Source organism: Primulina eburnea, chromosome 15 (genome assembly GCF_022965805.1).
Source record: "Primulina eburnea isolate SZY01 chromosome 15, ASM2296580v1, whole genome shotgun sequence".
In the NCBI taxonomy this organism is placed as follows: Eukaryota; Viridiplantae; Streptophyta; class Magnoliopsida; order Lamiales; family Gesneriaceae; genus Primulina; species Primulina eburnea.
This window is the reverse complement of record NC_133115.1, coordinates 639,456-927,672: the sequence shown is the minus strand read 5'-3', so window position 1 is coordinate 927,672 and position 288,217 is coordinate 639,456. Positions and strand designations below refer to the sequence as shown.

Here is a 288,217-nt window from a genome sequence, read left to right as displayed (position 1 = left end):
CATGGATTCAGAATCCGTGAAAATTCACAGGCTGTCACATATTCATAGAATCTATGACTCTCTTGTAGCCTTTAAGTTGCACGCATCTCTTCCTCCAATTATCCAAAATTCATTTGATCAAAATCATTTGCGCAAAATGCTTCCTTTCTCCGATTTACCTTCTTCCCAAGTCCGATGCTGCGTTGGTCATATTTTTTGTTATCGAGCATCATTGTATTTTTGAAGTATTTTTGACAAGTATTATTTTATTTTTATTACTATTGAAATAATTTCTTTTTATAATGTTATTTTTTTATAAGAATGTTTAACATTGTTAGTTAATAATATTGCTCGTTGATTTTGTCATTTATTTCATACGGACGAGTCTTAAAAGGTAATTTTATTATTTTTGTTTATAATATTTAAATTATTTTTATTTAGTGTTATTATTATGAGAACGATAAAAAATTTATTTAGAAAGCTGTTAGTTGTACGAGATAAATTAGCATTTTTTGACAATAATTAAATATGAATCATTATTATGTTTTTTTCTTGTTTGAATATATTATTATGTAATACATATATTTAAAAATTTGATTGGCTGAATTAGATTTTGCACATGATAATTATAATAACAATATTAAATTTCTTTTAATTTTGTTTTTATTCTTTAGTTAATTTTAGTATGATATACTAGAATAATATTTTAAAATAATATTCTTTAATTAATATTAGTTAAAATTAGTATGTTTAAAGTGGAATAATAATTAGTTTCGTATATTATCGAACCAATTAATATTATTAAATTTGGTTAATGTAATAATAATAACAAATATATTTTCCCTTAACTCAAGGAGTGGATCTCATGTGAGACCGTCTCACGAATCATAATATGTGAGACCGGTCAACCCTACCCATATTCACAATAAAAAGTAATACTCTTAGCATAAAAAGTAATATTTTTTTATGGGTAACCCAAATAAGAGATCCGTCTCACAAATATGACCCGTGAGACCGTCACATACAAGTTTTTGCCTAACTCAAGTGGGTAAAATAAGAAAAATATAATTTTGATATTTTAACGTAATTTAGTTATTTAAATATAACAAAAATTCATGTAGGGTAAAATTTATTATGTTTATTTTTTGGTGCAATAATTGTCTCTGCTTAGTAGAGCGATCGAACCGTGGTGCTTGAGCTGATGTGCTGTTTAAAAGTTTTGAGTTGCACCATTACTACTAGCTATATCTTTTGAAAGCGGTAAGCACTCGGTCCTACAATTGGTATCAGAGCCAATGTCACGGGTTCGATTCTCATTGATTGCAAGGAATGCAATTATTGGGAGGGAGATTGTTGGGTGCAATAATTTTCTCTGCTTCGTAGAGCGATTGAACCGTGGTGCTTGAGCTGCTGTGCGGTTTAAAAGATTTGAGTTGCATCATTACTACTAACTATAACTTTTGGTAAAGCGTTAAGCACTCGGCCCTACATTTATGTAATTAATTATAATTGATGTCCATTATGTGATCAAAATTCATTTAATGCATAATTTTCCATAACTGAGGATGTTGTGGTTATTCCTCAATTATTTAAAATTATATGGTTTATTGGACAAAATTTTTGTTTTACTTTATGCTTTATATAATAATTATTTAATAACACAATCAAAATTTTCCAAGAATGCTTTGATAAGCTCGAAACTTATAGAGATTTTACGGATTTTATTTTTTAATATTTGTGCATATCTAGAATTGTTATCCCTTAATATGTGCTTCTTTGAATTAATGTTATAATATTAGAAAACTTGAAAAAAAAAAGAGGAAAAAACCTAATTTTGAAGATAAGATGATTTTACAAGAATTTCAAGAGTAACAAAATATTACAAATAAGGAATAAAAGAATTTAAAAAAATTATTCTACTTCATTGTAAAATACAATGAAAGCAAAGATAAGAAAGGAGGAATTTTGAAAATTCTGGACTCATTCACATAATGAGAATCTGCGCCTTATTCAAAGAGATTTTGTGGCAAATTTATGAGGGCTTCACATGGAATGTTTTAGGCTTTTTAAAATCTTGGTCCATTATGGAAGATAAAAAGGGTAGTACATGAAAACATTAAAAACAAAAAAACAAAAAAAAAAACAAGGACAAAAGACTTTACGCAGAAGATTATATTCAGTTTATTGTGCGACTTTATGTAGAACTGAAAACATAAAAGACTCCATTATATCAATCAACACATGGTTAAACTGATAAGAAATAATATTTAGTTTCAATGTGCGAATTTATGTTGAAAAAATGAAATTTCACAATGACTTAATGAGGTTGAATCTAATTAAATTCAGTTATGAATAATTGGATTATTAGATTTAATTAAGTTTATTAATTAGAGAAATTTTTTAATGAATAATCTTAGGAATTTCATCGTTAATTAAGAAATTAATTTATTGAATTTGAATTTTACACATACATTATGAATTTGTTTCGATTTTGAATTTTTGTGTAAATTAATCTTCTCTCGTCTCTAGTTTATTTAATTTATTTTAATTTTTTAATTTAAATTTAATTAGTTTATCTGATCTTATTTGAATTTGATTAGGCTAAATTATGAAAAATATTTCATATTCTAGTATTTAAACGTTGATCTATGTGAGATCGATACTTGAACTCATCATCCAATTACTATTACTTGACCTAGTCCGCTTGATATAATTATTAACAACCGAAATCATTGGTCATGCTCATGGGAAAGATAGGTAGGTTTAAGGCCCTTTAAATACCTAACTCCCAGATAGAGCAAAGTTCTCCGGGGAGACCAGTACAGGCAAATCAAGGCAGTTTAAACCTTTCTATGAAAAACACCTTGAGATTATACTTTCTTATGTGATCTTATAATTATTATTCAACTTAATTATTTAGACTTATGTGAATCTTTATAAGTCAGTTTTATTATTATTATTATTCACCTTTTACTTGATATGCTCATTTAAAGTTATATACAATTTAATATAATTTAATATGAACATAATAAGAATCTCCAGATGAAAAATATTCTTCAATATAGTTTGCATTTAAAAATTTCCATATAAACGCAAGCATAATATTAAATTTGTATCTTCATATCAAATAAATATCTATAATATATAACATGCAAAATTAATTTGTAAACATGTATTGAAAATTTCATAACTTGAAACTTGAGAATCTAATTCCCAAATTAAATTTTATTATTATTATATCAAATTAGGAAATAAAATTCCCATAATTGACAATCAATACGAAGAGCCACATCTCATTATCAACAAATTTTGATTTGAATAAAATCGTGCGTTCAAATCTGTTCCAATTAACTGTAGTTCAATTGCAATAGGATGGTGGTTGGGTTTGTGTCAACAATCATGCATCTCAATAAATCAAGATGGCCGGGAGATCCTTGTGCGCGGCGTAGCATAAGGTCTAACTGCTGCTGGTTGACTGAGTCACCATGATTTACCTCCTCTCACATTCCTGTCGGGCCGGGGATGAGGGGCGCCTAAGGTGAGCGATTTCACCTTTTTGGAGCAATAAATCAAGATGGCCGACAACGTATCTCAGTAAATTACATATAATAATTAAGATGACCAACAATCATGTGGTTGTAAATGAGAATTCAATTATTTTTATTTAAGTCATTGTCTTCATTATATGAATATGTAAATATCTTAATAAACTTTCAGAACTTGTTGCAACTTTCATTCAGTTTCTCAAAAAAATTTCTCATTTGATTATAAAAATTCAAGAATCAATTATCATCTTCAAAACTTCAACCGACACGTACTCAGAAAAAATTCCCAGGTAAATTTTTTAATAGTATGATATTCGAACTTCAAGCTTCGAATTTGTTACGCTAAATTTTCATAAATCATATAAGAATTCCAGAAAAATGAATAACACATTTATTCAAAGCAGATGTATCAAGGTTCTGATACCAAATATTAGAATTTATCAACAAAATCATGTTTCTACACATATATGAAAATGATAAACAATATGTAGAAGCGGTTCTAATGTTATCTCCAGTCATTGAACAATTTGTAAGTTATCTATTTTCCTCCGATTGAAGCTTAGCGCTCTAACTCTCAATAGATTTTGTTTTTTTGTTCTTATAGGGTGTGTGCTTAAGGATCTCAATTACAGTTATTTATAGGTATTTCTCATATCATCAATGAGTTGATCGAGAGTTCGATATTCAAGAGAATAGGCGCATACGCGTCTCAATTTTTTTATCCTATTATCGGTCAATATCATAGATTTAGTTCACTAACTTTTACCTGTTTTTTTCAATTTTTGTATTTTTTCAATGTTGATGCGGCACTAGAAAATAATGACGTCACACCGAACAAGACTAACGTGTCAAATTTCATATCAACATTCCCGTGAATATGAAATAAAATTGAAAAAATATTGCAAGTTAGTGAACTAAAATCGTAAATTGACCGATAAAAATGAAAAGCGTGCAATTTATAGCAAACTACCCATCTCAATAGTGAATTATAAGCAAACAGATTTGGACAAATATTTTGAGAGCCATCACCAACACTAAAAAAAAAAATAGCATTCCAAATCAAGAAAAATTCTCAAATTGTTTTGTTTACGCCCACATCTTTCATTTTTTTTTTATCACTCGACGATAATTTTTTATTGGCTTGAATTTTTGTTAGTTTGACGTGTTAAAAGAAAATTCCAAGTAGAATCACATGCTATGAACAATTAAAAGAAGATTGGGCACAATATCGTGGACGAACCCAAAAAAAAAAAAACGAATATTTCTCATGTAATGAGTTCATTTCCAACTTTTTTATTCATTTCTTTAATCACTTTCAATATTACCTTATTACGATCTCCATAAATTCAATTTCACAATCATTATTTAATGATTATACGTATTTAAAATAAATATGTTATTTCGATTAATTTAATGTTTCGGGGAGGAAACACACAAACGAGCACAAATATTTAATCTTCGTTTTGATGGCTGTCTATTTAAGAATTCAACTGGTTGGTGTTTGTCAGTAAGTTGATATTATGATATATACTAGCGTTAGAACATATATTTATTTATTATAATAAATTTTAGAAATTTGGAAAAAAAAAATTAGTGACGATAAAAAAAAATACTTAAATGATAAGAGGGTAGAAATTACGAGAAGAAATATGTAGAAAATTATGGCAAGGGAAATAAGCTTTTTGTTCTGCTATCTTGTTCAATTTTTTGTTTTGTCCGCTAAATCTTCCCCATAAAAATTTTTATTTGTAAAAGAAAAAAAAATTGAATTCAGATATTGTATTTTACACAAAAATTTATAAATAAAAGTTTTATTTTTGCTATATACATACATTTATTTTTTATATGTATATTATAAAATATTTTTATATGTATATTATAAAATATGTACATACAGATCCATATAATACAACAATATATATTTTTTCAATGCATGCAGATCCAGTTTTTTTAACAGATCATGATTTTTATATATATATATATATATATATATATATATATATATATATATATATATATATATATATATATATATAGAATAGATTAAACGCATCTGAATTATTGTAAATTATATATATTTTTTAAAATATTAAATGTTTTTGTTTTCTGTGCTTAGAGTACTTTTTTTAGATAATCTTTTTTGTCGTTGGAAAAAGTGACTTAAATAATTGGAAATTATAGCTTCATTTGGAAACTATTATATTGAAATTAAATTAATGAAGAACCCTTCACCTTACCATAGATATATATACACAATGTTTATGATTGCGAGGTTTTGTAATCCAACGAGAAATAGCCGAAAATGGCCAATGATGGTTGTAGACCCTCCACTCTCATGAGTAATTATCATATCGTATAAATTATTGTTTCACAGCTGTAATAGAAAAAATTATTTTTATATATGATTTGAAAATTTATGACAATATTGAGCTCAAATAATTCATTTCAAAAGGTTATTTCATGTTAATAGGTATTTTGTGAAATGTTTTATCCGTAGGATGATTTAATTATGTTCATATTTACAAAATAATTAATATTTTTTTTGTATAAACAATAATAATTTTCATGGATGACTCAAATAAGACATTCTTCTTCAAAATTGACTCATGAGACCGTCTCACAAATATTTTTGTTATTTCATATTATTTTATATATCTATACTACTTTATTAAGTTTGAGACACTTAGGGTAACTAACTTTGGTGTCATTGTCTGTTTTAGTAATCATATATATTAATAAAATGTTAAAATTTTAATGCAAGTTATATGTGGTTTAGTGGATAGAGTTATTGTTTTTTTGGGATTAGTTTATATGTTCAATTGTCATTGAAGCCATTTTTTTATTCTTTTATTGTTATTTTATTTTTTAATTTATATAACAAAATTACGTTGTAGTCCCTCGCTATTTCTTATAATTACATTTTGATCCTCATTTAAAATGTAAATAAAATGAATTATAAAAAAAAATTATATACAAGCACACAACGCGTGCGTCGATGCACTAATATATATATATAGAGAGAGTACCGTATCATAATTTTTAATTGTGGTTTAGGCAATCAATACAATCCTTGACCTTAAAATTTTAAAGGAATAGAACAAAGTTTATTATTCTGCCTAAATGGTTAATTTTCTTACACCGCTATTTCACCCTCCACTTTACTATCCTCGACGAAAACAAAATCCAATTTATAAAGAACAATGACTACCACTACATAACATAGAAAAACCAACAGGGGACCAAAAATCCACAACAGAAGCGGCACAGCCGCGTAGAACAGCCTGTTTCCCACCGCGGTCAGCCAAAAACCCCTCTCCAGCAGCTCGGACACGTACTCTTGCATCGTAGTTTGGCCCAGTCTATCTTCAGAACAGGGGCAGTTGACGAGGAAGTTCACCTGATTCATGAACCGAATCGAGAGCGAGTGAGACACAAATGAGAAGAGGAAGACGAGTAGCATCGTCACGAATTTGAGCGACAACATGAACTCGCTGTGGGCTCCGTAGACCGTGTCGTTCAGCGGTTTCTTGATGCTGTATGTGCTGCTGAGGAAGGCGGCGAGTCCCGCGCAGAGCAGGATGGATGTGGTGGCCATTAGTGTAGACCCCATGATCGCGTTGCGGAGGGTTTGGATGGCCAGTATGTTCTTCTTGTCATTGTCCTACAAATATATTATGAGAAATTTATGCCAACTTCTTGTGGGAAAAAAATTCATAACTTTATATATTTGTTCTTTTTTTATTGAAAATAGTAAATTTAATAGTTAAATTTTATTTTCTCCAAAAACTTTTAATTTAGTTTTATTTAATTTTATTTTTTACGATAGAACCAGCGACTGCTATCATTCGAAACGCATTGAGGTAAACCCTGAGTTAATGCAACTGCAACCCGCAAACAATGTTAGCCAGGTAAATTGTGTTGGACAAATCATGTGTACTAGACTCGTCCGAAAAAATGTTGGTCGAGGAAATCAAACTCAACAACATTTAGTTTTATATTATTGATAAAATATATATATAGTTGGGCAGAAATCAACTTCTAGATGCTGTATGTGCTACAAAGGAATTTGGATTGAGGTTACAAAATGGGGCGGATATGCGTGAAACCAAAGTCAAAATGGGATTTTGCAACAAAGATTCGTTACCTAAATCCCTTTTACACGCATGGCGCATTTGAGAATAAATAAACACTTTTCTCCACTTTCTTTTGGAATATTATTTTAAGAAATTTATGATAAATTAAACTTCATATTTTGTGTGAAAGAACGGATGAAATTGATATTAATGTAATAACAATAATAAAACCATATATCCAACTTTAAATTATCTTTGAAATTAGATCGAAAATTTTAATTTCCCGACTTGTTTTTTCACAAAATTTTCACCAATATTTTATTTAAAAAAATTGTCCAAAGTTAGCAAACAAAAAACGTATATAAGAAATATATGCGTTGTTCATATTCATAAATAGATAGATATCTTTAAGTATTGGCGTATTACTGCAACTTTGCATGTTCCACTATATCTATAAATTTCCTTCAATCAGTTTCTTAAATCAAAGTCAATTTTTGTGAATTAACACGGTTGAGAGACAACTTCGAATAGATATAAATATACATTGTACGTAGAACACCTCCAATGAGTGTTCGAGTTGGTGGAAGATGGCAAATTTTTTATAAGTGATTGGGAGTTCGACTATCCCTACCAACACTTTCTCGGCTTGAATTACGGGGGCGTATAAAAAAATACATCGTACAACTATTAAAAAGTGTATATGTCAATATTCTAACATTTGGTACCAATAATGCATGTAAAATTAAATTATCTTGTGTACCACCAGTAAACTCACCATGTACCTCCGTGGACAATGGTGGAACAAAAATTAAAATTCTTGGTGATTCAACTCGATCTCACCACATTTGATATAAGTATATATAACTATATAAGCGCATATATGTATATATAACAATATTGCGAGTACCTTCATGATGGCGGAGACCCAAAATCGTCGGCCACGGGCATTTCTGCCGATGATGGTGGTGAGAGGTTGGGATCGGACCCTATGCCAAAGCCATAGGTGATAACTCATGAAAATCATGAAACCCGATGGCACAATTATTATGTCTACGTACCAATCTTTCCATTCCATTTCACTAGTTTTTATGAAGGAAAAAAATTGTATTTTTTTCACACACACAGTGTGTGTTATTGTGTTTAGTTGAATGTGGTGTAATTTAGGTTAATGGGTCGAAATATATAGGAAAAGGAGCATAGCTGCATAGGCATCTCACATGCATAAAAAATTAAAAATAAAATAAAACCCTACTTCTTAAAGGTATGGGTGAGACAATATGGAAAATACACCACGAGGGAATTTTACTAGGTTGTTCAAGATTCAGATGGATGAGGAATCAATAACATTTCTTGCAAGGAATTTGAATATATATATAACAAAGATAATTTTTTTGAAGGGATTTCTGGTGTCGCGGATTTGAAAACGAGTGATACATGCACAAAAAACAAGAAGATTTAACGATTGGCTGAAACATATTAAATTTATCTATTTTCTTATTTTTACTTCACTTTTAGCGTGCTCTAATTAGATTCATCATAAAACTACATAAAACAACAAAACCCGGATACCAAAAGGGCAAAAATTTGTGTGAGACGGTCTCATGGGTCATATGTGTGAGACGGATCTCTTATTTGGGTCATCTATGAAAAAGTATTACTTTTTATGCTAAGAGTATTACTTTTTATTGTGAATATGGGTAGGGTTGACCCGTCTCACATATTAAGATCCGTGAGACGGTCTCACATGAGACTTATTCTACTAAAAGAAAGCCAAAAAAGTTGCAATTTGGAATGTACATGCTGAAATCAACTTCGGGCAGAATTTTCTTGGTAAATTATAGTATATGCCATGGTGCTCATGATCGAACAACTTTTGATCCTGGAATTTAGAGGAGGATGCTCCGATTTTTATTCAAAAATTAAATGGAAATTTTGAATTTAATTTAGGTATTTTTTTAAAATAAAAAAAGTTTCAAACTATTATAATATGAAAAAATATAGATAGATCTATTAATTAATTATCAATGCCTAACTTTTTCATTTTATATGCTAATGGTTTCGACCTAATAAATTCCCCTAAGAATTAGATTTAAATTCTGTTTTTTTTAAATAAAAATAAAATATATATAAATTCCATTAGTGCTTATTCTGCCACTAACGATGCAGTGATTGTTGACATGAATGAGTGATTGATTGAGGTACAGAAGCAATTAAGATTCTTAATTATTAAATGAGAAAATTATTCCCTGCTAGATGATCATGTTTAGATTCTGTAGGGTTAATAATTTCTTGTAAAATTATAATTATAAATATTTATATTTTTCTATTTCATCTCTAGATTTTAAATTATTTTATACCTTATCTATATTATTTTAAAAAAATATATATGGCCATAATAGATTATACCAATTTTTTATCTCGTCAAAAGTCCTGAAAAATACTTTTTAAAGAATAAAACTCCCCTATATGTACAATAAAACAATTTTTTACAAAACTTATAATGATTTTTAGACCTTAGTCAACTATTTTTTATTTTATTATTATTATTATTTTTGGTTAGTCAACTTTCATTAATTGCATTTTATTTTTATGTATTCACAAATTACATCCAAAATCTTTAATTACATCACATTTTAACAAAAAATTCATTCCATGATACTTGATCCTTGTCAACTTTCATTTACTGTATGTACTCTGTGTTATTATTATATGTACCCAAAAATTTTATATATATATATATATATATATATATATATATATATATATATATATATATATATATATATTGTCGACATGTCACACAACTATTTGTGTATTCGATTTCTATCATTTCGTTTTTTTTTTTTTTTGACAACATCATTTCGTTTTTTGTATATTTCGTTTTTTGTATCTGATTTGAACTCGAAACCCTTACTTTTTTTTTTTGTGATTCGGGTAAAACATATTTAAATTTGATCGAGTTCAATTTTGTCCCAGTTTTTACTATTAATTTGTTCTCATACTTGTTATGAAAATTTTGAGTAACACGAGCTAGTTAGTAATGCCGAGTGAAGAAGGATTAATGTTCAGACATCAACCTAATTTGTACGTATCCCCATTAACAAAGTTAATAATCATTTAATTTCTTTTAATTAGTTTGGCCTAACTTTGATTATGCACGAACTCACGATATTTGGTCGCTATTACACTTCAATTGATGAATTTGATTGTGACGAATTAATTTGATTTGACGAAATATTTCATATAATACTCGTATTATCTGTATTTGAAATCAAATACAATTATAATTATATTGAAATTATTTAACTTAATATAAAGTTTTCTCAATCCAAACAAGTCGATCAGCGTCAACGAAAAGTTACTTTAATTTATGCTAGTAGTTATTTGTTAAGTTTTTTATTTTATAAATTAATTAATTCATTAAAATATTATTATTTTGGGTCGTCGCTCGCCTTTTTCGTAAAATTTATTTCAAATGTGTAGGCCGAACATTTGTCTTTCCACTAGTTTCTAAGTTATTTAATATGACTACTTTCAAGGAAGTAGAAAATTGAACTTGAGACCTAACATTTGTGGGTTAACTTGTTTCTAAGTCATTTATTTAAGTTTTGACTCGAGTGATCATTTTAAGTTCTATTTTAACTTTAAAGTTACAACTACGTCAATGTTAAGATTGTATTTGGATTGAAAGACTTGATTCAAGTGATCATTATAAGTTATGTGTTAATTTTAAAGTCTCAATTACACTGATAATGTGCTTAGATAGAAAGATTTGAAACCATGTATTTTAAATACATAAATTTTATTTTCATTTGATTGTTTGGATTAATTTTATGTCTGATGTATTTTAAATACGTCACTCTGTAAATTAATAGTTGTAACGATGATTGTGATGAATTACAAAAACACACAAAATGTGTGTCGTTTCAAATTTATTGTTCAAACTTCAAACCTCTTCCCAAATCAAATCATCTCTATTTAAATCAAATCATCTCATCCTAGTTCAACCTAATATCATTTATATTTTATATTCACTGCTATTGAGATGGATCGCAGATTTGGTGGGAAACAACCGACAGGAACACCGTCGTTTGCATGGTCGTGCGCTGTCGTCGTTGTTTCGCTCCTTTGCGGCGCTTCCGTAGTTCATAATATCTACAAGCCTGATCTGGTATGCCTCTCGTCTCTCAGAAACTCTTTTTCACGGTTTTTTTTTAGTTGTCACACGACCTGTTCGATAAAATGCCCCAAAGAGCTTTCTATTTGATTGTTGTGCTATTTTATTGCAGAGGCTGCCTCCGTCTGACTGCGGTAATGAGATTGAACAGGAACAAATGGAGAAGATTGACACATAGTTTCTAGCTTGCAAGTGAATTTGGCAATTATGGTTTTTTTTAGCTGGATTACATAGCTCGATTCTTGATTTTGTTTTGTTTGCGGATGTTTCTTTTTCCATGACCAAAATCTTGAACCCAATTTCACAATTTTATAATGGATGGTGATTCTTGTTCAAATAACTGATTAAATTGATTAAAATCACAATCAACTTTCATTTTCTATGATCAAATTAGTTTAATGGATCGATTAAGTTATTGATACATGTTTGTAAGAAACTTGTGAGTTTTGAGTCTAAAATTTGTAAAAAATTAGTGATCTTGTAAAGCAGTTTACACCTAAAATTTTGAAGGTTACGCGCAAAATTTGAGCTGTTTTGATTGAACAGGAGATTAAAATCGAATAAAATCAATTGAACCGGAAATTTTGGTTGTTTTGGTTCACTGACTGGTTTCGGTTTTAACTATTTAAGAATTGGCTTTTAAGTTTGGTTTTCAAGAAAAAATAACCGAAATAACAGAAAAACCTAGTTTGTTTTAGTTGTACTAAATAAAAAATATGCATAAACTTAAATAAATGAATATCTTGTTTTCCATTTCTTCCAAATTTATAAATATTTTAGAAGAAATTTTCTATTTTTTAAGAACAATTGTGTATTTATAATTGTTTTAAAATAACAACTAAATTCGTGATTGAATTGAAATAAAATAATTTGGATATCGGAAAACCAAAAAAACATAAGGCAAAAACTTGTGTGAGACGATGTCACGGATCGTATTTTGTGATACGAGTATCTTATTTGGGTCATCTATAAAAAAATATTACTTTTTATGTTAAAAGTATTGTTTTTTATTGTGAATATCGATATAGTTAGACTCGAGATAAAAATTTGTGAGATCATCTGACAAGAGACCTGCTCAAAACACAAAACCAAAAGGGAAGGTAGAATGAACATGCATCCCTATTCATCGTTTGTATAATAATCTCCGAAAAGAGTTTTCATTATATGTTATTTACAACATATATTTTAGTTGATTTTTTTTACACGATGTGTTAGGATCCAACGGCTAAGATTTGGCGATCGATCGATGTCCACGAACGCTTCATTAATTCACTCCCAACACTGACAGATCTAAAATCAACGTTCGGTTTCTGCGCGATTGTTATTCAACTCCTCAGGTGAGATTTCTTGGCGTTGGATCTGAATTTTAATCACTTGAATGGCTATGTTGGCTTCCAAATCTGAATTAATTACTGGCCAGGAAGTGATGAATTCAACAATCGTATCTTTGACATCTACTCATTTTATTGCTGGATCTAGTCGTATCGGAAATTTTAGGATTTTTATTTTGATTTCGTTGCGTTTGGTGATCATTGAGTGCTGAAGATAATTTCCCGTGTGGTGTTTACTCGTGATTTGTTTTCAGTTTTTGTGAATTTAAATTTTCGATTTTTACGCAACGTGTGATTGATTTGCATTATTTGATTAAAGGGTGAAGAAATAGGGGAGCAGTGAAATGGAAAAATCGTGCTCATTGTTAGTTCATTTCGATAAAGGGGCGTCCGCTCTTGCCAACGAGATAAAGGAGGCACTTGAAAGTAATGACGTGCCTGCGAAAATTGAAGCAATGAAGAAAGCTATTATGCTGTTGCTTAATGGTGAAACCCTACCTCAATTGTTCATCACCATTGTTCGATATGTGTTGCCCTGTGATGATCACACCGTTCAGAAACTCTTATTGTTTTACCTAGAAATCATCGAGAAAACGGATGTGAAGGGCCGCGTTTTACCCGAGATGATTTTGATTTGTCAGAATTTGAGGAATAATCTGCAGCACCCCAATGAGTACATTCGTGGGGTGACTTTGAGGTTCCTCTGTAGGTTGAATGAGGTTGAGATTTTTGAGCCTTTGATCCCGTCCATACTCTCGAATTTGGAACATCGTCACCCTTATGTCAGGCGAAATGCTATACTTGCCATAATGTCGATTTATAAACTCCCACAAGGCGAGCAGCACTTGGTCGACGCACCTGAGACGATCGAGAAGATTCTCATGTCAGAGCAAGATCCTTCAGCAAAACGGAATGCATTCTTGATGCTTTTTAATTGCGCGCAGGATCGAGCAATTAATTACCTCTTGACTAATGTTGATAGAGTTTCTGACTGGGGAGAGCTGCTACAGATGGTTGTCTTGGAGTTGATTCGGAAAGTTTGTAGAACTAATAAAGCAGAAAAAGGGAAGTATATAAAAATCATAATCTCACTTTTGAATGCCCCTTCCGCTGCGGTTATTTATGAATGTGCCGGGACTCTTGTATCGTTGTCGTCTGCGCCAACAGCAATTCGGGCTGCGGCTAATACATATTGCCAGCTTCTTATGTCGCAGAGTGACTACAATGTAAAGCTTATCGTTCTTGATCGGCTTAATGAGCTGAAAACTTCACACCGGGACATTATGGTTGATATGATAATGGATGTTCTCAGGGCACTATCGAGCCCTAACCTTGATATTCAAAGAAAGGCACTTGATATCGTTCTTGAATTGATTACACCTCGAAATGTGAATGAGGTCGTCCTCATTTTGAAAAAGGAAGTCATGAAGACTCAAGGAGGGGATCTTGAAAAGGGTGTTGAGTACCGTCAAATGCTCATTCAAGCCATACATTCTTGCGCAATAAAGTTCCCTGAAGTGGCCAGCACAGTTGTCCATCTGTTGATGGATTTCTTGGGAGATAGCAATGTTGCGTCTGCTATGGACGTGATTGTTTTTGTTAGAGAAATAATTGAAACCAGTGCAAAGTTAAGGGTATCAATTGTATCAAGATTGCTTGACACTTTCTATCAGATACGTGCTGCACGAGTCTTCTCTTGTGCCCTTTGGATCATCGGAGAATATTGTCTCTCTCTCTCTGAAACTGAGAGTGGCATTGCGACCATCCAGCAATGCCTTGGAGACCTGCCCTTTTTCTCAATTTCTGAAGAAAATGAAGTAACTGATGATTCTTCAAAGAAGTCGCAGCAGGCAAGCTCAATTACTGTCTCATCTAAAAGGCCTGCTATCCTTGCCGATGGAACTTATGCTACCCAAAGTGCTGCTTCAGAAACGGTTTTCTCCCCTCCAACTGTGGTTCAAGGGTCTCTGTCTACTAGAAACCTGAGATCCCTTCTTTTGACTGGTGACTTTTTCCTTGGGGCAGTTGTTGCTTGCACATTAACAAAGCTAATTTTAAGGCTGGAAGAGGTTCAATCATCCAAAATTGAAGTGAATAGAGCATCAAGCAAAACATTACTAATCATGGTCTCAATGCTTCAACTGGGGCAATCTTCGGTTCTTCCTCATCCTATTGACAATGATTCTTATGACAGGATTTCTCTTTGCATAAAATTGCTTTGTAATACTGATGATGGTATCAGGGAGATTTGGTTGAAATCGTGCCATGAGAGCTTTGTTAAGATGCTCTCAGATAAGCAATGGCATGAGATGTTGGAAATTAAAGCAAAGACCCAGATTTCTCATTCGCAACCCGATGATCTTATTGACTTCTACCACTTGAAAAGCCGGAAGGTTAGCATTTTACATCTGATTTCAGTATTTCATGCCGGAAGGTGAGCATTTTACATCTGATTTGAGTATTTCATGCTTCTTTATTTCCTCCTGTTTGTTAAACTTGTTCTTCTGTGGGTCTCTTTGAAATAATCTTTTCTGTAATAGTTCTGTTTGACAAGAATGGAATAATTTGTTTCTTCCACAATGAACCTTTCAAGTATTCGGCCAAACTTGCCAAGACATAAAGTTTTCAATATCATCTGCAGCATCCAGCATGAATGGTGATAGATCTTATGATCTTCAGAAGTTACATGTCTGTTTAGGAGGCTTTTGTTATGGAGTTTCTGTTATTGAATATACTGGCATTTTATACTTATAAACATAATGTGTTTTGCGTCTCTTGTTGTAGTTGTTATCATGTGATTCAGGCTTTCAGCACTATGATCTTTGTTCTTATCATACTTTCCAGGGTATGAGCATTGTAGAGATAGAAGATGAGGTTCAAGATGATTTGAAGCGTGCTACAGGGGAATTTGTGAAGGACACAAATGATACAAATAAGTTGAACCGCATTCTTCAGCTAACTGGATTTAGTGACCCTGTGTATGCGGAAGCATATGTGACTGTACATCAGTATGATATTGTCTTGGATGTAACAGTTATGAATAGAACAAAGGAGACACTGCAGAATCTATGTTTAGAGCTGGCAACAATGGGTGATCTTAAACTGGTCGAGCGACCACAAAATTACACTCTTGCACCTGAATCTAGCAAACAAATCAAAGCTAACATCAAGGTTTCTTCTACTGAAACTGGAGTAATTTTTGGGAACATAGTTTATGAGACTTCCAATGTGCTTGAGCGGAATGTTATTGTCCTAAATGACATTCATATTGACATTATGGACTACATCTCTCCGGCAGTTTGTAGTGAAGCTGCTTTCAGAACCATGTGGGCAGAATTTGAGTGGGAGAACAAGGTACAATATCATCGGTATCACTTTGAGAGCCTATCCAGCTCTTTTATGTTGCAATCAACTGAATCTTTTATTGGTGTTTAAAAGTTTTGGCTAACTTTATACAATTCTATAACAGCATGTGAGGAAATCCAAGATCTATGTGTACATGATTATATATTATTGATTGAGAGACTCGTAGTAACTAACTTTGATTTCTAGAATACATAAGATTCTTATTTCAATAGCCTTATTTTAATGAGAAAATAAGATAGATAAATTATTTGAAGATAATTATATTTTACAAAAATCCAATGTTGATAAAATTATATTTTATATCTAAATTTAATGTTTATGCATATGGTTACTAGTTCTTTAAATATCTGATGACCGCCAAATGCTTTTTAACTATTCCTGTTAGTTCCATTGTAGTTGCGATATTTTTTAATTGCATACTATAACGGACGTGCAATCTTTCTTAAGTTAGTTAGATTGATTCTCATGGTTGTTTCAAAGAAATAATAGTGGTAAGGATTGCTCTCAGATTGGATGGCAGAGTTGCAACCGAGTATCACTGCTTATGGTATTAGCTTTGTGATCCTCCCTCTCCCCTTTTTAGTTGATCCAATTTGACCAAATTCTGATAGTTAAGATTCCGCTATGGCCTTTTCTTTTATTAATTCTTCATGCTGCGATTGTTTGATTGATTTGCGTGCCTACGCTTAAAGTATCTCATCACAGGTAGCTGTCAACACTGCAATTCAAGATGAGAAAGAATTCCTTGACCATATCATCACTTCCACCAACATGAAATGCCTTGCAGCTCCGTAAGTCACTTGTCTTTTCCTATTTTTACTTTGTTCACTTTTTATTCGGTTCATGTGGGGTTCAAGTGCTAAATGCTTGTATGGATATAATGGTTTGTTTTGGATTCTGAATGTTGGTTTTTGTTCCGTTTGTTTTTATCAGAATCACTACGTGATTGACAAACTTAATTTCATTGTCACATTTTGTTTAACATAATTTATGCTAGATATCTGTTATATATTATATGAGCAATAACCTCATACATAGGTCTATCCTTAATATATTATATGAGCAATAACCTCATACATAGGTCCATCCTTACGAGCTGACTTTTATTACCTTGTTTTTGTCTCATTTGCTTGAACAAAATTTGTAGTATGTAATTAATTCTCTTTCATTTCGCTTTTACATCTATATTTCTAGATCTGCTTTGGAAGGTAAATGTGGATTCCTCGCCGCTAACTTGTATGCAAAGAGTGTTTTTGGAGAAGATGCATTGGTGAATGTGAGCATTGAGAAACAAGCAGATGGCAAACTAGGTGGGTATATTAGGATAAGGAGCAAGACTCAGGGAATAGCTCTCAGCTTAGGTGACAAGATCACGCTCAAGCAGAAAGGAAGCAGCTGATCTTATGCACTATATCACAGCTTATTTAGGTATGCAACTGCATTCTTAAATTGCTCGAGTGGTTTAGTTAATAAAAAAATGTGAACGCTAGTTTTGGGTCTTGGTGAAAAGATCAGTGGTATGAATTATTGGATCCTCACTCCTGTCCTGACTTGATTATTTACTTATATTTCCCGTTGCACCTAAATTCTTCTTTTGGTTTCAACTCTCCCTGCAGCTCGGAGCAGCGAAAGGATGCCTCTTGTTTTCCCTTTTCTTCTTTGTTTTTTTTTTTTTTTTGGATGCGGGTGCCGTAAAACACAAGACAGAGGAAAGTTCATTGATTTTGAAGATCCAATGTTGAAAAGAAATAGTCTCACGTCGGTTCTATTTTCTTGTTTCTTTCGGGTTATTTCTTGGGGCTTATGTTTATGTCCATACACTATTTTTGAGTAATAGTTTAATCAAATTGTTTACTATTTTTGGAGAACTAGTGGTTTACGATAATTTTTATTTTTTTTAAAAAAACTAAACTAGGATGATTTGAAATCTAAAGAATTCAAAACCACAAATAAGCACAATAAATTTGGAGCACGGAATTGAATTCATTCAATTTGATGTACCTCATTCCAAATCCATGCCAAGCACATTAGTAGATGGAAGTCTTTGATATCAAATGGTTTAAAGTCGTGCTTTAAATTCAATGTGTTAGGATATTTTTTGATTTCACAGATTTCGTTCTATTTTCGTATCTTGAATCATTTGAAAATTATTTCTCGATTTTTTTTTAAATATAAATCATTGTATTCAAATTCAACCAGTTCTATGTAGTTGTATCAAACATTCTTCTAATGAACTTTTAATCCTCTAAAATGCGGTCGTTTAAAATTATATGGTTGTTTTTTTAAAATTATATGGTTTTTTTTGGTTTACCTCCAATATATTGGCTAAATTTACTAAAAACAATTTATAAGTTCTTATATTTAATGAATTTTAATTGCTTATAAGTTGTGATGTCTTATTTCTAAAATAAGCTGTTAAAATATTTGAATAAAGCAAGACTTGGTGTCATGTTTGAATGAGAAATTTTATAAAATGTTCGTCTCAATATGCCCACCTTTTTTGACTTTCTCTTATATTATAATTATTCCCACAAAGTTGGTGGAATCCAATCCAATATATATATTTCTTCAAAAATTAATAATAAAAAGAATACAAAGTAAGAAAACAATCAACCCAAATGTTTTAATCTACGAAATTCAACACTTTTTCTAGGATATCAGTTCTCTACACCTAGCAAATTTACAAAAAACCCCCCACCAACCTCTTTCCTATCCCCCCTCTAACTACCTTGAAATTGCTAACTTTACCCTCCCCCTTCCACTCTCACGTTGTAGACGACTCAACCACAACCACAGTTATCTGAGCCTGAGAGGAAGCAGTGTTCTCCTGCGCCGCGTGCAGGTGCTCCCCCGCGTAAGTCACGATGAGCATCGCCGGATCGTCGTTCGCCTTCTCCACATGTTTCTTTGCCGGGCAACCTCTCACTGTGCTGCATTTGTAGTAACCCCTGAAAGATTCCGACCAACAAGTTTACATAATTGGATTCGACCCAAGTTTTTTTCTTTTGTTTTGAAAATTTCTTGGAATTTAGTGGAAGCTATGGTGGTGCAGGTGATTATTACCGTGGGTATGGCGAATTCTTGATCGGCTTCTGGCCGTACTTTCTCCAAGAATACTCGTCCGCTGGAATATCTGCAATCTTTGAGCTGATTGCAGGCACTCTAATGGTTTTCTTCACCCGAGATTTCCTGAAAAAAGTACCCATATTCTGTTAAATTAATTGCGAGTGAAAGTGAATTCCAATCAGTTTCAGACTGAAAATGGAGAGAATTGTACTTCATTTTGCAGTGGCAGAGAGATGGACCGGAGGTCTTGCTGGAGTGGTTATGCTTATGCTTATGCAACTTATGCTCTCGAGACCCCTTGCCGGGGACTGGGGGCTCCCCGACGCAGACAGCAGGTGTAGAGGAACCCAGTAAACTCGCCGCCGATCCGCCTCCCTTTCCATTGGATACGCTGCCCTCTCCGGTGATCGACGATAACAAAGTCGAAGAAGAGTTCCCCGAAGTCGATAGACTGAACCACTCCTTATCCATCACCTCACCCGATTCCTTCACAAAACCACCAAGCCCTGCAGAAGGTTCAAGAGATCCGGACAACAGGTCCAAGGTCTTCTGCGGCGGCGAGGTAGCCTGAGTCAACTCCGGATGAACCGGGGCCCGGCGGAACCGGGCGTGTCCGGTCCTGTTGAACATAGAAATCACTGTCCGAAACTCATACACCGAAGAATCAGTAATCTCCCTGCAATCCATCTGCTGGTTCTGCTTCGAAATTGCTCGAATCAAATGGTCCATGGACTTCAACCCCGAAGCCGCAGCTTCCTGAATCTCCATTTCCCCGTTGTGAATCCTCGACCATCCGAACAATTCATCTCCCATAACTCGAAAAAAACCGAATAAAAAAAAATTAACCCAATCAAATTTCAAGAATTTTTTACTGTGAAAATCATGAGAAATAAAAAGATTTACGAATAAAAAACCGTGAGAGAAGAGAATGCGAGTGGGGGGACATGGAGGTAAAAGGGAGAAGCGGGGGAATATAATGGCAGAAGAAGGTGACTGGTTGACCGGGCAACGGTCAAAGATTGGATTTCAATCCAACGGCTGAGAATTAGTCTTCGAAGATTTCGATGTTGGACAAAATTTACATCTGTGTGGGGCCCATTTGGGAAGGGAATTCTGCATGCGGCCATAGATTATGGAAAGGGTGTTCGATATGAGATATAGGAATTGTGTGGGTGTGAAGTGGCAAAATTGGATGCACTTGGGTTTAGATTTGATGTCTATATTATTTTTATTATATTATGTTAGTTGGCTCATATTAATTGGATAAAATATTTGAGAGTTGTATATATGAATTTGAACAATCCTCTCCTCTTGAGCTAGTTTTTTGGGTTGAGACGTTGAGTTATGTCCAAGTTCCAATCTTAACATTGTATCAGAGCCAGGTTCCATCAATATTTGTTGGACTTCCTATAGTTGGGTCACTCGTTCTGCTCATAGTTGGGTCATTTGTAAACTTCACGCTCCAAATGTTCATTCCTGGGCGTGAGAAGGATGTGTTAATTGTCCTACATCGGTTGGATAAAATACTTGAGAGTTACATATATGGATTTGGACAATCACCCCCCTTTGAGCTAGCTTCTGAGGTTGAGTTAGATTCAAGTTCCAATATTAACATATTATATAATATGAATTTGGTGTGGGATGATCACATTATGCCATCTCGAGAGCTATTTTGAAAATTAAAAATAAAAGGAAAAGGGGAAATTGGAAAAGAATTTAAAAAAGAGTGAGAAAATACATTATTTGAGGGGGTAATTTGCCATTCCGAAGGTGAAGCTGTAAGGCTGACTTAAACGGGACACATCAGTGTATCGTATCACAAAGGAAAAGGTTGACTGACTTGAGGAATGTATATGCCTTTTGAACCACACGATTATCTATAGCTTCATCAACGATCAAGATGTACTTGGGAAGGTCCATGAATTTGGTGTTACTACATCTGTTGCCACTTGGAAAATCATCTTGAGAAATTTAAGCTTTTGTTTACTTTTTATTTATATAAGCTTTAGAAAATGCTTCATGATTTATAAAATAAAATAAAATAAAATAATGTTATAGGTACAACCAAAATAACGTACAACGATATTTACAACAATTATATCGTAATATTTTTCTATTATATCGTGATATTTTGTTATTATTTTGTGAGATTTTGTATTTAATTTATCGTAAGATTTTGATAAATAGAATTTATGTATTGAATTTTTTGTGTTGTAAAATTGTTGTATGAATTTGGTTGTACATATAGCATTACTCAAAAAAAAAAAAAAAATTGTTCATTTTAAAAAAAAAAATTGTTTTCTTCAGGCTAATAATTCATTTTAAAAATAACCAATCTTTCGAGAGACGGTCTCACCAATCTATATATGTATGATGAGTCGACCGACATATACATATCATGGAAATTAATTCTCTTGGCATAAAAATTAATAATTTTTCATGAGTTTGGTCTGGTTGAAGATCCATATCACAAAATTATTTTGTAAAACGATAACACAAGAGTTTTGTGTTTAAAAATTATTGACTTCAAATTTCATATGAGATATCTAAATTTGAATTTCGAACCCTTCAAATTTGAATTATTTAGCCTTCACCATGCTAATTTTAAATATTGTGAAATGTGTTGTCTTGCTATATCAATTAGTTTATTCATTATGATTGGTTGGTAAAGAAATAGACAATAAAATAAAGAACACAAGATCACTAGGATTTCAACGTGTTTCAATCAAAAGACCTACGTCAATGGGGTCATACTCAGATATAACATTATATTAATTGTTATCATACAAGAACTTATTCAAATTACAAAAATCTCCATCTTTTTATTGATATTTCTATGATAAACACATTTCGTAAATTTCACTTGATGAGCACTACTTGTCTTTGCAATCTCTCAATCAAACTCCCTCGTTGGGAACCCATTTTTTTTAATTTTATAACTGCCGCAAAAGAAATTCGTGATTTTCTTCCATTTGAGATATCTCTCATGTATCTTAGTCGAACTTGTCAAAGATTCAATATCGCATCATTCAAAATCTGAATATATCTTGTCTTACTTCTTTGAATAAATTACATCAAAAATAAATTTACAACTTCATAAAAATTCTATTTACGATTGTCATATAATCACGATCAAGTTTCTAGGACAGTGATTCAGGATTGCGATGTTCGTATTTCGTCGAAAACATGAACATAAAAAATTTGATATACTGAATTAGGGTTTGATCAGTATATATATTACAAAAATATGATTATAATCGAAATTCAATTCGATTAAAGTTGGGTGGATGTTGATATCGAGCCCTTGAAACACAAATCACAAGCCTTTGGTATAAGATTAAAAATGTAGAAAAAATTTTGGTTTCCCATTGAACCGAACGCGTTGCTTGCTTTGTTGAAAAGGATAAACTTTTTAAGAATCAATAATTGTAAATAGAAATAATGTGTGTGTTTGTAAGAGTTTATGTTTAGTATTTTCAAGTTTTTAGCCAATTTTTTTTTTTTTGAAAATTGTATGTTGAAATTAAAAATACTTAAAATATGTTATTGCAAGAGTAGATATCTTGTGAGACGGTCTCACGAATATTTATCTATGAGAAAAGTCAATCTTACCGATATTCACAATAAAAAGGAATATTATTAGCATAATTAAAAGTAATATTTTTTCATGGATAACCCAAATAAGAAATCTGCCTCACAAAATACTATCTGTGATATCTTTTCACATAAGTTTTTGCCCTATTGCAAACACTGGCTTTACGACTTATGATGTAATTAAAGTATTAATATTTCTCACATTATTAAATGCATCTCTAGAAACCTTAATGTGAAAATTTATATTTCATGTATTGATATTAAAACTGCAATATTACAATCGTAAATTCATCCACTACATGTCAGGTAATGAAACCGATCTACTTCTGGGTCCGAATCTCCACTCTAAACTAGCCATCACTCGTCCTCGTCTTGACCCTGATCTTGTTCCACCTGTTGTCATGCACACATACAAACAAGACAACAGCCGGATAACTCCGGTGAGAATAAATCCCAGTATAATCCATGTATACATGCAGTCATATAAACTAACGTAAAGCATGCATAAAACATGTATCAATACATACATCATAATCCGAAAACACGAATCGATATAAAACTGTAATTAACCACATGAATCGTAATCTGCGAACATAAGACAAATCAAACTCTTGACTCAACACCTCAGACTCGACACATCTCTCATCTAGAGATCCCGATCAGAATAAGACGTAACAAGTCCCCCACCTAACTATCCCGTTCGCGGTGGTGTACGTTGGTACGTTCTTATTCCTGGACTTTGGTCTACTCCATATCGACTAGTCAGCAATAAGGACCTCTCCGTCTCTTAAGCACATCGATATACCAAACGTCCAGTGTCTTGGCACATCCGCCAAAGACTTGGCCCATCGACCAATCCTATTCTGACAATGTGCAATGTGCCCGTGACCACTCGGTCACCATCAGACACCTCTGTCAGTGACTCTCACTCACTAGCTATCCGCTATTCACTGCTTTTCTATACATCAATAGAATAAGCATACTCAGACAGAGAATACACAAGTATGAAAACAATCAACCAAAGACTATATACTTGGCTATAAATCAATAGACTAAGCATATTAATCTCAGGAATCACAAACAACAATGCAATAAATAAAGTATGTGATTTAGGGAAACAAGAGTTAAATCTAACTCAAGTCGATCTCCCGTTTAACATCGATTTATACCTTTGTCTTCGCGGTCTGATGAAGTCGAAGTCTCGAATTCCAATCTATCCATTACCCAAATCTGGAAATGACAATATCAATATACTATGTCAATGTATAACTCAATTCAAGACATGTTCTGATCAATACTTAAATCAAAATACACTCTGATCAATGTCAACGATATAACGATACCATCTCAATCAATATTGAATCTGATCAAATATCAATCTGCTGATGTTTCAATAGTATAACAATAGAGTTCCAATAACCCTATCAATCTCAACATCACATATATAATAACACGACCCATAATCAATATCAATACAAAGTATAATCTCAATTCTGTACAGTCTCGCAATACCGGCAATACAATATCGGTATATATACGAATCAACAACTCATCTGATCTCAATCTGACTAATATCAATATACCCGACAATACAGTATAAATCCGATATTATTTCCAACACCTCATAATCGATAACAACACAATTCTGATATCAAATCGGTCTAATCACAATTAAATCAATTCTGAAAATTCTAACAATTTCATACGGTATCTGTTCTTCAATCCGATTTCGATTATACAATGTCTGGTGTCGCAAAACACTATTTATGAATTCTATTCAATTCTGACAGTACCATAATTTCAAAGCATATCAAAACGTAACAAAACTTACGTCTAGCTGAAGTCTGCGTCGATAGGAATATAGTACTGTAGTCGGATTTAAAAACAGACGGACGGATCGCTCGTAAATCTCAAATCTCTCGTTAAAGAAAGTTGAAGCTTTTCCCTCGATTTTCCTTTTTACCGATTCAAGGAAAGAAGTTTAGTGTGTGTGTATATATATATATATATATATATATATATATATATATATATATATATATAGGCACACACACACACACGTACGGTTCATATAAGGGCAAATGGCTTGTTCTTGTTTTGCATGCCGCGCGCATATGCGCGCCCAAAGCCCGCACATATGCGCCTGGCTTTCTGCTCGGATTTTCTAAATTTATCAACTCGCGCATATGCGCGCACTCGCCTCGCGCATATGCGCGAGACCAGGGGCGGATTTAGTGTAGGGCGAACGGGGGCCACGACCCCCCCAAAAAAATTTAAAAAAATTTTTTAGCGACGGTTTTATCAACAACCGTCGCTATATGGCGGCCACGGCCTCCCCAAATATTTTAAAAAAATTTTTTAGCGACGGTTATATAGAAACTGTCGCGGTTTAGCGACCGTTTTACAAAAACCGTCGCAAATTCCGCGACGGTTTATTGTAACCGTCGCCATATTGCGACGGTTTTAGAGAAAACCGTCGCAAAGGTGGCCCCCCAATGCCAAAATCCTAGATCTGCCCCTGCGCAAGACCTACTGTCTCGGCATTTTTCGAAAACACTTCCCCGCGCATATGCGCGCCTCTCCCGGCGCACATGCGCCAACTTCTCTGGAATTTGCATCTTGGTTACTAAACCTCCTCGCGCATATGCGCGAGGTTCTCTGCCTCTAGGCTTGGTCTTGCGCGCATATGTGCACATCTTTTCGCGCATGTGCGCGCACTTCTCTGCCCGTACACTTCACTTGCTCACCACGTGATATCACATGCTACTCAATCCAAGTCTCAGGACATTCTTTCATACTTACATTAATTTGTCGATAATTAATCTCAAATCACCGAAATATTGATCCATATTCTTACAAAATAACTTCTTTATAAATTGTCTAAAATTTTAAAAATATTCTTATACATCTTTTGTAAATTCTAAGTTATTTCAACAAAATGTACGTAAGCTTTCAATATTATTTTTAAATTAACTTAAAAATAAAATGAATAAATTATTTGGCAGAATATTACCTACACATATATACACTTTATCTATACTATATTATTATAATAATATTTAGAATAAATAATTGTGATGTTAACGTTAATTTTTTAAAATACCAACATCACCTCTCTAAAATTATAAATGTACACTATTTTTATTTAATAAAAAAATTATTATATTAAATTTATAAATTTCCTTTATCACTAACATACTTTTCAAAATTTTTAAAATATTAAAATATTTTATTTATTCTTTATCCAAACTTTAGAATTTTATGATTATATAATTCTTAATATAAAAAATCCTTAAGTTAAAAATAAATAAATAAATATAACAGAAAATATATCACATAGCCAAGGGCATTAGTATATTTTAAGATTCTAAAAAGATTAAAAAATAATTGCAGCATATATTTAATACAAGTATTTTAGAAACCATAAGTCAAAAATTTAAAAAGTAAAGGGTATATTTTAAGATTCTAAAAAGATTAAAAAATAATTTGCAGCATATATTTAATACAAGTATTTTAGAAACCATAAGTCAAAAATTTAAAAAGTAAAGGGCTAAGATGCGCCTGTAGAAAGTCGTCTTTCAATCGGACGGTTGTGGAGACCCAATCACCACTGACGGCGCAGACTAATCCTCACAGCCAACTTTAATGCACCAGCCGGGAATCGAACCCGGGTCTGTACCGTGGCAGGGTACTATTCTACCACTAGACCACTGGTGCTATTTTGCTTATTTTGGGGACTTCAATATTTTTATATATAATATTATATAGACTTCGATTTTTATTTTCCTCGAAGTGAAAACCCATAGCAACATAATTAGACGATATATCATTTCAAAGATAGTATTATTTTACAAATCTCTTGTATTTGTCAAAAAGTTCTGCTAAATTAATAATGAAAATGAGAGATTCCATTGACATTTTCAAAATATTTATGAGCCTCTTTTCATATCTCTAGCTTTCTTGTTATATATATGATAATAGAAAGTTTCAATTTTTTGGTACAAGAAAATATTGTTTTTAGAACTCGATATCTATCTTAAACTTTGACCTTGGTATTAGTTGAGACGTAAACCTCTGTGGAACCATCTCAGATTTTGATTAACTACGCGAGTTGTTTTACGGTTTAAAATTCTTGAGTTACACCATTACCATCATCTATAATTTTTGGTGAAACGACAAGCAAGCAGTTCTACAAAATTTCAATTACAATTACAGTCACAAGACTATATTTGAATTTTAGAAGAAAAACCATTGCACTAATAAAAAATGCACAGAATCACTGTGTTTCAAGAACGAAGTTCAACAATTGACTCGACCATAGTAACATGTAAGTTGTATCATCACTTTACCAAAAATTGTGGTCATTTTTCAAAAATAAATATACAATATTTACCCGATATATTGAAGCCCGGATCTTTTTAGCACGCATGTAGAATCATTTCTGAAATTTAACGGCGACAGAAAGCAAAACTTTCAATCCATGTTTCCAGGCGAGCTGTACAGTAAAAATATGTAAAATCCTTTTCGTTCACTACCATCGTTTTCGTAAATAAAAGAGTAGAAATTTCACTCAACTATGAATCTTCTTTAGCATAGAGAAAAAACTAAGAAATGTAGTTTGATGCTCTGAAGGGGAGATAGATTAAAAAAGCATGCAAACTCGACACTCGCAGACGACTTCAGACGATTCCTGTAAAAATTCTTCTGATCTACGGACTCATAACGGTGTATATTCATCAATGATTCTGGGCTATTTGACTACCCTTTAATCTTTGACAATGTAGAGTTCAACTAGTCATCATCAGCCTCAGCTGAAAAATCGGGCTCTTCTGGCTTCGGCAGCTTTGGTAATTCGACATCTTTGATCTTCTGAGCTCCTTTCCTCGTATTTGCAGCGAATCTTGAAGCTAATCTAGTGACTCCCAATTGCTGCTTTGTTTGAAAACTGTTCGCCGATGCGTATTGGTCCTCGTGATCCTCGTTTTCAACTGTCTCAACAGGGAGTTCTACGTCAGGGGACAAAGAAAACGACTCCCTCATGCTTAAATCTTTCGCCATCATTCTCTTTTTGCATCGTCTCCAGGCGGCCTGAATGAAACAGGCTGCCCAGGCTCTCCAGTGATGAGAGTAATAACGAAAAGTATGCTGGAGCTTCTTGCTGTGGAGTCGCCTGAACTGATTTGCAACAAACCTGAGGTCTTCTGCTCTCAGTGCAAATGCTTCCACTTCAGTAAGCGATCTCACGGTTCTTGTGGAAGAAGGCAAGTTGAGGGTTGACCTTGGAAGCAATGCCCATGCGAGCAGTTCCTCTCCGCAAAAGTCGCCTGGCTTCAAAGTTGTCGAGTTGAAGAATCCTGTTCGACCTCCATTTGTTGTTGAGCTCTCGAGCGTACCTCTAATAATGAAGAGCATCTCTGTAACGGGATCACCCTCACGGACAATGTACGTGCCTTGAGTGCTTAAGGATGACACTAGGCGCTCGCATATTGCATCAAGAAGTTGATCATCCATTTGTGAGAAGAAAGGAACCTGAAACGATGAATAACAGATGTGAATTCATCATACCAGAGCATACGAAAGAAACCAAGCATTCATCGTTGTAAGGAACAATATTATATTCGACCATTATGCTACGGAGGACGATTAAAAAAAATCAGGGCTATCCAAATGTTATCTGTCGACCATTATGCTATGAAGGACGATGGAAACAATAGCTGCTACCTAACACATATAACAGGAACAGGAGCAAAACTCGAAGCTTTAACAGCCAATCAAGTGATTTCTGTACATACGATCTGTGAAATTGAAAGAGATAAACAAACAAAAATCTTACACGTCGAACAAGATCTAAACAAAGGTGACATTGAATATCACGCCGAAGATCTGCTGGCAAAGCTTGTAGGATAGACTCTTCGTTAACCCCTCTTGTTGTAAGCCATTTGTACTGTGTGAAACGTCTCACTCGTTGTTGTAAGTTTTCAGGTAATTGGCGATGCCTCATCCATTCCTCAGTGTCACGACGCTTAAGTCTCCACTCCTCAAGCCTCACAGTGATAGATTGCAGATAGGTCTAAATAGAAAAAAAGGACTAAGAATTAATGTGAAATCACACAAAGACAAGATTTTTTAATATGAAGATTGATTCTTGGAAACCTGCATATTTCCGATTAAATGGGCAAAAAGAACAAGACCCACGATGGCTATTAGTATAGCAAATAATGTTTCGCCAACGAATGTGCTTGTTGTCAATGTCTGACCGTAAGAACTGCCATGATGTAGAACAAAAATGTACTCAAAATTGCTAATTACAAAGAAAAATAGCAGTAAACCAGCCACATTTCTACAAGATTTATAAAAAACGATGAGATTTTCATGCCACCAACTCAAAAATTTGGAAATAAAATCCATCATACCTTAGGTTTTGCAAACCCCACCATAGGCAATAGAAGTACTTCTCCAAGAATTTAGATGATACCACGTTGTTTCCAATAGCATTTCCAAATATTCCATAATTGAAAAATGTAGTATTACCAGGATTGCAGTTCTTGAAAACAAGTGTACTTTGTACCCACTGTGACCGATCAGTATGGTTCAAAGTACCACAATCAAGAAAACTAAGGGAGCATCCGGTGCTATTCAATTCATTCCTGCAAGCTGATTTCAGACACGTTGCATGTCTCTCAATTGATAATACATACCAAGAAGCCCCCAAGACCTGCAAAAGTAAGCTAAGTTGTTAACTTAAAAAAGAAACCCTGTTTTTGAGGTGAGTAGTAAATTTAAATATTTCAACTCTGAAAATTTGTCATGGTGAAAAATGGGGATGTACATGGCTTGCTAACATGTAGAGCAACAAGTTATATGCAGCACCAGCCCAGGCGGTCTTTGTAACGACTCCTGTCGCTTTAATAATCTGAGAACTTAGTGGGAAAATCAAGTATAATCTCGGAATATACTGGAGCAGAACGATCAGTACTAGAGCATTATTGGTATGATCAGCATGGGAGCTTCTAATTGCAGGTAGTATGGACCATATCACAATCTGTAACAATAGCTTCCCATCAAATTTCTTGTTTACCGACGTATTTGGCCGAGATAATAATTAATTACAAAATTTTAAAAATTGAAAAAAAAACACTTGAACCTTATCTCTTTTTCAGATTTTTTACCTGCCTAATACAACTAATTTATTCGATCAGCACATACAGCAGGCACCGAATATCATTTTCTCCAACTTTATATGTAGATAAATAGTACACAAAATGATCACAAACAAACCAGAACATCAAATTGATTCAACTTGCGAAGGCTTTACAACAGCTAATCAACACCATGAAGAAAAAAAGTAACCTGAGGAAGAGGCAGAGCTGCAATGGCATCTATAAAAAATTCGGACTTCAGATATCTCTTTCCTATCTTATTCAGATCCATAACAAGTTCACCTTTGCCAAACACCCTTGAGCTAGGAGATACATATGCGGTCCTAAACTTTATGACAGTGTGCAAGAAATAAAAAACATCGGCCACTGTCCGAAAGCAAGTGATAATTATCCCCAAATTGAGGTCTGTTTGCATACATGAGGAAGTATCCAGATTCAACACAGATGGGAGGTAGAAAAATAAGGGATCCACAAAGAGTGCAACCAAACAAAAAAACAAGAAAATCCTGTTCCATTTCAAGACAAGTTCACTCTCTGGATCCAAGATTGTCTTTTTCTCCGGTTCTTGGCCTTCTGGAAAAACCTTTGACCTACCCAATATCTTGTCTCCATATCCACCTTCAGATTTCCCTAAATTGCCAAAATTTTTATACAAGGGCAGTTGCTTCTCATTGTGTTGGGCATCATTTTTGTCCCGGAAAACTTCAGGATTTTGTTTTTCTCCGTTTACAAACCTACAAAAAGAAATTACTTGAACCCATCAATCAACTTCTAATGAAACTTGGAACAAATATACACAAAATGGGCGCAAACCTCACCTCACTAACTTATCTTTCTTGAACTGCATGCCTAATTCTCGTCAAGAAATATCCACCAAGTCCCAGCCAGCTGCTCCTATATCACCATTTGTGCACTTCGAAAGCATTTCAAGAAAGAAATGATTGTGAAATGGAAAACAAAAAAATTCCCAAGTTCAAGACTTTGTCGAATTTCAGAAATTTTAAAGGCTGCAAGTGGGAAAATGGGTGCCCAAATCCTCAAAATGTCTTTTTGTGGATGAGTTGGAGGCTAATTCTGTATGTGGTTGACTCTTACTCAAAAACCACGCATGCCTGTGAAAAGAACAGCTAATTTCAGTTGTTCATTTATTAATCTGTGCATTATTTTGATTTACGGTGGATGCTTTAAATTATTGATTCTAAATTCATTTAATTTGTTTGTGAATTTAATTTAGATTGTGTTTGAATACATAAATTTAAAAAATATTAATTTTTTATATATAATTTTAGAAAAACAAGATTATAAATTTTAAATTCATAATTTCATATTTATATAATTACACTGAATTTCAAGTTCACCCAATAATTGAGACAATCAAAATCTATTTTAATTTGTATAACAACGTGTAAATAAGTAAATAGTAAATTTAAAATTTCATGACTTATGGATTTAAAATTTTATCTATTATTTCATTGTTAACAATAAAAATACAAACAAAATCAATAGATTTCAAATCCGTTCATCCTAATGCATCCTTATATTATTTTTAAATTCATCCCATCCATTACATTCTATTTCTTCATTTGTGCCCAAAACAAAAACTAAAATTTTGTGCTTCAAAGTTTCAAATTTTTTTTTATTGGGTTTCTTTGTAACTACATTTGTTTTGTTTTGTTTTTTTTTTTTTTTTTTGATAAAAACTACATTTGTTAGTTAATTAGGCTGTCCATTTTAATTTGGAAGTTGAATCTATATTTTATTATATTTTGCCAAAATTTGTCCCAAATTAATTAGCATGATTTAGGAAATCTGCCAGCTTGTTAGGCTCCAAATCATTTTTATTTTCTTTCAACATATAATTTGACAAAGGTTTGAAATCAGAGAATCAATTTTAACTCATTTCCCTCAGTAAATGAATAATCAAATAATTTGTTATGGTCATTATAAATACTCAATAAGTTTTGTATTAGCAAATATTTCGGAGAATCATTGCGAAAAATGATTTATTAAAGCTCATATATACTTGTTTCATCAAACGTTTGACTCGTTTATATAAAATATTAAATATTATGTTATATATATATATATATATATATATATATATATATAGAGGGATGATACCCTGCACCCTTGGGTGCAGGATATCCGTGGGCGACAGCATGTGCATTTTTTTTTAAAAAAAAATTGTAACCGGAATTAGCGACGGTTTGTTACAAACCGTCGCTAATTGTCTACTGTTTAAAAAAAAATAGCCGGACATAGCGACGGTTTGTGATCGCTAAATGTCTAATTTTTAAAAAAAATAACCGGACATAGCGACGGTTTTTTACAAACCGTCGCTAAATGTCTACTTTCTAAAAAAAATTACCGGACATAGCGACGGTTTATTACAAACCGTCGCTAAATGTCTAATTTTTTAGACAAAACCCCTCCAACCTAGCGCCCCACACAGAAAAGTAAACTCGATTTCACCCAAATCTCGTGCGCCTCAAAACCTAGCGCCCCACAACACACAATTAATTTTTTTTCTTGATCTCGTGCGCGTCAAATCCCAAGGTAACTCGATGTTGTTCGAAAATTTCTCACTTTCGGTAGAATTTGTGCGTGAATGCTCGTAACATCGATTCCTTTATGGACTCTTCTCAATTTGTGCGTGAATGCTCCTAAAATCGATTCATTTAGTTTGTTTCCTACCTATGGAATGGCATTATATGCTCTTTTATTAGCCATAGTATTAGACTGATGTTAGATGTTAACCATATTTGGATGTATGCATCTTTTCTGCAATGTCCATTGCCTAATTACTTCACAGTTTACTTGAAACCTCACAATTTTAATGAATAAAAAGGAATTTCAATATCTAAGCAAAATTAATTTTGTTCATTTCATATTGTAGAATGGAAGAAAACAGCGGCGATGAACTGTCGTACATTCCCCAAGTTGGAGACAATCAAAGCCAGAAATAGGTATGAAATTAGAATCTTTAGAGGAGGCGTTTTCGTTCTACAACCAATACGCACGAGAATCTGGTTTTAGTGCGAGAATGAGCAATAGCAAAAAAAGTAAGAAAACAAATGAAGTTATCTGGAAAAAATTTGTATGCTTTAAAGAAGGACATACAGATGCAATAAGATGGAGTAAACAATCAAAAAGTGATGAACCAGTAAAGGAAAGAGCTCGTGGTGAGATTAGAACTGGATGTAAGTCAAAGATTTCAGTTGTGAAGGAACAAACTGGTGTAGGTTGGGTTGTTAGTACCTTCGTAGAAAGTCATAATCATCCACTATCAACTCCTTCAAAGGTGCATTTGTTACGCTCACATCGTACTGTTTCTGCAGCAAAGAAAGCACTAACTCAACAGTTTGCTGAAGCGAATGTACCTACTTGTCAACAAATGCGATTGTTTGAAATAGAGTCTGGAGGGCCTGAACATGTAGGTTGCACGGAAAGAGATATAAGAAACTACGAGAAAACGCTTAGGGATGAGCACAAGGGTATTGATGCCGAAACATTGATTGATTTCTTTCTGTCTGAGAAAGACAAGAGTTCAACTTTCTTTTTTGATTACGAGACAGATTCAGACAATAGATTTATTCGTTGTTTTTGGGCGGATCCTGTGTCACGGAGGGCATACACTGCATTTGGTGATGTAGTGGTGTTTGATACAACATATAACACCAACAAATATGGGATGATTTTTGCACCATTTGTAGGAGTTAATCATCATCATCAAACCATTGTTTTCGGTTGTGGATTTTTGAGTGATGAGAAAACTGATTCCTTTGCTTGGTTGCTTAATAAGTTTCTAGAAGCCATGCCTAAAGGAGCACCAAACTTGATCATAACTGACCAGGATCCTGCTATGACGAAAGCCATTGGTGAAGTTTTCCCTAAAACAATTCATCGATATTGTTTGTGGCACATTCTAAACAAATTCCCAGATAAATTGAACCCGACGACTTTTCGTGACCACTATCAAAGCATAAAAAATGTCATTGTACATTCTACGACTTCTATTGAATTTGAGAGATCATGGGAAGAGGTTATGAATTGTGCTGACTTGGTAGAAAATGATTGGCTGTCATTGATATATGAGTTGTGACATAAGTGGGTGCCGGCATATTTCAACCATGTATTTTCTGCTGGAATGTCAAGTAGCCAGAGGTTTGAAAGTTCACATTCATTTTTCAAGAAGTACGTATGTAGCAATAACTCGTTGATGGATTTCGTAATTCGTTTCAATAAGGCACTTCGACACCAAAGACACAATGAGTTAGTTGCCGATCATACTGATTTGAACGAGCGGCCGAAGGTTAAATCGAACTGGTCAATGGAATTGCAAATGGTGAATGTATACACGAAAAACAAATGGTTGGAGTTTCAAAATGAAATTAGTCTGAGTCATGGTTATTATGTGCAACAAGCATCTATTGGAATTGAGTTTGTGGTTTACAATATCATTAATTTTCAAGGTTCTTCTTCTGCCAAACATAGGCTGCTTACGCATGACATACAAAGAGACGATATATCATGTAGTTGCATGAAATTTCAATTTGAGGGTATTCCGTGCAGGCATATATTAGCATTTTTTCGTATCAACCAAGTTTTCCACTTACCTGATCAGTATATACTCAAATGGTGGACAAAAGATGCAAAGATTGGCGTACATTACACTATGGCTGAGCAAAATGTGGTTGACGATCCAGAAAAGTGTTTGATGTCTAGACATATGAGGCTATCTTGTAAAGCCTCAGCTTTAATTGATGTTGCATCTTTCAGTGATGAGGGGACAAAATTTTTGACTGAGCAGTTTGATTCTATTGATAGCAAAATGAAGGAGATGAATATTAATAGAACATTACGCAGTGAAATTCAAAGTAGGAGAAGCTTGGATGGAGCCATTGGTATCATTGATCCTTCTGAAATTAGAACAAAAGGACGTGGGAAGAGACTAAAATCATCGAAGGAGAAGTCAACATCAAGGGACAGACGGTGTCGTGGATGCGAGCGTCGAGGCGTGTTACATGACAAACGTAACTGTCCAAATTTGAAAGACGGGTATGTATTGATTAATTTTTTGAGAAGTTAATAATTTCTTTAATATTACTACAGATGACAAAGTTCATTTAACAGGTCAACCGTAAAAAATGATAACACTGATGAGAACTCAGATGAAGAAGATTTTGGCTCAATACATGGTAACTCAAATACATAAATTATTTTATGCATTTAAATTTTGTTTATTTCATAATTTTTTTGTGATCATCGTGTACATAATTGCAGGTAGTACAAACATCTGGACAACTGGAATGGGCTTTGATGACTGAAATTAATCTGTATGAAGTTATGTTTTTGGTGCTGGTGCTTGTATGATATTAACTTTTGATTACGTATTACCGGGGTATGCCCCGAGTAGTTGTATATTGTGTTTGTGGAGGATCGTTGTTGTGATTGTGCCTGGTTGGCATTGTTTCGTATTGGATGTTTGTTGATGGTTTTGATTTAGTCGTTTTGGTTATTTTATATTTTTCCGGTATGCCCTATTTACGGGGAGGTCATGCCGAAATTTCTATTGGGCCAAGAATTTCGTATTGCATTGTTTCTGTTGTGATTTTTCCTGGTTGGCATTTCTATTCATTCCTTTATGCTAAAATATGGACAGTTTTATTAATGATAGCATCCCATAAACTGTTTTTTTTTTTAAAAAATACATGTGTTTCTCTTCAAGTTTAACATGAAGCTTATCGTGTGATTTAAAGATTCGTCAATTCTGCGGCTGATTCGCCCAGACACTGCATATATTAATTATATCGATGCCGTTTAGGGATTGATTCATTCCTATCGACTGAGATTCGATATATTTATAATTATCCAGACATCGGGATCCCTAGGTTAGAGTTGAGTCGAGTCTGAGACGACGCGTCGGTTGAGTTGAGTCTGATACGACATGTTGATTTACATTGTTTATATCATTCATGATTATTGAATGTTTGATATTGATTTATGTTTCTGATTTGAGACATGTTATGAGTAATTCGTATATGCTTTCGTATATGCTTTTATATGATTGCATGTGTACATTGTTTATACTGGGATATTTATATCTCACCGGAGTTATCCGGCTGTTGTCTTGTTTTGTATGTGTGCATGACAACAGGTGGGGCTGGATCAGGGTCAAGAAGAGGATGAGCGAAGATTAGATAGCGTGGAGATCCGGGCTTCGATGCAACATAGGATTCAGCACTGATATGTAGTTGAACCTAGTTGAACTCTTGTAGATAACACAAGATTTGTATGTTCATGTTTAATATGTAATTAGAGTAAATTACATTACGTTTCCGCTTTGTATTTTTTTAAAAAAAATTAGACCCTGTTTTATAATTGATTAATTAGTCCCAATAATGATTAAGAACTTGATTAGCGTCCGGGTCCCCACAACAGAAATGCACATGTGGGCGACAGCTCAGCTGTCGCCCACGGATACCCTGCACCCAAGGGTGCAGGGTATCATCCCTCATATATATATATATATATATATATATATATATATATATATATATATATATATATATATATATATATATATATATATATGGATTTATCTTCCACATATTATATATGTCTACTAAATTGAACAATATATACAAACTTTTTTCGTTCGACTTCATTACACCAACATCATTTTATATGTTATCCTTAAAAAATAAATGAGAAAAATCGACAAAATTGCACCCACTATTTACACCAAAATCACATGCACACATCTTCTCCTCTACTATTGATAGATGTCGTTTTTAAATATTTTATTGTGTCATTGTTAGTTTCATTCTTGCATGATTCTAATATGTTGAGTAATTTTTAGGTCCTTTTTATTCATATTATACATAGTGTTTGTCCCTCACATGTTGTAATGCCCGGAAATTTAATCCTAGTAATTTATAATTATTGATATATAATTTGATATGATTATGAAAGGATTAATCGGGACACGAAAATAAGACGACATGTAAAATTCGAGGAAGTTGGGCAGAGAGTGTGGCGCCCGAGCGGTGGTTTTTGACCGCCCGAGCGCCAATGTTCAACAGAAATGTGTCTCGGGCAGAAGATGTGGCGCCCGAGCGGTAGAATATTACCGCCCGAGCGCCAAGGGTGCAAGTGAAAATGCTTGGGCAGAAACTTCCGCGCTCGAGCGGTAGTTTCTTACCGCCCGAGCGCGAGTCATGCAAAATGTAGGATTGCCACTTGGGTTGTATGAGCGACGTGTGTGTGTATATATATATATATACATATCAGAATTTCTTCTTAGAAAGGAAAGAGGAAAGAACGAGAGCTTCCGGAAAAGTTACGCTCAATTTGATTTGGTGGAAAATCCGTCCGTCTGATTTTGAATCCGACTTCAGTACTGTATTCCTATCAACGTAGGCTACAACTGGACGTAAGTTTTGCTACGTTTTGACATGTTTTGAAATTAGACTATTGTCAGAATTGAATAGGATTCATATATGATGTTCTTATCATGTTAGAAATTATAGAATCGAAGTCAGATTGAGAAACAGACTGCTTATGAAATTGTTATGATTTTTGGATTCGATTTGACTAAGAATTCATATCAGATATGTATGGTTATTGAGATTATGACTGATATCGATATCTCTTATGAGTTCTGGTATTATATTTGTGATGTTTGAATTGACGGGGTTATCGAGACTGTATTGTTATACCGTTGAAACATCAGTTAATTGATATTGATCGGATTCTGTAGTGATTTCGATTATATCGTGATATGGTCGATATGGAATAGAGTGTGTCTTGACTGGATATCGATCAACATATATTTCGATTTGAATATTGATCAGAACAGGTATTGAATTGAATTAAATATTGATATTATATCTGTTCGTTATTGTTATTACCAGATTGATAATGGACCGAGATAGAGTCGGGAATTCTTCTTCTTCTTCTGAGCGAGGAGATAAAGGTATAAATTAATGTTGAGTTGGGATTGCACAACTCGAGTAAGGTTTGGCTTGAGTTTCCCTAAATCACATACTTGATTTTATTGCATTGACATTTGCAATGAATTGATTGATATACTGGTTCTCTTGAAATATAGATGACAGGTGTTAGACGAGTAGTCTTATGACAGAAGTGCCTGATAGTGGTGGGTTCACCACGGGCACATTGCACGATGTCATGAGATATTGTATTGGCGGAAGTGCCATAGTCTGTCACTGGATAATTGGCTATCGATGTGGATAGAATTATAGCTTCTTCTATTACTGGTGATCATTGCTGTATCGATGTGGATAGAATTATAACTTCTTCTATTACTGTTGATCGATGTTATATCGATGTGGATATAATCGGAGTTTCTTCTATTACTGGTGATCGATACTATACTGATGTGGATAGAAACAGAGCTTCTTCTATTACTGGTGATCGATACTATATCGACGTGGATAGAACTGGAGTCTTTTCTATTACTGTTGGTCGATATGGAATGCCAATGTCTGGAAACCGGGATCCCTAGGCTAGGACTGAGTCTAGTCTAAAACGTGGAGTCACGAGTCTTAGTGACAATTATATCGATTGATATTTATTGATGTTGATTATGTTCCTGAATATGGTTCATGTTCCTTGCTGTTCCTGATATTGGTACATGTTTAGAATATGAGTTATTCTTGATATTGATTATGTTCCTGATTAGGGTACATGTTTAGAATATGATTTATTCTGGTTATTATTTCATGTCATGATTTTGATATGGGATATGATTTTCTGTTATATGCTTTTATATTGTTATATGATTGCATGTATACATGATTTATACTGGGATATTTATATCTCACCGGAGTTATCCGGCTGTTGTCTTGTTTGTATGTGTGCATGACAACAGGTGGGACAGGATAAGGGTCAGGAAGAGAACGAGGCTGGACTAGATAGCGTGGAGATCCGGGCTTCAGAAGTAACTTAGGATTCAGTACTGATATGTAATTGAACCTAGTTGAATTATTGTAGATAACATCAGATTTGTATGTTTATGTTTAATATGTAATTTGAATTTAATTACATTACGTTTCCGCTGTATAATTTAAGGAAAAAAAAAATTTAGACCCTGTTTATTATACTTGATTATTTTTTCCTAAAGACGATTAAGGAATGAATAAACGTCCGGGTCCCCACAACAGGTGGTATCAGAGCTGTAGGTCCTTGAACTATAGCTTCCTTAGCACTGAGATAGAAAAGAGTGAGCGGGGTAGATTGAGTTTCTTACCTGCGTTTGATTGCTAGCATGTGATTGATTATAATGTGGAATTACATTGTGTATGCTAGCATGATATTATGATTTACTGCCTGGATTTACATGGCATATGATTGAATATAATGTTGAAATTACATTGTATATGCTAAGATTTCAGTATGTTTTTATTGTATATCAAGCTACATGTTACCTGAATATCTGAGTTGATTTGGTAATATGTATTATTTGAAACTGGATCAGAACCAATTCTTGATCAGAGGTAAGCTGATCAGGATTGGGATTGAGACAGATTTGTCTCTTGTTACTACTAACGTCTGTGATTATCAGATATTCCTCCTAGAAAGATTCCAGAAAGGGGTAGTACATCGTATGATCAGATGGATGTGTCTGAAACTCTGATGGAAACACAGATGATAAGGTTTCAGTCGTTTCAACCACCGAGTTTGAGGGGTGTTGAGGCACCAGCTGATTGTGAGACTTGGCTGGAGGAGATTGAGATGCTGTTTGAATTTCTGGGATTCACAGATGAGTGCAGAATTAAATTGGTTGGGAATCAACTACGGGAAGTCGCTAGGAGTTGGTGGCTGATAACCCGGGAAGCCATAGCACAGCGTGGTTTCACGATTACGTGGAAACTTTTCAAAGTGGAATTTTATCAAAGGTTTGTACCTCTATCATATCGAGAGGAAAAAAGTGCAGAATTTGCAAATTTGAGGCAGGGTCCATTGAAGATTGATGAATATTTGGCCCATTTCTTCACCTTATTAAAGTTTGGTCCGCAAGTGGCTAGAAATGATACAGCTGTAGCTGATCAGTTTATCAAGGGCTTGAATCCAGAAATACGCACCTTGGTAACTGTGAGACAACCGAGTAATTTTACTGATACTCTGAATCGAGCCAGAAGAGCAGAAATCGTTCTAATGAGACAAAAGGAAGCTTTATATGTTCTTCCAACACCGATACCACAACAACGGCCTTCCAGAATCGAGATTGGCAGTAGCAGTGGTGGAAAGAAAGAGATGTTGAAAGTTCAAAAGAAGCAATTCAAGAAGTTTGGGAGCGGTTCATCTAGCTCCAGTGGCTCTAGTCCGAATTATACTGGAGTTTATTGCAGGAATTGCGGTGGGAGACATTCCCCGGAGCTATGCCATGGAGTGACTGGTCGGTGCAACTTCTGTAAACAGCAAGGACACTTTGCTAGAGTCTGTCCACAGAAAGGTTCCCGAAGATTTCAGGGAGTAGGATCATCTGGGGGTGGTGATCGAGGAACAGACCCAGGACATACTGGATGATACAGTGACATGTACTAATCTTTTATGATTATATTGCATATGTATTGATATATACTAATGCATTATTTACGATTATATTTGACTGAGTTGCATTGATATACGTTGTACCTGTTGAGTCTGTATTTACTGTAGTATTGATTCTTTACCGGTTTGGGGAAAGAATTTGATATCAGTGATATTCTGTAATATAGTGTATACTGCAGTAAGTTGAGAATGAGATTGAATTAGACTAGCTTGTACTTGTAGTGTCTGATGATGACTGCATGATTGATATTGATATATCGAACAAGTACAGAGCTATTATAGAGTCTTGCCAGGAAATGGTAAGATTCGGACCTGAAATGGCCAAAGAATGAATGATATACGGTAATGATTCTTGATTTTGAATTCCTTGATATCCGTAATATATATATATATATATATATATATATATATATATATATATATATATATATATATATATATATATATATGATTCGATGATTATCGAAAGGAATGGAATAATTCCTCGTATATACGTTGATTACTGAAGATGAGCCTATCAGGGATTGATTTACTAGTAGCAGAAGTTTGCTATAGTCTTGTTGATGAGATTTCAGGTTCGTCCTGTATCAGGGAGAGTGATTTCAGCTTTGATTTGATACCAGGTATTGGTTTCATTTTAGAATTTCTTATAGACTGATATTGATTGAATTGAGAGGATTGAAATATCAGTTGAAAGATTTATTGCCTGAAGAATTAGAGTTACATCTGATTATGTGTTTCTCTAGAAAATACTTCAGTTCTGTTTATGAGTTGATAAATCCTGTGCTCGGAAGTGTTCTGATGATTTTATGCTCGGTTTATCTATGATCTTTTGATATATTCGTAGCATATGATTGAATGAATTGAACAGTTGAAAATCGTATTGAACATTCTGGGAACTGAGATTGTTATATACAGAATTGTTCGGATATGAATCGAGATCAGGAACTGGGATATCTGAAGATAATATACTGATTGATTGTGCACAGTAAGACCGTGATCAGTGGCTGAGAACGATATTGAATATAGCAGAATTTTCGAAATGTCAGAAATTGCGTTCTATGCAGTTATTAGATCAATATTGCGTATTGATATTCTGAATCTGATCTGATATTGTTATCATTCTGAGTCCGTGTTTGATACCGATTGATATTTACCGTTAAGTTTATATACAGTTCCGTCGAGTCAGAACTGATTTTGAAGAGTAAAGCAGTTCAGAAGTTTGATCAGACTGTTCAGAACTTGATTTTGATAGTCAGAACCGAATACCAGATTGGTATTTTTCTTTAAATTATATTATTAACTGATTTGTTTGTGTCAGATATCCGAATTGGAAATGACAGGTATTGTCAGATGCACACAGTAGTAGATTTAGTACTATTCTGGTAACAGAGAATGTGTGATAATTCGAATAGACAGTTTTGATATAAACAGATGAAATCAGTTATGGCAGTATTTGTATTGATTTCTAAATAGAAATGGGAGTACATTTCTATGGATTGTGTGATGACACTACTGAAATCTTGACAAGATTGTGCGGTAATGTGATTATGATTGACAGAATTCTTGAATCTGCCTCTGTTATATTGTACAGGATGACGTACAAATATAATTAGATGACTAAAAGGTATGTCAGAAACGGAAATCGGATTGTATGGAATGCCAAAGTTAATTATGTCAGACTGTGATTTTCGTTTGATTTTATGCTTTTGGCTGAGTGCATGAGATGATATTTTATCTATGATTTATAGATTGATGGATAGTCGGAGTGAACTATCTAGATACTGGAGGATATCCAGGACATATAGTGCTGGATTTTAGCACTAATTGACATGATTCATTGTCACTTGTGAAACATTGTACAATAATAGCTACTAGATGAGTATCGAAATAGCTTTAATCAAAGTATTGTACAGTGAGAACTACGAATTTCCTTCGTATGGGAATGATATTGCGGTGATACCTTAGATAGGATCAGAAATCTGATAAGAAAATGAAACTGATTCAGAAGAAAATGAAAACAACTCAAAATTAATAGACTAAATATGCTAACGTCGGACGATGATTGTTAGTATTTGAAGCCGAAGATTGAGTATGTCTTTGACTGGAATTAACAGATAAGGATTGTGATGAGTTGATTGATTGGTATATACGGATGTGGTATAGCCATGATTCTGAGGTTGATTCTATCACGAGTGATTTCGTTGATATGAGATTATTGTCGTTTCGATATGTCTCCTTCTTGTATTTGATTTGAGATATGATATGATTATCTGTATAACACGAGTTGAGTGTTTGTGATTTCGGGGACGAAATCATATCTTAGAGGGGGAGAAATGTAATGCCCGGAAATTTAATCCTAGTAATCTATAATTATTGATATATAATTTGATATGATTATGAAAGGATTAATCGGGACACGAAAATAAGACGACATGTAAAATTCGAGGAAGTTGGGCAGAGAGTGTGGCGCCCGAGCGGTGGTTTTTGACCGCCCGAGCGCCAATGTTCAACAGAAATGTGTCTCGGGCAGAAAATGTGGCGCCCGAGCGGTAGAATATTACCGCCCGAGCGCCAAGGGTGCAAGTGAAATTGCTTGGGCAGAAACTTCCGCGCTCGAGCGGTAGTTTCTTACCGCCCGAGCGCGAGTCATGCAAAATGTAGGATTGCCACTTGGGTTGTATGAGCGACGTGTGTGTGTATATATATATATATATACATATCAGAATTTCTTCTTAGAAAGGAAAGAGGAAAGAACGAGAGCTTCCGGAAAAGTTACGCTCAATTTGATTTGGTGGAAAATCCGTCCGTCTGATTTTGAATCCGACTTCAGTACTGTATTCCTATCAACGTAGGCTACAACTGGACGTAAGTTTTGCTACGTTTTGACATGTTTTGAAATTAGACTATTGTCAAAATTGAATAGGATTCATATATGATGTTCTTATCATGTTAGACATTATAGAATCGAAGTCAGATTGAGAAACAGACTGCTTATGAAATTGTTATGATTTTTGGATTCGATTTGACTGAGAATTCATATCAGATATGTATGGTTATTGAGATTACGACTGATATCGATATCTCTTATGAGTTCTGGTATTATATTTGTGATGTTTGAATTGACGGGGTTATCGAGACTGTATTGTTATACCGTTGAAACATCAGTTAATTGATATTGATCGGATTCTGTAGTGATTTCGATTATATCGTGATATGGTCGATATGGAATAGAGTGTGTCTTGACTGGATATCGATCAGCATATATTTCGATTTGAATATTGATCAGAATAGGTATTGAATTGAATTAAATATTGATATTATATCTGTTCGTTATTGTTATTACCAGATTGAGAATGGACCGAGATAGAGTCGGGAATTCTTCTTCTTCTTCTGAGCGAGGAGATAAAGGTATAAATTAATGTTGAGTTGGGATTGCACAACTCGAGTAAGGTTTGGCTTGAGTTTCCCTAAATCACATACTTGATTTTATTGCATTGACATTTGCAATGAATTGATTGATATACTGGTTCTCTTGAAATATAGATGACAGGTGTTAGACGAGTACTCTTATGACAGAAGTGCCTGATAGTGGTGGGTTCACCACGGGCACATTGCACGATGTCATGAGATATTGTATTGGCGGAAGTGCCATAGTCTGTCACTGGATAATTGGCTATCGATGTGGATAGAATTATAGCTCCTTCTATTACTGGTGATCATTGCTGTATCGATGTGGATAGAATTATAACTTCTTCTATTACTGGTGATCGATACTATACTGATGTGGATAGAAACAGAGCTTCTTCTATTACTGGTGATCGATACTATATCGACGTGGATAGAACTGGAGTCTTTTCTATTACTGTTGGTCGATATGGAATGCCAATGTCTGGAAACCGGGATCCCTAGGCTAGGACTGAGTCTAGTCTAAAACGTGGAGTCACGAGTCTTAGTGACAATTATATCGATTGATATTTATTGATGTTGATTATGTTCCTGAATATGGTTCATGTTCCTTGCTGTTCCTGATATTGGTACATGTTTAGAATAGGAGTTATTCTTGATATTGATTATGTTCCTGATTAGGGTACATGTTTAGAATATGATTTATTCTGGTTATTATTTCATGTCATGATTTTGATATGGGATATGATTTTCTGTTATATGCTTTTATATTGTTATATGATTGCATGTATACATGATTTATACTGGGATATTTATATCTCACCGGAGTTATCCGGCTGTTGTCTTGTTTGTATGTGTGCATGACAACAGGTGGGACAGGATAAGGGTCAGGAAGAGAACGAGGCTGGACTAGATAGCGTGGAGATCCGGGCTTCAGAAGTAACTTAGGATTCAGTACTGATATGTAATTGAACCTAGTTGAATTATTGTAGATAACATCAGATTTGTATGTTTATGTTTAATATGTAATTTGAATTTAATTACATTACGTTTCCGCTGTATAATTTAAGGAAAAAAAAAATTTAGACCCTGTTTATTATACTTGATTATTTTTTCCTAAAGACGATTAAGGAATGAATAAACGTCCGGGTCCCCACAACAGGTGGTATCAGAGCTGTAGGTCCTTGAACTATAGCTTCCTTAGCACTGAGATAGAAAAGAGTGAGCGGGGTAGATTGAGTTTCTTACCTGCGTTTGATTGCTAGCATGTGATTGATTATAATGTGGAATTACATTGTGTATGCTAGCATGATATTATGATTTACTGCCTGGATTTACATGGCATATGATTGAATATAATGTTGAAATTACATTGTATATGCTAAGATTTCAGTATGTTTTTATTGTATATCAAGCTACATGTTACCTGAATATCTGAGTTGATTTGGTAATATGTATTATTTGAAACTGGATCAGAACCAATTCTTGATCAGAGGTAAGCTGATCAGGATTGGGATTGAGACAGATTTGTCTCTTGTTACTACTAACGTCTGTGATTATCAGATATTCCTCCTAGAAAGATTCCAGAAAGGGGTAGTACATCGTATGATCAGATGGATGTGTCTGAAACTCTGATGGAAACACAGATGATAAGGTTTCAGTCGTTTCAACCACCGAGTTTGAGGGGTGTTGAGGCACCAGCTGATTGTGAGACTTGGCTGGAGGAGATTGAGATGCTGTTTGAATTTCTGGGATTCACAGATGAGTGCAGAATTAAATTGGTTGGGAATCAACTACGGGAAGTCGCTAGGAGTTGGTGGCTGATAACCCGGGAAGCCATAGCACAGCGTGGTTTCACGATTACGTGGAAACTTTTCAAAGTGGAATTTTATCAAAGGTTTGTACCTCTATCATATCGAGAGGAAAAAAGTGCAGAATTTGCAAATTTGAGGCAGGGTCCATTGAAGATTGATGAATATTTGGCCCATTTCTTCACCTTATTAAAGTTTGGTCCGCAAGTGGCTAGAAATGATACAGCTGTAGCTGATCAGTTTATCAAGGGCTTGAATCCAGAAATACGCACCTTGGTAACTGTGAGACAACCGAGTAATTTTACTGATACTCTGAATCGAGCCAGAAGAGCAGAAATCGTTCTAATGAGACAAAAGGAAGCTTTATATGTTCTTCCAACACCGATACCACAACAACGGCCTTCCAGAATCGAGATTGGCAGTAGCAGTGGTGGAAAGAAAGAGATGTTGAAAGTTCAAAAGAAGCAATTCAAGAAGTTTGGGAGCGGTTCATCTAGCTCCAGTGGCTCTAGTCCGAATTATACTGGAGTTTATTGCAGGAATTGCGGTGGGAGACATTCCCCGGAGCTATGCCATGGAGTGACTGGTCGGTGCAACTTCTGTAAACAGCAAGGACACTTTGCTAGAGTCTGTCCACAGAAAGGTTCCCGAAGATTTCAGGGAGCAGGATCATCTGGGGGTGGTGATCGAGGAACAGACCCAGGACATACTGGATGATACAGTGACATGTACTAATCTTTTATGATTATATTGCATATGTATTGATATATACTAATGCATTATTTACGATTATATTTGACTGAGTTGCATTGATATACGTTGTACCTGTTGAGTCTGTATTTACTGTAGTATTGATTCTTTACCGGTTTGGGGAAAGAATTTGATATCAGTGATATTCTGTAATATAGTGTATACTGCAGTAAGTTGAGAATGAGATTGAATTAGACTAGCTTGTACTTGTAGTGTCTGATGATGACTGCATGATTGATATTGATATATCGAACAAGTACAGAGCTATTATAGAGTCTTGCCAGGAAATGGTAAGATTCGGACCTGAAATGGCCAAAGAATGAATGATATACGGTAATGATTCTTGATTTTGAATTCCTTGATATCCGTAATATATATATATATATGATTCGATGATTATCGAAAGGAATGGAGTAATTCCTCGTATATACGTTGATTACTGAAGATGAGCCTATCAGGGATTGATTTACTAGTAGCAGAAGTTTGCTATAGTCTTGTTGATGAGATTTCAGGTTGGTCTTGTATCAGGGAGAGTGATTTCAGCTTTGATTTGATACCAGGTATTGGTTTCATTTTAGAATTTCTTATAGACTGATATTGATTGAATTGAGAGGATTGAAATATCAGTTGAAATATTTATTGCCTGAAGAATTAGAGTTACATCTGATTATGTGTTTCTCTAGAAAATCCTTCGGTTCTGTTTATGAGTTGATAAATCCTGTGCTCGGAAGTGTTCTGATGATTTTATGCTCGGTTTATCTATGATCTTTTGATATATTCGTAGCATATGATTGAATGAATTGAACAGTTGAAAATCGTATTGAACATTCTGGGAACTGAGATTGTTACATACAGAATTGTTCGGATATGAATCGGGATCAGGAACTGGGATATCTGAAGATAGTATACTGATTGATTGTGCACAGTAAGACCGTGATCAGTGGCTGAGAACGATATTGAATATAGCAGAATTTTCGAAATGTCAGAAATTGCGTTCTATGCAGTTATTAGATCAGTATTGCGTATTGATATTCTGAATCTGATCTGATATTGTTATCATTCTGAGTCCGTGTTTGATACCGATTGATATGAACCGTTGAGTTTATATACTGTTCCGTCGAGTCAGAACTGATTTTGAAGAGTAAAGCAGTTCAGAAGTTTGATCAGACTGTTCAGAACTTGATTTTGATAGTCAGAACCGAATACCAGGTAGGTATTTTTCTTTAAATTATATTATTAACTGATTTGTTTGTGTCAGATATCCGAATTGGAAATGACAGGTATTGTCAGATGCACACAGTAGTAGATTTAGTACTATTCTGGTAACAGAGAATGTGTGATAATTCGAATAGACAATTTTGATATAAACAGATGAAATCAGTTATGGCAGTATTTGTATTGATTTCTAAATAGAAATGGGAGTACATTTCTATGGATTGTGTGATGACACTACTGAAATCTTGACAAGATTGTGCGGTAATGTGATTATGATTGACAGAATTCTTGAATCTGCCTCTGTTATATTGTACAGGATGACGTACAAATATAATCAGATGACTAAAAGGTATGTCAGAAACGGAAATCGGATTGTATGGAATGCCAAAGTTAATTATGTCAGACTGTGATTTTCGTTTGATTTTATGCTTTTGGCTGAGTGCATGAGATGATATTTTATCTATGATTTATAGATTGATGGATAGTCGGAGTGAACACTCTAGATACTGGAGGATATCCAGGACATATAGTGCTGGATTTTAGCACTAATTGACATGATTCATTGTCACTTGTGAAACATTGTACAATAATAGCTACTAGATGAGTATCGAAATAGCTTTAATCAAAGTATTGTACAGTGAGAACTACGAATTTCCTTCGTATGGGAATGATATTGCGGTGATACCTGAGATAGGATCAGAAATCTGATAAGAAAATGAAACTGATTCAGAAGAAAATGAAAACAACTCAAAATTAATAGACTAAATATGCTAACGTCGGACGATGATTGTTAGTATTTGAAGCCGAAGATTGAGTATGTCTTTGACTGGAATTAACAGATAAGGATATTGATTGTGATGAGTTGATTGATTGGTATATACGGATGTGGTATAGCCATGATTCTGAGGTTGATTCTATCACGAGTGATTTCGTTGATATGAGATTATTGTCGTTTCGATATGTCTCCTTCTTGTATTTGATTTGAGATATGATATGATTATCTGTATAACACGAGTTGAGTGTTTGTGATTTCGGGGACGAAATCATATCTTAGAGGGGGAGAAATGTAATGCCCGGAAATTTAATCCTAGTAATCTATAATTATTGATATATAATTTGATATGATTATGAAAGGATTAATCGGGACACGAAAATAAGACGACATGTAAAATTCGAGGAAGTTGGGCAGAGAGTGTGGCGCCCGAGCGGTGGTTTTTGACCGCCCGAGCGCCAATGTTCAACAGAAATGTGTCTCGGGCAAAAGATGTGGCGCCCGAGCGGTAGAATATTACCGCCCGAGCGCCAAGGGTGCAAGTGAAAATGCTTGGGCAGAAACTTCCGCGCTCGAGCGGTAGTTTCTTACCGCCCGAGCGCGAGTCATGCAAAATGTAGGATTGCCACTTGGGTTGTATGAGCGACGTGTGTAAATATATATATATATATATATATATATATATATATATACATATCAGAATTTCTTCTTAGAAAGGAAAGAGGAAAGAACGAGAGCTTCCGGAAAAGTTACGCTCAATTTGATTTGGTGGAAAATCCGTCCGTCTGATTTTGAATCCGACTTCAGTACTGTATTCCTATCAACGTAGGCTACAACTGGACGTAAGTTTTGCTACGTTTTGACATGTTTTGAAATTAGACTATTGTCAGAATTGAATAGGATTCATATATGATGTTCTTATCATGTTAGACATTATAGAATCGAAGTCAGATTGAGAAACAGACTGCTTATGAAATTGTTATGATTTTTGGATTCGATTTGACTGAGAATTCATATCAGATATGTATGGTTATTGAGATTACGACTGATATCGATATCTCTTATGAGTTCTGGTATTATATTTGTGATGTTTGAATTGACGGGGTTATCGAGACTGTATTGTTATATCGTTGAAACATCAGTTAATTGATATTGATCGGATTCTGTAGTGATTTCGATTATATCGTGATATGGTCGATATGGAATAAAGTGTGTCTTGATTGGATATCGATCAGCATATATTTCGATTTGAATATTGATCAGAACAGGTATTGAATTGAATTAAATATTGATATTATATCTGTTCGTTATTGTTATTACCAGATTGAGAATGGACCGAGATAGAGTCGGGAATTCTTCTTCTTCTTCTGAGTGAGGAGATAAAGGTATAAATTAATGTTGAGTTGGGATTGCACAACTCGAGTAAGGTTTGGCTTGAGTTTCCCTAAATCACATACTTGATTTTATTGCATTGACATTTGCAATGAATTGATTGATATACTGGTTCTCTTGAAATATAGATGACAGGTGTTAGACGAGTACTCTTATGACAGAAGTGCCTGATAGTGGTGGGTTCACTACGGGCACATTGCACGATGTCATGAGATATTGTATTGGCGGAAGTGCCATAGTCTGTCACTGGATAATTGGCTATCGATGTGGATAGAATTATAGCTCCTTCTATTACTGGTGATCATTGCTGTATCGATGTGGATAGAATTATAACTTCTTCTATTACTGTTGATCGATGTTATATCGATGTGGATATAATCGGAGTTTCTTCTATTACTGGTGATCGATACTATACTGATGTGGATAGAAACAGAGCTTCTTCTATTACTGGTGATCGATACTATATCGACGTGGATAGAACTGGAGTCTTTTCTATTACTGTTGGTCGATATGGAATGCCAATGTCTGGAAACCGGGATCCCTAGGCTAGGACTGAGTCTAGTCTAAAACGTGGAGTCACGAGTCTTAGTGACAATTATATCGATTGATATTTATTGATGTTGATTATGTTCCTGAATATGGTTCATGTTCCTTGCTGTTCCTGATATTGGTACATGTTTAGAATAGGAGTTATTCTTGATATTGATTATGTTCCTGATTAGGGTACATGTTTAGAATATGATTTATTCTGGTTATTATTTCATGTCATGATTTTGATATGGGATATGATTTTCTGTTATATGCTTTTATATTGTTATATGATTGCATGTATACATGATTTATACTGGGATATTTATATCTCACCGGAGTTATCCGGCTGTTGTCTTGTTTGTATGTGTGCATGACAACAGGTGGGACAGGATAAGGGTCAGGAAGAGAACGAGGCTGGACTAGATAGCGTGGAGATCCGGGCTTCAGAAGTAACTTAGGATTCAGTACTGATATGTAATTGAACCTAGTTGAATTATTGTAGATAACATCAGATTTGTATGTTTATGTTTAATATGTAATTTGAATTTAATTACATTACGTTTCCGCTGTATAATTTAAGGAAAAAAAAAAATTTAGACCCTGTTTATTATACTTGATTATTTATTCCTAAAGACGATTAAGGAATGAATTAACATCCGGGTCCCCACACATGTTCAGGTTGATTTGTAGGTTAATGAGATAAAAAAAATGAATTAAAGCGTTCATCTGCGAGCAGGCTACTCTAGGATGGGTGATTTCGCCTGCCCCAGCGATCCCGAGTGGAGAAAAAAATATATAAGCTTTAAGCAGCTCATGTTGGGGTAGTAGAATTCGACCGCCCTATCGTAACCAGATAAGGAAAGAATATTTGTACGATTTGTTTCAATTTTTTAGGAGTCTTGGAGGCATATTTATCTAGGGATAGCCCTGGTACACGAGGGGGAGGCCCTAAATCATCAGATTAGGGACAAGAAGTAGCCACAAGAAAGGTTTTAAAGCGGGAGAAGAAGGAGAGAACAAGAACTCAACCGACGAACAAGAACTCAACATCATTTTTTTTTTCATTTTCTCTTCCATTTTAGTTAGAATTTAGGAGAGCTTACACCAATAACTCATATTTCTTTTTCACTCGTTTCAATTGTACTTATAATTCATTTGATAATTTTTTTAGTCAATGAAATCGTAAAATTATATGATTCATCCGAAAAAGGCATGATAATGAATTTGTTCTCTATAACAGGATTATTAGTTACTCGTTGGATTTATTCGGAACATTTTCCACTAAGTGATTTATATTAATCATTAATTAAAACAGTTATTTTTTGAATTCTTTTTGAACATTGAATTTGGTTTTTAAACATATTTGATTATGTTATTGATTTTTATTTCAACTTTGAAGAATGATCAACTTCAACGTGATTTCATATGTTATAATTGAGACCGAGAATAGATTTTATAACAAGATAGATAACATAATCCATGGATATATAACTTGCATAGAAATATGAGGTTGAGTACATGTTGATAGTCATATATCGAAAATAAAAGCTAGAGGATTCTATAATTCGTTAATGCGATTGCAATTGTTGAATAACACAAGAACACTTAGTTACTGTATTTTTTTAATTAGATTAATATAGCTCGACATAATATATTGATATATTAGAGAATCCCATCAAAATCATAAATTATTAATTTAAATTTAATCAATAGATAAGATTAAGGAGTGAGTGAACCGGGATACTAACAATTGTTTGTCTATTATTTTATTTTCATTTATTTGTATTTTGTTTGTTTTATATTTGAATTTGTCGGAAGAATAGAGGGCATTACCCCCCATGAGAAGAAAAAAGTTTTAAACCAAATTGGTATAAATTGATGAATATCATCTAATTGGAATTTTACCCACCATGAATGTTTTCTTTGAGAATTTTCATATAAAACAATGATATCCCAAGCCATGATATAATCATGGTAATTAAACATATTAGGCATTGCCTGAAAGGTGTTTAATTGACGTGCTTGTCCAAGGGGTAAACCCCAATTAGCAGCTGGGATAATCTTTTTTATTATCATTTTAGAAAAAGCGTAATCGCGATTGCGATCCATATGTTGGATTTCAACTGAGCCAGTTTCGACTAGAATTGTTTCAAAATAATCACGAGTTTTTCTCCCCAATATGGGTTGTAAATCTTTAATTAAATAGCTTTGAGCTATATGAATTGGGGATAGACCTTTTAGGTCTTTGTCAACAGGACAGCAATTAAGACATCCTGAAATTAGATAAGGATATTTTAATTCCTCTTTTGATCCTTTTAAAGCAAATATAGCATTATTATAATAATGTATTTCATACGCAGTAGGATCTTCTGCAAATTCTTTAATTGGATCAAACTTTTCTTCCTCTGTGTTAGCCATATTTGACTGAGGAACTGTAGCACCTCTTTTGAAAGGTGGTTTATTCATGGGCTTCTTCCCTGTGGCTGGTCTTTTTAAGACTGTCTTCCAAGGCTGATCCCTGCAAGAATTCTCTAGTTAGAAAATCTGGTAAAGAATTAGATTTTCCAGAAATATGTTCAATATCAAAATCGAAACAAGCTAATATTGCTTGCCATCTAGCAAATATTTGTTTAGATGCTATTACTTTAACATCTTTTAAAAGAATATCTTTGGCAGATTTGCAATCAACTCTTAATAAAAATTTCTTATTTAAAAGATCACTTTCAAATTTTGTAATACATTTAACAATTGAAAGAATTTCTTTCTTTATTGTAGAATAATTCTTTTGAGTATTATTCCAAGTTCCAGAAGTATATCTTACAAGAATTTCTTTAGATGTATTATCTAATTGTTGTTTAAGTATTCCTCCATATCCAATATCAGAGGCGTCTGTTTCAACTATTTTGAATGCTTCAGGATTAGCAATAGATAAACAAGGGAGTTCTTTAACTCTTTCTTTTATTTTTTGTATTGCTAAAGTATGACTATTAGTCCATGGTTGAGGATTTTTCTTCAACCTTTGAAATAATAATTTACAATCTTGAGCGAGATCTTTATAAAAATCTCCTATATAATTAAGACTTCCAAGAAATCTTTGTAATTGATTTACATCAGTAATTTTATCAGGAAATTTATCAGCAAAAACAATTGCTCTTTCAATAGGAATTATTATTCCATTTTCAATATAATGTCCTAAGAATTTTATCTTAGTTTGAAAAAGTTTTACTTTTTTCTGATTTACTGCCAAACCAGCTTTTTTAGTAACTTGAATAAATATATTTAAATGTTTAAAATGCTGATCAATATTATCAGAATATATAAGGACATCATCTATATAGACAATAATATAATCTGTATAAGAATTATAAATTTCATTCATTATATTTTGGAATTCCATTGGAGCATTTTTTAATCCAAATGGCATTACATTCCATTCGTAATGGCCAAATGGTACAGTAAAAGCTGTTTTATATTTATCTTCTTCTTTTAGAAGAATTTGATAAAATCCTGATTTTAAATCAAAAGAAGAGAATACTTTTCCTTTAAATAATCTATTTAGTAAATCTCTTTTATTTGGTAATGGATGCTTTATCCATTTTAATGCTTTATTAAGTGGTTTATAATTGATAACAAGTCTTGGAGCTCCTCTTTCAATTTCGGCTGCATTTTCAACATAGAAAGCTGGGCAACTCCAAGGACTATTACTTGGTCTGATTAACTCTTTTTTAAGAAGACTATCAATTTCTTCTTTGCAATAATTTAAAAGTCTAGGCCCCATTGCTATAGGCCTTGCTTTTGTAGGAATTTTATCCTCAGAAAAATCATCTGTATAAGGAAGACTGACTTGATGTTTTTTCCTATTCCAAAAGGCATTAGGAACATCAGCGCATATCTCTTTAGATATGATTTCTGAAATAATTTTTATTTTTTCCTGAATTTTATCAGATTTTAACTTATCTTTAATATTTTTAAAGAAAATTTCATCTTTTAATGAAGTAATAAAATTTTCTTTATTACTAACTATTTTTTGTAAAATATTTATAGATTTTGAAACTGGTATTGTTGTGAATGGGAAAAATAAATCATTACCTTTAATGTTGGTATATAAACCCTTTTCATTAATTTTATTAATAGGAAACAACATTTGGAAAAATGGAGTTCCTAAAATCACAGGAGTAGATATATTTTTAATGAGAATAAAAGTTGTATTTAAACAAACTCCAGAATTACATATTGCCACATCAGACAATTTGTAATTAACTATAAGAGGTTGCTTATTAGCAGCAGTGATAAATTGAGTAGTCTTTTTATAATATTTAGACGGAACAATTCCTTCACTGATGCAATTTACATCAGCTCCTGTATCTAATAATGCTTCAATAGTAATTTTAAATTTTTTGTTAATAATTAATGTTACTTTTGAGTACCATTTTTGAGAAATAATCTGATCAATTTTATTGATCCATACAATTTGATTTATTTCTTGATCATCATCATTTTTTGGTAAAATATCTTCTTCTTCTTCTTCCTCAGAAGTAGAATCTTTGTCCCAAGTATTATTATTAATACTAAGAGTATTTACTCTTTCTTTTAAATATTTTATCTCAGATTTTATCTGATCTATTTCTCCTTTTAATTCAGAAATAGTAGGCTCTCTTTCTTTTTGTTTAGCCTTTTCTAATATTTTATTATAAGAATATAATTCATGTTCTTGTACAGTATTTTGTACAAGTTTAGTCGGCTTGTGATTTGCCATATTTAAATAATGTTCTATAGCTTTTCTTTTTTCTATAGGGTCCTTTATTTGATCTATGAGATCTAAAATGAAAGTTTCTTCATTTGATATGACATTGATTTCTAATCCCATAAAATTTATGAGACATGTATCACAATCACAATCTGGATTGCAAATTTTATTTTCTGATATTTCAGAATCATTATCTGTATTACTGTTAGAATATTCAGATAATTCATTATCAATAATATTGATATTTTCCTTTAGATTTTCTTCTGTATTAAGAAGAATATTTATCAATGATTCTTTTAAATCATTGTTTATATTGAGATTATTAATCTTTTTCTTGACATAACACTTATTAGCTTTATGTCCAATCTTTCCACACTTCCAGCATACTGGAACTTTAGTAGAGTCATTTTTTATAGGTTTTTTAAACTTTTTCTTAGAATATTTTTTAGATTTTTCTTTATCTTTTATATAATGGTTTTTCTTTTTAAAAGGAAATCTTTTCTTTTTCTTATCTCTTTTAGGATATTGTATTGGTTGAAAGCCTATTTGCTCACAAAAATCACCAATAATATTTCTATTTTCTTCTTTTTGCATATCAAGTTGTCTTTTTAACTTGATATCATTACAAAGATTAATTCCTTCTGCAGTTATTTCTGCAGATAAATCTCCATAAGTAAGAATGTTCCAATCTATGGAATTTGTTGGAGATTTAGATTTTAATCTATTTTTTACTCTTTCAGCAAAAAGAACTGGAAGTCCAGAAATAAATTTTTCTTTCCAGAAATTTGCATTGCAATCATTTCTAGTTAAAACCTTAGTCATAAAAACATCTTTATACCATCTGAATTCAGATAGTGTTGGGCATCTCAAATTCATTAATTGTTCTTGAGATCTATCTAATTGGAGTTCATTAGCTCCAATAAAATTAGATAAAATTGTATAAATAAGTGTATTTACAGCATCTGACTCTTCTCTTCCATTAAGATCAACTATAGAAGAGTTTAGAATTTTATTCTTTGCTTCTTTAGAAAGATAAAAATCCCACCAACCTTGAAGTTGTCCTGTGAAACCAGTAATAATGGCTTGAGCAATTTGCCTATCATTATTACCTTTTATCTTTGCCGCAGAAGAATATATTAACATTTGTTTAATAATAGTTTTAATCTGATATTCAGATTTTCCATCTATATTCCATTCAGTAATGGCTTCTCCATTAAACTGAACGTAATCTTTTTTCTCTTCAATTTGAAGATCAACAGGTGTAGCCTTTTTATAAAAAGGTTTTACAATTGATACTTTATGCATTTTATTAATCTGCATTTCATCTTCTGACGAACTAGAAATATTATCTAGTTGTTCAGATTTGGTAATTACCGAAATAGAACCTTTTTCTTTAATATTAATTTTTTGTAATCGATCTATTAAACCTTCCATAAAATCATCATCTTTTTTAGAACTTAAAAGAAAATTTTCTTTTTTAAGATTAGGAGGAGGTTTTATCATTAAAGTTTTTGAACTTTCACCACTAGAATTTCCTTGTTTGGATTTTGATAAAATCTCTTCTATTCTAGTAGTCTGATTTCTTAAAGAATGTAGGGTAAGATTGGTAAAATTATTCTGTTGAATAATATGGTCAAAATTACCATGCCCTATTTCTGATTTTATAGGGGCAGCATATATTTCTTTATTACCCTTTTTAATTTGTAAAGTAGTAAAAGGAGGATGAATCTCAAAAGATTCTTCTCCAGTTTCATGAACATATAATTTATATGTTGATTCAAGAGTATTTATAAAAGACTCATCTTTAAAATTTGGAAATATTTTATTCCTTGCTGGAAAATATAAATTTTCCATCCATTTGAAAAAATCTAAATTTAATTTAGTTTCTTCAATCCATTCTAAGTATCTTGAAACATATAATGTTTGTTGTTTTGAATTTAAACAACTTAAAAACCATTTTTTCTTATTAAGATTTTTAATCTTATCTAAACTCTTTTGGATAGAGTTATTATTAATAACCATAACATTATATCCCATATCAGAAAAAGTAGGAGAATTTGATTTTTTATTATTAACAGAATAACTTCGTTGAAATCTAGACGTACTAGATTCAGGAATATCTACTTTATATTCTGGATGAGATACATTATCATTAGTCTTTTGAAGACCAGATATACTAATTTTTTCAAAATCAGATATAGAAGAAGTAGAATTTCTACTTTCTTCAGGAAGTTTAATTCGTAAATGTCTTTGAGATGAGAATTTTATTTCGACATCTCCATCAACATATTGAATTATACTTTCTAGTTTTCTAGATTCTTCTTTTAAAGAAGGGGCTATACTTTCCATTTTCCAGATTTCTGGCAGAGTAACTTGACTCCAATTAATTGTTTTAGGAATCATAATATTACTTTTAGTAATATCAGTTATGAAAAGAGTAGTTTCTCCTCTTTTTGAACTAATTTGATTAGTATTGATTCTAAAATTGGATATCGTTGAATTCATGACTTTGTAACAAATTCTATATAATAGAACAACATTTTCTGTTCCATCTATCATATCAAAACCTTCAGTTTTTATATTTAAAGTGAGGGCTTTCATGATATTTGGATCAGAAAGAGAAATTGGAAAATTAGGGAAACAACTAAAATGTATTGGTCCTTCGCATAATGAAGATTCTACTATTCCTAATAAGGAATCTTCGAATTTATTATGCCTTTGATCTCTTACTAAGATTAAAGCTGAAGTATTTAGACCTAATCTGGTAAGAGGTTTTAAACCTACTTGTATCATTCCCAAATGCATAAATTTGTAATTTTGCTTGTGAATATTAACAAGGTTTTGAGATAATAAACTAAATGAGTCGTATCCTCCTTTTAGAGGAATTGCTTCTTCAATTGTTTTAATAATATAATCGGATTTAAAATTAAATCCTTTAGTTCTATAAATCTTCATATTAGAAGATGTTGGTATTTTCCAGTTTTGAATATTTTTCTCGAAATTTTCAGAAATAATTAACTCTTTGTTCTTAGTATTACTACTTGAAGATTTATTCTTCGTAAAAGATCGTATTAATTTATCCATTCAAGAATATGGTAGATACAGTCAAGGCTTTACCCTGCCTTACCCTTTGGCTTTACAGGCCTTATGGAACCCGACTTAAGGATTTCTCCTGGGTATAACTACCTTCTTCCTTACAGAATAAAAGAATAAGATCTTAACAGAAAAATAACTTGTATTAATTTCTGAAGAATTTCTCCAATTACAATGGCTCTGATACCACTATTACAATGTTACAAATACAAGAGATTTAATCTCAATTTTAAGCAGCAAGCTGTGAGCTCTGCTTCTCAAATGCCTTTAAGGTAATCTTGGACCTTTCCAAATGTGGATGAACAAACCACTGTTTATAAACAGGATTTATCTCTGGATCTTTTAATCGATCTTCAAGATTTTTAATTTGATTATTAATTAATTTAATCTTCTTTTTTAAGATTTTCAAATAATTTGCAGACGGCATAATATAATCAAATGGAGGATCATAAATATAATCATATGACATAAACTTACATGAAATGATGAAACTTAAAACTGAGAACTCAAGAACTGGACAAAACTTCGAAACTCTTATTATGAGAAAGTAGTAGAGAATTTTGGTGTGTCGATCACAAAGGGAGTCGACTCCTTAAATAGCAAAGCAATACATACTAGTTACAGTGTTTACACAAATAAAAACATGACATGTGAAAAGTAAAACTCACACTCAATAATGCACCACAATACTACATACTTTATTACAAAGACTATAAGTCCCGTGATTGCTTGCCTTTTCATCCACTATCTTTAGTGACATTCAGCTCATGCATTCAATAATGCATATATGTCATCTTCCTCATACGGGTCCTGAGCGTCTTGCAAATTATCCTGATCTGTCATTGGAGTATCATCCTCCATTTTCTCTTTTCCTTTAGAAGAAGTAGATTCTTGTGTTGACAGATTTGATTTTTCTCCAAATACTTCAGTAAACATTGAAGTAATGGTATCTTTATCAAGATGTTGGAAAAGTTCTTTTAACAGTGTTGTTTGTGTTGGGGTATCATGATTTAAATTCTTCATGGTTTCTCTGGCAACTCCCAGAGCTATTACCCCTTGACGGTCATATACTTTGCCTTCTGCAAAGAAATCTTCTTTACCCCACCATTTGATGAGGACTTTTCTGATTAAGAAAGTAGAGGTATATTTGAGATCAAATTTCTCTTTAGCCATATCCTGTAATCCATATTCCCATCGAATAATCCAAGGAACATTGTAGTTAACGGCGAATTGTAATATGGCTGTTAAACCATCAAACTGTGTGTTTGCATTTAAAAATTTATTCCATATGTTTTTAACATTTCTCGGAAGATTCACTCATGCACTTGCAATTTATTTGAATTTAAAATATTAATTTTAATGAGAAATTTATGTGGAAGAAAATCTCGATCAAGTTTTTGGCACCGTTGTCGAGCATTGAAATTGGAAATTTTATTTTTGTTACGTTATTTAGTTAATTTAATTTAATTTATTTATTTTTCATTTATGTACTTCATTTATGCATGATCTACATGTTTCTATTTTATTTTTGCAGGAATTTTCTTGTATAATACTTCGAGATGTTCTATCAACAAGTATTCATAAATTTTGCCCAACAACACGGAGATTCATTTTACTCGGTGTGAGATAGATTCAATACTTTAGCACACACCTCTCGGTATCGTGATTTTTCTAGATATTTTCTTAACCGAATTTTATTTAGTGGTTTGGAAGCAGTGACATGAGGATCAGTAATCAATGTAGCTCTAGCAACCGGTAGTCTCATCTTTAGCCTAGAAGATTATGAGATGATACACTTGTTCAATGATATTGTGGACTTTGACTCAGTATTGAGATTCTTCACTATAGAGTTGGAGCCACTAATACCCCACAAAAATTAGTTACCCTATGCACCAACCATTCGGTACTAAGATGGTGATGAAGATAGTTTGGAATTAATCATGAATAGACTCAAGATTATGGTAGACGAATATGTGGTATTGACTAACTATAGAACATCGGCCCTAGTCGGAAGAAGTTTTGTGTAACGCCCCAGATTTGACGACTGTCCTCACTGTATCAAGACGAGTCTTTCCAGCGTGCTTATGTCATCACTCACACGCACCCTAAGATACTTCCCAGGGTTAACCCATCCCAAAATTTCCCCAAGTCAAGCACGCTTAACTTTGGAGTTCTTATGTGATGAGCTACCGAAAAAAAGATGCACCTTCTTGATATGAGTAGTACATATCAAATCTTTTAAGCTCTCTTCAACTGTACAGTCCATTACATTGAACAGTCTCGGAATCCCTATCATTCCGGTGTGGGATCGGTTCATTCATGTTCCCTCTGCCGAGAAGCCTGCCAGGAGTCGCTAATTGTCCGTGCAACCTTATGGCACGCGCGATCACCCTCCGCCCTCTTCGGTCTCGGGCCTCACATTTTGGAAGATGTTTGTTGGGTGCAATAATTGTTCCTGCTTGGTAGAGCGCCCGAACCGTGGTGCTTGAGCTGCTGTGCGGTTTAAAAGATTTGAGTTGCACCATTACTACTAGCTATAGCTTTTGGTAAAGCGGCAAGCGCTCGATCCTACAATTGGTATTAGAGCCAAGGTCACGGGTTCGATTCCCATTGATTGCAAGGAGTGAAATTATTGGGAGGGAGATTGTTGGGTGCAATAATTGTCCCTGCTTGGTAGAGCGCCCGAACCGTGGTGCTTGAGCTGCTGTGCAGTTTAAAAGATTTGAGTTGCACCATTACTACTAGCTATAGATTTTGGTAAAGCGGCAAGCGGTCGATCCTACAATGTTTCATATGAAGATGAGCCTCAAATGAAGTTGGGGAATGAAGAAGTACCAAAGACTGTCTGCTTGAGCTCATCGATAGTGTTATCATACAAACATCCATGGGATCCTTCTTTTCTCCCAATATCGATTTCAAAATATGTTCACCGAGATCCAATACTGATGTTTTCTTCCCATTTTATCATTCGATATGGAGTATTGTTGAGGTGATGAGCTTATATTATGTATATCAAGCCAGACTTGAAGGCTTATTGAACCAAGACCTATACGTGAAGTTATATGAAACTTACTTTGAGCGTCAACCATTCTTAGATGAGTGCTCTGAGGGTCAAGTCAGCGACCAAAAATCAGGCTCTATTTGCGAGGCAACCCAAGCGTTTTATTTCCTTTTTAGATTTTAGTTTTTCATTTTAGTTCTTGTTTCTTTGTGAGTTGATCTTGCTTAATTTCTTAATTTTTAATACTAGGTATGCACATTGGAGGAAGTGGAAGATTGTCGACCTAAGAAATTTGTTGCAAGCTTAAGAAGACTGATGGGGATTTGTTATCCTCAAGCCACTGCCGTACAATCAACCAGGTGAGCTTTCTGGTTTTTCCTACAATAAGTATTTTGCATTTGCGTTTAATTGGTTCTGTGCATTGTGAGTCGTACCGTGCTTTGGGGACATTGCACAACTTTAATATGAGGATGAGGTAGTTCTTTTCCTTTATTTATTTATTTTTTTATTATCATTTGAGTAAATAAAAAATATCGTGCATTGTGTTGTGTTGAGTCATATGAAAATTAGTTTGTAGTGAGAGATTGATAATTGTTAGCCAGTGATGATTATGAGTTAACATCATACATGTGTGTTTAATTGTGTCACTTCATTAGTTTAGGACATCCGTATTATTGAATCATGAAATTTTTTGGGTGTGTTGAATATTACAAGAACTTATGTTGGAACTAGGAGATTGTTTGAATAATATTGAAATTCAAAATTTTATAGGAACTTGAGAGATACTAGGTATGGGAAGGGGTAGTTCTTTTCTTTTATTTATTAATTATCATTTGAGTTAAAAAAAAATAGCATGCATTATGTTGTATTGAGTCACACGAAAATTAGTTTGTGGTGATGAAATTTATAATTGTTAACAAATGATGATTATGAGTTAATGACATAGATGCCCATTTTAATTGTCATTTCATTAATATAGGACATCCATATTTTTGAAGCATGTAATTTTTGGTTGAATGCTTATTATTACATGCACTTATGTTGGAACTAGGGGATTGTGAGAATAATAGTAAAATCAAAATTTTTTGGGGGAATTTGAGAGACACTAGATATGGTCATTTTTGTAAGAAAAAAAAAATATCATGCAGCGTGTTGTGTCGAATCATATGAAAATTAGTTTGTGGTGATGAAACCGATAATTTTTAGCCAATAATGATTATTATTTAATAGCATACATGCTCGTTTAATTGCGTCAATTTATTATTTTAAGACATGATCCCTATTGTTGAAACATGAAATTTTTGGTTGAATGTTGAATATTACGTGCACTTATGTTGAAACTAGGAGATTGTGTGAATAATAGTGAAATTCAAATTTTTTGTGGGGAATTTGAGAGACATTAGATGTTGGGTGAACTTGAATACATATCCCTTGAAACGAAATACTTACCAATGGCATGAAAATGAGTTAGCAATTATTTTTTTGACTTATGAATTGTATTGAGCCTACCTAGACAAATATCGTTTTGTGCTTGCATCCTTAGAATATATGAAACAAATAGCTAATTATTCATGCATAAGGGAGTATATATGTTAAAGAAAAGAAATTACATTTGTGAAAGATAAAGTTTCTTGCAAATAAAAAAAGGAAAAAAAAAAAGATATAAGGTGTGGAGAAGTCAAATAAAAGAATGAAATCACATTTATAGGCTAAAAAGGGGAATGTATGGAGTTGAAGTAAATAAGATGCAAAATCTAAATGTGCACAAATTAATCTATCATTGTACTCGTTTCGTTTGTTTTTATCTTGCCTTCGGAACCCTCACTTGAGACACACTTTACATCGCACAAATTAATCTATATATTATTGTACCCCCTTTGTTTGTTTTTATCTTGCCTTCAGAATCCTCACTTGAGACATAATTTACATCTGAAAAATCATTATAATTTGTGATTGCTGGTGAATAATCAGTGCAAAAGGAGTATAGTAAAGGGATATATGCATCAACATGTTGATTGAATTATCTTACAACTTTTGAGAATATATCTATTTGATGTGCATGATACTAGAACCAACATAGCACGCACGCACACACATTCAGGCTCCATTTAAAAATGTACTGTGTAAACTTCAAGGGATGTGCAAGAACTTGCGTTGTGCATTGATTGATGAGAGAAATGTTAGATATTTGCTAAGGCATAACGAGAATCATGAAATCACCATTGAGATAAATTTTCCTTTGTTGTGCTGTATAATGTAACCTGTTTTGGTCGAGGACGAGTAAAATGTTAGTATGAGGAGGTTGATAGGTGTCGTTTTCACGTATTTTATAATGTTGTGAGTAGCTTCATTCTTGCATGACTCTAATATGTTAGTCTATTTTCGGTCCTTTTTATTCATATCATGCATATTGTTCGTCTTTCACATGTTTCAAGTTGATTTGTAGGTGAATAAGATTTTAAAAAAAGGAATTAAAGCCCAAAGCTGCGACCAAACTCTATTAGGGTGGGTGATATCGCCTGTCCATCGCACCTAGTGGAGAACAAAATATATAAGCATCGAACAGCTCGTACTGGGCGGTATAATTTGACCGTCCTAGCTCGACCCAATAAAAAAATAAGATTTGCGCGATTTGTTTCAGTTTTTCATAGTCTTGGAGGCATCTTTATCTAGAGATAGCCCTAATACACTAGAAGGGGGCCAAAATATCATATTTGAGACAAGAAGCATCCACAAGCAAGGTTTCAAAAGCAGAAGAAGAGGGAGATCACGAAACTCAACCACATTTTTCTTTTCTTTTCTCATCCATTTTCGTTAGGATTTAGGGGATCTTACTCTAAAACAATTATGTTTTGAATTCTTTTTTAAGGTTGAATTTGGTTTTTAGGCATACTTGATTATGTCATTGATTTTTATTGTAAATTTGGAGCATGATCAACTTCGAAGTGATTTTATATGTTATAGTTGAGACGGAAATAAAATTTATAACAAAATAGGTAATATAATCTATGGATCTATAACTTGAATAGACATATGAGGTTGGGTGCATGTTGAGCTATACACCGAAAATCGAAATCTAGATGATTTCACGGTTCGTTAATATGATTGCAATTGTTGAATAAAACTAAGACACTTGATTACTACATTTTTAACTTATATTAATATAGTTCGATATAATATATCGATAGATTAAGGAATCTCATCAAAAACATGACTTATGAATTGAAATTCAATCATTAGAGAAAATTAAGGGGTATGTAAACCGATATCCTAACAATTGTTTGCTTATTATTTTATTTTCAATTATTTATATTTCGTTTGTTTTATTTTTTTATTTGAATTTTTAATTAGTTTATAAATTAATTTATTTGTCGTTATAATTAAATAAAAAATTTAATTTAAAGTAAATTTATCTGATCAATTTTTGTGTGAACGATATTCGTATTTCGTATTTTTTTAAATCTAATTTATATGTAAAATTTTTGAATTGCCATTATTACTATAATTTAATAATCAATCTTCATATCTCACGATTCAAACAGTTTGAATTAATTAAAATAGTAAACGTGGCTGGCCGATTCTCAATTATTCCATTTGTCACTTGCTATTTTAGCTGATACATATAGATATGTTGCAGGCCATTGATTTAATTTTTTAGCATATAGTAATGACTTTTGAATAAAATAATGGCACTAACAACAGTTTAAAGTTTTATAACTGTTTCGTTTAATTTAATATTTTCCTACTACGACATGGGTAGAAATCATATTTAGTGCATGTTTTAAAAATGATTTTCCATTTTTATTTTATATGCATAGATAAGTTTTTTTTCTTAATGAAGAATATAAAATAAGATATGCATATTTTTATATAAATCTTTATATATGTGTGGGCGCAAGCGTGTGTGTGCATGGGTAAAAAAATTATTACCAGTAGATTTAGAATCAATGGTATTTTTTTGGAGGTTGACGATAAAATGGAACTTATTAGCATGAGTAGGTCTTTTGTGAGACGGTTTTACGAATATTTATTTATGAGATGGGTCAATCCTACTGATATTCAGCATAAAAAATAATAATCTTAGCATAAAAAGTAATATTTTTTCATGGATGACCCAAATAAGAGATCTGTGTCACAAAATACGATCGGTGAGACAGTCTCATACAAGTTTTTGTCTATTAACATAAATATTATATAAACAAGAAATAATTCATCCATACGTAAATCAATTAACGAGAATTAAAAAAGAGGTCCTCGATTATTTGTTTGAGTCCCGCGATGTCCGCTTTGTGCACGTTTATGGCACGTGATTAGGGTTTAGAGTTGCAGACACGTATAACCACGTAATATTTTTGACATGTTTCAAATATACAAATATATTTTATTCTTAATTATAGATCGATATAATTATATTTATTTAAATATCTAAGCATGTAAATTATATTTATATCTTGTTAATTATATAAATGTATGGAAAATATGAATTTATAATTGTGTAAATTATACTTATATGGAATTACAAATAATTCCATCAAATAAATTTTGACATGGTTCAACATCTACACAAGTTGTATTTTCTTCTAAACAAAACCGAAAACATAGGTTATTAATTTCTCCAAAACTCCTACTGATATCACGGGAAAAGTTTAGGTAAACATGGTCAATTCTATCTTACACCGGGTGAGATTATCCCTTTACTTTTTTTTCCTTACGCGTGTCTTTTTATTATTATTATTATTACATTGCACACAAGTTTAACCAAAAATGACTAATCATTAAACTATATAACATGTGTTATATCATTATATTATTATTATTATTCTCAAAATTTAAAACTTCATATTTTATATTTAAAAATTACTTGAAATTTTTTTTTTGATAGTAATACTTTTACGTTTGAGGTTTGAGATTTTCATTTCTATTATTCTTATTTTTGTGGTAGAATCATATGCAATGTAAAAAATCAATATTTTAAAATTTAATTATTATAAGAAATTCTATGTTCTACCCATTTATAAACGCTAATAAAATTATTGTAGCTATTTTTAAATGCTATACATGTATATATTATTTAGTGATAGGGAGTAAATCTCCCGGAGTAGGATAGAATTGCCCGGTAAACATAACCTTTTCCAATCGGATCTTCCCTTCATTGTGACTCATGACCCGATCCGGTTTCATGCACAATTAAATAACCAATGAATGTGCACCGAAAGAGTTTCCTCGAGTAAACTCTTCCGGTGTAGTTTCCTCGAGAATATTCTCCGATAGATAAGGTTGAGGTATCTATCGGAGAATATTCCGGTGCAGTTTAATTCGAGGAAACTAGATATATTGGAACTAGACATATTCGTTGAGGTATCTATCGGAGAATATTCTCGAGGTATCACCTATAATGAAAATAAAAAAAAAATTCCAAAATATTTTATAATTCATTTTTTTTAATAAAAAATCTACAAAACAAAATATAAATATCAAGGTTCTAAAAGGCGTGAAGCGCCCCGAAGCGCGGATGTCGAGCTCCAAGCTTTTCAAGCTTAAGCGAGATTAGCACAGGCTTAAGCGTGAAAAAGCGTTTTTTATATTCAGTGTAATTGTAATTATCTCAAACCAATAATTAGATAAAATAATACATAAATATGATAAATTTTATGTCTGATGCATTAATTCTCATATTTATAAAATCATAAAATATCAAAATTACAATCTTAATTTGTTTTTGCAATTAAAACACATTAAAAATGTTAAATATTTGTCAAATCATTATCAGACATGCTTAATCATAATTAAAATTAAAAAATAAACATCTAAATTATAGACCTAATTTATTATTTTAAAATAAAAAAACATACCTTCAAAATAAAAAAATTAATAGATGCGATCAATTGTAGTTAAGCACGCTTAATCAAACACCTTAATTATGCTTAATTCGGTCAAACTACAGTTTGACCGCTTTTTTCCGCTTTCTCCGAAGCGGGACGTTTTCGCCAAGCTTCAAGCTTAAGCGGAGCTTAAGCGAGCTTTTTAGAACACTGATAAATATAAATTCCAAATGCCAGATGACAAAACGTCCGTCCCAAAGAAAAAAGGCACCCAGTACAAAACAATAAAATCAAATATAAAATATTTCGAAAGGTTTAAAAAAAGCAATATTTAGGCACTATAGACTATATTTTTTTTAAAGTAGGTTTTTTGTGAGACGGTTTCATGAATCTTTATCTGTGAGACGGGTTAACTTTACCGATATTCATAATAAAATAAGTAATACTCTTAGCATAAAAAATAATACTTTTCATGGATAACCCAAATAAGAGATCCGTCTCACAAAATACGACCTGCGAGACTGTTCTCACACAAGTTTTTGCTTTTTTTAAAAAAGTGGGAAATGTCACGATTTTAAGTAGCAACCATGATTTTCAACTTACGTGCGAGACACTATTTGAAACCATTACAAGTGTTAATAAAGATTATCGAAGTGGCTGATCCATTTTGACTCTTTCTAACCTATTATATCAATGAAATCAGATACTACAAATTTCTAAACCCACCAAGTGTTAGGAAGAAAAATATTCAAGAAGGGCGAGGTTGGACATTGTCACGGATGAGTTGACATTGATATTATTTAACAATTACAAAATCGAAAAACAATCAGCTCGTAACATGATATAAACCAAAACTAGTCTATATTATAATAATAAACATTGTCTTTACCATTCAAATGAAATCAAACGACTGGAAGGGTACGACTTAAAAATAAGTAGATAACATCATTTAAAACGATAATCTTAATCGATTGTTGGCTTCACTACCATTACAAAAAGTGATCTTGTTTTCTTCTTTTATATGTACATCATTCTTCTCATAGAAGTAAATGTAAGATATGAATATTTTGTGAAATACTCACAATGTGTGGGTCGTTCGAAACATATGAGAACATATATACATAAGATTTCAAAACTTATAGCCATCAACACATATCATATCATAAAATATCAAATTCGTGTAGCTTGAAATTCATCTTATTTCTATGGTTTACTTATATTAATCTCTAACTTTCACTCTTCTAAGGAGACAAGCCAATATAACGGTTACAATATCATCATGTAAGGACTTATATCTTATCATAGTTCGCAAAATCTCATTATATATCCTGTTGAATCTTATCAGTACTCAAAATATAGTGTACTTCAACGTGAGACAGAGTGAAAAACTTGTACTTGAACAAAACTTTCGAAAACATACTTGATTCTTATATGAATATATTTTAAAATTTTGAAAATATGGAATGATTTAATGCTTTGGTGTGCCTTTTCTCTCAACTCATGGCCTCTATTTATAAGGTGGAAGAGGAAGCTAATTAAGACCAGAAATCATGCCATAGTCTCCTGAATTTTGACCATATCTATCTTAAATCTTTTCCAATTTTCGGTTATCACCATTGTTAAAGATTAGCCTTCCTATTTCCATTATTCTCCACGACCCATTTTACTTCCCGGCCAGATCCTCATATTTTAATTCAATCTATAATCATCTCATGTTTGGTTCATGTTTATCTCCACTGAAAAAACAATGGGACATCCTCGTATTTTAATTATACTAATTTAATATCCAAGACATAAAAACAATTAAAAAATGTCCCATAAAAATATTTTTTTAAAAAAAGTGATTGCTGATTATCTTTCTTTTGATTGGTTCCATTCTTCTCCACAGCCTATTTTCCTTTATTTCTCCAATTATACAATATGGGCTTGGTTATATTATCGAGCTCAATACTATCTTCAGTCAGGCCCCCATAATTTATTTTTTGACCAACACATATTTTTTGACCAACACACGTAACGCAATATGATCCCAAGACAAAAATTTGTGTGAGACGGTCTCACGGGTCGTATTTTTGAGACGGATCTTTTATTTGGATCATCCATGAAAAAATATTATTTTTTTATGCTAAAAATATTATTTTTTATTGTGAATATGAGTAGGGTTGACCCGTCTCTCGGATTAAGATTTGTGAGACGGTATCACATGAGACCCACTCATGATCCAATATAAATTACATGCAAAATACACACTACAATTTGGTAAATTCGGTTGAATAACACGTAAAATAAGTATTGAGGGAATTACTCTCTATTTTTGAGTTTATTTTCTCCCAAATTAATTACCAAGATTTATTCTCTATTTTGTTCTTTGGGGAATTTTATATATTTTGCTGCCTATGAATCATGTTTTCCTATCAAATATCCTCGAGGAACTTAATTATATTCGATCCACCAAAAACAAAGTGTAGTAAAAAACTTCCTTAAGATAGTGCAATCACGTTCAGTACAAATCGTATTATGCAATATTTCATCAAACATTTTCATGCGTGTCGCATTGCCAATGTTTTTATCCGAAAAAAACTCGATCAGTGACTCTAAGAAAATGTTTTCTATGAGGTGACGCTCACTCATATAGTAGATCTAGAATTTTGATATACTTCGTCACGTCCACTAGATGATGCCACTTCAGCTGCGGACATATATATATAATTTGAATCGAAGTAATCATTTAGGCATAGTTTGGTACACATGATAGGATAAACATATGATATATAATATAAGGATAAGTTAAGGATAAATAAGATGTAAAATATTATATTTAATATTTGGTATGATTTTAATAAGAGTGATTAAATTTATATATTAGATTGTAATGACAAAATTAACCTTATCATAATAAATTTTATAATTTCAAAGTTGTTGCTTGAGTTCATATTTTTTATCTGTTCATGTGTCGATAGTACTTGCATGATTTATTTATTTTTACCTAATTTTATATATTATATAATATGATAATTGAGCCCTTGATTTTTTGAGTCAAGTCAAATATCAATTTTTAAGGTTAATCGAGTGATAATAATAATTTTATTGAGAATTATAAAAATTATTTATATAATTATCTCGAATTCATTTATATAATTATCATATTATATAATATATAAAAATAAATAAAATATTTATTTGATTTTAACTTCTACCTACTAGCATAGATTTATTAAAAAAATCATTTATAAATTGAGGGTAATTAAGTCATTTGTAGTGTATTTTATCATTAAATTAAAATTATCACACCTTCAATTAGGGATATTTTATCCTTCTAAAAAATTATTTATCAAGGGCCCATTATATTATCATGAGCTTTTAAAAAGGTATCAAACATGGGATAAGGAGGATTATTTATCAATCCCTCTCTTATCCCATGTACCAAACAATGCCTTAAGGTTTAATTATTATCATGAATCCCACGCGCGTTGTGGTCGATTCATGTATATGGTGCTTCTAGCGCACCCGGCACCTACAACAACAATGGGATAAGAATTCCTAAATGATAATGTAATAAGTGGACCACGAAGATTCCAGATTAGGGGGTTAGCATTAACCACATTTCCTTTTCTATCAAATCAGTGGACCAATTCATAGATTTGGACACCTCCAACTGATGGCCCAAAGGCCCAACTTGTAAAATCAATAATTCAATACAAATTACAATTAATCATATTGCAATATATATAATAAACATAAAACTCCATATATTGAATTAAACCTCTTCTACAACCCAATATTTTTAAAAAGAACATGTATCTTGTGAGACGATCTCACGAATTTTTATCTATGAGACGGGTCAACCCTACCGATATTCACAATAAAAATTAAAACTCTTAGCATAAAAAGTAATACTTTTTCATGTATGACCCAAATAAAAGATCCGTCTCACAAAATATGACTCGTGAGATCATCTCATACAAGTTTTTGCCTTCTAAAAATTAGCCACGTTTATCCAATTTTTTAGGAGTTTTTTTTACACATGATTTTTAAAACACGGGACTTTAAAGATCTATAATTTCATATAAAAGGTTATGTGCTTTTTTTTTTTTTTTTGATCGTATAATGATAGAGCAGTCAAAACGGGGCAGAAGGTTGATACACTGATCAGGTTAAATTAAAAACCCTCAACATTGCACGCGGATGAAAGTCATTTCAGAAAAGTAAGGATTTAAATCTATAAATTTAAAAATTATCCCAATAAAGCATGTATATTTAGTATTATATAATAATATAATAATAATAATAATAATAATAATAATCAGTGCAGTTAAATTAATTTAATTATTAAATATATATATAAAAAATGAATCCTATTTTCTCTAAGCCACCCACCCACAGCTACTAGATGCGTGAATCACAGAAGCACGTGGAATATTTTCATTGGTCAACCGGGATGATACCCATGCCAACTTGCTCGCTGCTTTGTCCGAATATAACTCGACACTTGATAGAAATATGGCTTCACTCTCCCATTTTCTCTCCAGCTAATAGAGACCTATAGAAATGGCGGCTCCCAAATGGAGTTTAACGGCCAAGATTTGCACCTCATGTAAGACCTCCTCCGCCGCCGTCTTCTGCAGCGCGGACTCGGCTTTCCTCTGTACAGCCTGCGACGCCAAGGTCCACGCAGTCAACAAGCTGGCTTCGCTCCACGCCCGCGTCTGGCTCTGCGAGGTCTGCGAGCAAGCCCCCGCCAGCGTCACCTGCAAGGCCGACGCCGCCGTGCTCTGCGCCGCCTGCGACCGCGACATACACTCGGCGAACCCCCTGGCACGCCGCCACGAGCGTGTCCCTGTTGCACCCTTCTACGGCGCCGCGGACAAGTCCTCCCCTTCCGAGGAGGAGGACGAGGAGGAGGAGGCGGAGTCGTGGCTGATCCCTAATCTCAACACCGACAACGGTGGGGTGGATCTGGAGGAGGATCCCGGGTCGCCCGTATACAAATCCGCCGAGTATCTGTTCAGAGATATGGATCCGTATTTGGATCTTGATCTGTTCTCCGGGGAACAGAAGACGCACGAGCAGAAGCAGCAGCAGCTGTCGCCGGACGGAGTTGTGCCGGATCATACCATTGGATCGGGTCCGGTGGTGGACGGGTTTCCGGCTTATGAAATGGATTATCCGGGTCCGAAGCACATCATGTACAATTTCACCTCCCAATCCATAAGTCACAGTGTATGTTCTATTATTTTCTTTTTAATTATCGGCAATTGCTTTTGTTAGAACAATCCAATCTAAATTTGAATAAAAACACATAATTACAGGTTTCATCTTCGTCCCTCGATGTAGGAGTGGTGCCGGATCACCATGTCACAGCCGAAGTATCGAATGCTTTCGACAGTAACGAAATCGCCCCCACCCCGTTGTCCGGGGTCGACAGGGAGGCGAGGGTACTAAGGTATAGAGAAAAGAGAAAGAACAGGAGGTTCGAAAAAACCATCCGATATGCATCAAGAAAGGCGTATGCCGAAACCCGACCGAGAATCAAAGGACGGTTCGCAAAGCGATCCGATCTCGAGATTCAGTCCTTCGTCGCTCTAGAGGCATCCTACGGTGTCGTCCCCAGCTTTTAGTTCTGTTTTTTAGATGGCTAAGTGTTTTTTTTGGTTGTGAATTAGTATGAATGATGAATTACGTATTTTTGTGTATATTTGGTGTTCTTTTTTCCTTTTAAATTAAAACATATAACGAGTGTAAATATTAATAATGTTAACTTTTATAAGAAAATTTATTTTTAAATAATATAATTTAATTTGGTCCCAAAAATAATTTCAATATACGTGTGGGATTTCTAAACGCTACTTTAAATATAGTCGACACACGCATTAATTAGGTGGTTGTCTTTTATTTATGATTAACGAGCCACGTATTAATCAATTTAATAATATTTGAATAATAAAAAGTAGTAATAAAATATAGAAACTAAAAATAAAGTAGTAGTGGCTGGATGAGCGTGGGTCCCGAGAGGATCGAAATCTGAAATCTAATTGGTTGCTAGGATTTCCCCTTATCTCATATACGTGGTTATGTTTTGGCCACAAAGTTTTTTAAATTTAAAAGAAAAGTTTTATCTTTCAAAATATTCGAGCCACATAAATCAGGATTTAAATAATGAGGAAAAATCCCAAAATTGTTATTTTCCTTTTTTTATTATTATTTTTCATCACGTCTTTTCTTCAGTCAAACTTGCTTTAATTCGAGGCGTTTAATTAATTATTACATATCTTCTCTCTCTCTTTTTTTTTTTTTAAATTTATTTTGATTATTATTTTTAAATTAATTTGATCATTAATTATTTCATATTCTTTATATGAAATATTATCCAAGTAAAATGGATAGATGATTGAAGTAAATAGCAGTATTAATTAAGAAAAATAAATAAAGAAATTAAATAGAAGCCCACGTAATTATGACAAAAAATTGTGTGAGACGATCTAACAGGTCGTATTTTGTGAGACAGATATCTTATCTTCGTCATCAATGAAAAAATATTACTTTTTATGCTAAGAGTATTATTTTTTATTGTGAATATTAGTAGGGTTGACCCGTCTCACAAATAAAGATTAGTGAGACCATCTCACAAGAGACATACTCCATAATTAAATACCAATAAAGTACTTGTAATTTCCATATTAAAATATAAAAATCTAACACATAATAAAAATAATTATTATCCTTATACTCTATATTATACTTTAATCTAATCTAATGTTATAGAGACGAATAACTTAATATCATATTTTGTCATGGTATTCAATATAAATTTACCTTGCACATTTTGGTTCTTTACCAAATGTACCTTTACAAATGTTAATAATTATAATATTATCTTATTTTATTTATACTAAAAATCCAACTGATCACTAAATTTTATTAAACCTATTTTTTTTAAAAGTACAAAACTATACAAAGACTTAACGTACGTATCGAATACTAATTTCGTTATAAAATTACATCGAGAAATTAAGAAACTAATCAACAAATTTTATGTTTTCATATCATCATTATTAAAAGGACTAGTGTTTTTAAAAGCAAAATGAATACATATAAATATGAACAGTCAATAAATCAAGAGACTCGTATAAAAACTTATTCCGGACAAGGATGGCAACAAAGCGTGGTTACGAGGCATGTTTGTCATCCTCATCTCCGATCATCCCTGTTTATTTCAGTTTCGAGGTCGAAATCTAGGGAATCAAAATCTCATCTCGTCCTCATTATCGCTTCAAAAATAATAATGCGATGGGGCATGAGTGAGTTTGGAGAATCCACAACCCGAACTTATAATTACTATTATTATTTGGAGATGATATTATCCTCGTACTTCTCCCAACCTATTTCGGAGATTCAAAAAAATTCCCAAGCCTGAACCTCGATGTGTTTCCTTCATGTCGGATGTAAGCAGCAACCACAAGGACTCTGATTTTTTCCAGTGGCCACAAAAATCGATCATAGATCACATAATGCATGCTGAACATATTAATTATATTGATTGCAATCCACAATGCAGCATCGTTGCAAGGCATCACAATCTTCGAGGACTATCTTTTTCTTCGTATTGCCATGCCATCACCTATGGGAACTTACAATTGTTGGATCCCGGTTTTCTACACGCCCAAACGCAGCGGAAGTTTTAAAATTTTTATTGTATTTTGACAATCAAAATAATTTTCTTTGGGCGCTCGTATGATTTTAACAAACATTCATAGGATGTTAGAAAATTATACCTTTTGTGAATAAATCACGTGGCTCCAACTAATCCGGTATAAACGGATTAGCTCTTGTTGAATCCCTACGAACTTTCTTCAAGAGACTCCTTTCTTTCCTTCTAATTAGGTCCACGACTGGATGATTTGGTCCTCTTCCAAATAGGACTAGAATATTTGGAAGAACTTTTACGTTGAGATCAAATATTTGTGAGAGGAATCAAAATTCTTCTCTTGAAAAAGCCAAAACAATTTGGAGGATTTTCAAAAAACTCTCGTGAATCACTTTTGAAGAATGGAGGCTAGGTTATTTTAGGTCTAACTCTTATTTTATATTTAACCCATGACCTAATTATCATAGTATAATAATTGGGCCCTTTAATTAACATTAATTGGCTTGATTAATTAATTGGGCTAGTCACACTAGTTTAATCCATTAATCAAGGCCCATTAGAACTTTAATTATTTAATATGTTGGACTTGTACTCCTACAAGCCCATTAAACATATTACCAACCATATTTAATTTATTAATTAATCAACTCAACTCTTGAGCTTAATAAATTAAATACATTATAAATTCAACATTTGAATTTATTATTTAAATGATAAATTCAACTCCTTGAATTTTTATCACCTCCAAAATTTAATATTTAATAAACCCAACATTTGAGTTTAATAAATTAAATTCTCGAATTTTTATAAATTCAACTCCTTGAATTTATTCTCTCCAAATTTCATAAATTCAACTTCTTGAATTTACTATATCATAAATTCAACTCCTTGAATTTATTTTCTCAAAATTTAATTATCATAAATTCAACTCCTTGAATTTACTATATCATAATATAAATTCAACTCCTTGAATTTATTCTCTCAACGGGAACAACGATCCAGTGCTTGTGTGACCCTCAATGGTTCAGGGATACAGCTAGCCGTGGGTTTACAACTCTTTGTAATTCAGAATAATATTTATTCTTATTCGGGCTTACTCTAGTTAGCCCCATTCTTTTCATCAACACCTTGATCAAGAATGTCAGAACTCATTTCTGATTGCACCCATCGGATCACGGTAAGAGCGTCTAGTAGCATCGCCCCATGATCCCCTAGGTATCACTGATAGTGCCTGCAAGAACCAGTCGATTATGATTAACGTACAGTACGGTCCCTTCATCTCATATATCCCGATCGAATCTGCAACCATTGGTTCATCGAGGGTTGCATATTAATTCGATAACTATGTGATAACTATAATAGTGGCATCGCGTGTACTATTTGGAGAACTCCTTCTCCAACGTACATCTCGTACTCTGGCCAGAGATTCCATGCACTATTATTTCATTAGATCACATAGGATATCCACACCCGTAGGTGAGCGGTGAATCCCCGACTACAATGCACTGGCTCCTATATGTGTCGCAACTGTACCCAACCTCGCCACCTGATGACTCTCCTGGAGCCGGTAAACGAGTCAAAGCACAGCCCTAGCATATAGAGCCTCAGTGTTGTCTCGGGTCGTAAGGACTAATGGTGTACAATCATAACCACGAACTTATCCTCTCGATGAATGATAACCACTTGGAAAGTCCGAGGGAGGGTTGTTCGGTATAATCATCATATGACTACCCATCTGTATGTTTGGACATCTCTATGCCTTACCAAGAAACGCAGTACACAACATCACAGATGCTAGTCTCGAGCTCAAGCGACCTTTATCCATGTTTTAGGCGGCTGAATCGACTAGGAACAAATTTAGAATATGCAGTGTTCACAAATGAGTTTCAACATCGAATTACGATTCATTTGTATTAAAGCATAATCAAGGACTTTATCTATGCTGCTTGCATGGGTATACAGATAAAGTATAACGAAACCATTAAAAAATAAATTATATTAAAATAAAGATTGTTTATTACACTTGAGTGAATAAATTCTCTAGCCAACCGTTGGCTTGCAGGGCATCTACTCTAACAATCTCCCACTTGCCCTAGAGCCAACTACCCTTAATCCTATTGCTTCGCGATGCTTTTCAAACAATGGTTCTTGCAAGGGTTTTGTAAGTGGATCAGCAACATTATCTGCAGAGGGGACTCTTTCAACTGATATGTCTCCTCTTCCCACCATCTCCCGTATGACGTGGAACTTCCTCAGTACATGTTTGGATCGCTGATGAGACCTTGGTTCCTTTGCTTGCGCAACGACACCAGTGTTGTCCCAGTACAACGGGACTGGATCAACTCAATTAGGAATAACGCCCAACTCTTGGACAAAATTCCTCATCCAAACTACCTCTTGGGCTGCGTCAGATGCAGCAATGCATTCAGCTTCAGTGGTGGAATCCGCAACGGTGTGTTGCTTGGAACCTTTCCAAGAGACAGCCGCACCATATATCATGAATACAAAACCAGAAGGTCGATTTCGAATCATCTACGTCACATTGGAAGCTAGAATCAGTGTAGCCTTCCAATTTCAATTCTCCACCCCATAGACTATGAACAAGTTCTTAGTCCTTCTCAAGTACTTAAGAATATATTTCACGGCCTTCCAATGCATTGGATCAGGGTTTTCCTGATATCTGCTTGTAACACTCAGAGCGCAAACAACATTAGGACGTGTCTATATCACACCATACATGATACTACCAATGGCGGACGCATATGGAATATCATCTCTATCTCTTCATCAGTTTTGGGACACATAACTATAGATAGATTAATACCATGACACATTGGTAAGTATCTTCTCTTGGACTCTTCCATAGAGAATCATTTCAAAATGGTATCGATATAAGTGACTTGGGTGAGTCCCAGCAGCCTCTTTGATCTATCTCTATATATTTGTATTCCCAATACATAGGATGCTTCACCCACGTCTTTCATGGAGAATTTATTGGCTAACCATACTTTAGTTGATTGCAATAATCCCACATCATTCCCAATGAGTAGGATATCATCAACATAAAGTACTAGGAATGTCACTACACTCCCACTAACCTTCTTGTACAGGCACGGTTCCTCTGGATTCTTAGCAAAACCAAACTCTTTGATAGTGCTATCAAATCTGAGGTTCCAACTCCTTGACTCCTGCTTGAGACCATATATTGATCTATGAAGTTTGCATACCTTATGCCCACTTCCTACTGATGTGTATCCCTCAGATGGAGACATATAAATTTCCTTTTTGATGTCTCCATTGAGAAATGCAGTCTTTACATCCATTTGTCATATCTCATAGTCATAGCATGATGCTATGGCTAGTAGTATTATAATGGACTTAAACATAGCAACTGGTGAAAATGTTTCCTCATAGTCAACTCCTTGCCTTTGAGTATAATATTTTGCAACCAGCCTTGCTTTGAAGGTCACTACCTTCCCATTCGCCTCAAGTTTTCATTTGTAGATCCATTTGCACCCTATAGGAACGATTCCCTCAGGTTCCACCAATGTCCAGACTCGGTTTGAATATATAGAGTCCATTTCTGACTGCATGGCTTCAAGCCATTTGGTTGAATCAGTATCAGATATTGTTTCCTTAAAGTTCATTGGATCATATCCAACAAAAGACTCATCATGGTCTTGTTCATGAAGAAGCGTATATCTAGCAGGTGGTCTAATAACCCTATCAGACCTTTTAAGAGCTTGTACTTCAACTACTGGTTGTTGGAGATTAGGTTCAACTACTATAGTTGAGGGAGTATCTTGAATTTCTACAAGTTCTATCATCTTGCCTTTTTCTATCTAATAGAAATTCCCTTTCATAAAGGTGGCATTTCTTGAAAACAAACACTTTTGCTTCATTGGGATGATAGAAATAATATCCAACAGAATTCTTTGGATATCCTACAAAGTAGCACAAAGTGGATCTACTATCCAATTTGTTTCCCACTGTCTGCTTCACGTAAGCAAGACATCTCCATATTCTCAAGTAAGAATACTTGGGAGGTTTCCCCATCCATATCTCATATGGTGTTTTATCCACTGCTTTAGTATGGACATTATTCAACAACATTGCCGCAGTTTCAAGCGCAAAGCCCCAAAACGATGTAGGCAATTCAGTGAATCCCATCATTGATCGAACCATGTCCAACAAGGTTTGCTTACAATGTTCAGAAACACCATTCAATTGTGGTGTTGCTGGTGGAGTCACTGTGAGAGAATCTCATTCTCTTTTAGATAACCCAAAAATTCATCACTTAAGTATTCTCCAACTCGATCAGATCGAAGTGCCTTAATACTTCTTTCTTGCTGATTTTCTACTTCAGATCTGAATTCTTTGAACTTTTCACATGCTTCAGATTTGTGTTTTATCAAATAAACACACCCATACCTCGAATGGTCATCAGTAAAGGTAATGAAGTAGGATTGCTGATCGAGCAAAACTTGCACAGTTAATGGTCCCAAAATTTGTTTTATAAATGAAAGCTCGATTTAAATATCGCAAGTGCACGATAGTCAAGTTATAATAAACGTAAGTGAATACGAGTATCGATCCACGAGGACTGCGTCACACTCTTTTTATTTTCAGATAAAATCTCTTTAGCAACGATAAATTGCGTTGATGATTAAACTAATGTAGATTAAACAATTCAAATAATTAAAATGCAAAGAAAATGTGTTCAAAAGAGCAATGATTAATTTGGATTAAAAATCAAATGAGAAACGAATCTGTTGGGAATTTTCAGTTCACCTACCACTCGTGTTTAAACAATTACACTCGACTTTTACTTGTGCATTCGACGGAATTCCCTAGACTAATTAATATACTCTGTCGAGCGATATTAATACTAATCATAAACATGCAGTACTCAAGTGTCCTCAAGTATTTAACAGTTCAAGATTGCATTACTTCCTATGGAATCCACTAGCTTTCATCCGGGTGAACTATCACTATCGACACGTACCCAATTCCGTATATCTACTAAAATTGTAAATCCGTGGTTTATACTATGTGATCTTATTGTTAATTATTCTATCGACATCATTAACAATATGAAATAATAAAAGGAAGTTAGCTAGGCTTCGATTGAAATAAGAAAGAACAATAGCATAAACAAATCACTCATAACAACGTCGAGAAATAATGTTAAACAACGAGTACGGGGTAGGATCCCCTCAAATCCCAACAAATCTAGAGTTTAGCTACTAAAATTCATAATAAAAACCAACAACAATCTAAGAATTAAAAACCGAATAATGAAAATACTAAAGATGACGACGGATGACGGCCACGACGCGTGGAAATCTCGAGGTCTTCGAAATCTCCTTTGCTCCTAGCCTCTTCTCCAAGAAAATATGCTGAAAATAATGATGTCAGCCTGAAAAACGGCGCCCCTCTCGTGTATTAGGTCTATGGTGTCGGATTGAGTCCATAAAAAGTGAAACAAATCTTTTCAAATCTCGCGGCTCGCTAGGGCGGTCAAAAGTGTCCGCCCTAGCGAGAGGTTCTCGAATAAAAATCCTCGGCCATGTCTCTGGTCTCGCTGGGGCGGTCACTTTTGACCGCCCTAGCGAGAGGTTCGCGCAAAAACTCCTCGGCTAGACCAACATTCTCGCTGGGGCGGTCACTTTTGACCGCCCTAGCGAGGTACTCGCGCAATAATTACTCGACCAAATTAAAATGCTCGCTGGGGCGGTCACTTTTGACCGCCCTAGCGAGACCTCTTCGCTGCTTTGACATATAAAATCCCACTTTTTGGTCCAATTCCTACAAAACAACCACAAAATACACGAGATCAGTCATATGCTAAATAATGCTAAATAATTGCTAAATTAAACTAAAACAAACTAATATGATGCATGAATGCGACTCAAAACCAACACTAAAAACACGTAAAAACGAGTCCTATCAACCCCCTCATACTAACCTTTTGCTCGCCCTCGAGTAAAATAGGTTAAAGCACGAGATACTAAACAAACTCAACAACCACAAAATTACTCAAACAAGAAATAACTAACACGAGTAAATGTCAATGGTGAGTTAACAATGTTTATGTTCATGCCTCAGTTTACTTTCCCACTACCAATCAAGTCAAATCGCAACCGAATACTCATTCCCATCTCCACATAAATTTCGACACTAATTTGAACGTGTGTGTGTATCATGATGGGTCTAGTCATTCGTACTTCAAATAGATCAATTATCAAATCATGCGAGTCACTCAATTAACACTTCAATACAAGTCTCACTAGCATGCATCCCCGCGTCCATTCATCACTAGCCACAAATTGAACTTTATTCAACTTTTAAGTACAGATAAGGGTGTCGAAAAGAAGGAAAATAAGCTCAAGTGGCTAAAAGTTGGGAGTACACCGATCATTTTCATTGTGCAATCGTCAAGACTTTTCGTCTGACTTTCCTCGTCTCCTTACATCTCCAACTTTTAGCCTAGGAATAGAATTTCATTCCTTTTATTTCGGCTCCCCCTCACCTTACATCTCCTTCTTTTTTCTCTTTTTCTCTTTTTTTTTTATTTGCACAATTTTCACACATGTACTCCCTAGGCTAAGAATATAATACTTTGGATCACGACTGGTTAGGAGTATGACATTTTAATTCAGTGCAATGGAAAAGAGGTAAGTGTAAAGTTCAAGGCAAATCAAATTTTCTCATTCAAGGTCCCGATTAGCGACTTATTTTCACGGGTTTACATGCTAAATCAACTCATAAATGGTGCCTTTCAAGTTAACCACACCGAACTTTCAAATTTCACCATTATTCCTACAAAATTCTAGTCCCCACAATTGTGTGCTCAAAAAGTTCAAATTTTGTACCAAAATTCATGCTTTAACAATCAAGAGTATCATTCACGAAGTGACCCAATCAATACTTTTGTAAATTATCAATTCAAATCATCATTGGCTCATAAACGATGTCTTCTCACCATAAACGACACCCAACAAAAGAAATCAACATAAACGACACCAAACGAAAGAAATGCAACGAAACTAAACCAATTAACTAAACAATCAAAACAATAACCAATTAACTCAACAACCAAAACAATCTACCCACCCCCTCATACTAGAGTTGTGCAATGTCCTCAGTGCACAAAACGAAACAAACACTAAAAACTAAAAAAAAAACTCATGAATGCAAATGCAACGACAGAATAAATAAAAAGAAAGGGGAAACAGTAAACTCCCCTGGTCAGAAATCCTCCTCCTCGTCATGCTCAGGCGGTGCGACTCCCTCGTCGGCTGCTGGGGGTATAGGATAATGATACTGAAACTGGAAGGGTGGCGGGTATGCGGGTGCAGGTGGCCGTCCGGACGTGTCGATGCCTAAATGAGTGGAGATCCCCTGTACCAAGTACTCGACGTTCTGAATATGAGCTTGATTAACGGCCTGATACTCAGTCTGATAAGTGGCCCAAGCGCCCAATTCGTTGATGCGATCTCGCATGGCACGGCGGCGTGGCTGCGGAGGTGGTGGCGCATGTCCTAAGGCCGGAGGTGGTAGAGCTGCTCCCCCATACTCGAAAAATACCTCCTCGGGCAGCTCGGCCTGTCTCTTCTCCCTCTTGGATCGAAAAAGAGCGTCATCAATGGCTCTCATCGGCGGTAGCCACTCATCATCATCGGCAAATATCACCCCCGCTCGGGCACATAGCTCAGTCACGATCGTCGGAAAATAAAACGCCAAATTGCTGCTGTTTATACACATGTTGAGCTGTCCAAAGATGAGCCTGCCCACATCAATCGCCATCTCAGTACAGATGGCATACAGAACAACCGCCCGCTCACGCTGGACATCACTCGTATGCCCGACCGGCATCAATCTCTTAGATAAAAACGCATACCACAAGGCCTCGTCCACTTTCAAAAATTTTTCAAGAAAAACCGTATACGTCCCCGGTTGTTTCCATGCGGTGCCCGGATAACAGAGTGTGCGAATAATCAAATCATAATCCGGGTTAAGCACCCACGCCTGAAACGCCGAATCATCAACCGACTGTAAACCCAACATGTCATTGATCGTACGGGAATCATACGGGACTAGATGTCCCCTCACAAATGCCTTATGCTCATTCCTCTCCGGAGCATTGGCATAGAATTCACGCACAACCGGAACCACTGCTGCGTTCGGTTGTGCCACAAAGCCAGTCCACCCTCTTCCCGCTATTTGGAATGCCGGAAAAAGATTGATAATAGACGAGCTAAATCCTCGCTCTGGGATAGGCTTCCTATGTAGTCTAGCATTTTCATATCTCTCCCTAGCATTATCATTCACAAACATGGACGTAGTAGACCGAGAACTAGAGGCACCGTGAGTTACCTTAGATCTTTTGGGTGCCATGTGGAGAGTGGAGTGCACAAAGTGTCCAACCGCCGGAAAATTTTTGAAGCTCGCCGGAGAAGCTCGCCGGAATTTGTGGAAGATGACCGGAGTTGGAAAAATTGTAGTCTAAATGCTTCCGGGTGGATTGTAGAAAGCAAGATCGAGTCGTGGCCCTGAAAAATCAACAAATAAAGATCTTTAGCACACAATAGCAAGGGGGGCGCCGATTTTCGTGAGGAGGAGGAGTAGGGTTTGAAGTGGGGAAGAAAGGGGAAAGTTTTTTTCTTTTGTAGTCTGCGCGACTCGCTAGGGCGGTCAAAAGTGTCCGCCCTAGCGAGTGGTTTTCGGTGACCAATGATTTAAAACATACGCGTGCTCGCTGGGCGGTCAGTTTGACCGCCCTAGCGAGTGATTTTCGCCGAAAATAATTTGGAAAATATGAGTTCTCGCTGGGGCGGTCAATTTGGACCGCCCTAGCGAGTGGTTCTCGCCATAAAGCCATTTTAAAAAAAATTCGCTCGCTGGGGCGGTCAAAAGTGACCGCCCTAGCGAGGCATTTTCGGCGACTATTTTTCTAAAAAAAAACGAGAGCTCGCTGGGGCGGTCAAAAGTGACCGCCCTAGCGAGACATTCTCGAAAAATAAAAATTTTTAAGACAATGAGTGCCATGCCATGCAACTACCTAAATGCAAGTGATGCGATTAATGAATAAAGGAAAAAGATAAAATCAACATAGGGAGTAGAAGTAGTTCTCAATTTACAGTCTAGAGCTCGACTTTTCACCCATGTCCTCAATGACTGTCATGGAGCCGAATGACTCCAATTTGTGGCTCAATTGTGCCACCAATATAGTGCTTCAATCTTTGAGCGTTCACAGTGAACGTCCCTTCCTTGCCATCATGTAGCACCACTGCACCCGATGGGAACACCTTGGCTACAGTGAATGGTCCTGACCACCTTGACTTTAGCTTGCCCGGAAAGAGTCGCAAGCGAGAATTGTATACCAACACCGCTTCACCCACTTTGAATTCCCTTCTTATAATGTGTTTGTCATGGGCTCGTTTGGTGCGTTCCTTGTAAGATAGTGCAAGGTCATAAGCTCTTCCCCGAAACTCATCTAACTGATTCAACTGTAGCAATCGTTTTTCACCTGCAAGAGCAAAATCAAAGTTTAGTGCTCTAATTCGACTGGTAGATGACATGCTTTACCAAAAAGCAACCTATATGGTGTAGTGCCTATAGGTGTTTTAAAAGCAGTACGATATGCCCACAAAGCATCATCTAACCGAATGGACCAGTCCTTTCTATTCACATTAACCGTCTTCTCTAAAATCCTCTTAATTTCTCGATTAGATACTTCAACTTGCCCACTAGTTTGGGGATGGTATGGAGTGGAAACCTTGTGGGTGACACCATATTTGCCCAACAGTTTATCGAAAATTTTGTTGCAAAAATGGGTGCCACCATCACTTATGATTGCACGTGGTGCACCAAATCGATTAAAAATATGTTTCTTCAAAAATTTCAACACCACTTGTGCATCATTAGTGGCACAAGCCTCTGCCTCCACCCACTTAGATACATACTCCACTGCCACCAGAATAAATTTCTTTGCAAAAGACGCAGGAAAAGGACCCATAAAATCAATCCCCCACACATCAAATATTTCACACTCAATAATGTTGTTTAAAGGCATCTCATGACGGTTGGAAATATTACCTGTGCGTTGGCATCTATCACAATTGAGAACATACAAACGAGCATCCTTAAAAAGTGTTGGCCAATAGAAGCCACATTCAAGTACCTTAGACGCCGTCCGTATGGGTCCAAAGTGACCACCTACCTCACGGTCATGACAATGGTTCAGAATTTGATTGGTTTCCTCCTCCGCCACACATCTTCTTATCATGGAATCTGCACAGATCTTAAACAAAAACGGTTCCTCCCAAAAATAATATTTCACGTCTGAAAAGAATTTCTTTCTTTGGTGAAATAATAAATTAGGTGGAGGTGTGCCAGTGACAAGAAAATTTGCAAAATCGGCATACCAAGGGCACGCATTTACCTCAAGCAGTTGTTCATCAGGAAACCAGTCATCTATATCATCGTCACTGCCCTTAATTCTAACATGCTCAAGCCTAGATAGGTGGTCAGCAACTACATTTTCCACACCCTTTTTATCTCGAATCTCGAGATCAAATTCTTGCAGTAATAAAATCCACCTAATTAACCTAGGTTTCGCATCCTTCTTAGCAAGCAAGTATTTCAGGGCAGAATGATCTGTATACACAGTTACTTTAGACAGAACAAGGTATGAATGAAATTTGTCGAAAGCAAATACTATAGCAAGCAATTCCTTTTCAGTAGTAGCGTAATTCAATTGAGCATCATTTAAAGTCTTACTTGCATAGTAGATGGTATGAAATACCTTGTTCTTCCTTTGACCCAGCACCGCACCCACAGCTGTATCACTCGCATCGCACATCACCTCAAACGGTAACTCCCAATCAGGGACAGTCAGAACAGGTGCTGTCACCAAGCTTTCCTTAAGTATCTCGAATGCATGCAGACAAGTGGAATCAAAATTAAATTCAGCATCTTTCATCAACAAAGAGGATAAAGGTTTAGCAATTTTGGAAAAATCTTTGATGAAACGCCTATAAAAACCAGCATGCCCTAGGAAACTTCTAACTCCTTTTATTGATGAAGGTGGGGGTAAGTTTTTGATTACCTCCACCTTGGCTTTGTCGACCTCAATTCCATTCTCCGATACCTTGTGTCCTAACACAATCCCCTCTTGAACCATAAAATGACACTTCTCCCAATTCAACACCAAATTGCTCTCCTCACATCTAACTAACACCAAATTCAAATTCTCTAAACATTCATTAAATGAGGAGCCAAAAATAGAGAAGTCATCCATAAAAATTTCAAGGAAATTTTCAGTCATGTCATGAAAGATAGCGGTCATGCATCTTTGAAATGTTGCAGGTGCATTGCACAAACTGAAGGGCATACGCCTAAACGCAAAAGTACCATAAGGACAAGTGAAAGTAGTTTTCTCTTGGTCCTCAGGTGCAATTGTGATTTGATTGTATCCCGAATATCCATCTAAAAAGCAATAGAATTCATGACCTGCTAATCGTTCAATCATTTGATCGATAAATGGCAAGGGAAAGTGATCTTTACGGGTTGCATCATTCAGTTTCCTATAATCTATGCACACACGCCAGCCCGTAACAGTTCTAGTGGGAATCAACTCATTTTTTTCATTAGTGATAACAGTAATCCCACCCTTTTTAGGCACACATTGTACAGGACTTACCCACGCACTATCAGAGATAGGATAGATAATACCTGCATCCAGAAGTTTAATTGTTTCAGCTTTTACTACCTCTTGCATCTTTGGATTGAGTCTCCTTTGTGGTTGTGCTAGAGGTGAGTATTGATCTTCCATCAGAATTTTGTGCATGCAGATCGAAGGACTTATCCCTTTTATGTCCGACACCTTCCAAGCGAATGCTCCTTTATGCTCCTTAAGGACTCCCATGAGCTTACTCTCCATATCATCTGTCAAAGAAGAGGAAATAATAACAGGCAATTTATTATTTTCTCCTAAATATACGTACTTGAGATGTGGAGGTAGTGGTTTGAGCTCCAAAGTAGGTGGCTCCTCTAGGCTTGACTTCTGAGGCATTAAATCTTTTCTGTCTCCCAATTCCTCTAGTCTAAGCCTCACTTGCTTTCTCCAAGGTGGAATGGCATTCAAATGAGCTACCATCTCCATCTTTTCCTCGTCTAGCTCGTCCTCCTGCTTTTCAGTAGTGAGAGTGGCCTCCAATGGTTCTTTCAATCCATCCTGCACAAAATCACAAACAAGAGAATCCAAGACATCAATACGAAAGCAACTATCATTGTGCATTGTGTGCTTGAGAGTATTGAAAACATCAAAAATAATTTCGTCTTCTCCAACTCTCAGTCTCAACTTCCCCTCTTCAACATCAATTAGTGCTTTCCCTGTAGCCAGAAACGGTCTCCCTAGGATTAAAGGCATCTCTAAATCTTCCTCCATGTCTAGTATCACAAAATCTGCAGGAAAAATGAACTTATCCACTTTCACCAAAACATCTTCGATAATCCCACGTGGATATTTGACAGATCTGTCAGCCAGCTGCAACGACATCCTAGTTGGCTTGGGTTCACCTAATCCAAGTCTCCTAAACACAGAAAAAGGCATCAGATTAATACTCGCACCAAGATCACATAGAGCTTTATGAAAATTAATGTCACCAATAATGCAAGGTATAGAGAAACTCCCTGGATCTTTTTGCTTAGGAGGCATCTTGTTTTGAACTAAAGCGGAGTAATTTTCAGTCAAATTCACCGTCATATGATCTTCTAGCTTCCGCTTATTCGCTAAGATATCTTTCAAGAATTTTGCATAACTTGGCATATTCATTAAAGCATCAGCAAAAGGAATGTTAATATGCAATTTTTTAAATACCTCAAGAAATTTACCAAATTGTGCATCTAATTTAGCTTTCTTCATTGCTGCAGGAAAAGGTGGAGGGATAACAATTTTATTTTGTGCAATAGGTGTAGATGTAGAGTTAGAAGACTTACCTCCTCGAGTTTCCACCTCATCCTCACCGTGCTTGGTCTTTTCTTCACTAGACTCGAGTGCTTTTCCACTACGCAATTCCACAGCCTTCACATGTTCTCTTGGGTTAGTTTCTGTGTTGCTTGGCAAAGTTCCTTGCTCCCTATTAGCAATCAACTTAGCCAATTGTCCGATTTGATTCTCTAACCCCTTTATGGATGCATCTTGATTCTGAAATCTCGTCTCTGTTGCAGAAATAAATTTAGTCATCATTTGCTCTAAATTGGACTTCTCCTCCCGAGGCGGCTCTGGCTTGAATCCTTGGTGCATCCCATATGGTGGACCTCTTTGTTGGCGATTTTGGCTGTTTTGGCCTCCCCACGAAAAGTTTGGGTGATTCCTCCATCCCGGATTGTATGTATTCGAATAAGGGTCATTTCTAGGACGGTTCTGGAATCCCACTTGTTTCACCGGTGCTCCCTCAGGCACATAAAATGGATTGCCATCTTGGCAATCCTGCACGTCATGCTCACCCCCACACTTATCACAGAAAATTTCTTGCAGACGCATAGCCGACCCACTCATGCTCATCCCATCAATCTTTCTATTCAAAGCCTCTAACTGTGCTGAAACCGCCGATAAATCATTAACTTGATTAACTCCAGCACCTCGTCTCTGCCTATCAGACTGAGGATGATAGCTACTCGCAGCCATCTCCTCCAATAACTCATATCCTTCCTCAGCCGTCTTTCTCAGTAAGTTACCACATGCAGCAGCATCTATCATAGTACGGTTAGGAGTAATCAGACCATAGTAGAAAGTTTGAACAACTAACCCAAGCGGTAGCTCATGGTGTGGACATCTCCTCAACAAGTCCTTGTAGCGCTCCCATGCCTCGTAAAGTGACTCGTTCTCATATTGAGCAAACGTAGTAATGTCGGCTCTAAGCTTCATAGTCTTCGACGGAGGAAAGTACTTGATCAGGAATGCCTTTGCCATATCCTCCCATGTAGTGATAGACCCTACAGGCAAACAGTTTAACCACGACTTAGCTTTATCTTTCAGTGAAAATAGGAAATAAGCGCAAACGAACAGCATCATCAGACACGCCATTAAACTTAAAAGTATCACAAATTTCAAGAAAGTCAGCTATATGAGAATTAGGGTCGTCAAGTGCACTTCCCCCAAATTGAACAGTGTTCTGAATCATCTGGATGATAGCTGGCTTGATCTCAAACTGAATCTGGATGATAGCTGGCTTGATCTCAAACTGATTAGCTCGGATGACTGGTCTTACGATGCTTGGACGTGCTCCATCAAGAGACGGCTGTGCATAATCCAACATTGGAATGCGACGTGGTATCTCAACTTGTCTATTGTCACGCTGTTCCTCTCCACGTTCTTGCTCGTGTCTTTCCATCTGTTCTTTGAGTCTTTGTTGTTGTCTTCGACGTCTAGCTGTGCGTTCAATCTCGGGGTCAAAAGGCTCAAGCTTAAACTCGAGTGATCTTCGCATGCACCACCAGAAAAATCTGCAACACAAGGAGAGTATCAAATAGCAATAAAACAAGTAATACTAAAGAATTTAAATGAGAAATAAAAAAAAAATCGTGAATCAACAGTCCCCGGCAACGGCGCCAAAAACTTGATCGAGCAAAACTTGCACAGTTAATGGTCCCAAAATTTGTTTTATAAATGAAAGCTCGATTTAAATATCGCAAGTGCACGATAGTCAAGTTATAATAAACGTAAGTGAATACGAGTATCGATCCACGAGGACTGCGTCACACTCTTTTTATTTTCAGATAAAATCTCTTTAGCAACGATAAATTGCGTTGATGATTAAACTAATGTAGATTAAACAATTCAAATAATTAAAATGCAAAGAAAATGTGTTCAAAAGAGCAATGATTAATTTGGATTAAAAATCAAATGAGAAACGAATCTGTTGGGAATTTTCAGTTCACCTACCACTCGTGTTTAAACAATTACACTCGACTTTTACTTGTGCATTCGACGGAATTCCCTAGACTAATTAATATACTCTGTCGAGCGATATTAATACTAATCATAAACATGCAGTACTCAAGTGTCCTCAAGTATTTAACAGTTCAAGATTGCATTACTTCCTATGGAATCCACTAGCTTTCATCCGGGTGAACTATCACTATCGACACGTACCCAATTCCGTATATATACTAAAATTGTAAATCCGTGGTTTATACTATGTGATCTTATTGTTAATTATTCTATCGACATCATTAACAATATGAAATAATCAAAAGAAGTTAGCTAGGCTTCGATTGAAATAAGAAAGAACAATAGCATAAACAAATCACTCATAACAACGTCGAGAAATAATGTTAAACAACGAGTACGGGGTAGGATCCCCTCAAATCCCAACAAATCTAGAGTTTAGCTACTAAAATTCATAATAAAAACCAACAACAATCTAAGAATTAAAAACCGAATAATGAAAATACTAAAGATGACGACGGATGACGGCCACGACGCGTGGAAATCTCGAGGTCTTCGAAATCTCCTTTGCTCCTAGCCTCTTCTCCAAGAAAATATGCTGAAAATAATGATGTCAGCCTGAAAAACGGCGCCCCTCTCGTGTATTAGGTCTATGGTGTCAGGATTGAGTCCATAAAAAGTGAAACAAATCTTTTCAAATCTCGCGGCTCGCTAGGGCGGTCAAAAGTGTCCGCCCTAGCGAGAGGTTCTCGAATAAAAATCCTCGGCCATGTCTCTGGTCTCGCTGGGGCAGGTCACTTTTGACCGTCCCTAGCGAGAGGTTCGTGCAAAAACTCCTCGGCTAGACCAACATTCTCGCTGGGGCGGTCACTTTTGACCGCCCGAGCGAGGTACTCGCGCAATAATTACTCGACCAAATTAAAATGCTCGCTGGGGCGGTCACTTTTGACCGCCCTAGCGAGACCTCTTCGCTGCTTTGACATATAAAATCCCACTTTTTGGTCCAATTCCTACAAAACAACCACAAAATACACGAGATCAGTCATATGCTAAATAATGCTAAATAATTGCTAAATTAAACTAAAACAAACTAATATGATGCATGAATGCGACTCAAAACCAACACTAAAAACACGTAAAAACGAGTCCTATCAATTGCCCATATCCTGTGCTAACACTTAGCGGGCCACAAATGTCTGTGTGGATCAAATCCAATAGACCATGCGCACGTTCCACGTTTCCATCGAATGGAGTCTTGGTCATTTTTTTTTCAGACAGGACTCACGGGTAAGTATAGAATTTATGTCTGACAAGTCAAACATGCATTCTCCCACTATCTTGTGCATCTTTCTTTGAGAAATGTGACCTAGTCTAGCGTGCCATATTTAAGCGGGATTTGGATCATCTAACTTTCTTTTGTTTGTTGTTGAAATCCTGTTTACTTGGACATTCATTCATCATTTCCAGAACATTTCTGGCTCATATAACTTCTTATGTCCGGACTTCTTGCAGTGAAATATGTTCTGACTTATCGGGCTTTGTAGGCCTTTTAAGTGTCTTTCGGAGTTTTCCTCTTATTGGGTTTTTTCTTGTGAGGGGCAGAACATTTCTTTCCCTTACATTGCGGGCCACTTTTGTTCCTGACAACAAACCCAACTAGGAAACAACATTTTCTTATTTTATGATGACTTCATAAGTCATAAGCATGTTGAATAGCTCTTCAAGGCTATCATCAATTGTATTCAAATTGAAGTTCAACATAAACCCGTCAAATGAGAAAGAGAATGACAACAAATTGATTGTCATGAAGTAACTTGTTAGGAATCACCTATTCCAGGCCCACCACTTTCTCATTAAACCCAATCATATATACACCACGCTCATGGACCAAAGCCCCGTCTTGCATTCGTGTAGTCACGAGCTTTTAAAAGTGGTGCTCATTGTACGAGTTTCATGCACTATGCAACTCTTGCATGTGTATTCGAATGTCAGCAGCATTCAACATTTTCTCAAACTGTCCCTACAGTTCATTTGACATAGAAGCGAGCACATCACACTTTAGCTTGCACAATATGGTCCTACCATCTTGCATGCATTGTCAGTTCAACAAGACTGACATTAGTGTGTATGTCATTTTCTCCGAATTCAGAACAATTTTCCCAACCAGTCTTGAAAATTAGATTCGGTTAGCTTGTTAATAACAAAATTGGATTATGTGACGAAATCGAAAAATATACTGATATGGAAACAGAATAATTGTTGCTGATTATTTTAAAATAATTTTAAGATATAAAATATGGATTTTTATTTTATAAATACCCTCCCACTATTTTGACATTTCCACCACCCTCTGATGAAAAAGGGAAATCATATTTTCTTAGTAGGCACGTAGAGTCCAATTAGCCAATTATAATCCCGAATAATATCAGCCAATTATAATTTCTAAAAGGTAGAGTCCAATTGCATCCCTATGCAACCTCCGCGTGTTTTGCCTCACGTTTAATAAGGACCCAATAATATGACGTCGTTTATTTTCGCGTGTCAAACCAACCCATCAATATTGAATTGTAGTAGACGGTCGCCATGAGTTCCCCCAATAATATGAGCCGAAGTCATGGGAGTTCCACTCAATTCACATCATATGTCCGGTGGAAGTCACAGCTTTCCGGCATACAGTCCTCCCCAATAATATGAGCCAGACACTGTCCGCGGGTAGCGATCAACATGCAACCACGGTTGATGGAAGGCAAGGAAAAATTAAACTCCTTTAATTTTACTTTTTCGGTTTGATATAAATTTTGAATCTTATTCAAAATGAGAGATTTTAATTTTAAAATTGTCTCATCATTTTAATTTAAAAATCGCGTGCCACGAGTTTGTATGTTTGCCGGATTCATACAACTATATTATCTAATAATATACATACATGCATACTACTATATATCACATATATCATAATATGACATTCAACAATAAATAAGGATGATCGATCGCCAACACTATTAGATCCATGTGAGCCATACATGGATCCAGGTCCAAACTTAGGTGAATGCAGGGATGCAAATGCAACTTATTACAAAAGCTTCCAATATTTTACATGTCTTCATCTTGATCATCGGGCCCACCATCTTCCAGTCTTGATCTCCCACTATTTCTAATTATTACATTTGAATAGCCATGGCACATAAGGGATACATCTCATGGGGGTGGGAACGGGCCATAAACCAGGCCCTACTTTAATAATATCAAATATTATGATAATGAATAAAAAAACAGTATAATATCCTAACATACACCTAACACATTGGTCAAGGCTCTCGATCATCCTTCATGCATTTAATATCAAATATTAACATCAATTTAATTAAACAATTTAATTAATTGATAAATCATATATCTAATAATTTATCACACTAATAATTTATTATTAAAAATTACTATTATGAGTACAAGTAATAAAATAATAGTAATGGAAATTTTTTTTCAAAATTCTTATTTTAAATGTAATTATATTTTATTATTTAAATACGAGAATGATTTAAATTAAAAGTTTTGTCACTTGTTTAGTGTTTTAATTCTTTTAATGTAATAAAATAAATTGAGAAAAAAATCAATTGTAAAATTAATGTATCACGCCGATTTACCAAGCGTTACGTGTATTTACCCTTTTAAAAAAATAATAATAATATAAATGACTCTTTATAATTATATCAAAGTTGCACGCCTTGACAGAATGACAGTACATGTATTAAATTAATAATAATAATAATAATAATAATAATAATTATTATTATTATTATTATTATACAAGAAACCAAATTTTTCTTTAATTACATTAACAAAACACAAATAATACAATTAAAATCTAAGAAATTATTTAAATTACCTTTTCAAATGTAGATGGATGTACGCAATTTGTAAATGAATCAGCGACCGATGTTCAATATCTGTAATAAACTATAAACATTATCAGAAATATTACACAAAAATATCAAATATAAAAAAAAAATTCGACTGATACTCGGCGCACTTGTCCCAAATTTTGAAACTCAGCACAATTCTCCCAAATCAACTTCTGAATTACTGAGACTCGACGCAAATCTATAAAATTTTGTTATTCGATAGAATTTCATCAAATCAAATTAGAAATTCTAATAATCATACGATCGACGCAATTTATAAAGGGACAAGAGTCACGATTTCTAAAAATTATTACTAACAAAAAAAAAAACAACGGAACGAAAAAAACATATAATTGTGTAGGAGAATGTCGAATTTGTGTCGAAGGATTTTGACGAAAGAATATTTGTGCCGAAGAGTTTTGATTAATAATTGCGCCGAAGATCGAAAAAACAATATCAAATACTCGGTGCAATTAATCATCTGCTTCCGGAAGAAATCGAAGAATTTCAATGTATCCGGCATAGACTGTACCGGATTCTGAATCCGGGATAGACTGTCCCGGATTCAGACACAATAATTCTTTTTTGCCACGGATTCAAATGAATCCGTGACACACAAATTCATTTTTTTTTAATTATGAATCCGGGGTTTCAAGTTCCGGATTGTTACATTTTTACAACCTTTCCAATTCTGCAATATTTTAATAACTAAGTCTTAAAAATATAATATTTTTTAAAAAAAGCCGACGGCACATACCCCAACTCTGAGACTCATTCAATTGTATATTGTAAATGTTATTTTCGATGTATTTTTATATACGATGTTTATCTAATACTCATTCAATTCTATATTGTAAATGTTATTTTCGATGTATTTTTATACATGATATTTATCGAATCAACAAATTTTTTAAAAAAATATGTATGCCTCGTTTAAACGATCATGTATACCATTTATAAAAGTATATCGTGAATATGATGATGTCAATATGCAAGCCTTTCACGCATAGGAGGAGTTAAAAATATTTTCCATTATTTTGGTTTGGTACGAGTGCATTGACTATTAAAAATATGCAAAATTGTTGTTCCATAGGAGGTCTACTCTAACATGTAAAATAATTATAAAAAAAACTAGACGGTTTTACATTTGGACTCTATTCATGAAAAAATATTACTTTATATATATAAAAATAAATTACTATTCATGATAGTTATGGATCAGGTCAACCCGTCTCACGGCAAAAAATTCGTGACTCGTGAGACTCTAACAGAAGAGACTTGTTCAATAATTTTAGGCCATTGCATCTACTATGTGTTACTACACTTATAATATCATCTCATTGCTCGAGTAATTAATTGATCAGCCTAAAAATTTAAATGGTTGTTGAACCTTCGCCTTCATTCTTGTCGAGCATAAATTTTAAAAATAATTTTTAAGAATTTAAAATTATTTGAAATTAAATAAATCCTCTCTTTTCATGTAAATTTATATTTTATTATCGTGGATCCTTTCACGTATCAACATAAAAATATTAAAAAACGACGTACTATACGTGAATTTAGAAATGGAAGTCAGTACCACGAATGGACATTTATAAAACTCAATGTCAAAACAAGGTTAAATATTAAAATTTTTCCTCCAAACCCACACGATAAACCATCTTCTTCCAAAAAATTCTTGACCAAAAGATGGTTGATGCTGCTGCAACAATGGCTTTGGAAACGCTGCGTGATCTATTGATCGAAGAAGTGAAGTTTTTATCAGGTGTCGAAAGTCAGGTTGAGGATGTCGGAAGGGAGTTTCAAACGATGCGCCGTTTCTTGAAGGATGCCGACAAAAGGCGGGACATATACAACTCTGACATTGTGCGTGGTTGGGTCATGGAACTTATAGATCTGGCAACAAGGGCTGAGGATGTTCTTGAAAAATATGCTGTTGAAGTTACATCAAAAAGAGGTGACAAGAAATTGAAAAAAAGGCTCAAAAGATTCACTTGCATATTGGGTGAGTGTTTGGCTCTTCACGAGATAGGGAAGGAGACTGCATATGTTATGTCTCGCATGGCTGAACTCACCAACAAATTGGAGTCTATAAGTAGTGGGGAGGGATCGTCAAGTTTCAACTGCAATGACGATCAACAATTGCTGAGGCAGACATACGGTCATGGAATTGAAGAGCACTTCGTTGGGATGAAGAAGGACATAGATCTCCTCGTCTCGCGTATGCAAAACGATGATAGGGCATATCGAGTGATTTCTATATGTGGGATGGGTGGTTTGGGGAAAACGACTCTTGCCAGAAAAATTTATCAACACAAATTCGATTTTGAAAGCTCGTGCTTGGGTTTGCATTACGCAGAAACTTCAAGCAAAAGCTATTTTCCAGGAAATATTGAGGCAACTTCTTCAAGGAGAAAACAACGAACGAGTAATGAGAATGGGGGAAGCTGAGTTGGTGGAAGAACTATACGATATACAAAAAGCGAAAAAATGTCTGGTTGTTCTTGACGATATATGGGAAATCGATCATTGGAATATCTTAAAGAACGCATTTCCGCTAGCAGAATCGAATTCCAAAATTTTGCTCACCACTCGAAATCAAATGATTGCAGACACAGAATTTGTCTACGAACTAGAGTGCTTGACGGAGGATGAAAGCTGGGATCTGCTTCAAAAGATAGCTCTTCCCACCCATGATTCTCAAGGTTAGTTTCATTCTTTGGTTGATCAATACTTAACTTTTTATCTTTTTCTAGCTCATTTAAGTTGCTGAAATCCAAGCAAGTAATCTTGGCCAAAATAGTTCGAAATTTTGGGATAAGAACGTTATTTTATGAAATTAAGGCTATTTTCTATACACCAAACCAATGTTTTTATAATTGAACCGATGATCGAACTGGTTTAGCTTGAAACACGATTCAACTAATCGGACTGAAAAACCATTATATTATATAAAATAATAATATCATATCATAAATAATATATTTTAAATTATAAATATGTATATAAATAACAAAAAAAAAAATAGTTATCCAAATTTAAAATCTAAACATAGTGTAAGATGTATATATATAGAAAAAATATATTAACTATACCAAAGTTTTATAACTAAATAATTATATACATATATTCAAAAATCGAGAATATATATATATTTATATATATATATATATATATATTTATATATATATATATATATATATATATATATATATAAATTATATTATTACTAAAATAATGTTTTAGCGAAGCCAAAATATTCATGTATATATATAAAAATGATTAAATTTAAATTTTTTTCAAAAAAAATTTAAAAACGAAAAAATGTTTGAATCGGTTTTTTGGTTCATAGCCGTTTCAACCAATTTTTCATCTGTTTCGACTGTTTTGACTGTTAAAATGATTTTTAAGGTGTTTCGGACCGGACCTGTGACCACTTCATGGTCGATCAAGTTGAAAAGGCCGGTTTCGGTTCATTCCAGTTATGAAAACAATGAACCAAACATCTCACAACAAGACATGAATCGATAATTAATCTAACACAAAAAGATTATATATTATCATTGAAATGTGTTTTACTAATCCGTTGAAACATTTAAGTTTTAGTGATGTGCTTGCATTAAAAAATTCTTCAATTATATTAAAATTCAGTATTCCGAGAAATTCTGTAGTCAATAAGTTCAGTAAACCACATACACACATCTAACAATTTATCAAGAACTATCAAACTAAATGGACAATTGACCGACGATTTCCGTTGGGAATGAATCTAACAAGCGGACTATGTCAAGTTACAGTAATTGATGATAAGTCCAAGTATCGATTCCAAAGAGACTAATATTTAATTACTAGAATTTACATTACTTAACTTAAGCTAAACAACATAAATAAAAGATGATATATATGGATTATTAATCTAAATTATTAAACAAAATAATTACAACTAAAAACGAGAGATTCAAATATCAAGGAGGGATTCAAATTCGAATAAATAACTAAGACACACAACGGTAACAAAGTCTACTATGTTAACACGCGTTAAAATTCAATTAATTATTTAATTCTTGACAATCATGGTGATCCCCAAATTTATTCATTAAACAAATTCTCGAGTTAATAACATATTTAAATCTAATAGTACAATTATTTATAATGGAATTTAATTAGATCTAAATGCATTAAATCTTCGTGAAATTTCAGTTTTCACCTAAAACCGCACACTGAAATCGAATATTATTTCTAGTCAGTTTAACCATGTGTTGATGACGTTTTTGTTGCTATATTTAATCAATCTTCTTCCGATTCGTGATTAATCAACAGACATGTAAATAGTTGATCATGCTATTAACAAGAAATATTAAACTAACATCAATCAATAATTAAAATCTAGAAAAATAATATAATGAAAATAAAACAAATATCAAATAAAGTATTGTTTGGCCTTATCATGGTCTTAGTCTAAAGAGAATTATATAACTAAGACACACCACGGTAACAAAGTCTACTATGTTAACACGCGTTAAAATTCAATTAATTATTTAATTCTTGACAATCACGGTGAAATCCCCAAATTTATTCATTAAACAATTTCTCGAGTTAATAACATATTTAAATCTAACAGTACAATTATTTATAATGGAATTTAATTAGATCTAAATGCATTAAATCTTCGTGAAATTTCAGTTTTCACCTAAAACCGCACACTGAAATCGAATATTATTTCTAGTCAGTTTAACCATGTGTTGATGACGTTTTTGTTGCTATATTTAATCAATCTTCTTCCGATTCGTGATTAATCAACAGACATGTAAATAGTTGATCATGCTATTAACAAGAAATATTAAACTAACATCAATCAATAATTAAAATCTAGAAAAATAATATAATGAAAATAAAACAAATATCAAATAAAGTATTGTTTGGTCTTATCATGGTCTTAGTCTAAAGAGAATTATTTCATAAAATCAAAACAAAGGTGAAAACACATATTTAAGTTAATAGGAGAAAACAAAGTTAAGAATGAGTGAAAGGAATTCTCAGTGATTTGTGGCGTGTGTTGAGGAATTCCTCGTGTTCCTATCTCTGTCTTCCTCCATGTTGATGTTTTCATTGTGGACTTCTTTTCACTTCTTCCACGTATTCCCTGTTCTCTTCCTTCTCTGCTGTTCACTTATTCCACTTCTCTGCCCTCCTTTCTGCTATGTTCTGTTCTCTTCCTTCTCCCTCATTTCTTCTCTCTCCTCTAACTCTCTCTTATTCTCTCTCACTGTTCACGTCTCCGTCTTCTCTCCTCTCCTGTCACTTCTCCTCAAAACGAAATTTAATCTTTAAAACAAGTCCGCTTACAATATATTGGAATGCTAAAAACGTAGGTGCACGGCTTCGTGGATTGGAACGCTTCTTGCTCTTTGTTCGGGCAGCACTTCGGCTCGATTTCTAGGCTAACTTTGGGATGATTTTTTAGCAGAGTTTTGGCTAGGGAGAAGCTGCTAGAAATTCGAAACTTGCAGGAAGGGATTTCAAATTTTAGGTGTAGTGAATCCCAGGGATGCTGGACTATTTATAGGGGAGGATGATTGAGTTAAATAAGGTAGTCCAATCATGCCCAAAATTGTATCAAATCTCACAATACAACCCTACCATTCCTTGGCTGATGATTTTCTACTTAATTTAAGTTCCTAATTTCCTAATCCTACCCTTGATTTGCTCGAAAATGTGGTACAAGGATTTCTTCCATTCTTCTAGCTCAAGTTGCCTACATTCAATATTCAAGCACACCATATCTAGGCAAAGTTATAGGGGAATTTCGAATTTGGCAAGGTCCATGTATTCCTTCTTCTAAACCTTGCATGATATCTCCCAAAGCTTGCCATATATTCTACCTAGATTTTGAAAATTTGCTTGCAATCCTTATGCCTTAATTCCTCTAAACTTGTATGGTATTCCAATTTTTGTAAATTCCTTTCCCAATTTTTGAAAATATACATGCCTTCGGGTAAATATTATTGACTTGATACCACATATTTCCAATGTATAAAATTTCCAATACAAGGATTTGCAATATATTTCTCATTTAACTCAAGAATCCAATGTCCTAATTTCCTTGAAAAGGTTAATTACAAGGTTGATTAACAAAAATATTCGGTCCTATTGACACTGATCTTACCCATCGTTGTTTAAAAGAATTGAAGTTTGTATTCAAAGCTCATTGTTTGCTCAATTGATTAAGGTGATATTTCTTGCAAGATTAAGGTGATATCTATGAAAATCAAGTCAAATTAATTTCATTGGTCAAATTATTACAATTATAATTTCAAGTAGTCGAATCCAATGAATCTTTAATCCAAGAAAGACTTCAATAAAATGAAAACGATCTTATCAGCACAAATAATTTAAGAATATGGAATCATGGAAGATCAGTTAACCTTATTGTACGTATTTTATAAGCTATATGTAAAGATTTGTGGAACCTATTATTTGTTTATTGTTGTGTATATACTAATGTCACCAAGATGGAGATTTATTTATGTTTGCCAATTGTGCACACAGGGTCATCTATAGCCAACTCGAAACATTTTGAAGCTACAGGGAGGGAATTGGTACGCAAATGTGGGTGTCTACCCCTAGCGGTATCCATTATTGGTGGAATTTTGCGAGGAGAACGATATTTAGGGGACTGGAAAAAGGTTCTCGAGAATATAGATTCGCACCTGAAGCATGGGAAGGGCGTTGACGCCAATGATAAAAGGGTGGAACATGTACTAAACTTGAGTTACAACGTACTGCCTTACTACCTAAAATTGTGTTTTCTGTATTTAGGTTGTTTTCCAGAAGACAAGGATATACGTGTGGAAGATGTTTATTTGATATGGATGGCAGAAGGGTTGATTTCATCAGACGATAAAGGGCGAAGAGAAACTCTTTGGGATGTTGCGGAACGTTATTTAAATGAGCTAGCAAACAAATGCATGATTCAGGTGAAATTAATGACTGATGAATATACACTTGAGAGTTTTAAATCATGCCGCCTTCATGATTTAATGAGAGATCTATGTTTGTCAAAGGGAAAAGAAGAGAAGTTTTCTGAGGATTCTCAAGGAAAAATTCGAAGATTAACAATCAATTTGGGCAATGAAGACGCATGTAGTGTTGCCGAGTTTAAAAATGCAAACTTGAGATCTCTTCTATTGCTAAACAACCATGGAAAAGATCTTTATGATATTACTAACATCTGGAAAAATCTACTCAGCAACGCATTGCTCAGATCTCTCAAAGTCTTGGCATTGGAATACTGCAAATTTGAGGATGAAAAGTTACCTCACGTTGTCAGAAAACTAGTGATGCTCAAGCATTTGAGTATCAAACATAGCTATGTCCTGGAGGTACCCGAATTTGTCTGCAAACTACCATGTTTACAATCATTGGATTTGCGAGTGAAAGAAAATAATACTTTACCAAATTCGATTGACAAGATGGGACGATTGAGGCATCTCTTTTTGAATCCGGTAGGAACAAAGAAGATTGATGGTGCGAGACTAAGACTCGATGGCTTAACGGAATTGGAGACATTGATTGGGTTCAGTAGTCTGTTCTTTGATACTAACCATCTCCTCAAATTATCCAATCTCCGACGTTTTGGTGGGTATGTTGATGATATAGAAAGCTTGTCCGTGGTTGTTGATCACATGACTAAACTCAAGGATCAGCTTCGGGAGGCAAGATTAGAAATTTATGTGACGGATTTGAGTTCGGAAGAAGGTTCACTTGTCATTGATTCATTAATGCATTGCCCTCTCAATTATTTGAGGATTGATGGGCGTTTGAGGAGATGGCCGACTTGGGACCCTCAGTCACTCCAGAATCTTCATACTTTGATCCTTGACAGTAGTGAAGTTGGGGAAGATCCTATGGAAAAACTACAACATCTTCCCACGCTACGAAGTCTTTGGTTGGGGTGGAAATCATATGCTGGCACAAAAATGGCTTGTGAGAGTAAAGGATTTCATCAGCTCAAGAGTCTTACACTTGCGTTTTTGAGCAACTTGGAGGGATGGAGAGTGGAAGAAGGGGCAATGCCAAATCTTTCGGATCTCTGGATCCATAGTTGCAAAAGATTGAAGATGATTCCGGAAGGAATAGTTTTCATGGCTTCCATCACAAACCTGAGGATCACAGGAATGCCCAGTAATTTCATGGAGCGTTTGGGAAGAGAAGGAGAAGAATACCACAAAGTCAGTCATATTCCATGCATTGATTTGGGAATATCCGACGACTAGTTGTCTGTTTGCTGCATGAAAATTGACATTATCTACCCTCATGTTGTTGTATACAGAGCATTTTGGATTTGTGGCTTCCAAACAAAAAGGGTATTATAGACCTTTAAAAATAAAATGACTGATAATATCTTTGTATATTTCATACTACTCTATATTTCATTATTATAAAAGATATATGGCTACTCAAAAAATTGTTATTTTCAAATCATCTATACTTATAATATTTATATTTACTATTTTTGTCAATTTAAAATTTTCAGAATAAATCAGATAAACCAGTATCTGATTATTATATGTTTTTTTTTTAAAGTTAACTAATTTTTATTATATGTTTTTAAAAAATAATTATACATAAAAAATATATAATATATTTTAATATCAATTAATTAATTATTGTTTAATGATTCGGGCTCCCAACAGCTTTGACAAGAGCTCCATTGGAGATAACTCTAAATCCAATTAAAGCTATGGATCGTCTCGGATTACTTGTGTCGTTCACTGGAAAAATATATGAACTTCGCATGTAAAATAATTATGGACCATCAGGTCGATAATCGACCCTTATAATATTAGCCTAATAATTTAAATGATTGTTCAGACATAAATTAAATACCCAGTCATATTATAGTGACACTTTATAAATTAATAATATTTTAAAATATTAATTTTTCTCATATGTTAAATTAAATTTTTTTTATAAAATAATAAATAATGATTTTTATTCTTATATAAATTTAAGGTTCCGTCAATATCAAAAACCAATAATCCTCTAAATTACAAATATAAACAGAACAATTTAGTAAAATATGATTCCATGTTTTTTTTTTCTTGAAATTAAAATCTAGTTGAATTTTATCTCTAATTTTTCTCATTACATACAAAAAATTTGGTGTCACATTTGTTCTCAAACCGAGTTTCTATATTTTTATAAATACATATTTACACGAATTTTCATGGTCTCAATAAAATTTGACGATCTCAACAAATATTAATTCATTGATGTTTTACTAGATGTACATCATCTTTCATTCATTTAGCGATAAATTTTTTAATAAGTTAAACAATGTTTTGCAGATCGATAAGAAATATGGGCCGGCTAGCCTTTTATCGTATTTTATACAAAAGATTCTTTTGGATCATGTTCAGTAATGTATGGACTGATTATTTTAATTTGACTTAGAAAGCAATTGGCAGGAACATTTATTTAGTTGACGCCATATACCATCTTCTTCCATAACATTCTTGGCTAAAAGATGGTTGATGCTACTGCGACAATGGCTTTGGAAACGTTGCGTGACCTATTGATTGATGAAGTGAAGGTTTTTATCAGGTGTGGAAGGTCAGGTTGAGGATGTCGGAAGGGAGTTTCAAGCGATGCGCAGTTTCTTGAAGGATGCCGACAAGCGGCGGGACAGATACAACTCTGACATCGTGCGTGGTTGGGTCTTAGAACTTATAGATCTGGCAACAAGGGCTGGGGATGTTCTTGAAAAATATGCCGTTGAAGTTACATCAAAAAGAGGAGCCAAGAACTTGAAAAAAAGGCTCAGAAGATTCGCTTGCATATTGGGTGAGTGTTTGGCTCTTCACAAGATAGGGAAGGAGACTGCAGATATTACGTTTCGCATGGCTGAACTCACCAAAAAATTGGAGTTTATAAGTAGTGGGGAGGGATCGTAAAGTTTCCAGTGCAATGACGATCAACGATTGCTGAGGCAGACATACGGTCATGGAATTGAAGAGCACTTCGTTGGGATGAAGAATGACATAGATCTTCTTGTATCACGTATGCAAAAGGATGATAGGTCATGTCGAGTGATTTCTATATGCGGGATGGGTGGTTTGGGGAAGACGACTCTTGCCAGAAAAATTTACCAACACAAGTTCGGTTTTGAAGCTCATGCTTGGGTTTGCATTACGCAGAAACTCCAGGCAAAAGCTATTTTCAAGGAAATATTGAAGCAACTTCTTCCAGGAGAAAACAATGAACGAGTAATGGGAATGGGGGAAGATGAATTGGTGAGAGAACTATACGATATACAGAAAGTGAAGAAGTGTCTGGTGGTTCTTGACGATATATGGGAAATTGATCATTGGGATATCTTAAAGAATGCATTTCCACTAGCAGAATCGAATTCCAAAATTTTGCTTACCACTCGAAATCAAAGGATTGCAGACACAGAATTTGTCTACAAACTTGAGTGCTTGACGGAGGATGAAAGCTGGGATCTGCTTCAAAAGATAGCTCTTCCCATCCATGATTCTGAAGGTTAGTTTCATTTCGTTGGTTGACCATATTAAGAATATTTCACTTAAATTCCCGAAACCTGCACAAGATATTGACCAACAATCTGCTGTCACCTGTTGGGAAGTTATCGAAGTTCATTATCACCTCAAGATTAATGTGATATCTGTTAGAGTAGGTGCCCGTCGAGCCAAGTGTTGGCCGAGTGTTCACAATGAAACTCTATGTATAAGCAGTCTTTATTTTAATAATATTTGAACTTATTACTTTGGCACATCTTTATCTGTATACCCATGCTAGCTGCATAGATAAAGCCCTTGAATATACAAATAGTAGAAAGAATATGAGATGCTCATATGATGAGTATCATGAAACTCATATTTGTAATACTGTATATTCTAAACGGTTCCTAGTCGATTCAGCCGCCACTAAGAAGGATATAGGCCGCTCGAGTTAGAGACTAGTATCTGCGATGTGAGTACCATGTTTCATTGGTAGGGGACATTGTGATGTCCGAACGTGCAGATAGGTGCTCCTTGTAGAGTGCACTGAACAACCCTCCATAAAAGGACTTTCCAAGTGGTTCTCACTTATCGAGTGGAAAAGTCCTAGTTTATGGTTGTACAGAATTAGTCCTTATGACCCGGGACAACATTGAGACTCTATGTGCTAGAATTACACTTTGACTTGTTTACCGACTCTCATGGGGTCATCAGGTGGCAAGGTTGGGTGTTCTGTCGAAACACATAGGAGTCGATGCATTGTAGTCGGGGATTCACCGCTTACCTTCGGGTATGGATATCCTATGTGTTATCATGTGTATGTAGGTTGAAATCTCTGGCCAGAGTATGGTTGTAATTATGAAAGGTGTTTCATAGATTACACCATCGATGCAACTACGACATGACACATAGTATCGATTCATTGACAACTCTCGATAAACCAATGGTTGTCGAATCGATCGGGATATATGAGTTGAAGGGACCGTACTGTACGCTAACCATAATTGAATGGTTCTTGCAGGCACTATCATGTGATACCTAGGGAATCACGTAAGCGATGCTGCTAGGCGTTTAACGTGATTGGTTGGGTACTATCAGACTTGAGTTCTGACGTTCTTACTATCAAGAAGTTGATAAGTAAGAATGGAGCAATTGGGGTATGCTCGAATAAGGACATGTTTAGTCCGAATCACATGGAGATGTGAACCCACGGCTAGTTGTATCAATGAACCATTGAGGGCCACACAAGTACTAGCTTTGTAAATCCCGATGAGAAGTAAAATAGTTCAATGTGTTGAACGGCTTATAAAGGAGTTTATAAGCGTAAGGAAAATTAGAAGTATGACTTCTATGAGAGAAATGTAAATTTTGATTTATGGAAGTGTTCCTAAATTAAAATTTGGCCAAGAGAATAATGTATTTGAAAATTGTGATTTTCATAAACATTATAATGGACTAAATTAAATTAATTCAAGTGTTGAATTAATTAAACACTAGTGGGCCTTGTAGAGCCCAGATAATTAATTTAGTTCAAGTGTTGGATTAATTAAATAATATTGAGTCTTGTAGAGCTCAATTAAAATAATTATTTAAACTAGTGGGACTTGAGTAAATTCAAGTAATGTTTAAATAGTCTCAAATGTGTTTGAGATATTTAAATTTAGTCCAAAGTTTTTAATTTGATTAAAAACTATATAGTATGCATGCATGGGAGGTGAAGGGTTGGAGATTACTTTTGAATAAAATAATGGCATGGCATGCTACTTTTCACTTTTGCTTTTTGCAACACCAAGGCATGGAATTGAATTCATTCTTCCTTCCCTCCCAAGTGAGCATGGCCGAAAATTGCTCTCTCATTCTCTCCATATTTTCTTCTTCATTTTGTTCTTCAAGTTGTTGAGGAATAAACACACTTCTCTTTGAAAAATCCTCACATTTTTCTAGTGCAAATTGTGAGGGGATTTCCCTAGTTAGTGGTGGGCTTAATTTGAAGGAAAGTTTCAAGGATTTGGAGGAGGAGCTTGTAGATTCATCTTCCATTCAAGAGCTTTGTTGTTTGACAACAAAGTTGGAGCCAAACATCAATCCTTGTGATTGATAGGTAATCTTTCTTACATCCTATGTATGTTAATGTTTTTGTAAATATTGCACAAGTCCTATGGGGTGGCCGAAATTCTTATGTCAAAAATTCGATTTTTGTGCTTCCGTTGCGTTTCCGGCCACCGTAACCGGTCCGCTTTCAATATCTATGACCATCAAGTCAAGTTAATTTGATGTTGTCAAATTATTACAATTATAATTTCAAGGGATCCAATCCAATGAATCTTTTTATGGAACCTATTCTTTGTTTATTGTTGTGTATATACTGATGTCATCAAGATGGATATTGATTTATGTTTGCCAATTGTGCACACAGGCTCATCTACATCCAACTCGAAACATTTTGAAGCTATAGGAAGGGAATTGATACGCAAATGTGGGTGTCTACCCCTAGCGGTATCCGTTATTGGTGGAATATTGCGAGGACAACGATATTTAGGGGACTGGAAAAAGGTTCTCGAGAATATAGATTCACACCTGAAGCATGGGAAGGGTGTTGACGCCAATGATAAAAGGGTAGTACATGTACTAAACTGAGTTACGATGTATTGCCTTACTACCTAAAGTTATGTTTTCTGTATTTAGGATGTTTTCCAGAGGACGAGGATATAAATGTGGAAGATGTTTATTTGATATGGATGGCAGAAGGATTGATTTCATCAGATGATAAAGGGCGAAAGGAAACTCTTTGGGATGTTGCTGAACGTTATTTAAATGAGCTAGCAAGCAAATGCATGGTTCAGGTGAAATCAATGACTGAAAAATTTACATTTGAGAATTTAAAATCATGCCGCCTTCATGATTTGGTGAGAGATCTATGCTTGACAAAGGGAAAAGAAGAGAACTTTTTCGAGGATCCTCAGGGAAAAATTCGAAGATTAGCTATCAGTTTTGTTGATGACGATACAGCATGTAGTGTTGCACAGTTTAAAAATGCAAACTTGCGATCTCTTCTATTGCTAAACAACCAGAGAACAGATCTTTATGTTAAAAAAATCTGCCAAAATCTATTCACTAACGCATTGCTCAGATCTCTCAAAGTCTTGGTATTGGAAAACTGCGAATTTGAGGGTCGAAAGTTACCTGATGTTGTGAGAAAACTAGTGATGCTCAAGCATTTGAGTATAAGAGATAGCTGGGTCTCGGAGCTGCCAGAATTTGTCTGCAAACTACCATGTTTACAATCAATGGATCTGCGATCGCGAGGACGTATGGCTTTATCAAATTCAACTAATAAGATGGGACGATTGAGGCATCTCTTTCTGGATCCAGTCATGATAACGAAGATTATTGATGGGATAAGACTAAGACTCGATGGCTTAACGGAATTGGAGACATTGATTGGGTTCAGTAGCGAGATCTTTGATATCAACAATCTCCTAAAAATAACTAATCTCCGAAGTTTTAGTGGGTATGTTTACGACATTGAAAGCTTGCCTGTGGTTGTTGAATACATCAATAAACTCAAGGATCAGCTTCGGGAGGCAAGATTAGAAATTGAAGTGAGGGATTTGAGTTCCGAGGAAGGTTCACTTGTCATCCATTCGTTAACACATTGCCCACTTAATTCTTTGAGAATTGATGGGCGATTGAGTAGATTGCCGACTTGGGACCCTGATCAGTTAATCCAGAATCTTCATACTTTGAGCCTTTTTAATAGTAGAATTCTAGATGATCCGATGGAAACACTACAACATCTTCCGGCGCTACGAAATCTTTGGTTGGGCCGGGATGCATTTGCTGGAACTGAAATGGTTTGTGGGAGTAAAGGATTTCCTCAGCTCAAGAGTCTTACACTTTGGGGATTGAGGAATTTAAAGGGATGGAGAGTGGAAGAAGGGGCAATGCCAAATCTTTCGGATCTCGAAATCTTTAGATGTTTAAAATTGGAGATGATTCCACAAGGAATAATTTCCATGGCTTCCATCACAAAGCTGACCATTTGGGAAATGCCCAATAATTTCTTGGAGCGGTTGAGAAGAGAAGGAGAAGATTACCACAAAATCAGTCATATACCATTCATTAATTTGGAAATACCCGGCTACTAGTAAAATAACATTTTGGATTTGTGTGCCTCCAAACAAAAGTCTTTAATGAGATTATAATATATTTGTATATTTCATACTACACTATATTCCATTCTTATATTTTTATTATTTTCTTCCATATCTTCCACGGCATTGGAAGGTATATATGTCATCTTTTGAAGGTATAACGTAACTGTGGGCTTTAACTTGATCCATGAGCCATCGACCAATTATGTTACTCACTGAACTTTGTAAATTTGCAACATCGGCGGAGTTTTTGGAACTTTCTAAAAGTTCTCTCTTAGCTGCGATGGCATTGGAAGGTATAGTTATCATCTTTTGATTGAATGTCCGAGCTATAACAGTAAGTAGATATTCTGATATATCTGATTTTTTTACTGCTCTATCACCTGAATCAGATTTTGGTCTTGCAACGTTCAGCCATAAAAATCGGCTTGTATGATGTTCAGGGCGATTCGCATGTCGGGCTGGCAATGCAGCTCAAAGATGTTATGCCACTGTTTTCATTTTTAGCTCATGTATTGTCGGGTTTTGGAAAAGCTAGCAATATTGATTTTGAATATAACATAACTTATTATTGTGTGGCTAACATATTTCATTAAGGGTGTAGTCTATAGATGTCAAGTTGCAAGATTTGAGAAGCTTGAACTTGAATTTAGTCAAGTTGGAAATCTGGCAAGCTGAATTATTTCAATAATATTTCATATCTCAGTAATAGAAATGACTAGTGGGCAAATCAGTTAGAGGAATGGGGAAATTCTTATGTTTGATATGTCTTCATGATATATATATATATATAATATCTATTACTATCTATTAAGGGTGAGGCACTTATAGTAACTAACTTTGGTGTCATGGTCTGTTTTATTAATTATATATATTAATGAAATGTTAAAATTTTTATGTAAGTTATATGTAGTTCAGCTGTTAGAGTCTTTGTTTTAATGGTTTAGGTTAAATGTTCAATTCCCATTGAGATCATTTTTTTTTATTTATTTTTTCATTTATTTTTTAATTTATCTATCAAAATTACAGTTTAGTCCCTCACTATTTCTTATAGTTATATTATGATCCTCATTTAAATATAAATCAAATGAATTATAAAAAAATATTATACAAGCACGCAACGCGTGCGTCGGTGTACTAGTATACTAGAAAAACGCACGTGCGTGGCACGCATGAAGCATATGTTGAAGTAATTAGAATTTGATTTTTTTTTAGATAAAATAACTTATGAAGAGGTATCTCGAGCCTGCCGCAAGGGAAAGAGCGCACACCGCCCGTCACACCCTAATAAAATAGTTAACTCAACAAAAGATGATGATAATAGTATTGTAAATTTTGACAATTCGTGTTAATTAGCATATGTAACTAATTTGGAAAAAAAAATATTTTTTTAATTTTAAGAAAGATTTGGATTACTAAAATTTTTATCATATCTTTTTTATTATATTGTTTTCTTTTGTTATTTGTCATAATAATGCATATATTTTATTACAATATTCAATTATTACAATTTTTTTTGACAATCAATGATATGTAATTTTTTATTTACAATGTTTGATTATTATTCTCTTTCATGTAAATTGACAACAATTTCTACTGAATGCTTTTACTTTCTTAGTCACCTTTAATTTATTAGACACTTATACTTGATAACATATAAACTACACATTATTATTAGGGGTGAGCAAAATTTCGGCTAAACTGAATTAATCGACTGAACCGAGTCAATTCGGAAATTCGGTTCAGTTATTTCAGAAATTCGGTTTTCAAATTAAAAAAATTTGGTTATATCGGTTAATTCAGTTTGGTTATGGTTTTCAAAATTTTGAAATCGACTAACCGAATTAACTGATATAATAAATACTATTATTTATCAATTTTAATATAATTTTTAATTTTAAAAGCAGCCCTAATTCTAAAGAAAAATTTGTGATGTATGTGATTTTATGTTTTTATGCATTTGTATAGACTGTAGTGTTCAAAAAAATTACATATATAATTAAAGTTAAATAACAATTTTTTTAAAAACTAATCGGTTAATTCGGACACCAACCGAATTAACCGATTTTAATTGGTTATGAAAATTAATTCGGTCGATTTGGCTATTGCTAAATATTTCTGTTCGGTCCGGTTATGACTAAATCGGTTCGGTCGGTAACTGAACCAACCAAATGCTCAACCCTAATTATTATAACAATTATCATCACATAAAAAGTACTGATGGATTGATTTTAAAAAAAATATTGATTATGTTGTCATTTATTTGTAATTTATAATAATAAAATTTTTGACAATAAATCATCTTTTTACCGATTCTTATGACCCTTATTTTAATATTTCATATTAACTCACAATTATAATTAGCACAATCAAATTACTAATGTCATATTGGTATTATCTTCAGAAAAATAATATAGTTAATTTTTCTAATTGTTTAAATATCTTAACGGGATCATTTGTGTACCCTTATCTTGAGAAAATTCATTGCATTTATAAAGTTTGAACGGTAAATATAACTTTATAGTATACATTTAATTTGGAAACTGAATTCATTGTATGATAAACACTTCTTCAATTTCTAATTTTTTGTGTAACCCAAAAGAGTTCATATTTTTTCTTTTTTATCTTCTCCAACCCACTATAAAATGTTATTAAAAAATATTTATATCTAGAAAAATATTTTTATTTTTTTTCTTGTCTATATATTTTGTTATATGTGAACATATATTCTACTTCATTGTCTTAATTGCCATATATCTTTACTATATAATTTGTGTACCCTGAAGATGAATAAGTTCATTTTGTAGTTTTTTATTACATGGACTTAGGTTGATATATTAATATGTAATATACATAGATATAAGAATTTTCAAATTCAATTTATTCACAATGATTTTTCATAACAAATGCCAACTCAAAATAATAAAAATTAGGATTCATAATTATTTTAAATATGATATAAAAATAATATGTGGAAACTTTTTTTGACATTTTAGTTGCAAAATACAATGATAGTGCATTTATTTAAATATCTTATTTCTCACTAAAGATCAAAATTTGTTTATTTCTTATTTTGATTATCGACAAATCCAATATTTCATTTAAATGTTTTTTTTAATAATATTTACATGAGTTTTATTGTATATTTATCCAATTTGAAAGGGATAAAATTATAATTCAATATCTAATAATATTTGAAAACTCTAGAATGCTTCTAAATTTAAAAATCGAGTAACATGTAAGGGAACAATTCAAAACTAAAAGTTGATGCAACATGTTTCTTCTAGCTTTACAATGAATAATGTAGGATCGAGCGTTTGCTTAGGATTTTCGAAAATCCTCCTAGAATATATGCCTAGATGTTGTAAAGCATGGATACAAGGAAGCATACAAGGTAAATTAGAAATAATCATCAAACTTATGCACAAAGAAAGAAATCCTTACCCTAGCCACCATATTTTCGAAATTGTGGAGGGTAATGAGATCAAGAATGAATCTCACAACCTTTGTAACGTCCCGAAAATCAGACTATCTAATTTCAGGACTAAGTTTTGTTGATTTCAGGAGGTTGCTCGTTTCCAGGCTCACATGGTTGCTACTAAGCATGAATTAGAGTGTCTTAGGAAGTTATTGGGTCATTGGTTTCCATCCATACACACACAAATGCATAAATGACAGCAACTTTTTATTTGAGCGCAGAATGAGACACGGTTTCTACCATTGAGTTGTTTAAGTGCAGTGTTCGAACCTTGGCTGTCCTAGGGACTGTAGCCATGGTTAGAACCCTCCCTTAACATGTCTAGGGTGTGACCAAATCGGTATTTACAAGCTTGGTTCAAGGAGCCATCAGATTTTTACATCAACAATGCAAGAGTCATTCGGTTTTTCCCTTTTCAGATTCTGTGTGAGTGTGATTTCGGTTTTTGTGTGTGGGATGAATTGTGGTTGGCTCCTAGCCTGTGGCCATGGTTCATACAACTCTCAATCATGTCTAAATCGAGTCATGGTCGCTCAAATGGCCATTGGAACGATACAAGACATCAAAACAATGCAATACATCACACTATACAGAAATTGGCTCTCTCGGTTTTGAGCTGTGATTGTCCTAGGTGTTAGCTCAGTTTGTGCCTGGCTTTTAGCCCTTAGCCATGGTCCAAGCCATGCCTTAGGATTTTGGTAAGAGTCCTTGGGCGGTGGTTCAATCCCATAGTCATTTATTTCAGGATTTTCACCACAAACAAGTAAACTGCTACTGCTGCACTTTTCCAGCAGCTTTGAGCTTCGGTTTTGGTGTTTGTTTGAGTTCTTGGTTGGCTTTTAGCCCATGCCTTGGACTGGACAGTACCTTAATGAGTTAGGAAGGTCATGTTTTTGGCCGTTCGTGATTTGGTCGAGTTTAGAAGTCGTACGAGAATTTACGGTGAAAGATGCCAAAATGACTCTCGAAAGAGTGTTTTATGTTTTTGGATTCCTTTCATCTATTTTCGTGTTTTACAGTTATTAGGCATATTTTTCAGTATGTTTGAGGAATTTGATCATGGTTAAACGTCGGTTTAATGTTGGTTCGGGTTGGTACTAAGCCGTGGTTAAAAATCAAGTTATTGGCTCTGGCTGTGATTGATCTCTACCGCCCAGTATACTGTGGTTTAGTCTGATCAGGCGCTTACGCTATGTTATGGACCACTTGCTTAGAAACATTATCTCTACCAGAAAATTATGATATGTTATGACAGAGCTCTATTGAGCAAAGCTTTTACGTATGAATTTTCAGATATGCACGTAGTTATAATTATTCATGATACGATTTTCACCGTACGCTCTACGATACTTTATTTGTATGATGCATGCGATTTTATGTTATATTTACTTGTTATTCACGATATATACATGTTGAGTCTTTAGACTCACTAGACTTGATTGTTGTAGGTATTGACGAGGTCGAGACCGCGGGCGAAGACCAGTGAGCGATCTTGGGACAGAAGTAGTAAACCCGAGGACCTTATGATTTAATTTATGCACCTTTTATTATTCAAACTCAGTTTTAATACGTTGGATTATTTTTAAGTTAATGTTTACGTTGGATTATTTTTAAATTGTTGGTTGAAAACAATATTTGTTTCCGCTGTTATTTTAAATTTAAAATTATTTACATGTTTATTTTAATTAAATAAGACAATATAAATATTTATTTAGAAATTTTTTAATAATTCCGCAAAATTATGAATACGAAATACGGGCCTTTACAGTTGGTATCAGAGCCTATGATCTTGTAAAGGGTTGTACTACTACTGACCTCGAGAAACTCATGAAGTCACGTCTTCGGTCTGTAAGTTTTAAAGTTTTAAATTATTTCATATAGTAAGCATCAAGTTATGATTTTAGCATGTGCATGTTTTAATTCTATCACCTGTATGTTTGCATGACATACGTTTTAAAGTACAGGTTTGCCTGCCGTTATGATTTGAAATTGAATCTTTAGAAAAAATTTTATGCATATTACGAATGAAATGCGAAATTATATTACTTTATGCATGATGGCTTTGTGTATTGGAATGGAGTAGGAATTTGATTGTTGGGCGTTACGAAATGTTGATAACGATTTGAGTACATTGATTTTTGGTTAATAAGCACTGGAGTTCAACTCTTTGGGTAATAAGTTAGTCATGAAAATTCTGAATGCTTTCGGGAAGTAGATATTTTTTTAAATTCTGATGTTGAGTTAATTTTTGAGAATCTTGTATAAGGAATAATGACTAGAAATCTACGACGAAATTTATAAGTTTATAAATATATAAGTTGGGATTTTAAGTATTGAGGGGAATGTAAGATTAGTTATAAAAATCGAATTGCATGAATTGAGAATTTTAAGGACCTAAGTGTAATAACCAATAGTTTGAGGATCTAAGTGCAAAAATAAAATTCTAAGGGATTATTTTCGAATTTACCAAATTTTGAGATGTATAATTTTTAGTTCGAGAATTTTAAGGTTAATGGGGTTAAATCGAAAAATTTTATGGGGACAATAACGCAAATTTCTTAGATTTGTAAGACCAAAAATATAAATTTTGAGAACTTTAAGGGCCGAATTGCAGAGTCCGAAAATTTTAAGGATTAAATGCGAACTTTTGAGGAACACTTGGGATTTTGAGTATTTATAGAAATGTAAGATGTGTTATGGGAATTAATTTTGGGTTTAATAAACTTAAGGCTATTGAACCTTATGATACGAGAAATCTATAAAATGAAATTGAGAATACTGAGAACTCATGGGTAATTGTGGAATTTTCGGGATTTAAAAAAAAATTCTTGAGATGAGAATTGAAAGGTTTAAATGATAAGAATTTTTGGTAATTTAAGCTTAGAAAGATGATTAGAACCTCGAAATAGCTGAATTATAATGTTATAAGGAATGACAATCAAGGACACTGTAGGATGAATAAATCTTGGTCTTGAAAATTTAAGCGTTGGTGATATAACGTCGGGGCAAATTAAGAATTTAAAGTGACGAAAAGTTAAAGTAAAAATTTATCGGTTAGCTAAGTTATAAGAGTAAACATTGAGTTAGCGAATTTTTTTTGGGAATTTAAGTTTGATGTGTCGTAAGTTTTAACCAGGATCTTAACAGTTAGAATTATACCTTTGGGGGAATTTGATTTTTCTAGAAAGTTGAGTATGATGGATTGTTAGGTTACTCGATAGACGTATGTAAGAATTGAATTAGATACCTTATCTTGAGGAATTTTGAAAGTCATTAAGAAATTTGGGACTAAGCGGATATGTGGGCTGGAGTTATACTATCTAATATTATTTGGGTTGCATAAGCTTGAATTTCAAGATTTATAAGATAGGTGTTCATACCTAAGTTTTCGGAGAAATAAAAACAAAAAGAGAATTAGAGGCGTTCAACATAGAGTACCAGTGAACTAACATTAAGATTTTAATTGAGTAAGAAATCCGAAATCTTGATATGGGAATTTTAGAACTCTATGGGTGATATGAGCGAAGTTGAATTATTAGAGTAAGTTTATCGCTAACACGAGATAACTAATTAAGTTTTATACACTAGACTTAATTAAGCATTGATGATACTTAAGAATGCGACATTTGTTTCAATGAGGAAAGTCCAGAGTCTTAGGCCTCAACTCTATTGTAATTGGAAAGAAAATGGTTTAAGCATATAATTGAGACTTGAAGGGCTTTAAAATATTGGTAGAAGGTCGATGTTGTATAATTGGGTTTTATGGATTAACGTTATTTGAGGATTAAGATTTGCAACAATTTATATTTGGGGTATACTCGTAAATAGTTAAGTTATATAAGTTTGGGCTGAAAGATAAAGATTCGATTCAAGGATCTTAGACTAATTTTGTTATGGAGCTGAGATAAGATTTAACCTTTAAGTGTATCACTGAGGATAGAAGTTGATCAGTAACCTTTGGTGCTAAGAGTCTTTAAGTTGGACTGCGTAAATGCTAATGTAATAGGTCGTTGAACATTACGGGTATAGAAGGTAAGACATGATAAGTTTGAACCACCAATTCTAATATTGGGAACGGTGAGAAAAGTCAGAATTCGTGGTCATAGTAAAGTAAAGCTAAGTTACCATAAGTCGTTTTAAGTTGCGATTCGCAAACGAGATTTTTGATAGGCAATCTAATTAGGATTGAAGAAACGTAAAGACAGCCTAGGACTTAATTTTTATAAGAGTAGCGCAACGGTAGCGTGGATTGCTGGGATAATAGAATAAGAATATAAACTTTTTGATAATCAAGGATAAGCGAATTTCGAGGACGAAATTCAATTTAAGGGGGGTAGATTGTAACGTCCCGAAAATCAGACTACGTATAAGCCATGCATAATTATTGTTATTTAAATTAAAATGATTTTTATGCATGAGAGTTTAAATTCATTCTTTTAAATTTATTGAGTCATGATTATTTATTTTAAAAAAATAGATGTTTAGTTTTATCTTTTCAGGATAAATACGCGAGGCCGGACCGGAGTTTGGAGATTAATATAAGATTAATAATAAGAAAAATATTCCTAAATTTAAATTAAGTCAAGGAATAATTAAATTTACAGAAAAAGAATGTTTTAGGATTTATTAAATTAATTGGAGTCAAGTTAGTAAATAAATTCTATTAGGTTCAATATTTAATTAAAGTTTAAATTAAAATATGTAAACAAATGGGGGATGAATTAATCTAAGTATAATGTATATTCAAGAAATTAATTATAGCATTTAAATATTTAAATTTGAAATCATGCAATACCATGCAAGAGTTTATTCTAAATTCTCTAAAGTGTATAATGGGTATTTAAAATCTTAAGAATTTAAAATGCAAGGTTTAAATAATAATACATCATACAAATTAGTAATAATGTTGGGACAACATTTAAAATATTTCAAAGGTTTAATAAATTTCCATTCAAACCATCCTCAATGACCCTTAAGGTGGATTTAATTCCTCATAGTTAAATCACTAATTAATAGTAATTCAAATACTATGATACACATCATTTCTCCTCAACTTATTACCTGGTAATTAAATGAAAATATACAGCAGGTTGAAGAAAATAATAGGCCAACTCAAGGAGAGGAAGAAACAATTTGATAACCATTCACCTCCTTGACTTGTAACCCCCAACTTAATGTGTATTATAGCCCCTTTAACACCTCCTTTATCATACACCTTCACCCCTAACATCATATACACCCATATGCTCGAAACCATCAGCAAGAACAGCAGCCTAAGTCGTGAGAATAGCAGCAAATCAGTAGGAGAACAAGAGGAGAAATCCAACTCGGTTCCGCCTCTCGTCTTCGTCGTATTGATTTGTTTTGTGTCAAAACAAATTCCAGGCATGTATATATTACTTCTTTGCTCTTCAATCAAGTTATATTAGCTATTTTAAAACAATATATGATCAAGATTCATGAGACATCACGAAATTACAGCAAGGTTTACCAAGCAAAATCTGTACAGATTTTTCCTAAATTCTTTTGTTTCCAACTTCACGGGTTTGCTAAGTTTTGTTGATTTCAGGAGGTTGCTCGGTTCCAGGCTCACATGGCTGCTACTAAGCATGAATTAGAGTGTCTTAGGAAGTTATTGGGTCATTGGTTTCCATCCATACACACACAAATGCATAAATGACAGCAACTTTTTATTTGAGCGCAGAATGAGACACGGTTTCTACCATTGAGTTGTTTAAGTGCAGTGTTCGAACCTTGGCTGTCCTAGGGACTGTAGCCATGGTTAGAACCCTCCCTTAACATGTCTAGGGTGTGACCAAATCGGTATTTACAAGCTTGGTTCAAGGAGCCATCAGATTTTTACATCAACAATGCAAGAGTCATTCGGTTTTTCCCTTTTCAGATTCTGTGTGAGTGTGATTTCGGTTTTTGTGTGTTGGATGAATTGTGGTTGGCTCCTAGCCTGTGGCCATGGTTCATACAACTCTCCATCATGTCTAAATCGAGTCATGGTCGCTCAAATGGCCATTGGAACGATACAAGACATCAAAACAATGCAATACATCACACTATACAGAAATTGGCTCTCTCGGTTTTGAGCTGTGATTGTCCTAGGTGTTAGCTCGGTTTGTGCCGGGCTTTTAGCCCTTAGCCATGGTCCAAGCCATGCCTTAGGATGTTGGTAAGAGTCCTTGGGCGGTGGTTCAATCCCATAGTCATTTATTTCAGGATTTTCACCACAAACAAGTAAACTGCTACTGCTGCACTTTTCCAGCAGCTTTGAGCTTCGGTTTTGGTGTTTGTTTGAGTTCTTGGTTGGCTTTTAGCCCATTGCCTTGGACTGGACAGTACCTTAATGAGTTAGGAAGGTCATGTTTTTGGCCGTTCGTGATTTGGTCGAGTTTAGAGGTCGTACGAGAATTTACGGTGAAAGGTGCCAAAATGACTCTCGAAAGAGTGTTTTATGTTTTTGGATTCCTTTCACCTATTTTCGTGTTTTACAGTTATTAGGCATATTTTTCAGTATGTTTGAGGAATTTGATCATGGTTAAACGTCGGTTTAATGTTGGTTCGGGTTGGTACTAAGCCGTGGTTAAAAATCAAGTTATTGGCTCTGGCTGTGATTGATCTCTACCGCCCAGTATACTGTGGTTTAATCTGATCAGGCGCTTACGCTATGTTATGGGCCACTTGCTTAGAAACATTATCTCTACCAGAAAATTATGATATGTTATGACAGAGCTCTATTGAGCAAAGCTTTTACGTATGAATTTTCAGATATGCACGTAGTTATAATTATTCATGATACGATTTTCACCGTACGCTCTACGATACTTTATTTGTATGATGCATGCGATTTTATGTTATATTTACTTGTTATTCACGATATATACATGTTGAGTCTTTAGACTCACTAGACTTGATTGTTGTAGGTATTGACGAGGTCGAGACCGCGGGCGAAGACCAGTGAGCGATCTTGAGACAGCAGTAGTAAACCCGAGGACCTTATGATTTAATTTATGCACCTTTTATTATTCAAACTCAGTTTTAATACGTTGGATTATTTTTAAGTTAATGTTTACGTTGGATTATTTTTAAATTGTTGGTTGAAAACAAATATTTGCTTCCGCTGTTATTTTAAATTTAAAATTATTTACATGTTTATTTTAATTAAATAAGACAATATAAATATTTATTTAGAAATTTTTTAATAATTCCGCAAAATTATGAATATGAAATACGGGCCTTTACAGTTGGTATCAGAGCCTATGATCTTGTAAAGGGTTGTACTACTACTGACCTCGAGAAACTCATGAAGTCACGTCTTCGGTCTGTAAGTTTTAAAGTTTTAAATTATTTCATATAGTAAGCATCAAGTTATGATTTTAGCATGTGCATGTTTTAATTCTATCACCTGTATGTTTGCATGACATACGTTTTAAAGTACAGGTTTGCCTGCCGTTATGATTTGAAATTGAATCTTTAGAAAAAATTTTATGCATATTACGAATGAAATGCGAAATTATATTATTTTATGCATGTTGGCTTTGTGTATTGGAATGGAGTAGGAATTTGATTGTTGGGCGTTACGAAATGTTGATAACGATTTGAGTACATTGATTTTTGTTTAATAAGCACTGGAGTTCAACTCTTTGGGTAATAAGTTAGTCATGAAAATTCTGAATGCTTTCGGGAAGTAGATATTTTTTTAAATTCTGATGATTCGTGATTAATAGTTGAGTTAATTTTTGAGAATCTTGTATAAGGAATACTGACTAGAAATCTACGACGAAATTTTTAAGTTTATAAATATATAAGTTGGGATTTTAAGTATTGAGGGGAATGTAAGATTAGTTATAAAAATCGAATTGCATGAATTGAGAATTTTAAGGACCTAAGTGTAATAACCAATAATTTGAGGATCTAAGTGTAAAAATAAAATTCTAAGGGATTATTTTCGAATTTACCAAATTTTGAGATGTATAATTTTTAGTTCGAGAATTTTAAGGTTAATGGGGCTAAATCGAAAAATTTTATGGGGACAATAACGCAAATTTCTTAGATTTGTAAGACAAAAAATATAAATTTTGAGAACTTTAAGGGCCGAATTGCAGAGTCCGAAAATTTTAAGGATTAAATGCGAACTTTTGAGGAACACTTGGGATTTTGAGTATTTATAGAAATGTAAGACGTGTTATGGGAATTAATTTTGGGTTTAATAAACTTAAGGCTATTGAACCTTATGATTCGGGAAATCTATAAAATGAAATTGAGAATACTGAGAACTCATGGGTAATTGTGGAATTTTCGGGATTTAAAAAAAAAATCTTGAGATGAGAATTGAAAGGTTTAAATGATAAGAATTTTTGGTAATTTAAGCTTAGAAAGATGATTAGAACCTCGAAATAGCTGAATTATAATGTTATAAGGAATGACAATCAAGGACACTGTAGGATGAATAAATCTTGGTCTTGAAAATTTAAGCGTTGGTGATATAACGTCGGGGCAAATTAAGAATTTAAAGTGACGAAAAGTTAAAGTAAAAATTTATCGGTTAGCTAAGTTATAAGAGTAAACATTGAGTTAGCGAAATTTTTTTGGGAATTTAAGTTTGATGTGTCGTAAGTTTTAACCAGGATCTTAACAGTTAGAATTATACCTTTGGGGGAATTTGATTTTTCTAGAAAGTTGAGTATGATGGATTGTTAGGTTACTCGATAGACGTATGTAAGAATTGAATTAGACACCTTATCTTGAGGAATTTTGAAAGTCATTAAGAAATTTGGGACTATGCGGATATGCGGGCTGGAGTTATACTATCTAATATTATTTGGGTTGCATAAGCTTGAATTTCAAGATTTATAAGATAGGTGTTCATACATAAGTTTTCGGAGAAATAAAAACAAAAAGAGAATTAGAGGCGTTCAACATAGAGTACCAGTGAACTAACATTAAGATTTTAATTGAGTAAGAAATCCGAAATCTTGATATGGGAATTTTAGAACTCTATGGGTGATATGAGCGAAGTTGAATTATTAGAGTAAGTTTATCGCTAACACGAGATAACTAATTAAGTTTTATACACTAGACTTAATTAAGCATTGATGATACTTAAGAATGCGACATTTGTTTCAATGAGGAAAGTCCAGAGTCTTAGGCCTCAACTCTATTGTAATTGGAAAGAAAATGGTTTAAGCATATAATTGAGACTTGAAGGGCTTTAAAATATTGGTAGAAGGTCGATGTTGTATAATTGGATTTTATGGATTAACGTTATTTGAGGTTTAAGATTTGCAACAATTTTATATTTGGGGTATACTCGTAAATAGTTAAGTTATATAAGTTTGGGCTGAAAGATAAAGATTCGATTTAAGGATCTTAGACTAATTTTGTTATGGAGCTGAGATAAGATTTAACCTTTAAGTGCATCACTGAGGATAGAAGTTGATCAGTAACCTTTGGTGCTAAGAGTCTTTAAGTTGGACTGCGTAAATGCTAATGTAATAGGTCGTTGAACATTACGGGTATAGAAGGTAAGACATGATAAGTTTGAACCACCAATTCTAATATTGGGAACGGTGAGAAAAGTCAGAATTCGAGGTCATAGTAAAGTAAAGCTAAGTTACCATAAGTCGTTTTAAGTTGCGATTCGCAAACGAGATTTTTGATAGGCAATCTAATTAGGATTGAAGAAACGTAAAGACAGCCTAGGACTTAATTTTTATAAGAGTAGCGCAACGGTAGCGTGGATTGCTGGGATAATAGAATAAGAATATAAACTTTTTGATAATCAAGGATAAGCGAATTTCGAGGACGAAATTCAATTTAAGGGGGGTAGATTGTAACGTCCCGAAAATCAGACTACGTATAAGCCATGCATAATTATTGTTATTTAAATTAAAATGATTTTTATGCATGAGAGTTTAAATTCATTCTTTTAAATTTATTGAGTCATGATTATTTATTTTAAAAAAATAGATGTTTAGTTTTATCTTTTCAGGATAAATACGCGAGGCCGGACCGGAGTTTGGAGATTAATATAAGATTAATAATAAGAAAAATATTCCTAAATTTAAATTAAGTCAAGGAATAATTAAATTTACAGAAAAAGAATGTTTTAGGATTTATTAAATTAATTGGAGTCAAGTTAGTAAATAAATTCTATTAGGTTCAATATTTAATTAAAGTTTAAATTAAAATATGTAAACAAATGGGGGATGAATTAATCTAAGTATAATGTATATTCAAGAAATTAATTATAGCATTTAAATATTTAAATTTGAAATCATGCAATACCATGCAAGAGTTTATTCTAAATTCTCTAAAGTGTATAATGGGTATTTAAAATCTTAAGAATTTAAAATGCAAGGTTTAAATAATAATACATCATACAAATTAGTAATAATGTTGGGACAACATTTAAAATATTTCAAAGGTTTAATAAATTTCCATTCAAACCATCCTCAATGACCCTTAAGGTGGATTTAATTCCTCATAGTTAAATCACTAATTAATAGTAATTCAAATACTATGATACACATCATTTCTCCTCAACTTATTACCTGGTAATTAAATGAAAATATACAGCAGGTTGAAGAAAATAATAGGCCAACTCAAGGAGAGGAAGAAACAATTTGATAACCATTCACCTCCTTGACTTGTAACCCCCAACTTAATGTGTATTATAGCCCCTTTAACACCTCCTTTATCATACACCTTCACCCCTAACATCATATACACCCATATGCTCGAAACCATCAGCAAGAACAGCAGCCTAAGTCGTGAGAATAGCAGCAAATCAGTAGGAGAACAAGAGGAGAAATCCAACTCGGTTCCGCCTCTCGTCTTCGTCGTATTGATTTGTTTTGTGTCAAAACAAATTCCAGGCATGTATATATTACTTCTTTGCTCTTCAATCAAGTTATATTAGCTATTTTAAAACAATATATGATCAAGATTCATGAGACATCACGAAATTACAGCAAGGTTTACCAAGCAAAATCTGTACAGATTTTTCCTAAATTCTTTTGTTTCCAACTTCACGGGTTTGCTATGTTTTGTTGATTTCAGGAGGTTGCTCGGTTCCAGGCTCACATGGCTGCTACTAAGCATGAATTAGAGTGTCTTAGGAAGTTATTGGGTCATTGGTTTCCATCCATACACACACAAATGCATAAATGACAGCAACTTTTTATTTGAGCGCAGAATGAGACACGGTTTCTGCCATTGAGTTGTTTAAGTGCAGTGTTCGAACCTTGGCTGTCCTAGGGACTGTAGCCATGGTTAGAACCCTCCCTTAACATGTCTAGGGTGTGACCAAATCGGTATTTACAAGCTTGGTTCAAGGAGCCATCAGATTTTTACATCAACAATGCAAGAGTCATTCGGTTTTTCCCTTTTCAGATTCTGTGTGAGTGTGATTTCGGTTTTTGTGTGTTGGATGAATTGTGGTTGGCTCCTAGCCTGTGGCCATGGTTCATACAACTCTCCATCATGTCTAAATCGAGTCATGGTCGCTCAAATGGCCATTGGAACGATACAAGACATCAAAACAATGCAATACATCACACTATACAGAAATTGGCTCTCTCGGTTTTGAGCTGTGATTGTCCTAGGTGTTAGCTCGGTTTGTGCCGGGCTTTTAGCCCTTAGCCATGGTGGATGTTGGTAAGAGTCCTTGGGCGGTGGTTCAATCCCATAGTCATTTATTTCAGGATTTTCACCACAAACAAGTAAACTGCTACTGCTGCACTTTTCCAGCAGCTTTGAGCTTCGGTTTTGGTGTTTGTTTGAGTTCTTGGTTGGCTTTTAGCCCATTGCCTTGGACTGGACAGTACCTTAATGAGTTAGGAAGGTCATGTTTTTGGCCGTTCGTGATTTGGTCGAGTTTAGAGGTCGTACGAGAATTTACGGTGAAAGGTGCCAAAATGACTCTCGAAAGAGTGTTTTATGTTTTTGGATTCCTTTCACCTATTTTCGTGTTTTACAGTTATTAGGCATATTTTTCAGTATGTTTGAGGAATTTGATCATGGTTAAACGTCGGTTTAATGTTGGTTCGGGTTGGTACTAAGCCGTGGTTAAAAATCAAGTTATTGGCTCTGGCTGTGATTGATCTCTACCGCCCAGTATACTGTGGTTTAATCTGATCAGGCGCTTACGCTATGTTATGGGCCACTTGCTTAGAAACATTATCTCTACCAGAAAATTATGATATGTTATGACAGAGCTCTATTGAGCAAAGCTTTTACGTATGAATTTTCAGATATGCACGTAGTTATAATTATTCATGATACGATTTTCACCGTACGCTCTACGATACTTTATTTGTATGATGCATGCGATTTTATGTTATATTTACTTGTTATTCACGATATATACATGTTGAGTCTTTAGACTCACTAGACTTGATTGTTGTAGGTATTGACGAGGTCGAGACCGCGGGCGAAGACCAGTGAGCGATCTTGAGACAGCAGTAGTAAACCCGAGGACCTTATGATTTAATTTATGCACCTTTTATTATTCAAACTCAGTTTTAATACGTTGGATTATTTTTAAGTTAATGTTTACGTTGGATTATTTTTAAATTGTTGGTTGAAAACAAATATTTGCTTCCGCTGTTATTTTAAATTTAAAATTATTTACATGTTTATTTTAATTAAATAAGACAATATAAATATTTATTTAGAAATTTTTTAATAATTCCGCAAAATTATGAATATGAAATACGGGCCTTTACAGTTGGTATCAGAGCCTATGATCTTGTAAAGGGTTGTACTACTACTGACCTCGAGAAACTCATGAAGTCACGTCTTCGGTCTGTAAGTTTTAAAGTTTTAAATTATTTCATATAGTAAGCATCAAGTTATGATTTTAGCATGTGCATGTTTTAATTCTATCACCTGTATGTTTGCATGACATACGTTTTAAAGTACAGGTTTGCCTGCCGTTATGATTTGAAATTGAATCTTTAGAAAAAATTTTATGCATATTACGAATGAAATGCGAAATTATATTATTTTATGCATGTTGGCTTTGTGTATTGGAATGGAGTAGGAATTTGATTGTTGGGCGTTACGAAATGTTGATAACGATTTGAGTACATTGATTTTTGTTTAATAAGCACTGGAGTTCAACTCTTTGGGTAATAAGTTAGTCATGAAAATTCTGAATGCTTTCGGGAAGTAGATATTTTTTTAAATTCTGATGATTCGTGATTAATAGTTGAGTTAATTTTTGAGAATCTTGTATAAGGAATACTGACTAGAAATCTACGACGAAATTTTTAAGTTTATAAATATATAAGTTGGGATTTTAAGTATTGAGGGGAATGTAAGATTAGTTATAAAAATCGAATTGCATGAATTGAGAATTTTAAGGACCTAAGTGTAATAACCAATAATTTGAGGATCTAAGTGTAAAAATAAAATTCTAAGGGATTATTTTCGAATTTACCAAATTTTGAGATGTATAATTTTTAGTTCGAGAATTTTAAGGTTAATGGGGCTAAATCGAAAAATTTTATGGGGACAATAACGCAAATTTCTTAGATTTGTAAGACAAAAAATATAAATTTTGAGAACTTTAAGGGCCGAATTGCAGAGTCCGAAAATTTTAAGGATTAAATGCGAACTTTTGAGGAACACTTGGGATTTTGAGTATTTATAGAAATGTAAGACGTGTTATGGGAATTAATTTTGGGTTTAATAAACTTAAGGCTATTGAACCTTATGATTCGGGAAATCTATAAAATGAAATTGAGAATACTGAGAACTCATGGGTAATTGTGGAATTTTCGGGATTTAAAAAAAAAATCTTGAGATGAGAATTGAAAGGTTTAAATGATAAGAATTTTTGGTAATTTAAGCTTAGAAAGATGATTAGAACCTCGAAATAGCTGAATTATAATGTTATAAGGAATGACAATCAAGGACACTGTAGGATGAATAAATCTTGGTCTTGAAAATTTAAGCGTTGGTGATATAATGTCGGGGCAAATTAAGAATTTAAAGTGACGAAAAGTTAAAGTAAAAATTTATCGGTTAGCTAAGTTATAAGAGTAAACATTGAGTTAGCGAAATTTTTTTGGGAATTTAAGTTTGATGTGTCGTAAGTTTTAACCAGGATCTTAACAGTTAGAATTATACCTTTGGGGGAATTTGATTTTTCTAGAAAGTTGAGTATGATGGATTGTTAGGTTACTCGATAGACGTATGTAAGAATTGAATTAGACACCTTATCTTGAGGAATTTTGAAAGTCATTAAGAAATTTGGGACTATGCGGATATGCGGGCTGGAGTTATACTATCTAATATTATTTGGGTTGCATAAGCTTGAATTTCAAGATTTATAAGATAGGTGTTCATACATAAGTTTTCGGAGAAATAAAAACAAAAAGAGAATTAGAGGCGTTCAACATAGAGTACCAGTGAACTAACATTAAGATTTTAATTGAGTAAGAAATCCGAAATCTTGATATGGGAATTTTAGAACTCTATGGGTGATATGAGCGAAGTTGAATTATTAGAGTAAGTTTATCGCTAACACGAGATAACTAATTAAGTTTTATACACTAGACTTAATTAAGCATTGATGATACTTAAGAATGCGACATTTGTTTCAATGAGGAAAGTCCAGAGTCTTAGGCCTCAACTCTATTGTAATTGGAAAGAAAATGGTTTAAGCATATAATTGAGACTTGAAGGGCTTTAAAATATTGGTAGAAGGTCGATGTTGTATAATTGGATTTTATGGATTAACGTTATTTGAGGTTTAAGATTTGCAACAATTTTATATTTGGGGTATACTCGTAAATAGTTAAGTTATATAAGTTTGGGCTGAAAGATAAAGATTCGATTTAAGGATCTTAGACTAATTTTGTTATGGAGCTGAGATAAGATTTAACCTTTAAGTGCATCACTGAGGATAGAAGTTGATCAGTAACCTTTGGTGCTAAGAGTCTTTAAGTTGGACTGCGTAAATGCTAATGTAATAGGTCGTTGAACATTACGGGTATAGAAGGTAAGACATGATAAGTTTGAACCACCAATTCTAATATTGGGAACGGTGAGAAAAGTCAGAATTCGAGGTCATAGTAAAGTAAAGCTAAGTTACCATAAGTCGTTTTAAGTTGCGATTCGCAAACGAGATTTTTGATAGGCAATCTAATTAGGATTGAAGAAACGTAAAGACAGCCTAGGACTTAATTTTTATAAGAGTAGCGCAACGGTAGCGTGGATTGCTGGGATAATAGAATAAGAATATAAACTTTTTGATAATCAAGGATAAGCGAATTTCGAGGACGAAATTCAATTTAAGGGGGGTAGATTGTAACGTCCCGAAAATCAGACTACGTATAAGCCATGCATAATTATTGTTATTTAAATTAAAATGATTTTTATGCATGAGAGTTTAAATTCATTCTTTTAAATTTATTGAGTCATGATTATTTATTTTAAAAAAATAGATGTTTAGTTTTATCTTTTCAGGATAAATACGCGAGGCCGGACCGGAGTTTGGAGATTAATATAAGATTAATAATAAGAAAAATATTCCTAAATTTAAATTAAGTCAAGGAATAATTAAATTTACAGAAAAAGAATGTTTTAGGATTTATTAAATTAATTGGAGTCAAGTTAGTAAATAAATTCTATTAGGTTCAATATTTAATTAAAGTTTAAATTAAAATATGTAAACAAATGGGGGATGAATTAATCTAAGTATAATGTATATTCAAGAAATTAATTATAGCATTTAAATATTTAAATTTGAAATCATGCAATACCATGCAAGAGTTTATTCTAAATTCTCTAAAGTGTATAATGGGTATTTAAAATCTTAAGAATTTAAAATGCAAGGTTTAAATAATAATACATCATACAAATTAGTAATAATGTTGGGACAACATTTAAAATATTTCAAAGGTTTAATAAATTTCCATTCAAACCATCCTCAATGACCCTTAAGGTGGATTTAATTCCTCATAGTTAAATCACTAATTAATAGTAATTCAAATACTATGATACACATCATTTCTCCTCAACTTATTACCTGGTAATTAAATGAAAATATACAGCAGGTTGAAGAAAATAATAGGCCAACTCAAGGAGAGGAAGAAACAATTTGATAACCATTCACCTCCTTGACTTGTAACCCCCAACTTAATGTGTATTATAGCCCCTTTAACACCTCCTTTATCATACACCTTCACCCCTAACATCATATACACCCATATGCTCGAAACCATCAGCAAGAACAGCAGCCTAAGTCGTGAGAATAGCAGCAAATCAGTAGGAGAACAAGAGGAGAAATCCAACTCGGTTCCGCCTCTCGTCTTCGTCGTATTGATTTGTTTTGTGTCAAAACAAATTCCAGGCATGTATATATTACTTCTTTGCTCTTCAATCAAGTTATATTAGCTATTTTAAAACAATATATGATCAAGATTCATGAGACATCACGAAATTACAGCAAGGTTTACCAAGCAAAATCTGTACAGATTTTTCCTAAATTCTTTTGTTTCCAACTTCACGGGTTTGCTAAGTTTTGTTGATTTCAGGAGGTTGCTCGGTTCCAGGCTCACATGGCTGCTACTAAGCATGAATTAGAGTGTCTTAGGAAGTTATTGGGTCATTGGTTTCCATCCATACACACACAAATGCATAAATGACAGCAACTTTTTATTTGAGCGCAGAATGAGACACGGTTTCTGCCATTGAGTTGTTTAAGTGCAGTGTTCGAACCTTGGCTGTCCTAGGGACTGTAGCCATGGTTAGAACCCTCCCTTAACATGTCTAGGGTGTGACCAAATCGGTATTTACAAGCTTGGTTCAAGGAGCCATCAGATTTTTACATCAACAATGCAAGAGTCATTCGGTTTTTCCCTTTTCAGATTCTGTGTGAGTGTGATTTCGGTTTTTGTGTGTTGGATGAATTGTGGTTGGCTCCTAGCCTGTGGCCATGGTTCATACAACTCTCCATCATGTCTAAATCGAGTCATGGTCGCTCAAATGGCCATTGGAACGATACAAGACATCAAAACAATGCAATACATCACACTATACAGAAATTGGCTCTCTCGGTTTTGAGCTGTGATTGTCCTAGGTGTTAGCTCGGTTTGTGCCTGGCTTTTAGCCCTTAGCCATGGTCCAAGCCATGCCTTAGGATGTTGGTAAGAGTCCTTGGGCGGTGGTTCAATCCCATAGTCATTTATTTCAGGATTTTCACCACAAACAAGTAAACTGCTACTGCTGCACTTTTCCAGCAGCTTTGAGCTTCGGTTTTGGTGTTTGTTTGAGTTCTTGGTTGGCTTTTAGCCCATTGCCTTGGACTGGACAGTACCTTAATGAGTTAGGAAGGTCATGTTTTTGGCCGTTCATGATTTGGTCGAGTTTAGAGGTCGTACGAGAATTTACGGTGAAAGGTGCCAAAATGACTCTCGAAAGAGTGTTTTATGTTTTTGGATTCCTTTCACCTATTTTCGTGTTTTACAGTTATTAGGCATATTTTTCAGTATGTTTGAGGTATTTTAATCATGGTTAAACGTCGGTTTAATGTTGGTTCGGGTTGGTACGAAGCCGTGGTTAAAAATCAAGTTATTGGCTCTAATCGTCTCGTTTTTGGTTCTATTGTTAAGTTTTTGTCAAGATTAAGATTTATTGCATGTGTCACATATTAGTAGTAAGTCGCAGCAAGCCTGGGAACGATCCAACTCATCCGGTAAAAATAAGGTTATAATTATATTACGTGCATAAAAATACAAAATGTTTATTTTTGAGATATATGCTATATGTCTTGTGGCCACCTTATGCTTATGGGTTTGGAAGTCGGTAGACGCAACCGAGGACCTCTCCGCCCGGTGACTTACGACCGGTTTATGATTATGTATGGGTACGGACATCCAGTCCAAGGGCTGTGATTGATCTCTACCACCCAGTATACTGTGGTTTAGTCTGATCAGGCGCTTACGCTATGTTATGGGCCACTTGCTTAGAAACATTATCTCTACCAGAAAATTATGATATGTTATGACAGAGCTCTATTGAGCAAAGCTTTTACGTATGAATTTTCAGATATGCACGTAGTTATAATTATTCAAGATACGATTTTCACCGTACGCTCTACGATACTTTATTTGTATGATGCATGCGATTTTATGTTATATTTACTTGTTATTCACGATATATACATGTTGAGTCTTTAGACTCACTAGACTTGATTGTTGTAGGTATTGACGAGGTCGAGACCACGGGCGGAGACCAGTGAGCGATCTTGGGACAGCAGTAGTAAACCCGAGGACCTTATGATTTAATTTATGCACATTTTATTATTCAAACTCAGTTTTAATACGTTGGATTATTTTTAAGTTAATGTTTACGTTGGATTATTTTTAAATTGTTGGTTGAAAACAATATTTGCTTCCGCTGTTATTTTAAATTTAAAATTATTTACATATTTATTTTAATTAAATAAGACAAGATAAATATTTATTTAAAATTTTTTTAATAATTCCTCAAAATTATGAATACGAAATACGGGCCTTTACAACCTTAGTAGCTGAATTTTCGGAAAAAAGCAAGGAATATTGGAGTCAATCTATGAGGTTTGGCATGATTTTTGGTATGATTTGAGTACCTAATTTGGCTCCCCTCCCTTCTCCTATAAATATGCCATCACTCCCACTCCTCAACTCACCCAAATTCTCGAAAATTCAGAGCTGAAAGGTCCGAAAAATTTCAGCAACTCCCCAGCCAAACTCTGCCCAAAAATCGTTTAAGAAACCAAGTCGAAGCGCCGTCAGATCAAGAACGAAAAGCGACCCTATTCCGAGCCGAGCATCCACGTCTTTAGCATCAATTATACTGTAAGTGAGCCGTTTTAAATATTTAAACTTCCAGAGTATGTATGTGATTCGTTTTGTTGTTTTAAAATGCGGTCGAGCACCGTCGTTTTGCGTATACGTTTTTTTATGAAATTTTGGTACGATTATGTTTGGCACTGTGAGGATTCCCTGAAAATGGGTGGAATTCCAACATATGGCCCTTAACGGTGGGATAGAACTGTTTTATGGCCTCGCCCCCTTAGAGGATTAAAACTTAGAGACTGACGGCAGTAAACCGTTAAAGGTGAAAAATCGCAGTGTTATTATGATATGAATATGATTGTTACGAATATGAAAACATGAGGTATTTATATGATGTTTTCGAAAATGATGGAAAATATTTATGTTGTGTTCAATACGCCCTCATTTACTGAGTATTCCCAAAATAATCATCCCCCTTACTCTCCCCTCCCAGATAAGTCCGAAGAACAGGTTGAGGATGAAGAGTCGGAACAATTTTGGGGCTGGTGATTCACGAGATCAGTAATAGTTATATTTTGAATTATTGCTTATTACTATGTAAGAGCTTCCATATTTATTTCTGTCGTTTGGTGATTTTGGTTGTAAAGACAATGTTTCCTTTGGGTTGAAATTATGATATATAAACCGGTTCGGTTTATACTGTGCTACAAAAGACTTGTTGTTTCGATTATGTTATTGTTAAACAATTCCGGTGTCAATCCCGAGTTTTGGGGCATGACAGATGTTAAATCCACAATCACTGAGTTTGACAATAATTCTTGTAGAATAAAACACAATTATAATAAATTACTTGCTTGTATATGTAATAAAATTTTGTATATTCCATATATGTTTGATTTATTTCATTTATAAGGTTAAAATTTTATATATTATGGTATAGGATTTGTGATACATATTAACATCGATAAATTCACTAAAAATTTATATATTAATTTTCGCTGCCATATATTTCTGATTCGCCCCAGACTTTTTGTATTCGTTTGTTTAAACTTATTGTTCCTCATTTTACCAAAACTCATAATATGTCAAACATGAAAGTGAATATTAATTTAAACAGATAATAATATTTATATATTGTAATAAATATATTTACCCCTCACGATACTGATAAAACTAACTTAAAAATAATATGTTGACGAACATTTTGTAAGGAATCCAAAAATAAAGCTCAAATGTCAACTTTGACACTCAAATGACTGCCAAAATGTCTCAACAACCCACAATTTTTGGACAAAATTGTAACATCACAATTTTGAAATCAAAATGATAATTTCTATTTTATATCAAGAATTCATGATTGAACATCGATAATATTAGATATATAGATATTTAATATAAACTCGCGCGAGCTCATTTAGGATCACATTTAAATGAGTCGACAAAATTTCAACCCAACCCACTTAAACTGTTTGGCGGTGCAGGCCCAACCCAAATTGAAGGCTCAAATTACAACGATCTTTTAGCGTGTTTTATTTAAATAATATATAAATATAAACCGCAAAAAAAATTTGATTGCAAAAAACTTTAATTTAAACACATAAATTCTAGCAAACTGTCACATGGAGACATGAAAAAAAAATTAATAAAACACCAAAGAAAATTCATAATTCGATAATGAGTTATTTCTAAACTTTAATTAATTTAATTTACACAATGAAAAGATAAATAAAAAATCTAAATCATTAAATTAATAATAACATATTATAATGTGGATAGTCATAAAAAAATCAAATACTAATTCACATAATGAAAAGATATCATTGGATAAAAATAACATATTATAATGTGAGTAGACATAAAAAATTAAATACTAATAATCACACTTATTTAAAATATGAATAAAGAGAAAGAAAATACACATTTAAAGTAAGTAATTAATGTAAAGCAATCAATTAATAAGGAGATAAACGTAAATTCACATATAAAGTCACACACACACAAAAACACACACACACACACACACACACACATATATATATATATATATATATATATATATATATATATATATATATATATATATATATATATATATATATATAATAGAAAATCGATAATATTAGATATATAGATATTTAATATAAACTCGTGCGAGCTAATTTAGGTTCACCTTTAAATGAGTCGACAAAATTTCAACCCAACTCACTTAAACTGTTTGGCGGTGCAGGCCAAACCGACAGACCCAACCCAAATTGAAGGCTCAAATTACAACGATCTTTTAGCGTGTTTTATTTAAATAATTTATAAATATAAACCGCAAAAAAATTTCGGTTGCAAAAAACTTTAATTTAAACAGATAAATTCTAGCAAACTGTCACATGAGGACATGAAAAAAATTAATAAGACACCAAAGAAAATTCATAATTCGATAATGAGTTATTTCTAAACTTTAATTAATTTAATTTACACAATGAAAAGATAAATAAAAAATCTAAATCATTGAATTAAAAATAACATATTATAATATGGGTAGTCATAAAAAAATAAAATACTAATTTACATAATTAAAATATATCATTGGATAAAAATAAAATATTATAATATGGGCAGAAATAGAAAATTAAATACTAATAATCACACATATTTAAAATATGAATAAAGAGAAAGAAAAGACACATTTAAAGTGAACAATTAATGTAAAGCAAGCAATTAATAATGAGATAAAAACCGAATGAGGGTTTTCAGCTATGAAATTTGTTAACACGGCTCTTCGTAACAATATGGAAGAAGAGTTTTTTTTGCAGATTTTATGGTAATCTACATTAAACAAGATTTGTTTTAAAATTTGGATAACAATTTAATAATTAATTTGTTTGATTCTAAGATGAATTGAAGAGTACAACTTCAATAGTTTTCTTGCTCCATGATTTTAAAGTATTGAATATTACATACTGTTGTTCCATGTTTTCAAAAAGTTAATATTTTAACACTTTTTTATTTTATATATTTTATTAATTTATTTATTGCATCAAGTATAGTAACGGATGACAAGCAAGTCCCTGGTATTTTTGAATCATGGCTCCACCCTTGACTAGTCCCAAAAAGTTTTAGCGTAAAAAAATGGATGAAAAAACCAATCTGATACGATTTGACTTTCGAGCATATCACTTGATCTTTGTAGTAGGGCAATAACTTGTGTGAGACGGTCTCACGGGTCGTATTTTGTGAGACGGATCTTTATTTGGATAATCCATAAAAAAATATTACTTTTTATGCTAAGAGTATTACTTTTTATTGTGAATATGGGTAGGGTTGATCCGTCTCACAGATTGTGATCCGTGAGACGGTCTCACATTAGACCTACTCTTGTAGAAGATATCGACGACGGAGAGTAATTCCAACGTCTCTGATAAGTGGGTCAGCCTAGGGAGTCGGTAGCTGGTGGAGAGAGAGGAGTCGGAGTAGAAAGAGCGGTAGGCGGAGATGGCATGGAGGATGGTCCAGTGGATCGAACTTCGCCGGATCGACAAACGTCGCGGCCTCGTATTTTCGGAACATAAGATAGATCACTCATATTATGTAGATCGCCATGAGTGGGAATACGACGATTCCGACGAACACATTCCCCATTTTGGGCAAACCATTGTGGATAATCCAATCAACAAATGTTGTGCTTAGATAGTCGATATTGATGCCTATGACATCCATAAAATCGCGATAAATTTACCAACATATAAAAATACAAATTACTAAAAATATACAATAAAATCATCTTCAAAATTATTGACTGAAATATCCAAAATTTTCATTTCATCTAAATCAACAAGATTTCAATAAATCGTAGGAACAATCAAATAAGCATACCAATGAATTGAATAAATCATAGGATTTTTTGCATACCCTAACTTCAAAAAGTACCATTCCTCCTCTCTCTAATGACTAATTTCACAAACTTAATGAAACTCAGATTAAACATAAAGTGAAGGATTGGGTTCTAATTATTGAAGTGGCCATTTGTACTTTATTTGTAATTTTTCAGTTGCTTTTAATTTTTTATTAGGCTTAAAAAAATAATTTTTATTCTTTTTAATTTTTCATTAACCTTGAGAACGTTGTTCATTAAATTTTCACATGATTATTTGATATATATTCTCAAAATTAATTTGATGTATTTCTCTTTTAAAAAAATAATTTAATATTTTATACGATATACTTACTGTTAGAGCACACTGAGGAAAGAAAATTCAAATAGAAGATTAGAAGAAGAGAGTGTAGAGCTAAAATTCTGGGATCCCTATTCCTTGTGTAATGATATGCTAGAAAGCATCTCGGTGTTCCTTTCTTACAGTGTAATGATATTAATAATTATTAGTGTAGAATGATAATGATGAATAATTCTTAAATAATTGGTTTCAATAAATCACTTAATATATTATTAATATTAAAATATATTTGTGGGGGAGAAAGGGCCAGCTAAATATGACTTATTCTATTATATATTATATTTTTGTGGGGACAAAGGGGCGGCTATGGAAAGGAGCTCCTTTTTCTTCCAACAATCATCCCATGAGAGATTTCATTGGAGATATCTCTAAATCCAATTAAAGCTATGGATCATCTCAAATTATTTATGTGATTCACTCCACAAAAAAAAAATTATGGACCTTTATAGTATCATCTCATTGCCAGAGTCATTAGCCTAATTATCATGCCCCGATTTTGGGGTTAGTCTACACCGTCATTGTTTAATAATCACACAATTGAAAACAACAAGTTTCATATATCAAAGTCTAACCAATCAGTTTATAAACCATAATCGATATTGTGTTTACAACGTAAAAATTTCTAAAACATATACATAAACTTGTAGAAGCGTCTTACAACTTGAATTAAATAAAACTAAAAAGAAACATAATTCAACTAGACTCTTGATATGTTCATAAGAAGAGGGAGAGTAAGGGGTGAGTGATATGGTTGTCACTGAGCAAGTGAAGGTCGTTTGAACATATATTTAGCAATATTCAACATGAATTTTCATACCGTACATATCATACAGTAAACATACTAAGCATTGAAATCCATCTACTTTTCATGGTTTACTAATATTCGTCTCTAATTTTTAATCTCCTAAGTGGACGAGACCATAACAATGGTTACAATCCCACCATATATCGTACTTGGGGTTCCCATTCATATCCAAATGAATCCAAACAATGCTTAAAACATATTTTTTCATCGTAATACAAGTAGAAAAAAACATGATCGAACGAAACTTTCAAAAACCAACAACAAATAATCGAGATAATAATTTTAAAACAAGCTCACTTATCTTAATTGTTGAATAGAAAAGAATTGAGGAAATAATTGTCTTGGTTTGAAGTACTGACTAGATCCTAACAACACGTCGGCAGAACTTCATCTTGCAAAAAACCCTGAAAACTCAACAGCACTTGGGAGAAAATTCTCAAAAATCAACCGCACTTGTAGAGCAACTTTTCGAAATTTAGGTAGAATTTTAGGTGTGATTTTTTAATATGGGTGCTCCTCTATTTATAGATAAGCAGGTGTTATACTGATCGTGTATTATTTTCGTGTTTAACTTTTGTATCAATTCTTGAATTTATGATAAATATATATCCATTGAGTAGGCTATTTTCAAAAATCTCCTTGTTAATGCATATGGAAATTGAAATCTTCATCCTCAAGTTTCCATATCTGGTAGATCTTTTATTTTGAAGTACTAAAAAATTAATCCATGGACCCTCAAAATTCGAATTATCCTTTTGAAGTTTTCGAATTTATTTGTTGACTTGTATTCAAGATAGGATTTTTTATTTTCTTGATCTTCTTCGGTTGAATTTCTTGATTATTTGATAAATAGGATTTCGAAATTTCCATGCATAATTCTTGTTACCGCGTAGACTTTTATCCATCCCTTTTGATAAATATATATATGTCCCTAAATTTCAAAAATATGGGATTACATTATCTACCTATCAAATATCCCTTTATTTTAAATTTTTGCCTTGTATTTTAATTCAAAATTTCGAAATTACACCATAAAATTCGGAATACATGTATGTATATATCCAATACCTCCCTATCTTAATTATTGAATCTTGAAGAATCTTGACATTTGTATATCTATATTCCAAAATAAAAAATTAGGTATATATTTATCACTTGAAATTCAAATTCCTTGAATAATATGTACACAAAGATTTAATTATCACCTATTATTTCAAATAATCTTCACAATAAAAAAAATTATTTCATAATTTAGTCAAATTTCGAGTATAAAAATAAAACATGGAGTTTAAAATTTGTTAATTTTATACAAAATCTATATCTATAATCTATATCTATATCTATATATATATATATATATATATATATATATATATATATATATATATATATATATATATATATATATATATATATATATTATTAAGTGTGAGGACATGATAATAACTACCTAGAGAGGACACCAATTTTTTCTTCCACTTTTATCCTTATATGATACTAATATTACATTTTTGTTTTTTTAAAATTTCAACACACACTTTTATTTTTATTTTAACAATTCAAATATCAATTTAGTCCCTCTATAATTTGTAAAATTTCACTTTAATCCTATTGATAATGATAAAAAAAATATTGTACACACACGCATCGCGTGTGCAGAGTTAGTTTAAATCATTGTTCAAACAGCTGACATATGACAAAGTGGAACAATAATTGATACATACAGCCATACACAGGTTAAATAAACTTGACAAAAGTCATATTATAGTGACATCTTTATAAATTAATAATACTTTTAAAATAATATTTTTCCTCAATTATTATGTTAAATTAATAAAATAATAATTTTCCCGAAGATTCTTATATAAATTTAAGGTTCCGTCAATATCATAAACCAATAATCATCTAACTTAAAAATATAACTAGAACAATTTGTAAAATATGATTCTAATTTTTTTTCTTGAAATTTAAAATCTAGTTGAATTTTATCTCTAATTTTTCTCATGTTAGAATTAAAATTATTGTGGAGATGCTAAGGCAAAACCAGTAGATGTTGGATTAGTACAAAACCAGTAGATGCTGTAAACCAGAAGTACTTGTAACCAGTAGAACCAGAAGTATTTGTATCGCGTTAAAAATGCTAAGGAAAAACCAGTAGAAGTTGTAAACCAGAAGTACTTGTAACAAGTAGAACCAGAAGTACTTGTATCACGCTAAAACCTGCTTAAATAATTTCTTAGCTAAAACCAGAACGAGAAGGATACAAAATTCGAAATATACACTAACAGAACCTTGCGTATCTCAAAGTCTCTAAAATATTACCGTTGATCTATTAACGTGATACCGGCATTTATTGCTTCATTAAATGCCATTAAATGCTATGCAAGAAAGGTATACCATTTTTTATATGAACTGCAACTGATTACTTTTGATGTATTCTACAGGGTCCATTTTAAGCAATAAAGCTGAACCACCAAAAAGAAAAGAACCGTTCAGTTTTTGAACGTTGAATAGAGCCTATATATGGAGATGAAGGATTTTGTGAAAGACCACCGAAGCATTGAACAACTATCTGAATTGAAAAACATCATTTTGTGCAACTGTTAGAACTTTCAGTTATTTAGAAGAGCTCAACACTGAAAAAGGCAGCACACGCTTCATTGCATACTGTTGATCATTGAGATCATATTGTGCTAGCTACTTCAGTCATATCTTCTTAAGCTATTCATTTCATCAATTCATTGATAGAAGAATTTGTAACTGGAAAAGAGTCTTTTCCAGAAGTTAAGATTATCCAAGAAGTTGAGTTGTAAAGCTAAGAGTTTCAATAGGTGAAGGGCAAGTCCTATTGAAGTGGGTGTGTACAATTATTGTGTTGTATTCACCAAATTCTTTTAGTGATACCTTCTGGAAACAGAAGAAGGGGAGACGTAGAAGATTCATCTTCGAACTTCCAGAAACAAACCTTGTGCTATCTACTGCTTTTCGACTTTATTATTTTTCAACCACTAACCAACAGATCGTTTTCCGCACATTATCTTGTGATCTGCTGGTTTTTATACTTGAACAAGAATAGTTAAAATCTCTAACAGGATTTTATCACATCATTCGAAAGAATTTAATAAGTTGGCCATTGAGTTTATTCAACCCCTCCTTCTAAACTCAACCCGATCCTCAACAAGTGGTATCAGAGCAGTGTTATTCTTGTTCTGAAAAATATTTATCAGATATGGCTCATTTCAGCAAAGTTCCAATGTTCTCAAAAGAAGATTTCGATGATTGGAAAATCAGAATGCACGCTCATCTTGCGGCTCAAGATGATGACATGTGGTATGTCATCACTGATGGTCCATTAAAGATCTTAAAGTCAAATCCAGCTATTGCTATTACCGAAGAGTGCACCTCAGATGCTTGAAAAACCAAGATATGAATGGACAAGTGAGGACAAAAAGAAAGCCAATCTTGACAACGTTGCGAAGGACATTTTATACAAGACACTCGATAAAAATACCTTCAGCAAAATAAAGATGTGCCATACTGCCAAGGAAATCTGGGAAAAATTAATTCAGATCTATGAAGGAAATGAAGAAACAAAGGAAAACATACTGTCTGTAGCCATGCAGAAGTTTGAAAATATGAAAATGAGGGCTGGAGAAACTATGAATGAATTTGATAAATGATTCTGCAGCCTCGTCAATGAACTCTCAGCTCTTGGGAAAGACTTTGGCAATAGAAAAATTGCATTAAAGGTAATGAGAGACCTACCCAGAGAATGAGACGTCAAAACAATGGCAATGAGAGCTTCCAAGGATCTCAACAAGTTAGAACTACACGACTTGTTCTCGTATTTAAAGGCATATGAGTTTGAACTTGAAGTTCGAAGTGGAGAAGAGCCCTTAGCAAATCCACCAACCAAAGCTCTCGCAGCTACTGCTAACTCTACTGCTACAGTTGCTCCAAGCTCATCTTCTGCTGCTGCTTTAGAGAACACTTCTGAGAGAAGTGCTGAACAGATAAGCAATGACGCAATGTCATTATTTGTTAAAAAGTTTTCCAGATTCATGAGAAAGAATCATAGAACATTTCAAAGTCCCAACCGCAATTTCAAAAAGGAATCATCACCTAGTGATATGGCATGCTTTAACTGTGGAAAAATTGGACACTTCATTGCTGATTGTCCAAAACCAAAGAAGGATGACCAGAGAAAGAAGAGTGTCAAACACAATGATAAAAAGACCAGAAGAGACAGGAAGGCAATGATTGCAGAAGAAAGTAAGTCCAAATGGGCAGACTCAAGTTCTGAATTTTCTGGTTCTGAAAGCCATTCGAGTGAAAGTGATGAAGATGAGATCAAATGTCTGATGGCGAATACTGATTAAACCTCGACATATGGAGAGGTATTTGACTTTGATTCTGATGAATTTACACGCACTGAGTTAGTCAAAGCATTACACGACATGGTAGAAGAGTATTCTAGACTTTCTCAATCATCCGAGGAAGTTAGGATCGAAAATCAGGACTTAAAGGATCAGAACAGTAAGTTAACTTGCTTCCAAGTAGACAGCTGTAATGATTTACAAGTTGAGATGAGTAAATTAAAAACAGAGAATGAAAGAGCAAAAGCAGATTACCAGAAGATGCTTTCTGAAAACCAGAAGTTATCACTACTGGTAAATGCTTGGAACAAGTCTTCTATTTCACTGGAAAAGATGCAAGAGTTACAAAAACAATCTGGAGACAGGAGTGGTCTCGGATTTTGTAATAATGAAGGCACTTATGAAACAAATACTAAGCCAAAACTGGAAATGTGCAAAAGGAAGTATATTCACTTTGTGAAATCCAGTGTGGTACAGAAACCAGAAGTACCTACTATTTCAGTAGAAAGGAATGTAAATCAGATGAACAAAAGGATGCATTATGGTCTGGGTTATGTTGAACCTAAGGAAAAAGTTGACCAGAGTTCTAGAATCAGAAGAGGATTCAACTCAGGAAGACAACCTCCTATGAAGGTTAAAAACTACCAGTACTATAATTCTAGACCTGTTCAGAAGAGATACAGGCTGGACAACAGAAACAGAAGGGAAGAACAACATACTAGGATGTACAATGTTAGAAACAACAGATCCTTTGTTGCACACACCTCCATGGATATCCGAAGTACAAAAATTGTACAAATGTGGGTTCCAAAGGGACTAATAAGGCTTGGACCCAAATAGATTGGGTACCAGATTCTAAAATTTGTGTTTGCAGGAACAGATGAAGAAAACCAAGATCAGTAGCTCAACATGGTATTTAGATAGTGGATGTTCAAGACATATGACTGGACAGAAAAGTCTACTATCAGAAGTAGTAAGTTGTGCTGGACCAGAGATAACCTTTGGGGATAACTCAAAAGGTAAAACCGTGGGTAATGGTAAGATTATCCATGGTAACATCACTATTAAGGATGTGCTCTTAGTTAAAAATCTTTGTTATAACTTGATCAGTATTAGTCAATTATGTGATAATGGATTTTCAGTAGCATTCCAGAAGCACACTTGCACAGTTAAAAATGCTGATGATTCTACTGTTATAACCAGAGTAAGAAAAGGCAACACCTATAAAATCTCATGGAACATAGATCATATCATTGCTCCTACATGTTTAGTTGTATCTCTAAGTAATAAACACTGGTTGTGTCACAAAAGATTGAATCATCTAAATTTTAAGTCTATCAACAATCTCAAAAAGCAGAACTTAGTAGATGGATTGCCAGACATAAAATTTATTAAGAATCATGTATGTTCTGCATGTCAACTTGGTAAGCAAGTAAGATCTAGCTTCAAAAATAAAGGCAAGCAAATCATCCTCAAGATGTTTAGAATTATTACATATGGACTTATTTGGTCCAATCCCTATCATAAGCTTAGGGGGAATGAGATACACCCTTGTTGTTGTTGATGATTTCTCTAGATTTACTTGGGTAATTTTTCTTGCTGGAAAAGATCAAACCAGTAGCCTCCTGATCAAACTTCTGAAAAAGATTCAAAATGAAAAATCAATTTCTGTCATTAGAATCAGAAGTGATCGAGGTACTGAATTTACTAACAAGACTCTTGAGATATATCTAGATGAACAGGGCATTCATCATGAATATTCAGCTACCAGGACGCCTCAACAAAATGGAGTAGCTGAAAGGAGAAATAGAACACTTAAAGAAGCTGCTAGAACAATGCTAGCAGATGCATATATCTCTCAGCGCTTCTGGGCAGAAGCTATTAATACAGCTTGCTACACACAAAACAGAACGATGATCAACAAGAGAAACAATAAGACTCCTTATGAAATATGGAAAGGAAGTAAACCGAACGTATCTTACTTTCATGTTTTCGGTTGTAGATGCTTTGTGCACAATAATGGCAAAAATCATTTAGCTGCTTTTGATTCAAAATCTGACACTGGTTTATTTCTTGGATATTCAGCAGTTAGTAAGGCTTTTAGAATTTTCAATAATAAAACTCTTAATGTTGAAGAATCTATTCATGTTGTCTTTGATGAAGACATCAGTGTTCCCGAGATTACTAACATATCTAATTTAAGTAAAAGATTAGACAGGGTTCATCTGGAATTAGACAGTCAAGATGATGCAGAAGCAAGTCTCAAGGATATTCAAAATCCAGAACCAGACATTCACATTCCAGAACCAGCAGCTGATACTCCAGAACCAGCAGCTGACATTCCAGAACCAGCAGTCGATGCTCCAAAACAATCTACTATCTTATATGAAGACAATCTAAATCCTTTTATTTGGAGAAAATCTCATCCTCCATCTTTGGTAATTGGAAATCCAGCAGCTCCAATAAGGACTAGAAGACAGATGATAAATGAATACATGCATGCTGCTTTTATTTCTCAAGATGAACCAAAGAAGATTGAAGAAGCTCTTCTGGATCCCAGTTGGATAGAAGCTATGCAAGAAGAGCCGAATCAATTTGAGAGGAATAAAGTTTGGTTTCTAGTACCTAGACCTTCTCACCAAGCTGTCATTGGAACTCGGTGGGTATTCAGAAACAAACTAAATGAGGAAGGAACAGTTGTAAGAAACAAAGCAAGATTGGTGGCACAAGGATTTAGACAAGAAGAAGGAATAGACTATGATGAAACCTATGCACCAGTAGCTAGGCTCGAAGCTATCAGAATATTCTTAGTCTTTGCTGCTTCCAAAAACTTCAAAGTATATCAAATAGATGTAAAGAGTGCGTTTCTTAATGGTCTACTACAAGAGGGAGTCTATGTTGAACAGCCTCCAGGTTTTTCTAATCATTTGTTACCAAATCATGTTTTTAAATTATATAAAGCATTGTATGGTCTGAAACAAGCACCTAGGGCTTGGTACGACACACTTTCACAATTTCTCATTAATCGTGGTTTCATCGTTGGTACTATAGATAAAACTTTGTTTACCTTAGCCAAAAACAAACACATATTATTAGTACATATTAATGTTGATGATATCATTTTTGGGTAAACTAACCCCAAATTATGTGCAAAGTTTGCTAAGTTAATGCAGGACCAGTTCGAGATGAGCATGATGGGAGAATTAACATTTTTCTTAGGACTTCAAATCAAGAAACTTGATACTGGAATCTTCATAAACCAAACTAAGTATACAAAGAACTACTGAAAAAGTTTGGGATGGAAACATGCTCTGCTGCTTCCACTCCTATGAGTTCATCTACTAAACTTGATAAAGATGAAGGGGGAATTTCAGTAGAGATAACTCAGTATCATGGTTTGATTGGTTCATTGTTATACCTTACTGCCAGTAGACCAGATATCATGTTTGCTGTTTGCATTTGTGCTAGATTTCAATCAAACCCTAAACAATCACATTACATTGCTGGTAAAAGAATTCTAAAATATCTTAAGGATACTCAAAATGTAGGCCTCTGGTATCCCAAGGACTCGTCGTTTAATCTTATTGGATACTCAGATGCTGATTATGCAGGATGTAAACTGGATAGGAAAAGCACAAGTGGTTTTTGTCAATTTCTTGGTGATATGTTGATCTCCTGGTTTAGCAAAAAGTAGACTTTCATAGCCACGTCTACTGCAGAAGCTGAATATCTTGCTGCTGGAAGCTGTTGTTCTCAAATACTTTGGATACAACAACAACTCAAAGACTATGGAGTTCAAGCCTATAAATCACCTATATTTTGTGACAATACCAGTGCAATTGCTATATCACATAATCCAGTACTCCATTCCAAAACTAAACACATTGATATCAGACATCATTTTATCAGAGATCATGTGCAAAAGAAGAACATTCGTCTGGAATACATTCCTACTGATCAGCAAGCAACGGACATTTTTACAAAACCTCTGCCTGAGATTAAGTTTTCTTATTTTCGAAATACACTTGGATTGATAGATTTAACTTGATTATTTATCATCATCTGATATTTTTGCTTAACTTTTCCTCTGTGATTATTCAGTTTTTAATTTTACAGAAGGTAAAAGCTGAACGATAGGGACAATCAGTAGACATAATATTTCATTAAAGATAATAGAAGCGGGGGCGTACATCTCTCACTTCTGTTTTAACGTAAACTCTCCAGGATGCCAACCAAGTGGTCAGCTCTCCAGTAGAGGTACGTAGAAACTCATATGAAAAAGCAATCTTTTTCAGAGTCTTTAGCTCTTTTAAGAGCATGAGAAGGTAGACGCCATCATCAGAGACAACGTCTGCACTATCAACACTATGGAGACGTCGATAATATTTCGCCATCATTATCAACTCCTTGGTGGAAGATGTTCGCCCACTCTCGAAGGAAGACTTAAGCTCCTGGATTTTAGTCCAAGTAGCAAGTGTCTTCTTCAGCACATTGTCTTCTATTGTCTTCTTTCTTGCAGCGGTCACCTCCCTCATGAACTCATCATCCAAATCAGGACTATTATCTCTTCTCATCTCTCTTAAGAATGATTATCTGGTTTACCCCATGTTCATATTTATAGATGAAAACCAGGGACCAAAGCTCGAGAAAGTCTTGACTACAGTAGATATATGAAACATCCCATATCAAACTATCATCGTTTTAGTTACCAAATATTGCACTAATTTAGGTAGAACTTTATTCTGATCTTCTGTGATTCTGTGTCAGATGCAAAAGGTATTTTGTCTCATTAACAAAACTAGGCTTTCTTTAGTTTCCAGTAGAAGCTATCTTAAGATGACTTACTTCCTTCTGAATTTATTCATTTATTCATTTTTTCTTCTAACATTGAGTTGTTTGCAGAAATGAATAAAGGAATATCAAGTACTTCAACTGATATTTTATTAAAAAATTTCCAGTACATTAAACAAAGCAAAAGTTACTGAAATCTCAAGACAATTGAAACATCTTCTGGAATTCTAGACTAATCAAGCTTATGTCTTCAGTAATATCAGCAGCTTGTAGTATTTTTGCAAAGTACTTCAGCAGAAGAGGGAGAGTCTTTTTCGAAAAGAATCTAGCAAGCTTGGGTTTTGTTAGCACTAATGTATGATCAAATACTTTACAGGGCATCAGCATTATCGATCCACCAGCATTCTCTTATTGCATTAGCATGCTTCTGGAAGGGATTGATATTACATATCAATCTCAATAAAAGCAAACAATCTTTTTGATTGTTAATATTACAACTCCAGGAGTATGATCCAAGGATCATTATGTGCAGAACAACTTTCTTCAACATCTTCTTAGAAGTCGCAGCAAGTTGTCTTCTGAACATTCTTGCTTCTGCTTCCGGATCAGTTGTTCCCTCTTCTTTCATTTTTTTATGTTTACTTAACCTTGTTTAAATCTTTTAGGTATTTATAGTAATATTCAAAGGAGATAAGGATCATTGCGACTGTTCAAATTCAACGGTTTAAATTGAAAGATTGCCAAGAGTCGTTTAGTATTTAATATCCATTACTACTGTATTAATTGAGGGGGAACATCTTTATGGCATTTATATTAGAAACTGATTTGTCTTTTCGATAAAACAGTATACCTACCAGAAGTTGTTAAAAGTGCTGCAATTGTTTCATCATCTTATCCACTTCCAGTAGATGTTATCATAAAATGACAAATCAGCTTCTGTTTTACTAATTTAGCAACTGCCTCGGACAGCCCGCCAATTTTTTTTAAATATTTTAAAATGAGTAGAGTAACTGACACTCTTGTCTCTCTCTCTCTCTCCTGACATATCGACACGTGTCCCTATGTTCACTGACGGCTGTATATTATACTTTAACCGTTCATTTTCTTTTCTTCTTCACTACGCTTTACGAACTCAGATTATTTCCTTGTCTCTACTGCTTTTTTGCATCTACTGCTAACATACTTCTATTCTCTTTCAAATTCAACGAAATGGCCGCAGCATATACTTTGAATGCTTATCAAGTGAATTTTGATTCTGTTCTCACTATTAAGGATGAGAATCTTGTCAAGATGTTTAAATCCTTCGAAAAGTCTGAGCTTCGCATGTTTTGGAATCACCTGCTGTTATCTACAAGTCCGTTCTTCTGGATTTCTATGCCAAAGCAGAAGTTGTGGAAGGCAAGATTACCTATTCACAGGGAGATGCATCGATCTCTATTGATGCTGCACTTCTGGGTTCTACCTTCTTCCTACCGATTTCTGGACTTTCCGAGCTCTCGGACATTTCAAAGGAAGACATGTCAATCGCCTTGACAAATTTTTCAGCCACTGGAGAAGAACTTTCACCCTCTTGCTTCACAAATCTACTGAAGATTGAGTACCAGGTACTCGCCGATATAGTAGTCAAAGCCTTGTTAGTTAAGGCTGGAACCTTTGACAAACTGACAAAATAAAAGGTTCAAGTAATGGTGGCCATCACATCAGAAAAGAAAGTCGATTGGGGACGTTTTCTGTTTCGCGTTATGAAGGAAATGATTCTCAGAAAAAGTACTGGTTTTGCTGTACAAATCAGTACAATGTTGAAAGATGCTGGTTTTTCTGGAACAGCAGAAGAGGATGGCTCTTCAGTAACAATGACTGATGCTGATAGCGTGCTTGCTTTAAGGCCAAAGCTAACAGTTGGTGAGTTTGTGGCCATTAAGAAGGAGATTGGAGAATCTAAAACTGAGGGGCTGAAGAAAATTAAACGAAAAAGAGTTGTGGTCTTGACTGATTCTGACAAAACAGAATCTGGAGAATCAGCAGCTCCTACTCAGCAAGCTTCACAGCCTCCAACCCCAACTAAGAAGAAGCCTCGCACAACCATCCGCCTCAAGAAAACAGCGGCTCTTTCTGAAATGGAGAATGTTCCTCTCCGCCAAGTTTTTCCATCTGTTGTTTCATCCACGAAAGCCAAACCTATTGAATCAAGGCCGTCACCTGCTCAAAGCTTCAGACCAACTTCCCAGTTTGGTCATTTGAGAATCAGCTACTGGTTCTTCTTCTTTTAAATCAGTAGTCTCCGCCTCTTCTGAAAAGGGGAAATGTAAGGTTACTGAGTTGTCTGAATCACCGGTGGCTCCCTCCTCAATTCAAACAACAATAAATCTACATCTGGAAGAAATTGAGATCTCAACCAGAGAAGATATGAAATTTTTTGACGATTGGCTTAAGGTACGAGTCTACCACCCAATCATATTTTTGAAAACTACTGGTGTTTATGCTCAAACAGTAGCAAATGAGAAAAAGGTTTTTGATGCTGCCGGGACACGGAATGTGATAGAGGCTATAAATCGTCGCAATTACATTCTTGAAAATTCAAAATGCAGAAGATGGACAATGTTCTGAAAACCTTAAAGTCAAACTTTGACTCTGCAAGTCCTACTGCTTTTCTCGACCAGAATGTTATTCAAATTTTGTCAGAGCAGCTGACAATTCTTTCTGAACAAATTGCTAATAAGGAAAAAGGCTTTTCTCGGCCTCCAAAGTTCAGTCTTCCTTCTGTTTCCGCAATATTGAAGAGTCAGACAGTTGAGGAACCGACCAAAGCTTCTCCTGAAGTCAAGGTCTCTAGTACTCCTGTACTAGTAGAAGTTCCTACTCAATCTTCATCTCTGATATCTGTACATAATCTGGCCTCTGTTGATGAGGTAATCAAGTCGATTATGCCAACCCAAACAGCACAAGATGAATTGCTTCAAACTACTCCTATTACTGCTGATCCTTCTCCAGCATCTGCTACTGCTACTGCACCTGCTGCTGCGAGTGCTACTGTTATGACTACTGTTTCATCGTCTCTTCCAGCACTTGAGCATTTTTCAGAAGCTCACCACGCTGAGATGGCAATTTTGTTGCATACTTCACCCTCTGTTGTTGAGCCACAAGCTGTTTCAGTACCTACTGCTGATTTGCAGCAACCAGACGAAGGGCCAACAGAACAGTCTACTGCTTCAGAAGGACCTTCTGCTGAACCTGAACCAGCTGTTACAACTCAAGCAGAAGCTGCACAATTCTCTATTCCTTCTTTGCAGTCTCCTGAACGTATTGCCCGAATGGAGGAAATTAGACAAAGATTGCAAGTCCCTTCCCCAGCTGTGGAACCATTTGATCTAGAATTCCAAATTGATGCTCTCCAAAAGGATCTTGTAAATCTTTCAGACTTGGTCAAGCGGATATCTTATGAAAATGCCGCCGAAATTCATGATGCTCAATTCTTCCGAGAAAGCATGTCTAAGGAAATACAGACCACTGCGGAATCTCTGAGTAAAATGCATGCTGAGACCATTGTCTTTCGACAGGTCATAACCAGAAATTCCAGTCAGATCGCGCTTGCTCAATCTGATATATTTACCAGGATCACCGAGCATGATGAAATGTTTCGGTCAATCTCCACCACCATGGACCTGATGGATGCCAAGATTGATTCTCAATCTCAAACGCTCACTGCTATTAATGATCGAGTTTCCAATCAGACTCCTTATCTGGAGATGCTGACAAATGGCATTCACAACTTATCTGGGAGGATGGATGAATTACTTGCTAGGGTCCTTCTTGATGATGCCAAAAAGGGGGAAGATGATAGAACTAGAGCAAGTAGCAGCAGACCAACTGGAAGGGATCAAAATCCAGATGAAGCTACATTCAGGGATATTGGAACAAACTAATTTTTTCTTTGTGTCCTTATTAACTATGCTTTTTGTGATTTTCTCTAGATATAAATTGTTTTGATTATCTAATCCGTTCTTATCTCTATTTTACTTACACAGAACATCTAGGTTTTGGCATCACTACAAAGGGGGAAATTGTTAGAATTAAAATTATTGTGGAGATGCTAAGACAAAACCAGTAGATGTTGGATTAGTACAAAACCAGTAGAACCAGTAGATGCTGTAAACCAGAAGTACTTGTAACCAGTAGAACCAGAAGTATTTGTATCGCGCTAAAAATGCTAAGGAAAAACCAGTAGAAGTTGTAAACCAGAAGTACCTGTAACTAGTAGAACCATAAGTACTCGTATCACGCTAAAACCTGCTTAAATAATTTCTTAGCTAAAACCAAAACGAGAAGGATACAAAATTCGAAATATACACTAACAGAATCTTGCGTATCTCAAAGTCTTTAAAATATTACCGTTGATCTATTAACGTGATACCAGCATTTATTGCTTCATTAAATGACATTAAATGCTATACAAGAACATTTAAGACGGTATACCATTTTTGATATGAACTGCAACTGATTACTTTTGATGTATTCTACAGGGTCCATTTTAAGCAATAATGCTGAACCACCAAAAAGAAAAGAGCCGTTCAGTTTTTGAACGTTGAATAGAGCCTATATATGGAGATGAAGGATTTGTGAAAGACCACCGAAGCATTGAACAACTATCTGAATTGAAAAACATCATTTTGAGCAATTGTTAAAAATTTCAGTTATTTAAAAGATCTCAACACTGAAAAAGGCAGCACACGCTTCATTGCATATTGTTGATCATTGAGATCATATTGTGCTAGCTACTTCAGTCATATCTTCTTAAGCTATTCATTTCATCAACTCATTGATAGAAGAATTTGTAACTGGAAAAGAGTCTTTTCCAGAAGTTAAGATTATCCAAGAAGTTGAGTTGTAAAGCTAAGAGTTTCAATAGGCGAAGGGCAAGTCCTATTGAAGTGGGTGTGTACAATTGTTGTGTTGTATTCACCAAATTCTTTTAGTGATACCTTCTGGAAACAGAAGAAGGGGAGACGTAGAAGATTCATCTTCGAACTTCCAGAAACAAACCTTGTGTTATCTACTGCTTTTCGACTTTATTATTTTTCACCCACTAACCAACAGATCGTTTTCCGCACATTATCTTGTGATCTGCTGGTTTTTATACTTGAACAAGAATCGATAAAATCTCTAACAGGATTTTAGCACATCATTCAAAAGAATTTAATAAGTTGGCCATTGAGTTTATTCAACCCCTCCTTCTAAACTCAACCCGATCCTCAACAAGTTTTCTCATTACATCCAAAAAACTTGGGTATGACATGCATTCTCAAACTAAATTTCTCTATTTTTATAAATACATATTTACATGTATTTTCCAAATTTTGGATTTATTTAATCCAAATAGATTTATTTCCAAATTTATCATTAGTTTAATTCTCTCTTTACATGTAAATTAAACATTTGAATTAATTTATTTTAGTCCATAATAATTTTTATGAAAATCACAATTTTCAAATACATTATTTGTTTGGCCAATTTTTAATTTAAGAACGCTTCCATAAATTAAAAGTTACATTCTTCTTATAGAAGTCATACTTCTATTTTTATTTACGCTTGTAAACTCTTTTATAAGCCGTTCAACACATTGAACTATTTTAACTTCTCAACGGGATCTAGAAAGTTAGCACTTATGTGGCCCTCAATGGTTCATTGATACAACTAGCCGTGGGTTCACATCTCCATGTGATTCGTGACTAAACATGTCCTTATATGAGCATACTCCAATTGCTCCGTTCTTACTTATCAACTCCTTGATAATAAGAATGTCAGAACTCAAGTCTGATAGTACTCAACCAATCATGTTAAACGCCTAGCAGCATGGCTTACATGATTCCCTAGGTATCAAATGATAGTGTCTGCAAGAACCATTCAATTATGGTTAGTGTACAGTATGGTCCCTTCAACTCATATATCCCGACCGATTCGACAACTATTGGTATATCGAGAGCTGTCAAAGAATCGATACTATGTGTCATGTCGTAGTTGCATCGATGGTGTAATCTATGAAACCCCTTTCATAATTACAACCATACTCTGATCAGAGATTTCATACTACATATACATGAGATCACATAGGATATCTATACCCGAAGGTAAGCGGTGAATCCTCGACTAGAATGCATCAATTCCTATATGTTTCGACAAAACACCCAACCTTGCCACCTGATGACCCCATGAGAGTCGATAAACTAGTCAAACTGTGATGATAGCACATAGAGTCTCAATGTTGTCCCGGGTCATAAGGACTAATGGTGTACAACCATAAACTAGGACGTTTACACTCGATAAGTGATAACCACTTGGAAAGTCCTATATGGAGGGTTGTTCAGTGCACTCTACCAGGAGCACCTATCTGCATGCTCGGACATCACAATGTCCCCTACCAATGAAACATGGTATTCATATTACATATACTAGTCCCAAACTCGAGCGACCTATATCCTTCTTAGCGGCGGCTGAATCGACTAAGAACCGTTTAGAATATACAGTATTCCAAATATGAGTTTCATGATACTCATCATATAAGCATCTGATATTCTTTCTACTATTTGTATATTCAAGTACTTTATCTATGCAACTAGCATGGATATACAGATAAAGATGTGCCAAAACAATAATTTAAAATATTATTAAAAGGAAGATTGTTTATACATAGAGTTCATTGTGAACACTCGGCCAACACTTGGCTCGATGGGCACCTACTCTAACAGGAATTTCATCGTGACTTAGAATAATTATTGTTCGATCAAATCAAAGGCAAAAACTTTTGTGAGACGGTCTCACGGGTCGTATTTGTGAGACGGGTCTTTTATTTGGGTTATCCATGAAAAAATATTATTTTGTATGCTAAGAGTATTACTTTTTATTGTGAATATGGGTATGGTTGACCCGTATCACATATTAGGATCCGTTAGACGGTCTCACATAAGACCCATTCCAAATCCAATACGTGTCCATAATTGATGTTTGGTACCGTTGTGTATTCCCGGTCGTTTATTTGAATTTGAATTTCTCCTAAACTTAATACATTATTTAATTGAATTGTGTTATTTTCTTTAGAATAATTTAATTTATTTTAACTAGTAACAAAAATCATTTCTTCTATTTAGCCTAGTTTAAATTAAATAATTTATATCCAAGTAATTTGATAATAGTCTCTGTGAGAACGACTTGCACTCTATCCAACTATATTATAACCTGACCTAATGTACTTGCTAGCTTTCCCAACCGAAATCGTCGGTCAATAGGATTCTTGATTTTCTTGATCTTCTTGGGTTGAATTTTTTGATTATTTGATAAATAGTATTTCAAAATTTCCATGCATAATTCTTATTATCGCATAGACTTTTATCCATCCCTCTGGATAAATATATATATCCCTAAATTTCGAAAATATGGGATTACATTATCTACTATCAAATCTCCACTATGCCAAAAATCACTTTTTACTTCAGATAATATCTGAAGTAATAAGGTACTTAAGTGCCGAAGTATATGGACGTGAAGTAATAGATGTATCTTTTACTTCGCATAATACCCGAAGTTGTAGTATTGAAAATACCGAAGTCTTTTGACCGATTTTGAGAGGAAAACCGGTCCAGAATTGAACCGGTGTCGAAGTAATAAATGTGTTTTACTTCATCGATTATAGTGAATAATGAAGTAGAATATTATATAACTTCCTCTTCATTATTATTTAGCGACGAAATTCATGTTAAAAACCGTCGCTATTTTGCGACGGAATTATGTTAAAAACCGTCGCTATTTGGCGACAGAAGTCATGTTAGACACCGTCGCTAATGTGCGACGGAATTTATACCAAAAACCGTCGCTACTTAGCGACGGGGGAGTTCCGTCGCTAATATGTTAGGTAAAATAAAAAAAAATTTAATAAATCTGTGTTATGAATTGGTGCGGTAAAATATAAATGTTATGAATTGGTACAATCGTGTAAGAGATAACAATTTTAAGTATTATAAAGTGGTAAAATTAGGGGTGGGTACGGTACGGTATACCGTACCGAACTACGGTACCGTATACCGTACCGAAAATATCGGTATGAAATTTTTTCATACCGATACCGATACTGAAAATTCGGTATACCGCATGTGCGGTATACCGAATTTTCGGTATGAAAAAAACTCATATCGGTACCGTACCGACACCGAAAATTTTGTCGGTATACCGAAAAAATGTCGGTATACCGAAAATACCGACATTTTTTCGGTATACCAAGATTTTTTTGGTATACCGAACTTAAATTTAAAAAATAATAATAATAAAAAATTATTTTCGGTATTTCGGTATATACCGAAATACCGAAAAAAAATTATTTCATACCGATACCGATACCGAAAATTTCGGTACGGTTGATACCGTACCGAAATTTTTGGTATACCGATTTTTTCGATAAGTTCGGTATTTTTTTCGGCACGATTTTTCGGTATTTTTCCCACCCCTAGGTAAAATCGTGTAAGAAATAAAAATTTTAAGTGTTGTGAAATTGTAAAATCGTTTAAGTGATAAAAATTTTAAGTGTTGTGCAGTTGTAAAATTGTGTAAATGAGAAAAATTTTAATTGTTGTGAAGTGAAGTGGAAGAAATTGGAGAGAATTTGTATGTATTTATAGAGAGTGGTGGAAGAAAATAGAGGGAAAAATAGGTGGGATTGAATTTTTTGAAACTGGCGACGGTTTTAGTAAAAACCGTCGCAACATTTTAAATCGGCGACGGTTAAAATGGAGGGAAATATATGCGGGATGGAATTTTTTTTGAAATGGCGACGGTGTTCTTTTAACCGTCGCGAAATTTTAAATCGGCGACGGTTGACTTTAACCTGTCGCTACTTTTAGCGACGGCCAGATAGTAACCGTCGCTAAATATAGCGACAGTTTATAAAAAACCGTCGCTAGGTTTACGGATGCGACGGTTTTTATTTGACCGTCGCTAACATTAGCGACGGGTTAAATTAAACCGTCGCCGATTTAATATTGGGCGACGGTTTACAAAACCCGTCGCATGTTTTAATCTTTTTACTTCGTTACTACGTATTTTCATTATTTTTTACTTCATCAAAATTGATATGCCGAAGTAAAATATATAAAAAAAAATACAGTGAAGCCCGTGTTTTTAAACATTCGAAGTAAAATATATAAAATGTCATTTTTCACATAGTGCTCCCTTTATTCTAAATTTTTGTTATTTTAATTAATAATTTCGAAATTATACACATAAAATTCGAAAATGTATGTATATATCCAATATCTCCCTATCTTAATTATTGAATCTTGAAGAATCTTGACACATGTATATCTATATTTCAAAATCGAAAATTTGGTATATTTATCACTTGAAATTCAAATTCCTTGAATAATATGTACACAAAGATTTAATTATCACATGTTACTTGAAGAGTGAGTCTCATGTGAGACCGTCTCACGGATAATAATCTGTGAGACGGGTCAACCCTATTCATATTCACAATAAAAAATAATACTCTTAACATAAAGAATAATATTTTTTCATGGATAACTCAAATAAGATATCGGTCTCACAAATACAACATGTGAGACAGTCTCACGCAAGTTTTTGCCTTACTTGAAATAATCTTGACAATCAAAAAAATTTCTTTGAAAATTTAATACAAATTTCGAGTACACAAGTTTAAAATTTGCTAATTTTACACAAAATTCAAATGATTGTTCAAACAGCTAACATATGACAAAGTGGAACAATAATTGATACATACAGCCACCTTAACAAACTTGACAAAAAAGTCATATTATAGTGACATCTTTACAAATTAATAATACTTTTAAAATAATATATTTTCTCCATTATTATGTTAAATTAATAAAATAATAATTTTCGGAAAACTCTTATATAAATTTAAGGTTCTGTCAATATCATAAACAAATAATCCTAAAAATTACAAATATAACTAGAACAATTTAGTAAAATATGATTCTAAATTGTTTTTCTTGAAATTTAAAATCTAGTTGAATTTTATCTCTAATTTTTCTCATTACATCCAAAAAACTTTATGCAAAAACTTTTGTGAGACGGTCTCACGGGTCGTATTTGTGAGACAGATCTCTTAATTGGGTCATCCATAAAAAACTAAACATATATATATATATATATATATATATATATATATATATATATATATATATATATATATATATGGTTCACATGTGTGTGTGTATATATATATACACACACATGTGAATTATATGGTTCCCAAATGATGTAGACTTGCGAGGGCAAAGTAGGTAGGTCATCTGGTTGGAGGTTGTTTCGAGAGACGATTATGTACTAACAAAATAAATTTTCACGCGTCAGCATATTTAATATGTGAGACCGTCTCACGGATATATTCACAATAAAAAGTAATATTTTTTTATGAATGACACAAATAAAAGATCCGTCTCACAAATACGACCCGTGAGACCGTCTCACACAAATTTTTGTCACCATAAAGTTTCGTGAAGTATTGGTAATGATTTGCTAAGGGTAGTTTCGTCCTTAAAATTCCTAGTTGTACTCCACCAGTTTGGATATCGTACTCGTTTAGTGCTTACGAAAGAGTTTATAAACATATCCATTGTCCATTTCTCCTTCATATTCAAAGCGATCTCCTCCTTCGGCAAATTGCGATCAACTAGTTAAGTGAGTGTTCTCTGCATCTTCTTTTATGCTTCCCGATTAATTCTTTAGTTTTTCTTTCTGCTGATCATGATCATGTTTGTCACGCCCCGAAACTCGGGATTGACACCGGCGTCGCTCATCAATCACAAAATCGAAAAACGACAAGCCTCGTAGCACAGTATAAACCGAAACCAGTTTATTTCATAAATTCGCCAAAAAACAACCACTGTCTTTACAACTGAATAAATTGAATAAATTGCGGAAGCGTTTACAAATAAAATAAACCAACTAAAATCCTTAAATCTTGCAGCATAATCGAATATAATAATTTCACCAGCCTCAAAACTGGTCCGACTCCTCTTCTTCGACCTGTTCCTCTGATTTATCTTCAGTTTTATCTGGGGAGGTGTAAGGGGGGTGAGTATTTTGGGAAATACTCAGCAAGTGGGGGCTGTTCGAGTACACAACAACATGCATATAACAATTCGAAATATACACACACACACCATGCATACTTTGACTCATATCACATTCGTATACTTGACTTGACACTGAGATTCCTCTACTTTCAATGGTTTACTGACGTCAGTCCCTAATTTTTATTCCTCTAAGGGGGCGAGGCCGAATCGGTTATATCCCCACCGTATGAGGGTCATGTCATAGTTGGGATTCCCTCCCATATCCAGTCGGATCCTCACAGTGTCAACATAAACTCATGCAGAAATCATAACCAGAAGGGGTAGAAAAGAGTTGTACTCGACCGAAATTTAATAAAACCGAAAATTACATGCACCGAAATACATGCACCGAAAAATGCAACAATTTAAAACAAGCCCACTTACCTTAAGCTTCTTGAAGAAAAACGTAAAACTCCGGTGGCTGGACTGCGGCAGCGCTTCGCCGTGCTCGAAAAATCCTAAGAAACTAGGTGTGTTTCTCGAAAATTGAGAGAGAGTTATGGTGTGAATTTTCGAGATCCATGCCCTCCTATTTATAGGGGTTGGCTGCTATCCTGATCGTGTATCAAATCGTGTTGATTCTGAATCAAATCTTCATCTAAAATCGTGATCAAATCTATATCTAAATCGTGATCAAATCTTTATTATTCTTATCCTAAATTTCGAAAATATATATCTATATCCAAGCTAATTTTCGAAATTAAGCCTTGCCCAGTCTGTGAAATTTCGACTTTTGTGTCTAATTCCCAATATTCGGTATATTTTTGACTTCCTAAAATAATAAAAATTATATTTCTAAAATCCCACAAATTTGCTTACTTAAATCCGAAATTATTGGTATTTTTCCACAAATAATATTTGGATTATTTTTCCTAAAATCCTGGTAGCTGAACTTTTAAATTTTTCCCAAGGCTGCCTTTTATCGTGTAGACTTTTCCCTTATCTATGATTTTCGAAAATTCCCTAGTATTTATCCCAATATTTTCGAAAATCTCATGCTACAATCCTCAAGAATTTTAGTTCTAAGATTAAGTCATCTTCTCGTTTAAATCTTTATCCGGTAAAATTCTATCTATCTCAAATTCTGAAACAAATACACACGATATTATTCTTGAATTCCAAAAATCACAAATCCTGAAAATCTCGAAAATCTTGATACTAAATATTTTCATGATAAAATAAAAATCCGGGATTTTACATCCCTCCCTCCTTATGGGAAGTTTCGTCCTCGAAACTTGTGTTGGCTTGGTCTGAGAAAAGATACGGGTATTGATTCTTCATATTTTCTTCTAGCTCCCACGTGGCTTCTCTTCCAGTGTGGTTAGGACCATTGCACCTTGACGTATGGAATGACTCGTCGCCTAAGTACTTGGTCCTTGGAATCCACAATTCTGATAGGGAACTTCTTCGTACTTCAGCTCTTCTCCCAAGTTACTCTCGATTACGAGTGGCTCTACCTCCAACACGTGGCTTGGATCTGAGATGTATTTCCGTAGTTGGGATACGTGGAAAACATTATGAATTCTAGACATGTTTGGCGGCAGCGCCAATCTGTATGCTAGTGTGCCCACTCTTTCCAAAATTTCAAAGGGTCCTACATAGCGAGGGTTTAGCTTCCCAGCTTTACTGAATCGGACAACTCCCTTCATAGGCGACACTTTTACATATGCCTTCTCGCCAACATTGAACTCTACTGGCCTTCTTTTCAGATCTGCCCAACTCTTTTGTCGATCTTGAGCTGCCTTGAGTTTCTCTCGGACTACTGTAACCTTGTCTATGGTTATCTGTACAAGCTCAGGTCCCACTATGGCTTTCTCTCCCACTTCATCCCAATATAGGGGTGACCGACATTTCCTTCCATACAGAGCTTCATATGGAGCCATCCCAATACTGCTGTGATAGCTGTTATTATAGGCAAACTCGATCAATGGCAGGTGAGTGCTCCAATGGTTACCTGAATTCTAGGGCGCATGCTCGCAGCATGTCTTCCAAGGTCTGAATTGTTCTCTCAGTCTGTCCATCGGTTTGAGGGTGATAGGCCGTACTAAGAGTGACTTTCGTTCCCATGGCCCCTTGGAAGCTCTTCCAAAAACGCGAGACGAACCTCGGGTCTCTATCAGACAGGATGCTCACTGGCACCCCATGTAGTCTCACAATGTTGTCCATATACAGCGAAGCCAACTTATCGAGACTTGTAATTCATACGAACGGGTAGAAAGTGTGCAGTCTTTGTGAGTCTGTCTACGATCACCCATATACCGTCGTGGCTTTGCCTGGACTTCGGCAATCCCACCACAAAGTCCATGGAAATATGCTCCCATTTCCACTCGGGAATTTCCAGGGGTTGCAGTAATCCTCCAGGTCGCTGGTGTTCTGCTTTGACCTGCTGGCATGTCTGACATCTGGAGACGAATTCAGCTACATCTCCTTTCATGCCATTCCACCAGAAGCTATTCTTGAGGTCTCTGTACATTTTCGTACTGCCTGGATGGACTGAGAACTTCGACTTATGTGCCTCTGCCATTATCTCCTGACGAAGGTTGTCACTGTCGGGCACACACAGTCTTCCTTTCATCCATAGGGTCCCTTGTCATCAACCCGATGATCTTGAGACTTCCCTTCTCTGACTTGATCTTTTAGTTTGGTCAGTGCTGGGTCTTGATCTTGGTTTAATTTGACGATCTCCCGCAGACATGGCTGGGCTGAGAGGGAAGCTAGAGTCACTTTTCCTGGGCCCTTCCGACTTAGCGCATCAGCCACTTTGTTTGCTTTACCCGGATGGTAGCTTATAGTCAAGTCGTAGTCTTTCAGTAGTTCAATCCACCGTCTCTGTCTCATGTTTAGCTTCTTTTGGGTGAACAGATACTTGAGGCTCTGGTGGTCTGTGAAAATCTCACACTTAGCACCATAGAGATAGTGCCTCCAGATTTTTAAGGCGAAGACAACCGCTGCTAGCTCCAGATCATGAGTAGGGTAGTTCTGTTCGTGCGGTTTCAACTGCCTTGATGCGTAGGCGATCACTCTTCCCTCTTGCATTAGTACGCATCCCAAACCTTCCTTAGAAGCGTCACTGTAGATGGTGAATTCCTTGTCTTCCGTGGGTAAGACTAGTACTGGCGTGGATGCGAGCTTTTCTTTTAATGTCTGAAACTTTTCTCGCAACCTTCGTCCCAGATGAACTTGGAATTCTTTTGCGTGAGTCTAGTCAGTGGTATGGCGATTGAAGAGAAACCTTCAACGAACTTTCTGTAATAGCCAGCCAGTCCAAGAAAGCTCCTGATGTCTGTGGCGTTCTTAGGTTTTGGCCACTCTGTAATTGCCTCAACTTTCTTGGGATCCACTGATACTCCTGCTTCTGAGATCACGTGCCCTAAAAAGGATACACTTTTCAGCCAGAACTCACATTTCTTCAACTTGGCGTAGAGCTCTTTCTCCCTTAAAGTCTGTAGTGCGATGCGGAGATGCTCTTCGTGATCTTTTTCACTGGGAGAATAGACGAGAATGTCGTCAATAAATACCACTATGAACTGATCCAGGAATGGTTTGAAGACTCTGTTCATTAAGTCCATGAAGGCTGCAGGCGCGTTGGTCAGTCCAAAAGGCATCACTGTGAACTCAAAATGCCCATATCTTGTCCGAAAGGCTGTCTTGGGAATATCTTCTGCCCTGACCTTCAATTGATGGTAACCCGTCCTCAGGTCTAGCTTAGAGAATACGGCGGCTCCCTTAAGCTGATCAAATAGGTCGTCTATTCTCGGGAGAGGGTACCTGTTCTTGATAGTAATCTTGTTCAATTCTCTGTAGTCGATACACAGTCTCATGCTCCCATCTTTCTTCCTTACAAAGAGTACTGGTGCTCCCCATGGGGACACGCTAGGTCGAACTTGCTTTTTGTCCAGCAATTCCTGGAGTTGCTCTTTTAACTCCTTGAGTTCAGCTGGTGCCATCCGGTAAGGTGCTTTGGAAATTGGTGCTGCACCTGGAGTTAGATTAATTTCGAACTCGACTTCGCGGTCCGGGACTGTCCCTGGGAGTTCTTCTGGAAAGACATCCGGGAACTCACATGCTATTGGGATGTCTTCTATTCTCAGTTCGACTTCTCCTTGCACCTCGCTGACCATAGCTAGGTAGATGTCTTCTCCGGATTTCATGGCCTTCCATGCTTGTGAAGCGGAAAGGAGTGATTTTCGTTTCTTGGATTTACCGTGAAACACGACCTCTCCCTGACCTGGGGTTCGGAGTTTGACTTCCTTTCCTTTACAATCTACTATTGCATTGTTTTTGGCTAACCAATCCATCCCTAAGATGATGTCGAAATCGACCATGATCAACTGTATCAAGTCGGCGCTAAAAGTCTGATTATTGATACTGATTTTACAATCTCTGTGAATTTCGTGGGTTTCAATGGCCCTACTTGTAGGTGTAGCTATTCGAAAGGGCTCGTTTAGTTTCTCAGGCTTACATCCTAACTTCTTAGCAAATCTTTTAGACATAAACGAATGGGTAGCTCCACAGTCAAATAACACATAAGCAGGCACTTGCTGAATAAATATGGTACCTGACACGACATCGTTTGCGTCGTCCGCTTCCTCTTGCGTCATAGCAAACACTCTAGCGTTAGGCTGATTCTCTTTTGGTTTGTTGGGGTTAGCTCCCACATTCTGCCCAGTTCCCCTGTTGGGCCCAGCTGCTTGATTGGTGGCGGTAGGACATTCAGAAATTCGGTGTCCCGGTTTTCCACATCCGAAGCACGCTCCACTGGCCCTTCGACATTCCCCGGGGTGTCTGAAACCGCATTTTGGGCACGGTTTGGGTCCTTGGTAGTTGGCTGCTGAGGTTTGCCCTAAAGATGGTCCGCCTGATTGGTTCGGTTTCCTGAACTTCTGTCCACCCTGTGCAGACTGATTGGCAAGAGGGCGCTTGTTCTTAAACTCTCCCTCCCTGCGGCGTATGTCTGTTTCAGCTCGGATAGCTGCGCCCATAAGATCTGAAAAATTGGCGGCCTGATACACTGCTAGGGCTGACTGAATTCGACTGTTCAATCCTCTCTTAAACCGGTGCAGTTTCAAAACTTCATCCGCCATGATTGCCGGAGCATACGACCCAAGGGCATTAAACTGGGATGTGTACTCCACCACTGACATATCTGGGGCTTGAGTGAGATTTTCAAATTCACTCAGTTTCTGCATTCTGACCTCGGCTGGATAATACTGTTTTAGGAAGGTTTCTCGAAATCGTTGCCAAGTCATTGGTCCTGCAGCTGTCATGGCTGGCGAGACTGCTTCCCACCACTTTGCTGCTCTGTCTTCCAGAAAAGGCACAATCACATCAACTTTGAGTGCCTCAGGGACTTCCAACAGTCGCAGTTGAGTCTCGACATTCTTTAGCCAATTCTGGCCAACTTCAGGATCGGCATCCCCTCCGAAGATCGGACACCTGTTTTTGCGAAGGGACTCATAATGGAATTTGACTCCATTCGGCGGTGGTGGAGGAGGTGGTTGATTAGCGTTCGGGTTTACCAACCCTTGCAGTGTGGTCGCCACTATGGTGGCTATAGCCATCAGATCGGCTCGGCTTAGGCCGACTGCAGGTGGTGGTCCGTTCTCTTGTCGATTTTCTTGCCTATTTTCCTGCTCATTTTCCTGCCTGTTCTCGCGATCAGTGTTAGCGTAACGTGGGTTGCGGTTCTGTCTTGGAGGTCTGCCGGCCATTTCCTACAATCGCAAGTTCTAAGAATTTGTACGAGTAGGTTTTATGCAATAGATTGCGCAGAAGTAAATTGAAATCAATGGAACAAATAAAATATTTTATTGATTTCTCAAAATAGATGAACAAGACCAACCTAAATAAATGAACATGACCAATCTAAAAATAGATAAATGTACTGAACAAAAGAAATGTAGCAACAACGGAAACAAAGAAAATTGGTTCACTAAATGTCCTAATCTGCTATCTCGCCATTTCCCACTGCCATATCAGGTGGGGCTTCTTCCTCCTCGGGTTCTGGCATCTCGGGGTCCAAGAACTCTGCAAGATGCATCTGGAGGTCTTGATTTTCTGACTCCAACTCCTCAATCCGCTCCTTGTGTGTCAGAATCTTCCTACCGCAATATCCAACTCACTTCTTACTTGTGCGCAGTTCGCATCCTTCTTCTGAATGATCACCTTTTCTCTTTCCTTCCTTTCGTCTATCTCCTTGATAAACTTTTGGTTACACTCCGATAGTTGCGTGACCACGTCCCATGACTCGTCAATCCTCAGCTTATCTCTCTTTCGTGCTTCAGTTAACTCGGTAATGCGCTTATCCATTTCCTCCCTTGCCTGCTTGGCTTGACGCAGTGATGTGACTAGTGAGTCTTGAAGCTCGGTATTATGTTCGTTGACGAGCTGGAACATTTCAAATACCTCATTGATTCTTTTCTCTTTTACCTCCAGCTTGGTCGTCAGGTCCTCCACCTGTTGTCTCCTCTTGAAGTTGGTAGCCCTCATCCTTCTGATGGTCTTCTCATGGTTCCTGAGGGCCCATCCGTTAGAACTCCTAACATTCTGGGTGTGCGCGTAAGATTGGTGGCCATCCAACTGAATCGATTCGGTGAGAGCAATAGGCGTCACTTTCTTACGGGCGGTGAGACGCGTACGAGACATTTCCTGGGAACAATAAAGAAAGGAAATGCTCAGAATATATAAAAAATATAGGACAGAATAAATATCAAGAATTTATAGAGCAGGGTATCGAAATTTAAATATTTTCGAAAAATAAAAATTTCCCGAAAATAGGAGAATAAAATCGGCGGGTTGACTCGCTGAATTCGGACGAGTTGACTCGCCGGGTTGACTCGTCGGATAACGGTCGGAGCACAAGCGTATGACGGCGACGGCGTAAGGGTCACGGAACCGGTGACGGAACGTCAAAATTCGGCCGGAAAATCTTCTAATTTGGCCGAAAACGTGCGCAACTCGCTAAATATCTCAAATTTGGGGGTTTTTGATTTCGTGATCCGATCCTAAAATTGATTGGTTCTAAACGTTACCCGTGGATCATATATCGTTCGGTAAAATTTAATTTAAAATCGGAGTAAGATTGATAGGGTAATTGGACCAAAATATTTGCGGCGATTTAGGGTTTATACGAGAACTGGTAGATCTAAAATTCTCGTCGCATACGGACGCGAAATCCAAAATTGGTTGAGGGCTTTGGTTCGTTTCGTCGAGACGATTCTGGAAATGGTCTCCGCTCGACGAACGGGTATCGGCAACGGCCGGAATCGGCGAAGAACGCGGCGTCTCCCTAAGGCGCTGTTTGGCCGAAAAATTTCCGAAAAATATTTCCGAAATTTTTTTTTTTTTTGAAACTCGATTTTTCCACTCGGATTATGAACCTGGCGGCTCTGATACCACATAAATGTCACGCCCCGAAACTCGGGATTGACACCGGCGTCGCTCATCAATCACAAAATCGAAAAACGACAAGCCTCGTAGCACAGTATAAACCGAAACCAGTTTATTTCATAAATTCGCCAAAAACAACCACTGTCTTTACAACTGAATAAATTGAATAAATTGCGGAAGCGTTTACAAATAAAATAAACCAACTAAAATCCTTAAATCTTGCAGCATAAATCGAATATAATAATTTCACCAGCCTCAAAACTGGTCCGACTCCTCTTCTTCGACCTGTTCCTCTGATTTATCTTCAGTTTTATCTGGGGAGGTGTAAGGGGGGTGAGTATTTTGGGAAATACTCAGCAAGTGGGGGCTGTTCGAGTACACAACAACATGCATATAACAATTCGAAAATATACACACACACACCATGCATACTTTGACTCATATCACATTCGTATACTTGACTTGACACTGAGATTCCTCTACTTTCAATGGTTTACTGACGTCAGTCCCTAATTTTTATTCCTCTAAGGGGGCGAGGCCGAATCGGTTATATCCCCACCGTATGAGGGTCATGTCATAGTTGGGATTCCCTCCCATATCCAGTCGGATCCTCACAGTGTCAACATAAACTCATGCAGAAATCATAACCAGAAGGGGTAGAAAAGAGTTGTACTCGACCGAAATTTAATAAAACCGAAAATTACATGCACCGAAATACATGCACCGAAAAATGCAACAATTTAAAACAAGCCCACTTACCTTAAGCTTCTTGAAGAAAAACATAAAACTCCGGTGGCTGGACTGCGGCAGCGCTTCGCCGTGCTCGAAAAATCCTAAGAAACTAGGTGTGTTTCTCGAAAATTGAGAGAGAGTTATGGTGTGAATTTTCGAGATCCATGCCCTCCTATTTATAGGGGTTGGCTGCTATCCTGATCGTGTATCAAATCGCGTTGATTCTGAATCAAATCTTCATCTAAAATCGTGATCAAATCTATATCTAAATCGTGATCAAATCTTTATTATTCTTATCCTAAATTTCGAAAATATATATCTATATCCAAGCTAATTTTCGAAATTAAGCCTTGCCCAGTCTGTGAAATTTCGACTTTTGTGTTTAATTCCCAATATTCGGTATATTTTTGACTTCCTAAAATAATAAAAATTATATTTCTAAAATCCCACAAATTTGCTTACTTAAATCCGAAATTATTGGTATTTTTCCACAAATAATATTTGGATTATTTTTCCTAAAATCCTGGTAGCTGAACTTTTAAATTTTTCCCAAGGCTGCCTTTTATCGTGTAGACTTTTCCCTTATCTATGATTTTCGAAAATTCCCTAGTATTTATCCCAATATTTTCGAAAATCTCATGCTACAATCCTCAAGAATTTTAGTTCTAAGATTAAGTCATCTTCTCGTTTAAATCTTTATCCGGTAAAATTCTATCTATCTCAAATTCTGAAACAAATACACACGATATTATTCTTGAATTCCAAAAATCACAAATCCTGAAAATCTCGAAAATCTTGATACTAAATATTTTCATGATAAAATAAAAATCCGGGATTTTACAATGTTCGCGTGATCATCACTATTGCTCTTGCCATTTTAGTGATTTTAAGTTTTTGCTCTTGCCATTTTAATGATTTTAAGTTTTTGCCATTAAAAAATTATGTAGTACAAAGAACACTCCTCTAAATATTATATTTTTGTCATTTTTTACCAGAATAATAGCGAACCTATGGTACTTACTGCGATAATATATCAATTCTAAATTTTGAGTTACAATATCATTATTAATTATTATTTTTTAACAATGATATTATATCAACTTAAAAATTAAATATACTACAAAATTGACGCTTTAACATATTCAAAGGTGGAATTTACCTTTTCTTTCTGACAAATAATATTTAAACTTTGGGGGAAAAAGTAGTTGAAAATGACCGATATTTGTCTAAATGTTGAATCCTTCGTAGACTGAATGTGAAAAAATCTTATCTTGTACGTAAAAACTAAGGCTATGATTGTTCCCAATATCTTTATCAAAATTGGTCTGTCGTTTTGTGTTTCATTGGTTTTTAAGGCTATTATGTATGATTACCGGCATGATGTTAAGCTGAAATGACACTAGAAAATTACTAACTCGTATTTCAGGAAAATAAGAATAAAAACCAACAAAAAAAATGGTTGATGCTGCTGCAACAATGGCTTTGGAAACGCTGCGTAACCTATTGATCGAAGAAGTGAAGTTTTTATCAGGTGTCGAAGGCCAGGTTGAGGATGTGGGAAGGGAGTTTCAAGCGATGCGCCGTTTCTTGAAGGATGCCGACAAGAGGCGGGACAGATACAACTCTGACAGCGTGCGTGGTTGGGTCTTAGAACTTATAGATCTGGCAACAAGGGCTGGGGATGTTCTTGAAAAATATGCTGTTGAAGTTACATCAAAAAGAGGGGCCAAGAACTTGAAAAAAAGGCTCAAAAGATTCACTTGCATATTGGGTGAGTGTTTGGCTCTTCACGAGATAGGGAAGGAGACTGCATATATTATGTCTCGCATGGCTGAACTCACCAAAAAATTGGAGTCTATAAGTATTGGGGAGGGATCGTCAAGTTTCGGCTGCAATGACGATCAACGATTGCTGAGGCAGACATACGGCCATGGAATTGAAGAGCACTTCGTTGGGATGAAGAATGACATAGATCTTCTTGTATCGCGTATGCAAAACGATGATAGGGCATATCGAGTGATTTCTATATGTGGGATGGGTGGTCTGGGGAAGACGACTCTTGCCAGAAAAATTTACCAACACAAGTTCGGGTTTGAAGCTCGTGCTTGGGTTTGCATTACGCAGAAACTTCAAGCAAAAGCTATTTTCCAGGAAATATTGAAGCAACTTCTTCAAGGAGAAAACAATGAACAAGTAATGGGAATGGAGGAAGATGAATTGGTGAGAGAACTATACGATATACAGAGAGTGAAGAAGTGTCTGGTGGTTCTTGACGATATATGGGAAATTGATCATTGGGATATCTTAAAGAATGCATTTCCGCTAGCAGAATCGAATTCCAAAATTTTGATAACCACTCGAAATCAAACGATAGCAGACACAGAATTTGTCTACAAACTAGAGTGCTTGGCGGAGGATGAAAGCTGGGATCTGCTTCAAAAGATAGCTCTTCCTATCCATGAATCTGAAGGTTAGTTTCATTCCATTGGTCGATCCATACTAGTAATAATTTCTAGCTGAGTTATTTTAATTTTATCAAAGGCTTTTTTCTCACACCAGAACATGAATCGATTAATGATTAATAGAAAAAGATTAGATACTATCATGAAATGTGCTTTACCAATCCTTCAATATTTTTTATTTGTTTTTCATACGAATTTCTCTCTTTTTCCAACATTTTGACTCGATTTCAATGTTCGCCTATGCAATTAAAAAAAACATGATTAGGAATTACCAATCCTTCAATATTGATCTCCGTTAGATATACTTTTATATACTAGAAGACATGTACGTGCGTTACACGTGTAGAACTTACAACAATCGTAAATTTTGAATTTCTCATGATTTATTTTGAATTTATAAAGATCTATACATAAATCGTGTCATTGAAAAATTAGCTACAAGTTATACAATTATTCATCGAAAGAAATTTGACGGGGCATAAAACATAAAGATAATTGTAATATTTTTAACACTTTTTATTTTTCGAGCAAAAAAAATATTTAAAAAACATCAGTAAAATATTATAAATCATTTTAAGTTATTATAGATGTAAGAATAATTTGTTTCAGATAAAAAGGATCTGAATTCATTCTTATTCCTCATTTTCTATCACTTTGATGTATATAAGAGTAATTATTACACGTAAAATCAATTTAAGCTCATTCAAATTCTTTTGAAGTGTTCTCTCATGGCACCAAATAATTATTTGGGTTTGTCAAGCATAAATTTTAACGGATTGGCCCATTGACATTCACGTCAGTGCAATTTTCATTATGTTTGCAATTAGCTTTGTATATAATTTGCACGGTACATCACATTAGGTAACAAATATAACATTTGACATGAAGATTAAGAAATGTTGAACTAAAATATTAATCTTTCATTGTTATTTTAGTTTTGTTGGGTTAAGCATGCACGAGTGAGAGTAGTACAGATGGATGAAGTCTTAGGAAGTTCTTGTGAGTACTGCTGACATTGTCGCTTTCTTTAAATTTCATTAAAGATATAATTTTTTTAAAAAAAATAGACTATAAATCTTATTCCAAAATAAAATTTCAGTTTTCTTTAATTTATTGTAAAATTAATCAATACCTGAAAAACAAAAAAACATGTATTTATTAATACTATTTAACGAAAATAAGGACATACATGTAAATTCACACAATTTACGTTATTCATGGATGTTAATTTGCTCAAATTAAAAATAAAATTGTCGCAGAAACTCATATGAAGCTGTTTCGTGGGTCAATTTTGAGAAACATGTCTCCAATCCGACATGAATCATTAAGAAAAATATTGATATATTAGGATATATATCAATGAAACTTGTTGGGGATCGACGTAGAGTTTAGAGGAGGGTGAATAAACTCTTCTCATTTGATGATAATTTTTACAAAAGGGTGCTAGAATCCTGTTAGAGATCGTAGATGTTCTTGTTCGAGTGTAAGTCTAGCAGATCACAAAAGTAGGCGCGGAAACGATCCGATGGAGTAGAGTGAAAACAGTAATAACAGTAGGCAATAAAACAGTAGTTGTTTCTGGAAGTTCGAAGATAAAATCTTCTACGTTTCCCCTTATTCTGTTTCCAAAAGTTATCACTAAAAGACTTTGGTTATTACAGTACACACTTGTACACACCCACTTCAGTAGGATTTATCTTTTGTCTACTGAAACTCTTAGTAACTCAACACAAAAGTTAAATACAACTAGGTTCTGGAAAAGACTCTTTTCCAGTTTTACAAACTCTTCTCCGAAATATAGTAAAAGTATTTTGCTTGAAGAGATGATGAAATAGCAGTACAAAATGATATCAAAAATTGGAGAATTATAAAATTTTGAAAGAATAGTGTAAACTTCATCTTTCTTCGATTTATTTTAAAATGCAATAACATTATTTAATAAAAAAATGTCGACTCGTTTTAGAGATATATCTACTTGATACTATCTTACAGAAGACTTACTCAAAAATTGGATAAATATAAATTTTGAATAAAAACGTAAACTTCATTTTTATTCTATTTATTTTAAAAATTATTAATTATTAATTATTGATTAATGAAAATTTTTAAGCCAAACAAAAGGACATCCTAAAAATAGAGATAGAGTTCACAAATCAGACAAAAAAGCAGAGATAAATAAAATAAAAATAAGGCAAAAACTTGTGTGAGACGGTCTCACGGGTCGTATTTGTGAGACGGATCTTTTATTTGGGTCACTCATGAAAAAAGTATTACTTTTTATTGTGAATATGGGTAGGATTGACCCGTCTCACAGATTATGATCCGTGAGACGGTCTCACATGAGACTCACTCTAAAAATAAATATTTTTAAAATACGAATATAGTTCATTTAAAAAAATGAACGTAAATTTCATTATTCTTCGCTGGCTTCCTTTCGGATTGCTAAACGCCGGGCCCTGATTTCGGAAAGCCACTGTGCAGGATAATAGATTTATCATTTTAAAATTCATTATATATATAAATTTAAAAAAAAAACGGATTGCAAATTCATCACAAAAAATGAATGCAAAATTTGGTTTTTTTCAATTTAGTTTAGATTTCATTATGATAAATGAAAGCAAAATAACCAAAGAGACATTTATTAATGAATATTATTTAATGAAGATAAAGACATAAAAACGTAAACTTCATTGTTATTCTATTTATTTTAAAAATTATTAATTATTGATTAATGAAAATTTTTAAATCAAACAAAAGGACATACTAAAAATAGAGATAGAGTTCACAAATCAGACAAAAAAAGCAGAGATAAATAAAATAAAAATATAGTTCATTAAAAAAATGAACGTAGATTTCATTATTCTTCTATTTATTTTAAATTTCATTAAAGATAAATTTTTTTTTAAAAGAAAAAACATGGAGTGTAAATTTCATTCTAACACGTGGTTACTGAAATTTATTTTTCTTCAATTTATTTTAGAATTCACTAATAGATGTGAGAACAAACCAAAAAATGTATATATATATATATATTTATATATATATATATATATAACTGAGTACAAATTTCATTCCAAAAATGAAAGATAAATTTAAATTTCATTCTAAAACATGGTAGATAAATTTTTAATTTCAAAAAAACGATAGTTAAAATTCATTTTCCTTCAATTTATTTTAGAAGTCATTAATGACTAAGGAAAAAACAAACAAAAAACATAGATTTATTATTGTTATCATTGTGAATTTCAGTAAAGATATAATTTTAAAAAAAAATGAAATGGAGTTTAAATTTTATTTTTCTTACATTTAATTTAGATTTTATTAATTAATAGATAAAAAAATAAGAAAAGTGACATGTATTAATGAATATTATTTCATTAACATAAGAACATAAATATAAATTCACAATTTAAAATCATATATTTTCAGTCGTAATAATAATAGTAATAGTAGCTAGGAAAAAACATACAAAAAAATATTTTTATAATTGTTATCATTTTGTGTCTCATCAAAGATATAATTTTTTTAAAAAAATGGATGATTACTATTATTTAAAATTTTATTAAAGATATATTTTTTAAAAAAAAAATGGAGTGCAAATGTCGTTCCAAAAAAATATAAGATAAATTTAAATGTTACTCTAAAAAATGATAGCGAAATTTCATTTTTCTTCTGTTTATTTTAGAAGTCATTAATAACTATTTTAAAACAAACAAAAACATATATTTATTATTTTTATCATTTTGAAATTTATTATATATATAAGTTTTTTTTAAAAAAACGGATTGCAAATTTCATCAAAAAAAAAAAAATGGATGCAACATTTTGTTTTTCTTCAATTTAGTTTAGACTTCATTAATTGATAAATGAAAACAAAATAACCAAAGAGACATGTATTAATGAATATCATTTAATGAAGATAAGGACGTAAATATAAATTTACAATTCAACTTATATATTTTTTAAAAGAAAAATGAAATGGAGGCTAAATTTTATTTTTTTTCAATTTAATTTAGATTTTATTAATTAACAGATAAAAAAAATAAAGTGACATGTATTAATTAATATTATTTCATGAACATAAGAACATAGATGTAAATTCATAATTTAAAATCATATATTTTCAGTTGTAATAATAATAGTAATAGTAGCTAGGAAAAAACATACAAAAAAAAAATTTATTTTTATTATTGTTATCATTTTGAATTTCATTAAAGATATAATTTTTTTAAAAAAATGGATTATTACTATTATTTAAAATTTTATTATAGATATATTTTTAAAAAAAATGGTGTGCAAATGTCGTTCCAAAAAATATAAGATAAATTTAATGTCATTATAAAAAATGGTAGCTAAATATCATTTTTCTTCAATTTATTTTAGAAGATATTAATAATTATGAAAATGTTGGGTGCAATAATTGTCCCTGCTTAGTAGAGCGATCGAACCGTGGTGCTTGAGCTGCTGTGCGGTTTAAAAGATTTGAGTTGCACCATTACTACTAGCTATAGCTTTTGGTAAAGCAGTAAGCGCTCGGTCCTACAATTGGTATCAGAGCCAAGGTCACGGGTTCGATTCCCATTGATTGCAAGGAGTGCAATTATTGGGAGGGAGATTGTTGGGTGCAATAATTGTCCCTGCTTGGTAGAGCGATCAAACCGTGGTGCTTGAGCTGCTGTGCGGTTTAAAAGATTTGAGTTGCACCATTACTACTAGCTATAGCTTTTGGTAAAGCGGTAAGCGCTCGGTCCTACAGAAAAAACAAACAAAAACATATATTTAATATTTTAATCATTTTGAAAAAATGGATTATTACTATTATTTAAAATTTTATTAAAGATATATTTTTTAAATAAAAATGGAGTGCAAATGTCGTTCCAAAAAAATATAAGATAAATTTAAATGCAACTCTAAAAAATGGTAGCTAAATTTCATTTTTCTTCAATTTATTTTAGAAGTCATTAATAACTATGAAAAAACAAAAAAAAACATATATTGAATATTTTTATCATTTTGAAATTCATTATGTATAAGTTTTTTAAAAAAACAGATTGCAAATTTCATTAAAAAAAATGGATGCAACATTTTGTTTTTCTTCAATTTAGTTTAGATTTCATTAATTGATAAATAAAAACAAAATAACCAAAGAGACATGTATTAATGAATATTATTTAATGAAGATAAGAACATAGATGTAAATTCACAATTTAACTCATATAATAATAATAATAATAATAATAATAATAATAATAATAATAATAATAATAATAATAATGTTATGAATTTAATAGAGAGAATGAGAGAAAAACAAGTACACCTTATTACAACTAAACACCTCTATTTATAATGTAGAGAGGTAGTCTATAAAAGGAACATTACAATCAAATCAATCACCTAAATCTCATATATATATATATATATATATATATATATATATATATATATATATATATCTCAGAGTGATTAGATGATGTCGCTGTTAAAGTTTGCTTTGTCGACTTCCATGAAATAGCAGTGCCCCCTCGTGTAAATACATAACCTGTTTGGGATTTGGCTTGATGTGGATCTGAAAGATAGCCTGCATCTGCATATCCTATTAAAGATAAATTTGATTTTTTCGAATAAAACAATCCTATATTAGTTGTACCACGAAGGTAACGAAATATGTGTTTCACACCATTCCAATGTCTTCGGGTTGGAGAAGAACTATATCTTGCTAGGAGATTAACAGAAAATGCTATATCTGGTCGAGTGCAATTTGCAAGATATGACAATACACCAATTGCACTAAGATATGGTACTTCATGACCAATGATTTTTTCTCCATGTTCAAGTGGGCGAAAAGGATTTTATTAGTGTCGAGTGATCGGACGACCATTGGTGATGCTAATGAGTGTGCTTTGTCCATGTAAAAGCGTTTTAATATCTTTTCTGTGTATGAAGATTGATGAACAAACATTCCTAATTTGCAATCCAAGACAGAACTTTGTCTTTCCCAAGTCTTTCATCTCAAATTCACTTTTTAAATAATTGCCAGTTTTGGTGAGCTCTTCGGGAGTTCCTATAAGATTTAAATCATCGACATATACTGCCACGATTGCAAAACCCTCATCCGTTCTTTTGTAAAAACACATGGGCAAATAACATCATTTGTATAACCTTCTTGTAGTAGAGACTTGCTAAGACGATTGTACCACATGCTTCCAGATTGTTTTAATCCATATAATGATTTTTGCAATTTTATTGAGAACATGGTCTTGGGGGTTGTATCACTTGCTTTTGGTGGTTTAAATCTTTCAGGGATTTTCATGTATATGTCGTTATCAAGTGAACCATATAAATATGCAGTGACCACATCCATTAGTCGTATGTCCAAATTTCCTGATACAGCCAAGCTAATCAAAAATCGAAAAGTGGTGGCATCCATCACAGGTGAGTATGTTTCCTCATAGTCGATTCCAGGTCTTTGAGAAAAATCTTGAGCTACAAGTCTGGCTTTGTATCTTACAATTTCATCATTTTCATTCCTTTTCATACAAACACCCATTTGTATCCTACAGGGACTACATTTTAGGTGTTTGAACTACGGGTCCAAACACTTTACGTTTTTCTAGAGAATCTAATTCGGCTTGTATAGCTTCCTTCCATTTCGGCTAGTCATTTCTTTGTTGACAATCTTTCACAGATTGCGGTTCGGGGTCATTAACACCTTGCGTGATATCAAGGGCCACATTAAGAGTGAAAACATTGTCAATGTTTATTTTTCTCCGATCCCATATTTTACGAGATATCAAATAATTTGTTGAAGTCTCGGTATTTTCAGGTGATTCTGGTTCTCCCTGAATCACGTTATCCACATCTGTTTCATTTATTTTTCTTGTTGTATCATGTAAGGTTGCTTCTTCTGGAGCTTTTAATTCTTGCTTTTCTTGCACTTTTCTTTTCCTAGGTATTGTATCCTTCGAACCAATCGGTCGACCACGTTTCTGGCGTATTTTAGATTCATTTGCGGGTGAAGTATTATATGGTCCTGTAGGGACATCGTTCTTCACTGGAGTATTCTCCACTTGTATGTGTGACTTTGTTACATTTTTTGTATTAACAAAAGCATCGGGCAATTCATTAGCAATTCTTTGCAAGTGAATGATCCTTCCAACTTCTTGATCACATTGATTGTTTCGGGGATCATAATGTGATAATGTTTTCTCATTCCAACAAATTTTTCGTTGTTCTTCTGGATACAATTTTGCTCTTCCCAGTGTTGGAAAATCACTTTCATCAAAATGAAAGTCTGAAAATCTTGCGGTAAACAAGTCGCCTGTTAATGGCTCCAAATATCTAATGACAGAAGGTGATTCATATCCCATATAAATTCCAAGTCTATGTTGTGGACCCATTTTGGTCTGTTGTGTAGGTGGGATAGGTATTTGAACCGCACAACCAAATACTCTAATGTGAGAACTTCAGGTTCTCGACCATACGCAAGCTGCAAAGGTGAGTATTGGTGGTAATTAGTTGGTCTTACACGAATCAGTGATGCAACGTGTATGATAGCATGACCCCATACTGAAGATGATATTTTTGTTTTCATGAGTAGCGGTCTTGCAATTAATTGCAATATTTTAATAAATGATTCTGCAAGACCATTCTGTGTATGAACATGAGCAACTGAATGCTCAACTGAGATCCCAATTGATATACAAAAATCATCAAATGCTTGTGATTTGAATTCAGCAGCATTATCAAGACGAATTGTCTTGATTGGGTGATCAGGGAATTGGGCTCGTAATTTAATAATTTGACCAAGTAGCTTAATTTGACCAAGTAGCTTTGAAAAAGCTATATTTCGAGTTGCAAGCAAACTAACATGTGACCACCTAGTTGAGGCATCAATTAATACCATGAAGTATCAAAATGGTCCACATGATGGGTGTATATGCCCACAAATATCCCCATGGATTCTTTCAAAAAATGTTGGAATTTCAATATCAACCTTCGTTGGGGAAGGTCTTATAATGAGTTTGTCTTGTGAACAGGCCACACATAAAAAGTCATCATTTAAAATAATTTTTTGGTTCTTTAGGGGATGTCCACGAGTATTATTTATTATTCTTTGCATCATTGAACTCCCAGGGTGACCAAGTCGGTCGTGCCATAATATGAAATTTTCTTGTAAACAAACTTCGTGTTTGTGACTGTATTTGCCTCAATTGCTTTAATTATTGTGCAATACATTCCAGAGGAGAGTGCACGTAATTTATTTTTTTTTTGCTTATGCCCACATATAATTGATGTAATACAAAGGTATTCAACATTGTTTGCATTCAATGTTTCAATATGATATCCATTTCGGCGGATATCTTTAAAGCTAAGCAAATTTCTATTGGATTTGCTAGCATATAGAGCACTTTCAATATATAGGCTTGTCTCATTTGGTAAAATGAATTTTGCCTTTCCATGGCCTTCAATAATTTTTGATGCACCCGATATTGTTATAACATTATTTTCAGCTAATGTTAATTCTAAAAAATACCTTTTGCTTTTAAGGATGGTGTGTGTTGTACCACTATCAGCTAGACAAACGTCTGGATATTCACTCAATAATCTAAAAATAAATGCATAATAAAGTAAGTTATAACTCTAAGATTCATAAAATAAAATTGTAGTTAAACAAGGTCCTCAAAGTAGTTATCACTTATTACAACTCAAGAAAAACCTTAAACCAAAATATAATAATGCGGACATTCTAGAAAAAAAACATAGATATTTAAAAACATTGAGCTAAGACAAGAAAAAAATACTAGAATCAGAATTTGATCAATCTATATTTTCTAGCACACCATCCCCCAATCAAATGATAAATATTCTCATCCGGTTGTGCAAAGAAATCAGAGACATCTAAATGAGTTATGTCGACAGGGCCATCATCATCAGCAAAATTTGTCTCTATTTTTTCTTTTTCTTTGATTGAATTTTGGTAGAGAGCCACAAGATGCTTTGTCGTACGACAAGTACGAGACCAATGCCCCTCTGTTCTACATTTGAAACACTTATCTTCATATTCTTTTGGTTTTCCAACTGATTCTTCATTATTCGGTTTCCACGGCTGGTGGTTTGTTTTATGTCTCTTTCCATCATGTTGCTGATAAATTTTCCTTTGACCATTGCCACGTCCGCGTCCACGCCCACACTCTCTTCCATAATGAGGGATTTGGGTTGAGTTGACATTCACTTCAGGGAATGCTGTTTCATTTGCTTCAGGAAATGGTGTAGAGCCGGTTGGGCGCATTTGATGATTTTTCATCAGTAGTTCATTGTTCTGTTCAGCAACTAGTAGACATGAAATAAGCCCAGAGTATTTGTTAAATCCGCGTTCTTGATATTGCTGCTGCAGGAGCACATTTGATGCGTGGAAAGTAGAGAATTTTTTTTCCAGTAGATCTTGATCAGAAATATTTTCTCCACAAAGTTTGAGCTTGGAACAAATCTTGAATAATGCAGAATTATAGTCGCTTACAGATTTGAAATCTTGAAGCAAAGGTGGATCCATTCGTACCGGGCTCTTTGGAGAACTATAGTTCTCTGATGGTCAAACCTTTCTTTAAGATCTTTCCAGAATTCTTGCGGGTTTTTCACAGTGAGATACTCGGCTTTCAATCCATCATCGAGATGGTGACGAAGGAAAATGAGTGATTTTGCAAGATCCTGCAGGGATTCGTTGTTTGCTTCTTTTATCGTATCTCCAAGATTTTTAGAAAAAAGATGGACTCAGCATCCAAAATCCATTACAAATTGTTTTTTCCACTGATGTCAAGTGCTTCGAATTCGAGTTTGGTAACATTTGCCATAGCAACTGTTAAATGAAAAAAAAAATTTAAGAAAATTAATAACGAATGAAATTTTAGAGACATTTTTTTTGGTATAATATTAAAAATGTTATATAATATCACAAAATTTAATCATGTCTATATTTAGAAACAGATTTGATAGATATATTAACATATTCAATTATAGTAAAAGCATTTATCAAGGAAACAATCAATAGTTTTCAAAACCATGTAAAATCCTAACTATTACTAATATTGTAATATAAAATCCAACAATAATTAACTTATTAAGTGCAATAAGTCACTAATCAATTAGTATATACGTAGAGCTGGGAAAAAAATTAAGAATCCATAACGTTAATGGTCAAAATGTAGTAAATGTATTTCTAATTTGTATTTAGTCAATATTCTTCAGGAATGTAAATTGAAGATCTTGGATAATATTCTTCAGGAATATTGATAAATATAAGATCTTGAATAATATTCTTCAAGAATATTGGTAAATTTAAGATCTTGTATCTATCACGATTATCAACATGAAAATATGTAGTGTTGCTTTAAGAACACCAACATAAAATAAGAATTTGTGCTTCTTCAAGAGCATCAATATAAATATAAAATATTGTGCTACTTCTGGAGCATTAATATAAAACTAAAATTATCATCATAAGATCATATTTGCTATTTCGAGAGAACCAGTATGAAATCTACATATTGTGCTTCATCGAGAGCATACGTACGAAAGAAAAATAATTAATGAGTTTACCTTTGAAAAACACTCGTGCTGATAACGTGTTATAAATTTAATAGAGAGAATGAGAGAAAAACAAGTACACCTTATTACAATTGAACACCTCTATTTATAATGTAGAGAGGTTAGTCTATAAAAGGAACATTACAATCAAATCAATCACCTAAATATATAGGCAAAAACTTGTGTGAGACGGTCTCACGGGTCGAATTTGTGAGACGGGTCTCTTATTTGGGTTATACATGAAAAGGTATAATTTTTTATGCTAAGAGTATATATATATATATATATATATATATATATATATATATATATATATTAAATAGATAATAGATTCCATTGATATGTGATTTTTCTTTTTCTTTACACGACTCACCCTTCATTTTTTAATTTGTTTTTCATCGGCCGAACTCATACGATCTCTTTTTCCAACCATTTTGACTTGATTTCAATGTTCACCTATATGCAATTAAAAAAACATGATTAGACGGGGACATTAGGACAGCTTTCTCTACAAGAAGGGTATTGTCGAATCACGTAAACGTCTTCAAAGATCAGTACCTTAAGTGGAATCCTCCACCAAAAGATTGGTGTGCATTGAATGTGGACGGTTGTGTTAAACCTCAAGACCAAAGGGCAGGAGGAGGAGGCCTTCTGAGAAATGAATATGGAGATTGGATCGTAGGTTTCATCCATAACATAGGCATCGGTACAAGCGAGGAAGCAGAACTATGGGCTGTGGGCAAGGGACTTGAAATAGCCTGGGAATTAGTGTCACGCCCCGAAACCGGGGTTAGTCGACATCGGCGTTGTTTATCAATCACACAATTAAAAACAATCAGCCTCGTAGCACAGTATAAACCGAAATACCAGTTTATTAATCATAATTTATCAAAACTTGAGTCTTTACAACTGAAATAACTAATGCGACAGAACTAAATGCGGAAACGTCTTACAATTTATTTAATCATAAATTTCGAAATATAATCTATTACTAATCTGGAAAATCACCAACCCCAAAATTGATCCGTCTCTTCGTCCTCGACCTGCTCTTCGGACTTATCTGGGAGGGGAGAGTAAGGGGGATGAGTATTTTGGGAATACTCAGTAAATGGGGGACTTTGTACACAACATAAGAAATTTAATAACATTTTCGAAACATATCATAAACGTACAACATGCTTTTCATAATTGTAACGTAAATTCCATAACATAATAACACTGCGATTTTTCACCTTTCAACGGTTTACTGACGTCAGTCCCTAAGTTTTAATTCTCTAAGGGGGCGAGGCCATAAAACAGTTCTATCCCACTGTTAAGGGCCATATGTTGGAATTCCACCCATTTTCAGGGAATTCTCACAGTGTCAAACATAAACGTACCAAAATTTCGTAAAAACGTATAGATAAAACGATGGTACTCGACCGTATTTTTAAACCACAAAACCGAAATTTTCATGTGCATAAAACCAAAATTTAAAACAGCCCACTTACCGTGTTTGGATGTACTAAAAACGTGGATGCTCAACCCGAAAATTGGATCGCCTTTTGCTCTTGCTCGGACAGCGCCTTGGCTTCGATTTCTAGTCTAACCTCGGGATGATTTTTCAGCAGGGTTTTTGTAGTAGCCCGAATCCCAAATTGGGTAATTAGCGGATTAATGGTGATTAATCATGATCGGAAGGTCCGAAGATGGTTCGGAAGCACCGAAGAGTTCGGAAGGTCCGAAGTGAGTTCGGTGGATCCGATCATGAGGTGTCAAGAGCAGCTGGACACGTGCAAGTTCGGACGGTCCGAAGTGTATGATCGGAGGATCCGATCATGAGCTGTCAAGAGCCGATGGACACGTAAGAGTTCGGACGTTCCGAAGAGGGTTCGGACGATCCGAACATGGCCTATAAATAGTGGTCGGATTTCCTCATTTTGACTCGCCAATTCAGAGAATTCCATAGCATTTCAGTCGTTTCTGACAGGTTCTAGTCTTGTTCCGAGATTTGGGCACTAGCGGGGAGCTGCTGGTCTTGTAGCAGAGCTGTGCTCTAGTTGGGAGCTAGCGGCATCAGCGGGCTAGCGACGGACGAAGGTTTGGAATTTTATCAGTATTTATCTCAGGATTATCTAGTTAAGTCTGGTAGATAAGTTTAGTGATGGTTTTCACTTGTTGAATAGGCTTGGATTAGACCTGTTGTCTGGTTGTTCCAGTGGATTAGGATTGCTGTGATAGAGGTACGAAAGTACTATCCGAGATATCCTGGTTGAGTATACATTCTTATATGTGTTGCATGATTATGTGGTGCATTGTTATATGTCATATGATGCATGTTATTATGTCACGTTTATTACTGCACGTTGCATTTCACGTTGAGCCGTATTCTCCTTCGAGATAGCCTTTGCTGTTGAGCTGTATCTCTTTCGAGATAAGCTATATCTTGGGACCGCTCAGCCCTGTCTTGTGGACGCATGGACACCGAGAGTACACAGTGGCCGACGGGTCGGGAGGGCTTCGGTGGTCCGGGACATTTTAGGTCCACGTCCGTCTTGTAGTGGATGCAGTGACCCAGAGGTGTACCGCGCGGCACTATCCACTTGGCGCCTCTAGACTGAGCATTGTTGAGATCCTTTCCTTTGTGACTCCTGTTTCTTGACTACCCCGGTATCATGATCATAGCATGTGCATTTCATATAGGTCTGTATACTCATACTTTTGTACTGGGCGTTCTTATCGCTCACGTCCTCGGTTTTGTTTATTCTTGGACACCCCATTCCCACGGGGCAGGTCTCAGGTTGGATGGTTCCGGAGGAGCAGGAGGAGGACGTTGAGTAGCTGGTTGGTTTAGTTTTCGGTATTGTTCTATTCGATATGGTTGTACTTGTATTTTTAGTTGAGTTATAGACTTCGATTGGATTGTATATTTATAGTTTGTTGACTTTTCCGCTGTTATCTCTGATTAGTAATTATTAAGTTAATTGCATGCTTAGTTTTCAATTAGTAGGTGATTCTGGAACGGGTCACTACATTTATGGTATCAGAGCATGTTTGCGATTTTGGGATATAGATGCAAAGATTTTTGGGACATTAGTAATTCTGTTTTGAGGATTTAGGAGTTGATTTTAGTTTCCTTTCAGATGTCAGTAGATGGAAGCAGTCACGGTAGTGTGGGACATGGCCGTTATGGCGACGATGAGGCTGGCCGAGAACATCGTCGTAGAGATCGTGACGGAAGACGTCACCGAGATCATGATGAAAGGAGACGTAGGAACCGTGTCAACATTATGGATTTAATGAAGATTGGCACCAACAGAGATCAAAGAGTTGAAACAACAGTTAGCAAGGTTAGCTAACGGAGACCACACATCTGGTTTTGCAATCCAAACAGATGGAACCTTGTGTCTGTCAGGAAGAATTGTAGTTCCAGAAGATTCTAAATTGAGAGACGAGATTTTATCTCAAGCTCATAGGAGTAAGTTGAGTATCCACCCTGGAAGCATGGAAATGTATAAGGATTTGAAAACCAAGTTTTGGTGGAAAGGTATGAAGAGAAGTGTTTACCAGTTTGTAGCCAAGTGTTTGGTGTGTCTGAGATGTAATAACAATGATTGTTATTTCATTTTGTTCATCCTCTAAGCCTGATTTCGAGGACGAAATCTTTTTAAGAGGGGGAGAATGTAGTAGCCCGAATCCCAAATTGGGTAATTAGCGGATTAATGGTGATTAATCATGATCGGAAGGTCCGAAGATGGTTCGGAAGCACCGAAGAGTTCGGAAGGTCCGAAGTGAGTTCGGTGGATCCGATCATGAGGTGTCAAGAGCAGCTGGACACGTGCAAGTTCGGACGGTCCGAAGTGTATGATCGGAGGATCCGATCATGAGCTGTCAAGAGCCGATGGACACGTAAGAGTTCGGACGTTCCGAAGAGGGTTCGGACGATCCGAACATGGCCTATAAATAGTGGTCGGATTTCCTCATTTTGACTCGCCAATTCAGAGAATTCCATAGCATTTCAGTCGTTTCTGACAGGTTCTAGTCTTGTTCCGAGATTTGGGCACTAGCGGGGAGCTGCTGGTCTTGTAGCAGAGCTGTGCTCTAGTTGGGAGCTAGCGGCATCAGCGGGCTAGCGACGGACGAAGGTTTGGAATTTTATCAGTATTTATCTCAGGATTATCTAGTTAAGTCTGGTAGATAAGTTTAGTGATGGTTTTCACTTGTTGAATAGGCTTGGATTAGACCTGTTGTCTGGTTGTTCCAGTGGATTAGGATTGCTGTGATAGAGATACGAAAGTACTATCCGAGATATCCTGGTTGAGTATACATTCTTATATGTGTTGCATGATTATGTGGTGCATTGTTATATGTCATATGATGCATGTTATTATGTCACGTTTATTACTGCACGTTGCATTTCACGTTGAGCCGTATTCTCCTTCGAGATAGCCTTTGCTGTTGAGCTGTATCTCTTTCGAGATAAGCTATATCTTGGGACCGCTCAGCCCTGTCTTGTGGACGCATGGACACCGAGAGTACACAGTGGCCGACGGGTCGGGAGGGCTTCGGTGGTCCGGGACATTTTAGGTCCACGTCCGTCTTGTAGTGGATGCAGTGACCCAGAGGTGTACCGCGCGGCACTATCCACTTGGCGCCTCTAGACTGAGCATTGTTGAGATCCTTTCCTTTGTGACTCCTGTTTCTTGACTACCCCGGTATCATGATCATAGCATGTGCATTTCATATAGGTCTGTATACTCATACTTTTGTACTGGGCGTTCTTATCGCTCACGTCCTCGGTTTTGTTTATTCTTGGACACCCCATTCCCACGGGGCAGGTCTCAGGTTGGATGGTTCCGGAGGAGCAGGAGGAGGACGTTGAGTAGCTGGTTGGTTTAGTTTTCGGTATTGTTCTATTCGATATGGTTGTACTTGTATTTTTAGTTGAGTTATAGACTTCGATTGGATTGTATATTTATAGTTTGTTGACTTTTCCGCTGTTATCTCTGATTAGTAATTATTAAGTTAATTGCATGCTTAGTTTTCAATTAGTAGGTGATTCTGGAACGGGTCACTACAGTTTTGCCTTGGATAGCTGCTGAAATTTCGAGTTTTTCAGCTCTAGAATTTCAAGATTTAGGTGTGAGAAATGGCTAGGCATAGTGTGGTATTTATAGGTGAAGTAGATGGATCTAAATTTGTTACACAAATCCTACCAAAAATCATGCCAAATCTCTCAAAATTGGCTCCAATTCTCTTGCTTATTTTCGAAAATATTGCTACTAAAGTTGGGAGATTCATTCTCTAAACCAATGCTCTTGATTAATTCAGAATTTAGGTTGCTAGATCCAACGGTTTTGGTGGAGATTTTTGATGATTTCCTTCCAATCTTGCACTATATTTCCCAAATTCAAAAATATGCATGATATTTTAATGACTTAATATTGTATATTCTAGAGTATCTCCATATTTCCCATATAAAATATTCTCCAATATAAAAATCTTATTTTAATACAATAATCCAAAAAAAATATCCTCTATTCTTAATTAAGTACACTATGGACAATTTTTCGGTTCTCACATCCATCCCTCCTTATGAGAAGTTTCGTCCTCGAAACTGGAGTTGGCCCGGTCTCCAAATAGGTATATTCCTTTCCCTTACAATCTACTACCGCATTGTTTCTTGCTAACCAATCCATTCCTAAGATGATGTCGAAATCGACCATGATTAACTGTATCAGGTCGGCTCTAAAAATCTAATTACCGATACTGATTTTCAATCTCTGTACATTTCGTCAGTTTCAATGGCTCTACTAGTAGGTGTGGCTAGTTGGAAAGGTTCGGTTAGCTTATCGGGCTTACGTCCTAACTTCTTACCAAATCTCTTAGATATACAAGAATGTGTAGCGTCACAGTCAAATAACACATAAGCAGGCGCTTGTTGAAAAAATATGGTACCTGACACCACATCGCTTGCATCATCTGCCTCCTCCTGCGTCATGGCAAACACCCTGGCATTTGGTTTGTTCTCCCGTGGTTTGTTGGCATTCGCCCCTGAGCTTGACCTGTTTCCTTTACCTGGTCCCGTTGTTTTGTTGGTAGCGGTTGGACAATCTGCCATACGGTGTCCTGGTTTTCCGCATCCAAAGCAGACGCCGCTGGCTCTACGACATTCTCCCAGGTGTCGTAAGTGGCAAGTTGGGCAAGGCTTAATGGCTTGGTAGCCTGAGGTAGGCGAAGTTTCTTTAGATGGTTCACCGGAATGGTTTGGTTTCTTGAACGACTGACTGTCATGAGAGGACTGATCATTCATAGGCCTTTTGTTCCTAATCTCCTTCTCTCTGCGCTGGATATCAGTTTCAGCTCGGATAGCTGCGCCCATCAAGTCTGAGAAGTTTGCAGGTTGGTAGACTGCCAAAGCCGACTGCATTCTGCTGTTCAAACCCTTTTTGAAGCGGTGCAATTTTAGAACTTCGTCCGCCATGATTGCCGGAGCATAAGATCCTAAGGCATTAAACTGGAGGTGTATTCTACAACTGACATATCCGGAGTTTGAGTGAAGTTTTCAAACTCACTCAGTTTCTGCAGTCTGACCTCGGCTGGATAATAGTGTTTCAAAAAGGCTTCTCGAAATTGCTGCCAAGTCATTGGTCCTGCAGCTGTCATGGCTGGCGAGATTGCTTCCCACCATTTTCCTGCTTTATCTTCTAGGAACGGCACAGTCACGTCCACTTTCAATGCCTCGGGAACTTCCAATAGGCGATGTTGAGTCTCTACACCTTTCAGCCAACTCTGGCTAACTTCAGGGTCAGCGGCTCCACTGAAGGTTGGACACCTATTGTGGGGACCCGGACGCTAATCAAGTTCTTAATCATTATTGGGACTAATTAATCAATTATAAAACAGGGTCTAAATTTTTTTTTAAAAAAATACAAAGCGGAAACGTAATGTAATTTACTCAAATTACATATTAAACATGAACATGCAAATCTTGTGTTATCTACAAGAATTCAACTAGGTTCAACTACATATCAGTGCTGAATCCTATGTTGCTTCGAAGCCCGGATCTCCACGCTATCTAATTTTCTCTCATCCTCTTCTTGACTTTGATCCAGCCCCACCTGTTGTCATGCACACATACAAAACAAGACAACAGCCGGATAACTCCGGTGAGATATAAATATCCCAGTATAAACAATGTATACATGCAATCATATAAAAGCATATACGAAAGCATATAAGAATTATTCATAACATGTCTCATATCAGAAACATAAATCAATATCAAGCATTCAATAAACATGAATGATATAACCAATGTAAATCAACATGGCGTATCAGACTCAACTCAACCGACACGTCGTCTCAGACTCGACTCCACTGACGCGTCGTCTCAGACTCGACTCAACTCTAACCTAGGGATCCCGATGTCTGGATATAGGTAATTATATCGAATCTCAGTCGATAGGAATGAATCAATCCCTAAACGGCATCGATATAATTAATATATCAGTGTCTGGGCGAAACAGCCGCAGAATTGACGAATCAGTCAAGAATTAGGCGAATCAGCTAATAACCAGACGAATCAGCCGGTAATTGCGAATCAGCTTAAGTTTAGACGAATCAGCCGGTAATTAAGCGAATCAGCTTAAGTTTAGACGAATCAGTCAATAACCAGACGAATCAGCCGGTAACTAGGCGAATCAGCCTATGACTCAACGACTCAGTATTCAATACATGCATTCAGTATCTAAGCAAATCAATCGATGACTAGCGAATCAGCAGTCATTACATGCAGTGGCTATAAATCAATAGACTACAATCATAAATCTCATCAATTGCAAATATCCATGCAACAATTGAAAGTATTTGATTTAGGGAGACTCGAGTCAAACCTCACTCGAGTTGTGCAATCCCAGCTCAACATTAATTTATACATTTCTTTCTGATAATCTGACTCTGTCGAAGTCTCGAACTCAAATCTGTCAATACTCAATCTGACAATAACAATATCGAGGAGTATACTATCAATACCCGTTCAAATCAATACTGGATATAAACAGAATTCAATCAACTTCTGTTTCAACGGGATAACATCATAATCTCAATATATCCAGCAATACCATATCAGGCAGATATCAATTCTAACATCTCATAATCGATAATCACTCAATCTGGATATCAATTCTTATTCAACTCAACTCTAAAAATCATAACAATTCCATAATCAGTCCGTTTCTTAATCTGACTTCAATTCTATGATGTCTAATATGTCAAGAACAACATATATGAGTTCCATTCAATTCTGACAATATCATAATTTCAAAGCATGTCAAAACGTAGCAAAACTTACGTCCAGTTGTAGCCTACGTTGATAGGAACACAGTAACGCAGTCAGATTTAAAATCAGACAGACGGATTTCTCACAAAAGGCGTAAGGATTTTTCTTTCTTTCTCGGAAGCCTTCTTCTCGATTTTCTCCTTGTTCTGATTCTGATTTCGAGCAATTCAATGTACATATATATATATATATGCAATCATACATGAAAGGCAAGTGGCGCATTCTTTGTAAACCACGTCTCGCGCATATGCGCGACTTCCCCCGCGCATATGCGTGAGACCTTCGGGTCTCCGCGCTGGTGCTCTCGGCTACTCGCTCATATGCGCGCCTCCAGTCCGCGCATGTGCGCTAATTGTTCTGCCATGCTCGCGCATGTGCACCGTTCACGTCGCGCATATGCGCCAATGCTACTGGACGTTCCACGCATGTGCGCGCATTCAAGCCGCGCATGTGCGCGCATGGTTCTGTCTTCCTCGTGCATGTGCGCCGATACATGTCGCGCATGTGCGCGGGGACTTCTCTTTGCATCTCTTTAATTTTCTTTCATCTTTCCCCGTCCGATTCGTTCCATCTATAATCATATCAATTATCATTTATGATTATAGAAATCATTTCTAAATCTTTTCAGATTAATCGGATTAATTTCTCGGGCCTTACATTTCTCCCCCTCTTAGATCTGAGTTCGTCCTCGAACTCGCAAGTAATCTACTCAGATATATTAGAAGAAATGTATACAGAGTTTAAATCAAAACTCATCTCAATGAATCTATTCTGAAATCTCAATCGTATATCAAATGCTATTGCTAAAAATAGCTCTGATAAAATCAATCTCGCAATACTGGTTATACAAAATCTGTATATACCTAACCACAGTTCGTAACAGCTCAACACCATCAGCTGTTATTAAGTCTGTTTATCTCAATCAAATATATATTCGATCTTTGATCCCCAAATACCAACAGTCATCGTCCGACATTGGCATATTCAGTCTGTTTATTCTGAGCTATTTTTCATTTTCTTCTGAATTAGCTTCATCTTTTCAGTCATATCTCTGATCATTTCAGATCCAATCTCAAGAACCTCAGAGACACCATCCCCATAAAGAGGAAATCAATATGTATTTCCGTACAACGCTTCGAAAGGAGTTATCTCAATACTCATTTGATAGTTATTGTTGTACGAAAATTCACAAAATGACAATGAATCCTGCCATTTAGTGTTAACATCAAGCATTACAGCTTTCAGCATATTCTCCGAAATCCGGATAATCCACTCTGACTGTCTGTCAAGTAGTGAATACTATTCAGTATTCAGATATAGTCTAGTATCCTACTCTTACTGTACATTCTGTCAAACGTGCAAAATCAACCAAAATCACAGTCTAATATAATCAACTCTCAACTCTCCGTGTAATCTAATTACTTTTCTGACAGAATCTCGGTAATATATCATATTTGTACATCTTCATGTACGGTTTAGCACTCGCAGACTAGGTCAGTCTGTCATTCCTAACTCAATCAATACTCAATTCCGAGAGGAATGCAGTAACTTCATCACGATATCCTTGGAAATGTAATCTCATTTCCATTCAGGAACTGACAAGTTACATAACCAATCTCTTGGTTTGTTTTCTTTCTATCTGTAATTCAGACATTTTAGTCCAAGTTCTGCCATATCTAATCTCATATATTCTATCAAAACAGTTTCTGCTATCAGGATTCCTACTGAATCAAGTATTGCACATTTCTGACGATCTATATCATATCACATTCGAAATATCGGGCACAAACAAATCAGTTATTAACATACAATACAGTATTACTTACCTTATTCAAACACGGATTTAGAACCACAGCAAGATTCAATCAGATTCAATTCGTCGGTACTGATTTGTTAAATTCATAAAATCGCAAATATCTGACACTGATATCCACCTCGGCCAACTAATTACGATTTAATTCTGTTAAAATCAATAATTATATCATCTTCCGATATAACACATCCTGAATGCAATCTGTCTCAATCAAGATTCAAAATTTTAACACTTTCTGATATCACATCAAGTTCAAAATCAATCTCTCTGACTGAAATCAGATCTAGAGTCTTATCTGGGGAAAACATTAATAACTTTCTTATCATTGGTAAATCAGCCAATGATAGACTCAACTTCAGTAAATCAACTGAATACATAAGGAGTCACTCTGCTCCGTTCTGTAATAGTTGAGTCATAGCTAGTACGAATATCAAAGGAATTCTCAGTCTAGAATTCTTATCGTACAATATTCATCCCTTGGCCATCTCAGGTCCGATTCTCACCATATTCTGGAATTAATCTAGGGTAGCTCTGTACTTGGTCAGCATATCAATATCAGTAATGTAGTCCCAAAATCAGAGAACACTAGCACAACACCAGCTACCACATGATCTAACTTGATCTCATTCTCATCCTACTGTAGTATACAAGATCTAACAGAAATCACTGATACAAGATCTTTTCCCCAAAAAAAAGAAACATATACTACAGTAAATAGGGACTCAACAGATAATGCATGCATCAATGCAATTCTCTCAAAAATATAAGTATGTGAAGCACCGATATCCCTCAATACATATGCAGGATAATCAAACAAATCAGTTACCTGCAACCTCATCATCTGGTGCTTTCTGAGCCTGCTCCTCGGTCAAAGCAAATACTCTGGCCTGTTGTCTAGGAGGCTGGCCAACTGTCTGGCTTCCTCCTGGCCTCTGCTGTGACTGAGATGGTGCTGGCAGAAATGAAGGAACGGCAGCTGATCGTCTACTCCACTGTGCCGCTGATCCAGATGGTTCGGCTCCCTGGGATCTTTGGGAACCCCTCTGTGGACATACTCTGGCAAAATGTCCCTGTTGCTTGCAGAAGTGGCAACTACCAAGTACTCCTTGGCATTGTTCAGTGGAATTTCTCCCTCCACAATTTCCGCAGTAAGCCCCGGTATAATTCTGCTGAGAACTACTGGAGCTAGAAGAACTGCCGCCAGACTTCTTAAACTGCTTTCCTCTAGCCTTCAGAAAATCTTTCCTTCCACCACTGCTACTGCCACTCTCGAATCGGGGAGATGGTTGTTGTGGTCTTGACACTGGAGGGACAAATTCAGTTCCTCTCTTCCTTATCAGGCCCGCTTCAGCGCCCTTTGCTCTATTCATGGCATCAGCAAAGTTATTCGGTCGCCCTGTGTTCACCAATGTAAAAATATCGGGATTCAATCCATTGATGAACTGGTCAGCAACGGCTTCGTCATTTTCAGACACATGTGGAGCAAACTTCAACAAGGTAGAGAACTTGGTCACATATTCCTCAATGTTCAGCTGACCCTGTCTCAAATTGGCAAACTCCGCCCCCTTGTCTTTCCTGTACGACACTGGGAAGAATCTTTGATAAAACTCAGTTTTAAATACATCCCAAGTAATAATCGTACCTCGTTGCTCCAAGGCCCTCTTCTTCGTAACCCACCAGTGTTTTGCAACATCAAGCAACTGGTGCCCAATCAATTTAATTCGGCGCTCATCACTGTACTCCAGTGAATCAAATAGCATTTCAATGTTACCTAACCAACTCTCACACTCAACTGATGTCTCAGTACCCGTAAGAGTCGGTGGTTTGAATGACTGAAACCTCTTCAGCAAGGTTTCCATTGGAGTCGGTGTTACATCCATTGGAGGGTTTGATGTACTTCCCTGTTCTGGTATTCTTCTGGGAGGCATATCTGAATATCACAAGGATTAGTAACTCAATCCAACAAACCTGTTTCAATTCAGTCTCTCTTCCGATCATCTTACTGCTGATCGAGAATCGGTTAGAATTCATTTCAAATAATACATATTACAAAATCAAATCAGATAATTCAAGTAGCATGTATTATATAAAGCAGTAAGCATAATAGATTGCTAGCATGCAAAAGCAAGGAAGAAAACTCAATCTACCCCGCTCACTAGCCTCTTCTATCTCAATCTAAAGGATCTATCGCTCTGATACCACCTATTGTGGGGACCCGGACGCTAATCAAGTTCTTAATCATTATTGGGACTAATTAATCAATTATAAAACAGGGTCTAAATTTTTTTTTTAAAAATACAAAGCGGAAACGTAATGTAATTTACTCAAATTACATATTAAACATGAACATGCAAATCTTGTGTTATCTACAAGAATTCAACTAGGTTCAACTACATATCAGTGCTGAATCCTATGTTTCTTCGAAGCCAGTGATCTCCAAGCTATCTAATCTTCTCTCATCCTCTTCTTGACCCTGATCCAGCCCCACCTGTTGTCATGCACACATACAAAACAAAGACAACATCCGGATAACTCCGGTGAGATATAAATATCCCAGTATAAACAATGTTTACATGCAATCATATAAAAGCATATAAGAATTATTCATAACATGTCTCATATCAGAAACATAAATCAATATCAAGCATTCAATAAACATGAATGATATAACCAATGTAAATCAACATGGCGTATCAGACTCAACTCAACCGACACGTCGTCTCAGACTCGACTCCACTGACGCGTCGTCTCAGACTCGACTCAACTCTAACCTAGGGATCCCGATGTCTGGATATAGGTAATTATATCGAATCTCAGTCGATAGGAATGAATCAATCCCTAAACGGCATCGATATAATTAATATATCAGTGTCTGGGCGAAACAGCCGCAGAATTGACGAATCAGTCAAGAATTAGGCGAATCAGCCAATAACCAGACGAATCAGCCGGTAATTAAGCGAATCAGCTTAAGTTTAGACGAATCAGTCAATAACCAGACGAATCAGCCGATAACTAGGCGAATCAGCCTATGACTCAACGACTCAGTAGTCAATACATGCATTCAGTATCTAAGCAAATCAATCGATGACTAGCGAATCAGCAGTCATTACATGCAGTGGCTATAAATCAATAGACTACAATCATAAATCTCATCAATTGCAAATATCCATGCAACAATTGAAAGTATGTGATTTAGGGAGACTCGAGTCAAACCTCACTCGAGTTGTGCAATCCCAACTCAACATTAATTTATACATTTCTTTCTGATACTCTGACTATGTCGAAGTCTCGAACTCAAATCTGTCAATACTCAATCTGACAATAACAATATCGAGGAGTATACTATCAATACCCGTTCAAATCAATACTGGATATAAACAGAATTCAATCAACTTCTGTTTCAACGGCATAACATCATAATCTCAATATATCCAGCAATACCATATCAGGCATATATCAATTCTAACATCTCATAATCGATAATCACTCAATCTGGATATCAATTCTTATTCAACTCAACTCTAAAAATCATAACAATTCCATAATCAGTCCGTTTCTTAATCTGACTTCAATTCTATGATGTCTAATATGTCAAGAACAACATATATGAGTTCCATTCAATTCTGACAAGATCATAATTTCAAAGCATGTCAAAACGTAGCAAAACTTACGTCCAGTTGTAGCCTACGTTGATAGGAACACAGTACCGCAGTCAGATTTAAAATCAGACAGGCGGATTTCTCACAAAAGACGTAAGGATTTTTCTTTCTTTCTCGGAAGCCTTCTTCTCGATTTTCTCCTTGTTCTGATTCTGATTTCGAGCAATTCAATGTACATATATATATATATACAATCATGCATGAAAGGCAAGTGGCGCATTCTTTGTAAACCGTGTCTCGCGCATATGCGCGACTTCCCCCGGGCATATGCGCGAGACCTTCGGGTCTCCGCGCTGGTGCTCTCGGCTACTCGCGCATATGCGCGCCTCCAGTCCGCGCATGTGCGCCAATTGTTCTGCCATGCTCGCGCATGTGCGCCGTTCACGTCGCGCATATGCGCCAATGCTACTGGACGTTCCGCGCATGTGCGCGCATTCAAGCCGCGCATGTGCGCGCATGGTTCTGTCTTTCTCGCGCATGTGCGCTGGGGCTTCTCTTTGCATCTCTTTAATTTTCTTTCATCTTTCCCCGTCCGATTCGTTCCGTCTATAATCATATCAATTATCATTTATGATTATAGAAATCATTTCTAAATCTTTTCAGATTAACCGGATTAATTTCTCGGGCCTTACACCTATTCTTGCGGAGTGACTCATAGTGGAACTTGATTCCATTTGGTGGTGGAGGTGGTGGTGGCTGATTTGCGTTCGGGTTTCCCAACCCTTGCAGTGTTGTCGCCACAATAGTGGCTATGGCCATAAGATCAGCTTGGCTTAAGTTGACTGCCGGCGGGGGTCCATTTCCTTGCTCGTTCTCCTGTCCGCCTTCACGGTTGATATTAGCATAACGCGGGTTGCGGTTCTGTCTTAGGGGTCTGCCGGCCATTTCCTACAGATTGCAAGTTCTAAGAATTTGTTGTACGAGTAAAGTTCATACAACAGGTTGTGCTGAAATAAATTGAAATCAATTAACCAAATAGAACAAATTTTTATTGATTTCTAAAAGAAATAACATGACCAATCTAAAGGAAATAAAAGTTGTATTGAATAAAATAGCAACAACAGAAAAAGAAAGGTAAAATAAAACTCCTAGAACAAAATCACTAAGACAGAATAAAATATCAGGATAGAGTAAGATACTGAAAATTAAATTTTTTTTTGAAAATTTCCAAAAATGGAAAGTTTTGAGATAGACATATGGGTTCGAAGAGTATGTTGAGAGGATTTCAGATCATTGACGGAACCGAATTTGGAGTTTCCTACGAAAAAATCGAAGAGCACATGCTGGCGGGTTGGCTTGTTGACTCGGCCGAGTTGACTCGCCGGGTTGACTCGCCTGAGTATAATCGGAGTAAAGGCATGCGTCGGCGAAGGGGTCAAGACCACGGAACCGGTGATGGCACGGCCAGAATCGGTCGGAAAACTACCTAATTTGGCCGGAATTCGCTCAAACTCGGTGGACTCACTTGAAATTGGACGTTTCCGATTGGTTGATTCGATCTCAAAATTGATTGTTGGGAAACGTTACCCATGGATATTATAAAGTTTGGGTAAAAGGAATTGAAAATCGGAGTAGGATTGATAGGGTAATTGGACGAACTAAGATTCGGCGTTAGGAATCGTACGCCAAATTCGTAGATCTGAAATTCCCGTTGCATCCAAACGCGAAATCTGAAATTTATTGAGGGCTTTTGTTCGTCTCTTCAAGACGCTTCTGAATCTGGTGGCCGGTCGAAGAAAAACTACCGGAAGCGGCCGGAATCGACGAAGAACGCGGCGACGCGCTAAGGCGCTGTTTGGCCGAAAATTTCCGAAAAATATTTTTTTTTAAACTCGATTTTTTTGATTTTTCCCACTCGGATTATGAACCTGGCGGCTCTGATACCACTTAAATGTCACGCCCCGAGACCGGGGTTAGTCGACATCGGCGTTTTTTATCAATCACACAATTAAAAACAACCAGCCTCGTAGCACAGTATAAACCGAAATACCAGTTTATTAATCATAATTTATCAAAACTTGAGTCTTTACAACTGAAATAACTAATGCGACAGAACTAAATGCGGAAACGTCTTACAATTTATTTAATCATAAATTTCGAAATATAATCTATTACTAATCTGGAAAATCACCAACCCCAAAATTGATCCGTCTCTTCGTCCTCGACCTGCTCTTCGGACTTATCTGGGAGGGGAGAGTAAGGGGGATGAGTATTTTTGGAATACTCAGTAAATGGGGGACTTTGAACACAACATAAGAAATTTAATAACATTTTTGAAACATATCATAAACGTACAACATGCTTTTCATAATTGTAACGTAAATTCCATAACATAATAACACTGCGATTTTTCACCTTTCAACGGTTTACTGACGTCAGTCCCTAAGTTTTAATTCTCTAAGGGGGCGAGGCCATAAAACAGTTCTATCCCACTGTTAAGGGCCATATGTTGGAATTCCACCCATTTTCAGGGAATTCTCACAGTGTCAAATATAAACGTAACAAAATTTCGTAAAAACGTATAGATAAAACGACGGTACTCGACCGTATTTTTAAACCACAAAACCGAAATTTTCATGTGCATAAAACCAAAATTTAAAACTGCTCACTTACCGTGTTTGGATGTACTAAAAACGTGGATGCTCAACCCGAAAATTGGTTCGCCTTCTGCTCTTGCTCGGACAGCGCCTTGGCTTCGATTTCTAGTCTAACCTCGGGATGATTTTTCAGCAGGGTTTCGCCTTGGATAGCTGCTGAAATTTCGAGTTTTTCAGCTCTAGAATTTCAAGATTTAGGTGTGAGGAATGGCTAGGCATAGTGTGGTATTTATAGGTGAGGGAGATGGATCTAAATTTGTTACACAAATCCTACCAAAAATCATGCCAAATCTCTCAAAATTGGCTCCAATTCGCTTGCTTATTTTCGAAAATATTGCTACTAAAGTTGGGAGATTCATTCTCTAAACCAATGCTCTTGATTAATTCAGAATTTAGGTTGCTAGATCCAACGGTTTTGGTGGAGATTTTTGATGATTTCCTTCCAATCTTGCACTATATTTCCCAAATTCAAAAATATGCATGATATTTTAATGACTTAATATTGTATATTCTAGAGTATCTCCATATTTCCCATATAAAATATTCTCCAATATAAAAATCTTATTTTAATACAATAATCCAAAAAAAATATCCTCTACTCTTAATTAAGTACACTATGGACAATTTTTCGGTTCTCACAATTAGGACACAAAAAGCTAGTACTACATTGTGACAAAGAGACAGTCGTAAAATGGATACAAAGCGAAGAGACACCATGTTCGTCATCGCTCAATCTAGTATCAAGATGCAGGAACCTACTTGCTAAAGAATGGGAAATTAAAGTACATCATATCTACAGAGAGGAGAATAGAGCAGCAGACTTCCTGGCATCGTCATCCCTCGAGCATTATAGAGGCTGGAGCATTATCGAGGAGCCTACGACAAGACTAAAGGAGATTATGGAAGAAGACAGGTTAGGACCGCGCATCTGCCGGAAAGTGATAATAAAATAGATATATTGTAATTGGTATCCCCACCCAGTAGATCAAAAAAAAAACATGATTAGGAATTATAAATAATAATTTAAATTATTAAATTTCTCTTAAATTCCCAAAACCTGCACCGAGATATTGACCAACAATCTGATATCACCCGTTGGGAAGTTAGTAATCAAAATTCATTATCACCTCAAGATTAAGGTGATATCTTCGACAATCAAGTCAAATTATTACAATTATAATTTCAAGGGATCCAATCCAATGAATCTTTTATGGAACCTATTATTTGTTTATTGTTGTGTATATACTGATGCCATCGAGATGGAGATTGATTTATGTTTGCCAATTGTGCACACAGGGTCATCTATAGCCAACTCGAAACATTTTGAAGCTGTAGGAAGGGAATTGGTACGCAAATGTGGGTGTCTACCGCTAGCGGTATCCGTTATTGGGGGAATATTGCGAGGACAACAAAATTTAGGTGAGTGGAGAAAGGTCCTTGAGAATATAGATTCGTACCTGAAGCATGGAAAGGGTGTTGACACCAATGATAAAAGGGTGGAACATGTACTAAACTTGAGTTACGATGTATTGCCTTACTACCTAAAGTTATGTTTTCTGTATTTAGGATGTTTTCCAGAGGACGAGGATATAAATGTGGAAGACGTTTATTTGATATGGATGGCAGAAGGATTGATTTCATCAGACGATAAAGGGCGAAAGGAAACTCTTTGGGATGTTGCGGAGCGTTATTTAAATGAGCTAACGAGCAAATGCATGGTTCAGGTAAAATTAATGAGTGTTCTATATACATTTAGGAATTTAAAATTGTGCCGCCTTCATGATTTGGTGAGAGATCTATGTTTGTCAAAGGGAAAAGAAGAGAATTTTTTTGAGGATTCTCAAGGAAAAATTAGAAGATTAGCAATAAATTTGGTCGATGACGATGCAGCATGTAGTGTTGCACGGTTTAAAAATGCAAACCTGCGATCTATTCTATTGCTAAACAACCAGATAGCATATCTTCATATTAATAAAATATGGAAAAATCTATTCAGCAACGAATTGCTCAGATCTCTCAAAGTCTTGGTATTGGAAAACTGCAAATTTGAGGATAATAAGTTACCTTGTGCTCTGAGAAAACTAGTGATGCTCAAGCATTTGAGTATAAGAGATAGCTATGTCTCGGAGCTGCCAGAATTTGTCTGCAAACTACCATGTTTACAATCAATCGATCTGCGATCGCGAGGACCTATGGCGTTACCAAATTCAATTAATAAGATGGGACGATTGAGGCATCTCTTTCTGGATCCGGTCATGATTAATGGTGGGACAAGACTAAGACTCGATGGATTAACGGAATTGGAGACATTGATTGGGTTCAGCAGTAAGGTCTTTGATACCATCCATCTCCGAAAATTAACCAATCTCCGAAGTTTTTGTGGTCTCATTCACGATATAGAAAGCTTGTCTGTGGTTGTTGAACACATCGCTGAACTCAAGGATCAGCTTCGGGAGGCAAGATTAGTAAGTGAAGTGAGTGATTTGAGTTCCGAGGAAGGTTCCCTTGTCATCGATTCATTAACACATTGCCCACTCAATTATTTGGGAATTGATGGGCGATTGAGGAGATTGCCGACTTGGGACTCTCTGTTAATCCAGAATATTCATGCTTTGAGCATTGTAAGAAGTAGAATTCTGGATGATCCGATGCAAACACTACAACATCTTCCGGCGCTACGAAGTCTTTGGTTGGGCGTGGATGCATTTGCTGGAACTGAAATGGTTTGTGGGAGTAAAGGATTTCCTCAGCTCAATTATCTTACACTTATGGGTTTGGAGAATTTAGAGGGATGGAGAGTGGAAGAAGGCGCAATGCCAAATCTTTCGGAACTCGACATCATTTTTTGTTCGAAATTGAAGATGATTCCACAAGGAATAATTTTCATGACTTCCATCACAAAGCTGACCATTGGGGGAATGCCCTATAATTTCATGGATCGGTTGAGAAGAGAAGGAGAAGATTACCACAAAATCAGTCATATTCCATTCATCCATTTGGGAGAACCCGGCGACTAGTAGGGCTTGTTTGCTTCATGTTGTATACACAGCAGTTTGGATTTGTGTGCTTCCAAACAAAAGTCTTTAATGAGATTATAATATATTTGTATATTCCATTCTTATATTTGTATTATTTTCTTCCATATCTGCAACAGCATTGGAAGGTTTATATGTCATCTTTTGAAGGTATAACTTGATCCGTGAGCCATCGACCAATTATGTTACACACTGAATTTTGTAAATTTGCAACATTGGCAGAGTTTTTGGAACTTGCTAAAAGTGCTTTCTTAGCTGCGACGGCATTGGAAGGTATACATGTCATATTTTAATTGCTTGTCCGAGCTATAACAGTAAGGAGATATTCTGATATATCTGATTTTTTTTTACAGCTGATCTAGCACTTGAATCACATTTTTGTCTTGCAACGTTCAGCCATAAAAATCGGCTTGCATGATGTTCAGGGCGATCCGCATGTCGGGCTGGCACTGGAATTCAATGAAGTTATGCCATTGTTTTCACGTTTAGCTCATGCATTGTTGGGTTTTGGAAAAGCTAGTGATCTTTATTTTGATGATAACTAAACTTGTTATTCTGCTGCTAATATATTTCATTTAGGGTGTAGTTGATAGAAGAAAAGCCTAGTCATTCGTATCCAACCCACGCTTAGATTTTGGAACTCATGACTTCTAGGAAACTTAAAAATTTGATTACATTAGTTGTTCTGAACTCCTCTCGATATATAATCTTCAAACCATACGTCAATTCCCGGATTTTCCTTCTTTAGAAAAATCTTCAGAAAAATCCCTTTTAAATCAAACCTCGAAAGAGATGACTTTGGAATTTACCGTTTGATGTTTATTCATGACCTTATCATGTTCTAAACCTTTCCATTAGTTTTCAAAAAATGACTTCTTCTGCCCCTCATAAATTCTCATGGGGAGGTCATTTTCTTAATTAAATAGTTATAACTTTGCATAGAAACTCGAAATCCAATTCGGCTAATTGTTCCTTAATCATCATGAATTGTATTTTCAATTCATATGAAAATATTATGACTTTTATTTTTTGAATTATTTCATTGATTCTGCATCGAAAATTTGTTATCTATATGCATAGGCATGTTCGAATTTGTTTTTCATGGTCTTTTACAGGAAGTAGGATTTAGTTTGAGAATTAGTGTCTATGGGACTCGGGTCGACTGGAATTTCAACCTTGTAGAAGATTATTATTGATATTTGAGTTATTTTGACAATACTAGAAAAATGCACGTGCGTTGCACGTAAAAACTTAAACTGCTGAAAATATATGTGCGAAATTTTGATAATATTTAAATGAATTAAAACATGACTAATAACATTTATCAACTGAAATAAACTAAGCCATAAAAAATAAAATAATCATGACCATAGACGGTATATGAATAAGAGACACTTTCAAATATTCTTCTTGGTTGATTTTGAGAACTCAACAACTCTTTGTCGTAGTTTGTTATTATATGCATATAACTATTTTGATATGCTCAGCAAATATCTGATCGTATTTAACATATATTATGTTATTTACAATCCTTATCCGGGATCTGACATGCTCATAGTTTGCTTCTTTATCACGACATTTTTTCGGTTTTCTACATTGTTTTTATCTGATAATCTTATTTTTCTGGCTATTTTTTTGTTGTTAAATGATTTTTCAGCTTTTGACAATCATCAACTATAACAACTAAGAAAAAATGCTTTTATTCGCGATAAGTTTTCACTGTGACTAAAAGTATGTATAACTTATATTCTTCAACAACATAACGAATGAATGGTGTTGCACCTTCTTCAAATATTGTGATATTTGTGATATCATCTTTATATATTTAGTATCAATATTATAAATATATAGCTATAAGATTAATAAATTTTTAACAACTATTTCTCAATCACTGTGAGAAAAATACTTGAAATCTCTTCAAATGGTTATATCTTTAAATTGTGTCCTCATTTAATTTGACGCAATTCAAGAAAGTCATCTTCATCTTCATTTTTTGGAAGCTTTAAAATAATGATTGTGTGCATCATGTCATGAGGATGATATAGTTTCAATCTCATTTGTTGCGTTTAGAACGTAATATTATATTATTCATTGAAACAAAATAAATTTTCTTCTATCGAGTTTATATTTTGTTTTATAATATTTTATATCTCGTGGAACGATATACAAACTTAATTATTGTATTTTAAAAATCTTGAGAAGAGATACGAATAATGTAATTAAGATATGCATATGAGATATCATTCAAATATATGTCAAAGTATTTTTCTTATTCAATATCTCATCTAATAATATAACCATTTAGATTTCATGGACGAGGAGTTTTCTATGCTACCATCATATATGTTATGAATTAGTGGTTAGACACTTTGACTAAAAAAAAAAGACAAAAACAATCTCGTAGTCACATCGAAATATATCGAGATGATATTGGAGGAAATAAAGTGAAACTGGCTTAATGTCTCAATAAAATGCACAAAATTAATCTATTATATTGTGTCAACAAAGTTTTAGAATTGTTCTCATACCATTATAAATAGAATGAGAATTATGCACAATTTGTTTTTTATGTATTTTTTTCTGAATTAAGAATTTTTTCTTTTTGAAAACTATTTTATTGAGAAATATTGACATTCATATGTCGGACAACCATGAAGTAACAACATAATCATTATATAACACTTAATGTACACATACAATTTTTCAATTTCTTCTTCATTGTGCTTCGTTTAAATTTAAATCTGAATCATTCTTGATCTTAATATTTTTCTTTAAATATGATTTAATATATATGTATATGTTTCATGTTACTTAGTTGAACCTAATTTCAAATATCTATAAAAAAAATGTGCTTGAATTATATCATACAGAAATTAGGACATAGTATGTAGGACCGAGCGCTTGCCGCTTTACCAAAATCTATAGTTAGTAGTAATGGTGCAACTCAAATCTTTTAAACTGCACAGCAGCTCAAGCACCACGGTTCGGCCGCTCTACCAAGCAGGAACAATTATTGCACCTAACAATCTCCCTCTCAATAATTGCACTATTCGCAATCAATGAGAATCGAACCCGTGACCTTGACTCTGATACCAATTGTAGGGCCGAGCGCTTGCCGCTTTACCAAAAGCTATAGCTAGTAGTAATGGTGCAACTCAAATCTTTTAAACCGCACAGTAGCTCAAGCACCACGGTTCGACCGCTCTACCAAGCAGGGACAATTATTGCACACAACATAGTAATACACAACATTATTTTTTTTATTTAACATGTCTATTTTTTTTTTCATTCACTATGTTTGTCTTAACTTTTTTGTTCAAAATTTGACGCATTTCGTAGACTATATGTATGAAAAACCAAAAAATTATATAATTCACAGAAACCATTTATTATTCTCTTCGTAGAACAAAAGACCCAAAATACGTGGCTTTGATTGGTATACTCTCATACTTATTTTTATAAACAACAAGACACATCATATAATATCAGAAAAATCAATTACTGCCAACAATACTAACCAAAACGAATAAAAAAAATCATAACACAAACAACCTCGATAAGGAAAAAATGATAACTCAAAGTTTAAAAATAATTTATTTAGTACAATAACAAAGAAATTGAAGTATATACGAGAAATAAAAAGCATAAATCACTCTCAAATTAAATATTAACTCATATTATTCATAATTTGTATAAATTTTCCAATATTTTTTTCAAATAAAGAGAAGACGCCTTATTAATGTCATCGTTTTATAGATATTCATTCCACTTCTTTAAAAAAACACAAATGAAAAATGGTGCCTTGAAATCATAAGAAAACCATTTAGAAAAGGAGCCGTAAAAATATAATACAAAGTCACACAATTTTTCTTAAACCATAGAAAAATATTATACTATTGACAAAATATATCTAGCAACAACAAAGCATGTGTTAACTTGTGATATAATTAAAACTTGGAATCATGCATAATCATTGAATTAGAACAAAATCGCATGCAAAAAATCTACTGGATATTATATATTTTAATAATTTATCCATATTTGTCGTTCATCAGATGACTCTTAGACCTACCAAATTTTGTAGTTCACCTATTATTTTCATAATAAATAATATTACAAAAATAATATAAGCAAGAACATAAAAACTCAAATTAAAATGTCTTCTATCAATCTAAGTAAAAAAAAATTGATTAGAGAATATAATAATGTCGTAAAAAAATTAAATATTGATTTATGGACAGAAGTTTGGAAATACAATTGTCTCAATAAATAAAAAATATTATCTCTTGATATTCTGAGACATAACGTAAAAATGAAGAAATATTTCAATTTTTTTAATATTTTATAAGTCACTTCAAACTAAGTAATCTAAGCAAACAGAAAACATGCATTATGTGTTTAAAAATTAACAAAATATCTCAACAATAAAAAATTGAAAAATAACCATTTTTGTTGGATATTTGATTTTGTTTCTCTTTTCTTCGTGCAAACAACAAATCACATAAACAATCCAAAAACAATTACATGATCAATACAAATGACATATAACAATCAAACATGTTAACGCTATGGTAAAAAAAACTCCTCATTGCAAGAACACAAAATGATCAAATGGAGCATATTATTTAGTAATATTTATTTAGCAGCATTTATAAAAAAATTGACTAAATAACTTAAAAACAGTGTTTGAAATCACTTACATACAAACATTTCTCTCAATCACATATCTATATTGACACATAAAGAGTTTGAAAATATTTTTATTCTAAATGGGAGAAAGAAATTTTGTATGACATTAATATTTATTAATAATTTATTTTTATTCAGTCCGACTCATCTCCCTTTGTCTTTCTATTATTATTTGACGACAATATATAAATTTAAATAATTAAAATTAAATTTAAAAGTAAATTAAAATAATAATTAGTTTGATTGAGTTAAATACACTATTAATGATCTTATTAAACTAAGATAAAAAAATGACTTAAATAACGACATTAACATGACAAATTGTAAAACAAAAAAAATAATATAATAGTAAGCTTACAAATGAAAGTCATAAATTTAATAGATTAATTAATAGATATTATATTATTTAGTAATATGTATTTAGCATCATATATTGAAAATTGATTAAATAACTTAAATGTTTGAAATGAAATCACTTACATACAAACATTTTCTCTCAATCACGTATTTTGTTGATACATAAGTAATCTATATATATCTACCTTCTAAATGGGAAAAAAATGTTTTATATGACCTTAATATTTATTAATAATTTAATTTTATTCAATCACACTCATCTCTATTTGTTTTCCCATTATTACATTAATGTTCGTAACATTAACAATTTATTTAAATTTATAATATTATGATAGTGATTTTCTGTGAATTTGATGTCAATGTAAATATTAAAGTAAATAATTAAATTTAAAAATAAAAACATATTAATGATTATTATTAAATGAATAGATGAAAAAAACAAAAAAAATAAATATGTAATTATGATAGTGATTTTATGTGAATTTGATGTCAATGTAAATATTAAAGTATTTAATTTTAAATTTAAAAATAAAAATATATTAATGATTATTATTAAAAGAATATATGAAAAAGAAAATATGTAGTAATTAATTTTAAATTTTAAAATAAAAATATATTAATGATTATTATAAAATGAATAGATGAAAAACAAACAAAAAATAAACATGTATTTATTATAGTAATTTTCTGGGAATTTGATGTCAATGTAAATATTAAAGTAATTAATTTAAAATTTAAAAATAAAAATGTATTAATGAAATGATTATTATTAAAAGAATATATGAAAAAGAAAACATGTATCAATTATTATTATTAAATGAAGGTAAGAATATTTAATTATTATTAAAAGAATATATGAAAAAGAAAATATGTAGTAATTAATTTTAAATTTTAAAATAAAAATATATTAATGATTATTATAAAATGAATAGATGAAAAACAAACAAAAAATAAACATGTATTTATGATAGTGATTTTCTGGGAATTTAATGTCAATGTAAATATTAAAGTAATTAATTTTAAATTTAAAAATAAAAATGTATTAATGAAATGATTATTATTAAAAGAATATATGAAAAAGAAAACATGTATCAATTATTATTATTAAATGAAGGTAATAATATTTAATTAAATTATTATTATTAAATGAAGGTAAGGATATTTATGTAAATTCACAATTCACATTCATATATTTAGATTAGTATATATATATAGATATAAATATAGATTAAACATCGACATATAAATTTATAATTTCTTATTTTCTGTTTTGTTAAACATAAATTTTTTTTTGTATTATTTGTAAAAAAACTAAGATTATGAAAAATATAATTAATACATAAATTGTAAAAATAAGTTCGAAACATCTGTTAGCATAATTTTTTGTATTATTTATTTTAATAAAAGAATGTATAACACTATTACTATTATTTGTAAGGTATTTTCACAAAATCAATTAATTTTATAAATAATATTATTACATATTGTTTCGAATCATTAGTTGTTGAATAAATACTTTGATATTATTTGTAGTCATGAAAGTGAGTGAAAGAGTAATAAATAATAATCAGTCAATGGATTAATAATTAACTAATTACATAAAAGGAAGAAAAAATATCATTAGAGTACAATTTTAATGAGGATAATAGAAGAAATTCACAATTCAATCCGTATATTTATATAGATATAGATATAGATTATAACATTATGATAGTGATTTTTTGTGAATTAGTATAGATTAACAATTTATTTAAATTTTTAACATTATGATAGTGATTTTTTTGTGAATTTGATGTCAATGTAAATATTAAAGTAAATAATTTTAAAATTAACAATAAAAATATATTGATATAGATTATAACATTATGATAGTGATTTTTTGTGAATTAGTATAGATTAACAATTTATTTAAATTTTTAACATTATGATAGTGATTTTTTGTGAATTTGATGTCAATGTAAATATTAAAGTAAATAATTTTAAAATTAACAATAAAAATATATTAATGATTATTGTTAAATGAGTAGATGAAAAAATAAATAACCATGTATTTATTTATAATAGTGATTTTCTTGAAAAAGTGAGTGAAAGAGTAATAAATAATAATTAGTCAATGGATTAATAATAATAATTAACTAATTACGTAAAAGGAAGATAAAGTGTCATTAGAATACAATTTTAATGGGGACAATAGAGGAAATTCACAATTCAATCCATATATTTATATAGATATAGATGATAGTGATTTTTTGTGAATTTGATGTCAATGTAAATATTAAAGTAAATAATTTTAAAATTAACAATAAAAATATATTAATGATTATTGTTAAATGAGTAGATGAAAAAATAAATAACCATGTATTTATTTATAATAGTGATTTTCTTGAAAAAGTGAGTGAAAGAGTAATAAATAATAATTAGTCAATGGATTAATAATAATAATTAACTAATTACGTAAAAGGAAGATAAAGTGTCATTAGAATATAATTTTAATGGGGACAATAGAGGAAATTCACAATTCAATCCATATATTTATATAGATATAGATTAGTTTGTAGTTTGACTTTTAAGAGTTTTCTGTTACTGCAACAAAAATAATATAATAATAATCAAGATCACATCAAATTGCCGATAAAAAAATTATTATAAGATGTTTTGGAATTATTTAAAATCGATTTTGGGACAAGTCTTTATATTAAATGATATATAGAAAATTTGATATTGATATTTTTTCGGACTTAAGTTAGATTGATTTTGAGACTAATGCATGTACCAAATAATCGGTAGAAAGTTTTAATTCTTGATTTTTCGGGCTTTATTTATATTAACATTTAAGTGAGAATGTGATACCTAGGACTAACTTTTCCATGGAGTTAACAAATTATATTTAGGATTTTAAGTATATATATATCAACATAGATTTGAAATGTGAATACAGATTCTATTTTTAATGTCAAATCATAAATTTCATTTGTTTAAATACGGTCTCAAACTATTATTAAATTCTTGTTTAATAAAATTAATAGTCATCGAGTTATTTAATGTAAATACTAATGTACAAATGCACTTGATCGGACCGTTTCATCTTTGTTTCTTCAATCTGCAATCTAATTTGTTGTCGACTAATTAGTCCAAAACCTATCGAATTTAAGGATTTCATTTTCGTTTTTATCTTGAATTTTCATCCTTTATTTTGTGCTTATTTGATTTAATTTGAAATTATTTTTAGATTTGACCAAAAGGTAAATTGCTTAAATTTGGAGACAAGATCAAAGAATCTTGATAATTAAGGAAATAGTTGATGGAGAATTTTAAATTATATTCCAAGGTGATTGTACAAGATATCAAAGGAAACATAATACCAAAAGATGAAATTTTTTTATTTTAAAATTCATTGCCATTCACGTGAGACAAGAAAAGAGGGAATGAAATTTGGGCTTTTGAGATTTGTCCCATTAAGATGAGAAGAAATAAACGTGAACAAACGAGGAAAAAAGAGAACAAAACTACACGTGAAAAGAGAGAAGAGGGAGAAAGAATAAAAAAAAAAGCTTGGAAGAAGACAATAGACAACTTTCTCTTGAAATATGAAATAAGAAGGAAACTGCTAGGGTTTGAGAGAGATGATCAAGATTTTGTTATTCCTTCCTAGATTTTATTCATATGAATTCAAACGTTGTGTCTTTGCTTTGTTCTAATTTTATAGAATAAATTTCTTTAGGCTAAGACCACAATAGGGCAAAACAATACTTTGTTTGATATTTAGTTTTTTTTCAATATATTATTTTTCTTTATTTTAATTATTGTTTGATATTAGTTTAATATTTCTTGTTAATAGCATTATCACATATTTACATGTTTGTTGATTAATTATGAATCGTAAGAGGATAAGTTAAATATAGCAATAAAGACGTCATCAACACATGTTTAAACTGATTTGAAATAATATTCGGTTTCAGTGTATTGTTTTAGATGAAAATTGAAATTCCACGAAGATTTAATGAATTTAGAACTAGTTAAATTCAATTAGAAATAATTGGACTGCTAGATTTAAATAATTTATTAACTCGAGAAATCATTTAATAAGTACATTGAGGATTTTACTATGATTATCAAAAATTAAATAATTAATTGAATTTTAATATGTGTCAAGATAGTAGTTTGTACCATTGTGTGTATTAATTCTTTATTTGAAGTTGAATCCCTCTTTGATCATTGAATACGTCGTTTTTATTGCAATTATTTTAATTTAATAGGTTAGATTAATAATTCATATATCATCATTTTATTTATTTGTCTAACTTAAGTTAGTGATGAAAATTCTAGTAATTAAATATTAGTTTACGGGATCGATATTTGGACTCATCATCCATTTACTATAACTTGACCTACTCCGCTTGTCATATTTATTCATAACCAAAATTTGCGGTCAAGTTTTTGGCGTTGTTTCCGGAAACTAATTAATTTAATATTAGATTAAACTGCTTGCTTGAGACTATTCATTTAAAAAAATAAAAACTGTTTTTTTGTCTAATTTATTTGTTTTATTTAATTTTCTTGTGAGTTAATTTGATATGGATCATCGACGAGTATTCACGATTTTTACCCAACATTACTTGGAACCATTCTATGTGATTGGGGGAGATTCAATGATTTGGCAAGCAAATGTCGGTACCATGATTTGTCAAAGTACTCTCTTATTCGAATTTTCTGTATTGGTTTGGATGAGGTAACAAGAAGTTGGATAAACTATGGAGCTTTGGCAACTGGACCAACTCCAGCCAGACCAGACCAACTCCAGCCACAGCTTGACCGGAGCTGCTCCGGCTTGAAAATAGTCTGATTTTAAAAAGTGTCCAACAACTCAAATATGATTGTTTTAATCTCAGAAACCATATATTGTAAAACCAGCGATTTTGGGAGTATCGTGATCTCATCAGATTAATATTAGATTAATAATTTGATGGTGTAATCTTGGATATTAATATTTAAATCATTCAGAATATAAGATATTTTTGGGTTATCAATCTAAGGATTTATTAAGGAATCTCGAAAATAAGCAGATAAATGTCTAAGATTTAAGACGATATTGAGATATCGGGATAAAAGATCAAGCAAGAGATAATAAAATCCCTAGAATTCGAAATTAATCAGTGTATATATATGCAAATTTTGAAATTTGTATGGGATGGAAGATTTGGAATTCGGTTATCACCCAAATCACGGATAGATATATCACGATTCGAGATAAAAGATTTAAGTCAGATTTCAACGCGATATCACTCGATCCCGATAGCAGCCAACCCCTATAAATAGGAGGGCTCTATAACTCGAAAATCACACCTAAATTATCACTCAAAATTTCGAGACTCTCCTCTAGTCTCCTTAGGAATTTTCGAGCACGGCGAAGCGCTGCCGCCGTCCAGCCAGTGAAGTAGGAATTTCGAAATTCCAGTGCAAGAACCCTAGCCCCTTTTTTTACGTTTTTCATCAAGAATTTAAGGTAAGTGGGCAAATTTTAAAATTCTTAAATTTTCGGTTATGTGTTTCTTTTTTTTAAAGAAAAATTTGGTTGAACACCATCTACGTTTTTTTTAAATCTTGTTACGTTTATGCGTTGGCACTGTGAGAATTCCCTGAAAATGGGTGGAATTCCAACATATGGCCCTTAACATTGGGATATAACTATTTTATCGCCTCGCCCCCTTAGAGGATCAAAACTTAGGGACTGATATCAGTAAACCATGAAAGGTGAAAAATCGTAGTGTTACAATGATATGAATACGATGTTACGATTATGAAAAGCATGCTGTAAATATGTGTTATTTTCAAAAATATTGGAAAAACATTTTATGTTGTGTTCGATATCCCCCACTTGCTGAGTATTCCTAAAATACTCATCCTTACACCCTTCCCCAGATAAATCCGAAGAACAGGTTGAAGAAGAAGAATCTGAACAATTTTGGGGATGTTGAAGTTTGTGATTTAGTTTAGTTATGTTATTTCTTTTTGAATTTTAGTACTTTAAATTTCATGTTAGACGTTTTCGCAAATTTATTTTAATTCAATTGTAAATACATTGATTTTGAGAAATTATGATTAATAAACTGGTTTTCGATTTATACTATGCTACGAGGCTGGTTATTTTCAATTGTGTGATTGTTAAACGACGTCGGTGTCAATCTCGAGTTTCGGGGCGTGACATATATAACATTTCATACGATTATTTTCTTGTATCTAACTTCTATATCATTCTTGGATACCACAAATACCACACTTTAAAGATCAAAAAACAAGCTTTTGATGGGGATTCAAAGCGTGGCAACTTAATTGAAGAAAAATGGCTAGAATAAGAGCAAGCCCAAGAATAGAGTGTGATGATGCATTTGAGAAACACAATGTAATGGATTAAATCCTCACACACAATAACTCACATGTATACATGAAAGATGAGCTTCAAATTTAGTTGAGTGATAGTCTTTACACAAATATGTAAGAGATTGTGTTTGTAGTTTTGGCATAAGAGATTTTATATATTATGCGGATTGTGAGGTTGCGACCTATAATCGAGAATTTGCTAAGAGTTTCGATTAGGCGACAGATAAGTTCTAAGTCAAAATAGGTGTGTATAAGAGTTGTATAAATCAAAGTGTTCTAGTGAATCATTTCTAAATAGAAGAAGAAGTGACAAAGAAGTTGTTAATCTTCGAACATTGATAAACAAATTTGGGCTTCTTTATTTATCATATTTAATTGTTGTTGTTTTGGTAAGCATTGTTGAAGTATTTTGTGCATTCTTTCAAGTACCTAAATATTACATACAAAATGTTTGATAAAGTTCTTCAACCAAACTATTTTTATACATTCAACTTGCATATCTTTTAAATGTTTTACAAAATGTTTAATCTGTTTTTAGAAGGATTATTTTGAATTTCTTCTGTTTGATTATAAAAAAAATTCGATATAATTTATCGATGTTAAATATTTTAAGAATGAGCTATTGAAGCACAAGTTTTTCAAGAAATTTTAAAAGATTTTATTTACCCCCTCTAAACTCTTTTCCGATCCCAACAAGTGATATTAGAGCGGGTTGTTTTTTAAAAAGTATACTGATTTTATTTAAAAATTCTCATTTCAGATTTTTTAACATATATATGCATAATTGAAAAATTTTGGCAGCTTGCACCAATCTTGAGAAAAATAGAATATCTCCTTCCTCGATTGCTCAAATGATGAACCGAATTTTGCGTTACAAACGAAACTCGTAGAAGATCACATAGGTATAATATTTGCAGCATGTTCATGCTTGAGGAAAAACAATTTATTTGTTGAATTCAGATCATGTATGTTGAGACAGAAAACAGAATATGAACAAAGTTGGTGTTTTTGTAAAGAATCCTTGGGATATTGCACTCATCAATCGAAGAGGAAAATAAATCAAATTTTAATCAAAATCATAAAAGCAAAAAAAAAACTTGATACACTCTTTCTAAAAAATTTCATATTAATTTGCAAAAAATACTTGAGTTTGTTGTCGATATGATATTCTATCTTATGCTAGCGTTGCTTTGTGTGTAGCATGCTTAGCAATTCTTTTATGTTTATGTATGTTCTTAGAGTTTAGTAAGAGAATCACTTAAATGTCTAATGAATATTTGAGTTGGAAAATATATTTTGATTTTGTGTTGCTTGAAATTTTGAGTTAATATTGTCTATTCTTGGTGAAGCTCAGTTACTCAAATTGATATATCTATGTGTTGAATATGTTTCATGAATTTCATATATTTATATTGAGTTAAAGTTTGAAACGTTTTGCATCATTTTGGTTCCTCTCTATTTTTGTTGTCAATTTCAAACTTTCATAAATATAGGGTAGAGATCATTATAATTTTAAAGGGGAGATTGAATTTAAATCTTGACGGCATGAAAACATTATGCATAATTTTTTTTAAAATCAATCTTTTTGATTTGCACAAAAAAGAGATAAATATGTTAAATAAAATTATTTTTATCCAAATTTTGCGATTATAAAAAAAAAGGAGATTGTTGGGTTATGGAAATATTAACAATCTTGATTTTGATTATAACAAAAAAAAAATTATTGTGTCGCTAACATATTTTATTAAGTGTGTAGTTGATAGATGTCAAGTTGCAAGATTTAATAAGCTAGAACTGGAATTTAGTCCAATTGGAAATTTGGCAAGCTGAATTTTTTCAATGTTATCTTATATCTCAATGATCAAAATGACTTGCGGGAAAAATAATTGAAAAGAAAATTCAATTATCTACAAATCATATTTCGGGCTGGCTCTACTAGTTTGGATTTTATTTAGGCGAAATAGTGGTTGAAAGATTGAAATGGATAACACGGATACATCTGACGGCTAGACATGATCAGTTCTGGTATTTTGTTCATATCTCAAAATCAATGATCCAAATAAATAGAGAGCAAACCAGTTGGAAATCCAACTCAGTTATCTACAAGTCATATTTCAGGCAGCTAGATTAGTTCGGACGTTATCTGTCCAGACACTGTATATCGAGTAGGATGACACGATACAACTGTCGGCTAGACATAATCAGTTCTGATGTTTTGTTCATAGATGTCAGCTCGGTTATCAAAATGGAATGATTCAGTGTGATTTACGAAGCTAACACAATGATCTACGAATCATTTTCGAAAGTGAAAGTCTAAATCGGAGATTAAAAAGCTGATAAATCGCGATGAAGTTGTTGGTTTTGCATTGAATGGAGAACAAGTTCCATATTGTATATAGTTTCGTTCGATCATATATCTCTGTACGAACTCGAAATTGAGTGATTGTTAATTTTTTGTAAAGCTAATATAAAGGAATTCAACTTTAATGTTAATTACTTTGCCTAGAAATAGATGAATCAAAAGCTAAAATTAAAGAGAAGAGGGCAGCTAGACTTGGAACAACTCCAGCTGGACAGGGCTGGACCGGACCAACTCCAGCCGCAACCGGATCGGACCAACTCCAGTTACTCCAGCTTGAAAACATCCCAATATTAAAAGTGGTCGGTAAATCAAATATGATTGTTTAAATATCATAAACTGTATACAACTTTTTCAAATAGTCATATTCTTATATCTAACACATATATCATTCTTAGATACCATAAATACAATGAAGATCAAACAACAAACTTTTGATTGGGATTCAAAGCATGAATAACTAAATTGAAGAAAAATATCTAGAATGAGAACAAAATCAAGAATAGAGCGTCAAGATACATTTGAGATACACAATGTAGTAGATTAAATTCTCACACGCAATCACTCATAAATATACATGAGAGTTGAGAGTAAAATTTTAGTTGAGTGACTACTCAAAGACGTAAAAGATTGTGTTTGTAATCTTGGCATAAGAGATGTTAAATATTATGCAGATTGTGAGGTTGTGGCCTACAATCGAGAATATGCTAGGAGTTTCAATTAAGTAATGGATAACTTCTAAATGGAAATGAGTTTGTACAAAAGGTTATATAAATCAAAGTCTTCTAGTGAATCTTTTTTAAGGGAAGAATAGGTGACATAAGAGTTGCGAACCTCCGAACATCCATAGACAATTTGTGCGTCTTTATTTATCTCATTTCATTATAACTATTTTGGTAGGTATTGTTGAAGCATTTTATGTGTTCTTTCGATATCAAAATATTGCATACAAAGTGTTTGATAAAAATCTTCCACAAAACCGTTTTGTATATTCATATATCTTTTAAATGTTTTACAAAATATTTAATCGGTTTTTATATATATTATTTTGAGTTTCTTCCACTTGATTATAAAACCAAACTCGATTTAATTTATCATTATTAAATATTTCAAGAACGTACTATTATAGCTAACTTTTCAAGAAATTTCAAAAGAGTTTATTCAACTTCCATCTAAAATCTATTTCGATCCTAACATGCATGTTAGCAGATTTTTTCATATTGTGCAATGAAGATTACGATCTCTGTATTTTTAATGGTTATCTTCTCCTATCCGAGGATAAACATATATGTATTTATTTATCATAAAACAGAAGCAGCTATCGCAAAACTACATAGAGTGATGAGAGTAATTAAAATCACACCTATTGTAGCAAATATAGCAAACAAGACCTTCTCCTTCCGCAAGAACTTTCTATAATCATCTTTTTCTGTTTTACTGTCAATTGTCCTTCTCCACCCCTTCCATTGAAAGTTCTCTTCTCAACTTCACCAATATCCATTGTCACCATTTTCACGCGTAATTCCATTTCCCGTTACATCCAGCCACAGGTGGCCCGCACAGCGAATTGGACCAGTTTCCCAATGGTAACGGCTGCCACAGTCGCGTAACTTAGTTCTATGTCACCGTTCACCAGCATCTGAGAGCGAACGGCCTTGTGACTCGCGATGTTGACGGCCCGTTGCTGTAGAGGTTGATCACAATCCAGCTTACTCTCAGGTGTTCTTCCACGAGGGACATGCACGTGCGGTCATCGCCATCGTATTTCAACGGCGTCAGCAACCTTTCCGTTCCGCCCAAAAGGTTTAGTGTTAAAAACTTAAAGAGTGGCCGAAAAACCCTTCTGATACGGTTTCCGTTTTGCAAGACTTTCGAGTCTAAATATTATAATATAAAAAAATGTTTATAACTATTTCAGATAATGTTCTTCCATAGTAAAATTGATTTTTGCGTTTGATATTTTTTACGAATAGAACGGTTACTTATATAAAAAAAAATTAATAAAAAAATGTTTCGAATTCATATATAATTTGCTAATTAAAAAATCAAAATTTTCGTAATTTATTAAATAAATGAATTTTGATTATAAATTTTTATTATTTTTGAGAACATGTTAAAAAAATTGATTTTTTGGTGTAGTAAATTTCTAGTTTCGGATTTTTGTCAATTAACTCTTTCATATTTTAATTTTGATACACTGATTTAATCTTTGATTATTTAGTATGACAGGACATCGACGAGATAACAACTTTTGATATTACATAAATATTTTTATGTCAACTTAACAGACATATAATCTTCCATATAATAGTCTAAACAAGTTACATAAATAACGATGTATGCGAGCTAAGGCAAGCTCGAGCATTACTCGAATAGCAAAGCTCACTTCCTAGCTCCATGGAAGATATATCCTATATAAACATGTGCTGAAAAAAATTGTTGATAACCTTTACTAGAAACATCAACACAAACTCAAAACTTGAGCCATTTCTTCTCTCTCTCTTTTCTAGCAACTGCGTTTGACGCAGAAGCATGAGCAGCCTCAGAATCAGCCAAGGCTTTTCGAGTTTCACTCAGCTTCCTCATGGCAGCATCGTACACCACCTTCTCTTTCCGATTTCGGTTCATCATTTCTTCTAGCTTTTCAACTTGCAGCCTCAAATTCTTTATCTCGTCATCAAAAGCAACCAGAGCCCGTCTGTCCTCTTTCTTTGCCTCCCCGTCTGCCTTCTTCTGTTGCTTCTTCGAGGTCTCACCATTGACAGTTTTTCCATGCATTGCAAGCTGTGTATTAATGAGAGAAAAAATGTCTTTTGATTCTTCTTCTTCTTCAGCAGCCTTAATAGCAGCTGCTAACTTCTTGACCCGTTTCCTCTTACCTCCTCTACTACGTTTCTTTCCTCGAGTCTCATTGTGTTCTTGATTTTGAAGAGATTTGAGAGCATGATCAAGGGATTGCTTTGGTGGGAGAACTCTTGCAGAAATAGGCTTCAGCATTCCTTGTCCAGATGTTCCTAAACCCATTCCTTCACGGTAACCCATATTTGCCATCATTTTGGAAGCAATGCCACGAGTGTGATTCTCCCACTCAGCAAAAATTATAGTTTCAGTCTGAACACCTCCCTTTGAGATGGTGCCCTCTAAAAATCCTAAACCTTGTGCAGCATCTTGTTCGTAGTCGCTAGAATCAGATTGATCAGAACTTGAATCACTCTCTTCTACATCACTCACATGGGAGTATTCAGACAATGTAATAAATTCAGCTCCAAGCTTTGCTGAAGTTCCATTATCACGAAAAACAACATCTCCAATTTTGAGTGTTGCGTCCCATGATTGTAGTTCAGCTGCTCTCCAGATGCCAGCTTTAGAATCTGAAAGTGCCCAAATACTGGAACCTGCCACCAATTGCTCCCATATTGTAGGTATGAACTTCTTTAGAGAAGAAACTGGGACATCAACTCCTAGCAAATATTACTAGATCATTCCAGTTCAAGATAAATGGTATAAATGTGAGGGTAACATCATTAAAAAATTTAACAGCAGTGATTCACCAAAAAATTTAGAGATAGTGATCTGCTTAAAAAAATATCATATTAGTATATGCTCACTGAATCTGAGGCGTATAATACATCAATTACAACAGAACAGAGACACGGTATCTGTGCAGGGAAGAACCATCTTGAAGATTTATGTTTTTTTTATCTTGTTATGCTTAGCAACATACCATGTGATAAGCGGCAATCACTACCAAATCGACACCGTTGCTGCAGAAAGAACTTGCACATCTGCACTTAGGTGGTCTATTGTTAGTGTGAGAATCCATCAGAACCAGCCCGCCCCATTCAAAAAAAAAAAACTAAAAAATAATTAAATGTCACACACACAGAAATTTTATGATCCTATTCCTAGACCTCTAGACAGCAGCTACAAAGTTAGTCACTAGAAACCGAAAGGATAACATGATCTCCTAAAGAGAATTTAGTATGAACGCAGATGCACGCTTCTATTTGTGGCAAAAATAATTGGAACAGACACATAGAGATAAAAACCAACAATTTGTTTTTTAGCAACAATTTGTTTTTTAGCACCTCGGGATTCATGGCAACAAATTCTAAATCCAGTGTGTTACAACTTGAAAAGAAGTTCTCCTTCAAAAACTACAGAGCTGATCAATCGTTACTAAAGACATAAAAAAAAAATAGTCTCTGAGACCATAATAAGAATTCAAATACAAAATTTAAAGAATGAATTTTTAAAAAAAGTAAATAATATCGAATCGACATTTTACAAAACATCAGACAAAATTCAGCATGAACAGTCCACTGACCCAAGTCAAAGCGACACTCAACTCAAAGTTCTAATTCCAAATATATATTAAACCATCACGCATGCAGACAAAACAACGCAAAGAAATAAAGAAAGAAAAAAAGGAAAAATGACAACCAACCTAAGCCATGGGAAAGACAACAGGCATAAAGAAATTGAGAAGATAAAGTAGTTGTTGACCCACCAACATGCTTTCGGATGTTGGGGTAAGGAAAGTAATGTTTGCATGTTCAGAGCCTTCCAGCCCAACTACGAGACCATCATACCACCGTCCGTCAGTATGGCGGAATCTACATTTTGATCCAATAGAGTAGCTATGGTCTGCCAGTGGTTCAGCTTCAACACCTGTAGTTATAGGCTCCACGTTCACATCATCGTGATACAGAGAACCTTGTAACGCATAATCAGCCTCTCGCAGCAACCTTGCCCGTTTCAGCTGAAAGAGCCCCTCTTCAGCATCCTTTATGGACTGAACAAGCTCCGAATGTACCTATGCAGAAGTGAAAAAGAACTGAAACCAGAAGAAAAAGATTCAACTAAATCAAACCATATATTTTTTCTGGCAAAACTTCATTCATTGATAAAGATATCATAATCTACAGAGTAATATAAATTATATTCATTCATCATAACAAATCCGAATGTCTATGTTAGATGATGTCTCGGTCCTTGTTGCATACAGGTAACAAAAGCTCGCATCCAAACTTAATTCGGGGATCATCCTTATACTTTAACAGGAGAGAAAGAATGAAGCTGAATGAGAGATCTTACGGTTCTTCGATTGGGAATATGCTTTTATCTAGCAATTCTTATTCTCTATACGTCCTTTACTACATAACCAACATGTTCAGTTCTTGCTCCATCTATCGTTATTCTTTATTTACTGAGAATCAATCAGTTTCAAAGGTTCGTTTCACAATACACAAATAAACAAATAAAAGAACGACAAAATCTAGCAAAACAATGGTCCAATAACATACTTAGTAAACAAGGGGGGGGGGGGGGGGGGGGGGGGGGTTGGGGGGGGGGGGGGGGGCAATTGGCACAGCAATTTAAAAAAAAACGGAAGCAAGCATCAACATGTAAGCTAGGTGAAATTAAATAAAGTTACCATCACAAAATCAAACCCGAATAAAACATCAATTCATTCCTATCCTACAAATTTAACGATAAAGCTTCATCACTTATGACTGTCAAATTTCATCATATCCAGGGATAACGGTGAGCAGATACATGTCATATAAAACAAACGCAGTAACGGTTAAATGGGGGGTTACCGAGAGAAGTTCGGTATTGGAGGGTTCGGAGGAAAGGGCATCGGCAACGGCGTAGAGTGATGCCTTCTGCTCATTCAATTGGAACTCAAGCTGCTGCTCCACAGCCCTCTCTTCCCCTTCATCCGCCATTGCAGCCGTCGCACCACCACGACAGAGAGAAGAAAATTTACTAGGTAAGCGCGACAGGGGAAATGATTTAACAAGGAGTAGATTCAATTCTAAATCCAAAAACCGAATTGTACATAAAATAAATTTTAAATTAATTAAAAAAAACTTCATCATAGCTTTAATTTAAACATAAAATTTAATCACAAACTTCACCTCAGACTCTTCCCCAAATGTTTTAAAACTGGATCAAAATATGAAACTTAACAAAAATATAAACAACTCGATCTAAATATGAAAACTTTGATACAAATATGAAAATTCGATCCAACTCGACCTAGATATAATATTTATATAATTACTTAATTAAATATTCAATTAAATATGACATAGTATAGTAATAAGATGTTGTGTTGTGTAAAAATGCTGAGGTTGAATCTAAACGGAGTCAAAATGATATATTATTTTTTTATTCTATTTTGACCAGCACGTGTAAAGACCTTATTGCCTTTAAAGTCACTCCCTCCTTTCACTAAATTAAAAAAGTAGTCAGACTCCTTCAATTAAAATATATTTTAATAACCCCGTGCGCGATATTTATGTAATAATATATTTAATGAGGGCTTTCAGGAGGGCGAAAAATAGTTATAGAATTTTTTTAAAAATTGATTTTAAATTATATACAATTAAAAGTTTCGAACAAATTACTGAGATTATCGTTATTTTATGCGAATATATTTATTTGAGAACAAAAAGAAACAAGATCAGCAATATGCTTGTATAGTTGTATAGATTTAAAAAATGTGAGAAATGATATATGTATAATGATGGTTACGCACGATACATATTACTTTGAGATTATAAAACTACCCCAAATGTAATTTTGAAATTAAGTGTATTTTTTAAATTAATTAAAAAAAATCGAGTTGTACATAAAAATAAAATTTGAATTAATTAAAAAAAAATTCATCACAAATTTTATTTAGACATAAAATTTCGTCACAAACTTCACCTCAGACTTTTCCCCAAATGTTTAAAAGTTAAAACTGGATCAAAATATGAAAAGATAGACCTAAATGTGAAAACTCAACACAAATGTAAACAACACGATCCAAATATGAAAATTTTGATACAAATATGAAAAAATTCGATCCAACCTCGACCTAGATATAAGATTATATAATTACTTAAGTAAATATTCAATTAAATATGACATATTACAGTGATAAGATGTTATGTGTGTAAAAATACATGAGGTTGAATATAGATTAAGTCAAAATGTGATTGTTATTTTTTTTATTGTATTTCGACAAGAATATGTAAAGACCTTATAGCCTCTAATCACTCTCTTTGACTAAATTTAAAAATTCAAACTCGTTTCAATTGAAAGCAAAAATTTGTGTGAGACGGTCTCACGGGTCGTATTTTGTGAGACGGATCTCTTATTTGGGTCATCTATGAAAAAATATTACTTTTTAGAGTATTATTTTTTATTGTGAATACATGTAGGGTTGACTCGTTTCACAAATAATGATTCGTGAGACCGTCTCACAGGAGATCTACTCTATATTTTAATAACTCATGGGTGATATTGATATATGTAATAAATATAATCTAATGAGGGCTTTCAAGAGAGCGAAAAATAGTTATAGAATTTTTTAAAAAATTTGATTTTAAATTATATACAATTTCAAAGTTTCGAACAAATTACTGAGATCATCTTTATTTTATCCGAATATATTTATTTGAGAACCAAAAAGAAAACAAGGTCAGCATATGCTTGTATAGATTTAAAAAATATGAGAAACAATATATGTACAATGATGTTACACACGATTACATATTTACTTTTAAGATTATAAAACTACCCCAAATGTATTTTTGAAATTAAAGTGTACTTTTTATTCCCATGTCCCGGAGGTCGAGTTTTCTTGCCGAGGCATCCATCAATAAAAATCGATGTCCAGTGATCTCTGATCGTCGCTAAGTGGAGTATGACTTTATGAAGCAGGATAAATGATGGTGTTTGCCTTTGGTATAGCAGTTTTTTGTTATATACAGTGTGATGCATAATAGAGTTGGTGTGCATCACAAAATTATCATTGTTTCCAAGTTTTCTTCGACTTCGACTTCGACTTCGATTTCCCGTGTAGATATGAGTAGACCGATTTTGCATGGTACTGATGTTTACACATGCTCTACTTTTAAGGTAGAGTTTGGATGCTAATTTGAAAATGTAATGTCATAAATAACTGTGTGATTGCATGAAACATATTTCGTTGCACAATATTCGATCAAAACCCCAATAGTTGAGATTTTTTGTGGGGCATAGTTTATGTCAACTAACCAAAACTTCAAGTGTACATGACAAAATAACTTCACACTCTGTCAACAAATCAATGTTAATGTTACAATTATAAGAGGTAAGCACCACGACAGTGGCAACATCAACGTGAAAGTTAGAAACATCGAATTTAAAGTCATACTGAACAAGGACTTTGTCCGTAAATCAGCCCAAGATCACGGAGATGATTGATCGTATCCTCCAGGTATTTGTCCTTGCTGCCAAGTTCCTACGACTCGAAAATATCAGAGAGTAATGATGCAGAAAATATATCTGGTTAAAAAAGGCAACAGTAAAGTAACAGCTGGTAAGAACAAATAGCACTCAAAAGTCAGAACTTCCCTTCTTCCGATGAAAGTTGGAAAACAAGTGCTCTATTAGCCTTGGGTAAGCAAAGGGATAACTGGACCAACTTTAGGGGGAGAACCATTAGAATTCCAGCAAACTAAAAAGGTTGCAGCAGTCATTTAGCCAGCCTAAAAGCATGTATTTAGACATCTTCGTGCATGGGTGTTAGGGAATTAGTAGGTTGGACATAAATAGTCTAGAGCGTTCTTAGACTTGAGTAGGCTGGGCCTAAATCATGTTCTTGATAAAATTTAATAAATTGAAACTATCAAAATTTTTATCAGTGTCGCATAAAGATAAAGTTCAGCATATTATGGTTGGCAATTAAGAACAAATGCACTGTGCAAACCAACAGCATATACGAAGGAATTAAATAAGCTATTAAACTGCCAAGAAAAAAGCATTCCCCTCCAATGCAGAAGATACAGGACTTGTTTGATGGGACTGATAAATATTAGAAAAGAGAAGATTAGCATATTAGAAAAGAGAAGATTAGCATACCTCCAACGTTTGAACATCTTGCACGGGGCTCACACAACCTAGTATGTAAATCAACAATCAGTGTGACAATGCTCTCATCTCAAAGGCAGCAAACCAATTTTAGGCAAATTTTTCATTTTCCTTCAGTCTCTCGGCTCTTGATAGAACACTATTTCATCTATCAAATTTCCCATTTTCGTTAGATCGCTCATTGCCGAGGAAGAGAGCTATTCCATGGTCCGTGAATCTGTATTCTTAAAAGCTCAAAACTGGAGCATATCGAACATGAACAAACATCAACACCCAATGGCATGATTCATAATATCTTCCAACAGAATATCATCGTGCAAAATCTTGATTACACACGTTAATTCTTTCAAAGTTTGATAAATTTCTAGGCAATTAGGGTGGGAATGATCCTCCGCATTAAAAGCATGAACATCGCCATTTAATTCTATCCAACTCCAACCAGGTACCTTCTTGACCCCCTTCTGCCTCATCAGTCTCTTTACACTAGCCTTCTCATCCCACCTTTTAAGATGTCCATACATGTCCGAGAGAAGGACATAAGTGCAGTGTTCTCCAGGTTCTGTATCCAGCAAATGGCTGGCGACTTCAGTCGCTAATTCTATGTCACCACAAGCCCGGCAGGCACCTAACAGAGTTTTCCACACCATTGCATTAGGTTCAAATGGCATTTCTTCTATCAGTTCCTTTGCTTCCATTAGTCGCCCAGCCCTGCCGAGTAGGTCAACCGTACATGCAAAATTTTCCATTTGCGGGGGGACTCCATATTTGAGTTCCATTGACCGTAGAATGTCAAGGCCTACTTCGACCAAACCAATGTGGCTACACGCTGTGAGAACAGCAACAAAAGTGATATGATCCATCTTCACCTGTCTCTCAGCCATTTGGTAAAAGAGGTCAAGAGCAATTTTACCTTGCCCGTGTTGTGCATACCCAAAAATGATTGAGTTCCATGTCACTGAACTGCTCTTATGTGATCCCTCAAAAGCTTTCCAAGCATCATCAACCATACCACATTTTGAGTACATAAATATCATTGCACTCACTATAAATTCATTTCCCTCGAAACCGAATTTTAGCACCAAGACATGAATTTGTCGACCCATCTTTCGTGTGGCCAAATCCGAGCAAGAACGTAGGGCTGCCGCAAAAGTATATTGATCGATTTCGAGGTATTCAAGATGCATCATCTGAAAAAGCCTCAAGGCATATTCACTCATCCCATTTTGGGATAAGCCAGTCAAAATTGTATTCCAGGAGACGATGTCCTTTACGTCCATGTGTTCAAATAGTTTCACAGCATTCTCCTCGGCGAAGCTATTTGATTTCAAATACATAGATATCAACGCATTAGATACCTGTGTTAACTGTTCTAATCCCCTCTTTATTACTAAACCATGCAAGGTTTTCCCTAGGCATTGTACTGCATCTCCAAAACAGCCACTCAATACACTAGAATACGAGAAAGCATCCAGCTCCAGCCTCAGTCTCATCATCTTTAAGAAGAGATTAAAACCACACTCTTCTAGATCACTTTGTACATAAGCTGTTAACATTGAGTTCCATGTAACTAAATCCCTGCACCCATCAGCACTATCAAACACTTTGTTAGCATCTTCAATGCATCCACATTCTGAATATGCAGTGATCATAGCATTAAGAACAGTGTTTTCAAACTCTAAACCAAGTTTCATTATCTTTCCGTGAAACTGCTTCATCAACTCACAAAACTCAACATTGTGAAGCAAGGTTAAAAGCGGTGCGAATGTAGCATCATCAACTCTCACTCCTTCGGCATCCATACACCTAAACAACTGAAAACAACGAAAGAAATCGCCGAAATCTGCATAACCAGCGATCAAAGCATTCCAAGACACCGTATTCCGCACCAACATGAAATCGAACACCCTATTCGCATACACAACCTTCCCGCATTTCACATACATATCTAAAAGTGAACTTGCAGCATACACATTTTCATCAAACCCCATCTTGACAACATCTGAATGAACCTGTTGCCCATTCATGAGTTCACCACCCACACCAATGCCTTTTAGCATGCTTCCAAAAGTATAACCATCAAACACAAACCCGTGTCTTTTCATAGATTTCAAGACTTCCCACGCACCCATAAAGTTTCCTGAGTTCACATATCCAGTAATAATAGTGTTCCAAGAGGCCGTGTCTCTGTGGGTCATTTCTCCAAACAGTTTGAGAGCAGTGTTTGATTCTTTGCATTTTATGTAATTATTTATGAGGTTATTGGCAGTATATGTATCTGTAATCAATGACGATTTGATGACTTGGCAATGAGTTACTGCAACTTTGGCCAAATTTGGAAGAGTGCTTTCAATTAACAAGTGCAGTGGCCTCATTCATGATAAGTTGATGCTTGCCGGTATTGATACTTCTGTTGCCAGTATTGATACTTCTGAAAGAGTTCTATTTGGTCGTAGCTCGCGTTTGATGTAAGATAAAACAAACCTCGGTTTTTGTTTTCCGGTTCCTTGAGAGTTCCTGTACTTGTATATCCATACGATTGAGACCTCGGGTTTCCGAAATAGTGTAAAAAGAAGTGCTTCGAATCATTGCTATTTGACTCGGACCTGTTCTAAAAAAGTCAAGGTATTTCGAATTGTCAGAGCAGAGAAATGCAGCTTTATAAAAGTTCATAAAAAATTTCAAGTGCTTTAAGAAATAGAATGAACTCAAAAATCTCTCAAGTAGGAGCCCCAATGTCATGGGCACCCAAAATCAGGCACGGGGCATAGTGATCAAAGTAAAGGTGTTCCAGATAATGCAGAAATTTATCTTCTATATCACTAGTTAAATCTTGAGAAACAAAACCCAAGTGATGGATATGACTTAATGAAGCATATACCTCAGCATCATAAATAACAGAAAGGCTACAGAAGCATTGTTTTTAGTGTGATTTATCCTCTGCTTAAACCTTTTCAACTCCAAAAATGCCTTTGGTGATGCCCAGATGTACAGTTGAAGCATCTGGAAGATATAATTTGGATTGTAAGTGAACAAGTTCCCAACCCAGCATCTATAATTCTTACAAAAATCTTGTGCACAAGAATAAACATGAGCACATCATTATTGAAAAAGCAGCAAGATTGCCATTAGGTTCCCAGTAACTGACTGCAGAAAGTAATGCTTGAGTATACCTTCAGGCTTCAAGCATAATTTAGAGATATGCTTGCGTATATATAATCATAATATTTTTTAAAATGTGTTTTAAATTTTAAAAAAAATTAATGAAAATAATATGCTTTATACAACTAACGAAATCATAACAGTATTACCAATTCTTTTAAGTTGTTGCACACAGAGAAATTCAAAGCATTAGAAATTAAAATTTTGTAGGATCGAACGCTTGTCGTCTTACCAAAAATTATAGTTAATGATAATGGTGTAAGTCAAGTCTTTTATATCATACATCAGTCCAAGCAACGTTATTTGATAGCTCTTCCATTGGATTCTTTTAAGTTGTCACACAAAGAAATTCAAAGCATTCAAATTAAAATTTGTAGGATCGATCGCTTGTCGTCTTACCAAAAACGAGAAAGCTTGTGTAAAAGTTCACCCATGAAGGGAGTAGTTTGATTCAACAAGGCTAGGAAGTTGAATCAAAGATATTTAACACCCTTCGAGATTCTAGGAAAAGTTGGAACCCTAACTTTTAGAATGGTCTTGCCACCAAATATGTCAAGAGTTCCCAACGTCTTTCACATTTTACAAATAAAAAAAATCCTTAACCTAAACCATATTCTTGAAGTTGCACTATTACTAATAGAAGGGAACTTGAATGAAGAACTAAAATACAAAGAAGTTCCTATATGGATATTAGACATCAAAAACCAAGTACAAATATGGCACACCATTCCATAAAGTCAAATTACAATGGTCTAAACTATATAGAAAATGCAACAACATTGGAGCTAAAAGAGAAGATGTGTATCCAGTATCTATACTATCTTTTTAAAATCTAACAGCTCAAATTTCGAGAACGAAACTTTCAAAAAGAAGGTGAGATGTGATGACTCGGATTTTCGAAGCAAATCAGCTCAAATAGTCTTTTAAGTTGTTGCACACAAAGAAATTCAAAGCATTCAAATTTAAATTTTCTAAGATCGATCGCTTGTCTTCTTGCCAAAAATTATAGTTAATGATAATGGTGTAACTCAAGTCTTTTATATCATACAACAGTCCAACGATGCATTTTGATCACTCTTCCTGTGGATGCTATTGCTTCTCAATAATCTCCCTCCTAATACCTGAGCTCCTTGCAATCCATGGAAATCGGATACGTGGTATTGGCTCTAATATCAGGTGTAAAATCAAGTGCTTGTTGTTTTATCAAAAATCAGAGCTGTTAGAAAAAATAAATCAAATCATTTATTATTTCTAACAACATGATGCAAAATCAGAAAGTGTGTGCTAGGTAACGTCTTAGTCCTTGTTGCACATGGGTAACAAAAGCACACATCCCAAACTTAATTTGGGATCATCCTTAAACTTTGAAAGGAAAAAAAGAATGCAGCAGAACAAGAGATTTTAAGGTTCTCCGATTGGGGATATGATTTATCTAGCAATTTGTATTCTTCATATGTGATCTACTATGTCACCTAAATATTCAGTTCTTATTCCATATATCTCTGTTGTTTATTTACCGAGTATCAATCAGTTCAAGGCTCATTCACAACGCACAGATAATACACAAATTAATGAATGACAAAATCTTACTAAACAATGGTCCAATATCGCACTCAGAAAACAAACATCAATCCTCAATAGCACGAACACTAAAAGTGAGAGATAACTCTAATTCAACGGCTAACAGGGAAGGGGAGGAGCAATTGGCACAGCAATTTTCACAGAAAATGGAAGCAAGCATCAATATCTAAGCTGGATGAAATTAAATAAATTCACCATCACAAATGCAAATCAAAATAGAAAATCAATTCATCCCTCTGCTAAAAATTAATGATGAAGCTGCATCACTTACGCAGTCAAATTTCTCATAAACACTTACTCTAACAAATTGAAAATTCCAGAGATAACGGTGATATATACATGTTACATAAACAAACGCAGGCGTGTGCTTATGCATCTACCCACGGTTAAAGGGGGTCGGGTACCGAGAGAAGTTCCGCATTGGAGTGGTCGGAGGAAAGGGCATTGGCCACGGCGTCACGAGATGGCTCCTGCTCATTCAATTTGAACCCAAGCTGCTGCTCCGAACATCCCTCTCTTCCCCTTCATCCGCCATTGCAGCCGCCGCACCACCGCGCGAGAGAAGAATATTTACTAGGTAAGCGCTGCCAGACGGCGTGCGATTTTAATACATGTTTAAATGTTGTGGAATATAATTTAAACGAGGGCGGTCCGACAAATAATAATAATTAGTATACTGACGCTCACATAGCTCATTGTATAATATTTTTTATAATTCATTTGATTTTAATTTAAATAAAAATCAAAATATAATTATAAAAATAATACAAGGATTACATTATAATTTTGATATATAAATTAAAAATTAAATTAAAAAATAAAGAACAAAAAAAATGACTTCAATGAAAATTGAACCTATAATTAACCTAAACCCCAAAAACAATGAGTCTATCCGTTGAATTATATATAACTTGCATTAAAATTTTAATATTTTATTAATATATATCTGTATTAAAACAGACCATAACACCAAAATTAGTTACTTTAAGTGTCGTAAACTTAATAAAATAGTATAGATGATGATGATGATGATAGCAACTATTCTATAATTTTAATTAATTTTACGCTAGGAGTCACACATGCATTGCATGTAATTCATAAAAATATTTGAAATAAATTATTTTTTAATTTTAAAATTAAATTTATTGTTGAAATGATATAATCAATTTTAAAAAAAAAAAATAGAAGATAATATATAAGATGATCATGTTTAGTTTGATAGTATTTTGGAAAATATAAAATTATATTAAGACCTCATAATAGTGACAGATGTTTAAATTATACCCTTGAATTGGGATATAAAAAAAAATATGCAGACAAATTTCTGGGATCATCTCTCGAACATATTTATCAATTTATTTCAGAACAAAAAAGAAACAAGATCAGTAAATTAATGTGCTTGTACAAATTTACATTAGCTTTATTTATTTGTTTGATATAATAGATTGTATAATATATATTTCATCGTGTCTCATTTTGTCCAATGTGGAATAAAAAAATTGCAATATCATACCATAGATTATCATAAAACCATAATATTTTTATTAATTAATTAATTACTTAAAATAAAATAAATATCAATTACAATAAAACCACACGGATTAACAAGAATAGTCGTAAAATCATCTCAAGATCCAATTTGATAAACGAATTTCCGAACACGACCTAACTCATGAAAAATATTATTTTTAATGTCAAAATATTAGTTTTCATACAATAGATCAGATTGACCCGTCCCACAAATATAAAACATTGAGATTGTCTCATAAAATATCTACTCTGGACATTAGCAATTTTTGTTAGACAATGTGATGCATGATAGAGTTTCCAAGTTTTCTTTGCCTTCACGTGTGGATATGACTAGACGATTTTGCTAAGTACTGATTTTTACATATATTCTACTTTTAATTCGAAAATGTTAAAAGTAATTAAAAACTTTGTGTGATTGGATGAAACATATTTAGTAGTACAATATTCGATAGTTGAGATTTTTTGTAGGCATTGTATATATCAACTGACCAAAACTTCCCAAGTCCAAAGTGTGAATGACAAAATAACATAAATACTCGTGAACGAATCACTCTAATGTTACAATGATAACATCAACGTCCAAAGTAAGAAACATCAAATTCGAAGTCATACAGAACAAGGACTTTGCCATGTTGATAAATCGGCGACAAGATCACGGAGATGATTGATCATATCCTTGACGTATTTGTTCTTCCTCGCAAGTTCCTACAACTCGAAAATATCAGAGTTGTGTGTGAAATCGTGTATGATGCAGAAAATATATCTGGTGCAAACAAGGCAACAGAGTAGCAATAAGTGAGCTGGACCCTTGTGAGAACAAATAGCACTCAAAAGTCAAAACTTCCCTGTTTCCAATGAAAGTTCAATAAACAAGCACTCTATTAGCCTTCGGAAAGCAAAGGGATAATTGGCCCAACTTCAGCGGGAGAACCATTGGAATTCCAGTAAAACTAAAAAGGTTGCAGCAATCATTTAGCCGGTACAAAATCTTGTATTTAGACATCTTTGTGTATATGTGCCATAAATCAACCTCAAAGTTACAGAAATATCAAAATGTAGTTTCACAAATGCACAAATAACGTGACCATTAGTTTATCACCACGGCATGTAAACAAATATAAGTTAAAATTTCATTCACACTGAAGTAAAATAATGCAACTATGCAAGTACCCTTTAGTAGCAATACTTTAGGACAATTAGAGCAATTACATGTCTCATCTTCATAATATCCTGTTGCCTTCAGCGATTACATTTCCAAATAAAAGCTTAAGCAGACAATATTCAGGGAACCAAATCTAGTAAAATGAACATGATGGCACCAAGATTAAGAGGAAAGGGTATTGTCAACTATCCACTGTCATCTATTAATTAACAAAACAACTTGCGTCAGCATGTCATTTTTTTCAGGGTTGTAGGCGTATAGGTAAAAATAAAAATAAAAAATCATCTTACCACCATTCTTTGGTCGCCTGATCCTCATATACTTGTGTAACAGCAACAAAATGAGAAAAAAAATCATTCTGTTCAAGACTAATATCTAACCCCCAAATCCCAATACTCCAATTGGTAATGCATTTCACTAGAACAACAAGCTAGATAAAATAAACCAACATATCTACTACTTGGATGAATTATTATACCTTTCTCAAAGTATCCGCATGTTCTTCAAGCGTGTCTATTTCTGTTTGATCAGCTGGAGATGTGGAAATGCTGACCGGAACTGTTTCGGAGGCTTTGGTCTGTGTTAAATGAATATTGTCTTATCATTCATAATTACTCAAGAAATGCAAATGGCTAAAATCAAGTTTGAGTGCAAGAACTAACAAAATTCTCAACAATATTTCACAAATTCAGTTTCAAAAACCTTTCTTTAGTGTTATTATTTGAAAAGGGACAACTTGCATTGTGCTAAGAAAATTCAATTGAAGGTGAAATGCCAAAAGCAAATAGCGAAACTAAATTAAGAAAAAAGCCCTCTCTCCAAAAATGTACCTTCTGTGTATTGGAAATTGCGACGAGAACAGAACGAAGAGAAGCGACGGATGACTTGTACTGAAGCCGAGCATCATCGAGAGCACCACCGCCAATATTATCGAAGTTATGATTATTTGGGTGAGACTGAGATGCAGAAGCCGACGAAGAAGCAGATGACGAAGAGTCCGACAACACGTCGCCGTTAGTATGCTGCCCGCCGCTCATAGTAGCACCGGTGATGGTGTTATGAGGAAGGGAAGCAGAATTGGTGGTGGACCAGAGGGAGGGGTTACAGAGCTCATCGTTCATGGCGGATAGGATTAAGAAAGCGGCGTCGATTGTTTCTTCGAGGTGTCTGCGGCCTTCGAGAGCCAGTTCCTGCGTGGACTTATTGGTGTAGTTGGTGGAGGTGGGGGATGAACTCAGCCTAGAAGGTTTATCTTCCATTTTCAGGCGCCGCCGTAGAACTAGTGGTAGAGCAACGAATCGGAGTTTGCACTATGTTGGGATTTTTAATTTAACCGAAATAGCAAATTTAAAAAAAAAAAAAATAAATCGTTTTCAAATCTAGCAAAATAAAACTATAAGAACAATTTTTAAATAACATAAAAATTCATGTGAGACGATTCTACGGATCAATTTTGTGAAACAGATATTTTATACGAGTCACTCACAAAAAGTATTACTTTTTATGTGAAATATATTAATTTTTATTGTAAATATGAACATAATTGATCTATCTCACAAATAAATATCTGTGAGACCGTCTTATTAAAAGCCCTACTCTTTTAACAATCTCAGATATAATAAATAATGAGATTAAAACTAGTCCACGATCAAAATCAACCAATATATAATCACTATCAATATATTATAATTTTGAAACAAATTACTAGAAAAATCTTACACTTATTATCTAGAACTTATTCATGTTGATATGGATGTTCAAATCGGATCTCCATCATTCAGAATGTACCACACGGTGTCCTAAATATGCTGGTTATAAATTCATATACACAATAATATAACGATTTATGACTTTAATATTTTGTTAAACTCGAGACAAATATAAAATTATTAAATAATTATAAATAATCAATTAATATCTTATGAATCGAAGAACCGTTCATAACAACTATAATTGAAATCATAAGGGAGTCTTCAGGAGTAGAGTATCAAAGCTTTGGGTCATGGATTTCTGGAACAATAAAAAGATTAGAGGATAAATTATCGATAAAAATTAATTTATCATGTATATTAATTATCAATATCACGCAAAGCTTTCTCAATATTTACAACAGATATTCTCAGCTTCTGAAACCTCCACCGCCACCGGAGAAACAGTGTTTCTCGTCAGCAAACGTAACATGCTCCTGTCCGGTTGGTAAGTTACTGTGAAGAAAGATGGACCGACTGGAAATGAAATGTTAATCCCTGCCGCCATGCAAGGTGTTCTCTATTTTTTTATGGACAACTCTTTCTTTTTCAGGATAGTGTAAGACATTTTAAAGCCAAACAAATGTCGTCTCAGAAATTGCACCTTCTTTTCAATTTTATTCGAATGCATCCACAGCCAACAAGTGTGAGCAATAGCAGAATTGTTATGCAAATGCAATTAGATGAAATGAAACTAATTAAATATCCAAGTTGGTTAAACCTAATATAAGTCCCTTTGGGAAAAAAAAATCCATGAATCACCATCATTCATGGGTGAAGTTCAAGTCTGTCACCGCACAATAATGAACAAATCTAGCTGCGTTGAAAACATTATATAACATTTTTGTGTTTGGAACCATGGATTTAATTTGGAACAGTATTCGAAGCACGTATATTAACAATCTATTGGAGCAAAATATAAGAAAATGATAAAAACAAATGAAAAATAATGAGTTTGTAGGCATGACAATATTGTTTGATAGGAATCACATACAGAACCAGATAAAATCATGATTTAGATTATGCAAAGAAACTTTAAATAATATCATCATCATACATAGCACCAAGAATAGCCAAGGACGGAGAAAGGAGCAATTTAAAATACATCACACCTTAAACTTTGTTGCTTAAAATAGAGCATAATTTTGCCCTGCTCGCTCTCCACTGCTTCTATCTCCAGTCACACTCCATGGTTCCCCGTCGACACTTAACGTAACATAGATTCGATTCTTGAAAGAGAACATGAAGAAAAAAATTGATCCAAAGATAAGATTGATGCTAATTATAACCATTTCACCAGCACAAGAGCATCTATTAAAACAACCTCATTTCACCCTCCTCCTATCCCTATCTCTATCTCGTCCCTTGTCCCTTTCATGGTCATTCCTCTCCTTGCTGCCATTCTTCTCACGATCACGTGCTCGGTCCTTCGCACGTTCAGATTCCAGATCATGTCCTCTTTCCCTGTCACGTCGTCTGTCTCTATCCCCTTTCGTATCACTTTCCCTCTCTTTCACGCGCGTGGATGATTTCTGTTGAGGGCTCTCACTTCTGCTTTGGCCACGGTGGTGCTTTTTTAAAGGTTCGTAGGAGTCATCCCTTCTGTCCCTCCTCTCTGAAGAGGTCCTCTCTGCAGTGACAAAGTTGAGAATGTATGTCACAAGTAGTTACAAACCTAACCTCGAGATAAATACAAGACAACTAGGATAATTGTTTGAAATACACTTCTTCACCATAAATTGGCCAATCCCAACACTTCGATGGTGCAGGTTTCACGGAAAACATTTGCAATGACTCTCAACATCCCACAAGGTCTAGTAAATTATAATATCAAGTCCTCAACAATAGCTTAGAAATATCTAGGTAAAAATCTGCTATATCAATAAAGCCAGATTGAGACCACAGTATTCCGTGTATTCGTATTTTCTCTTTTATTTTCAATGGCCCCTGAATGTGATTACCGTTGTCTGAGTATCCACACTTCAGATTTGCTTCTAACAGCATAACTTTGATAAATTTACATATGATACAACTAAAGAAATAGTTTGCAGAATACAAATCAGACTAATGTGAAACCACGGAAACCAATAATTATAATATTGGATCAAAGATTTGAACTTACTTGTGCCGGAGGTATCTGCATGCAAATCAGATAGACCGTATTCAGATTGTAGCTGTCTACGATGGGTGGCAACTTTTCTCTCAATTTCCTCTGAATTTTTAAGTCCCTTCTCTTCAAGAGATTCTCGGTATTCCATCAAAGCAACCTCAAGGCGCCTTAATTTTTGTCTGTGAGACAGAAAACACCATGTTATCATTTGCAAAGGATCCGAAAGCAATCAAAATTAATACATGTGAGATTTTTTCAATAGTATTTCTAAATGGCGAGGATGGAATTTTAAAAGAATCAAACCTGTGATGCAAGAAGATATAAATCAATTAACATCACCAAAGCTAACTTACTACATCCATCCTCAAGATAAAGTATATTTCCGAAGTGGTGCCACAAAAGGCACAAAAGGTACAGGTTAAAAAATAACTATTTTAATCTCGCTACTGCAGTTAACTAGAGATGTATAATGCTTACAAATAGTTCTTCGCGAACCAAGTAGCAATCTTGATTATTCTATAATCAGCAAAAGGAAACAAAAGAGACAGAAACTATACTTCCAAGATTCTATAAAACAGATTAGTTTCACCAAAGCATGAAAAAATCAGATCAGATCAGCATATTTAACATCAGCCATCAGGGTAGTATGCCTTGTTGAGTGAAACTAGTATAGTGGTACCTTTGTTCTTCGTTCATCCCAACATTGAGAAATGCTGAATTGCTAGCATCAGAAGTAAGATCTACTTCCATGTTTTTATAAAGACCATCGAAAGCATTTTCACTTCCAGAAGATGAGTAAGTTAAGCCCAATTCTTGCACATTCCTCTTATGTTCATCATCACTTTCATTGTCCTCTCTGGCCCACTTAGAAGCTGGCAAAACGGGTTCATGTTTTTCTTCACTAAAGATAAGTTCCTTCTGCAAAGAAGGATCTGAAGGAGGCAATGATACTGACCCTTCTTTTGACTGCTCACCATTTTCGTCAAAACTAATCCATCCCGACATTTTCCCTGAATCAAGTTTTGTACCCTCCTGTCCACTTGGGTTTCTCCACAAATTTGAATCATCTATCTCATAACCTCTCTGTTTTTCTGCATCTTCCAGATAAAGTAACCGTGCTACCATCATTTCCCTACCACCAACCTGAGAAAGTCCATTATGTCTGCATCGTCTTTCCAGCTCAGTAAGGGGCAAACTTAAAAGCTCCTTCATGGCAGCTCCTTTACCAATGGCCAATGCGGTATCCTGATTAATCTTTTCCACATCACCTGTGTCCGCAGAACCGGACTTTCTCTCAAGTTCAGGGGCATCACCACAAATAGAATGGAAAGGTATCACACCTGAGTTACCAGAACGGAGAAAGGTAGCTCGCAATCCATTCACAAAAGTGTCCGAAAAAAGAAACCAGTCAGCCCATACTTGAAGAACTCTCAGGACACGTTCCTGATATTGTCAGGAAAGAAATCTTAGCTTCGAATAAGGAAAGAAACAAAAGATCGGCGATGTACGTAAGAAAACTAGTTGGAATGCATGACTACCTTGAGAGCCTCAGCTGTGATCCGTCCAGTTACACTACGATACAAGTCATTAAAGCTTTCCATAATATCGGGTAAAGCTGCTTCGAATTTGGTACGGTAAGCAGAAGCGTTCTTCACAGGAGCACTGCTGTTGTGAAGGATGTCCGAAACGAGCATGAGTCTTGCAACTTTTGTTGGAATTGGAGTTTCTTTGAGGGTCATGGAGTCGGTTAACACTTCAACTATCTAGAATGCAAAAATACAAATAAATAAGAAAAATACTTCAGTGCAAAGGCTAGAAAGAACACGAATAGACTAAAGATTATATGTTAATTCAAGGCTTTGTTAAACTTTCATTTCATGATTTTTCAGCCAACAAAAATACAGTCAAAAAATTTAAGTTGAAGTTGAATAATCTTCATATCTGGTTGATTAAATATGGAGGTTCAATATGGATCTATGAGCATTAGTGCGCATAAGAATACCGATTATGCCCACCTAAAGTAGAGCTAAATGCAGGTAAATATAACAAGAAAGTCTACTCAAGAAAAAACTGTTCCAAAAATATTATCTGGTTTGTACCAACTCTGCTGGTTTGTTTTTCAAGCAATGGTTTCATGGATGAGAACATGTGCCACGACTACCATACCCTGACCATGAACGATTTGCTAGAAGTTGTGTCAAACATATTTAGTCTATCAACAATTGCAGCTTATCCAATTACCTCTCCAGCAGCATCGGCATTATCCAGAGCAAAACCCATAGCATCTTTAATCTGGCTTCTTTCTAATGTTAATCCACGCAGCATATCCTCAAATTCATCTCTTTGGGCATCTGTCAAGGTCCTTTCCAGCTCCAGACGCTGTAAAAATCATAACATGAAACCATAGTAAATAGTCACAAAATTAGAACCTAACTTAAAAAAACATAAACTCCACAATAGTGTTCTAAATGGGCGAGGCGGTAGGCGGCCCTCGACCGCCCCGCCTTTGTCTAAGGCGTTCTCTATAGGCCGTCCGACGCAAGGATTTTAAAATAACAGTCAACTGTCAAAGTCATATAATTTTAAAAACCAGTAAAAGTCAATCAATTTAAAAACCCTAGATATGATAAAAACACTTCACTCTCTTTTATATTTACTTCTAGTTGCAAGTTTACTCCAACATCAGTCACCGCCTGCCTCCAGCCGCCTTCAGCCACTACTTTAATTATCTTGTTAGTTTGCATTAATATATTTATTTGCACTTTATTTAGATTATATTATATTATATCAAACTTTTTACATAAACACTATTGCATGATTATATATTTATTTGCACTTTGTCTAGATTGTATTATAAAAAATTGCTAAAAAATTCAACCGCCCCGCCACCACCTCCCGCCATTTACAACATGGTTACTCAAGCATAAAAACTAAAAGAGAGTACTTTGCTTTTCCCAGCAGCATAAGTGCTTGCAGCTTCTTTTTCGTGCTCTGCGCTTTTTGCAATTGGTAAAGGAGGCGGTATCCATCTATAGATCAAAGATGAGAATGTCGATACAAATTATTATTTATAACCATCAGATTCAATGAATGAAAAGAAACAAAAAGAAGGAAAGGAGAAAGGTATTATCTCCTAATTGCTGTAAATTACCCGGGGAAAATTTGTACCCAATTAATGGGATGTGTCCCTCTATTTGACAACAGTCAATACAAAGATAATCAGGTGCTTGGCATTCAATCGGTTAAAACAATGAAGAAGGTTCATGTGTTCTCCAAGAAGGGACAAATGTTTGTGATAGAATAAAAGTGCCACACACGTGACCATGCACATGAAGAAAAAAAGTCCAGGCTGCCCATGGCCCCATTGTTTACCGACGCTTCACACATGGCAAATTCAAGACAAAGAAAATCAAAAAATAAGGAATCGGGTTCACTTCATTCTTAGGACTCTAATTGTTACACTATTGTCAATGTAAGTCTTCTATACAAAAAAGTATTTTGCTAAAAGATCAAGATGTTCTCTTTGGCAAGTTTCAATCCAACAACCCACCATAGGTCGAAAGAGGAGAAAATCATAAAAGAAAGAAACACTTTCGATTTTGAGAATTTTCCAATCCATCATCCCATAATAAGATCCAGAACTCAAGGTGTGACATATAAACAAAATTTGTGCGAGTTCATTTGAAAATAAATAAATAGAACTTGGCATACCTTCCACTACCAGTAATCATGATGAAAGGCTCTGTTCGCCATCGCATAAGTGTATCCCCCTGCAATTGGAGATCTTTATCGTAAGAGTGTTGTACATTTCCCAACTTGCTAAGAATCATGAACAAAATGATTTAGCATGCACGTGGAAGTGAATACAGGAAATGATGTGACCACGTATTGTCGTACTATAAATCTATTTTATAATTTTATTTTGTAGGCACTGGCAGAAACAGCAGCCTTTATCTTGAATAATAAAATAGGCTAAATGAAGCTTAATTGGAAATTTTATTTTTCCATGCATACATTCAAATAAAGACCAGGGCCATGTTGATAACCTTGTGTAACCTAATAAAGGGGTATGCTGGGAAGAAATAAAATTTTGTTCAAAGAAATCAGTTCAAGTACACTTCGAAAAAAGACAGGTCCTTGTCAGCAAGAGAGTGGAATAAGGTTGAAGTTGAGACTGAAAGTATAATTCAAAACATGGACCATTCACTTGTTATCTGTGATTTAATCTGCACTAAATGGAATTCCGCTCAAATTTATTCATGCAAATGGGTAAGGTTTTCCCCTTCTCACAAAAAAAGAATGTAGCATTATTATCTTTCATTTTCAAAACAAGAACCATTTTAAACACCGGTGAGTTTTAGTCAGTATCATGTAATAAAAGCTTTTGCACTAGAATGATAGCCCGTAATAAATTTTAGTAACTCTGTATGTCATATCCTCTGAAGAATGGCTGTAGCTCAGATAATAACAAAAGCAGTAAATTTGCAGCTTGGCAGGACAATAATGGCTAGCCATTCAAACTTTTTTTGACCAGAAGCCGGCACCCTACATATATTTCCTGATCTATACTAACTTACCTGAGCAAATGAATAAAGCCTCCAAACATAGTAAGTATGTTCTTTAGAGCCAAGCTCAAACAAAAAACTGAAAAAAGGATTTCCTCGGCCTCGTTCCATGATAGCTTGTTCGAACGAACAACCCCCATCAAGAACATATAGAGCCATTGTATCTATAACATGCTGGAGATGATTATCATCAGGAGGAACAACGCAAATATCAGGCACATTTGGAGTAAGAACCTACACATTCAATCAAAAAAAAATATATGAGCAACCATAGTAAACATTGATTGAAGTCATAATGAATTCCAGAAAAGCTACTGTTTTAGAATGTGGAGGGCCTGTTTTCATCTCCTCCCAATGGATTCATGGAACTGAAAGTTGAGTGACTGAGAGAATGGCTATTAACTTGTGCTATTGCAAGTGAGCAGGATATTGAAAATGATATGAATGTTATCTTCTTAACCAGAAACATCTGTTTTCACATTTTAGGAATGACTAGATTGTTGCAGAGCAGGTAGTTGGCAATGAAATGAGGAATATAGGCATCAGCAGCAAAGCAATACCTCTCATCTTACGGGTAAATAATGATATAGAGTAATACAGGTCATCATATCCACGAGTTTAGCCCAGTTTTTTCACAGGACAAAACTAAATTCCTTAATAAAACAATTCACTTTTATTCAAAGAAAAGAATCCTGAGGTGTATATAAATTTATACTAGATGAAATTTTTGAAATACAAATCAGTAATTCTCTCCCAATACTGGAGTTTCACCCCAGTTCACGACATCCACACATGAAATTTACTTGTCAAGAAATATCAATATCATGCAACAAGTATAAAAGTGCTTACCAACTCAGAGTTCTGGATTGGAACGGAAGTAACTGGAGGGCCAGAAGGGCCAGACAAGATGACAGTGGCACCCTGATAACAACATGGAATATTTAACCTTTCTTAGAATTGTGTAGAGCAAAAGGCAAGGCAACACGAATTTTACACCGTGATGGTTTATTTGTAGAATGACTGATGTCAAGCAACACACTCATATGAGAAGGAAAACAACTGTCCGCTCAACTGATCAGATATAAGAAATGATTTAACTGACCCCTTTACTCCTGATGGCCATTTGTCCAGGGGGTGGAGCAGGGAGTGCTTGTGAAGGAAGAGAAACAGATTTTCCCCACCCCATCTTTAACTCGTAATCATAGACCACCACTCCTGTATCATAAAAATTTATTTCGTCACCTTTAGTTTCAATGAAAAAATTAAAGTTATCATCCAAACTCATCAAAATTAAATTATCATTATCCTTACACACAACAGTATCTGAAATACAAAAGAAGAGCCACAAAACAACCTTGCATTTCATCCTTCGCAGCTTGACCATCAGTTCTATTCATGAAAGCCACAAAGCCACAATTTCTTTCCCTTCTTCGTTCCTCTTCTGTCCTTGGCCACATTATTTTTACACTAGCAATGGGTCCAAATCTTCCAAAAGTTCGCAAAAGAAAATTTTCATCAACCTGACAATGAACAAATACAAAAGAAAAATCCTCGTGTAAATAGCTATTGAAGAGTAAAAAGCCAGGAATTGAAATTTTCATGCATAGATAATGCAGTGGATTAAAAGCTGACCAGAGGTGATAAGTTTCCCACATAAAGATTTGTAGTTAATGGATCTCCATCATCAAAAGATCCAGATCTTCCGGTTGGATCAAATTCATTAGGCAGCTCATCAAACCTACTTGATGGCTGAGAAAGGCATACGTCATTACAAATAAATACTTCAAGTCAAACAATATAAAGCAAATCACATGAGCTATATTAGGACAACACACACTAACTACCAAGTCTCATGTTGCAGATGGAAAACTGCACTTCATAAGTAAAACACGAAGAAAGAACCAAATCATGTCAAGAGAAAAAAAAATCTGAAACAATACAAGGAGAAAACAAGGAAAAAGTAAAATGCGGCAACCAGCCTTCATCTTTCATTTGAAATAAAAAAACTTTAGAAGTACATACTGCAGAATTGTCACCATGGCGTGAATCACGCCAATGTTCACGATCTTGATTTCGTCTCTCCCTCATCTCTTGTTCTTGCTTCAACTCCTCCATAAAATTATCGATGTTCCGTGGCTTCCCCTTATCCTTTTCCTTTTCCTTTGGCTTCTCCTCCTTCTGTGATTGTCATAAACACATGAAACATTACCAAGAAGGCAGTGGCGAACAAGTGAAACAGCAGCTTGGTACTGACCTTCTTTTCGTATTCTTTACCCTTTGATGCCATAGCAGGTGGGATGAATGATGGAACATACCTGCATGAAGTTCAAAAATGATCTAATACATATCCCACTTATAAGAATGTCCTCAGAAAGCCAAAGAAGGCAACATATTTAAGGGAAAATTAATTAATTAAAATTAAAAGTATACAAAAGAGTATACAAAAGCAATAGTCAGAAGGATAAAAGAAGAGGCAATCAGAAACTAGCCCAGCCACTTTTCCCAGATTTCCACTTCAAAAATCATTGATCTAAGTTTCATGCCCTTTCGCCTCTCATAAAAATTTCCAATAGGAAGTTCAAAATCTTGCCACCAGTTCTTTTTCTTTTTCTTTTTTTGAACAAAAGTCTTGCTGCTTCTAATATCCCATGGAATGGTCTGTGTAAACCATATGATGAAAATAAAAGAATTTTCCACGCATATGCAAATTACTTGTTGATCTCAGGAAAGTGGGTATTGTTTTTTTAACAAAGTTTGTGTATTTATACATATAATTTTTAATAAACTTTTAACACGATTTTCCTTGAGGCATTAGTATCTTATAAGTTGAAAATAGTCCAACAGTCATTTTTCTCTAAAACTTTCATTGTAGTCATAGAGAAGCCAAGATAAGTGTGAAATAAAATCCAATCAAAAAGTCACAACCTAGGCGAGCAAGAATAAAAGCTTAAATCGTCTAGCTTTGGGCAAGAATGACTCATGCCAGGTATGTAAAGATCAATTGGCGCTGAAGTTGGTCAGAGTTATTCTATTGTGACCCTAAAGAGGTTAGAAAAGGAAGGCAATTCTAGTGGCTCATTAGAATTCACCAATGTACAACATAAAGGTAGCTAGTAATATAGTATAAGAAAGAGGGCCATATTGTGGGCAATACATACATACTATACATATATATATATATATATATATATATATATATATATATATATATATATATATATAGTTCGATAGATAGATATCCTAATCCTAAAGTCGGAATGCTAATTACAGTATGGAACATAAACAAATGAAATTAAGACAAGCTAAAGTAAAGTTTATCATAACCCGTAATCTAAATGTATGCTCTTCCAAATCTTTGTTCGCACTCCACATTCCCAAATTCCACCACAATTTCAAGTCAATTTCATATGTGGAAATTCCGCCAAGATTTCTAACCATCTTGTTATCCTATAATATAGACGAACTAAATGAAATGGAAAAAATAGATGGTAAAGAATCTGTTGATAATTTTACTTGTCTCCGGGGTTTCTATTCTCGCTAGAATACCCTGTTTTGATTGTATTGCAATTTGCACTATCTTATTTGTTAACCCTCATAATAGATAGATGATTGGGGTTTCAAGAACATGACACGCTATTACCCTCCACATATGGAGTGGGAAGTTCTTAAGAATCAATATTTCTAGCAATTCACACCATATATCAATCTAGATGTGGCTTCCTCTCGAGAAGTCACGTACAACTAAGATAATCATTCATATATCTTAAAAAAATTAATCAAACTATTAAGCACCAACAGTTCTATTTCTCAAATTCATTATTCCAGCACACCAATCACCAATATTTGAAGTAAGATTCCACATAAAAAATATGCCCAAGCCTTGGCTGCTTTTGTCCTCTCAACAAGTACATTAGCAATATAAAATTCCTGTAAGAATTTTGACAATCACGCACAAAATTGCACCTATAGAGTGCCTTTCAATATCCTAGATAGTAAATTTGACAACTGCAGTTTAACCTCCATTTATAAGCTTTGGAACAATTTAAATTATATTAATGAAAAACGACACTAATTACCCAATTATTTAATCATTTGTTGTATTACAAAGTGAATTCGCAAATAAAATATGTATATATATTTAATCAACTAAGAACTCATATGCATTTTATCAATTAAATCACTTAAATATGAACTTATCCACTAAAATGCTGTAAAATTATAAAAGAACAATGAAAAAATAAAATAATAGATAGGTATCAAAACAAAAGTATATTATTAGATGTTTTTTGTAAGTAAAGGAGAAATAGCCAAAGAACTAAACATACAAAAGGATAAATCAATTTCAAAATTTTAGTATAATTAAAAAGATTGGGATTAATAGAATAGATTAAGAAGTATATTTTCCGAATTATAAAAATATAGTTTCCAAATAATACTAATGATAAAGATTTTATACCGTCATAGACATTATTTATCCTTTTATTTATGAATTTGATATAGTACACTGCCATTAAATAGTATTCGACAATTTTAACTCTAAATACTCAATAAATAATTTTAAAAATAATCATATGTGAACAAATACAAATTTTTCTAAAATTTCATAAACACTATGGCTTCTCATTTAAAAGGTGTTAAATAATAATTATGAAGAGTAGCAAACAGAATGCCACTGGCATCACACGTGACAACCTACTTGACTCGAGATAACTCCAAATCTTCAAAACACTCAAAGAACTTAGTCCCAACTTTTTAAGACACGTGGAATAAAGATAACACCTTAAAAAATAATGAACCAAAAATGAAACTAGCAAGACATAAAGGAATTAAATCACTCGAGATCTATCCAGGTTTCTGACTATTGGTGCACTGGATCTTCTCAAGGACCATCAAATACTAAGGATCTGATGAGTCTGATAACTTCACTATATTGCGTATACTCAAAACGATATTCTAGGTTTAGCATAAAGCATTTACTTGAGAGTTGAGAGTTGAATTAAAAGGATATAAAATAGCTGCTAGAACCCATGGAAGGTGTAGGGATGTCAATCACAGCCCATGAACAGTATTTAAATTTCTAGATGGACTTGATGGCGTGGGTAGCTTGTATTCCATGAAAAAAGGTCTTAAAATCTGGTGCTCAATAGTTCGTGCATCAGCAAAAATATACCAGATAAATTATTTATCCATTTGTGCTAGTTATCCCAAGCTTATAACTTATACAATGAAATCACAAACTCTTCTTGGTGAAATCAAAACGTTCGATTAGCAAGGGGGAAAGTAACTATGTCTTCGATTAACTATCAGATGCCAATTTCACACTTGCCGAACTAATGAATGATGTAAGAGAACATCAATGTCGGAAATTAAAATTAAAGTGCAGTTGGTGTTGTTCTTGAGGAGAACGTAAAATTCAAACTAGATGGCCTACGTGCAGTCATGCACTATGAATGAAGTACCAAATCAAGCTAATTAGCAAGACTAATCTGAAAAAAAAAATCCCAATCAAGTACGATGCAACTATATTGACAATATTAATTTTAACAGGAAATAGGAATTACAAAAAAGTAGGTATGCCGGTGAACAAGGCATCACGTGCAGAAGTAGCACACCTCAGCTATAAGCGCAACTTCTTTCAGAAACAAAATTATAAAAATATACATAATTCTAAGAGTGGTTCACTTTTCATGGCAGAGAGATTAAAAGACATGGTTGATATAAAAAAAAACATATATTAGAAAGAGGTCAGGGATAATAATCGTTAGGATTTCTAAACTTGCAAACCCAATCAACACAGTGTGGATCTGCGGATATTATCACCATATCATTCTCGTATCACAAATCCTAATCATAAGAGCATTGCAGCATAGTTTATCAAAAGCATTTATTTACCTACTCCCTTTCTTTAAACCAGAACCCTCATCTTTGGAATTTCCACCTGCCATCCGCGAATGAATAGAAAAGGCCGAGTTTTTATTTATGCATCCATGTGAAAAAGAATAAATCATTCATTTATCCAGATTGTGTGATAAACAAACTATTTATTAACTTATTTCCAGGATATAACGTTTAAGAATAGATATAATATTGATCGATGGCAACTAACCTTCCGAATTATTCTTATGTCTGTCATTAGGATTAATGGTTCCACCTCTAACAAAAACCTTCGACCCCGGAGTATCATCTGCTTGAAATGATTCTAAAAACTCTTGGTATAATCGTGCTGTCTCATCTTCTGCCCTCTGAAAAAAAAAATCAAGAACTTAAATTAACAATGAAATATATAAGTAACGTGATGAAGAAATTTCTTAAATTCCTTTCAAAAATAAAGGGCTGCTGATCAATATAGAGACCTTCTTCTTCGCCTCTTCATCTTCTCTGTGCTTCTGAAAAGGTGTCTTCTTACGGGAACTCATTCTACCAAGAAAAGATTAAACTGCAGAAAACATATGTTAACCTTTCATTGAGTACAGCCACAAGAAAATTTTACTTTTTGATGACAAAATTTTGATATGAGTTTGAAAAAAAAATCATGAAACCTATGCCAAATATTTTTTCCTGTCAGTTGTAACTGATAGATCATGATGAATTAGATTTGTTCTGTTGTTCTTTTCTTTTAAGTTTTTGTGCTGCCATCGATGTAAGGTGATAGGCACTAAAAATCATAATAATCAAGGAGTAAACACAGCAAATAAATTCAGAAACAATCAAAAGAACCACATAAGAAAAAAAAAAGCGGAAAGAGAGACAACAAAATCAAACATTAATGACCAAAAAGAGCACTTACATACCAGTATCAAATCCCAGAAAAACAAAACTCTTTTTGAAGACACTGCATTCTAAATCCACTAATGCGCAAAGCCAACTAGACAGTAAAACTGACTGAAGCTCGAATTCCAAATTCAATAAAATCCAAATTTCGATTCTAATAGCACATTCCTGGAGCTGCATGAACCATAAATCCAAAAAATCAATCAGACATCCACGAAGAAATAATCATTTTCTAACTAATGTCAGATGCAATACCTCAATGTCTTCGTTGACTCCTCACAAAACCCTAACAACGAGTATATTCCAACATCGAACACAAAAATGAATAATATTTGCTAGTGAATTCAACTATAATCATACACTCGCAGACATTAGTACATGGAGAGAGCCGAATTTACCGCATGGAGACATTAATTTATTTCTGTAATTCTGCAAAGTGTGCGTTTTGAAAGGGAGAGGGTCTGCTACTATACGGGTAAACGTTGACGACGAGTCGGGGATCCGACCCGGATCTAGACATCCAGGTTAACGAGCACCGCAAAAATAATTATTTTTACGGGCTGAAATGTCTCAACATTCGGTTTTTCAACTTGTGAACAATTACTACCGCATAACAAAAATAAATATACTACATTAATAATACATTTGTTTTTTCGGATAAAAGTGTTGGTGTGAAAAAAATGAGTATGTCTCATGTGAGAGACCGTCTCAAGATCCCAATCTATGAGACGGGTCAACCCTACTCATATTCACAATAAAAAGTAATACTCTTAGCATAAAAAGTAATATTTTTTTATGGATTACCCAAATAAAGATCGTCTCACAAAATATGACCCGTGAAACAGTCTCACGCAAGTTTTTGCCGAAAAAAATATGGCAAAAATTCTATTACATACTTACATTTTTATGTTTGAGATTCAATTATAACAAATTTCTCCTTCGAGTATAAAAAATATCTGTAATAGAATTTTTGTCACGATACCCGTGAATAAGCAAAAACCTCATTGTATTTTAATTAGGAGCATAACTTAATTTGAAAATCAACAAGGGAATATTGGTTTCACACTTTTAATGACTTTTATGGAATATAAAACTCTATGAATATTCAATCTAGATTTTTACATATTTTATGAAGGTTTAGTGGTATCCAAATAAAATTTTGTAGAGTTTTAAAAAGTCACGTGATATTCAAACTTGTTTTTAAAAAAATTTAGAGAATCTAGAGGTTTTCAGAATATCAATAGATTTTTAATGACTTTATAAATTTATATTAAATACAACGGTTGAAAGCATGTGGTATAACTATAAGATGTCAAATATTTTTTTTGATTTAACATAAAGATTTATATGAAAATTTAGTTGAAAAATATCTCAAACTCAGATATTTATTAATTTAACAAGTATTTGTTGCAGTACATAACAAAAAATTATTATATTTCATTGGTCATAAATTGAAAATAAAAATAAAAATTTTAATAAGGAAAATTTATTTGTATTAATCACAAATAAATTTTGATGATTTAATTATTTTGTTTAATATTTTACATTTTATTAGAGATGAGAGGTACCTAAAATATGTTTGGTATGTGGTGTGTCACAAATTAAATTACAAATACAGCCACTCCTTCTCATTTCAATTTTTTGACATGGCTGGAATAGATGGGGAATAACCATCTGTTCAGTTTTCTTTCTGAATAGTTTTCGTTTGTGTAATAACATTGTCATTGTTTCATCGCTAGTTCAGTTGTTTTAGTTTATTGCTTCATGCTTGGCGATTCAATTAATTTCATCAGCTTCATATAAGAAAAAAATTAACTCAGCGGCAATCAGATAACATATTTAGGACTTATAATATACTATGTTATGTGTGACGCTCGGAGTCGAAGAGGACGAGGTGATTGTCGGTACCACGAAGTTGCACCGGCAATAAGCTACTCATAGGCATGCTTATAAAGCGAACAGAACATTAATGAACAGATATCACATAGGAATGAGATGGATTTCAAAACTGTTCAGGTATAAGAATGTGCAGTTTATGATGACTTAAAAGATTTAATATATATTACTCATACAAAAAAAATGTGCATATTTTTTTCGGATGTTCATCACATAAGAACTCCAAAAAGCGACATGGATGACCCCCTGGAAAGTTTCCTATTGTTCGTGTGAGCGATGACATAACTCATAGGCTCGCTGGAAAGACTCATCTTGGTACAGTGGGGATAGTCGTCGAATATGAGACATTATAGTTGGTATTAGAGCCAACTTCTCTTAGTACGGTATAGTTCGGAACGAACCTAGCGGAAGCTGGTAGGCACGTGACGCCCGATACCGAAGAGGGCGTGGATGATCGTCGTTGTCATGAGGTTGCATTGCAATTAGCGGTTTCTGATGGACTTTTAATTGTGTTTGGATTTGTGAGAATATTCAAAAATTGAAAATGATTTCATACTACAATGAATTTGAAATCCAACATGATGATTCAAAAAATAAATGAAATCATTATCAAGTTGATTTATCAAACAAATCGATTAATTTGTTATTATGAATTCAAATCAAACATTCAAAAAGCATTCTAAACACGTAAACAAATTCTTAATATTAGTATTATATTAATATTAAATATTTAAAAATGTTACAAATTTATTTAAAATATCAAACTCTATTTATATGCAATTTATTAAATATTTAAAAATGTTACAAATTTATTTAAAATATCAAACTATATTTATATGCAATTTATTTAAAAGAAAATAAATGTGAGAAGATAAAAAGTGAAACTTTACACGCAAAACTGACCGCAGCCCCATTCTTGTTCAATCATTTCATGATATCCTTTTGGTTTTTTATTTCAAATCTCTGAAGGTTTTCTGGAATTTCTCGGAAGACCGATAATTTCAAGATCACAATCCCAGCTGTCGCCTCTCGCATCAAGATTGGAAAATTCGCGTGCTCTCCGCCGGCCAAGTATGTGAAGAAGCTTCTGCATAAACCATTTTGTATTTAGCCATGATTATTGAAATTCTCGCATTTAATAGTGATTACTTGAAAAATAACTTTAATCTTCAAGTTTCTTGGTTGCGGATCGCATATTTCCATGTTTCAATCATTTTTGCCCTGGTTAGTGACAGATCCATCATCAATGAAAAGCGGCTATAATTTTTGGGCATATGCCAGAGGAATGGGAAAAAAAATGGAAGTATTTTAAGAATTGATCTCGACAAATATAATTTATTTATTTGTAGCGTTAATGTAATTTGAGTCTGAATGTTCAGCGTTGCACTTGAATGTCAGTTAATGTCTATTCTAGTTGTGATGAACAAAAAAAGACCTCATTTAAGTTAGCTTGCTGTTTGATCTTTGCTGAAAGTATCGAACTGGATTCTATATTTCAGAATTCAGGAAGTCAAGTGTTTGATTCCACAATTACCCAAAAGAATTTACCATGTTCTTATTTTTTTTGTCGAAGTGCTCATTTGAATGGTTGTTTGTAACTTCTGTTTTCTGATCAGTTAGAGAGATGGGTGTATACCTCAGTACTCCCAAAACGGAGAAATTTTCTGAAGACGGTGAGAATTATAGGCTCAAGTTTGGTCTGTCTTCCATGCAGGGGTGGCGTGCTACTATGGAAGATGCTGTAAGTAATATATTTTAACTTTCTATCAGACTTAATCCCTTTTTACAAAAGCTTTTTGTTGGATGCAATTAACTTGTTTTGATATAACATGGAAGATACTCCCACAGGCCCCTACACATATAGCATAGAGAAAGAGAGAGGAAGAGCACATGGACTCTTTCCATCCCGCAATAAATAGATGTATGGAGGCAAAAATAAAGATACGGGATGTAGTAAAATTAGATCCTTCAAGTTTGGGTGTACTAAGATAATAGGGGCTCTGATACAAGTGCACATACGTTCGATATTATCATCATAATTCTTTTTGAGTTGCTTTGATTGGCTTCGGGTTGTTTGTTAGGTTTTTATCTGGTGTATATTTTTTAATTAAGATTGGTTTTATCCTCCTTTATTTCATGTTTAAATTATTGCTTAATTTGATGTCATTGATTTTCTTATAGCATGCTGCAATCCCTGATTTGGATGCTTCAACTTCATTTTTTGGTGTTTACGACGGTCATGGAGGTGAGTTCATTGTAAGCGAGTTCTATATAGATGTACTCACATATTCTCATAACTCATGTTTTGTTCAATAATTTTTCCATGTGAAAATATTTACTTTTTTTGGTTCTATTGTTTATTTCCTTCCGCAGGTAAGGTGGTTGCCAAATTCTGTGCTAAATACCTTCATCAGCAAATGCTCAAGCAGGAAGCATATTTAGCCGATGATATAGGAACTTCAGTCCAGAAAAGTTTTTTTAGGTTATTAATATTTGATTATATTATTTGGCATCAGCAACTTTCATTGAATCTTATGTGTTTAGCGCAAGTTTTTTATTGTATGTACTTTTAGGCTCATTCCATGATGTGTTCCTGCCGTAAAAGAAGAAGAATTTCTTTTTTTAGAATCCACTTATTCTACCTAAAAAGTGTAATGTGCATGCACAACTTTTACAAATACTTCACACAAAGATTTCTGCCAATATCTAAAATCATGACAGACTGCGTTTAGCTTTTGCCAGAGAATATGCATTCATGCAAAAGATCCAAAAGTGATTTGAATAGTCCTTTCTTTGACAGCAATTGTGTTTGAGAGAAAACTATATGTTGTCACGCTTAAAGCAAAATATCGCCATCTGTCTATTTGTTTTGCATATCAAAGCAAAATATGGTAACTCTTAACAATCCAGGTGCTAGAAATGTCTACAATGTTTGTTCACTTGGACAAGAATTGTAGTTGGTTAGTTTTGGTTAACACGCATAAAATTCTTTGGGTTGACATGCAATATGAATATACGTTTATGTATTACTCAAATACTCAATGAAAAATTCGGTTGGTATCGCAAAGGAGACCCTTCGTTTCCAGTAGAGTCTTAGAAATTTTCTTAGCTAAAAACAGTCTAGAGGATCCTAAGATGCTTATAAGCTTTTCTGCATGAAGTCAGGTGATAATTATTGCACTTTTGATGTGTGCTAGGCTGCGTTCCACGGTTCCACCACATTGAAATATACTTGGATGGATATCTGGACGGTCAAATTCTATGCCATTAAGTTAACATCATATGATGGTTAAATTATTTTTTAGTTCTATTTACTATATTTAACTTATACTGCTTTTGATATGAAGTGGAATGTGTCGATTTGTTACAGATATTTCTGCAATGAAATGCATCATGTACTTTTTAAACTGTGGGACTGTGGCTGGTAACTAAGCCTATGTAAACTCTTTAGAGGCTGTGTAGTACATCATTTTCCCAAAGAAAACTCTCACTGGTATGACTGGTTTGTTTTTCTGATATGCTGAATAACATAGCGAATTATTGGAGGTTAATGCTTATCCTGCAGTTTCCAGCGAGTGTTGGAACTTTTTGCCTGGAAGCATTGGTGTCTCTTATCCCATTTGCGTGTTTTCTCCATTTAATGTGTCATTTTCTGTTGTTTATACAGGATGGATGAGATGATGCGGGGGCAAAGAGGGTGGAGGGAGCTGGCTGTCCTGGGAGATAAAATGAACAAGTTCACTGGCATGATAGAGGGTTTGATTTGGTCTCCAAGAGGGAGCGAAAAGAACGATCAGATTGATGATTGGGCATTCGAGGAGGTGCTCATATTCACGAATAGAATAGCTAAATTTTCTTTCCTTGTCTGTAATAATGCATACTGGTAATTCATTGCATATTTGACTTACTTGACCTGCATTGCATGTTACAGTGCAATGAATAAGCATGGTATTTGTATATTTAAATGAGTCTGGTGATGATGTGTCAGTATTCTGATATATATGTTTTTAAAGTTTGGTTGATTGCTTTGCACAGGGGCCACATTCTGATTTTGCTGGACCAACCTCTGGGAGCACTGCATGTGTTGCTATAATCCGGAAAGACCAGCTAGTTGTTGCAAATGCTGGTGATTCTCGCTGTGTAATTTCTAGGAATGGTCAGGTAGAATGTACTACTAGTATTTTTGTCATTGCTTGTTTATACTGTTCCAAAATAATATAAAAGTGCAACGTCTCTTAACTTCCATTTTTTTTCTCCTTTTAAATTTTTTTGACAAAAAGATAGTATTGTGTGCTTCTATCTGCTTCAGGCTTACAACCTTTCAAGAGACCACAAGCCTGACCTCGAGGTTGAGAGAGACAGAATCTTCAAAGCTGGTGGTTTTATCCACGCGGGTCGTGTCAATGGCAGTTTAAATCTTGCAAGGGCTATAGGTGCTATATAAGTCTGCTTGGTGCTGTTTCTTGGCTATTTTAATTTTTTAAAAACATTGAAAGTTGGTAAATTGCTTGTGCTTGGCCATGCGTTTGATCCTTTATTGGGACATTGCTATTAATTCCATGGCAAAATCTGCAATATAACATTTTGCACAAGTTATAGTTATTAAATTAAAATAAAATAAAAGCACGAAAAAATATATGATTTTTGATAATTTACCTGTTTTATTTGAAAGGATAATTGACCAGTTATAATATCCGGCAGGTGATATGGAATTCAAGCAGAATAAGTTTTTGCCAGCCGAAAAGCAAATAGTAACTGCCAATCCAGATATAAATATAGTACGTTATTTCATTGTCTTCTATTGTGAGTTACTAATTTTCATTGTTGCATGCATGATGCAAACTTAAGTTTTGACCTCCTGTTCTTGCTGTAACGGCAAAAGGCTGATAACCACCGTGGAAACTTTATCAGAAATTTAATGTTGTAACCAGGCATGATACTTCAATTTGTTGAATTCCTGCATGCGGCTGTTTCTTTACTTAATTCTACAGAATACATGATAACCGATAAGAGTAAAATATTTAATGAACCAAATTGGGACCAAAAGTATTCAATTGATTTTGGTCATGGGAACTCCACAGTTTTTTCTAACCAATAATTTCAGTGAGGTTATTTGTATTTCACGTACTTGGTCACCTCTTGGTTCGTGGGATGAAACAAGGTAAGATGTAATGATGTATAATATAGGGTAATAAATTGAAAAATATGAATAACATAAGGATTTATAATTCAAATTACTGTAGAACGTGAGCCAAACCCTGGAATCTGGATGAAATAAGAACTTGGGAATAACATAAGGATTTATAATTCAAATTACTGTAGAACGTGAGCCAAACCCTGGAATCTGGATGAAATAAGAACTTGGAAATAATCAATGTCTCATCCTTTGCAACAAACCGTGCCTTGGTGAAGTTTGGGATCATTTATTCAAATTTGGATGAATAAGAATGTGGAAATATTCATTTTTTTTTCATTTGGAGGGTCATTTGTTTTCTTGGAATAAATTTTGGGATCATTTATACTATATACCATTTTGTCATTTGTTGATCTGTGCTGAAATTCTAAGGGATTTGGTTCTTGAAATGGAACTGGTTCATTTCTACCTACATGTTTGGTAATTATCAGCCTTTAGGTTGGCCTTTTTACTAAACTACGCTTCAAGCATACATTCTCCTATTTGGTGTCAAGGATCGAAACTTTGTCTAGTGCAACTAGTGAACGACTCTGCGCCTTTGGACATGTCATGCCTTGATTGTAGAAAATATAACTAGATATACTATGGTCTAATAATTTGCAGTGGATAATTAGATATTGCTCTGTTATCCGAACCTTTCATAATGAAATCTGAAGAACTGTTCTGCTTATGGTAAGCCATAGAAATAATGATGCCACTTTTCTTAATTTTTTAACCAGGTTGAACTTTGTGATGACGATGAGTTCATTGTGCTTGCCTGTGATGGCATTTGGTATGCTCGAAGAACTAAAACTTTGTTTAATCTGTATTTTAGATGCTCAAGGCAATCCCCTTATGCGGGTACAAAATTTTCAAGTCCACTGCACTGTTTGAAGAAAGAACTCAAGATTGTTTCAGTTGGTTTCTCCCTAAAATTTTAGTTTTTATTATTTTTCTCACTCTGACTCCTAATTTTACTGTTAGTCCTGTAAATTTGTTATGTAACAAAAAATTCTTGATGCGAGACTTTGTACGTCTTCACAGTCAAGTTGCTAATTCTTGATACTTTCCAGGGATTGCATGTCAAGCCAACAACTGGTAGATTTCATTCGTGAGCAGCTTAAATCTGTAAGCCCTTGGATAGTTTATGGAATGTTCCGAGTCTTAAATCTTGAACTCATTTAATCTTGTTTGGTTTTCTCTGGTTCCTTTTTTTTTGTTGATATAATAATTGAGTTGAACATATCATACTCCAAGAAGAACGTGTCACATTTTATTCTGCTAAATATCATTTTGATTGTGCCATCTTTGACTTGATTAGAGTCTTTCGTAACGGAGCATTATCACCAAATAGTTCTCAAAACAAACCTGCCAGGTGTCTTGTTTGTTTCTTAAATGACAGACAGTGTATTCAGTTTCTGTAGGTTGAATGATAATATGATTGAGTTCTCTGTTTTTACCGTTGAGGAAGGGGGGCGAAAGTTGAAAGTTCAACACTGTTCAGAACTTAGAGGTGTCATTCTAGTAACTCATAACTTTTGTGCGAGGGTTGCAATGTTGTGATTAAAATCATATGATTTCACTAGTGCAACATTCTTGTGTGGCAGGGACGAACCCAATATTTACAATAACCGGCGGAGAAGGGGGTGTTAATGGGTATTACAGATTAAAATTTCAAAATGTTTTCAACTGAGTGGCGACAAGCATCCCCTCCGCCGAAAGCCTGGTCTTCCCACCGAATGGTAAATTGAACATTCTAGTTGAAATGTTGTGGGCAGGAAATTCTCATGTGGTTTGGTGGGATCTTAGGTTTTTACTCTCACAAATCTGTTTGAACGTTTTCAACTTACTATGTGGATCCCATGCCATGTTTGCCTATAGAGTATAGACTTATCCCATTTATATTTCACGTGCTTGTACAGGAGAGTAAGCTGTCTGCTATCTGCGAAAAAGTTTTCGATAGGTGCCTGGCACCCACTGCTGGAGGCGAGGGCTGTGACAACATGACCATGATACTGGTGCAGTTCAAGAAAATCACACCATCGAGTACATCTTCAAATGACAAATCCTCCACTTCTAAGGAAATAAAGCTCGACTCAAAGCCAGCAGAGGCGGAAACATAGACTGCCTCTTCTGTTAAGCAACATTCGATTCTAGTGTTTGAAAGTTCCAGTTAGTTCGTGTACAATCAATCAGGCTGGAGCAGATGCATTCTGAGGACGAACTGGGATACTCCTCCGGTTGTCTTCAAACTAAATTTGAATTCGACAAAGTGTTTGCATAGATGACTCAACAACAGGTTCGAACATCAGAGATCTGTACTACATTTCTGACATGTTTGTGTGATGGATGAATTTTCACTAATGTTGATATCTGAGTTAAGTTACAATTTGAATGGAGGTTTAGCCTTTTGTTCTTGATTATTTTATTCTATGATTAGCTATATGCAATATATTAAATAATTTGTTGTGGTGGTGAAGTCTACCATATTTATCTCAAACCTTTCATTCTCAGCATAATTTCAATCCACCAATTAAATAAAACAAATTATTAACATAGTAATAAACATTACTATATTTATATTCTTTCTTTCATTCAAAGTAACAATAATTTTTATATATGAATTATAAAAAAAAAAGGAGTAAATTTATATGAATTAAAAAATAAATAAAAAAATTAAAAAAAAACAAAGTGATTTGTATTGAAATTTTAATATTTTATTAATATATATTTTATTATTATTAAAATATATTATGATAACAAAAATTAATTATTTTAATAATGTCATATTTACTAATATATATATATATATATATCGATGAGGTGTCACTCATCAGATGTGATGAAATAAACAATGGAAAGAAGATTTCTTTGCTGGCGCGGTTTATCATAAAACTATATTTTAATTGTTTAACACAATTTATATATATATATATATATTTTTTATATTTTTTTTTATGATTTGTTTAACCATTCCTTCCACCCCACAGCAGTCGATCGTGCTCAGCAACGAACTTTATTCTCCGAATTCTTCGTACCCTTTTCCGAAGACACCCTCAGGAAAAAGAACTCGAATTTAGTCGCAAGAATTGAAAGAGAACGATGGACAGCGGTGGTAGCAGCAGTGGGGGTAGCCATAACGTGATACCCGAATCAGTTATGGAGGCTGTGAGGAGAACATCAAGAAACGTTGAAGATGTGGAAGCAAATCTGGAAGAGTTCCTGTCCTACTGTGATACAGAAACCCTTTACCATTTAGAGCATCTCGAAAGAGCAAATGTCCTTTTGATGATTGCCAAAGCCAACACCACCCTCTTTGCTTGTATGCAGATCATGTTTTGTCATTTCATCCATGTTTGTTCAAAGATTAAGCATGCATCGTTGATGTGAAGTTTCATTTTTTTTTATATCCTATTTTTTGTATTACAATGAGAGTTATTGAAAGCGATTCTCTAATTTCTATTTTTTGATTGGTGTAGTTTACAGTGAGGTTGAGGTGCAAGGGCGTGGACCCAGATGATCATTCTATCAAAAGAGAATTTGTATGTTTCTTTTTATCGCAGCCAATGTTGAACTCCTCCTCCCATACACTCAAACTTTTTGGCTTATGTGGTTATGGTGTTTAATTTGATGAAACTACCTGATTTGAGGTTTTTCATCATATGCTTCGTAGGTAAATATGTTTCTTTTCGTTTCTTGATGTAGTTGTATGTTATAATCGTTTCCTTGGTCTTTATTATACTTTTCTTGTTTGTTACATGAGCTCTTTATTTCTGATAGCGCTGGTTATAGATTACATTGAAATGAGGTTGGGCAGGGATGTTCTTGTGGTTTCGTCATGCCATTGCATGTTAAATAGTTCCCTATGAGGTTTGGAAGGGTTCTTGTTCCTCCATAGATGATTAATGCGTTAGCCATTCATGTTATCTGGTATCAGTCTCTCAGGGAAGGGATGGAAAAAGTTCAATTACTTCTTGCATTCTTGATGACCTATCGACTCAAAGAAATTATTACAGGTCTTCAAGTTGGAGAGCTTGTTTTTCTTATTTGCTATTTTTCTTGTAGTCACATATGTGGATATGCAGAATTTCAATTTAATTTATTAAAAAAATTAGTGGTGGTTTTCTTAATTGTTTCTGTTGTGTGTATTGGTCTTATCGGATACGAAGTTGGCATTGTTATTTATTTTTGTTTATTTTTTCCTGTTTGCAATGAATTTAGGAGAGATTGAGCTTGTATGAGGAGAAATTGAAGCAGTGCATGGACTTGAACAAAGGTATACATAAACTTCCTTTCATTCTCAAACATTAAGACATTAAGTAGAACTCTGCTCAGATTTTCCTTTCGTTGTATTATTGTTTCGAAAACATACAATTAAGGCTTTTGTAATGTACAAATAATCATGTTACCTTTTTCGAGCATAATTGCTTATGGTATTGATCATAGTTATCAATGCAAAGACAAGGGCCTGACACAACTAGGTGCAGGGCACAGCCGGATGTGGCTTATTTGCCCTGATGCATTCCAGGTTGCAGCAGTTCAAAGAGGCACGCGGCAGGGTGTGCCTTGGAGGAAGGCTCCAGTTGCCATAACTTAAAAAGACCTTAAATATTTAGAAGCCTTCTTTTTTCACCCGGACTGTAGGCTGTAGCCCTTCCCTTTCCCGTGCCAGCAAGATTAAAAAGCTTTAAAACTCCATAACCAAGAGAAAAAGGAAACCCGCTACAATCATTCAAAACACCCGCAAATATACCTCCCCTATGTGAATGTGTGAGAATCTTAGAAAGAAAAGCTAACGACCTAACATGGAATTTGCAAGAATTGTGAGAGAATAAGCTTCTTGAAAGAAAATGTCTTGAAGAAAATGGGGAGCAGTATCTGTATTTAAAGAACTAAGAGTAGTTTATGTTTTTCAATTTGTCACTCATGACTTCTGTATTTTTTTTAATTCCTGAATATCATCGACATTGCCCAAGAGATTAATTAGAGTGTCGTATAGCTGTTTGCACGTATCATGCATGCAAAATTTTATTTGAATCAGACATTTTCATCAATCTACCACTAATATTTTTTTGGATTCCATAATCATGATTCGTGGTTTACCTTATTAGAAAAGCATATTGATAGCAATTAACACTCAACTTGGAGTTCTTATAATATAAGTGAACATATAAATTTAAATAGAAAAATGAAGTGAAACGAATATTTGAGAATTAGTGTTGTACATAAGAAGGAATATTATACAAACTAATAAAAAATTTATTTATATGCCTGTTTGATTTTTTGTAAGTAAAGTTTGGATGCCATATAAAAGAATTTTCTCCTCATACTGATATTCTAAAATGTTATGTATTCTTGTGTTTCTCTTCGTTGACGCACATCACCTTGCGCTTTGCGCCTAGGCCCCATGTCACTGCGCGCTTTAGTGAATTTGCACTCTAAATGATCATGGTATTAGTTACTACTCATCTAAGAAGTCAATGGGAACTGCTTCCATCAATTCTTGACACCTTTATTTCCTTCATGTGAATGTGAAAGTTAGATTGTATGGTATATTGTCTTGAAAATTATATTTCAAGTCATATTTATGTACAGGGAAATTGGCACTTTCGTGTGCACTATATCTGCCATTTTGGTCTTACGATGGCTAATGTTATCTGTGAGAATGGCTTTACTATCGTTGTCCAACCGTCGCTTGTTTTTGCAGCGCCTCTTCGACCTTCAACAACCATTAATCCCCAAGCAGCTGCCCGCTTTATTGATCATTCATTGCCTGATCTTTCTTGAGGTATATGATTTTGTTTTTATAGAAATGTAGCATTCATGTATAGTTGTCAAAATAAATCGATTTTGCAGAGCAGAAGCAGAGTATGAGGGAAGTAATTCAGGGGGAGAGCCGAAGGATTAACTATTTGGAGAGAAATATTCAAAAGAAGAGAAAATATCAGGCACCGAAGAAGCAATCTGTTCGTTCGGCAGCTCAGGAATTCCTTGAGAAAGCATCACGTGAACTTCTTGGTGATAATAATGTTACAAAAGGACCTTTACAATTTCAATCTGAGGATCCCGAGGACGAGTCGTAAACTCTGGATTGATCCTCTGGTAGACTTGTGTTTTTTCTTCTGCAGTTTCGTTTGATTTTGCTCATAAATGTTATCTTTTGATATGTGATTTCACTATCATGCGAGAAATGTTTCTTGGTTTTATAGTTTCCTTTCACAAATTGTGGGTTGTGTGATCCCTGAAAAATGAAAAAGAAACTTGATTCTTTGTTCGGTATCTGCTGAAGTTCTATGGCGAAGTAAAAGAAAACTAAAGAATTATTAGACTTTCTTCTATGTTTGGTTGGTTTTTATGAATCACTTGTGTATATTATTTTTGTATGTTCAAAATGTTCTCTAGGCATATTTGGCCATGCTTATTTGGCATCTACGTATACCATTATTTATTTGATGTTTTTTCTCTTGAATCTCAGAAGAACTTATCTGCAAATTTTTTATTTATAAAAAAAAACTTATTATGATTGTACTTGCACTCTGTTAAAAAAATTAACATCCATTATATTCGAATTAAGTTGTGTTGTTAATTATGATCGAAAAGAATTTACTGATATTATTTGCATACTTATTAATGTGATATTTTAATTGGAAATCACCATTATAAGTCAATTAAAGAACTTGAAAGAATGTTATACATGGTTATTTTTTTTATGTAAGTTCATCAATACAAGTTGATGTTAATTAGTCTGCATGGCTTTTTTGTTGATTATAATTTTAATGTTTTTTAAATAGAAAACATGGAACTGGTGACTCATAGCTCGTCTTACACTAAGGTCCTAAGTTTGGGAAGAGGTCTCGAGGTCGAGACCCAAGTGTAATAACCTTCTCCCCTAACTCAAAAAAAAAAAAAGAGGAGGACAAGGAGATGTAACACAATCAATGCTATGATGAAGCAGATAGAAAAGGAAGCAAGTAGTTAATATTTTCCCATAACTCTTCTTTTTTTAGATTTTTTGCATGGCGAGTTTTGTGGCAAAGTGGATCCAGTGGGAAAATGAATTCCAAAACTTTCCTGAAATCAAAGTGCTCCACGCAAGCCAATAACCTTACTTTTGTGTACTTCCCAGACAACCAAGCAGGGACTTAGGCTTGCCGACCTGTCTCCACTAGATATCGTCTAAAGTTTGCATAAATGTTTTTTCGTAAAGTTTGAAAATGCCAATTTCACCGAAGGATGCTAATTGACAGCGAGGCTACAGGCATGCAATGATGAATTTTATCATTTGTTGATAAAATACTTGGTGTTGTTTGATTTCAGAGTTATATATTATGGAAAATGTTGTGTGAGTTTACGAAAGAAGCTACCTCTTTCATTTACATTTGCATAGCGCCTGAGTTGTTAGATTCTAGTGCATAGATTAGAGATATACAAGCCATGCTACCACCATAAAATTTCGAGTTATAATCGGAACTCTTACCAAGTCGGTGTAATATTCTGTCCACTTCTAACAGTTTTTATTTTGATTTCATGTTAGTAACTTCTATCTTTTGTTTAGGTGCTAAATTTTTTTCTCTATTTCATCATGAAGTTTGTGGTCAATTTGGGAAGGGATGTGTGTTCTTTTATTTAAACAGTTTAATTAAAATGGTTAGGATTTTACTGCTCGCTTAAATATTCCAATTGTTGGAAATGTATTACATGGTTTTACTTCAGGCTATTATCGGTTAATGCCTTGTAAACTTGTGGAGTTATGTGGTTTTGTTCACTTACCAAGTGCCACCTAATATGCACTCTGATATTGGTAATTGAGACACCATTGTCCTTAATAGTTGAATAAACCATGAACAGTTGGTCTGCTGATTACTCCTCCCCTTGGCAAGTACTTGATTGCCAACTTTAATTGATTCTGTGCCCTTGGAGTCACCATAATACTTCCAAGCAAATGTAGGGAGAGGGTGTCGGTAGCAAATTTTCTGTTGCATTTAGGTTGACATAGTTGATAATTTTTGGCCCTCTGTGGAATAGCTGAAAGAACTTTTCTAATTGAAAACTATTAATGATATCTATAGCCTTAGTCAGTTGTAATTGATATGTGTTTTACACCGCGCTTGCAAATATAGTTTTGGGTCTTAAATTATTTAATTTCCCTAAAGTAAATCACTAAAAGGATTCTTCTAAATATATTGTCTCATCTGTGTCTACTTATTTGCCAACTTTGTATCATTAAGATAGTATTTGCAAATGCTTTAAAAAAATTATTATGGACTTTTCCCATACAAAGTTTTGCAAATTTATAAAGAAAAAGTCCATAATGATTTAAACATTTGCAAACACTACTTAAGTCATTCCACATGTAGCTTTTGGGATATCATAAGACCATTGATGAGATGTTTATAAGTTCAATTTCATGATTTCTAGTGTTGGAATTATTGATAGTGGAGTGCACTGAAAACATGGAAGATTATATGTTGAACAGGGTGTAATAATTGTCTTTTAACACTCACAGGACACCTGGCCTAATAATGCATAAGATAATTTTGGGAGAGATTGGTTCTCTAGTCTGAGCTAAATGTTTAAAATTATCAATATTTCATATTTTCATAACCATTTGAGTTCTAACGTGGGAGATATAATGTGTTCTCTGTTGTTTGATCTCTTATAGAGACTGCATAACTTTGGTACTGAGTTGAATGATTTAAATGTTGAGGAGGATATTAGTTTTCTTATTTGAACTTTCAGAGGATTTTTACATTAAAAAAACTTGTATTGCCTGGCTCATCCCTTCACATTGATATAACTTTCTTTTACAGTATCTCTGTAGGATCCTATCTTTTCACCCTCTTTACTTCTACTACTATCCTCATCCTATATCTTTTCTACTATTTGAACTCAAATACAAATGAATGATTCCTCTATTTCAACAAGTGCTCTCTTGTTTTTTGAATGATTTGGTTGTGAGAGTAGTATACATTTTTGCGGTTCCTACAGTATTGAAAATGGGGAACCTACAATCACTCGGTGGATATTTGCTTTTGTTGCTTTTATGTGAATATAAGCACTAATCCTAATCCTCTCTTACCATTCTTTGATTGTTATTCTGTATTTCTCTAGCTCTTCTGACTACATCTCTCTTTGCAGGTTCACACGACTTCACGTTGCCGGTTTTCATTTGTGAAATTCATGGTAGATTGCTGATGCAAGTGATCGCATATGTTCTGGCCCTATCTATCCCCAGGGGTCCTTTCATTAGAGTGGCCGTTTTTTTAAGTAACTTCGTATTCCTCTGCACTCTCAAACATCAGAAGACATTAATATTTCTTAGGCGGAACGAGATTCTCGATTATTTTGCGAATATCACAGCCACTTCTGATGATCCTTGCAGTTATATAATGTACTTTATGGGCATATTCCTTGTATTTGATCCACATTCAGTTTCTATGCGTCTTATAGAAACTATATTTGGCATATTTAGGACTTAAGATGCGATTATATTTGTCAATTTTTTTAGAACTATATTTGGCATATTGATTTTCTTGATTTGGCATCTTCTTTGCAAGGGAACGTGCTTATTTCCTGATTTTGGTTCACTATTGATTTGTTTCGAAAGATGGAATTTTTACTGTTTTCGTCTTAAAACTGCACGAGAGTGGCTTTCTTTTCGAAATGTAAGAAAAATTGGCTCATAGTTATCATATTGGAATCTAAACTATATTTTCATTGCATTATATAAAAAATTTATGGCATAATCTTCGAGAGATGAAGGTTGGTACCTAGAAAAATAATCTCCTTCAATGGGTGTTTTAAAGTGCTTTTCATTGTGTTTGAAATGAAATTGAAGCAAAGATGCTACAAATTTCATTTATACAATTTTTTTTGTGTATAATGAGAGTAACGATTTGTTATTATTGAGTGTAAAATCGTTTCAAATGTAAGATTTTATTTATTTCGATGTAAATTGGCCGTAAGCAATGGTTCTAAAAAAATTTGGATTATAATTGAACTCCAGTCTCCAAGCAAAGATAAAACTCGGGAATTTCGTCATGGCTTGAGAAATGGAAGTATATGAATCGAGGGACCGAGGTGATCTATCTGCACATTGTTATGGATAACTGACGCCGCCGACCATTTACGAAGTTCAAGAAAAAAAGAAGCATCTGTATGCTATACATAAATATATTTATATTTCGGAGATGTCGAGACTTTAGCCATAATATAAGAAAATTAGTGGGAGATCCAAGAAAAGGATGAAAAATTTGGGAGTCCCTCTATTTCTAGTCGTTCTTCCTGTTTGGTTCTACGCTTCTACTGCAGAACTTCACTTTTCCTCTGACAATGGCGAATGCAAGGCATGGCTGGTTCAATCAATCCCAACTGATATGCCCCAATCTTTCTCGTCGTGCCTGGTGTTCTTGCCAGTGGTAATTTGACCTTTTTGTACCTTTTCTTATTTGAGACAGTAGAAAAAATGGGATATTTTAACCTATGATGTTCTGGTTTATTGATTTCTTAGTTTGTTTGGCTCTTTTCACTTTTATTGTGGAATAGTGAAAGGTTTCTTCATATAAAAGGGTTTTTTGAATGGACTATGCTAAGCTGAGATTTGGAGAACATAAGAGTTAGCTGGTATGCTCAAGCTGATGCAAGTGATATGCTGCAAAGTTGAGATGCATTTGTGTAAAAAGAACACAAAATGGCAATCATTGTGGGATTGGATTTATTCGTGTAATTTATTTATTTAGTTTAAAATATCTGCAATTTTGGGTTGATTTAGATACTGCCTGCTTCATTCATTTAGGAAGGTGTTTGTAAAATTGTAAAACAACAACTACAATGATTACGGTGCATAATTGAAACAAAGTTCTACTCTAATAAGAAATGGAAAATATCTCAGCATCCCTGGAGAGCTTCTCCGGCAGATGATCAGTTTGTCAGAAAAGCGAAGTCCACAAGCACCACAGAGTAGTCAATTTTCTCAAGATTTTAAGAATGGCTTACACACCAACCCTTCACATTTGTTTATAGATTTGATCTATAAAGGGTAACAATAGTATCCTTTAGTAACTTTGGTAAATCATTTGGGTTGCAAGAATGGATGCAGAGTAATTTGCTAGTGAAGCCTATTGTGCATAGTCGTGCTTGATTGGATCTATACAAATAATATTTATTAAATTCCTTGCTTTGTTAGTTTCTCACCGAGCTTACATGAGTTATAAATTCCTTTACACGCATCTGCACCTGCTCGGGCATAGGGACCTTTCAAAAATTCCTTGCTTCTTGGGCACTATTTAAATGTTACCTTATTACTTTTGTTCATCTGATTGAACCAGCTGACGTGTTTCGATGGTTGGCTGGAAATTCTTCATCGAGCCTGGACATAATTGCACAATACTGGCAGTTGATTGCACATCCGCATGATCCTCGCTCCGGGGATTATGGATACTCAAAAGATGAAATGCAGAGATTTGGAGCTAATGAAGGGTTTGAGGTCTACAAAGCTTTGGAAAGAGCTGCTGATCGTGATATTAATATTCGGTAGGTGTATGTACTGATGTACATTTTGGGGGAAATACTGATAATTCATTTCTGCATTCTTTCTGATGGAATCACTATATTTTATGAATGGGTATAATTAGGGCCTACCCCACTTGCATCGTTTATTTTTTGCTTGGATATATCAGCTAATGGCTACTTGTTTGCAAATGAGTTTGAAACATCTGTAAGCTTCTTGACTTTGTCTTCAAGAAAGCTTGTCACGACCTTTAATTCACTCTCAAGCCTGAAATGAATTCTGAATCTTGGTCAGTTGAGCTAACCTGTGTGTCTCTGAGTGGATTCGTGAGCCTCCAATTATGATTTTTTGTTTTTGTTTTTAGCCATAAGAACTACTTTCTTATTTTATATTTTTACACGACTTTCCCAGCATAAGCACAAGCTAAAAGTTTTAACTAGTTCCTGGATTTTCAATCCTGTATTTGAACCATCTTCTGCTTCTTATGATACTTCGTTCTCAGTGTTGACCTAAAATGCATGGGCAAAAACCATCTTCTGCAGCAATTTAGCCTAGTGATTATCTTATGAAGTTCTTACTGTATGATGCTTTTGATTGTAGAAACATCTTCGCATGAAAATGAGATTATAACAAATTTTCTCGGGGCTCTCAATTATTAATTCTTTGCTCATGGAAAAATCTTTACTTTTCTTCAATCATTTTGAACTAATATCATTTCAGATTTTTACAGCACTCTGGAGTCTATCCTGATTATACCCAGGAACCAAGTATGCTTGCATCAGGAAGACCAAACGTGAAGAATGTAACTTTACTACTTAGAGATTGGTGGGGATCTGGTATAGTTCATGCTAAGGTCTGGATTTCGGATCGTCGAGATATCTATATCGGATCGGCAAACAATGACTGGAAATCTCTAACTCAGGTACCGTGAAATTTACATCCACAACAAATTTTCTTATATCCACCAAACAATATCTAAAGGTGCTACGAAGTGAATCATTATGTTTCTGTATCGTTGAGTTAATGTAGGTTATCATATAATATGTAGGTAAAGAACTTGGGGTTTATCTTGTTGGCTGTCCGAATATAGCGAAAAAAGTCGAGCGCTACTTCGACAACTTGTGGAAACTAGCCCATCTAAATTCGTCAGCTTATACTAGTTTAGTGCGGGATAAAACATGGCAGACCATTCGAAAAGTTCCGTGTTGGTCGCATTTCCTCTATAAGAAAGAAAGGTGCAGGTACGTTGGAAAATATGCATGAAAAATAATTTATGATTTTCCTTTCTTGTTCTATGACAAAGCATAATAGTATCGATGAAATTTTCTGAAAAAAATCTCATTTCTTGTGGCTTCAAAGACCGTAATCATATGTATATAATTTCCCAGAAATTGTCTTATGATTTGCAGATTTTGGACATTGATTTAAGTGTTATCATGATGTATTCATTATCGTCAAATCAGGAATAAGGCAAGTAAAAAAAAACTTGCTACTAACTTGTTCATGTAATTTATTCTGCAATGTTTCTTCTCAGCTCACCTCTTCCTAAATCCGTGGATATCAAGCACGTAATCGGCTATCCCGAGTTATCCGACCCTGATATGTTTAATGTTACAGTTAGAACTCCTGGATTAAACCATTCAAACTCAGAGCCTCAATTCAGTTATCTTTCGTTTGCTCCACCAGAGGTTATTAAATTTGCGAAATATTTCTTAAATCATTGGCCAGCCTTTGTATCTGGTCCATTTCATGCATTGTGCTTATCCACTCTCCATTTTGGCAGCTTTTGTTTCGTAAGTACCAAACCGATGAACAAGCCTGGGTGGATACAATCAAATCTGTTGGAAAAGGAGGAACGGTTAGAATAAGTACTATGGATTGGCTTGGTCAATCACAATACTTGGCTCAGACCGTGTATTGGTCATCCCTTTCTTCTGCAATATCCGAGGTAACTTTCAGTATGTAAGTGGCAATTATGTTATTCAAAAGCTCATTTTCTTTCCCATTTCCCTTGTTCCTTTTTCTTCCATATTTACCTGGGTATCTCCACCAAAGTGCTGAGATTATACATCCTTTTTAGTGGCAGACCCAGGATTTGACTTAAGGAAGGGGGATTCATTCAATATTTCAGCAAAATTTATATTTAGAAAAACTACAAATAAAATTTTAAATTATTCTTTTTAATCATCCTTAGTCGGATTTACGCCTATCCCTTCGGTGTTACCGCACTATGTTGGGACTAGTGTTTCCATGTTCGACCTCAAAAGACTGGTGTTAGATGTGTTCCATGTTCTTGGTTTTAGGTTGTCTACGCGAAGCATGCGAAGGTACAGCTATTAGTTGCATACTGGGCACATTTCATAAAGAACACAGATCCATACCTAAAAGATCTCCTCTACACCAACACCCTGTGCTCTTCTTCAAGATACAACAAATGTTCTGGAAAAGTCGAGATAAAATATTATCTTGTTCCGGGATACAATCTAACTGGTCCTGCCATCAGAAAGGGCTCAGCAACCGGAAACATATACCCCGGCTACACACGTGTCAACCATGGAAAATACGCGGTAAGCGACGTTCGAGCCCATATAGGGACCAGCAATCTAATATGGGATTACTTCTATACCACGGCAGGAGTCAGCTTTGGGACTTATAACTACGCAATCGTGTCTCAACTTCAAGAAATCTTTGAAGCCGATTGGAATTCACCGTATGCAGTGCCAGTTGAGCCATTGGAAAAAGGTCATGTGTATTCAAGCTGATGGGATTTCGATCGAAAGACAAGTGATATGCGCTAATGCACATACATCGACAGGATATGTGTATTTTTTATCAGTTGGTTCATTATTATGGAAGATCCATGGTGGTTCGTTCTCTTCGTTGTGAAAGAGTTGGAGCCACAATCAACATGGATTCATTCATCTTATGTTACATATGATTTGGTTAATTTGGTTAAATGTCAACGTAATAATTACAAATCAATGTTCATGTAGGCATCATAGCTATGATTTCAAGCTAGACTTTGGCCGTGTTTACAATAACTTATTGGAGTGAGTTTCATGTGAGACCGTCTCACGGATCCTAATATATGAGACAGGTCAATCTTACTCATATTCACAATAAAAAGTAATACTCTTAGTATAAAAAATAATACGTTTTCATTGATAACCCAAATAAGAGATCCGTCTCACAAATATGACCGTGAGATCGTCTCACACAAGTTTTTGCCAACTTATTTTAGTGTTTTCAAAGTTTTAACTAATATAATATATAGAAATTGTATATAAAAATCGAGAAACACTTAAAATAAGCTCGTAAATAATATCTTAATCTATGTAGCAAGCGAGATATCTACCTCAGTTATTATTTCATTATTTTTAAAAATGTACATTTAATTTCATAAAAAAATTAACTTTTATTGATCAGTATATATTTTTTGTAAAAAAGTTTTCTAGACACATAATTAAATGTGAATCATGTATATAGCCATTGTCGTGAATTTCTACTATTTCCGAAATTCCAAATTTGCTAAAATGTTTATCTACCACTATGTATATTTTCATAATTTTCCTTGATATAGGATATATGGTTTTTAATTTCAATAATGATTAATAATTAAAATATAACAAAAACTTGTGTGAGACGGCCTCACGGATCATATTTGTGAGGCGGATCTTTTATTTGGGTCACCCATGAAAAAATATTACTTTTTATGCTAAGAGTATTACTTTTATTGTGAATATGGATAAGGTTGACCCGTCTCACGGATTATGACCCATGAAACGGTCCCACATGATACTCACTCTTAAAATATTCTAGAAATTAATCAATTGAATTGGAAAACGTGTGTGTGGGCCATATTTCTGTCCAAATCTATTTATTTGTTATTTCATTCTCAAAAAAAAAATCTATTTTATTTATTTTAGAAAATTAAATCTCTCTAGTGATCTAGTCTCTGCCCTACGTCTCACTCGTCACTCGTGAAGTCGACAGTGCTTTGATTTGTACAGCAATTATCGACATTAATTTACTTGCTTCTGCACCAAGATTTTTGCTAGTCTCCAGCAAGTAAAAAAGAGAACGGGTAAAAAATTTCTGTCCTTTTCGCTTCCTTTTCTCTGTTTTTTTTTTGTGGGTTTTTTGTATTTCGAGTCTCTTGGTTCTTCTCTTGCCGGGGCAGCGTTTATTTAACTAAATATTTCCATCGCCAAGAGAGTTTGACTGTGTGTGTGTCGGCTGACTAAAAAGAGGGGGAAAAGTTTGAAAACGCTTCCGAATTGAAATATTTGGTTACCCTACAGTCAGACTTAAGTAAGTTTCAATCTCATGTTTTTCATATAGTGCAATTTCGTTTTTCGTTGTCGTTCAAAGGTTAATGGGTCTTTGTGAAATGTGAGTTTTGGGTTTTTTTTTTTTTTGAGAATAATGGTTTGCAAAGTGAATTGCATGTAACCTTTTTCGCTTGTCATGTGTTTTGAAGGCGTTTTTTTTTGTGTGTGGAAATTATTAATTTTTCTGGAGCATGAGTGAATGAAAGTGCTTAAGCTTTGTTTCAAAGCTTTCTATATTTTAATTAGTTTCTGTATGCAAAGTATCACCATTAGAGCTGCTCACCTAGCTCTTTGATTGCCTTTTGCAGAAGATCATTAATGCTGAACCTTTGTCAACGATTATCTATGTGGATTTTGAAAGAAAAATTGAGTTATATAGGCCGGGGATTAACAATTTTTATGTTTTTTTTGTTGTTGTTTCTAAACAGATGGGTGGATCGGATTTTCCGAAAGCTGGACCTAGTGGCGTCAATGAGAAGTTTTCCAATGGCACCACCAGAATGGATATTTTCGATGATATGGACTTTGTATGTTCTGATTCTGAAGATGATGATGTTGGCAGTTCTTTTCAAGAATTAGATGAAGGGTCGTTGAAAACTTTCTGTAAGAAGGCTTCGACCGCCTTTTTTGATCAGTATGGGCTAATTAGTCACCAAATTAATTCATATAACGACTTTGTTAAGTATGGGATGCAACAATTGTTTGACTCTATTGGTGAGATTGTTATCTCGCCTGGGTATGATCCATCGAAAAGGAGAGATGATGGTTGGAGGCAGGCGTCTCTCAAATTTGGAAAGGTCACCCTTGAGAAGCCTGTGTTTTGGACTGGCGATAAGTTTTCAGCTGATGGTGGGAAGGATTATTTGAATTTGTTGCCCCGGCATGCACGTCTTCAGAATATGACGTACTCATCCAAGATCAGAGTTGATGCTCGTCTTGAGGTTTGTAAATGGGACCATGTTTATGTATTAGAGTATGTCTTTCTTATTCTGATGACGTTGTGGACTATGGTTTATGCACATTATCATTTTTTATTTTCTCGTTGATCATTGCTTCTTGTATTTTGTTGGTTGAATGAGTTGTACAATCTGCTGGTGATCAGGTTTATCTTGGAGGTTCTATTTGTAAGAGAATCTATCTTTTGTCTGGTATTCATTCACCCCAAAGCTAATTTTGACCAACATGTTTTTTCCTCAAGGTTTCCTAATTGTCTGCAAATTCTATCCTCTACACACACGTTATAGTTCTAAAAAGTGGATTTAAAAAATTGTTCCTTGATTGTGTTGCTTGTGCTAGTTCTGTGGGATAGCTCTGTCATTTTATGTAAAACCTTTGGTTGTGGATAAATAATGAGAATATTTTCGGTCGAACCAGCATTCTCAGGGTCGATAGATGATGAGCATAGATACAGATATTATATGATAAACTAATAGTATGTATTAGATTATTTTTTTTCTTTTAACATTTTCATTCTACATTCTTTTCAGTTTTCCTCTTACTGTATTTGGTTTCAATCTCTGAAATTTTCATATAACATTTTGCATGATCTACGTTCTTAAGTACTGTAGTAGTTGTAGCTGTCAAACAGATGATATACTGTGTCGATTTTGTACCTAGTTTGTCAAGTTATTGAAACAAACACAAGTAAGACCTTTATAAATTTTACTGTCAGATGATGATGCAGCCAGAGTTTTCTACCTCCTAAAACATTTATGTATCATATTTTATTATCTTATTATCATTTTTTAACTTTTCAGGTTTTTACAGAAAATCTTGCTAGCAGTGACAAGTTCAAGACTGGTGTACAACAACAAGTTGAAAAAACGGTGCTAAGTGTGCATCAGAGTGACATTCTATTTGGCAGCCTCCCGGTAATGGTGAAATCAGATTTGTGCAATGAGAAAGGAACTGAGAAAATGGATTGTGAATTTGACCATGGAGGATATTTTATTATCAAGGGTGCTGAGAAGGTGAGGGTTTAATTTTATAGTGGTTTTCTGTATATTCCTTGCAATCGTTGGTAAAGTTCAAACATTGGAGTTTATAGTATCAATTAAAAACAGAATGCTGTGGTAGGTCTAGATTTGTCTTAGTTAATGTCTTTTATCCACACCAATTCACCCTTTAAACTGGCCACACGACACCAGTAATAGAGCAACAAACTCACGAGCTTTATATAATTTCACTTCTCACCATTTACTTATTACCAGTTACCCATTTTATTGATGACTTAGAAGTGTTCTTCTGTGACCAATGCAGTTCATTCGATTACTAATGCATTATTTTCAACATCTATGCAGACGTTCATTGCACAGGAGCAAATGTGTCTAAAAAGGCTGTGGATAGCAAAAGATCCAAATTGGTCAATTGCATATCGCTCAGTTGCCAAACGAAAAAAAGTTCACGTAAAGTTAGTTCCAAAAGTGGAGCACATCAGTGGAGGAGAGAAGATCCTTTCAGTTTACTTTATGGCAACTGAAATTCCAATCTGGATTCTGTTCTTTGCCTTGGGTGTTTCAAATGACCTAGAGGTTGTAAGGTTGATAGATCTGGACATCGAAGACTGCAGGGTTGCAAATGTACTTGTTGCATCAATTCATGTTGCTGATAAAAATTATGAGGGTTTCCGTAAGGCAGACAATGCAGTAAATCACATCAAGAAACTCATGCAGGGTTGCAAATTCCCACCTACAGAGTCCGTGGAAGAATGCTTTAAAAATTATTTCTTCCCTAACCTCAAAAGCTTGGGGCAGAAGGCTCGGTTTCTGGCATACATGGTAAAGTGTCTGTTAGAAGCTTACATGGGACTTCACAAAGTTGACAGCAGGGATGATTTCAGGAACAAGAGGTTGGAGTTGGCTAGCGAGCTACTTGAGAGAGAATTGAGAGTTCACATAAAACATGCTGAGAGGCGCATGGTGAAAGCCATGCAAAGGGATCTTTATGGAGATCGGGAGATACAGTCAATTGAACACTACTTGGATACTTCAATAATCACGAATGGTCTTTCCAGAGCTTTTTCTACTGGAGCTTGGTCACATCCTTACAAGAAGATGGAGAGAATTTCTGGTGTTGTGGCTACTCTAAGACGAACAAATCCTTTGCAAGCAACTTGTGATATGAGGAAAACACGCCAGCAGGTTTCATACACAGGGAGGGCTGGTGATGCTAGATACCCGTAAGTTGTCATTCTTATTTATCTGATTTTAGGACTGGACTCTAAAAACCTTGATGCGTTGTTTTCTAAAAACCTTGATGCGTTGTTTAGGAAACTGAATTAGGCTTGTTTGTGTGACTTGAGTTGCAATTATTGCTACTTTAATGGTTTATTTTATTTCACAGTTGTTCTGTTTTCTAACTTTCTTCAAACATGCTATTTGCCAAATTAACTTCAAAAGATACAGCAATCACAAAGTCAAATATTTGCTCTCTATTTTTCCTACAATCACCACAGTTACTGCACGACAACTATCACCACCCATTTCAAAATTTTCACACATGCTTACCCACGATGATCTCCAAAAAAAATTCTCAAGAGATGCTGATCAATCATACACAATAAGTGCCCCAATTAGGTGATATGGGACCATAACAAATACACACATTAACTGAGAAAGAGGAAGACCAAAGATCTGGTTAATAACTATAGAATAGGATAAATTCATTTAAATATAGATGAGGATATAGTAGGGGAAGAACACAATGATGTAGGGGAATAAATATAGCGGATCCTAATTAGTGAGATGAATGCTTTCTTCTTGTTTTTGTATGCTGATCAAACACAACTTTTTATTGTATCTACTGTTGTCATTTTTGGCAGTGTACATTTCAACCTGTCTCTTTATGATTCTTAATTGCTTTGCTTTTGTCAGTCATCATACTATTGTTTTGGAGCTAATGATTTTTTGTCACTCTCTTGGCTGCTCCATCCTTGTGTTGCTTTGTTTCATTGGGTCATTCATCATGCTAGTCCCCAACAAAAAATGTGAGTTGCGGAGGCATGCTTTCTGCATCTGTAGCAACTGAATCCTGTATTGCTTATGCGTGTGTATTTTGATTTTTTGTTTGTTTCTATGCATTGTACCTTAATAATGGTCGTGCTGGAAGCAGTTGCTTAACCAACGTATTTTTCCTTCTCTGATTGAGTTTCAATTTCCCACTTAAACTGATACTCCGATTTGTTTTCAATATCCGAAAAAGTTACTTTGTTTTCAGCATGGCCTTTTTTCCCTTTGCTTCACTATGTTTGACCTACTTTATCCTTTTAGAAAGCAGTGTGCATTTTAGTTCTTTTTGTTTGATTTCAATTGGTGCTGGGGGTTTTCCTTTATACTCGATTATGAGCGTGGAGCAGCATTGTAAAGGAGACGTCAAAATTTATTCTTGTTTCTTGTTTTGCTTTTGAGTTTATTTTTTTATAATACCTTGGTCAAATGATCTTCTGCTTTGAAAACTGCTTCTCATGCATAAGTTGATGCAGTTTGTTACAGGGAAACTTCATTTCTTAGTTTTCTTTTGGCCAGGTGTGGCGCACATGTGTTTTTCTTATTATTTAAATCTTGTTTTCATTAGCATTCTAACTAATTCTTAATATCTCAACAAGAATAGTAGAATAGCTTATGATTTGTCATTTGTGGCATTACGATACAGCCACCCATCTCACTGGGGTAAGATTTGCTTCCTTTCTACACCTGATGGAGAAAATTGTGGATTAGTTAAGAATCTAGCAAGCTTGGGGCTTGTTAGTACTAATATATTGGAAAAAGATGGTCTACTTCGAAAATTACGCCAGTGTGGAATGGAAAATTTGGTTGATGATACTTCAACTTCGCTCAAAGGGAAGCAAAAGGTTTTATTAGATGGAGATTGGGTTGGAGTGGTTGAAAATTCTGCGTCATTTGTTGTTAAGCTAAGGCGTAAACGTCGCAGGATGGAAGTGCCTCATCAGGTTCATCTACATTCTATACTTATTTTGTATTCCTTGGAAACTTAATCTCAAATCCTAAGCTGAAATTGGTATGCCACAACATATCACCAAATCTCATTACATGCAGGAACTTGAATAAAATTATCTTCAGTGCCTTGTTTGGTTTGTGATTTCAAATTTGATTCCAATTTATTCTTTGCATTTAATTCACTTAAGTCGTAATAAAGTAAATATGATTGCTAAACGGGACTATTTTACAATGCATTAATTTTTATGGTTGCTGTTACCTGATTGGTACCTGTCACACATGATGTGTTTCAAGTTAACAAACAAATATCATGTTTGCATAAATTATATTTCAACGAAAGTTACTGTTTTAATTGCATGATGTAGTGTCCTAATAAATAAGGAAACTCATTTTCCTTTCTTTCCCCCATTTTCTTCTGTAGCATGATATCATTTGATGTGATGCGACTGTCTGCCAACATGCTTTCATTTGTCAGGTTCTGATATCAAACTTTTCATGCTCTGTCCTCTTGTAGGTTGAAATTAAGAGAGATGAGCATCATTGTGAAGTGCGCATATTTGCTGATTCTGGAAGGATACTCCGGCCTCTTTTAGTTGTTCGAAATCTAAAGAAGATTAAAGAAGTAAAAGGAGATTATACATTTCAAACTCTATTAGATAATGGAATCATAGAACTAATAGGACCAGAAGAAGAGGAAGATTGCCAGACTGCATGGGGAATTAGATACCTTTTCACCACTGAAAAATCTAGGCTACCTGTGAAATACACACACTGTGAGTTAGATTGTTCTTTTTTGTTAGGACTGAGTTGCGGGATAATCCCCTTCACGAACCATGACCACGCGAAAAGAGTTCTCTACCAGTCTGAGAAGCACTCTCAGCAAGCAATTGGATTTTCTACGACAAATCCGAATGCCAGAGTTGATACTAATTCTCATCAGCTGTATTACCCCCAGAGGCCACTTTTCCGGACGATGCTTTCTGATTGTCTCGGAAAATCATCATATTCTCATCAGCAAAGGGGGATGATCCCACACCCCGAGTTCTCTAATGGCCAGTGCGCGATCGTGTCTGTTAATGTCCATCTGGGATACAACCAGGAGGACTCGATTGTGATGAATCGGTCATCCCTGGAGCGTGGAATGTTTCGATCTGAACATATTAGAAGCTACAAGACAGAGGTTGAGAGTTCCGAAGGATTAGGGAAAAAGCTTAAGCCTGAGGATTGTATAAGCTTTGGGAAAACACAGAGCAAAATTGGACGGGTAGACAGCCTTGACGATGATGGCCTTCCCTTCATTGGTGCCAACCTCCAAACAGGCGACATAGTCATAGGAAAGCATTCTGAATCGGGGATTGATCACAGTATTAAGCTGCGACACACTGAGAGAGGGATGGTTCACAAAGTCGTGCTTTCTGCTAATGATGATGGAAAGAACTTTGCCGTTGTATCTCTAGGACAGGTGAGAATTCGCCACAACTTATGCCACTATTGGATTGCATTTGATGTGTTTTTGCTGTCAATAATGTCTCCACGTTTGTGAATACAACCTAGTGCTACTCCAATTTGTCACAGACCTATTTGGCCATTTCGTTCTTGTTTGCATTCTCTAAAATTTTGTTATACACTAGTATTATCATGGTAGTTATGGCGTAAGGATGATTGTGCAGGTTCGTTCTCCATGTCTTGGTGACAAGTTCTCGAGTATGCATGGACAGAAGGGTGTTCTTGGGTTTCTGGAGTCGCAAGAAAACTTCCCTTTTACGAAACAAGGAATAGTCCCAGACATTGTGATAAATCCTCACGCATTTCCCTCCCGACAAACTCCTGGTCAACTTTTAGAGTCCGCCTTGGGCAAGGGGATTGCCCTGGGGGGTGCACTAAAACACGCCACCCCATTTTCAACACCATCAGTTGAAGATATTACAGCTCAACTTCATAGGTAGGTATCATCCGATATGTAGGAGAATCGTTGTCCGTCCCATGTAACATTTTATGTTAATCAATTTATATGTTTGGACTATATTTAAGACATTTAACTTGCAGGCTTGGATTTTCAAGATGGGGACATGAAAGAGTTTATGATGGTCGGACTGGAGAAGCAGTTCGTTCCCTGATTTTTATGGGCCCAACTTTCTACCAGCGCCTCACTCACATGGCTGAAGATAAAGTGAAATTTAGGAATACAGGGCCAGTCCATCCACTTACCCGCCAGCCTGTTGCGGATAGGAAGCGATTTGGTGGGATCAAATTCGGTGAGATGGAACGCGACTGTCTATTAGCTCATGGTGCAGCTGCAAATTTACACGAGCGCCTCTTCACCCTGAGTGATTCCTCTCAGATCCACATCTGCCGCAGCTGTAAGAACGTGGCCAACGTAATTCAGCGCCCAGTTTTTGGTGGCCGGAAGATTCGTGGTCCCTATTGTCGGTTCTGTGAGTCGGTGGAAGATGTAGTGAGGGTCAACGTCCCATATGGAGCGAAGCTTCTCTGTCAGGAGCTGTTCAGTATGGGAATCTCTCTCAAGTTTGATACCGAGTTGTGCTGAGGCCACCTAGTTTCTTAAAAAGCTACCGGTAGTATCCTCTGTCTGATTATCTTAATCTGGGTTTCAAGATTCACTTTTTCCTGCTGTATGTTTCTTAGGAACGCTTTACGTTATAGCTTCATTGCATCTAGAAGAAAAATTGTCTCGCTTAATGTTTCTCAGGGGATATCTTTTCCTCGCATGAAATGGTGAACATATGTATTTAACGTGACTGCGTTTTCGCGGCGGCCTTGCTCTTTAAATATTCCATTCCCGTTTCATTTCTTTTTGTATCAAAATCTGCATGAGTTCGTTCAGATAGTTTATATCACGTATCTTGACGCTCGCCCTGTTACATACTCCTTTTTGTATTGTCAACCTTTCAAATCTGTATATTTTATAGGATACTAATGTATATTTTGCATGATTCGATATCATTATGTATACTAGCAGAAGCCATAAAGCATAATGAATTTTTTATTCCAAATTTAAAAAATCATTTCATTTACTATAAAACCAACCCATGAATTTGTAACATTTCTAATCATGGCTCTGGTATTTCCTCGTCTAATATCCTTCCTGATATTGCTGAAACAAGTGCAGCAGTGAAACCCTGGAATTCTTGTCAAAGAATAAGCCATTTGATCCACAAAAAATTCTTGGATTTCCTTGCTCTCACAATTTACTATAGCCCTCTGCATTAGACTCTGGATTCTAGGATCTCTCAAATCAGGACTTACTGTAGGGCCTATCGTATAGTCGCCAGAAATCGAGCCCGGAGACGAAACTCCGTCTGTCTCAGATGGAGAGGAAGAGTGGTGGTGGTAGTGGTGGTAGTGTTTGCCTTCGTATGTAACAACCAGAAGGGATGGATCATCTACACTTCTCTGCACCTACAAGCACACAGTAATTTCGGAAAGCAATATCTCAATTAAAATTCAAGTGAAATTGAATGTTATGACTAAATGCACACAAAATTAAATCAGATTGCTATTTCTAAATTAAAAAAAAAAAGATTATATAAATTCACCTTCTTCTTGACTGAGCAAATGGGGGCAAAAGAGCACTTATAATAGGCCCTTGGAGATGGATTATCTCTTGTCACCTTTTGCCCATATTTTCTCCATTGATACCCATCCTTCACTACCTGTAAAAAAGTTACCAATTTTGCAAAATGCAGTTGAAATTTCTTGCAAAATATATCATTTTTTGAGTAATAAAAGATCACGAGTTCATCATGCCGAGCGTTCTCGCTCTCAATCAAAATAAATCAATCCAAATTCACTCGTATCTTTTTAAAATGTGTTTTAAGAATTAGGTATTATCCACAAATACAAATTTTAACGTTGGATATAACAAAGTTTAGTTAGCATCAAAATATTCTTACTAGGCTCATGTCCGAGGGATCAACCCTCACTAAAACTTTTTTTGAAGCATTTGGTCTGATCCCTTTTGGCCAACATTCTTCGCAACAAGCTTGATTATAACATTTCTTTTTGACAAAATTCGAATCGTCGAGCTTCCTCTTCCTCGAAAACTCCTCCTCAGAATTAGTTTGCTTTCGCTTCGAATCGTTTTGATTTTTGACGAAATTCGCAACCATATCATTCAGCTTCTTGTTTTCAGATTTTAATCGATTCAACTCCTGAATCAGTTTTAATTAGTTTATGTGCGTGAAATTAATATGACAAACCTATATACATGTATATACTTAGCAAATAAATAATTAAGAATTTTAATTATAATATAAAGATTATATTAATTACATAATACAAAACATAACACGAACAGAAAATATAATTTAATTTGCAGCATAAAAATACGATGAAACATACCTCAATATCTTTCAACGACAATCCTTTCTCATGATCACCGCTAAAATCATCTTCAAACTCCGAATTCTGACGAAAAAATGATTAAATTCATACATTTCTAACATTCCCATTATGAAAATCAAATGAAAAAAATTTAAAAATGTATCCATTTTTTTTTGCCAATTATATTACGTACCGAATATTCATTAGGGTTCTGCATGGGGTTCGAGTTGAGGTCGATAAAACAGTTCCCATTTAACAAGTTTCCGATTCTCCATTCTATCAATAACAATATAAGCAAGAAATTATCTCGACTCGATCGATCGATCTGGCTCGGTATCGATTTGAAGACGTAAGCACAGCTAGAGCTCAGCTCTTTGCAAGAAGCTGTTCTTGTGATGAATGTTTCTCTTGGGAATATATTGAACGAATGAATTGAAAATTTGAAAGTAACTAGGAATAATTAATATTTATAGACTTAGACATTTTGCAATTCTTGAAGCTAAGTCAAAGTCTTTTTAATTCTATCTAAGGAATAATAATTATATTATTGGGAGGAAATTTCCAGTAATTTCTCCGGACGATTGATCTGTTCTCTCGAAGATGTCCACGTTCTACAATATGTATTATTTGTATTTGTATTTTGGCTAAGGTGGAAACCTTATCTGTTAATAATTCTATATTTTTCGAAGAAATTGTATAATATATTAATATGTAATAAATTAACCGATATCATATGCTATTTTGAGATGTGAAATCAGGAAATGGGATTTATAGATTGGGTAAAGTTTACTTTGACTATATTTTAGTGTTTTTAGAAAGAACGAAGAAAATTGTTGTGAACCGGCTTAATACTAATCAGGTTTTATTCTCGTCACATATGTCATACATGATAGTACTATCAGTGTTAATAAATCGTATAAGATGAATTTAGTATTTTCGGACAAAAGAAAGATAAAAACAACAAGTTATTCGATGAAAATCAAACTTTGAAAAGTTCCATAATATTATAATTTTCCTCACAATAACGTACATTAAACATGCCATTTTGAAGGGAAGAAATCTATTTATTAACATCCATCACTTGAATCAGATATAGAATTTTTTTTATGAATATAATTATTAAGAATGACTAATAACTAACTGATTGTAAAATAAAAGTTGGACTTCTTTAGTTTTTAAACACTATTGTAGTGGATTTTCCGACAACATCGTGGATTAGGTACTACAACTCACAATAACAATAATAATAATAACAATAATAATAATAATAATAATAATAATAATAATAATAATAAAGAACCTCATTTAATAATTATTTATGCCATTACTTGTGGCAAAAATGTGTTTCATGTTAATTAATAATATTTATATATAAATTTTATTATTTACAATATGATTTTTTTTTCCATTTTCATTAGCTACTAATCTCGATTTCAACTTTTATTATTATTATTAAGACAAAACTCATATGAGAGTGTCAGTATTATGAAATAAATATATATCTAATCTGAGCAATTAAAAATATTAGTTTTCATTTCAGATATTGACCGGATCAATCCATCTCGTTGATATCAATCTTTCAAATCATTTTACACATACCTCATCTTTAAAAATAAGTCTCTGGTGAGATGGTCGTACGAATTTTTATCTGTGAGACGGGTCAACCCTACAGATATTAACAATAAAAAATAATACTCTTAGCATAAAAAATAATATTTTTTTCATGGATGACCCAAATAAAAGATCTATCTCTCAAAATACGACCCGTAAAACCATCTCGTTTTTTCCCCTCTTTAATTCATTCACAAGAAATAAAAAGTTGTGTGTTGTTATTTTATTATTTTTATCTCATAGCGTAAAAGACTAAAATTATTCATAGATATATATCCGTGTTGGAACCGTGTGCTGCATGTCTAGAAAGAAGTCAAGCATTTAAAGTAATTTGTTTGGTAATGAACGGACACCATCACTCACATGTCGTCACCCCCACTATGCATATACGCTTCGACGAATATTACATAAGCACTATGTGAAAAATGCTTCTTTTTTTCTTGAGTAAGTCTCATGAGAGACCGTCTCACGGATCTTAATACTGTGAGACGGGTCAACTCTACCCATATTTACAATAAAAAGTAATACTCTTAGCATAAAAAGTGATACTTTTTCATGGATAACCCAAATAAGAGATCCGTCTCACAAATACGACCCGTGAGACCGTCTCACACAAGTTTTTGTCTTTTTTCTTTAGATACCAACTTAAATTGTAGATATCTAATTATCGAATTAGATGCATGTGAAATAGAAGAATATGTTTTTATTTTGCTAAAAACCGAAGTTTTAGGCCTATAAAAAGCGAAGTCTTTTACCGTTCCAAGGAGTCAAAACCGATTTCGAAGTTGGAAGTAAAAATTTCTTTTACTTCACCTTTGATTTATGGGTGATCCGAGTTTCCTTAAGATAGTCATATGTTACTGTCGGTTCTACTTGCAGTAATTTGATATAATAAATATGAAAATAAAGAATAAATTGGTCACCGAGATTTACGTGGAAAATCTCTAAAAATTATTATGGTAAAAACAACAGGCAAGATGAAAAGAATTACACTATAAAATATTTTACGGTGTATTTTACGATGTACAACCACTTATTGTGTTTCCAAAAAGAACACACTCTCTTAATACAAAAAACAAACACCTCACAAATATTATAAAATTAAGCACTCAAATGTTATAAGATGAATGTATGATTTCAAAATGAGGGGAGAGAGCTCTATTTATATAGTCATTGTCCGTGTGAAGATGTTTTAAAAACGCGTATTCTTATTTTCAACAAAACTCAAAACTTTGTTCCTGCCACCGATTATTCGTTCAACTCAATTTTCCGACATGCATTTAATTCATTTTGCCGACAAATACAACAACTCTTATCCCCAAATTGATTCACTTTATTTCTAGTAAGATTTTATGTTGACCTGAGACACACACCCGATCTCGACAAAAGAGGTCGACCTTTAACCACTGATCGATGCTTCTTCCATCCAAACATGCATTGAGCCACATGATCTCCGATTTCTGATTCCTAGACGTTGGGCCATCAAGACCATGTTGGCCCCAATCACTTGGGCCTTAATCCATTGGGCCTGACCGACCAACCGACCTCGCTACATGATCAATATCTATATATATACGAACTGAGATATATATATATATATATATATATATATATATATATATATATATATATATATATATATATATATATATATATAACGAGTTACTAGCTAATTATAACAAACATATATTATTTTAATAAATATAATTTTTTGTGCACACTTCTTGTTTGTGGTTAAAATTTACAAAGTCAAAAGAGTTACGTATATAGCAGCAATTCAAGGGGAAGGCATAATAATTTAAATACATCTGTTACCCTAAAATGGGTGTTAATTAATAATTACTTGAAAAATAAAATAAATAAAAATTGAAAATTATTGCTTAGAACATTCTTCACTAAATAAAGGGTCTCCTTGCCATGTCCAAACAATGTCCTTCAAAGCCGGCCTAAATTCATCTTCACGAAACTTAGTGTATTCCAACGTGTCACCCGAAGACTTCGAAAGCTCGACCACCGTCACCTCCGGAGCGACCTTAAACACCTCGGCGGTCAGAGATAGTCGCCCCTTTCGACCTTCGGTTGTCCCTAACAACCTCAGCTTGAAATCCTTCATCCTCGCAACCTTAAACCCTAGCTTCTTCGCCACCGTCTCCATCTTTCCCATGATAACCTTGGCCGAACATCTCGACGCAAATGTTGACCCCACCTTCCGCTTGTCCTCGAACATGCTCGACAGGTCCAAGCCCGTGGACATCGAGGAAATTAACTGAAAAGCGTTGAGGAAAGCCGGCGAGGACGGGGACTTTTTGATCGTTTCGTGCATAAATTTCTCCTCTTCATCGAATTTTTCGAAGATAGACTCTTGCATGGAGAAGGCATTAGGTCTCGTGAACCCTTTTCTAAACCAATGCGTCCTCATTATACCTTGGATCCCGATCCTTCTGCCAGGGTCCGCAACCAACAACTTGGATATAATCCTTTTTGAATCCGTAGAAAACCATGGCGGAAACTCGTAACCGGCTCGAAAGATCTTCTTATACATGGTAGAAAGATTCTCATCTTGAAACGGAAGAAAACCAGCCAATAGAACGTATAATATGACGCCGCACGACCATAGATCGGTCTTGGCTCCGTCGTATCCTTTCGTCTTCAAAACCTCCGGTGCGATGTACGCCGGCGTCCCACATTGCGTGTGAAGAAGACCATCTTTACAACGATGTTCGTACAAGGCCGACAACCCGAAATCGGATATTTTCAGATCCTCATTCTCATCAAGGAGCAGATTCTCCGGCTTCAGATCGCGGTGGATGACGCCACGGCTATGGCAGAAATCGACAGCGCTGATCAGCTGCTGAAAGTACTTCTTGGCCGCATTCTCCTTGAGCCGGCCACGAGCCACCTTAGCGAACAGCTCTCCGCCTCGAACATACTCCATGATTATGAAGATTTTGGATTTCGTGGCCATTACTTCTTTGAGTTCAGCGATGTTTGGGTGGCGCACTAAACGCATGACTGAAATCTCCCTCTTGATCTGCTCCATCATTCTTTCGCTTCGGATAACCTCGTCTTTCTTGATAACCTTAATCGCCACGCACTCGTTGGTGGCCAGGTTTTTGCCGTTGTAAACTTTAGCAAATGTACCTGTCAGTGATAGAAAATATGAAATCATAAGTTATATATGTGAAAATTTCGAAATCCAGACGTCTGCATGTTGTGTATATCGAAAATAATGGAGAAAAATTTCGAGTTCGGATCATATAAATGACGAGATATCGATCTAACAAAAAATTCTCATAGTTATTTGTAAAGCACTAGCTACGTTTTAAACATTATTATTATTGCAGCTTTTGTCTTAATACATTCATTACCTTGTCCTAAAAGCTTTCCCATTTCATATTTCTCAAACAGTATTTTCTTGTCCTCACCCATTGAGCTAATTAATTAACAACAATATGAATCAAAATCTTGAACCGGGATCAGTGATTGAGTTCTAAATTCTTGATTTCGATATCGAAAAAAAAAGATTGCTGGATCGAGGAAATTCAAGAGAGAATTAATCAAGAAATTAACAGGAGAAACAACATAAATGTGTGCTAAATACACGCACAAAAGACACATAAGTGTGTGGAATAGGAGTGGAGTTCGAAGGATATTTGTAGCTCTTGGTTGTTAATTAAATATTGCTATTTCCAAAATAAAATATAATAAATCGAAGAAATGGATAACATTATCTAAGATATGGTTGAAAGTTCAAATATTAATGTCATCTCGTTATTTTGAGAGGCTGTGTTGTTTAATGTTGGTAGAAATTCTGTCATTTAAGTAAGATATATATATATATATATATATATATATATATATATATAGTGTTTTGATATGCTGTTATTTCTATTTTATTAATGAGATGTCGCTCATTTATTACATGTATAATTTGAATATGTTTCATCACATCCAAAAAAATATGTATTATCTCACTTATGATAGAATAAATATACAACATATCAAAACTATATCTGCGATTGATGTCTGTCATTCATGAACTTTAAGAAACAAAAAAAATTACATGTAAAAAATAAATATAATAAAAATATCAACAAGAACAAAATTATGTTAAATAAGGTGTCATTTTCTGAAGCTTACTCTATGCTGAGTCAGATTATTTGACAAAATAAAAATATAATCATATTATATGGAACAGTTCTGTTTGATTGGTCAAAATGGTATGATGACTATTAGCCGAAGAAAAAGACTTCATCAAATATTAATTAATATATATCGTGAGGCGCAGTTCAGTCATCTTAATTTCATTTAATTTAATTATTGAAAATTTGAGGAGTTCAACTAAGTTTACCAAATCAAAGGTAACATTATTTTAATTTTTTTAAATTTACAGAAAATTACAAAGTATTTTTAAATAATTTAGCAATAATTTCGAATTTAATTTTGTATTAAATATAATAATAAAAACAAAAAATATACATATAAATGACTTGAAAACCGATAGATTATAATAAAATACCAAACTTGATGATATCAGAATAAAATTTGACTTTTCATAGCTTAATTTGACAATTTGGATTAAGCAACTGACTTATTGCACGGAGAGCCAATTACATTTTAAAAAAATCATATACAATTTACTGACTCACTCTCTAATTTTTTTTTAAAATATATATAATAGATAAATTTTTATATTTAGATCTAAATTGTCCCGATTAAAAAACTAAAATCCATTTGTATATTTTAAATCTTCCTAATAGGAAAAGATGGCGTGTTTATAAAAAGTTATATATTTTTTTTCAGAAGTGATTCTTAAATTTATAGATTATGAAAAAATGAAGAAAAGAAAATGGATATTTGGAAACATAATGTGTCATGCCTGAAAATAAACATTGATTAGATTTAATAATTTGATATTATTAAATATTTAACTATGTTAAAATAATAAAACATGTCATATTTTGGTCACGAGTAGGTCTCATGTGAGACGGTCTCACGGATCTTAATCCGTGAGACGGGTCAACCCTACCCATATTCACAATAAAAAGTAATACTCTTAGCATAAAAAGTAATACTTATTCATGGATGACCCAAATAAGAGATCCGTCTCACAAATATGACCCGTGAGACCGTCTCACACAAGTTTTTGCCTTTGGTCACATGAAGTTCTAACGAGTTGAAATTTGGAGATAAAGTAGAAAATTAATAAATATATAATTTTCGTATTTTGAGTTTCGATAAATATAATCGTTTTAGTTATTCGGACATATATATATATATAGATGTTAAAATGATAAATATTATATATTATTTTATTTTATTAATAGAAGAGGAATCTGATACGTGACATTGTTTTACCAAACTTTTCCTTAGTGGCTTTCGCACACATGGAAGTTATTGGTTTCCAGCCTATATACCATTTTCAACTCAAATTGAGCTAAGAAAAGGAGAAATTTAAACTCCAGAATAATAATGAATATAAGATTCTTGTTTGGAATTTTACGAAACATAAAAGGATTTACGAAAGATATACCAGAGAAATTAAACAACAGAGGATTTATCGAGGGCCCAAAGAATCATAAATTCATAAAAAATCACCCATAAACGCCTTAAACGCCATTTCTCGGCTAAGCAGGCTGAAGGGCTACAACATGAATTTAATCTTCCCGGATAAACTCGAACCTTGTGTTAATCATTTCCTGGTTCATCTTCTTACCTTATGTTCTAACCAAAGACTCTTATATTACATTAGATTCCAGAAATTTAAATAAATCTTTTATTATATCAATTTGATTCCAAGAACAAATAAATATAGATCATGTCATAGTAAGGAAAATAATTTAGCACGAATACTTTAGCCTGTCATTCAGGCTAATCACTGAAATATTTAAATTAAAAACAAAAATAAAAACAAAAATAAAAAAGCAGTAAACTTACAAGGTTGTAAGCAGAAACTTCAAACTTTTATTAACTTCAGAAGGGTTTTGTACAATAGAGAGTAGAGAGGGGAGCAAACTCAACCGTGTTCCTCTAAGAACACAGAAGTAACCTATATATAGATAGAAGAGCCGGACATCAAACCCCGGATTCCATCTCAAAATAAAAATAGTAAATGCTTTATTAAAGCAAAAGTAACATGGTTACAAAATTCAAAAAGTAAATAGTGATATGCCACCCACTTTTTGTCATGATATGCCATGATGATGTGTTATTCCACCAACTCTTGAATAGTGATATTCCACTTTCAACGATGCTTAGTCATCTTTGGTATTATCTTTGAGAGATTTCTTCAAACTTTCAAATATATCATCAATTTGAGATAATTGAGGAATATCCTCATCTGGATCCTGTGCATCATGCATCTTCATTAGATGTATGAATTGATTATCACTGGAATCTGAAGCCATTGATTGGTCTGATTTTGAATCGGAGCATCCAATATTCTTATAAAGATCTTTCTTCATTTCATCAATGTAGATTTCTACCATCTTCTCTTTAGAATAGATCTCTGAATATTTTTGAGTCAGAATTTTAAATGGACTCATTGCATCTTTTTCTTTTTGTTGTTGATTCAACAAATCTTTCTGATATGAAGAAATTTTTTCTTCCATTTGAATTAAGGTGTCATGACCATGAAGTTTTCCAGATACTGGATCTTCTCGTAACATTTTATCCCAAAATTTTGTAGAGCTAGTTCTCCATAGACAAGGGATACCTTCATCTGTATAACCAAATTCTGGCTGCCATTTCCAGATCCATGGAATACCAAATTCCATGAAGAATAGACATAAAGTCTTTCCATCAATCCAATGTTCAGAAAAACTTTTTGTAATAATTGGTGCAACATTCAACCAAGTATCGAATGGTTTTATAAAAACCTCTGGCAAAATCTTTGCTGATGGACCAAATATTTTCCACCAAATAAAAAACCAATTTGGAATAGGATAATGGAAAACATTTTCACAAATCTTAAGAAACCATGTATGTTTCCTTTTTTCATTTTCATATAATAAAGTTTTATTAAAACTTTCAATATAATCCCAGAAATTGAATTTAAAACTGGTTTTATGATTTTCTGAGTAAAACTCTTTTTCAACCAATGGAGATATACCCCATTCTTCAATAGATATAATCTTTTATATAATAAACTTAGAGAAGTTATAACTTCCTTTTTGTTGAGTATTACTGAAAAAGTGAGTAATATCAACACTTTTTGTAGATATGAGAAGATTCTCATAATATCCTCTTTGCTTATAAGCACCATATACATATGATGTATTGGTAAAATATCTTTCCATAATAATCCAAGGAGTTTTTTCTCATTGGATATCTTTTTCTTCTATAAGAAGAATTAATTCTTTATGTTTTGACTCTGTATAAAGAGCTGTATCATTATCATCTTCTTTGATAATATTAGCATATGATGCTGAAGACTGAGAATCAGAATTATTTTTCTGCTTTTGTTTCAAGAATTCTTGAAATTCATTGTATAACTCATTCTGCTCAGTATTACTGGCTGATGAACTTGATAAGTTTTGGGCTATTAGCCTCTGTTTTCCATGTTGTGCTATAATATTAGGAGGTTTTCCCCTACCACCTCGCCCTCTATAAGAGGACTCTCCTCTGCCTCGAGAGTACATATCTGTAGATGAAAACATTAATATAAATATTCTCGAGTTAAGAAATCTGGTAGATGATTATCTTCACCTTTTTTATAAATGATCTCAAAATCAAAAGGAGCTAAATGAGCCTGCCATCTAGCAAACATTTGCTTAGAAACATCATGTTTAAAATCTTTATTAAACATAAATTTTGCAGATTTGCAGTCAGTTTTTATAATAAACTTTTGATTATATAAATCATCTTGAAATTTTAAAATACATCTAACAATAGCTAAGATTTCTTTTGCTACTGTGGAGTAATTTTTCTGAGCATTATTCCACTTCCCAGAATAAAATCTTATAAGATATTCTTGTTTTGTTTGAGGATCTTTTTGTTTTAAAATTCCTCCAAAACCTATATCCGAGGCATCAGTTTCTACAATTTTATCCCATAAAGGATTTGCCAACATAAGACAAGGAAGATTTTTAACTTTATTTTTAATATTCTGAACAGCTTTAGTATGCTTATCTGTCCAGGGTAAAGAATTTTTCTTCAGTCTATCATATAAGATAGCAGAATCTTTAGTAAGATTTTGAATATAAGGAGAAATATAATTTAAACTTCCTAAAAATCTTTGCAACTGAGTTTTATCAGTAATTATATCAGGAAATTTTGAACCAAATTCAATACTTCTTTGGATAGGAATTATTTTCCCTTTTTCTATCATATGACCAAGAAAACTAATATTAGTTTGGAATAAAATCATTTTAGATTTTGAAATAACAAGACCATTTTGAATAACAATATTTTTAAACATTTCTAAATGTTTAAAATGTGTTTCAATATCATTAGAAAACACTAAGATATCATCTATATAAACAATTATAAAATTGCTATAGTTATAAAAAATATCATTCATAATTTGTTGAAATTCTGAAGGGGCATTTTTAAGGCCAAATGGCATTACTGTCCATTCATAATGTCCTATTGGAACATTAAAAGCAGTTTTATACCTATCAGATTCTTTTACTTGAATCTGCCAAAATCCTGATTTTAAATCAAATTTTGAAAATATAATTGCATGAACTAATCTATCTAATAAATCTTTTTTATTAGGAATAGGATGCCTAATCCATTTCAAAACCTTATTAAGAGGTTTATAGTTTATTACTAATCTAGGAACCCCTCTTTCTTGTTCTGAATGTTTATTAACATAGAAAGCAGTACAAGACCAAGGAGATTGAGAAGGTTTTATTAAACCTTTATCTAACAAAGAATGAATTTCATTCTTACATAATTCTAAATATTCAGAATTCATTTGACAAGGACGAGCCTTGGTAAGAATATTCTTTTCATCAAAATTCTCTTCATATGGAAGAGAAATAATATGCTTCTTACGATTCCAAAAAGCATTTGGAAGATCATTACATATTTCTAATGAAAATTTATTATAAATAATTTTTATTTTTTCCTGTAATTTAGGATTCTGTAATTTTTCATCAATTGTAAGAAATTTTATTTCTTCTTTTAAAGAATTTATTTGAAAGGTTTTTCTTTCAATCTGTTCTTGTAATTCATTTAAAATTCTATGAACAGGTTTAGTTATAAACTGAAAAGAAATAGGATTACCTTGATAAGTTCCTATTATACCTGTTTCATCAACATAGGTTAAAGGATAAATTTGATAAATAAAAGGAAGACCAAGTATTAGTTGGCTAGAAATGTCTTTTGCTAATAAAAAACTGGTTTGAATACAGTTTTTATCTTTGCAAATATAAGCTTTAGGTAATTTATAATTTATTTCTAAAGGTTCTCCTCCTGCATGAGAGAGAGAATGAGTGGTTTTATGAAAATATTTTGTAGGAATTAATCCTTCCTGTATTACGTTTAAATCTGCACCACTATCTATCATAGCAATGAAATTCTTTTTATAAGAATTATCAATTAATAAAGTAATATTAGTATACCATTTTTGAGATATTATCATACTCAAAACAGATAAATGTTTCTGATTATTATCAGGAAATGAAATATCTTGAATATTTTCAAAACTTTCAGAAATTGAATTATTATGATTTTCAATGACTGAAATACGATAATTTAAACTATTATTATTATCATGTAAAAATTTTATTTGTTGTTTAAGATTAGCAATCTCTTTAACTAAATCCTGTATAGTAACTGGATTTTGTTGACTATATTTTTTCTGTAAAAGATTTTTTACTTCTTTCATAGAATAAGCTTGTTCTTGTTTAACAAGAATATTATTATCATTATTGCTTGTTGAAGCAGTATTCTCCATTTGATCTATGATAGTGGATTTTAATATTGGATCCTTAATCATTTTAAGGAAATCTAAAATATTATTGTTAGTTAAAACATTAATATTTAAATCTTGAAATTGAGACATAAGTTTATAAAACTCATCATTTTTATTATTATCCTCTATAGGATTTATACAAGATTTTCCTTGTATACAATTATTGCATTCTTCTAAATCTGAAATATCAGATTCATTATCAATAATTTCTTCTGAATTATAAGATTCTGAAGAATTCTCAGTTTCACTATCAGAATTATTATTAGAATCCATTATTATTTTAAATAATGTTTCTTTTAGATTATCATCTATATCTAAATTATTAATTTTGTTTTTAGCCCAACATTGATTAGCATAATGTCCTGGCTTTTTACATTTTCTACAAATTATTAATTTATTTTTATATTTATCTTTTTTCCTATCAGCTTTAACTGATTCACGAATCTCTTTTCGTTTCTTCTTTCTTTCTTTTTGTCTTTCAGACAAATGTCTTTTCTTATAAATTTTATCATCCTTATCCTTAATTTTCTTCTTACCTTTATTAGGTAAGTCCATACCAAATTGATCACAAAATTTACCTAACTGTTTTTTCTCTAGTAAATTCTGTCTTTTAATTTGATTATTTAATTTTAATTCATTACAGAGAGCTAAACCCTCTTGAATACAAGTATTAATCAAATTACCATAAGTATAATTATCATAAGAGATATTTATATCATCCTTTCTTAATACTTTTCTAACTCTTTCAGCAAATAAGAAAGGTAAGCCATCTATGAATCTAGCTTTCCACAGACTATTATTACAGTCTGGAATCTCATAAATACGAGATAAGAAAGTATCTTTATACCATCTAAAATCAGTAAGTGTTTTACATTTTAGATTACTTAATAAAGTTCTAATTTGTTCACTATTATCAGTGAATTTTCCTGTGAAATGTTCAATCATAGTTATTATTAGTGTATAAACTACATTTTCTGATTGAATATTATTTTCCATTTTTATAGAATTATAGATTTCATCTTTTTGAGAATAATTTAAATAATTATCCCACCAACCTTTAAGTTGGCCAGTAAATCCTGCTGTTATCATTTTAGCAATATTCTTATCAGTATTACCTGATGATTTACACACAGTACTATACATTAGCATTCTGTGAGCAGTATTATAAATTTGCCTATCACTATAACCATCAATATTCCATTCATAAATGTTTTTCCCATTATAACTATTAGAATAAATATATTCATTTTCTTCAATGAGAACATCCATGGGAGTAGGTTTATTATAATAATATTTGGATGTAGTAGGTCTATCAGCCCATTTAATTTTATTAATTTCATTTTCAGAATTATTTATTTTTTCTAATTCCTCAAACTCTTCATTAAGAGTGTTTAAATTAAGATTTCTAAATTTTTCTTCTAATAATTTTTCTATATCATAAACAGAAGATTTAAATTTAAAATCCTTAATATCAAGAGGGGATTGAATGGATGAGGTAGCAACAGAAACAATATTATTTTCTGGTTCTTCTATGTGAACATCTGGTTTAATTTTATTAATAGCTAAAATAATTTTATCAATACGATCTTTAAGAGAATTTATCTCTTCTCCTATAATCGTCAGATATAAATTTGTATAATTTTGTTTTTCAATTATCTGATTTATATGTTTAACAGTAATTTGTAACATATCATTCTCAAATAATTTTGAAAAAGCAGTAAAATTTAAAATTTTATTATTCTTTTCTATTATAAAAGATTGTTGAGGAGGATAAACAGATTTTTGAATCTGCCCTGAAGAAAGTTTATAATTTCTTTCAAGAATAGAAATATAATCTATAATAAATGTTTTAAAAAACCAAGGAACAAAATGTATTAATCTATTCTGGTTTTCACAATATTTATAAAATGTTGAAACTATATATTCAAACTCTTCTTCAGAAAAACTTTTAAAGTACCAATTTCTGAAAGATTCCCATTTGGGTAAATAAAATTCTGCATTGATCTTTGCTCTAGCAGAAGATCCTTTGGTAAAATCAATTTTAGGTTTATTATCCATTAAATACTGAAATTCATTTCTGAAACTGTATCAGTTTCTCTAACTTTTTGAAAGTTACTTTTATGAACAATATTATTTTGATTTATAATTAAATCATCTACTGTATTAGTAGATTCTAAATCTTCTCTAACTTGAGAAGTAGAAGCTCTAGAAGTTTGTGGTATATCAACCATATAATCTAGAGGAGAAATAAATGAATGACTAGATCTTAATCTAGCATAAATAGAAGAGGGTAATAATCTTCTTTGTTCATTATTAAACTGTATTTGAACAGATCCTTCATTAGTTTGTATGACTTGTTCT

General features: G+C 34.2%; 20 protein-coding genes, 1 long non-coding RNA gene, 2 other non-coding genes and 1 pseudogene across 53 annotated transcripts; 13 read left to right on the top strand and 11 right to left on the bottom strand.

Moving 5' to 3' along the window:
• Positions 1–6,617: 6,617 nt before the first annotated feature.
• Positions 6,618–8,767, bottom strand: LOC140814339 (uncharacterized). Its single transcript, XM_073173289.1, has 2 exons — positions 8,505–8,767; positions 6,618–7,185 (listed from the first exon to the last, which is right to left on the bottom strand). Exons 1-2 carry the CDS (start codon positions 8,670–8,672, stop codon positions 6,658–6,660), a joined length of 696 nt encoding a protein of 231 aa, XP_073029390.1. The 5' UTR covers positions 8,673–8,767; the 3' UTR covers positions 6,618–6,657.
• Positions 8,768–11,576: 2,809 nt separating this feature from the next.
• Positions 11,577–12,114, top strand: LOC140814818 (uncharacterized). The gene is made up of 2 exons (XM_073173911.1): positions 11,577–11,768; positions 11,887–12,114. The coding sequence occupies exons 1-2, from the start codon at positions 11,643–11,645 to the stop codon at positions 11,950–11,952; spliced, it is 192 nt and encodes a 63-aa protein (XP_073030012.1). The 5' UTR covers positions 11,577–11,642; the 3' UTR covers positions 11,953–12,114.
• Positions 12,115–12,956: 842 nt separating this feature from the next.
• Positions 12,957–18,325, top strand: LOC140813478 (coatomer subunit beta-1-like). Its single transcript, XM_073171960.1, has 6 exons — positions 12,957–13,111; positions 13,425–15,498; positions 15,950–16,459; positions 17,177–17,262; positions 17,666–17,899; positions 18,088–18,325. The coding sequence occupies exons 2-5, from the start codon at positions 13,450–13,452 to the stop codon at positions 17,868–17,870; spliced, it is 2,850 nt and encodes a 949-aa protein (XP_073028061.1). The 5' UTR covers positions 12,957–13,111; positions 13,425–13,449; the 3' UTR covers positions 17,871–17,899; positions 18,088–18,325.
• Positions 18,326–19,168: 843 nt separating this feature from the next.
• Positions 19,169–20,496, bottom strand: LOC140815159 (probable WRKY transcription factor 11). The gene is made up of 3 exons (XM_073174273.1): positions 19,749–20,496; positions 19,535–19,660; positions 19,169–19,419 (listed from the first exon to the last, which is right to left on the bottom strand). The coding sequence occupies exons 1-3, from the start codon at positions 20,348–20,350 to the stop codon at positions 19,236–19,238; spliced, it is 912 nt and encodes a 303-aa protein (XP_073030374.1). The 5' UTR covers positions 20,351–20,496; the 3' UTR covers positions 19,169–19,235.
• Positions 20,497–26,777: 6,281 nt separating this feature from the next.
• On the bottom strand, positions 26,778–26,848 carry TRNAG-GCC (transfer RNA glycine (anticodon GCC)). The gene has a single exon. It is a non-coding gene; the product is annotated as a tRNA-Gly (tRNA).
• An 860-nt stretch (positions 26,849–27,708) lies between these two features.
• LOC140814103 (probable cyclic nucleotide-gated ion channel 14) lies at positions 27,709–31,389 on the bottom strand. Its single transcript, XM_073172973.1, has 7 exons — positions 31,110–31,389; positions 30,482–31,025; positions 29,961–30,173; positions 29,545–29,846; positions 29,285–29,396; positions 28,965–29,201; positions 27,709–28,660 (listed from the first exon to the last, which is right to left on the bottom strand). Exons 1-7 carry the CDS (start codon positions 31,136–31,138, stop codon positions 27,923–27,925), a joined length of 2,175 nt encoding a protein of 724 aa, XP_073029074.1. The 5' UTR covers positions 31,139–31,389; the 3' UTR covers positions 27,709–27,922.
• A 1,870-nt stretch (positions 31,390–33,259) lies between these two features.
• Positions 33,260–34,393, top strand: LOC140814297 (protein FAR1-RELATED SEQUENCE 5-like). The gene has a single exon (XM_073173238.1). It carries the CDS (start codon positions 33,260–33,262, stop codon positions 34,391–34,393), a length of 1,134 nt encoding a protein of 377 aa, XP_073029339.1.
• A 45-nt stretch (positions 34,394–34,438) lies between these two features.
• On the top strand, positions 34,439–35,407 carry LOC140814292 (protein FAR1-RELATED SEQUENCE 5-like). Its single transcript, XM_073173231.1, has 2 exons — positions 34,439–35,349; positions 35,404–35,407. Exons 1-2 carry the CDS (start codon positions 34,439–34,441, stop codon positions 35,405–35,407), a joined length of 915 nt encoding a protein of 304 aa, XP_073029332.1.
• A 36,511-nt stretch (positions 35,408–71,918) lies between these two features.
• LOC140814567 (zinc finger protein CONSTANS-LIKE 4-like) lies at positions 71,919–73,104 on the top strand. Its single transcript, XM_073173588.1, has 2 exons — positions 71,919–72,631; positions 72,721–73,104. Exons 1-2 carry the CDS (start codon positions 71,960–71,962, stop codon positions 73,027–73,029), a joined length of 981 nt encoding a protein of 326 aa, XP_073029689.1. The 5' UTR covers positions 71,919–71,959; the 3' UTR covers positions 73,030–73,104.
• A 15,778-nt stretch (positions 73,105–88,882) lies between these two features.
• On the top strand, positions 88,883–88,989 carry LOC140815781 (small nucleolar RNA R71). Its single transcript, XR_012114427.1, has one exon. It is a non-coding gene; the product is annotated as a small nucleolar RNA R71 (small nucleolar RNA).
• A 6,528-nt stretch (positions 88,990–95,517) lies between these two features.
• On the top strand, positions 95,518–102,275 carry LOC140813616 (probable disease resistance protein RXW24L). Its single transcript, XM_073172208.1, is given in 3 exon segments — positions 95,518–96,221; positions 96,223–96,622; positions 100,467–102,275. Coding segments are annotated over 3 exon segments (2,742 nt in total). The 5' UTR covers positions 95,518–95,606; the 3' UTR covers positions 102,194–102,275.
• Positions 102,276–103,498: 1,223 nt separating this feature from the next.
• On the top strand, positions 103,499–197,471 carry LOC140813615 (probable disease resistance protein RF45). Of its 3 annotated transcripts, XM_073172207.1 has the most exons (3): positions 103,499–104,462; positions 197,019–197,069; positions 197,150–197,471. In XM_073172207.1, the coding sequence occupies exons 1-3, from the start codon at positions 103,949–103,951 to the stop codon at positions 197,212–197,214; spliced, it is 630 nt and encodes a 209-aa protein (XP_073028308.1). In that variant the 5' UTR covers positions 103,499–103,948; the 3' UTR covers positions 197,215–197,471. The 3 variants fall into 3 exon arrangements, with proteins under 3 accessions (XP_073028308.1, XP_073028307.1, XP_073028306.1); XM_073172206.1 differs by lacking the exons at positions 197,019–197,069; positions 197,150–197,471 and adding an exon at positions 106,857–107,284 and having other exon boundaries at positions 103,501–104,462; XM_073172205.1 differs by lacking the exons at positions 197,019–197,069; positions 197,150–197,471 and adding an exon at positions 106,857–109,206 and having other exon boundaries at positions 104,325–104,462.
• On the top strand, positions 165,717–196,848 carry LOC140813613 (putative disease resistance protein At1g50180). 2 transcript variants are annotated; one of them, XM_073172204.1, is made up of 2 exons: positions 165,717–166,799; positions 195,070–196,848. In XM_073172204.1, exons 1-2 carry the CDS (start codon positions 165,785–165,787, stop codon positions 196,776–196,778), a joined length of 2,724 nt encoding a protein of 907 aa, XP_073028305.1. In that variant the 5' UTR covers positions 165,717–165,784; the 3' UTR covers positions 196,779–196,848. The 2 variants fall into 2 exon arrangements, with proteins under 2 accessions (XP_073028305.1, XP_073028304.1); XM_073172203.1 differs by having other exon boundaries at positions 165,718–166,799; positions 195,058–196,848.
• Positions 197,472–212,867: 15,396 nt separating the features above from the next.
• On the bottom strand, positions 212,868–216,403 carry LOC140813895 (zinc finger CCCH domain-containing protein 18). The gene is made up of 4 exons (XM_073172694.1): positions 216,183–216,403; positions 215,090–215,395; positions 214,304–214,364; positions 212,868–214,040 (listed from the first exon to the last, which is right to left on the bottom strand). Exons 1-4 carry the CDS (start codon positions 216,309–216,311, stop codon positions 213,052–213,054), a joined length of 1,485 nt encoding a protein of 494 aa, XP_073028795.1. The 5' UTR covers positions 216,312–216,403; the 3' UTR covers positions 212,868–213,051.
• Positions 215,127–221,861, bottom strand: LOC140813894 (putative pentatricopeptide repeat-containing protein At3g25970). 5 transcript variants are annotated; one of them, XM_073172690.1, is made up of 2 exons: positions 219,481–221,861; positions 215,127–215,395 (listed from the first exon to the last, which is right to left on the bottom strand). In XM_073172690.1, exon 1 carries the CDS (start codon positions 221,859–221,861, stop codon positions 219,756–219,758), a length of 2,106 nt encoding a protein of 701 aa, XP_073028791.1. In that variant the 3' UTR covers positions 215,127–215,395; positions 219,481–219,755. The 5 variants fall into 5 exon arrangements, with proteins under 5 accessions (XP_073028791.1, XP_073028793.1, XP_073028792.1 ...); XM_073172692.1 differs by lacking the exon at positions 215,127–215,395 and adding an exon at positions 215,773–215,788; XM_073172691.1 differs by lacking the exon at positions 215,127–215,395 and adding an exon at positions 218,577–218,904.
• A 4,347-nt stretch (positions 221,862–226,208) lies between these two features.
• On the bottom strand, positions 226,209–228,269 carry LOC140813897 (mediator of RNA polymerase II transcription subunit 30). Its single transcript, XM_073172695.1, has 3 exons — positions 227,752–228,269; positions 227,400–227,498; positions 226,209–226,464 (listed from the first exon to the last, which is right to left on the bottom strand). Exons 1-3 carry the CDS (start codon positions 228,178–228,180, stop codon positions 226,366–226,368), a joined length of 627 nt encoding a protein of 208 aa, XP_073028796.1. The 5' UTR covers positions 228,181–228,269; the 3' UTR covers positions 226,209–226,365.
• A 1,391-nt stretch (positions 228,270–229,660) lies between these two features.
• Positions 229,661–242,614, bottom strand: LOC140815062 (protein RRC1-like). 5 transcript variants are annotated; one of them, XM_073174167.1, is made up of 19 exons: positions 242,514–242,614; positions 242,136–242,289; positions 241,698–241,780; positions 241,451–241,586; positions 241,237–241,282; positions 237,599–237,659; positions 237,367–237,522; positions 236,977–237,093; positions 236,699–236,864; positions 236,447–236,559; positions 236,194–236,265; positions 235,357–235,578; positions 234,491–234,549; positions 233,724–233,808; positions 233,021–233,158; positions 232,318–232,542; positions 231,459–232,222; positions 230,792–230,958; positions 229,661–230,299 (listed from the first exon to the last, which is right to left on the bottom strand). In XM_073174167.1, exons 3-19 carry the CDS (start codon positions 241,758–241,760, stop codon positions 229,995–229,997), a joined length of 2,895 nt encoding a protein of 964 aa, XP_073030268.1. In that variant the 5' UTR covers positions 241,761–241,780; positions 242,136–242,289; positions 242,514–242,614; the 3' UTR covers positions 229,661–229,994. The 5 variants fall into 5 exon arrangements, with proteins under 5 accessions (XP_073030268.1, XP_073030267.1, XP_073030266.1 ...); XM_073174166.1 differs by having other exon boundaries at positions 242,132–242,289; positions 242,371–242,570; XM_073174165.1 differs by having other exon boundaries at positions 242,371–242,570.
• Positions 242,615–244,882: 2,268 nt separating this feature from the next.
• Positions 244,883–251,605, top strand: LOC140813522 (probable protein phosphatase 2C 60). Of its 15 annotated transcripts, none has more exons than XR_012113970.1 (12): positions 244,892–245,082; positions 245,628–245,752; positions 246,193–246,256; positions 246,385–246,493; positions 247,679–247,832; positions 248,047–248,172; positions 248,321–248,444; positions 248,713–248,789; positions 249,925–250,101; positions 250,258–250,312; positions 250,600–250,697; positions 250,792–250,926. XR_012113970.1 is itself a non-coding variant. In XM_073172031.1 (11 exons), the coding sequence occupies exons 2-11, from the start codon at positions 245,636–245,638 to the stop codon at positions 251,305–251,307; spliced, it is 1,080 nt and encodes a 359-aa protein (XP_073028132.1). In that variant the 5' UTR covers positions 244,883–245,082; positions 245,632–245,635; the 3' UTR covers positions 251,308–251,605. The 15 variants fall into 15 exon arrangements, 11 of the variants coding, with proteins under 11 accessions (XP_073028132.1, XP_073028136.1, XP_073028135.1 ...); XR_012113973.1 differs by having other exon boundaries at positions 244,893–245,082; positions 250,020–250,101; XR_012113971.1 differs by lacking the exon at positions 250,600–250,697 and adding an exon at positions 251,107–251,605 and having other exon boundaries at positions 244,894–245,082; positions 249,925–249,977.
• Positions 249,120–249,918, bottom strand: LOC140813524 (uncharacterized). Its single transcript, XR_012113974.1, has 2 exons — positions 249,329–249,918; positions 249,120–249,248 (listed from the first exon to the last, which is right to left on the bottom strand). It is a non-coding gene; the product is annotated as an uncharacterized lncRNA (long non-coding RNA).
• Positions 251,606–252,152: 547 nt separating the features above from the next.
• On the top strand, positions 252,153–258,620 carry LOC140813561 (uncharacterized). Of its 5 annotated transcripts, none has more exons than XM_073172120.1 (6): positions 252,153–252,506; positions 252,671–252,726; positions 253,406–253,460; positions 254,892–254,972; positions 255,046–255,286; positions 258,323–258,620. In XM_073172120.1, exons 1-4 carry the CDS (start codon positions 252,287–252,289, stop codon positions 254,969–254,971), a joined length of 411 nt encoding a protein of 136 aa, XP_073028221.1. In that variant the 5' UTR covers positions 252,153–252,286; the 3' UTR covers position 254,972; positions 255,046–255,286; positions 258,323–258,620. The 5 variants fall into 5 exon arrangements, with proteins under 5 accessions (XP_073028221.1, XP_073028220.1, XP_073028218.1 ...); XM_073172119.1 differs by having other exon boundaries at positions 255,041–255,286; XM_073172117.1 differs by lacking the exon at positions 253,406–253,460.
• A 439-nt stretch (positions 258,621–259,059) lies between these two features.
• On the top strand, positions 259,060–263,675 carry LOC140813560 (uncharacterized). Its single transcript, XM_073172116.1, is given in 8 exon segments — positions 259,060–259,569; positions 259,572–259,602; positions 260,512–260,716; positions 261,414–261,618; positions 261,744–261,934; positions 262,228–262,381; positions 262,477–262,641; positions 262,997–263,675. Coding segments are annotated over 8 exon segments (1,551 nt in total). The 5' UTR covers positions 259,060–259,428; the 3' UTR covers positions 263,456–263,675.
• Positions 263,676–264,621: 946 nt separating this feature from the next.
• Positions 264,622–272,762, top strand: LOC140815013 (DNA-directed RNA polymerases IV and V subunit 2-like). 2 transcript variants are annotated; one of them, XM_073174108.1, is made up of 8 exons: positions 264,622–264,777; positions 265,453–265,965; positions 266,782–266,994; positions 267,325–268,202; positions 269,675–269,972; positions 270,494–271,441; positions 271,650–271,921; positions 272,026–272,762. In XM_073174108.1, exons 2-8 carry the CDS (start codon positions 265,453–265,455, stop codon positions 272,525–272,527), a joined length of 3,624 nt encoding a protein of 1,207 aa, XP_073030209.1. In that variant the 5' UTR covers positions 264,622–264,777; the 3' UTR covers positions 272,528–272,762. The 2 variants fall into 2 exon arrangements, with proteins under 2 accessions (XP_073030209.1, XP_073030210.1); XM_073174109.1 differs by lacking the exon at positions 264,622–264,777 and adding an exon at positions 264,804–265,004.
• Positions 272,763–272,967: 205 nt separating this feature from the next.
• LOC140815014 (WRKY transcription factor 18-like) lies at positions 272,968–274,733 on the bottom strand (annotated as a pseudogene).
• A 2,923-nt stretch (positions 274,734–277,656) lies between these two features.
• Positions 277,657–279,555, bottom strand: LOC140815311 (CBL-interacting serine/threonine-protein kinase 5-like). Its single transcript, XM_073174437.1, has 2 exons — positions 279,303–279,555; positions 277,657–279,075 (listed from the first exon to the last, which is right to left on the bottom strand). Exons 1-2 carry the CDS (start codon positions 279,361–279,363, stop codon positions 277,808–277,810), a joined length of 1,329 nt encoding a protein of 442 aa, XP_073030538.1. The 5' UTR covers positions 279,364–279,555; the 3' UTR covers positions 277,657–277,807.
• Between the last annotated feature and the right edge of the window lie 8,662 nt (positions 279,556–288,217).

Excerpts from the sequence above, each read along its gene's own strand:
- LOC140813895 (XM_073172694.1), bottom strand. The coding sequence starts at position 216,311 with ATGGCGGATGAAGGGGAAGAGAGGGCTGTGGAGCAGCAGCTTGAGTTC. Across the intron at positions 214,365-215,089 it reads CAACATCCGAAAGCATGTTG|ATGTGCAAGTTCTTTCTGCA; the intron begins GTGGGTCAACAA and ends ACCTAAGTGCAG. Across the intron at positions 214,041-214,303 it reads TGATTGCCGCTTATCACATG|GAGTTGATGTCCCAGTTTCT; the intron begins GTATGTTGCTAA and ends AATATTTGCTAG.
- LOC140814339 (XM_073173289.1), bottom strand. The coding sequence starts at position 8,672 with ATGGAATGGAAAGATTGGTACGTAGACATAATAATTGTGCCATCGGGT. Across the intron at positions 7,186-8,504 it reads GGGTCTCCGCCATCATGAAG|GACAATGACAAGAAGAACAT; the intron begins GTACTCGCAATA and ends ATATATTTGTAG.
- LOC140815159 (XM_073174273.1), bottom strand. The coding sequence starts at position 20,350 with ATGGGAGATGAATTGTTCGGATGGTCGAGGATTCACAACGGGGAAATG. Across the intron at positions 19,661-19,748 it reads CTCTGCCACTGCAAAATGAA|GAAATCTCGGGTGAAGAAAA; the intron begins GTACAATTCTCT and ends TACTTTTTTCAG. Across the intron at positions 19,420-19,534 it reads AAGAATTCGCCATACCCACG|GGGTTACTACAAATGCAGCA; the intron begins GTAATAATCACC and ends GGAATCTTTCAG.
- LOC140813615 (XM_073172205.1), top strand. The coding sequence starts at position 107,179 with ATGGCAGAAGGATTGATTTCATCAGATGATAAAGGGCGAAAGGAAACT.
- LOC140813613 (XM_073172203.1), top strand. The coding sequence starts at position 165,785 with ATGGTTGATGCTGCTGCAACAATGGCTTTGGAAACGCTGCGTAACCTA. Across the intron at positions 166,800-195,057 it reads TCCTATCCATGAATCTGAAG|GGTCATCTATAGCCAACTCG; the intron begins GTTAGTTTCATT and ends TTGTGCACACAG.
- LOC140814292 (XM_073173231.1), top strand. The coding sequence starts at position 34,439 with ATGTCAAGTAGCCAGAGGTTTGAAAGTTCACATTCATTTTTCAAGAAG.
- LOC140815013 (XM_073174108.1), top strand. The coding sequence starts at position 265,453 with ATGGGTGGATCGGATTTTCCGAAAGCTGGACCTAGTGGCGTCAATGAG. Across the intron at positions 266,995-267,324 it reads TTATCAAGGGTGCTGAGAAG|ACGTTCATTGCACAGGAGCA; the intron begins GTGAGGGTTTAA and ends ACATCTATGCAG. Across the intron at positions 268,203-269,674 it reads GCTGGTGATGCTAGATACCC|CCACCCATCTCACTGGGGTA; the intron begins GTAAGTTGTCAT and ends ATTACGATACAG.
- LOC140814818 (XM_073173911.1), top strand. The coding sequence starts at position 11,643 with ATGGATCGCAGATTTGGTGGGAAACAACCGACAGGAACACCGTCGTTT. Across the intron at positions 11,769-11,886 it reads ATATCTACAAGCCTGATCTG|AGGCTGCCTCCGTCTGACTG; the intron begins GTATGCCTCTCG and ends ATTTTATTGCAG.
- LOC140813897 (XM_073172695.1), bottom strand. The coding sequence starts at position 228,180 with ATGGAAGATAAACCTTCTAGGCTGAGTTCATCCCCCACCTCCACCAAC. Across the intron at positions 227,499-227,751 it reads CAATTTCCAATACACAGAAG|ACCAAAGCCTCCGAAACAGT; the intron begins GTACATTTTTGG and ends CATTTAACACAG. Across the intron at positions 226,465-227,399 it reads ATGCGGATACTTTGAGAAAG|GAACTTGCGAGGAAGAACAA; the intron begins GTATAATAATTC and ends TTCGAGTTGTAG.
- LOC140815311 (XM_073174437.1), bottom strand. The coding sequence starts at position 279,363 with ATGGGTGAGGACAAGAAAATACTGTTTGAGAAATATGAAATGGGAAAG. Across the intron at positions 279,076-279,302 it reads GGGAAAGCTTTTAGGACAAG|GTACATTTGCTAAAGTTTAC; the intron begins GTAATGAATGTA and ends TATCACTGACAG.
- LOC140814103 (XM_073172973.1), bottom strand. The coding sequence starts at position 31,138 with ATGCAGTTCAAGAAAGATAAGTTAGTGAG. Across the intron at positions 29,847-29,960 it reads TCTACATGTTAGCAAGCCAT|GTCTTGGGGGCTTCTTGGTA; the intron begins GTACATCCCCAT and ends TTACTTTTGCAG. Across the intron at positions 29,397-29,544 it reads TGGGGTTTGCAAAACCTAAG|TTCTTACGGTCAGACATTGA; the intron begins GTATGATGGATT and ends ACATCATGGCAG.
- LOC140814567 (XM_073173588.1), top strand. The coding sequence starts at position 71,960 with ATGGCGGCTCCCAAATGGAGTTTAACGGCCAAGATTTGCACCTCATGT. Across the intron at positions 72,632-72,720 it reads CCCAATCCATAAGTCACAGT|GTTTCATCTTCGTCCCTCGA; the intron begins GTATGTTCTATT and ends ACATAATTACAG.
- LOC140813522 (XM_073172031.1), top strand. The coding sequence starts at position 245,636 with ATGGGTGTATACCTCAGTACTCCCAAAACGGAGAAATTTTCTGAAGAC. Across the intron at positions 247,833-248,046 it reads ATGATTGGGCATTCGAGGAG|GGGCCACATTCTGATTTTGC; the intron begins GTGCTCATATTC and ends TGCTTTGCACAG. Across the intron at positions 249,978-250,257 it reads CTTGCCTGTGATGGCATTTG|GGATTGCATGTCAAGCCAAC; the intron begins GTATGCTCGAAG and ends GATACTTTCCAG.
- LOC140813561 (XM_073172117.1), top strand. The coding sequence starts at position 252,287 with ATGGACAGCGGTGGTAGCAGCAGTGGGGGTAGCCATAACGTGATACCC. Across the intron at positions 252,507-252,670 it reads CAACACCACCCTCTTTGCTT|TGAGGTTGAGGTGCAAGGGC; the intron begins GTATGCAGATCA and ends TGTAGTTTACAG. Across the intron at positions 254,973-255,045 it reads ATTGCCTGATCTTTCTTGAG|AAGCAGAGTATGAGGGAAGT; the intron begins GTATATGATTTT and ends TTTGCAGAGCAG.
- LOC140813894 (XM_073172690.1), bottom strand. The coding sequence starts at position 221,861 with ATGAGGCCACTGCACTTGTTAATTGAAAGCACTCTTCCAAATTTGGCC.
- LOC140813478 (XM_073171960.1), top strand. The coding sequence starts at position 13,450 with ATGGAAAAATCGTGCTCATTGTTAGTTCATTTCGATAAAGGGGCGTCC. Across the intron at positions 15,499-15,949 it reads ACCACTTGAAAAGCCGGAAG|GGTATGAGCATTGTAGAGAT; the intron begins GTTAGCATTTTA and ends CATACTTTCCAG. Across the intron at positions 17,263-17,665 it reads ATGAAATGCCTTGCAGCTCC|ATCTGCTTTGGAAGGTAAAT; the intron begins GTAAGTCACTTG and ends CTATATTTCTAG.
- LOC140815062 (XM_073174167.1), bottom strand. The coding sequence starts at position 241,760 with ATGAGTTCCCGTAAGAAGACACCTTTTCAGAAGCACAGAGAAGATGAA. Across the intron at positions 241,283-241,450 it reads ACATAAGAATAATTCGGAAG|GTGGAAATTCCAAAGATGAG; the intron begins GTTAGTTGCCAT and ends CGCGGATGGCAG. Across the intron at positions 236,266-236,446 it reads TGGCCATCAGGAGTAAAGGG|GGTGCCACTGTCATCTTGTC; the intron begins GTCAGTTAAATC and ends TGTTGTTATCAG.
- LOC140814297 (XM_073173238.1), top strand. The coding sequence starts at position 33,260 with ATGAAATTAGAATCTTTAGAGGAGGCGTTTTCGTTCTACAACCAATAC.